The sequence below is a fragment of the Ursus arctos genome, unplaced genomic scaffold (assembly GCF_023065955.2).
Source record: "Ursus arctos isolate Adak ecotype North America unplaced genomic scaffold, UrsArc2.0 scaffold_8, whole genome shotgun sequence".
Lineage (NCBI taxonomy): Eukaryota > Metazoa > Chordata > Mammalia > Carnivora > Ursidae > Ursus > Ursus arctos.
In genome coordinates, this window is record NW_026623100.1 from 35,754,523 (window position 1) to 35,998,315 (window position 243,793).

The 243,793-nt window shown below is 48.4% G+C and overlaps 9 protein-coding genes and 1 long non-coding RNA gene across 22 annotated transcripts; 4 read left to right on the top strand and 6 right to left on the bottom strand.

The window, feature by feature from the left end:
• Positions 1-15,815: 15,815 nt before the first annotated feature.
• On the bottom strand, positions 15,816-33,026 carry FIGLA (folliculogenesis specific bHLH transcription factor). The gene is made up of 4 exons (XM_048222851.2): positions 32,826-33,026; positions 28,383-28,535; positions 26,561-26,785; positions 15,816-15,902 (listed from the first exon to the last, which is right to left on the bottom strand). Exons 1-4 carry the CDS (start codon positions 33,024-33,026, stop codon positions 15,846-15,848), a joined length of 636 nt encoding a protein of 211 aa, XP_048078808.1. The 3' UTR covers positions 15,816-15,845.
• A 6,318-nt stretch (positions 33,027-39,344) lies between these two features.
• CLEC4F (C-type lectin domain family 4 member F) lies at positions 39,345-52,916 on the bottom strand. 2 transcript variants are annotated; one of them, XM_044392434.3, is made up of 7 exons: positions 52,754-52,915; positions 51,763-51,879; positions 51,344-51,454; positions 48,619-49,737; positions 41,902-42,053; positions 40,869-40,987; positions 39,345-39,778 (listed from the first exon to the last, which is right to left on the bottom strand). In XM_044392434.3, the coding sequence occupies exons 1-7, from the start codon at positions 52,812-52,814 to the stop codon at positions 39,628-39,630; spliced, it is 1,830 nt and encodes a 609-aa protein (XP_044248369.1). In that variant the 5' UTR covers positions 52,815-52,915; the 3' UTR covers positions 39,345-39,627. The 2 variants fall into 2 exon arrangements, with proteins under 2 accessions (XP_044248369.1, XP_044248373.1); XM_044392438.3 differs by lacking the exon at positions 51,763-51,879 and having other exon boundaries at positions 52,754-52,916.
• Positions 52,917-59,637: 6,721 nt separating this feature from the next.
• Positions 59,638-106,225, bottom strand: CD207 (CD207 molecule). 2 transcript variants are annotated; one of them, XM_057308994.1, is made up of 11 exons: positions 105,693-106,225; positions 86,877-87,020; positions 80,324-80,468; positions 72,767-72,895; positions 65,623-65,690; positions 65,196-65,334; positions 64,987-65,103; positions 63,254-63,628; positions 62,323-62,474; positions 61,226-61,344; positions 59,638-60,792 (listed from the first exon to the last, which is right to left on the bottom strand). In XM_057308994.1, exons 6-11 carry the CDS (start codon positions 65,269-65,271, stop codon positions 60,642-60,644), a joined length of 990 nt encoding a protein of 329 aa, XP_057164977.1. In that variant the 5' UTR covers positions 65,272-65,334; positions 65,623-65,690; positions 72,767-72,895; positions 80,324-80,468; positions 86,877-87,020; positions 105,693-106,225; the 3' UTR covers positions 59,638-60,641. The 2 variants fall into 2 exon arrangements, with proteins under 2 accessions (XP_057164977.1, XP_026373168.1); XM_026517383.3 differs by lacking the exon at positions 80,324-80,468.
• Positions 106,226-106,379: 154 nt separating this feature from the next.
• Positions 106,380-132,183, top strand: VAX2 (ventral anterior homeobox 2). 2 transcript variants are annotated; one of them, XM_057308995.1, is made up of 4 exons: positions 106,380-106,669; positions 123,600-123,787; positions 131,285-131,345; positions 131,530-132,183. In XM_057308995.1, the coding sequence occupies exons 1-4, from the start codon at positions 106,432-106,434 to the stop codon at positions 131,754-131,756; spliced, it is 714 nt and encodes a 237-aa protein (XP_057164978.1). In that variant the 5' UTR covers positions 106,380-106,431; the 3' UTR covers positions 131,757-132,183. The 2 variants fall into 2 exon arrangements, with proteins under 2 accessions (XP_057164978.1, XP_026339207.2); XM_026483422.4 differs by lacking the exon at positions 131,285-131,345.
• Positions 132,184-134,213: 2,030 nt separating this feature from the next.
• ATP6V1B1 (ATPase H+ transporting V1 subunit B1) lies at positions 134,214-158,149 on the top strand. 2 transcript variants are annotated; one of them, XM_026483375.3, is made up of 14 exons: positions 134,214-134,393; positions 140,455-140,510; positions 149,233-149,331; positions 149,535-149,628; positions 150,173-150,250; positions 151,112-151,251; positions 151,657-151,758; positions 152,314-152,411; positions 153,733-153,856; positions 154,025-154,175; positions 154,421-154,503; positions 155,350-155,454; positions 155,650-155,779; positions 155,870-158,149. In XM_026483375.3, exons 1-14 carry the CDS (start codon positions 134,276-134,278, stop codon positions 156,031-156,033), a joined length of 1,542 nt encoding a protein of 513 aa, XP_026339160.1. In that variant the 5' UTR covers positions 134,214-134,275; the 3' UTR covers positions 156,034-158,149. The 2 variants fall into 2 exon arrangements, with proteins under 2 accessions (XP_026339160.1, XP_057164979.1); XM_057308996.1 differs by lacking the exon at positions 154,421-154,503.
• Positions 158,149-163,561, top strand: ANKRD53 (ankyrin repeat domain 53). The gene is made up of 6 exons (XM_044379283.3): positions 158,149-158,261; positions 158,461-158,697; positions 158,917-159,116; positions 160,397-160,561; positions 160,981-161,101; positions 162,848-163,561. The coding sequence occupies exons 1-6, from the start codon at positions 158,181-158,183 to the stop codon at positions 163,559-163,561; spliced, it is 1,518 nt and encodes a 505-aa protein (XP_044235218.2). The 5' UTR covers positions 158,149-158,180.
• Positions 163,562-164,095: 534 nt separating this feature from the next.
• TEX261 (testis expressed 261) lies at positions 164,096-172,254 on the bottom strand. Its single transcript, XM_026483403.4, has 6 exons — positions 172,103-172,254; positions 171,074-171,153; positions 169,793-169,946; positions 167,835-167,902; positions 167,024-167,126; positions 164,096-166,857 (listed from the first exon to the last, which is right to left on the bottom strand). The coding sequence occupies exons 1-6, from the start codon at positions 172,170-172,172 to the stop codon at positions 166,742-166,744; spliced, it is 591 nt and encodes a 196-aa protein (XP_026339188.1). The 5' UTR covers positions 172,173-172,254; the 3' UTR covers positions 164,096-166,741.
• An 11,768-nt stretch (positions 172,255-184,022) lies between these two features.
• On the bottom strand, positions 184,023-192,415 carry LOC125283155 (uncharacterized). Its single transcript, XR_007190781.2, has 3 exons — positions 191,998-192,415; positions 185,130-185,296; positions 184,023-184,832 (listed from the first exon to the last, which is right to left on the bottom strand). It is a non-coding gene; the product is annotated as an uncharacterized LOC125283155 (long non-coding RNA).
• Positions 192,416-195,375: 2,960 nt separating this feature from the next.
• Positions 195,376-214,433, top strand: NAGK (N-acetylglucosamine kinase). Of its 9 annotated transcripts, none has more exons than XM_048222587.2 (11): positions 195,376-195,652; positions 196,015-196,297; positions 198,402-198,486; positions 198,641-198,739; positions 199,546-199,687; positions 200,438-200,548; positions 201,248-201,360; positions 202,801-202,888; positions 203,839-203,936; positions 204,400-204,478; positions 205,122-214,433. In XM_048222587.2, exons 2-11 carry the CDS (start codon positions 196,293-196,295, stop codon positions 205,310-205,312), a joined length of 1,011 nt encoding a protein of 336 aa, XP_048078544.1. In that variant the 5' UTR covers positions 195,376-195,652; positions 196,015-196,292; the 3' UTR covers positions 205,313-214,433. The 9 variants fall into 9 exon arrangements, with proteins under 9 accessions (XP_048078544.1, XP_048078543.1, XP_057164992.1 ...); XM_048222586.2 differs by having other exon boundaries at positions 195,452-195,652; positions 196,001-196,297; XM_057309009.1 differs by having other exon boundaries at positions 195,509-195,652; positions 204,400-214,433.
• PAIP2B (poly(A) binding protein interacting protein 2B) lies at positions 209,387-242,053 on the bottom strand. Its single transcript, XM_026483310.4, has 4 exons — positions 241,850-242,053; positions 217,695-217,843; positions 215,338-215,514; positions 209,387-214,432 (listed from the first exon to the last, which is right to left on the bottom strand). Exons 2-4 carry the CDS (start codon positions 217,830-217,832, stop codon positions 214,376-214,378), a joined length of 372 nt encoding a protein of 123 aa, XP_026339095.1. The 5' UTR covers positions 217,833-217,843; positions 241,850-242,053; the 3' UTR covers positions 209,387-214,375.
• Positions 242,054-243,793: the final 1,740 nt, after the last annotated feature.

The window sequence follows — 243,793 nt, forward strand, 5'->3', positions numbered from 1 at the left end:
ACGAGTTCTCAACATTTGCTGCAACATGGACGGCACTGGAGGAGATAATGCTAAGTGAAATAAGTCAAGCAGAGAAAGACAACTATCATATGATTTCTCTCATCTATGGAACATAAGAACTAGAATGATCAGTAGGGGAAGAAAGGGATAAAGAAATGGGGGGGGTAATCAGAAGGGGGAATGAAACATGAGAGACTATGGACTATGAGAAACAAACTGAGGGCTACAGAGGGGAGGGGGGTGGGGGAATGGGATAGGTCCGTGATGGGTAGTAAGGAGGGCACATATTGCATGGTGCACTGGGTGTTATACACAACTAATGAATCATCGAGCCTTACAAAGAAAACTGGGGATGTACTGTATGGTGACTAACATAATATAATAAAAAATCATTATTAAAAAAAAAAAAAAGATGATCTGTGGCAGAGCCCTGAAGACGTCCCAGACTCTGACATGGCAGACAAGATAAAGGGACAGGAAGAAAAAAGAGACTGGACACAGGAGCACATATTGCAGGTCTCTGTGGAGCAACAGACCCCACTCACCTCTTCTGTGCCCATTCAGAGGGACCCCCAACCAGGCACTCAGCTGTAATTACCTCCATATCTCAAAACAGTATGCAGACACTGCTGTTTCTCAGTTCATCAACTGGATCACTGGAGGGGTCTTCTTAGAGAAACTGCACACCCTTCAGGGGGTGAACTAGGGCAGCTGTGGTGGTGCTGGTGTCTCCAGGGTCATCCTGTGAGCATTTGCTATCTAGGGGCCCACGGGTTGAGATAGGTGAGCCCCTGAGAAAGATATGAAACCCTAGATTATTACTTGTGAACAATATCAACCCAGATAATGAACAGTTGAAAAATTTTCAGCTTTTAGAATTACCATAATTATACGCAAATCATAGAAACCAACTATGGCCATGGAACAGAATGAATATTTTATCAACTTTGATAATGCAAAAATAAAGGGAAGCTGGAGGGAGGGTGGAAGCAGGGCAAGGAGAAGTGGTGGTAATAGGCTTACATTACACAGAGTAGAGTCAAGTGACCCAATTAACAGTCCATGGAATGAGAAATCTGGTTTTAATAAACGCATTGTCTGGAGCCGCAGAGAGGACCAGAGAAAAAGAGTGAGGAGATGTAGCAGGCATGATGTAAATAAACTACATCCTTGACTGTCATAGCAGAAGGTCACTAGATGATGAACCAAGCTGATAAATTCAGAAGCAGCAATGTATGCATATTATTTTGAGATACAGAGGTAACTACAGCAGAATGGGAAACAGCTAAAAGCAGTTGGCCTGTCTGTGGATGAGGATTTGGGCTGGGGCAGGGATTGTTGCTTTCTCTTAGAAGCTCTTCAGTCCTATTTGATTTATTAACTATGCACATGCATTTCCTTAAAAACAGTAAAAACCTGGGGGGGGGGGGTGCGCAGCAGGAGAAAAAGAAAGAAAAATAATGATAGGTCTTCTGGAAATGCAAGAAAGGAAGTCTCATGTTCAGTGCAGCAGGAACAAGCATGGAATGGGTTAAGCTGGATACTGCATAACTATGGTAACAGATGTAGCTAATTTGGGACACAAATGAGGGTGTTGGAAGGATCTAAGAGAAATGTGGTGCTAAGAGGGAAGAAGAATCAATTCTAAATAAAGGAATGTTGAGATAATCAGTATGGATGCTCTGCCATCTGACATGGTTAAGGAGGAAAGAACTGAATGCACCCTCACTTTTTGACTATCTTTTCACCATCAATTCTTTTAAAGATTTTATTTATTTTAGAGAGAGAGTGTGAGCATGAGTGGGGGAGGGGCAGATGGAGGGGGAGAGAATCTCAAGCAGACTCCACGCTGAGCACAGAGCCCTGATGGGGGGCTCGATCTCACGACCCTGAGATCATGACCTGAGCTGAAATCAAGAGTTGGATGCTCAACCGACTGAGCCACCGAGGTGTCCCTTTGCCATCAATTTTTTAAAAGCAAAAGTCAAGAGACTCTTATATGGGCTCCTTGCTGAGTAAAGAAAGTAAATATAATAAAATTCATACTCAATAAAATAATATGGGCTGAAAATCATTCCATTGTTAAAAGAAATTATCTTCATAAAGTCCCCCTGCATTTCAAAGTTTAATAACTTCATTTGCTCTTCAAGAAAAACAATTTATGACATTTAAATGCACATTTATTGGCTTTCCCTTCAATACACTGATTTGCAATGGAGCATATGCAGTTAAGTACTCCCTTCAAAATCCCACAGAAAATGACCAAAAGAAGAGAAAAATAGGAACAAATCTCCATCACTTCTGGTTACCAGGAAGGCTGCCATCCACTTGGCAGAACCTGTGAGGAATCGACATCTTTGCAACATCAACTCTTCCCATCCAGAAAGAGGCCATTCCATTTCTGAAGTAAATATTCATAGTTCATATGTTCTGTGAAAATGTCCACTTCATCAAGATTTTCACATGTTAGCATACAATAATGCACGGTGTTATGATTTCAAATCTCTGTTCTGCTTTTTTCCACATTTTGTTTCTAATATTGTTTTTATCTTAATCAGACTTGCTAGAAGTTTGTCTATTCTATTGGTTTTCTAAAAGAAGCAACTTGCCAGACAGAAGTGGGGGGAGGGCACATAAGGTGGAGGAAAGAGCCTGAGAAAGGGGTGGAAACTGTGGGGGAGGTGGGTAGAGGGGGCATGTCCAGGAAGATGGTGGGTGAGCCTACCTAGGGGGTGGAGTGTGAAGGAAGATGTAAAGGTAATGGCAAAGACTTTGGGTTTTATCCTGAGAGTAGAGGAATGTCAAGATTCAATTTGTTTCAGAAAGATCACTGTGGATTGATGGAAGGGGTTTGAGTTCAATGTAGGCAAGAGAAGTGGGAGGCTCTGGAGGAACCTAAGGTTCTAGCTAGGAGCAGAGTGACTGATTAAACACAAGCCCAAGCAACTGAGCCCAGGCAGGATGGAAGGTAACCTCATCAACATAGGGACCAAGTTCTAGCTGGGCCTCATGGAAGCTGCCAGAACTAGAATCATTTGGCCACCTCAGGAAAACCAAGTGACTTCTTCTTTAAATTGGCTAGGGGAGTAGGGGGATGACCTATCATTGCCCTCACATCTGTTTGGGTTTTTTTTGTTTTGGGTGGTGTTTTTTTTTTTTTTGGAGGGGGCGTCTTTTGTTTTTTTGTTTTGTCTCCTCACCCTGACTCCATTCCCTGTTTGGCCTAATACGGCCACTGGCCCTGAGATCGTAAGTCCTCATAGCTCCATGCCTTGTCCAATCAGCTGTCTGTGTAGGGGGAGGGCATGGGGTAGAGGGTGTCAATGGTCCTTAAAGCAGCCACTCACAGAAGTCAAAGGCGTTTGCCACTTGGCTTGGTATGTTTTTTCAAGGCTGGACCCAGGGAAGACCATTCCAGATATCATATGGAACACTGATACTTGCTTTCTGGCAACCACATTCTAAATTCCCTAGCCTCCAGGTCCTGCCCAGGTTGCTTGTGGGGTGAGTTCCTGTGTCAGACCAAGTACACTAGAGATATTTACAGTTAGGCCAAGTGACATTTATTTACTTATATTTATTTTCAGCTGCAACTGTTGGGGGTGATCAGAACTGCCCCGGTTTGAAGCTGGCTACGTTAAAACCCCATGTTATTGGGGCTCCCTCAGCACACATCAGGATTGGGGGTCCAGTTACTCAAGGTGGAAGGTGCTGATAAATTTCCTAGATCCCTTTGATTAATACCCCACCTTCCCCCTGACCACACCATAACCCACCCAGGCCTGGTGCATTGAGCCTGAGTATCATTCTAGGACTCAACTGGAAGAACATCCCTACTTCTTCTGGGGAGGCCCTTGTTGAATCATGGGCTCGTTGATGTTGGTTGGCACCATCTCTACCATATCTTCTAGAGAGTCTTGAAGAACCTGGGCCAATTGTCTGTTATCCCTCTCTTCTCTGCAACTAAAATAGATCTGTCTTCCTTTGCCGGGCATATACTGGTTTTAGCACGAAATGTCCCCCATCCCAAAAAAGCCATCAGTCCTTGGCAACCAGAGCCCTAAGTAACACTTCATCAAATAAAACTGGTGTGTAATACAATACAATATAAATGCATAGGTCTATGATATATATCTATCAAAAGGAAAGCTATCAAAAATACAATTACAGGGGCACCTGGGTGGCTCAGTCGTTAAGCATCTGCCTTTGGCTCAGGGCGTGATCCCAGGGTCCTGGGATCGAGCCCCACATCAGGCTCCCCCACTGGGAGCCTGCTTCTTCCTCTCCCACTCCCCCTGCCTGTGTTCCCTCTCTCGCTGGCTGTCAAAAAAAAAAAAAAAAATCTTAAAAAAAAAATTACAGTGGGAGCCTGGCATATTTCTTGAAATCTTTGACAGATCACTTAAGTACAAAGGAAACCTAAAAATAGATTTGAACAATATAATCAATAAACTTGTTTTAATCTATACAATTGAACATTGCAGTCCACAGAGAAAAGAGTTTCTTTTCACCTTATTCAATAACATCGGCAAACCTCTCATAGGTAGTTTATCATGGAAGTTAGGCCAGGACGAATCTTTGCTGGAAGCTTGCCATTCCATAGGTGCTCTTTGAGTCTGGGGGACTTTGTTGTTGTTGTAAACAGAGGCAGTTTTGGCATTACTGTCTTAAAATTCTCTCAAGCTAAAACTACGGTAATCAAGGTATATAGAGTAAAATATTAGGGCTGCAATCTCTCTTCTAGAGATTCAAAATTCTACTCCTAGCATCTTGGGTGTGTCCTTCTACACAGTTCGAAATGCTTGAACTATACAGAAATCTCTTCTGAAGAAAAAAATGTCTCATGGACCCGAGGTTGACCTACGTCACTTTTATTAAAATGTAACTTAAATAGGTACACTTATAAAGACCAGTTATAAACATCCAGGCATTGTAGCTTTTATATAACTAAAATGCCAAAATCAATTACAAATAAATGTAACTATAACACTTTAAAATGTCAAACTAATAAAATTAACTTCCTGCAACAGGTAATATTGTTTTGCTGGAATTAAAATGCCATTTTAGGTTTAACAACAGAAAGATATAGTCTCAGGTCTAGTTACTACATGTTATCACTATCTGAATTTTGGCTTCAATGATACTAATACAGACAACTTATAAAGCATGTGTGCAAAACAATATCAATAACCTCAAAAATGTGTTTGCTACCTTGAAGATTATCGGGTATCATAATTTAAAATTCTACTAAAAACCATCCTGAGGTGCCTACATAAATGGGTGCTATTTCATGCTAATAAAGATAGTAGTAATCACTAACATCATTGAACTTTACTGTATGCTCCAAGTCTTTCACGTGTAGTAACTCTAATCCTTGCAATATCACTATGGAATCAATACCACATATTTATCTCCATGTTATCAAAACAAGAAACTGAGGATCAGAGAGGGTGCATAACTTGCCCAAGTTTCACAGCTAGTAAGTAGAAATATGAATTTGAAGTCAGATTGGCTCCACTCAATCTTTACACCAAATTACTGGTCTCATTGCTTTGGACACAAGGTAGTTATCGGGGTTACTAAATCTGCATTAAATGTAGATCTAATGCAATTTTTGCTGAAACCAGCAACAGCAGCTCTGTCATTGTGTTTCACTACCACACCTGCTGCTAATAGATTGCCGCAGCTCGGGGCATACGGAGGTGCAACTAGCACGAGAGCATCATTCCGTGCCAGCATGGTGCTGACCCCAGGAACGGTTCTTGAGTCTGACGAGCCTGGGCCCTGTGTGGACTCACCGTCCTCTCCATGTACCTCCAGTTAAACTCCTCTCTGCCTCATGACCTGATCTACCAGGCCTGCCCCTGGCTCACATGGGAAGATACAGAGGCAACTACAGGCCCCACCACTGGCTTTGGAGTTGCCATCAAGATAACCCAGAACACATTTTTATTATTATTTAAGACTATCACTGAAGTAAAACTGCTAATTTTAGAGAAGACACAGATCCCTCGAAATGTATATATCTCAGAACCCCAGTGGTCTGAGAGACCCACGAGTGATATAAGCTCACACTGAGGAAAACTTTAAAAACAGCAGTATGAAACCTTCATTGTGTCCGACAAGAACATGACTGAAGACATCATTCCAAACACTGTCATATTTGCGAAGAGTTCCTTTCTACTCAGAATCAAGAGTTGTTGTGCTTCACTTAAGTTTTTACTTTGTGTTTTATGTTCTGGACATGTGACATTTTGTGTTTCATACTTTTCTTTTTTTTTTTTTTTTTTTTTTAAGATTTTATTTATTTATGTGACAGAGAGACAGCCAGCGAGAGAGGGAACACAGCAGGGGGAGTGGGAGAGGAAGAAGCAGGCTCATAGCAGAGGAGCCCGATGTGGGACTCGATCCCGGTACGCCGGGATCACGCCCTGAGCCGAAGGCAGACGCTTTAACGACTGCGCTACCCAGGCGCCCCTGTGTTTCATACTTTTCTACACAGCTCTCAGCACGATCTGTAATTATACATTCATTTACAGGATTTCCTGATGAATGTCGGCTCCTCGCATTCATCTGTAAGTGCTGTCAGGACAGAGACCATGTCAGTCCCTGCACCTTTCACAGAACCCAGCTCATAGTAGGTCCTCACTGAATGTTTGTTAAGTGAACAAATGGGTGAACGAGTCAGTGAATAAATAAAACATAGTCATGGGTTGGTCAGTTCTCCTTTTTCCATGAGATGCTGGCAAGTTTAGAGCTGGATTTGTTTACCCTTATACCAAGTATAGAGGGCCTTCCACTTATATTTTTGTATTAGCTTCATTCTTAATACCATTTTATATTTCTACCCTTAGTCTTCTTTTTTCTTTCTCATTTACTTCTAAGTTGGTCTCCCTTAAATTCCTTGGTCTTAAATTCCTTGTAGAACAAGGTAGGTGATAAATACATTTATCAGTCCTTTAAACATACATTTAAAACCTTAGCACTAAACTCTCTCCCAACAAACATATGTGATCACCTGTAAACTCTTAAAGAATAGCTGTGATCTGCTAACTCTAGCACCATCCTAACATTTAAAGCCAATTCAACCCAAGCCCAGAAACCCCATGTGGTGCATCATTTCAGGCAGTGTTATACATTTTGTATGTAACAAGCAGATTTCTAATAAGGATAGGCAATTGGACAAGAAAGAATGTATGGCTTCCCACAAAAATGTATGGATTTGGGATCAAAGAACAATTTATCTTTAGTGGTTCTCCAAGATATATTGAAATTACAGTAATAATAAAAGGTTTGCTATTGGGGGTGGGGAGATGAAAAGTGGACAGGGATTGGGGAAGAGGCAAGGCTGGGCAAGATCCTGGTTTATACGCATTGACAAAAGTATGATCACTTTACAGAATGAAGGTAGAACACTATAAAGCAAAAATAATAAGTGGTCTAAATCCCTCTGTAAAATCTCTAACATATACTATTCATACGCTAGTGGCCAGAGTGACTTGCAAGTCTGAAACTTCAGTTATCTGCTCTTATTCATTTAAAGCACTTTCAAATGTTGACTAATTCTCTTTTAAAATGAAACCCAATGTTTAAATCCCTTTAATGAGGCCACCCCTATTGTACAAGTTAAACATGCATCTCATGTACCTTAACTAGACCCACACACTAGATGTGAAAGGAGGTGGGTCTACCCTCTCCAATCACTTGCTCCCGCCAGGATGTCAGATCAACCCCTCCTTTGGGCTTAGTCAGAAAGCACAAAATGTCCATTTAACAAACTGAGATTTGATTTCTATTATTAATAAGGCTCATTTGAGTCAGTTGAACCTTAGACAACAAACTGCAAGAGAGAAGAGTGGGTGTAAAGAAACAGATGGGTAATAATCATGTGTCACAGATAAATGACAATTTTTAAAAGAATTTGATAGGGTGTGGGCCGGGGCTTTTCCCCCCTTCTCGTGTCTCTGTCTCTGTCTCTCTCTCTCCCTCCTGAGGCTTTCTCTCGGTCTTTCTTTCTCCCTCTCTTTGGCAAGGGGTGGAGATTACAGAAGAAAAGGAAGGGGGAGAAAAAGCAAGACAATAGGCTAGACAGAGCGCCTGATCGGCATCCTAAAGCAGTCTGCCCCGCCCCCACTCCCCCAACCTAACACCTGGCAGCTCAGTAGTCATGATTTCAAAACTGGCAGACGCTGTCCGCCCCCCACCCCACCCGGCCTCTTGGCCCAAGGGTGGCCTCCAACTCGGGGGGCAGGAGGGGAGAGGAGGCAGAAAAAGGAGAGGGAAGATGAAAGCTAAGAGAGGAACAGGCTGGCAAGACCTCTTGGGGACAGTGGCCTTTTTTCCCCTCCAAAGTGGTGGTGGCACAAAAATCCAAATCCACTGGGGCCCGCTCACGTGCCAGCTCCCCTGCTCCAAATGCAGGCGGCTGCCGATGCCGCACCTGCTGCCCCGCAGCTGCGGCAGAGCGCCCCGCCTTGAGCCTTGACGATGCCCGGGGGACGCGCCCAGCCCGCCAAGCACCCCGCACCGCTCCCCCGGAGGGCGGTGGCCGAGCAGGAAGGGAAGGGAGGGGCGGCCCCGGTGAGGCAACGGTTGCCACCCGCCAGCCCTGACCGAGAAGAAAGCCCCACCTGTCAGGCGTGGCGCTCGGAGCGAGTGCGTCCGACCATCCCCACGCAGAGGCCAGCGCTACTCAGCCCCGCTTTCCGAAGAACCTCCAATGTTACATCATCAACAGAAACCCTTAAGCACAAAACACACAGCCGTGGGGAAGGGCTGCATCACAGACACACACACTAGCAGACGCTCGCCAATCCGGACCAACCAGCTTGCTCACAGTGGAGGGATGCTGTAGGGGTCTCAAATTCCATTAAAAGAAACAAAACCAAGGCAAGCCACGGCGCCCATTCCCAAGACGGGCTTACCTCCTGCACAGCACCTTATCCATCCCTGGTCTTCCACTGTGGGTTGTTGTTTTGCTTTGTTGTCTTTTCTTTTGGGTGTCTGCTTAATAAATGCACCCAGCTAATCTGCAGAGCAATGTTTTCTTCCCATCCTGCAGCCCCACACTTGTCAGAGCTGCCTGGAATTCCACCAGCAACGCAGCTTCTCCGCGTCAGTGGTAATTACAGACAACAGAGGCTGCTACTCCTTGACAAAAGGCTTTCGTTCCTGCTCGTCCCTTACAGCCCTGCCGTCAGAATTAAATCCATTTCCCGCACGAGGCTGGGAGGAAATGAGAGCTCTCTTGGCCGTGCGCGCTGACAAAAGGACGCTTGGCGGCGCCCACAGCGCCCCCTCTAGCGGGCCGCTGCCCGGCTGCCCCAGGGCCGCGGTGCTGCAGTGCCCCCGCCCGCAGTGCCCGCCGCCCGCGCTGCCGCAGTCCCGCTGCCGGGCCTCGGCCCACGTCCACTCCGCCACTACCAACTGCCCGTAAGAGCCAAGAGCTAATATGAGGATTTTGTTACTAGGAAGAAAATCTGAAACGTGAGCTTCCTTAAATGATATATCCTCCCTGGGATTAAAAAAAGAAAAAAGTCCTACAGCTGGAATATTTATTGTCTGGGAAGAACATCTGCCTTTAGAAAATTAACTATTAGGGATTTTAATAGCAATTGTTGACCATTTGAATTCTGAGCCAAAATTACCCCTATCCTAATTCTGACTCTATCTTCGACTACAACAAAATTTTTGTTGTTGTGCTGCGGTCTGGGACTGTGAGCCCAGCTCCCTCCAGTTCTCATTACTTCCTCCTCTCACCCCTCTCCTCATCCCAGAGGGAACAAGTTTAGTGAATAGGGAACTGGGTAGAGAACCAGAATACTTGATGACAGTTTCAGACCTGCCATTAAATAGCTGTGTGACTTTGATGAAGTCACTTAACCTTTCTGGGCATTACTGTCTTAGTCTGTAAAATGACAGTGTACTTAAGGCATCTTCCACTTCTACTTTCTGGCAGTGTTTCTCAATATGCCCTCAGAGTAGGAATGTCAAGTGGTAGCTTGGGAGTTTAGAACCCCATAAGCTTCACCAGCTTCCCCAAATCAGTATCCACTCCAAGTGTTTTTTTTTTAAATGTTGATTGCAGGGCAAGTATGGCTTCCAGAAAAGCCCCTGGTCACTTCCCCCAACCAGATCATGGCCCATCTGCTCCTTTTAGGTTCTGGGCCACCACCGCATTTAGACACTCCCGTAAAAATCTCCTGACTCCACCACAGTGCTCCTGCAGGATCAGAATCTCTGCAGGTGAGCCTAGGAATTTTTTTTTTATTTTTTAACAAGTATCCCTAGTAATTCGGTTGCACACTGACATTTAAGAAATGCCACTCTATGTGAGCTACAACGGATGTGGAAAAAGAGAAAATGCCCACCACAACCACCCTAGAACGGACAAATATTCCATCTCAGACACCAGAGTAAGTGGTGTCTTTCTGCTCTAGCTCTTCCAACCCTTCTATCCCCCTGTCTTGACCCCCTCCTTTCCTACCCAGAGCTTCTCATTCACTCCCATTTCCCTTCCAGAATGGCTGATTCCATAAGCCCTTTCCCCATTCTCCTGTCAAAACCTGCTAGAATTATAAGCAGCTGAGCCACTGGGACCCAAGGTCTGACTGGCCAGAACCAGGAAGTCATGTGTTTACTGAGACACTTCAGGCGGCTCTGCATTATTGGTGCTAAGTGATGACATCTAGGGAGTCAGGTACATCTTCTCCAAAGCCCTGAGATCATAGTTATGGTGGGCCCTTTTCTGAAATAGAACCCAAAAAGGGAATAGAGAATTTTTGTTTAGTCCAGAAATAGCAGGCTTCATAAATCCCCTTAGTCATCTCCATCACTCAAAAATTTCTCTTCCTGATGTATTATTAGCTTTCTCAAACTAGTAATTGCAAACTCTTGTTGGCTCCTGCCACTGCTCTGAGGGCTTTACATGCATTTTTATTCATTTAATCCTCACAAGAACTCCATAGGACAGTACTATTATTACCCCATTTTACAGTTGAAGAGATTGACACACAGAGAGGTTAGGTAACTTGCTCAAGGTCATACAGCTAGTGGGTGGCTGAGATGGTATTCAAACTCACACAATATGGCTCCAGAGCTTATAAGCCCTACCACTACCCTGCACATGGCTTCTGGGAGGAGACAAAAAAAATTAACTTGGAAATGAAGAACTAGTACAAGACAGTGATAAAGTTGATTAGGCTGATAGCTGATACATTCTTTTCCCAAAAAAGTGATTCTGTTCTTCTGGTCGTCAAAGTCCTAAAAAAAATTGCATGGTGCACTGGGTGTTATACGCAAGTAATGAATCATGGAACTTTACATCAGAAACTAGGGATGTACTGTATGGTGACTAACATAAAAAAAAAAAAAACTCCTAAAAAAAAATATCCTCCAGCTTCTCTTATGTGCCATCTGAATGTGTCAAGTGCTGGAAAGATTAGCGTCATCCTGTGGCTTTAGCAATTGTTCAAATATCAGATAGGAAGCAAGATTTCAATATATAAATTTCCATATTAATAGCCTATGTGGAATTTTAGTTGAAGTTCCTGAAGTTCTCACTCAATTCCAAATTCACTTTGAAATCCTACAAAAGCAACAAGAACTGCAGTTGGTTCCACAGGCTATCCTGGGAAGATCACAAGAATTCAGAGTCCCCACCACAGAAAACCCAAGATGCCTAGCCCTTAACTAGGTATAGGAAAGCATAGAAGACTCCACATCAGGCCCAGAAAATCACATTTAACTAGCCCCCAATGACCAGGTAATCTAAAATTAGATTTCCTAACTGATTTGCAATAAAGGTATTTCTAATCCCGTGGTCTCTTGACAGAAAAGGGTTTCTGGTCAGCAATAACTTATAAAGTAAGAAGATGGCAGTGTAAGAGACACCTGTGGTGCCTCCACCTCCTGGTATTCATGTCCTTGTGTAATCCCCTCCCCTTAGGTGCTGGCAGGACCTGTGACTTGCTCCTCACTGACAGAATACAGCAAAGGGGATGGGATGTCAGCTCTGTGATTGCCTTGCATAAGGTTCTTCATCTTGCTGACTTTCTTGATTACCTTCTTAGTTTGTATGCTTTGATTAATTAAATAGCAATGCTAGGAAGACCTACATAGCAAGGAACTGAAGGTGACACCTGGCCAACATCCAGCTAGAAACTGAGGTCATCAGTTCAAAAGTCCTAGAGGAGATGAACTTGGAAACAGATCCTTCACCAGTCAAGCCTTCAGCTGAGACCCTAACCCAGACCAACACCTTGATTTCTGCCTTGAAAGTGGGCTTAAAGCAGAGGACCCAGCTAAGCCATGCCCAGGTGTGACTCCTGATCCACTGAAATGGTGAGGTAATGAATGTGTTAAGTTGCTATGGTTGTGGTAATTTGTTACACAGCAATAGATAACTAATGCAGTGCCTTAGCACCCTCCAGGCACAGGCATACTTATCAATGGCCTTCCCCAGGGCATGTCAGAGGTGCTGGAGGGACTGACACCCCAGAGGACCTGCTCTCAAACAATGACCATCGGGAGTTGATGAATAGCCTGGTCCCTCATTCCTAAGTATTGGAAGGACACCTCTGAAGCATGTTGTACATAGTCTCCCAGAGTGCCTCAGCAGGACTGAGCCCCAGTGGCCCACAGCAGTAACCTGCTCAGTCATGCATCTTTCATAGTCCTCCTTTTCTTCCCTATATTACTTCCCCACTCCCCTACTGGTGGTTCCTGGGCTTGTCTCCCAAATAAACTACAAATCATGGCCTACTTTTAGGGAAATCAAATTTAAGACAAGGAGCAGGGGGCGGGCGGGGGGGGGGGGGGGAGAAAGACAGTGCTTTCAAATCAAGACCAATGATAAATTCTAAGTCTAGGTTTCCTGAATATGCCCCTCTCTGACAAGCAAAAGTATAGCCAACCCTGTGGCTGAGGACTGCTGTGGAAAGAAAAATGAACTGGGAGTCCAGGGTCTGGGGCTCCAGTCTCAGTCCTAGTGACTGTGTGGACCAAGGAAGACCTGACCCTGGGTCTCACTTCCTAGCTGTAAAGTAAGGGTAACAGCCCTTGCCCTCTGCTATGGGCTGAATTGTGCTCCCCCTACCGGCCCCCTGTCGCCAATTGCTATATCAAAGTCCTAACCTCCAGAATCTCAGAATGTGACTGTATTTGGAGATGGGGTCTTCAAATAGATAATTGAGATAAAGTAATGAGATAATTAGAAGATTAAAAAATTTGGTGATATGGATAGATCCTAATCCAATAAGACGGGTATCTTTATAAGAGGAAATATGGATACAGAGATTGCAGAGGGAAGACCATGTGAAGACATGGGGAGAAATCAACCACCAATAACCTAGGAAAGGAAAACCAACTCTACTGACACCCTGATTTCTTGATCTCATGTAAACTTCTGTTGTTCAAGCCACTTTGTTATGGCAACCCTAGAAAACTAAGTCTCCTACCACTCAGGGTTGCTGTGCAGACAAAATAGGATACTAAGTATAAGTACTTACAGTCTTATTACTGATCAGAATGAGACAACCAGCAGCCATAACCCTGGCCACAGAGGGAAGAGCCACACAGGGTGGGTGGTAAAGCAGCACCCACAGCTGGTGGAGAGGCCCCAGACTCCAGAAGAAAGGCAATCCTTATTATAAAGTGGCACAGAAGTCGGCTAAATTGTGTCCTGGAGTTTTGTAGAAGGTAGAACGTACAAATGATAAAATTAGATATTTAACAGAGGAGATTTCTAAGCAAAATAGTGAAAGTGCAAATAGGGTCCTTCTTACTGCTTATAGTAAAATACAAGAGGAGAGATGAATTAAAGGAAGAAACATTAAACACAAAGGAACCAGAGCTTGAAGACTGGGAAAATTCTCATCTATATTGTAAAAAGTGAAAACGCTTGTTCTGAAGAGAGCACTAAGGGTGTGGCTGAATAACCATTTGATAAAGAGGTCATGGAATGTAACTCATGGACCTAACCAGCCATCTTAGCAGAGACTAGGAATAGTGTTGGTTTTTTCCAGCAAAGACTGTGCTGGTTTGAACTAAAGGGGACAAAAAAAGCAGGACAGAATGAAGGAAGGATGAGACCACAAAGCTACTCAGTTGCAAATGTGTACTGCTCTTCCAGGAAAGGGAAGAATGACCCCAAAGACACTGCCATTCCAACCACAGGCCCAGGGGTCAAGTTGGTTTCCTCCTGGCTTCAGAGGGCAGGGCCACTGTGGAACTATATGGGGTGATGCTTCCACCACAGTGGGCCTGGAAGGTAGGACACTGAGACAAAGAGGATTTTTATAGGCTTAAGATATAATGGAATTTGCTTTGCTAGGTTTGGGAATTGCCTGGAACCCATCACTCCTTTCTTCTTTCTGATTTCTTCCCTTTGGAATGGGAATGTCTGTCTTATGCCTCCTCACCATTGTAGTTTGGAAGCACATAACTTGTCTGGTTTCACAGGCTGATGGCTAGAAGAGAATTTCACCTCAGGATGAATCATACCTCAGCTCTCACACATACATGATTTAGAGGATATTTAGATGACACTTTGAACTTCAGACTTTAGAACACATGCTGGAACAAGTTAAGACTTTTGGGGCTATTGAGATGAAATGAATGTATTTTGCATGTGTTAAGGGCATGAACTTTTGGAGTCAGGGGCCAAAAGCCATGGACTGAATTGTGTTCCCCTCCCGCCTTACGAGAGTTGTATGTTGAAGCCTAACCCCCCAGTATGACTATACTTGGAGATAGGGCTTTTGGGTGTTTGTTAGGGTTAAATGAGGTCAAAAGGTTGGGGCCCTTAATCCAATAGTATTGGTGTCCTTCTAAGAGGAAGGGAGACAAGAGTTTGCTCACTCGCGCACACACTGCTAATTCTCTCCACCCATCCCCACCCTACCATGTGAGGCCACAGAGAGAAGTCTGCAAACCAGAAAGAGCAGCCTCACCAGAAACCAAAACTCTTCTGACCTTGATCTTGGACTTCTCCGCCTCCTGAACTGTTAAACTGTTGTTTAAGCCACCCAATACAGGATTTATATTATGCCAGCCCAAGAAGACATACACATTCTGTGCCTTGGTTTCTCCACCTGTACAAAAAGGATCATCAGGTCTATCTCATAGGACTGTTACAAGAACAAGGTAACATATGGAAAGCGTGGGAACAGATACAGCATACATTAAGTGCTATGTCTTTGTGAGCAATTGTTATAAAGATGAAGATTGTCTCCATGCTCAAGGTGCCTTATGGCCTTAGCTGGGTATTTAGACAGGCTTGAAAATAGTCACTGCCAGTGGCTAATGCCTACCACTCCATACTCTTCTAGCTTAAGTATACATTCCTATTAAAGGTTAATTGCCCCAGGAAGGGTAATAGGCACTTATTCCTCAAGTGATGAAAACAGACAGAATGAAAAATATTCGATTTATGTCCTTAAAAGGATGGAATGGAAGCTGCATAGGGGTTGAGGGATAAGTGTGAAGGCTGAAGACCCTGAAATCTACTTCAAAGATAAACTTTGAATTATCACGATTTTTAAAGAGACTTCAGAACTTTCAAGACTGTATTTATTTGTCTCTAGAAGGTAGCCCTGGGCTGGCCTTTTCACTTTTCATATTTGGGGGAGCCTGTAACAGAGAAGAAAGTCCCTTATAAATGGCTAAACGATAAAAACAGACAGTTCCCAAAAGAACTATGTAAAAAATGTTTCATTAGTAACCAAAGCTGATTTAAACCATTTTTTACCTATTAAAATCCTATCATTTTAATAGATCCCACTGTTAGCAAGGATATAGTGAAATCAGCACTCAGAGTTGGCGGTATTATAAAGTGGCCCCATGCATCAAGTCATAGATTGTACCGACCTGTGAATCAGAACTTCCACTTCTAGGAATCTATCCTAAAAAAAGAAAGAAGGAAGAGGTAAACACATCATGCTACTTGCCATGTTTATGAGAGCAAAAAACTGAACACAACTTAAATGTCCAAAAATTAGAAAACCATTCCATTTAATGGACCATTAAAACTTGTAGAATAAGAAGAAACAGAACACACAGTGGTATATACCTGTGATAATTTCTTAATTTAGTTGTATAAGAAAAAAATTTTGGAAGCATTTTAGTATATTTCCATCAGTGGTTTTACTAAGATGGTAAGATTATTTTGGGTTTAATATTCTGAAATCTCAACTTGAAGAAAAAAACACTCATGATGAAAAACGAAGTCACTCCAATCGATCACTGTGGATAATAAAGTACTATAGTCACATGCTTTAATTCAGCTTATAAAAACACATTTACCTCTTTCCTAGTCCATTCTCATTTATATTTCAAGGGTGAGTTTTGTTAGAATGAAAGGCAGTAAAGAGTTTAACACTATTACCCATATGCCCTGATTCCATCATTCACTGACCCAGTGGATATTGGGCAAGTTCCTTAACTTCTGTTTTGTTTCCTGATGTGTAAAATGGATATAATTATACAGCACACAGTGGTCATGAAAATTAAATAAGTTAATATATATACACCACCAGGAATAGTGCCCAGCACAAAATAAGTATCAATAACTTTTCTGATCTTGATCTAGTGTTTCCACTATGTATGTGATTAAGCTAACATTTTGAGTTCCAGTTTAGCTTTAAAGGTTTCATTTAAATTTAAATTTTTTTTTTCACATATCCAGAGTGTGTTAAACCTAAGAGACAAATTCAGGTATTGCTGGGTTTACCCAAAGAGTTAAAGGATAATTTGATCCTATAGCCTAGAGTCTAGTGTATTATAGATCATTGTCTTAGTTTGGTTTTCAGTATTAGCCAGAAAATTCCAGGAATGTAATATTTAAGTATCAGATATGAAAACTTGAAGATTATCAATGTTGCTTTATTCTCATAGTTCATTAAAAAAAACAACAACCTACTGGCCTCATCTGAATAGTTGAAGGTCCAGGAAGAGGGTGGTCTGAGAAACCAGACTCAGCTTGCTACTCAGCCCCTCTGATAGGGTGGGCATACTACTGTTGTTGGTTGTATAGCTGCATGGTTTCACATATTATCCAATGTACCTTTCCCTCCCCCCACTGAGCCAATGCTTGGGGGTGGGAGGCAGGGAAAGAGGTAGATAGATACCAACCAGAAGCCCTCACTTACTTAGCTTCAGATTTCAGTTCCCAGCACACTAGTCTGAAAAGCAAGGCTCTCATTTGAAAGAAGCTGACTTCGTTGAAAGAGAGAATAAACATGAGGGTTCTGGTGGGCCAGAACTCAGATGGCAGCTCAGGTGAGCACAAAGCAGAGAGAAGGCAAGATATGATGTGGGAAAGATTTCCTACAACCAAAAATGGAGATGAAAGTTGAAACAGCAGGAAGTAGTTATTCAGAAGGGATAGAACTAGTTTGTAGAAGCTGGTTGATCCCTGGCGAAGAGTCTTACACCACGCCATCCTGGGCCTTGACCCAGGGATGGGGAAGAGTTACATAAGGGAACAGAACCCAATAAAGATAAAGAAGAATCTGAGGAAAGCAAGGATTTATACCCACTTCATGGGATGTAGCCTCTCACAGGAGTTTAGTGACCACATGGCTGAGGGACATCATCAAGTATGTGCCTGAGGGCAGCTGCATAGCCCATCTGGGAGTGGGAAAGTCAGGGAGACCAGAAGATGCCTGGGTTCTAAAAGGAGAAGGCCCAGTAAGCCTGGCCTAGTGAAGAGAAGCCACAGTGGGGCCATGGACATCCACAACAGATGTCAGCTCAACAAGCCTGGGGGCCCAAGAGCAAGCTGGGGAAATACACATGAGCATTTCCATTGTAGCCTCCATAGTCCATACGCTTTTTACTGTACCTAAACGAGGACAAGAGGATCTTCTACGGGAGCTGGCATAAGAAGCAAAAAGACCTATAGGGATTCTGAACATTAAACAGATACGGTATTTACTCAAAGAAGTATTTACCCTTAATGGGGTAAGCCAGTCTTCCCACCATCTGAGTCATAGGGTCTTACTGGGTTCTCAAAAGTAGAATTCAACGTAGGAAGTTACATTTCTTCCCATCTAAATTGTGCTCATAATTGTCAGTCCTGCTTTGGCGTGTGAAAGTCCAGTCAGGACCCAGAGATCAGAACCAGTATTGTGACTATAGCCTTACCATCTCACATCTACAGGGAGAGCTGCACAGATCATATTCCAGCAAATGAGCTCCTTTATTATGAGCAGGGCTTTGGCCACCAAGGCCCATATGGTCTGTCTCTTCCCTTGGGTGCCTGATCCAACTTGTATGATGCAGGAAAACTCTACTCCTAGGTTCTTCTCACCTCAGAGCACCCCAATGAGGCAGGTGCCCCAGGCCCATCTTCCACACTAGAAGGACACATTCTTGGGGACAAAAGTCTTCCAAAAAGGAAAGGAGTGATCCAAAGAGGACCAGAAGAATTCTCCAAAATAATCAAGTTGTATTTATAGCCCCTACCCTCCCACTGGAAGTTCTACCTTTAACACTCTGTCTTTGGAATCCATTTTATTGCTAATCCATTCTGTATAATACAGAGATTAGAACAAGCGGAGAAGGTGGAGGGTGGGAGGGCACACTGACCTCCCTCAGGGGCTAGCTACTGCGGTCCTAGTACTTGATGGCTTTCTGCTAACCCAAAGAGCAGTCTGTCTCAAGGGAGGTCAGCAGCACATCAGAGAAGTCCTGAATCTACCTTTGAGAGACCTTCTACTCAATTCTTGTAATTTTCCTCTGTATCTTTGTGGAACCAACGAGATAGGCCTTTTATAAAACTCATATAAATATTCCCTCCAGAAGTCCACTAGAATAGATGAAGACTTACTTCAATTAATTTAACCACCAGGCCCATCATAGGTCAGAGAAATATAAATTATTAGCTTTCTTGAATTATGTTCAGCTCACTGGCAGAGTTAGGAGCACATACCAGGTAGAGATCTCGTCAAATACACCAAACTTCACACACATACACTAAACCCACTTTTGTGACTGATTTAATTTTTCTGTGGGGACAGAAGATTGAGAGTTACAACAAAGGAAATCCCCCTCTCTTATTTTCATGAAGAAATTCATCTTCCCTCTAACATTCTCTTCTCATCCTGATCACAACAGGGCCTCAAGAGTCTTCCTTGGGTGCTGCTTGGATCTCTTCCTGAGTGGCTGCACCCTGGGGCACCCTCCATTGGATGTGGGCATCACCCCAAGGTTAGATGGATCCTGTCTTGTATGCTCCAGATCTCACCTTTCCAAAGTTCCAGGGAAAATAACCAGCATCCTTGTAATCACAGCACCAATCCCTAAACCTCCAAAGTTTAGAAGACACTGTAACATCCTGAGCCAACACAACCACTAGATTAGCCTTCACTCGGAGTCGCAGTACTCTTGGTCCAGGGCTTCAAAGTCTAATGCCTAGACTGGTAATGCCAACAAGGGGTGGTGGGGCTGAGAAATCAGAGACCACCCACCCTATCAAAAAGAAGTTCAAGTTTTCAAAATACTCTGCTGGCTAAACCCATCAGAATATGCCCCATAGGCTACCAGTGAACACTGGGACAGACAGACGTGGTTCCCAAGGAGAAGCCTAGACCACCACACTGTGGTAGAGTTTTTGCTATCACGTGGAGCCAGCATCTGGGGGAACTATAAGATGGAAGACAGGAGATAGATGCTTCAAGGCCTTCCCAGGGTGTTAATGAATTCATCCCAGCTGGCTAGACCATCTCATTTCAGAGCTTAAAATGCTAGAAGAAATATCCCCAGTGATTAATTTCATACACAGATTACCACAACCTGCCGATGGGGTAGTGGAAATCTACCACCCAGAGAGGCTTCCTTCTCTCAGAAATCCTTCCAAGGCATACTCCCAGAACAGGCTAAAATTTAGAACTGTGTGACGGCAGCACATTGAAGCCCCATAACAGGCACTTATGTTCATCCACATACTCCTTTCCAGAGCCCTTCTGACCCCAGCACAATTGGCATCTCACTCTACAACATTGAGGATGGTCTTTGTGCAGGGACATGCCTCTATAGATCACAGCCAACTCTGAACAAAATTCAGAGCCTTGCAGGATATGAAATGCCCAAGCCATAAACACAGGTGTCAAATAAAAGTAATAAACAATCGTGGGTCAGTGAACATCTTGGCACCCAAAACAGCAAAATCCTACACCTTGAAAGTCCAATTCTAAACGCGACTTGCCAGGACCTTGACATTGATCCCTATTCCTACCAAAGCCAGATGCCGTGGCTTCACACAGCTTGTGGCCCTCCCCATTTGCACACACACTTGCTGATTCAGTCCCCAAGTGAACCTGCTCTGGCCCGAGAAGTTAATCTCCATGCCTGCCATCAGCAGATTCTTATGTACTTCATTTGGGATTTTTGCCTCTCAGGAATGTTGTTGATCTTGCACAGCTTGTTCTGACCCCATCCTCAAATCCCCAAAAATGCCCATCTCTGCCAGCACCAGGATTCCACTCCTCCGATCCTCTCCTAGGGCAGGAAGAAGGGTGCAATGCCTGCACACTGAAGCTGGAGGGGGCCTGCCTCCCAGATCCTAAGCCCCTCTGTACATAGCATTTCAGTCCAACGAGTCACATCAGCTATACCCAGGTTTCCAGTTAGGGTGTCTGGCCAGGACCCTGAAACCCTATATAATCACCTGTTCAGGTAAACTGCACTGTACCCTTATGAGAATTGTTTGGCAAACAAAGGCCAGGCTGAGCTTTGTTTCCCTGGCCCCTCCCACTCCATCCTGGTTCTTGATTGTAAAATGTAAGCTTTTATAAAGTTATTAAAAGTGACTTTGAATAATTGCTCAAGCCACATGCCAATAAGGATCTTGGAGTTAAATCTATTAATAAGGAGAAAACGAACCAGAAAGATAGTCACACAGTAGGCACTTCAAAGAGAAAAAATCACTTCCCCCTCCCATCCTGAACAATTCAGTCCTAATGCTGTCAGCTCACAGTGAGGTAGGGGGATCCATGGTGGCCCTGAGTGCAGTACTGGAGGCTGAGCAGGGTGAGAATGGCATCCACACATGGAGATGGTCATGTCAGAGGATGTCAGAGACCAAGCAGATAAGGGAAGGGGCCACACAGTGGGGTGGCCCATTGCAAAGTGGTAAAGTCCAATCAGCAAGAGAGAGGCTTTGGAAGGGCAACCTGGCATGGAGAGTCAGACCCAAGCCAGGTAAGAAGGGTGCCCAGGCAGAGGGGCAGGGTAGCATGGGGAGAAGACGCCCATGCCAAATCTGGTAGGCATGCATGCATGTAGGTGACCTCACACGGTGAGCCAGAGTCCAAGCAGGGTGAGGAGATGTCCATGTGTGGGGTGAGGGATGGCCTGAGTAGAATGTCAGAGCCAGGGAGAGGGTTCTTACAGCAGGGCAGCTTGTCATGGGTGCTGTTATGGGCTGAATTATGTCCCCTCATAATTCATATGTTGAAGTCCTAACCCCCATACCTCAGAATGTAACTGTATTTGGAGATAGCGCCTTAAAAAGGGTGATTAAGGGACACTGGGTAGCTCATCGGTTAAGTGCCTGCCTTTGGCTTGGGTCATGATCCCGGGGGCCTGGGATGGAGTCCCTCATCGGGCTCCTTGCTCAGTGGGGAGCCTGCATCTCCCTCTGCCTGCCACTCCCCCTGCTTGTGCTCTCTCTCTGACAAATAAGTAAATAAAATCTTTTTTAAAAATGGTGATTAAGTTAAAACGAAGGGTGGGGAAATTGAGGGGAGATGGGCTAAATGGGTGATGGGTATTAAAGAGGCCACTTGTTGCGATGAGTGCTGGGTGTTGTACATAAGTGATGACTCACTGAATTCTACTCCAGAGACCAATATTGCACTATATGTTAACTAAAATTTAAATTAAGAAAAATAAAATATAATGGAGGGTGTAAACAAATCCAATGTGACTGGTGTCCTTAGAAGAGAAAATTGGGGCACACACACACAGAGGAAAGACCATCTGCAAGTCAAGGAGACAGGCCTCAGAAGAAACCAAATTTGCCAATGCCCTGATCTCAGATTTCCAACCCCTAGAACTTCGAGAAATAAATTTCTGTTGTTTAAACCACTTAATCTGTGTTTTGTTATGGCAGCCCTAGCAAACTAATACAGGTGCTAAAGCCCAAAAGGGGTCAAGAGCCACCATGGGGGAGCCATCACAGAGAGGAGAAGTAAGTTACACATGGGGTGTCCTTGATGAAAGATTCATTCCAGGGCTCGGGGTGGGAAAGTATATGATGTTCAAGCTCAGAACATCTTCTGCCAGAAAGGAAGTGATCAAAAAATGATAGTGACAGGTCAAGCAGAAAGGCAGTCCATTTGAAGGGGCCTTCCCTGGCCACAATGAGGACAATTTGCATAACAAAATAAATCGTGAAATACTATGATATTATGATGATAATCTACTGAATTAAATAGAAAACTATGTGTCTATAATATAAAATTATAAATGAATATAGAAACAACCAAAATGTTCTACAATTTAAAAATGGGGTACTTGGGTAGCTCAGTCAGCTAAGCATCCAATTCTTGATTTCGTCTCAGGTCATGATCTCAGGGCCGTGTGGTTGAGCCCTGCATCAGCTCTGTGCTAGGCATGGAGCCTGCTTGGGGTTCTCTCTCTCCCTCTACCTCTTTCTCTCTTTCCCTCTCCCTCCTTCTCTTAAAAAAAGTTCTACAATAAGTAAATGGTTAAACTGTGACACATCCACCCCACGGGCTAATATTCAGCAATGAAAAGGGGGAACAGACTTTCAATACAACCACTGGGATGTTTTAAATGGCACTGTGCTAAGTAAAAAGCCAGAGGGGGTTAGGACTTCAACTCTAAAGAATAGCATGGAGGACATTAGGAGAAGGAAGGGAAAATGAAGGGGGTGGAAGTCAGAGGGAGAGAAGAACCATGAGAAACTTTGGACTCTGGGAAACAAACTGAGGGTTTCAGAGGGGAAGGGGGGAAGGGGGATGGGCTAGCCTGGTAATGGGTATTAAGGAGGGCTCGTATTGCAATGAGCACTAGGTGTTATATGCAAATAATGAATCATGGAACACTACATCAAAAACTAATGAAATATTGTATGGTGACTAACGAAACATAATAAAATTAAATTAGAATAGAACAGAATATATACTGCATGATTCCATATAGTATAGAACATTCCCCAAATGATATAGAGATCGAGAAGAGATTAGTGGTTGCCAGGGGGGTAGGGAGAGTGGAGATGTGGGGGCAGTGGGTGGGTAGCAGTCCAGAGAGCTTTATGGGGGTGGAATAGTGCTGTATCTTGCCAGGAGTGGTGATTCCACAAATCTACACATGTGGTAAAATGACAGGAAACTACAGACACATAGCACCAATATTGATTTTCTCATGGTGATATTGTGCTATAGTTACAGAAGACGTAACCATTAAGGGAAACCAAGTTAAGGGTATATGGGACTTCTCTGTACTATCTTTGTAACTTCCTGTGAATCTATAATTATTTCCAAATAAAAAGTTTCTTTTTTTTTTAAGATTTTTATTTGTTTATTTGAGAGAGACAGAGAGCACAAGTGGGGAGGAGGGAGAGAGGGAGAAGCAGGTTCCCCGCTGAGCAGGGAGCCCGATGCAGGACTCGATCCTGGAACCCTGAGATCATGACCTGAGCCGAACGCAGATAGTTAACTGACTAAGCCACCCGGGTGCTCCAAAATAAAAAGTTTCATAAATATAGAATGTTTGGTGAAGAATAGGATACATAGATAGCTCCAAAGCACCTCCACACAAAACACTGATTACAAAGGGAAAAAGCTAACTTTAGAGAGGCCCAGCAGTCACTGCATTAAGCAAATGATTGAAGTGAACATATTAATAGATCAAATCAAAATGTACCCCATCCAAAAGGATGCAATGAGTAGAAAATAGCATCACTTCCGTGATATCCCCGCCGAAGATTCATGTCTGAATCTAATCAGGAGGAAATAGACAAACACAAATCAAACATTCTACAAAACAACTGGCCTATAATCTTCAAAAGTGTCAAGGTCATAAAAGTCATGGAAAGACCTACAAGTGTTCCAGATAACCAGAAGCTAAAGAGAGATGACAATTAAATGCAACTCATAATTCTCAGGTGGTCCTTCTGCTAAAAAGGACATTCAGACTGTTGGTGAAAACCTGAACGGAGCCTGAGGATTTCATGGCAGTAATGCCACAACATTGACTTCCTGATTTTGACAGCTACACTGTGGTCTACAAGAGAATGTCCCCCATTTATAGGAAATGCACACTAATTAGGGGTGAAGGGGCATCAAACTGACAACTTACTCTCAAATGGGTCAGGAAAAGTTATTTTTACTCACAACCCTTCTATAAGTTGTTTCAGAATAAATGCTTTTATGTTAACAATAAATTATTTAGATGTCAAAGAATGAGAAACCCTTCACAAAACTGATGAAATCCTAGAACATTTCTGCAAAAATGGCACTTTTTATATTCAGGCCTGGAAAATCACACTTGGCAGAAGGTACATGCAGATCTAAAAATCTCAGAAACATGATTCTTTGTTCATTCTAAGAACTAGCACAGTCTTTCAACTAGCAATTTAACTGCATTAGCTAAAAGACGGAAATGTGTCTAACTCCCTTTTTTAAAAGAAAGTTCCGGTTAGAACTTTTCTGTGTCTTACTATAAAATGTTGGTCCCCACTTTAAATCTACTTACTATAAACGGCCTATTTCCAGGATCAAGAATCCTTGGAAGATAAGGACATCCTGTACGTCCTTGCTGCTGGTGTTGCCAAGCATAAGGCTTTTCTGTTTCCATTCAGCTTCTAGTCCCAGTCCAGGCCCAAAAGGACTGTCAGGAAGGTGCAGCTGGGCAGCTCACCACAAGAAAGACATGGTAATACCAACCCGCTAAGGTTCAGTGAGGATTAAATGCAAGTAAGAGTCTTGTCTTAATACACAGAACATATTAAAACTAACATTACCATTATTAACAGAGAGCAGGTTCAAGGTTCAGCTCAGGCCACATCTTTGTCCTTACTTTTGTTCTCAGTCATTCCCTGTCAGCTCATATGGTAGCCATGGGAATTTTGTCTCCTAAGGGTTGACTGGCAAGGGAAGGTTTGGTTTATAGGTCAAGTGGCCAGAATATGAAAATCTAAAACAGCGTGTACAAAAGTAGAATCCTTAGAAAACAGTAATCAAGTCAGAAATGGCAGCCAAGGCCAGCCAGTCAGGAGGAAGCCTGTAATACCTCAAACCAGAATAGAGCATTATTAAGGGCCAAGTGAATGAACTCAGAACACTTGCTACAAGCAGAGCTAGGATTCCTGTGGCTTATTATTGATCACTCACCAATCAATACTGATTGCTCATGATGAGTCAGATTTAATAATGTATGTCCAAGTGAACACTGACATCCCAAACACTTCACTAGACACCTCACTGACATGACTCCATTTGAGCCTCACAATTACTTGATGTACAAGGTAGGTACAATTATCATTCCCATTCCACAGATGGGAAGACTGAAGATTAGAGAGATTTAGTAGCTCACCAAAGGTTACACAACTAGCAAGGGGTAAAACCAGCATTTGAACCCCAGTGTTTGGTCTCTAGAACCTGCACTCAACTGCTATTTGAAACTGCCTCCCACCACCTACCATCATTTGTGACTCCACAGCTCCCACCAACCCTTACATCACACTAAGCAACTTGCTTGTTACAGTATGCTGGGTTCCAGTGCCTACAAGCCTTTGTTTCTATAGCAGTCATGCTGTAGGATGGACCAAGGGGTCTCGTCAGAGTGTCAATGAGACATAGCAAGGGCAAAAAGTCTACCTTGTGGACTTGGAGAAGCAGGCTGCGACTTCTATCTAGCAGCTTCACTAGCTTGGCAAAGTAATAAGAGCTATTATAATAAACTCTTGTTTTTACTTAGAAAATGCTGCCTTCCTAAAGGAAACTGAGGGTTGCAGGAGGGGAGGGGCTGGGGGATGGGGTAACTGGATGATGGGCATTAAGGAAGGCACGGGATGTAATGAGCACTGGGTGTTGCATGCAACTGACGAATCACTACACCCTACCTCTGAAATTAATAATAAACTATATGTAAATTACTTGAATTTAAATTTAAAATAAAGAAAATGCTCCTTCCCACAAGGCCAACTATAAAATAGGTGTGCATGCCTGTGCACACATGTGCATGGGGATGTGGTGTCACCACGGATCTTTATGTATGGCAACCTACTTCTTTTTCAGGAGACCTGAGTCAGAAAAACTTTTGATGAATTAATTAGGGCCATAAATAAGTAAACTTAGGTCTGTACTGGATAACTCTAGAGGGGTTGCCTTCTCCTTGAATTGCTTACCAATTAAGATGGAAACACAATAATAGATTTTCCAAACTAGCAATCTCCACTTTCCCACCTAGGTAACTTTCACAAAATGATCTTATTTCAATCATCTTTTAGCTTGGAAAATTCCACACACCTCAAGGAAAATATTTTGAGTTTTTTGACATCTATGTGGCTATTTAAGAAGAAACACATTACCAGACTCCTGGTTGGGGAGATAACTCCAGTCGTAGACATCACGCTCTGGCGACAAGTGTATGCTGACTCACCACTGCCACCATCTGCCCAGGGCCTTTCCTCCTCATTCTTCAAGCCCACAGTACAGCTGGCATGCTGGGTGATGTTTCTGGATAGATCTCTAGCCAAGGATATAGGTGGTTCAGAAGGATTGTTCCTATAGTTCTGGTGATCCGGATTTTGTCTCTAGAAACCATATTTAGTTGTCAAACAGTATAATAGGACAGTCATATTTTGAAGATTTAAGTCAATATATTTCAAAATTTTAATCAATGTAGTTTCATTTAAGTGATAAGGGCAATCTTAAGTTATTATGGATGGAAAGAAAATCATTACTCAATAGACTATATTTGTTTTTCTATAACCTTAAAATGTTGTGCAATTGGCAACTGCAATAAAAAGATTATCCCATGGAGCAGATCCTGTAGTTTATAATAAATGCAGCACAAAACAAAGCACTTCTGTTACCCGTTCAAGGAAAAACTAAGGCAGCCACCAGCTCATGTGCAAACACTATGGTCATGCCACAACCCAAGCATCCAACTGGCTAACAGGACAATCCATTCCCACCCATTGGAGAATGTATCCCCTCAAGAGTCACCCAAGTAGGACTAGTGGACAAGGAAAAAAATTGAAAATACCGTTATATACCTGGCCATTCCTGCCCTAAGCTTCTGGAATGATTGTGTTTCTCTACTCTCTAGTACCTGTCCTTCTCCTCTGTTCTTAAACACAATGACATCACTACTTAGAAAAGACTTTCACTGATCTAACCATTTTTCTTCTTCCATCTTTTTGATCCTTCTTTAAGGTCTCAGATTTCCAGGTTTAATGGACTTGAAGTTTGCCATCTGTGCTCTGCCTGGACTTCAGACACTCACATACACCCAACCCCCTATAAGTGGACTTCCAGCCCACTCCTATCCCACATCTCACATGCTGGGCCTCTCTGTAGCTTCTTGCACTACTTCCTTCCCTCAGATTCCCAAGATTCTCCCCTGCCCGGCCTTAGGTCCTATCTTGCTTCTCCACCTCCCTGCTACCTTCTTCTCTCTGATGGCTCCTCCTTCCTCATGTCAATGGTGTCACTTAGGGCTCATTTCTAAGGCCTTCCTGTCTTTGTATCTTACCTCCTCTGATGACTAATCCACTACAGGTCTTCAAGGCTTGCCTGACCATGCAACTAGCCCATATAACTAGCCCATAGCTTCTACCGCCTAATGGACACTTCTGAGCTATGCACCCTGATAATGGTGGTGACAACTATGTGCTTCACGGTTTGCAAAGCAGGTTCAATTATTTCATCCCACCAAATGGTTGCAAACCCCATGAGACTGACATCATAACCACTGCTGAGCATTCCACCAGAGTTGTCCGTCAGGGAGGACCTGTCCAAGGCAAATGCCTCTTCCTTTCTGAGTCCTGTCTGATGGAAAACCACCACTACAGAGTGGGTTTGTGGAAGCCTCCTCTCACATCCTAGCTATCAAGGTTCTATTAAAGATTCGGCAGTTAGGAGCTAGGTGCCCTGGGCAGTGACAGGAGGTAAGTACAAGATAATCAGGAACTTGGCTCCAAAGCTCACACAGATCTGGACTCAAACCCCAGTCCTGATATTTCTCAGCTATGTGGCCTCTGCCTGTATTTTGGTTTCCTCCTCTATAAAACATGGATCACAACTAACTCACAGGGTTGTTACAGTCAACTGGAACATATAAGTTGTCTGGCACATGGAAAGGGCTCAGTAAGTGGTGGGTATTGTTCTTAATTCTTAAGCCTTTACCTCAGAGTCTTTGGCTCCTTCCAAAACATCACTGAGAACTTGTATGTATTCAGTTGCACCTTTCAGGATATCAACTTTGCTAGGCTTCCTGCTTTGGGGAAGAAATGGCACAAGTGCCTTCAGTTTGGCAAAACCACGGTTGAGATTTTTTATCTGGAAAACAAAAAAAACACACAGCGACATTTGTATAGATATCCCCCCCCCAAACCACAGAAGAGGGTTGTGAGGGCTTGTTTGTACAGCTCTCGTCTGGCTGATGAACCAAAGCAGGCACATGCCAGAGTCACCGCTCCACCAGCAGCACAGTTCCCGGCAATCGAGGAAGGAGTGGCATAAACTCAGCGCTGTGGGTGAATGGGCTGGAAGGGAAGGGGGGTCTGTGTTCTTGCTGAACCCCCCGCCTCTTCCTCTTATAGCATACCCACTGTAATGTTCAGGCAGTGGGGTAGTGGCTAAAACTCTAAATCAAAACATCAGGATTTAAAACCCAGCTCTACCATGTGCTAGCTTACAAGAGTGTGTAGGATACTTCATATCACCAAGCTATGGTTTGTTTATCTGCAAAGTGGAAAATACCCACCTTGTAAGCTTTTTTTGTGGTGATTAACATAATTACACATAAAACACATCCTCCTGACCTGTTGCATAGAAAGTCCTCAGTAAGTGGTACTGATAATGAATAAAATGTGCAAATACCAAGAGAGACTATGGACTCTGGGAAACAAACTGAGGGCTTGGGGAGGGGGGAATGGGATAGGCTGGTGATGGGTATTAAGGAGGGCACATATTGCATGGTGCACTGGGTGTTATAGGCAAGTAATGAATCATGGAATTTTACATCAAAAACTAGGGATGTACTGTATGGTGACTAACATAATATAATCAAAGAATATTATTATTTAAAAAAAAGAAGTGCTGCTATTTAAAAAATGTGCAAATACTTGTCTACTCAAGCACTGTGCCATCAACTCTTTAACCTCTTTCCCAGCCAAATTGAGTCAAGTGTTAGAGTCCAGAGAGTCTGTATGTTGGCAAGATTTGAAAGGCCGAATAAGGCTATTTATCTATATGTTTATAATTAATTCTCCAGGGTCTAATCCTTCAGTTCCGAAGGCCAGGAACAATGATGACCATCCCCCTAAGGGGAACTGGCTTGGAAAAACTGGCTTCCACTACACCATAAAGCCAATATACTCATATTGATTGAGAGCCCTCTCCCACTCCAGATCAAAGTGAACAATGGATATAGTCATCTCATTACAGCAGAATATAAAGACCAATAAAAGTATGAAAATGTGGAACTTTGATAAGAGAACTACAAAACAAAATAGAAATTAGATACATTTTTCATGTGCTAAGCTGGTAATACTGTTGTTTTGTTAATCATACCCAGCATTGGAGATGAACAAAAGGAACAGTCTTCTGTCCCATAAGAAGGGATTAAAATTAGTAAACTTCTCTAGAAAGCAGTTGGGCAACTGGCATCAAAAGTTGTGAGATAGCTGCAACATGGAGGGCACTGGAGGAGATAATGCTAAGTGAAATAAGTCAAGCAGAGAAAGACAACTATCATATGATTTCTCTCATCTATGGAACATAAGAACTAGGATGATCAGTAGGGGAAGAAAGGGATAAAGAAAGGGGGGTAATCAGAAGGGGTAATGAAACATGAGAGACTATGGACTATGAGAAACAAACTGAGGGCCTCAGAGGGGAGGGGGTGGGGGAATGGGATAGACTGGTGATGGGTAGTAAGGAGGGCACGTATTGCATGGTGCACTGGGTGTTATACGCAACTAATGAATCATCGAGCCTTACATCGGAAATCGGGGATGTACTGTATGGTGATTAACATAATATAATAAAAAATCATTAAAAAAAAAGTTGTGAGACTATATAGATCCTATGTCCCAGTAATTCCATTTCTAGCATTTTATTTGAGAGCAATTATCAGACATGCACATAAAACCAGTAAAAAGCTGCAAAAAGCATAAAGACTGGACGAATTATGGTCCATTTATATGACAGAGTACGCAGTAAAAAGCTATTCTTTGAAACTATGCTTAAGAATGAGGAAATGTCAAATCAAAACCACAATGAGATCACCTCACACTGGTCAGAATGGCTAAAATTAACAAGTCAGGAAACGACAGATGTTGGTAAGGATGCAGAGAAAGGGTAACCCTCTTACACTGTTGGTGGGAATGCAAGCTGGTACAGCCACTCTGGAAAACAGTATGGAGGTTCCTCAAAAAGCTGAAAACAGAGCTATCCTACGATCCAGCAATTGCACCCCTAGGTATTTACCCCAAAGATACAAATGTCGTGATCCGAAGGGGCACCTGCACCCCAATGTTTATAACAGCAATGTCCACAATAGCCAAACTATGGAAAAAACCCAGATGTCCATCAACAGATGAATGAAGAAGATATGGTGTGTGTATACACACACACACACACACACACAATGGAACATTACTCAGCCATCAAAAAAATGAAATCTTGCCATTTGCAACGATGTGGGTGGGGCTAAAGAGTATTATGTTAAGTGAAATAAGCCAATCAGAGTAAGACAATTATTATATGATTTCACTCATGTGGAATTTAAGAAACAAAACAGAGGGGGCGCCTGGGTGGCTCAGCGGGTTAAGCGTCTGCCTTCGGCTCAGGTCACGATCCCAGAGCCCTGGGATTGAGCCCCATGTCAGGTTCCCTGCCTGGCCAGGAGTCTGCTTCTCCCTCTTCCTCTTCCCCTCTCTCCACTCATGCTATCTGTCTCTGTCTCTCTCTCAAATAAATAACTAAAATCTTAAAAACAAAACAAAACAAAAAACAGAAGAGCATAGGAGAAAGGAGGGAAAAATAAAACAAGATGAAATTAGAGAGGCCAGAGAGGGAGGGAAACCATAAGAGACTCTTAATCATAGGAAACAAACTGAGGGTTGCTGGGGGACAAGGGGGGGGGATGGGGTAACTGGGTGTTGAATAAAGAGGAGGGCAGGGGAAGTAATGAGCACTGGGTGTTACATAAGACTGATGAATCACTGAACTCTACCTTGATTAACGGAATTTTTTTTTTAAAAAAAGAATGAGGAAATGCTTTTGATAACGTTAATTGAAAAAAATAGAAAACTGTGTACCATCTCACAATTTTATAATATATATCTGTGCACACACATAACTAGAAAAAAAAGATTTTATATATATAAGTTCATGGTAGTTGTATCTGTGTTATGGGAGTTTCTGTTCCCTAGCCATTCCTCTGTTTTTCAGGTTTACTAATTTTATCCTTGTAAAGAAGAACGAAGGTTACTAGCTTTAAAATAGAGGATAAAACCAGGACAAATTCTTTGCAGAAAGCGATTGCTTCCTGATGGAAAGGCCCATATAAAATGGAAACTACTGAATCAGAATCTTGTTCGAGGCCACATCATCACATAGATCGAAGGGTTATTTTCACAAGGGGTCTAATGCCTGGTGAAACCATGCTTTTCCACTCTTGCAGTTTCTCCAACTTCCCCTGGTCTTCTCTCACTTGGTCCTTTCTCCTCCTGCCCTTTCCCAAAGCTCCAAGCTGATTCACGGGGCTACACTTCCAAAGGGCCCCAGGCATGCAGGAACGTCCCCAGCAGAACCTCCCCCTCAAGTCCCCAGCTTGAAGGCGCGCCCTCTGCAACCACCCCCCTCCCCGCTCCCTAAGCCCGCCTGGGCTGCCGCCAAACCCCACGTTTACAGAGCAGAAGGGAGACCAGCCTGGACACGTTGGGGGCCCCGGTTCAGTTAGAAACACTAAAAGCCACCAGTAGATGTCGCTCGGACTACGGTCCACAAGACCACTGGGCATTGTGATTCACCGCGTCCCGGCCTGCCTGGGAAATGAGACACGGACTGGAGTGGGAGTCCGGCGCACACCGGGGCACCGTGTTCCCTTACTCTAAAAAAGAGGGAAGAATAACTTCCACTGGGCCGCCTCACCCCATACTGGCTTCCAGGCAGAGATGCAGAAGGAGGGGAAGGGGCGGTGGGATTCCTTTGCGCCCCAAGCGCTCACCCAGCGCGAGCAGCTGGGAGATGGAGGCACAACTCCCGGGCGCTAACCTTTTTGAAAGCACCTGCCGAGGGGAGACATTTTTGACGTTGTCACGGGCCTCGCGTGCCTGCATCCCAGCCCCAGACCCCGCTGCAGGTGGTTAGCAGGTGAGGAGGCCATCCTAGGGTCAAAGAACGAGCAGCCGGACGAAGGAGGAGGGTAACAAGGCCGCTACCATTCTCCCAACCTGGAGACACGAGTCAGCCTCAGGAGGTTCGAGTCGCCTCCGAGCCCCGCGGGTGCGCGGTGAGTGGGTGCACCGGCTACTGACCAGGTGTTTGGTGGGGAGCAGCGTGTCGTGGGGCGGCCGAGCTCGGGTGGCCTGGGGGACCCGCGCGGGGCAGGGTGCTCACCCTCTCGCGCTCCTTGGCGTTGGCCACGCGCCGCCGCTCCAGCACCAACTGGAGGTCCTCTGTCGAGGAGTAGCCTCCCGAGGGCAGCCGCTTGAGCCGGCAGATGGCGGCCAGCTGGGGCAGCGGCCCGAACTGCTCCCGCAGCACATCCTCCAGCACCTCAGCGGGCGGGACGCCCAGGAGAGCGGGCGCTGCGTCCATGGCGGAGAGCCGCGGGGCAGGGTGGGGGGGCCCGCGCGGCCTTTCATCGCCCGCACCTGGGGCCTCACGAGGCACGGGGGCGGGGCCTGGACCACCTGTAGCTGTTCTGCCGCGGCTGATGCCAGGCGGCTGATGCCAGTCGGGTCGGGCTCTCAGGAAGACTGGCCCTTGGGGATCCGGGTTTCAGCAGCTCCGCAGGTGATTTTGGTGAATACGGGATTACAGATAGACAGCAACTGATTTTCAAATTGGGCTGCACACTGGAATCACCTGGGGAGTTGGGTTTTTCTTAATCCGCCCGCCTGGGGATTACCAGTACCAATCCCCCAAATTCTAATTTGATCAATCCAGGTTGGGGACTGAGCTTCGGGATTCATGTATACACCTGTATGCAAATATATGTATGTACATTGTATACATTTACCAGAAAGAGATGATGGCTATACACAAAACGTTTAAAAAGTTCATTTTGAAATAAATAAAAGTTGCAAGAACAGTAAGAGGTCCTGTAGCCCCTTCACCTAGATTCTCCACTTGTTAACTTTTTTCACATTTACTCCATTGCCCTCTGTCTCTATGAATATTTCCGTTTTCATTATTCTTTTTCTAAAGCATTTCCTAAGTCTTGCTTATGACCACGACATTTTAAAAGAGAAGTCTTTCATTCTGAAGGCCGTCCCTCAACTGGGGTCTGCCCAGTGTCATTTTCAAAAATGGAGCTGTCCTATTAGAGGCCTGTGTCATCGCCGGTGCCCAGAACATCAAAGGCCTCAGACCTTTCACCCCAGTCAAGATTCAGAGCAGGATCAGAAACTCTTCTAGGTATTCTTTTTTTTTTTTTTTTTTAAGACTTTGTTTATTTATTTGACAGAGAGAGAGAGAGACAGCCAGCGAGAGAGGGAACACAAGCAGGGGGAGTGGGAGAGGAAGAAGCAGGCTCTCAGCGGAGGAGTCCGATGTGGGGCTCGATCCCAGAACTCTGGGATCACGCCCTGAGCTGAAGGCAGATGCTTAACAGCTGTGCCACCCAGGCGCCCCTCTTCTAGGTATTCTAAGCAGATGCCAAGTGATTTAATTCGGGGAGTTAGTGTTTAACGCAATCACTAGGAGGGCTGGTGGAGCCCGAGGGGCTCAGTTGGAGAGCACACTACCAAAGCTGCAGTCAGGGGGCAGGAACCAGCGCTGCTGGAGCTGCCACTCAACTCCCCCAGAGCTGGGCAAGGGGCCCCCAGACACTGCTGCAGAGAAACGCCAAGTCCCCATCCCCTGGCTTGTCCACAGAAAATAAACAAAAGGACAGGGACTTGAGTTCTGCCTGATGTCCATGCTCACCAGCTCACACACCTGTTTCTAAGGAGGTCATCTTAATTGGCAACCAGAAACCTAGAAATAAGGGATTCTGGGAAACAGAATTTCAGCCTTCTTGCCTCTGCAATGCCGGGAGGCACCCTGGAAGAAGGGAAGGAGGAGGGAAGCGGGGGTGGATGGGGGTTGGAGGGGGGAGCCGATCCACTGTGTCCTCCACGCTGAGACACAGAGAAACTAGCCCTTACTCTATCCTTTGCCCCAGAGGATTCACCTCATCAATCTTTCCTGTTTCCTATCCTGGGGCCCAGCTAAAAGGAACACTCCCCATATCTGCCTGGGTCCTTGGCAGCCCCTCGTCACACTGATCAGTTTGTGGCTCAGACACAGTTCCCTTAATCTCTATAGCTCAGTCAAAACATGAAAGAGCTGCCAAAAAAAACAGCTTTAAATAAGGGAAGGCAAAATGACATTTTTAAAAGGGATCAAATACTATCAAGAGACAAGTCTGTATTGCCCAGAATTCCTATGTAAATCAATTTGGCAATTTCATATTATTACCCAAATTAATATAAATTCATATTATTATTACATACTGTGTATTATCTCATCATATTCCTGGGAACTGGACTTTACTCCCATTGTACAGATGAGAAAATCAGTGCCAGAGAAGTTGAGTGACTAGCCAAGGCTGGTCAGTTTCTGAATGTCCTCTAACCCAGGGTCACTCAGCCCAGGCCCACACTTCTGGCTGGCCTGGTCCCCCAGCACACAGGCCCTGACTGCTTGCCATGCCCCATACTTCATTTCCCTTGAGGCTCCTACTCCCCCACTCCCACTGGGCACGAGCTGGGTTTACTATCTTGGCTACATCACTAGCAGAGTTAACTGTGGGTCAGGAGTGTTCTCCACCAAGAACAGAGAAAGGGAACGGACCCACAGTCTTTGTCCCCAAAAAGCTGGGGAGAGGTCAGGGACCCCCCAGCTCAAGTCCTCATTTGAGCCAGTGTGCTCAGCAGCAGCCGGTGGCCTCCAGCTTTGACAAGATGCAGAAAGGTGCCTGACAGCCTCCTGAAAGAGTAGATGAATGGAAGCCTGGAGCCCTGCAGACCGTGGGGCCTCACAAAGAGTTGAGACTCACAGGGCCTGAGGGTTAGGCAGGGATCCAGGGGAAGAGCTGCTGCAGCACAGGAATTTATAGGACCGCAGGCAAGTCACTCAAACACTCTAGGCCTCCTCTTGCCATCTGTAAAGTGGAGATTGTGAGAGGAGCTTCCTCAGAATTGTAGCATGGAGTCAATGAGGCCATTGGCACAATAACAGCTAACGCTGGTATAATGGGATCCATGTGCCATGCAGTTTTCTAAGCTCATTTTATGGATTAACTTTCTTAATCTGCACAACAATCTCAAGAGAGGGGTACTCTAATTTTTTCACAGAAGAGGACATTGAGACATGAAAGGCAAGTAACCAGCTTTCCCAGCTAGACAGGAACAAAGCTATGATTGGACCCAGGCAATCTGGCCATGGAGCCTGGGTCTATAACCACCAATCACTCCCGCCTCACGTTGATTCCCACCACATTGTAAGTGATGACTACAATAGCAATGATAATATATGAACTACATAGGATGTCCAGAAACTTGGCTATTACACAGACAAGGCATAAGTGACCCAGGCAGAGGGTGTTCTGAGCGAAAGTACAGAAACTGTAATGAGAGCTGGTTGAGGAGACAGTGAGGTCCAGGGCTCGGTTCTGGTGTCTCTAGCAGAGACATCAAAGGCTCGTTGGGGCTACCTTGAAGAGGGCCTGGAATCCCAATTCTGGGACCAGCTAGAATGAGAAATGCTTGTCAGATCTAAGAAGGATAACACTGCAACAAAAGCAAGGCCTTAAAAGATTCAAGAGGAAGTAGGCTACAGGCTGTTTTGGGGAGGGGAAGGGAACTGAGAGGCACAGCTGTGTGGTGGATACCCCACTGCGTGGCCCTTGTTCCTCAGGAGGAATCCTTCTTGAGGCCCAGCTAGCAGACTCCCTTCCATCCTAAGTCACCCCTCCCAAGAGTAGCCCAGGCCTCTTCACTCTTCTGTAACTCTCACTGGGGCCTGGGGCTCTCACTGGTGGTGGGTCCCTGGGCTTGGTTGGCTTTGAGCTGTAGGAATTGCTAGCAGCAGATAGAGGTAGAGCCACTTACAACTGGCCCTTAAATGCAAGAGCACCACAAAGGGAGAGGCTCTTTCCAGTAGGCGTGGTGTAGGCATATGAGGGGGTCGGACAAAGGCCCAGGCCCAAATCTGGGTATATGTTCTAAGAATTCCAGAGTATAGAGGGCTGGGGCATTCGTTGGTAGAGGACAGCCATACATACTATAAGCACAGGTAGATTTTTTTTTTTTTTCTGAACTAGTGACTTATGTCATCCTCAAAATGCTGTGACATCTGCTTCCAGAATATGCTTACTCTCCTGACTGGGAAATTGTTCCCTGGCCCTAGAAAACCAAGCCTGGAAGGTCATTTCATGACAGCCAAGAAGTCTATGCCTTCTCCCTGTGCTAGAGTTGGGCTTTCCCCTAACTCACAATGAGCCCAGCCTCTCTCAGGTTGGGTCCTCATAAGCCAGAAGACTGGAAACCATGGCTCTGGGAGAAAAGGCTGTGGGCATCAGGGTGCCAACAGCACACCCCATGTGGTGGCAGCTGTCACCGCCTATGTCTATTACCAATCTGTGGTCACCGAGAGTGGCAGCTATACAGGGTTCCCACAGCAGAGGCTGGGCGGGGCAGGCACTCCAGGGAGACAAGCTGACCACTTCCCCCAGGACAACTGAACACTTCACTCTGTCTCCCCAGATGGCTCCACTCAGTCTGTAGAGAACTTAATTCTTCTGCCTTTCTGACTCTCTCTTGAGGAAATGGCAGCTTTCAGAACCTTCTCGGTAGAGAGAAAGGGCCAGCCCGGGCATGAGAATTGACCCTGGAGTGTATGTTTACCTGTCCCTGTTCCATTAGCTTTAGGCCACAGATCATGGTTGGTTAGACAGATAAAGAACAGCTAGCTTGCTACTCCAGGATGTCACCACCCCCAGGTTTCAGGCTCCAGAGGACTCTTCCTGAGGCTATGAGAAGGGGCTGGGTGTCCTAACTACCTCTCCTCTCTACTAGAATACTGGCTTGGGGGGGGGGATTTTTATCTGTTTTGTTCACTTTGGGTTTGGTTTTTTTTTAAGATTTTATTATTTATTTTTTTGAGAGAGAGCAGGATGATGGACAGAGGGAGAAGAAGAGAATCTCAAGCAGACTCAGTGCTAAGCACGGAGCCCAACATGGGGCTCCATCTCACAATCCTGAGATCATGACCTGAGCCGAAATCAGATGGATGCCCAACCGGCTGAGCCCAGGCCCCCCTGTTTCCTTCACTTTTGAATCCTGAAAACCTGGAAGAGTTCCTGGTACATGGTAGAGGCACAGTAAATAATCCTGGATTGTGTGAATATTGATAAAAGTAGAAGTCTTCCAGCAGACTTCATGGTTATGAATCTTTAGACATTAAGTTACACTGAAATGCATAAATCAAAAGCTATTAGAAATATGACACGACAAGATGATAAACATAGATAAATGTTCTACACGGGAGAGTTAACACAAATCCTCCTAGAAAAATTGATGGGTTGTGTAGACAAAATATTAATGAGGATATAGAATATCTGAAAAATGAAAATCACAAGCCTAATCTAATAAATATGCCTGTGGAACATTTATTAAAAAGTGAGCAGACATGACTAGGCCACAAAGAAAATCTCAGTAAATTCCCAAAAAGTGGGACATATTAACATTGGCTCTTACCTTTTTTGCATAAGCTAGGAAAACCCTAAAACAAAGAATGGAACTACATAAAAAGAAAATAAGCCCATCCCTATATATCTATACTGCTATAGATGCAAAATACCAAGGAATAAACTGTCAGGAAATCAAATCCAGTAACATATATAAATCTAAAACAAACAAACACCCTATAAAGGTACTGGAAGAAATACAGCAAAATGTGATTTCAATCCTGCAACAGAGGAGGAGTTTCTAAGATTGATGGAAAGCTAAGAAGCCATAAAAGAAAAGGCCAAAAGAAAAGCCAAAAGGGAAATATGAATACAAACAAATTAAAGTCCTGTTCAGCCACAGATGTCATAACAGATAGACTCCCATTCCTTGTCCTAATGGAATAACTGGACCAGTCCTTTTTCTGCCAGCAACTGGAAAACTGGACAAAATTCATGAAACAATTGGCGTTGGATAACTATAACCCGAGTTCCGGGCTGGGGAAGCAGAGAGCATGAGCCCACCTGCTCCTTGGGATTCTTCCTAGAGGCTCTTTCCAGACCCCAGTGCAGGGAGGAGGGTCCCATGCAGGGTATGATAGTTTCACTAAGTGTGGAGAGAGGAAGATGGGAGTTGGGGGGAGACTGAGTGTGCTAGGATTTGGGGAGGGGCATGAAGGAAAGGGAGAGGAAGAGCTCCAGAAATCTTCATCGGGTTCCCTGTGCATGCTCGTGTAACTCCATGAGGCAGGGCAAAGAACTGCTCCAGAAATTCTCATTCTAAACTGAGCTGGCAGAAAGCCCAGTCCCTGGAAGGGGGGGATGGGGCCGCAAGAAGAGGCCAAAGCCAGAGATATGGCATCAAAAGTTAACAGTTGGGAAATGAGATGAGGCTAGACACAGGACAGGAAGAAGTTTGGGGAGTGGTTTGAAGGCCTGGCAAAATCCAGCTCCAGCCCCATCTGTAACAAAGGAAATGCAGGGAATACCTGGGATCACTATCACTTCTTGGGAATTTGTGCCCCCTGTATGAGGTAGTTTGTGTTAAACCTCTGCTGTTTTCCAATGAACTAACTAAACATTCATAGCTATAAAGCCCTTAAACAAAGATATGTTTATTTCAGGACAGAAGGGACATTGAGGAAGGAGACCGATTCAGGGAGAAAAGAGTGTGATGGCCATCGCAGAGACAAGCACAAAGCTTTCGTACACTCAGTATTTATTGGGGACCCGCTGTCTCACAGGCCTCTGTGGGTTGCTGAGGGGGTACAGAGGCACAGCAAGCCTTTGGCCTTGAGGAGCCCTTGATCCCACCTGGTTACTGAGATTAACATGTTTGAAGGGTTAAATGAAAGGACAGAGCAGGAAACACAAAAGGCCAAATGGAAAGCCCCAGAGAAAAAGCTGGGTTCAGAGGTTCACAGGGCGTCAGGTGGGGAGGGTCCAGAGCTGGCAGCGACGGCGACCCTTCAGATCTGGCCTGTCTCAGGCCACATGTTGGCTGATGGGCTTCTTACAGACCCAGTGATAGGGGGTGTCACAGCGCATGTCATTCCACTTCTGCTCAATATGGACACAGTCTTCCGTCTGCCCGTCCCCGTGCTGCCAGTTGTCTGGCTGATTTCTGCCCCAAAACCTGGAAACAAGAGGGCTTTATTCTGCCAGACGAAGATAGTGTCCCTACCCCCACTATGGCATAAGGAGCTGAAGTGACACGGGTCCCTCATCTCCTGGTGGCCCTGGATGGGGACGGAGCTGGGCCCAAGGGTGCTCTAAGGGTGGCTCTGCTGAGATTGTCTTTAGTTACTGAGGATCAAGGGATAGGAAGGATATCTGAAACTGTAAGCCCCCACCCCAGAATTCACATTCAGATACCTTCTGATGAAGGCAGGGCCTACAAAGGGTATAGGATAGACAAAAAACAGGGGCTCCTGGGTGGCTCAGATGGTTAAGCATCTGCCTTCGGCTCAGGTCATGATCTCCAGGTCCCAGGATCCAGCCCTGCATCGGGCTCCATGTTTAGTGGGGAGTCTGCTTCTCCCTCTCCCACTGCCACTCCACCCTCATGCATGCTCTCTCTCTCTCTCTCTCAAATGAATAAATAAAATCTTAAAAAGGATAGGTAAAAAACAAAACAAACAAAGAACAACAGCAACAGGGAAAACACAGGAAGACCCACTCATAGGCTGCCTGCCAGTCCCAGGACCTATCCTGTTCTGATGCCCCCCGTGGAGGGGTCCATGCAAGGACCAATGTGTATACACATACCCACACACATCATACACATCATACATACACACATCACACATACATCACAGACACAATCATACGTCCACTCTGTACACACACATCACACATACACATCATACATACACACACATCACACATACATCACAGACACAATCATACGTCCACTCTGTACACACACATCACACATACACATCATACATACACACACATCACACGTACATCACAGACACAATCATACGTCCACTCTGTACACACACATCACACATACACATCATGCACATATATCACACACATCACACATACATCACAGACACAATCATACATCCACTCTGTATACACACATCACATGTACACATCATGCACATATATCACACACAACACTAGCACTGACTGGGCAGGAATACACACATAAGACAAGGACAGAGAGTCTCTAGCCAGACTGTTCCTGGGGCAGCACCACACAGTGCTGGACTCACGCTGTGCTCTGGGTCACACTGAATGGTGTCCCATCCACCCAGCGCCAGGAGCCCTCCTTGCCGCTGTCAGTGAGGCCAATCCAGTGGTAAGAGGTACTCGTGAACTTTATCAGATAGGCCTGTAGAGAAAAGGCAGTGTTGTTCGACCCTGTGTGAGGAGCTGGTTCTCCCAGCCATGTGGAAAAGGAGGCTGGGCTGTCCTCTCCCTGGTCCTGGGGCACGAAGCCCACTCCTCTGCAGGAGCTGGGCCCCTCCCTGCACCTTCCGTGGTCTGTCCAGGATGGAGGGCAGGACTCAGGGCCCCTCAGAGAAAGCCCAGCCTCTCCCATGTTGACTTGATGAGTGTGGCTTCACTGAGACAAAGACCGACCTGGCCATAGTTTATTAAAGAGATGTATTTTATTTAAAAAAAAGATAGCACGTCCTTCGACAGACATACAAGAGCAGTCTCAGGAGAACCACAAAGGATGGGCAGTTCCATAAGCTGAAATGGACCAAACCCATGATGGTCCTTTGACAATAACCCTAGTAAATTCTGGTAAGGAACTTCGGCAGATGGGCCACCAGGCTCTGTATCAGCTTTGGTGGTCCTCAAACTTCTGTGTCTGGCTTTCCCAAAAAGCCTGGGTCTCCTGCTTGTGGGCCTACCACAGCCATTGGATTCACTGATGTTAAAATCGGGATTGACAACTACAGCAGAAGCTAAAGGGAAAATGAGGGGGTGGGGAGGGAAGTTATACTCCCAACACGTTAAGGGCAGTCACCCAGCACTACCTCCCCTTGCCCTTCCTCACTGCTGACAACTGAGGGCCTCGGGGTGTCTCCCTCATTCATCAAGGACATCAAGGTTTGCTCTCAGTGCTTCTACCTCCAGAGCAAGATGCTCATGGGAACTCGGTCAACATTTGTTCCGACTGACATAAGAGACCGCAGCCCTCTGCCCGGCCCGCTGCGAGAGGAGGAAGGCGGAAGCGCCAAAGTCCCTGATCCCACACCAAGTCCATCAACACCACCCCAAGTCTGCGACTCTGACCTGCTCCTCCTCAGAAGTCACTGAGGCCAGGTGGGCTCCCTGGGACACACAGAACCGCTCAGCCTCGTGCCAAGACTTCTTGACGTGAGAAAAGTAATACAAGCTCCCGCCGTAGACATGCCAGCCTTGCAGGATCAGCTGAAGAAGTTGATCTGGAGCAAAGGTTGGGGACGAGAGAGAACCAGGGGCTGGTTGCAGATGCCCAAGAGCTGCCCTTCCTGACCGCTTCTGGGACTGGCCACTGAGGGTCACGAGCCCACACAATGCTTGATGCCCAGTGCTCCAGGGGCAAGGCCGGGGAGGCTGCACCCCCAGCCTGATACCCAGTACACCGGAAAGCAGCTCAGGACACCTGGCTCCATCCCCCCAGAGATCCTCAGATAGCTCTGCTACCCAGACAACACTTTCTTTTCCAGACTCCTGCTTTCTGGCCCCACGACCCTCTTTTGCCACTCACTGCTACCACCGGACAGTCTGCTGCACCGCAGTTCCCGCCATCTCCCTAGGAGCCTTTGCGGCCATCCCACAGCGCCACTCACTTCCTTCACTTCATCTCCTTCCACGTCAGCTGCCCACACCCGGGACCATCCTCGGGACCTGCTCTACCTGACCTCCCCATTTCAAGCTCTAAAAGCTCATTCCATGAGCACAAGCTGCTTGTGCTCTCAGCTCTCTCCTCCCTCCCCACTACACACCCTGCTTTTTAACATCATCTGCACCACAGCTGCTTGAAATGGTGCCACAACAGACTCGCTCATTCATTCATTGATTCTTTTGTTCCACATCCACAGTTCAATGGTTTTTAACTGCTGTGAACCAGGGACCATTATACAAAGATCAGGAAGACATGATTCATGCCCTCAAGGAACTTACAGTCTAGTTAACAAGACAGAGGTGTAAAAAGGGCGTTGAAGATGCATTTACGGAAGACCATGCACCTGTTAGAGCCGTAAAAGAGGGTATGGCCTATGTCACCTGGGCTGCGCGTGGCATTCAGGAAGGACACCCCAGGTGAGATGTCACTTGAGCTGAGTCTTCAAAGACTGAGGAAGAGTTTGCCAGGTGATCAGTGCCGAGGAGAGCATCCCAGGCAGGGGGAAAAGTAGACACAAAAAGTGTAAAGGTGTGAAACAGCATGGCATGGCCTGACCTATTCAAGTGCTGGGAATGGCCTGTGCCTACGGGAGGGGAGATGGATTTAGACAGCTTCACCAGCACGATATCGACCATCTCGTGTGAAGGAGTTTGGGGTTTTTTTTCCCCTGTGAGCACTGGGAAGCCCTGAAGGGTTTTAAGAAGGATAGTACTGTGCTCAGATTTGCACTGTGCTAATATCAACCTGGCGACAGCGTGGAGACTGAACAAGAAGGCAAATCCTAACCAGGCCAGAGACACCAATTAGAACATAATTACAGGGGCGCCTGGGTGGCAAAGCGGTTAAGCGTCTGCCTTCGGCTCAGGGCGTGATCCCGGCAATCTGGGATCGAGCCCCACATCAGGCTCTTCTGCTATGAGCCTGCTTCTTCCTCTCCCACTCCCCCTGCTTGTGTTCCCTCTCTCGCTGGCTGTCTCTGTCTCTGTCAAATAAATAAAATCTTAAAAAAAAAAAAGAACATAATTACAAATATCTCGGTAATGATGATGAGTGTATAAACCAGCGGTTTTCAAAATGTGGTCCTGGACCAGCAGCAGCATCACCTTGGAATTAAGTAGAAACGCAAATTCTCAAACCCACCCCAGACTGAATCTGAAATTGCTTCTTAACAGCTGGTGTTTCAACAAACCCTTCAGGTGATCCTGATGCATTCCAAAGCCAAAGAACCAGTGGTCTAAATGAGGATTGGCAAACTGCAACCTGCAAGGAGCCTCTTTTTATAAATACAGTTTTATTGGAACACAGCCACACCCTTTAGTTTATATCCATCTTTGGCTGCTTTATTGCTACAGTGGCAGAAATGCTGCAACAGAGGCTGTTCAGCCAGATGCCCAAAATACCTACTATTTGGCCCTTCAAGAAAAAGTTAAGCTAATGGTTCTCAGTCCTGACTGCCCATTAGAATGACCTAGGGAGCTTTTTAAAAAAAATTCTAATGCCCATACTGCATCCCAGACCCTCTTCCCCCCAAAAAGTCAGAGTTCTGGAGGTGGGTCCCAGTCATCAGTATATGTAAATCCCCTTGGGTGAGCCCAATGTGGCCCACAGTAGAGACACACGGGTCTCTGCTAAAGCAGTAGGTGGACATAGGAGGGCATTAGGAAGACAGCAGGGGGTACTGGAGAGGCATTAAGAAGGGCAGACGACCTGGCTTCTAACACACCTAGAGTCTCTCTCTTTTTTTTTTAAAGATTTTATTTATGTATTTGGAGAGAGAGAGCAGGAGCAGAGGGGAGGAGAGAGGGAGAGGGATAAGAAGACTCCCTGCTACCAGAAAAGACCCCGAATCGCCAAGGAAATGTTGAAAAAAAAAAAGCAAAGCTGGGGGCATCATGCTGCCTGATTTCAAGCTATACTACAAAGCTGTGATCACCAAGATGGCATGGTACTGGCACAGAAACAGACACATAGATCAATGGAACATAATAGAAAACCCAGCAATGGACCCTCGGCTCTTTGGGCAACTAATCTTTGATGAAGCAGGAAAAAACATCCAGTGGAAGAAAGACAGTCTCTTCAATAAATGGTGCTGGGAAAATTGGACAGCTACATGCAAAAGAATGAAACTTGACCACTCTCTCACACCATACATAAAGATAAACTCCAAATGGATGAAAGACCTCGACGTGAGACAGGAATCCATCAAAATCATAGAGGAGAACATAGGCTGTAACCTCTTCGACATCAGCCACAGCAACTTCTTTCATGACACGTCTCCAAAGGCAAGGGAAACAAAAGAAAAAATGAACTTTTGGGACATCATCAGGATAAAAAGTTGCTGCACAGCAAAGGAAACAGTCATCAAAACAAAGAGGAAACCCACAGAATGGGAGAAGATATTTGTAAATGAAACTATAGCTAAAAGGCTGGTATCCAAGATCTACAAAGAGCTTCTCAAACTCAATACACGAGAAACAAATAACCAAATCAAAAAACGGGCAGAAGATATGACAGACACTTTTTCAATGAAGACATACAAATGGCTAACAGACACATGGAAAGATGTTCAAAATCATTAGCCATCAGAGAAATTCAAATCAAAACCACATTGAGATACCACCTTATGCCAGTAAGAATGGCAAAAATTGACAAGGCAAGAAACAACAAATGTTGGAGAGGATGAGGAGAAAGGGGATCCCTCTTACACTGTTGGTGGGAATGCAAGTTGGTACAGCCACTTTGGAAAACAGTGTGGAGGTCCCTCAAAAAGTTAAAAATAGAGCTACCCTATGACCTAGAAATTGCACTACTGGGTATTTACCCCAAAGATATGGACGTAGTGAAGATAAGGGCCATATGCACCCCAATGTTCATAGCAGCATTGTCCACAATAGCTAAATTGTGGAAGGAGCCGAGATGCCCTTCAACAGATGAATGGATAAAGATGTGGTCCATATACACAATGGAATATTACTCAGCCATCAGAAAGAACTATTACCCAACATTTGCAGCAACAGGGACGGGACTGGAGGAGATTATGCCAAGTGACATAAGTCAAGCAGAGAAAGACAATTATCATATGGTTTCACTCATTTATGGAATATAAGAAATAGGAAGATCGGTAGGAGAAGGAAGGGAAGAATGAAGGGGGGTAAACAGAAGGGGGGATGAACCATGAGAGACTATGGACTCTGGGAAACAAAGTGAGGGCTTCATAGGGGAGGTGGGTGGGAGATTGGGATAGGCCGATGATGGGTATTAAGGAGGGCACGTATTGCATGGTGCACTGGGTGTTACACACAAACAATGGATCATGGAACTTTACATCAAAAACTAATGATGCACTGTGTGGTGACTAACATAACATAATAAAAAATTTAAAGAAAAAAAAAAAGAATACTCCCCACTGAGCTGGGAGCCCAATGCGGGACCCTGAGACCATGACCTGAGACAAAGGCAGACGCTTAACCGACTGAGCCACCCAGGTACCCAAGACTGGGAGTCTCTTCGGCAGCTGCTCAAACCGCCCCCTCTCTCACCCTTAGCAAGTGACCTCCTACTTTACCTAGGAAGAGACACCACTAAAGCTCAGCTCCCTCAGTTTCCTGTTCCCACATCTGCAAACCTGAGTGAACACCTACTGCCACACCTCCCCCTCCCAGCCTCAGAGGTTCAAGTACTTACTGTCCCACCCCTTCAAGGTCAATCCCTCAGAGGCTCATTCCATTTGTCTCTCTGTCTCTCTCTCCTTCTCCTCCCACCTCCCTCTTCGCTGGTTCCCTTCTCCCACTCTCAGATCAAGCCTATCCTCTTAATCTAAAAAAACCCTCTCAAGGAAGTTCACCAAAATGCTAGCCGTGAGCTCATACAGAAAATGTAAAAGGTACATCAAAAACTAAGGATATACTGTATGGTGACTAACATAACATAATAAAAAAATTCTTATAAAAAAAAAAGAATGGAAAAAGATAATAAATAGAAAGCAAACCAAATGGGAAAAAAAAGAAAATGTAGAGGGGCACCTGGGTGGCTCAGTCAGTTAAGTGTCCTACTCTTGGTTTCGGTTTAGGTCACAATCTCAGCGTCGCGAGATGGGGCCCCACATCAGGCTCTGTGCTCAGTGCAGTCTGATTGGGATTCTCTCTCCCTGTCCCTCTGCCCCTCCCCCTGCTTGTGCTCTCTTTCCCTCCCTCTCTCAAATAAATAAATAAATCTTTTTAAAAATGTAGAAATGTTCATGGAAATACAAGTGGTTATTTTCTCATCATTTTCTTTTTCAATATCTGCATTGTCTATAATCCATATGGAGGTTTTACAATGTAAACATCGATGATACGTGTTTTTAATCCCTCCTCTGCCATGCCATCCCCCCACCTCAGCCTCATCGCTCTCCTTCATTCCTCAGCCAAGGTCCTTGAAGGGCTCATGCACCTGATCTGTCACCCACGCCCTGCTGAGGGTGGTCTGGCCTCCAGGCCACACACTAACTCTCCACTGGAGCTTCATTCCCAATGACTTATTGATTGCCCAGAGTCAGTGGGTGCTTATTGGTTATTTTATGTGACCTCTCAGGCAGTCACCAGAACTAGCCACTTCCTTCTTGAAATTCCCTCTTCCTTGACTTCCCCAACTGCCCATCTCCTGGTTCTCCTTCTGCCTCTAAGACTGCCTTCTCTAGTAGTCTTCTTCAAAAACACCTCTTTTCATTCTTGCCTCCTGAAGGTTGACTTCTTTTTTCTGCCCTCAGCTTTCTTCCCACTAAAGCATTTTATCTCATGCAAGCCACGCCCCCCACTCCCACTGCCACAACCAGAACCAATGTACAGAGGGCTCCCACAGCTGTGTCTGTAGCCAGGGCCTGTCCCCTACACTCCAGATGGCCTGCAGACGACAGCCACTTGAATACCCCCAAAGCATCTCAGGCTTAGCATGTCTCAATCTCGCTGCTCTTCTCCATTCTTCTATTTGCTCTCAGTATGGAGACCCATCTGGTCAGCCTTCTTGAAGCCCTCCAATAGACCCTCATCTCCTGAAGGATAAAACCCAAATTCAGACACCTTCCGCATCCATCTGGTGTCTCTCCAGGTCTGCCTAGCTTCCTAGCATAGTGACTTTCAAAGTGTAATCATCAACCCATTTGTGGGACGTATCAAGGTGTTATTTTTTAAGAAGAGATTATAAAATATCAGAGTGCATCCATGTGGTGAAACTTTTGCTTTTGAAACATGTGTGTGTGTGTGTGTGTGTGTGTGTGTGTGTGTGTGTGTGTGTGTGAGACACATAATTATACTGGGTCACAATATAAAATGAATTTCAGGCTTACATTCAAAACAGTTCAAAAGCTACTGTTCTGGCCCCCGCCTGCTATCCTCTCAGCCTACAACTCATCACCTGCCCTCTTGGCTATAGTCCAGTCAGATAGAACAGCCTGAGGTTTCCTGAACCTCATGGTTTCACATCTTCATGCCTGTGAACCTGCCATACTCTTACCCTACTTGTTTGGCAAATACCTACTAGTCCTTCAGGACTCAGTTCATACCTGAGGACATCTACCTTGGAAGGTCCCTTCTCTCCCTTCTTTTTGCTCCTCTCCACCCCAGTTCCTAGACCTGTCTCTCACATAACACCTCTTACACCTCAGCATGCCTTCCACACATCATTCATTTCTCAAGTGTTGTTTTGTCACTCTGGCCAGATGACAACCCACTTGAGAGCAGGGACAGCTGCCTTATGCCACCTCCACCACTGCCTAGGCACATCGAGCCTATTTGGGTGGCTTCAGCCCTTCTCCAGCTCCCACGCTCCTTCCCAGGGGGATGCATGTTGAAGTAAGCAAAAGGCAGGGGCGCCTGGGTGGCTCAGTTGGTTAAGCGTCTGCCTTCGGTTCAGGTCATGATTCCAGGGGCCTGGGATTGGGCCCCACATCGGGCTCCCTGCTCTGTAGGGAGTCTGCTTCCCCCTCTGCCTGCTGCTCCCCCTGCTTGTGCTCTGTCTCTCTCTGACAAATAAATAAATAAAATCTTTAAAAAATGTTTTGAAGTAAGCAAAAGGCTGAAGGGACAGAAGACTCTACCCAACCAAGAGACTGTACCTCCCCGGCCAAGCTCTCCCATCCCACTTACTTTGGGTCCTCTGTAGCTGCTCCTGGGAACCAAGGGCCACACGGACTGTCTCCAGGCGACTCTGCTCCTCCTGGATTTTTGTAGTTAGTGTTTTGGTGTTCTCTAAATCTGCTTTTAACTGCCGAATCTCAGCACTGGCCGTCTGCTGATTGCTCTCTAGCATCTGGAGCTTGGAACCTAAGGCTGCAGCAGCCTTCATTCCTTGTTTTAGGGTCTGTATCGCTCTGCTGGCGTTTTTCAAATAACCACTTAATCCCCGAATCTTGGAATCTAAGGCACTGGCATTTTCAAGCTCCGTTTTTAATAACTGGATCTGAGCGTCTGTCTGCTCTAGACGGTTGCTTGTTACTTGGGCCTGGGCAGTGAGAGTTTCCAAATCTGTTTTTAACAAGTGAATCTCATCACCAGCCCTTTTGAAATGACCTCTTAATAACTGGATCTCAGAGCTGGTGTTGTCTAAACTGCCTCTTAGAAAAGTCTGGGTCTGGGAGTTTAAAGCATTGGCATTTTGCAGGCTTCCCTTGACCCTCTGGATCTCAGCATTGGCTCCTTCCAAACTGCTTCTTAAAACCTGATTCTGGGTCTTTAAATCATTGACACCAACCAGTTGGCCTCTCAAAACCTGGATCTGAGCGTTAGCATTCTTTAGACTACTGTTTGCCCACCGGGCCTGGGCATTTGCCATTTTCAGCCCTGCCTTCAATATCGCAATTTCAGCGTTGGCATTTCCTAAGCCTCCACTCAGCATGTGGAGACCGATGCTGGCATTTTCTAAACTGCTTTTTAAGAAACTGTGGGTCTGGGAATTTAAAGCATTTGCCTTTTCCAGATCTCCTTTTAGCTTTTGGATATCCGCACCGGCCCCCTCCATGGAGCTCTTCAACATCTGAGTCTGGAAACTCAAGGTATTGGCCTCCTTTAGAACGTCTTTTACCATCTGGATGTCAGCACTGGCATTTTCCAGATGACCACTGAGCACCTGGATCTGAGAACTGACATTGTCCACTCTGCAAGTCAACATTTGGATCTCCGTGCTCCAGGTGCTGGAATTCTCCACATGGCTTTTAAACATCTGGATAGTCTCTTGCAACGCTGCCACCCCACCAAAATGGTGGGGACCTGGAGGGAGGAAATCGAGAAGGTAGCCACAGAGGCCCATTACATAGGGAAGCATTCATTATATGGGACAACCATCGCGTTCTTACATTTTCTAAGGGAAATGTTTAAGGCACAACCCTGAGTGCTCCTCAAGCAGCCTCCTCCTCACTGCAGCCACCCAGACCCAGGGGGGTTGGGCCACCTGAGACTGTGGGCCAAAAAATAAAATAAAGGTGTACTTAGCTGTCCCCCATGAACTGAGGGACAGAAGGATTGAAATACTTGCCTGCTATAAACCAGCTACCACTAAGAGCCATGCTGGTCAGGCCTGGATTGTTTTGTCATTGTAACTGAACTTGAAGGTAACTGATTATATTATGGAGAGCTGATGAAGTTTAACTCCACTGACATTGTCCACTTAGTTCAGGGAACTCATAGCCCCTTTCACCTGCATGACCGTTCCCACCAAACCCACCTGCAGCTGCCTCTGGTCCTACAGCACCCTTTGCTCACCCCACAAGCTAAGACCTTATCTCAGACATTCATGGTCTGAGACTCTTTAGGCCAGCCTTCTCTCAGGAACAGGGAGAAGAACCCAAGTCAGCAGGGACCCTTTCTGGAAGATTCCTGCCCTATTCCTCATGCCCTACCTAGGTAAATGTATGATATCTGAGCCACTATGCTGAGGTAAGGCCTCAGTGGTGGGGCCAGGGGGCTTTTGAAGGTATGAGAAGTCCAGTCAAATATTCTGCCTTGTAAGGACAGACAAATACATCAATGGAACAGAACAGAGAATCCAGAAATAGACCCACATATATATGGACGATTGATTTCCAACCGAGACACAAAAGTAATTCATGATAACCTTTTCAACAAATGGTGCTGTAACAATTGTATATCCATATGTGAAATAAAAATTAACCTCATACTTCACACCGTTACATAAAGCTTAACTCAAAATTAATCATAGACCTCAATGTAAAACCAAAAAATGCAAAATTTCCAGGAGGAAACATAGGTAAATGTCTTTGTGACCTTGGGATAGGTTTCCAGTATGAAACCAATAGTACAATCCATAAAAGAAAAAAATGACAACTTAGATTTTATTAAGATTAAACTCTTGTTAGAAGAATGAAAAGACAAACCATTAACTGACAGAAAATATTTGCAAATTACCTGCTGATAAAGGAGCAAAAAGAGTACACACTATAGGGTCCTTTTTACATAAAACTCTGGAAAAAGCCAACTAATCTATATTACTGCAGGTAGATAGGTGGTTGCCTGGGGACAAAGAGAGGAGGGAAGAGGGAAGGATGACAAAGGGCACAAGTAAACTTCGGGGGGAGGATGATGAATATGCTCGTTACCGTCATTGTGGTGGTGGTTTCACGGGCATACACATAAGTCAAAACTCATCAGAGTGTGCGTGCGCTTTAAATATCGTACCTTATTATGTGTCAGTTACACCTCAATGAAGCTGTTTTTTAAAAAAATTGTGTCTTCTTGTGAGAAAATTGGAACCCATTCAGGGGCATAGGAGGTATCAGAGGAGAGGCTTCTCCTACGGTCTGGGCATCTGAATGCCCCAGCTCCCCCACTCCACTCCTACCGCCCTGTGGCTACTCACTGTGGGGTTCCACAGGTAACTGTCCGGTTGTGTTGTCGTCTCTGGGAATCGTGGCTGAAAACTCTTGGAAGGAGGCATATGGCTCCAATGGAGGTCTTGGCTTCTGTAGAACTGAGACACCCATTCCTGGGTCAGCACACTCTCTCTGCACTAAGGCTGGGAGAACAGGCTGCCCCACCCTCGGTCAGGGTTCCAGAAGGACGGAGATGGCACCCCTCGGACTTTCCTCCATGGGCCTCAGCTCTTGGGAGACTCCCCTTGGATGGGGGGCTTGGTTGAGTTTCAGGTAAGATCTGGTTCAGGCCTGGGGCCAGAGGTAGACTGACTCTTCTGGGAGCAGAGGGTGGGCAACTCGTCCCTGTGGGACCTTTATGCAGGAAGACAGAGAGAGTCAGGTTCAGGTTCACCTAGGAGCTTACCCACAACAAAGAGAGCCACCAGAGAGGAGACAAGAGTCACAGCCATGACTGCCACGGTGGTCTGAACAAGCCTTGGCCTCCTGGGGGCTGCAGGAGCCCCTGGTGCAGAGTCCAGCCCTGCAAGGGAGAAGCCAGTGTACAGAAGGACAGCATGCTGTGCGGGCTGGACAGGGTCAGTCCTCGGACTCAGTCTCCTGGACTGTCTGACGAGGATGAAAACACTAGGCCATGCTTATCATGGAGATGGGAAATAAAGCACTTGGAAGCGTTCACCAGAGCTAATTGGGAGTGTGGTAGGAACACAAAGGCAAAGAGAAGACCAGAGAACCTGGAGGAGGTGCACAGGACACAGACCCCAGCACAGAGGAGGGCAACAAACAGGTAGTTTGCACGGAAGAAGAAAGGAGGGAGACGGGAAGGGACAGAGCAGGAACCTGACCTCTGAGTCCGAGGGCCAGGCTTGCTCATGAACCCTGACCACAGCAGGACTCACAGCCCTTTGGGACTGTTGCCTCTCCCACAAACTGACACAGGTCAGTGCTGGAGTCTGCCTCTGCTGGGGTCAAAAAGCCCTGCATGGGTGTCCTACAATGAGCTATGCCTATTGAGTCTGGGGGTGTGTAGGGAAAAACAGTATACAGGGAAATTCATTCTAAGGTGGAGAAACACCAGCCTGGTGCCCCTGAGGCCTTGTGGGGCCAACCCAATGTGCAGAGATGGGATTCAAAACCAGGTGCCTCTGAATTCAAAGTTCACCAGGTTGCCATCTCCAAAGGAAAGGGTCTGGGGAGGTTTCATGCAGAGACTGGGGTGTGCACCAGGCTCTCCGTCCTCACCTCACTCACCTTCAGCCCTTGCCTATTTATTCTGAAGGCTGAGACAGGGAGGAGCGAGCTCTGGCCTGCCAGGGAGGGGCTGACAAAAATGGCAAGGCTGGGGGACAAGCAAGCCAGTCGCTCAGGAGGATGGACTGACGCCTCGGTTTTCTCACCTCGGGGGCGCAGGAAGACCATCTGGTTGTCCGTGCAGAAGTGGACCCTGTCACCATTCATCTCTTCCTTTACCCTCCACCGCTGCTCCCTGCCACGGACCCCTCACTGGCTGTGCAGCGTGCCAGTAGCAGTGGGAAGTAAAGCCGAGATACTCCGGACTTATGTGCCCCTGAGTAGGAACTCCCTCCCCTGCTGATTCTGCAGAAGTCCCAGCAGGGTCCTGTCCTTCCAGACTCACAGGCGCCAGTCTGCCCTGGCCTCTCCCTCTCCTTGCCAGCATCAGCGCTGGCCCTCCCCTCAAACCCCTCACCCCAACCTCCACTCTTCAGCAGAGTCCCCAAAGCTAGCCTCTGCACCCAAGTCACAAATACGTTTTCATGGCCACTCAGGAGGGGGTGTGGGGTCCTTCTCAGCTTTGCAGAAAAACATCCTTGTGACCTGTGGCTGACTCTGAATCCTAGCCCCAGACCCTCTCAAGTTACAGGAGGTCAGGTAAGGGAGGGAGCTGGGTCAGCGTAGCAGGTATCTACAAGTCAAAGGAAGGGCTGAGGTGACTCTTGCCCACTTAGGACCTCACAACTGACAGGGGAGGGAAGGGTCTGTGGCAGAATAAAAAGTGTATTTGATCTTTGTGCCAGTTCCTTGGAATTTCCTAAGTGATGGGACTATCTTTTATTACTCGCAAAGAGGCCCTTTTCAGCATACCTGAGTTTATGCTAATGAGGTGACTCAGGGTAGCCCCCTAGATAGTTTCAGGATGGGAGTCGATCCCAGAAAAAACAAACTCCCACCTGTCCAACTCCACCCCCACCCCCACCCTGGACTTCCAGGTAGGAGAGGGGGCCTGGAGATGGGATTACAAAAGATTTGAGGAGTTTTCAAGGAGTTTCCTGATTGGTGAATATATCCACTTGCCTGGAGAGTGTCACATCCCAGCTGCCCAGGAACAGGGGCTCCTCTGCTCTGGACTCTTCCAGACCTCGGCCTACGTACCTCTTCCTCTGGCTGTTCATTCGGCTGTTCATCTGTATCCTTTATCGTAAACTGTAATAGTAAGCATAGTGTTTTCCTGGGTTCTATGGGCCATTCTAGTGAATTTTCAAAGCTGAGGGCCGTCATGGGAGCCCCCCCCAACTTGCAGTTGGCTGTGCAGAAGTGTGGGCTGCCTGGAGACCCCACTTGCAGGTGGCATCCGAAGTGGGGGCAACCTTGTGGGATTGCAGCCCTTCACCTGCGGGGTCTGGGCTAACTCCAAAAGTCACTGCGAGAATGGACTTGAAGTGCAGAATACCCAGTTGATGCAGAGAATTGGCTGGTGTCAGAAACAGCAGACAGGACCCAACTTGCTCCAATTTCACACCTCTGGCTCATTGCAACGGTGCTCCCTTGAGTTGATCGGGTTTGAGACTAACTAAAAAGAAACGGATGGCTACGCCGATGGCTGCTTTGCATTGAGCCCCTGTAATTTCCCTGCTTCAGGGGGTTCCTGCTGCTTGTGGGCCTGGACTTAGAAGACAGGGAAGTGAGGCGTCCTGGTGGAGCCACGCCAGCCCAAAGTCCCCAGCCCTCAAGGGGCTAAACAGATGAGCAGAACAATACTCCCTAAGTCAGTTCAAAGGTTAATGGCGGATTCTCGTTCCTTGGTTCCCCAGCACTTCAGACGGTTATGATCTTATCAAAACGGATCACATTTTCTTTAACTCATAAAAATCTAACTACATATTTGTCCGCTTCCTCACCAGCGACCCGCTGATAAGATGTCAGTTACTACCTTGCAAATGGCTTGTGCCATCCTTCTTGTGTGGTTTCTTCCTATTTTCACTCTCCTTTTCGACACCCTGTTCCCACGGCTTTTCCCAGATCCTGGAGTCAGCCTCCCACACAGGCCCTCCAAGCCCTACGAAGCCTGTAGCCCAACTGAAATGGTGGAGAGGCTGTCCTGCAAGTGCCTTGTCCCGAGGGGGCTCGGGAGCTTCTGCCCAAGAGGGGCTTGTGTCGTGGAGGCCACTGTCACCTCAGCCAGCAGCTAGCTGAGGGCACAGCGGATATGCAGGGTGAGGAAGGGGGTGGCTGCCTATTTCCAGTTCATGAAGCCATGGCAGTGTGTGCGTGCGTGTGCGTGCGTGTGCGTGTGCGTGTGCGTGTGCGTGCGTGCGTGTGCGTGTGCGTGCGTGTGCGTGCGTGCGTGTGCGTGTGTGTGCGTGCGTGTGCGTGTGTGTGCGTGTGTGTGCAGAGGGTAGAGCCAGCATCCGTTGGCCTGTTACCTCCTGCCCATTGCACTCTGACCTGAGAGGAAAGGACACAGGAGGAATTTGAAGGCACCCATTTCTGGAGCAGTCAACATTTCTGCCTGAGACCCCAGGAGTGTCTAGCAAACCCCTTCACCTCTGTGTGCAAGGAGAGTTGCTTGAGGTACCTGCCCAGAGGCCCAGAAGAGGCCCTAGGGTGGCAGAAGAAAAGCAAGAGTGGCTTTGGTTTCTATTTCCCCACACTCAGGAAGGGCCCCAGGCCCACTCAGGGCTGATTCTTCCTGGGGCCTGGGAAGCTGAGGGAACCTCAAAAGCAGAACTGGAAGGGTAGAGTCTGGGCCGAGGCACGGCATAGTCCTGCAGATGTGGCAGCCTCAGCCGTGACCGGCAGCATCCCCAGTCCTGCCCCCTCTTCGCTGTCCCCACTCCCCGGCCACTCCAGGTTCCCAGCTCTTATTTCTCCTGTAAGGAGACTGTGTGCCAGCAGGAAACACCAGGAGGTTGCTCCATCCTTGCTGAGAGGTTTCTCTGTCCTCTGGCCAGAATAAATCAAATGGACATTTTATACATTAATATCAGAACCATTCATCCGCTGGGACCTCTAATACCTTGGTGTTTCCTGACCTACTGAAGGGCACAGGGCCACACTCCTAGAGCTGCAGACCCCTCGCTGCAGAAGCTTTCTCTCTCTCTCTCTCTCTTTTATTATTTATTTGAGAGAGAGAGTGAGCGAGAGAGAGCACAAGCCAGGGGAGGGGCAGAGGAAGAAGCAGACTTCCCGCTGAGCAGGAAGCCCGATGTGGGACTCAGTCCCAGGACCCTAGGATCAGACCTGAGCTGAAAGCAGATGCTAAGTGACTGAGCCACCCAGGCGGGTGGCTGCAGAAGCTTCTCAGTCACTCATATCAACCCTTAACGACACAGGGTGGTCAGCTGTCTTCCAGGCAGCCGCGAGATCCAGCAGTTTTGATGGAAAGCGGAGACCTGCAGCCTGTAAGCTGGGGCCCTCAGCAGCTGAGAGCTGACAGTCTCCTGTCTCCTGGCCTCTCTGCCGGTCTTTGTCTTGAGAATAACCCTTCCCTCCTGCTCAGTCTGTCCAGCAGCGGGGAGGCTAAGCCCATACCCAATTCCCAGTCCCAGGAATGAGCTTGTGGCTCAACATAACCCATCTCCCGGATCTCCATTATTGCTTTAGGGATGGGCATGTCACCCCACGCTGGATTTCTGTTGGAACTGTTGGAAAGGGGACTTTGTTCCTCCGAAGCTACATAATCAAGAGCTTGTAGGCAAGGAGCCACCCAGGTCGCTGCTGGGGAGACTCTGCCTGGCCCTGACGCTAAGCTGATGCAGCCCGAGGGCGGGGCTGGAAAGAGGCAGCTTCGGGGCGCGACATGAGTACCCAGCTGCACAAAGTATCCCAACGTTGCATCCCATAGCAAATCCAACAACAGTAATAACAATCCCTCCATCACAGGCCCCGGTGCCCCATCTCACCTGGCTTCAATCTGGTTAATCTTCTGTTTTCCCTGCCTCTAGTCTTGCCCCGCTCAAGTCTTGTCACCATATTTCAGGCATAAGGATCTTTAAAAAAAAAATCAGGTATCCACATACACATTACCTCACTCCCTCAGCCAAGAGGATGCAATCACACCCCAGCTGCAGCGGCCACACACAGCACCCAGATCGTGGTTTCTAATACCATTATCCAGAAAAATGAAACCAGGGCTCTTTGGAGAAATGGCTGATTCTAGGATCAGGGCAGGACATATACAGAATGAACCTGTATCTTGTTGTACCTGGAAGTAAAGAGATACTTAAAAAAAAAAAAATGATGACAGGATGTCAAAAAAAGACACAGGAACCACCTGAAAGAGCTCTTACTGGCCAAAATTGGAACAATTAGAGCAAGAAAATAAAGTTGTACTGGACTACAACCCAAAGTATAAAACCCATGAATCCATACTGATAAAATAAATGTTTGAATAAATAAATAAATTTCCCGCACAGAAAAAATCCAAATAATTTGTGTAGATACTCCATGTTCAAGAAAGTAGGGCATAACTCCCCACTCCTTAAGCGTGGGCTGCACACAGTGATTGCTACCGTCTGAATGTTCGTGTCCCCCTCCACATCTGTATGCTGAAATACTACCCCCCAATCTGATGGTATTAGGAAGTGCGGCCTTTGGGAGGGATTAGGGATTAGGGTGGAGTCCTCGTAAATGGGATTAGTGCCCTTGTGATAGAAGCCCCAAGGAACTTGCTCGCCCCTTCTCCATCTAGAAGACCACAAGACAGAAGAAATCCGTGACTGGGGGAAGGCCCTCACTCAACCATGCAGAAGGGCAGGTACCCATGAAGCGACCTCACTGGAGGAGTGAGCCCTGTATGTGGGGGTAAGTGAGTCAAGATCACAAGACCCTGACACATGAGGCACAGATTCCCAGTAAAAGTGTATCCGCACTGACTCAGGCTCTTTCTGTTTGGAAACATGACAATGGGGTGGAGGGGCGGAGCAAGTCTTGTCATAGCATCCACGGGAGCAGGACCCAGGAGGGTCAGGAGGGCTGGGCTGGATCTTCGGGGGCACCAGGAAACTCCGCAGCCAGAGTTCTTGGGCTTTCCCTCTGCTGCCCTCCCCTCTGCAGCTCAGCTACTCTCTCCTCTGCACCGTTCTCTTTTCCCTGCCAGATACACTCCCGTGGGCTCTGCCTTTCTGCCTGGTAGCTTCTGCTGATCCCTCGTTTCTGCAGGTGCCCCGTGATGGCCCTAGCAGCCCTTCTCTAAGTCAGGGACTTTCAGCTGGACTTCTCTGTCAGCTGCCTCATCCCCTGGGTATTTCTACGCCCAAATTCTTTCCCAGAGAAGTGGTCAGATTGTCCCGCTCACCTCTTCACACCAGGACCAGCCTTGTTCTGCTCACGGCCTGTTCATCCCAGTAGTGAGTGACGCAGTCAATTCAAGCTACTATATCAAGACTACTACAGACTAAGAGGCTTACACAAGGGAAACCTATTTCTCACCATTCTGGAGGCTGGGTAGTTCAAGATTAGGGTGCTGGCGGATCCAGTTCCTGCTGAGAGCCCTCCTCCCGGTTTGCAGACTGCCATCGTCTCATTGCAGACTGCCATCGTCTCATTGTAAACTCACCTGAGAGAGAGAAAGGCAAGCTCTCCTGTCTGTTTTCACAAGGGCACAAAGCCCATCATGAGGGCTCCACCCCCATGATCTAATTCCCTCCTAAAGGCCCCACCTCCTAACACCATCATGTTGGGGGTTAGAATTTCAACATATGAATTTTGAGGGGACACAACCATTCAGTTCATAGTAGTGAGGGAAAGATCTCCTGCCCTAAATAGTGGAACCTGTCCAAACAGAATATGGCATCTAACACTGAATGGATGAAAGTGACAGTCATTTCTAAGTCATACATCACAGTCTGGAGCAGGAGGACGTCACAAATGATGCAGGGCCCCACGGGGGTGATACCCATGAGCACAGTGAACCAGCAAGGACTGTGGTAGGCAGGCACTGTCGTAACATGAAGACACAGCGGCCCTGCTTCCTGCAGGATGACGTGATTGGCTTGTTGGAAGAGCTTCCTGGGTTGGCAGGCAGGTGGGTTCGTGGAACCCAGCAGGTTGAAAGTTGGGTGGAAAGCAGCTGGTCCAGTGGATAGAGGAACTTAGCGAGGTAAGGTGACCATCTGAGGAGAACAGGCTCAAAGATGTCACAGCAGCACATGAAATGGTAGACCTTACAATACAAGTTTCAGAATCAGCTGTCCTGGTGACAAGTGCCACCTCGGGAGGAAGGCGAAGTGTGGACCAGGGCCACATGCTACTCAACATGGCAGCCCAGAGATCAGGACTAACATGGCAAGTGGGAGAGTGAAGTGGAGAGCAGTCCATTGGGACAGCTTCCTAGGAGCAGCTTATATTTAATTTCTGTATCAGCTCGTGCTATGACCAGAGAGTCAACACTGGGAAAAAATAAAATTCTCCCCTAATTTGCTGCTTGGAATTATGTTGTTCAACAAAATATTTCTTGGTGAAAATGTGGAATTTTCTCTTGCCTGTGGCAGCCACACTGACTTGCCTGTCTTCTCTGCCCTGACACACCCACACCCTCAGACCTCAGCAGTCTCTGGAACTGGCCCACAAATGCTCCTGCATGGATCACTGCCTGCCCATCCCTTATCCATTGCCATGGTTTAAAAATCCCATTTGTCCCATGTTTCTTCAAGCTTCCTCCTAATGCCTCTGCCCTAAGTCTGACCCCCTTGGGCCCAGAACACCACCTGCTGGTCACAGTCATTAAAGGAAGATGTCCTGTCCCCAAGACCCTACTGAGGGCCCTAATGAGGACCTAAGGAGAGGAGGGTGCTCTGCTGAGCCCACACCTGTGCTTATACCACATCCTCCCTGCTCCCCCTCTGCTCTGCTGCTGGAGGGTACAGCCCCTGCCTGGATCCCTGCCTCGGCCACCGGATCAGGGTTTGGACCTGATACCCATGAACAGGGTCTTCATGAAGAGTGGGAAACATTGCCAAGTCTCCCCCTCAGGAGTAAAGCCAGGCAACAGAAGACTGTCCAGTGAACATCGGAGGGGAAAGACCACCAAGAGGGTCGTGACACTGCAGAGCTCACTCTCCTTTATTTCAATAAAAACCAGGGGTAAGTACTGCTTATATTTTGTGGCATTTCCAGGGCTGGGTCTTCTCCACCCCTTGTCATTTTTGAACCCCCAACTGTTTCCTGGGGATACCCCAGGACTTCGTGTCCAGCAGAGGAGATGGCCTTGCCGGCACGTTCACCTGTACATCGACGAATAAAATATGCTCACAGAGGTAAAACATGCTTTACCCAGGCAGGATTTTATTCTAATGAAGTTTGCAGGTGAACTCTCTAGGGACAGAGGACCACCTGCTCTGTACCTAAAGGGCAGAGAGGAAACGCAGCCCGAAGAGGATGTGCAGGAGGGGAGGCAGAGGGGCTGGGCGGACTGCACAAGAGAACTGGACCACGGAGTTTGCTGAGTGAGGCCGAACGAGAAAGAGCGTGGATACTGATCCAGCTCTCAAGAAGACTCGTTTCCACATCAGCCCCTGACCTGACCCAGTTGCTCCCATCTCAGAGAAGAAGGGGCTCAAACGTCAGGAGATGTGGATGGAGTGGACAGTGGGGTCACAGCCTGGACAGGGTCACCAAGTGCAGAGCTCTTCCCACTGAGAACACAGCCCCCTAGACAGGCAACTGGGAATTCTGTGGGATCAACTGGAAAAGCCCTGATATCAGGAAAATTGTCTGGGTGGTCTGAAGCAACCTTCATGTGATAAATCTGAGGCTTCTCTGAAGGGACAGGGAACCCCAAGGTCCTGATCACCTTACTGAGGCAGTTGGAACTTCCAAATCCTCTCTGCCCTCCTCTCCCTTTCCAAGATCTCCCTTCCAGTCCAGCTGCCTCTATGGGGTCGGAGAATTCCCAGCCAAAGCAGATGAACTCCAGGATGCCTCTAGGACAATTTTGAAGCCAGAAAAATGAAGGTGCAAAGTCACCCTGGAATTGGAAGAAAGAGGGACGTTTTCTCGAGTTTGACAAGCATTGGAGCTTAATGTGCGAGCTTGGAGCCAGTCCTGTCATGGTTCTGACGGGATGTAGGGCCGTTTACAGATGAAAAAGAGCTTGTTGTCACAGGAGGCATCATTCCATGACTGAAGCGAGGATGCCTTTATATTGGCACAGTGTTCATTGTTCCCAAAATTGTTGGGCTCACCTGGAATCCAGAACCTACCAAAGGGAAAAACAAAGAAAAACTTTGTTTCCAGTGAAGAAATGAATGGCTTCAATCCCAGCTATGATCCTGGGTGATAGCATCACGTTTTTGTACCCTTCCCTGAGAGGAAGGGAACTGGTGAGCTGTCAACCTCAAAACCTGCAATCACTCCCCCAAGTTAGGGCCATGCCAGCCCACTGTTCTCAAGGCCCTACGCAAACCCACATGGCAAAGCCCAAGACTTAGAACAGGGGCCCTGCTGAGGCTGGGTGGAAGGCCATGCTGCCAAACCCTAGAGGCCATCGAGAGGCCACAGATTTGTCCCCAGTCCCATGGCAATGAGTGGCAGAGAACAGGGAAGAACCACAAATCCTGTAGTCACCCCACCCATTGTGCCCTGGCCCTGGCCCAGGAAAGTCAGGCTGGGAAGGAGGCCTTGGGGCTTACCGTGCACTCAGATCCTTGTCAAATGGAGTATTATCTACCCAGTACCAGTCCCCTTCACTCCCGGCTTTGGTCAGGCCGATCCAGTAGAAAAGTCCACCTGCCACCTTGTACAGAAATTCCTGTAGGGAAGGAGAGGGAGTGAGACACTGCCATGACTCGCAGCTGGAACATCTGTCTCTCTGGGTGTCCTTCACCAGTCCTCAGTGACAGTCCCACGGACACACCACACACACTGACCTCTCTCAAGCCCCTTCCTGTCCCTACCGAGTCCACCCTCCAAATTCTGATTTGTCTTTGCCCCACAACTAACAGATTCAGGACTCAGGCTTGTCGGCCCCTCAGGAAGCAGGCGCCGGGGCACAAGAAAGACTCAGCTAAACCCCAGAGTGGGGACCCCAGGAGAAGGGCCCAGATCATAATAACTAAATGTAGTGAGCCCTTAATATGCATCTACTCAGCTATTCTCTGAAGCAGGGACTATTATCATGTGTGTTTGAAGTTAAATAACCTACCCAGGGCTCTAGGACTAGTCAGGGACAGGGCTGGGGCTCTAGACTCTGACTCCAGAGCACACACTCTTACCTGCTCTACTAGCCCAGCTCCCAGATGAAAGGGACTCGTTCAATATTCTGCCGACCAGGTAGGAGACTTCTTGGGTTACGCAGTGTTATTAATGCTATTCACAAATGCCTTTGTTTTCTGGGCCCATGGAAAGACTGTATCTCCCTGCCCTCTCTGAAGCTGGGACTCCTGCATCATTTGCTTTGGCCAATGAAATGTGAGCAGAAGTGACGTCTGCTATTTCTGGGCAGAAGCTTAAGAGCCAACATATGATTTGGCATGTTCTCTTTCCCTGCTTCAGCAATTGCGGAAACCTACGTTGAGATGAAGTCTTTTGGCATAGGTCTTCGAGTAACCACAACGGACAGAACCACTTGCAGGCCTTTGTTGGACATGCACTGTAACTGAGAAGTAATCCTCCATTGTTAGGTCACTGATATTTTGGGATTTTTGCCACTGCACCATACTCTTGCCCATCCTGCCTGATACAGCTGTTAATACACCCCCTTCCTAGAACCCATCGGAACAGCACTCACCTGTTCACTCTCTGAGGTCACTGAGGTCAGGTGTGAATCCCTGGACATACAGAACTGCTGGGCACTGTACCAGGTCTTTGGGATTCGAGAAAAATAATAAAAGTTCTCCTTGAAGTACTTCCAGCCTTGAGAAACCATCTGCAGAATGTCATCTGGAGAACAAGGGCAAAAGATGAACACTGGGGTCCCTGTTTCCTCTGGGTGCTGGCTGCAGGTGGCTCTCAAGTGGGATCTCAGAGACAGCAGGGGATGGGGCTGGGCTCTGGGGTCCTGGGGTCCTTGTGTAGGGGCTCAGAGACACTGCCCCACCTGCTGAAGGTCTGGTTGAGAGTAGTAGAGTCCCTGGGTTCAAACAGGGCAGAGAGAGACACTGATCAAGAATCTGTCTCTCCCCCGAGGGGGAAGCAGTTCTCTGTTGACCATCACAAGGGGCTGAGCCCCCCAGCTTTGGGGAAGGAACTCAATGGATAAATAGCTAGGTTTGGGGGGCGCCTGGGAGGCGCAGTCGTTAAGCGTCTGCCTTCGGCTCAGGGCGTGATCCTAGCGTTATGGGATCGAGCCCCACATCAGGCTCCTCTGCTATGAGCCTGCTTCTTTCTCTCCCACTCCTGTTGGCTGTCTCTATCTCTGTCAAATAAATAAATAAAATCTTTAAAAAAATAGCTAGGTTTGGGCCAAGACTCCCTAATGCCTTCATCCTCTGTGCCTTGGTGTGAGAGCCTATGCTGGCGCCTGGCCCCTTCTCTCCTGAACAGCCCCTAAGTCCTCCAAGCCCACTGCTGAGCCCTTGCTTCTTAACTGTCCAACCATGCCTGCCCGGCTCCTCTTCCCCTTCCTTCCACATATACCAGCCTGACGACCTCATGCCTGAGGCTGGTAAGGCCCCATGGGCCACTGGTCAGCTTGCAACATTCTCTTCTGAGTCACTTACTTTGCCGTTTGAGCAACTTGCTGATGTTCTCCAAACTGCTCTGGAGTCCCCGGACCTTTGCATTTAAAGAACTGGCTTTATCCAAATCTCTTTTTAACGCTGGAATTTGGGCATTTAAATCAATGACCTCCTCCCATCTTCTTGTTAATATCTGGATCTGTGCATCAGCTTTCTTCACACCAGCTTCCAACTTCTCAATCTGAGAACGCATATGATCCAGGCTGGCATTCACCATCCGGACCTGAATGCCGGTTGCCTCCACGCTGCCTCTATTCCTCTTAACCTCAGAACCCAGAGTGCTGATGTTGTCCACACGGCCTTTCAGCAACTGGGCATTGGTCTTTACATCTGATATTGTGCGCATAAACCAGGGATCTGGGTTTTAAGAAAGTTAAGAGGTCAGCCAAGGGGATTCCCAGGGACTGGGATTGTTGTCAGGGTGATAAAAGGAAGGGAAAGGAGGGGATAGGCTCGAGCTACCCAAAGACCTGTTGCTTACCCTCCATTCATTCATAATGTACTCATTCAACAAACATGCAATGGGTACCTAGCGCTGGCCAGGAACTCTTGCAGATGCAGATAATGCAAAGATTAATAAAACATGGGTTCAGTTGGAGGACCTCACAGGCAAGCAGAAGTGGGGATTAGTAGCCAGTCCTAAATTATCTTTGCATGTTCAGGGCACAAAGGATGCCCTAGTTACCCCCTTGTTGCACCCCGGGGGCTCCATCACCCACTTTCCAGCTCTCTCCGTTCAGAGGCCTCTGCAGTGGCATCAGCTAGGACAGCACCCTTCCCACATCTGCCCAAAGGCCCCCTGTGGCCAGGATGGGAGCCAGCCATGAAGACTTCCAATCTGAAAGTGACTTCTTCTCCAGAGAATATGGAAAGAGGGAATTATGAAACCATTTCTCCCCTTCCCTTGTCCCACCCACCGTCACATTCTGCTCAGGTCACAGGCTTGGGTGCCAGACAGGAGACCAACGACAAACCAAGAGGAAACTTGCTCAGAGGCTCCAAGTCTGAGACCAAATATGTCCCAAAGACTTGAAGGGAGAAGACAGATGTTCCCTTCCCCTGCTTTCTGGAGACCTGGTGCGAGTGAGAAGGCTCTGCTAGCAGAGAACATGAGGGGCTGGGCAAAGCAGAAAAGGAGGAAAGATAAGTCACACATCTGGTGAACAAGTAGGAAGTCTCCCTTGATGTGACCTTGGCAGGAATGGAAGAAGAATGAAGAGAGCATGAAGGGGTCCTGCTGAGAATGGTGAACCAGGAGATCTGTCCACTCATTGGCAGATTCTCAACCTCATCGGTTGGGGCTGAGGACACAGTTGGAAGTCCTTCTTTTGTGGGGTCAGGAAACATTTTGCTCACTGCTAGTGGCTGCCCACAAGGCTCCAAATAAAAGGGACACAGCTCGGGGGGTGAGGATGACATGGGATGAAGAAATGGGTGAATGTTTCCTGGGGACAAAAGAGCATATCCTTGAGCAAAGCATGCAAGTACTGATCCCAATCAGGAAAATCTTCCTGGAGTCAGGAAGGAGAAAGCAGCAGCTCATCTTACTGGGGACAAGGAACCCCATGACTGCACCTGGAAAGAGGAGAAATGGGACAAATGGAAAAGCCAGAGGTGGGAGACACAACTGGACAGTAGGAAGAAGACGGTCTAGATGTTGAAGGAGCTGACGGTGGAGAAGGACCGAGCTGGGACGATAAAACCCGGGGACTTACAGAAAATGGCCTGCAGCAGGACGGAGGCGGTCAGGCCCAGCGTCAGGATGATGACCGCAGCCCGGACCGTGAGAGGCTTCCTCAGAACCAGACATGGGCCTGTCTTGGGAGGAGGCTCTGCCAGAAGAAGAAGAGAACGTTTGTTGGAGGACCCGCCAACAGCAGAACACACAGCAGCAAGCAGATTCTGAGCAGAGCCTGGTGCTTGCCTCGGGGCCAGAGGGAGACGTTCTGCTTATCTACAGTAAAGTGCGCATCCGGGACCTCGCTCTCAGCAGCCTTCATCCTGCACGCTCACCCCTGCAGCACACGTCCTTCTAGCTGGCTGGCTCCCCAAGGACTTTTTATCTAGAAGAAACGGGAAGTGAGTCCCACAGGAGGTAGTCCTATCATCCCAAAGTTCCCCATTTCTGGCTTAGACACCTTGCCAGGCCTCAGCCACAGCTCAATCTTCTCTGCAAATTTCTGAGCTCTCAGGAAGAGGCCATTTGTCTTCTTTTCTGGGGGCCTGTTACACGGACACTTTAACCCTATTGTCCCAGCGCTACTCTAGTTCTCCTATAAGAGTCCCTTCATCTATCATCCATCCACGCATGCATTCATCCCACAAATACATATGGAGTGCCTCCTACGTACCAGGCACTGTACAAGGACTGGGCCACAAAGATGACTAACTCACAGTCTGTACTCCAGCAGCTCACGATCTGGTAGGAAAGACAGACCAGAGTAAATAAATGACAATACAGTGTGATGAGCATAACAATAGAAGAATATGTACCAGTCAAAGGAAGTACAAAGATGGAATAATGGTAAAAACTCCAGGGAGAAGGATTAGCATGTTCAGAAGTATGGGGGCATAAGACAGCATGGAGGGCCAATTGGTGGTGTTGGAATATAAAGTATCTGACAGGAATAGGAAGGGCATGGGGCTAAAGAGGCACCTGGGGTCATATTAAGAAGCTTGAACTTTGACTTCTGGGTGACAGGGAGCCAATGAAGGCCTTCAGGCAGGAGAGAGACAAGGACAGGGACATTGAAGGAAGTTCACTCTGACAGTGGTGAGGAACATCGAATAGGATGTGGGAAGCCTGGAAGCAAGGAGACCAATAAGGAGACCACTGCAATAAAATACTTGCTGTTATAAGGCATTTTAGATGACACAGCATCCCTTTATAAAAGTGGGGCTTGGAGATTCTATGTATAAGTGGAAAATGTGGGTTCTCCTCCCTGCTTCTTGCACTTGTGAGCTTCTCAAAGTGGGGAGGCTCAGTGCCATCAGGCCAGAAACTGTTCCTATGTGGGAGAAGCTAAGGGCAAACGGGAGCTGATGTGGGGCTCAGTGAAGGACAAAGTTCTCTCCTGGGAAGATTCTCAGGCTTTGAAGAAGTCTGCCACATCTGAGAAACCTGGTACATAATAGATTCTAAACAAATAATACTTGGAAGATAGGAAAGAGAGGATGGAAAGGAGGAGAGGAGAGAGGGAGGGAAGAGGAAAAGGAAGGGAGTCGGTCCACATTAGACGGATGGATGGTTGGCTGGCTGGCTGGCTGAATACATGGGAGATCAGAAGATGGAAGAGTTGATAGCTGATCATTTCTCAACCCTGAAACCTACAGTCTGCGGATCGGGATCTGCCTTCCAGAAGCTACCGCTTCTTTCTAGTTCTCATTCATTTCCACAGCAAAGACACAAGAGAATTGTGATTTATACCTTACCCAAAAATGCATGACAATTCTGGCCCCGGGACTAGAAAGTTGGCCCAGCCTTGTTGAATCTGAGCCAATGGACCTGGAAGACAGGGTGGTGTCAGGGACAAGGGTTGGAAATAAATGAGGAAGGCCAATGAAATAGCCACCTATCCTTGCAGGGGCCTCTGCTGCTTGGATATCTGAGAGGATCCTACCTCCCTACTCAGTCCACTGTACTTACGGGCCCCGTGCTGCTCTCTCCAGGAGGACTGGGCCTCAGACTGGAGCTGCTCCCCTCACTGGGTGAGGACTGACACAGAGGGGAGTCCTCACCACACTCCCCACACGGTGGGAAAGAAGTTGGGCCACAGGGGTGGTGTCCCTTTCACCCTATCTCATCTCCTCCCTACCCACATTCTGCCTGTACCTTCTAGGACTGCTACCTCTTCTAACCTTTGACATTAGCTAATCCCCCAAACTGAAGGCCTCACCCTAACTCACTGCCTGTCTCTGAACACTTAGGACTCTACCTGCTCTCTTCAGGCTGCTTATTTGGTTGCAGAACCTTGGTTCCACCAGTGTTCCAAAGGGGTTAGAATGTTCTGCTTCTGGGCTATCATGGACGGGACCCAGTCAAACCCCAGAGTCACCTCAGCCCTTCTGCTGCTGGCTCCTGGCCCTACGTCCACAGCCTGTCATAGTCCAGGGCCTGGGGTAGACAAGAAGCCACGTTACTCAAGGCTCTGGTAGAAGGGGCTTTGGGGATCCTGGTCCCCTCCTGAGGCATGTGAGGGACAGAAGCTGCCACACAATAGGACCTGGAGTGTGTGGCCTCCTGCCTGTCAAAGAGGTGACTTTTCCCAAACCTCTGCTGGTGTGTAGCATGAGGTATTGATGAAATGCCTATAGGCCCTCTCACTGGTCCCAGGAAAGGATCCAAAGGCCTCACTACATAAGAAGGGCTGGGCTTGGGGGGCATTTACTCTGAGTGGTGGAACTGGGAGCCTCACATAGATATTCCGCTGATCCAGCATGAGGAAGCTAAGCAAGAAGCAACCCAAATCCTGGGCTGTGGGCCCACCGGGGTTTTAGAGATGGCGCACGTAAAAGTCCCAGCCATGAGGAGTTGCACTTCTCACTCGGAGGGAAAGGAGTGAGTCACGAGCTCCTTTCCTATGGCTGTGCTCATCTATCTGCAGGTACTGACTGAGCACATCTCCCGTGCATCCCTCTGGGGGCCTTTCTGGCCCCTGACCTGACAGCCCGGGAGGAAAAAAAAACAGAGCAGGAGGCAGGTGCCTCAGCCATGCTTTCCTGCCAGGAAAATGGGAGGTTCTCTGAGACACTCAGGCAAGTCCAGCTCTTCTAAACAGAGGAGGAACTTTGGGCCAGATTTAGAGTGACCAAAAATTACTGCTGTGATGAGAGAAAGGGAAGTTCATACTCATCTCTCTGTTTTTCCACTCGCCATGCCCCTGGGGTTTGAAGACTTTTTTTGGAGAAGGGCGGAGGAAGGAAACAGTTTGGCCACTTTTCCCTTTCTCTGGTCAGAACTCTCTTTTTGCTTGGGGGTGGACCATGGACACAATCAGTGGGAGTGGAAAAGAGACCTGGGTTGCTTGAAATGCCTCAGCAGGGCACAAGAGTCATCTCCAAGGAGAGGAATCCAGGTCCCTCCAGTCAAGGCACGGAGGACAGCAGAGTGGACAATACACCGGGAAAGGGGGTGGGGAGGGGGAGGGGGACACAGAGAGGAGAGAATGGCTATGACGAGAGAAAGAAGACATTGTGACAGCTGGTTAGTCTTGTCCACAACCTCAGAGGGGACCCTTATGTATAATGTGATGCCAGGCTTGACCAGAAGACCCCAGATAATCAAGGGATCCCAGGATACCGTCTGTGCCCCGCAACAGGGGCGAGGGCAGAGAAACCAACAGGAAAGCAGTGTTCGGTGAGACCACTCATGCTTGCATTCCTCTAGGACACCTACTGTGCACCAGGTGCAAGGAGAAAGACAGCCAGAGACCCTGCCTACAGAATAGTGTTCCTCTTATTGAAAAAATGTGCATCTCCCAAGACTGTCCCAAGATTGAAAAGGACCAAGGACCAAGGACACTGCAGGGGGCCTCTCCAGGTCTCCTCTGACCTTGGGAGTAGGTTCCTCTTTTTCAGGACATTATGTAGGGGCAGGTTTCTCTGGAACAATGCATGGGCCAGACGTCAGCGAGCAGGCCATACATCTGGGGGCATCGTAAGCAGGGTGGTGTGGGTCTGGGTGAGTAGCCCGCTATATGGAGGGATCACTGTGTTCCAGGCAGAGGAAGCTGCTCTGAACCACCCAAGTCAAACAGTTCCTGCCTGTGACTTAGTAGGAAAGGCAGATGCATGTCCGGAAAGTAACAAAGGACTCTTGGGAAAAGTGGGCGTAGTTTCTTTTTCAATCTTTTATTTCTTTACCATATCACTACTGGTGATATTCATTATAGGAAAAAATTCAGATAGGCAAAAAGAAAAAAAAATTTACCTACTCCCCCCCAAAAAAGCTGTACATACCGTTCATTCTTCCTAACTATCTCCATGTAGGTACGTATGCATGTATGTGTGTATACGTGTATACATATCCGCAGCTGTATCTAACTATGTGCATATATTTATGTAAGTATCTAATAGGACAGCTCCTGCTTATTGTCCCCAGCATCCTTCCCATCCCCATTTCTGATATCAAGAGTCCCCTTCCTTTGGGAAATGGCTCTCCCTTTTTAACCTCAACACTGCTTGGTTCAGAGCATCAATAGGTTGGGTTCTTATCACATCCCATCACTCTGACACCGAGCCTTCTGCTTCTGTTTCTGTTTTTAAGGACCTTTATATTGGGCCCAACCAGATAATCCAGGATAATTTCCCTATCTTAAAGTCAGCCGATTATCAACCTTAATTCCACTTTGCCATGCCACGTAATATACTCCCAGGCTCTGGGGATTAGAATGTGGACACCTTTGGGGCCATTATTCTAGCATAGCCTTAATAGAACCATTTAGAAATCTTGGTATATATCCGTAGAATTTGAGAGATAAATAGTCTGGTACTTGACACATGAAAGAAAAGTCTAAGGCCTTCAGTAGGTGAATGGATGAGTAAGCTCGTACGCACCCAGATAACAGAATATTATTCAGCACTGAAAAGAAATGAGCTATCAAGCCATGAAAGGACATGGAGGAACCTTAAATGCATATTATTAAGTAAAAGAAGCCAATTTGAAAACACTACATACTATATGGTTCCAACTATACGACATTCTGGAAAAGGCAAACTATGGACACAGTAGAAAGATCAGTAGTCTCCGGGGATAACACGAGAGGTGGGAAGGGATGGGTGGGCACAGAGGATTTCTAGGGCAGTGAAACTATTCTGTATGCTGCTGCAATAGTGAGTACGTATCATTTTTTTTAAAGTATTTATTTATTTATTTGACAGAGAGAGAGAGACAGCCAGCAAGAGAGGGAACACAAGCAGGGGGAGTGGGACAGGAAGAAGCAGGCTCCCAGCATAGGAGCCTGATGCGGGGCTCGATCCCAGAACACCGGGATCATGCCCTGAGCCGAAGGCAGACACTTAACGACTGAGCCACCCAGGCGCCCCATGAGTACCTATCATTATACATTGGTCAAAACCCATAAAATGTACAAGAGGGAACCCAAATGTGAACTACGGGCTTTGAGTGAGAATGGCTTTGAGCTGTAACGGAAGGACTGCTCTGGTGGGGGATGCTGAGAGTGGAGGAGGCTGGGGGAGGCTGGGTGGGGACTGTAGGATAACTCTATACTTTGTTTAATTTTACTGCAAACCTAAAACTGCTCTAAAAAATCATCTGTTTAAAGTGAATGGGAGAATCTAAGGCTAGGAGCTTCAGCCAGCTACTGCCTTGGGACCGCAGAGTGGGAAAGAAGGTAAAGTCCCAGAGTTTGGTGGGGAAAGTGATGTGCGTCGATGGATGGGAATTGGGCCCCCCCTAGTAGGAAGGTATTCTTAGTTGATTGAGGGGGGCTGCCGATAAGGACCATAGGGGGGAGGAGCGTGTGGGGGGACCATGGGAAAACAGGGGCCAAGGTGAGGCCAAAAGCAGACAGCCAAAAGAGCCATCACCTGTGCCAAGAGAACAGCCTATGACAGCTCCTCAGGAGTGCAGGTCTCCCCAAAACCCCCAAAAGTGCACCTACGCAAATGAACAGGCAGGTAGGAAATGGTCCACCTACGTGTGGCAAATACCAGATTTCAAGGGTCCCTGTCAAGGAAGACCTTCCTGTCACCCAGAGCAAAGTACAGTTTGGGGGTGGGGTGGGTAGGAGTGAGGAGGAGAGAAGGGAGGGCAACAAGACAAAAAGTCAAGCCCTCCCTCCACCATCTCATGCTTCCGTGACTGAGCCTGGCCTGGGGAAGGGGAGAAACGCTAGTTCGACGACAGTGTGCACTTTTGTGATTATCTGACCAGACTTGGGGGCTACACTAACGTGAGCGGGAAAGCGAGAAGAGCTGCCTGAGGTTCGGTGCCGGCGTGAGGAGGAACAAGAAAGGAGGGCGGGTTAGAAGGGGAAATGATGGGGGGCGCCTGGGTGGCACAGTGGTTAAGCGTCTGCCTTCGGCTCAGGGCGTGATCCCGGCGTTATGGGATCGAGCCCCGCATCAGGCTCCTCTGCTATGAGCCTGCTTCTTCTTCTCCCACTCCCCCTGCTTGTGTTCCCTCTCTCGCTGGCTGTCTCTATCTCTGTCGAATAAATAAATAAAATCTTTAAAAAAAAAAAAAAAAGAAGGGGAAATGATGGGAAATCATAAACGTGCTGTCTAACCAGTCCAGCTCATCCAGGAAGCCGGTTACTGAAGGCTAGTTAACTGTTAGGAGTCCCCACAGCGCTAGGGACCACAGACCCAACATGGGGTGAGAACCACAGGCTCTCTGGGCACCCTGCATCCCCCGCCCCGCTGCTCCCAATCAGACAAAACTTGGGTAACAGTGGAGAGCTGCTTGTTATGGTCTTGAACAGAGAAAAGGACAAGAGGTGAAAATAAGTGAGCCTCAGCCTTTGTGGGGAAGAGATGTCATGAAACACCCAGAAGAGCATCCCCAGAGTCAAAACCGTCCCCTGAACCACACTGAGTTAGCAGCAGTCACTGACCAAGGAGAAATGGGAGAACTGATGTGGACAACACGTCACCTGTGGCATATATTTCATAATTCATTCATCCATTTTTCACACTGTTCTCGGCCAGGGTCCCCTCCCCCAGAAAGGCAGGGGGAGGGGTGGAATGAGAGCTGACCCTTCCCACCAGGCACACTGCATAAATAACTTGTAAAATCATCACTTAGTCCTTGAGCACAGGGACCTGCTTGGCAACTGGAGTCAAGTTCCCAAAACCCAGAGTAAGGAAAACCCAGCCAGCATCCGGTTCTGTCTTAATGCGACTTCTGTGACGCATGTGGTACGCAAATCTGCACCCAAACCCCCAAAAAGAACAGGACCTCCGAAAACCCCAAATCCCACAATAATATCTCCAATGCCGCAACAGGGCTTTCTGTCCTCTGCAAACTAAAACCACTAAGCCAGTAAGTTTCAAAATCCCAACCTATGCCCACACTCTAACAAACCGTAACACCGTTCACTTCATATCCCGAGGCTGTGTATGGTTCCCTCCAACTTCCTTCTTCAACTTGAGCATAAGTTTCTCTTTCCAAATATTTCAATTTTGCTCTTTTTCAGCAAGTAATGAGATAACTGCTCTCAGCCACCACTTTATGTTTTTAGTTTCTTTTCCCATCTTACTATGTATGAACTTCTTTCCCCAACTTATGCTCTCCAGCTGGCCCTTTAACTGGGTCAGTCTTCCTAAAGGGAACCTTAAACTTCGTTTGCCTCCAGCTGCTCCCTAGGGATGTCCCTGCTCCGTACAGCTGCAGCTTTCATCCAGGACCCTTAGGACAAGTGTCTTCTATCTTATCTCCACTGGGAATATCCCCACAGAAATGCATGGTATTGCCTCTCACTCATTCACTCCAGCATCCATTCACCCATCTGATGAAATTTATCAAGTACTCACTGTGTGCCAAGCTCTATGCCTACATGCTGGGAATTCGCCTTGAACAAAACAGCCATGGTTCCTGCCCTGCCGCAGAGTGCAGTTCTCTCTGGATAATTCTTGGCATTCCACCTGTTTTCTTGATTAAGCCTAAAGCAACAACAAAAAAACTTGCAGTTTAAAATGGTGTAAAATATGACATTTTCCCAAAATACTCCTATTTAAAACACAGTACAGAGATACAGAGGCACCTGGGTGGCTCAGTTGGTTGAGCACCTGACTCTTGGTTTTAGCTCAGGTTGTGATCTCATGGGTCGTGGGACTGAGCCCCATGTCAGGCTCTGTGCTCAATGGGGAGTCTGCTTGAAGATTCTCTCCCTCTGCCCCTTCTCTCTCTCTCTCTGTCTAAAATAAATAAATCTTTTAAAAAAACAAAATAAAATAAAACGCAATACAGAAATATAGTTCCACGCTTTCACTCCCTGCAAGTAAACCTTTCTAATACATCTGACTCTCAACCACACGAGAATGACATGCCCACACAGCCCTCTTCCCTGGGTGGGGTGGTAGAGAATGAGAGCTATGTGTCTAGGACCCAGCACAGTGGTGGGTCAACTCCTGGAACACGTTTGTAAAAAATGCCAGTGCCACGCCCCCCAAAATTCTGACTCATTTGGTGTGGGTTGGGGTTCAGGCATCAGCATCTTTAATAACCCTTGAGTGAGTCCTACATGCAGTCAAGGCTGAAAACCATCAATCCAGCCAAAAAACCTCAGCCCTGGCATGGAATCCTGGCTCTTCCATACACTGGTTGGGTGGATGATTTATTTAGGGGAGTGTATGTCACCTGCATAAGTTCAGGTGAAGTGAAGGAACTCCATATGCAAACACCTTAGTGCTATGTAACAAGAGTTGCTCTGTCTAGATGATTGGTGAATGAAAATGTCTGGCAGCACTTGTCCAGAGTTAATGATCTTGACCCAGAAAGGGAAGGAGCGAGCCATCTTGTGGCCTGAAAAACCCAAACCTCAAGACTCCCTAGCTTCACTGCTCTGGGCCTGCAAGTGTATATGCACCGGGCCTGGAAAACAGTAACCCACCGCACTGTCCGTCACTCACATAAAACACAAACATATTCACAGAGAATCAAGAACAAGCCCCAAACCTCTCACCAAAGTCATTCAGCAAGTGCTTATTGCAAGCCTTCTGGGTGCCAGCCCTGCACTGGGCGGTGAGCAATAAATATAGGAGCTTACAGTAAACGTAGCGCAAATAAGTATATCACACGCTGTGTTAAGTGACACGAAGGAAAAGGACAAGGAGCTCTCTGAGCGTGCAGAGGGGAAGACCTTGTCTGTGGGGATTAGAGAAGGATTCCCTGGAAGTGACACCTGAGCTGAGATCTAAGGAAAACTGGGAGTAAACTTTATGGCAGGGAAAAGGGCATTCCTGCGAGAGGCTTTCCTGAGGGAGGGTAGCACATTGGAAGAAAGAAGATAAGTCAGAGAGCCTGAAACAAAGGGATGGCACAGCCTGGTATCTGAGAACAAAGGCTCCAGACACGGACCACCCAGGTTCAAATCTGTGTGACCACTTTGAATGTATAAGCCTGGGCAAGTTACTAACTTCTCTGCGCTGCAACCACCTTATCTGTAAAATGGGCACGATAATGCTATCTGCCTCACGGGGTTTTGACAGAGATTCAGTGAGTTAATACAAACGCAAGCATATAGTAAGCACTCAATAAATGTTACTATAATAATCACTATTCATAATAACGGTACTCCTACTTCTATACACGTAGGGGTGGGAACACTCATCTACCTACTAAGACATTGATTACACTGGACCCTTTCCATCAGGAGTAGGATAGTAAATTGGACCAGAGTGTGAGACTATTCTTGTCCATGCCAATATTGCCAAAGAGCCCCCTAAAGGAAGACACTCTCAATAATCAGTAAACTAAAAGACCCTTCTGTGTATGAGAGCCAGCCTCTTTGCCCAGCCTCTTCTGTGACTACTCTGTGGGCTCATGTTCAAAGTGCCATGTATGTAGCCTATGTACGGACTCAACAGCAGGCATTTCTCCTCTCCGGTGCTATTCCTGCTGTGTACCCAAGCTTCCAACACAGAGGCTAACTCTGAACCCTCAACGTGGTATCTTTCCCTGGGTGGATCAGAGTGGTACCTGATAGCTGGTTGATTGCCACGGAGGGGACAGTGTTTTGTCTTCACTGCCAAAGAAACTTACTTTGAATTTAAATTTGTTCTCACTGATGGCCATGCTTCTCCCAGCAACACCATCCATAGTCACGTATTGAATGTCATGGCATCCCATACGACATAGTCCTTCTAAGGAACTCACTTTAGAGTGAAAGAAGAAAGGAATGGGCTTGTGCCCCTGAGATTCACTGGACTTCTCACGTTTTCCATCCCCCCCGAAATAGTTGCCCTTGTACAACAGTGGACTTGAGCACTGAAGAGTCCATTGTAGTGCCAGCTAGGAGACAATGCCTTGAAACACTGGGAGCTGCTCTGCAGCATGTAGCATCTGCTTTAAGTAGGGCTGTTTCTTCCCCTAATACATGGATCTAGAGTACTTACACCAAGGAGTACAATTAGGTAGTATCTCTCACATTGACATATAATGACCCATCCTCAATGGGTTTACTTCATTTCTGAAAGTCTGGATCTGCTGACTTAGGGTACCCAGAGGAGGAATATTTCTACCAGAGAACACGATTCTCCTGAATTAGGACCTGGGACTGATATCTGGCTATTTCAAACATCTCATGCCACTGGAAAAACAGGTTTTTTTTAAAAAAGATCATAGTTTGGCAATGTCTCAGACTGGGTTTTCCAAAAGCAGACGTGGAGATGGAGTTTGGTGTACAAGATTTTTTATGAAGGACCAACATCTGTGGAAGGGAGTCGGAGAAGACAGGATTGGGCAGGGAGATTAGCTGAACTGTTGAACCTTAGTACAGGACCAACAAACTTCAGTCAGCCCCATGAGGAGCCCTGGAGCATAAACGACCCACCAGACTTGTCCTATGTTAGGCTAAAATGTCCATGCCTGATTGACCCTGCCTTAATCGTTCATTGGGTACAGGCCACCCAGGGAAGGACGTGCCCTTGGGTGAGGCTATGCCTGTAACTGAGGCTCCCTGAAGGAGCTGACAGCTGGAAACCGTCTGCTCACAGCACCCCCAACAAAGAAGTTCAGGCAACAAGCTCTTCTTCGAAGGGGAATCTGGGAGGTGTATCTCCATGTCTACCATGTAGGATGGTTGATCCTGACAATTAAGGGAAGAAGCCTCACTGATACACAAATGCGATGTGGTAGGTATCCTCTAAGGTGGTCCCCAATGATCTCTGCTTCCTGGTACTCATGCCCTTGTGATCTTGGATGACCCTCCCCCACCAGTTGTGTCTTCAGATGAGACCGCAGTCGCAGCCAACAGCCTGAATGCAACCTCATGACAGACACTGAGTCAGAGGTGCCCAGCTAAGCCACTCCGAGATTCCTCGCCCACAAACACTGAGATCATGAGTGTCTGTTGTTAGAGCCACTGAGTTTGGGGGTGATCTGTTAGGCAGCAATAGATGACTAATATAGGAGTCAGGGAGGATTATGACTGCAACTCAAGCAATAGATACCCTGGGCTATCTTCTAGTTCAACCTGTAAAGTCTGGTATTCTAAACAAATGGGATGACCAACAGAGTAAGACAGCTCAGAAACAAAGGTCTGACTCATCCCACCAAGTAAAGAACATAGGCAGTTGACATGCTGACTGAAGAGCAAAGGAAGACAGAATAAATGGTCATGGAAGGTGGTCATGTGGCCTCATGAACTTAGCAGAAACAAGGGTTAAGGCCACTATTCCTGTATTTCCTTCTTGCTGTGTCATGTATCTTTTTTTTTTAATTTAATTTCATTTTTCTTTCTTTTTCCTCTCACTTACCATTGGATACCCAGATGGGATCATGACAGAACTAAAGAGGACGATACATCACTCAGTGATGCTGGACTTGGAGCTGATTGCAATAACTCAAAAGACAGCGGGTTGTCTACTCTTGGAAAGAAGATGCGTCCGGATAGCCTATAGCTGCACTAGTCAGGTGAGAGCAGCTCGGGGAAGTGCTGGATGAGGGAAAGGGTGTATTTGGGTATTGGGCTGCAGAGATACTTGTCTCTTCGTCCAGGATAGCAGTACCCTTCTTAATAAAGAGAAATCTCAAAATCAGTGGTAGATAGGACCACAACTCTGAGTCGAAAGACGAAAAGGACATTTCTTCTTCCCAGCTCCCTGGCACGTTACCAGGCTCAGGCAATCAGAGGCCACCATCTACACGACTGAGACAATAATGCACTGGCTCAAAGATATCTGAGAGTCTTCAAGGGACATGTTGGGAGTCTTCTCTGATGTCCTCCTTCCCTTGGACCTGCCCCATTGTCCAAGCCTTCACACTGAGTCTGAGACCAAGTGGTTACCTTCCCAATAAATTCCTTTTATGCTTAAGTTATGCAGACATGGGCTTGTTGTTTCAATCAAGAACCCTAACTGATATACCCACAGAGATATCTCCTTTCCTATTAAGATTGATCCAGTTTTCCCGCAGTGTGTTAAATGGAACACTAGTCCAGAAGTATGCTCAAAATGGGTTCAAAGGTTAAATAAGTTTGGTAAACAGTCCATGCTGTATGCTGTTCTTGAAGATTCATGGTAACTGTGAGCATATTAAAGGTTCTGAGAAGTCCTGTGTTAAGAAAATATGCTTAAATTGGTACAGCCACTTTGGAAAACAGTGTGGAGGTCCCTTAAAAAGTTAAAAATTGAGCTACCCTATGATCCAGCAATTGCACTACTGGGTATTTACCCCAAAGATACAGATGTAGTGAAGAGAAGGGCCATATGCACCCCAATGTTCATAGCAGCATTGTCCACAATAGCTAAATCGCAGAAGGAGCAGAGATGCCCTTCAACAGATGAATGGATTAAGAAGATGTGGTCCATATATACAATGGAATATTACTCAACCATCAAAAAGAACGATTTCTCAACATTTGCTGCAACATGGACGGGACTGGAGGAGATAATGCTAAGCAAAATAAGTCAAGCAGAGAAAGACAATTATCATATGGTTTCACTCATTTATAGAACATAAGAAATAGGAAGATCAGTAGGAGAAGAAAGGGAAGAAGAATGGGGGGCGTAAACAGAAGGGGGAATGAACCATGAGAGACTCTGAGAAACAAACTGAGGGCTTCAGAGGGGAGGGGGGTGGGGGAATGGGATAGGCTGGTGATGGGTATTAAGGAGGGCATGTATTGCATGGTGCACTGGGTGTTATACGCAACTAATGAATCATGGAACTTTACATCAGAAACCAAGGATGTACTATATGGTGACTAACATAATAAAAAAATATTATTATAAATAAATAAATAAAATGCAGGCTTGTGTACAGAGTCACAAGACGAAAGAAAGAAAGAAAGAAAGAAAGAAAGAAAGAAAGAAAGAAAGAAAGAAAGAAAGAAAGGAAGAAAGGAAGGAAGAAAGAAAGAAAACCTGCTTAACCTTGTTTAGGGTGCCTGGGTGGCTCAGTCAGTTGAGTGTCTGCCTTCAGCTTAGGTCACGATCCCAGGGTCCTGGGATTAAGTCCCACATCAGGCTCCCTGCTCAGCGGGGACTCTGCTTGTCCCTCTGCCCCTCCCCCGCTCGTTCTCTCTCTCTCTCAAAAATAAATCAATAAAATCTAAAAAAACCCAAACATTGTTTATAACAGGGTTTCCATTACCATTTTTCTTTTACACTTAATGGATGACACTTCTCACTCTGAGAAATAGTGTCCTGAAGCCAAAAAAAAGGAAGGTTCAGAGAGAGACTGCGGTTCCCGCAGATTTCTAAGTTCCATTTTGTTTGCTCTATGAGGTCTTCCACTTCCCCAGTTGAATCAGACAAAGAATCATCACCCCCTTCCAAAGAGGCCATGCTACCCACAGAATATCAGCACCATTCTGTTGAGTAATATGTACCTTCCTCACATACTTTCTTTGACATTGTTTTCTTCTCAGGTCTGTTAAAGGCCTCTCTGTTCTGTTTTATTAACTTTAGAATTATTTTAATATTACCAAACTAGTAACTGCTTTACCAAACATCTTAAACTATGGCAGATCCCCCTTGTTAACCATTTTTAAATAAAAATTTCTTAGCCAACCTGAACTTGTTCTTTCAAATTACCTTTTGGAAAATCACAAAAACAAAGTCCTATTACAATTTTACATAAAGGTTAATTTTAGCAAATTTAGTCATTTTAGTAAAGCTGTAAAATAATTTAGGAAGATGTGACACCCTCAAAATAGTCTTTACATCTAGACCTACATGGTGTCTCTTTCCGTTACATCTGTCAATCTACATTTTTTAGTTTCTTTTATGCAGGTCCCAACGTTTTTCTTTTCAAGGGAAGATGACAAGGTTATTATGATTTGTAGATTGATATGATGTTTTAGCTATGAAATTGAAAGAACCATCTGGAAGAGTTATTTAAATTGACAAGAGAGTTCAATAATCATATGGACGAAACAATCCACATGAATAACTTTCCTGTGTACAAAAAAAACCCATTAAAACTATGAACATATAGAGACATACGGAGGATTCCAGATGTATTTAGGAGCAGAATTAACAGGACCTGGTAATGGGTTTGGTGTCATCTGTGGTCCCCCTTCTGCCCCACAATCACTCTCCAGAAAGAACCATGTTGGATCATACTATCTCATTTCAATTTTAGAGTCCAAATTTTATGTCTAGAGGACACTTCTCAAAAATGTTGGCATTCCTAGCTTCAGCACTACTGGTGAGGTCTTTGCTACGTGTATTCATCTCGTTCTTTTCATTCCAGTCAGGCGGAAGTGGTTTGGTTAGCTGGTCAGCTCCCAACCACCATTTTTTCTCAGCAATCTGCCGCCAAGCCTCTCTGTGACTATTTCTCTCTCACTCTTTCCTGATTGTTTGATGAAGCAGGAGGGAAAGATCTGCTGGAGTTGCACCGGGAAACTGAAAAGAAGAGTGCTGATTTAGAACAGCAGCAGAGGAGAACGGAAGAGGAAGCTCACCAGGGGCACGGAAACAGACCGGCAGCCCTGGAACCACATATTCATGAGCGGCCCTGGAATGCACAGTGGCCCTGGAACATTTCAAAGGCTCTGAGACCCTTTGAAAAAGGAATCCGCCATGCATGGAGGTTGGCAAGGGAAATGCCAAAGCTCCTTTTCTGGACTAACTCAAAACCTCTCAAGTTATACCTTCAGGAAAAAATATATCGATGTACATATTGATATCAGGGCACTGAATTGTTGAATGACAACCAATCGGGATTACAGGCTTTCAAGAATGAAAGGTTACATTTCACAGCACTTAACAATCTCTGAAGTCCACACATCCTAAAAGATTCCTTTGTTATATGAAAACAGAAGAGGATTATACCCTTTCAACGAGTCTTCTCACTGGCAAGGAGAGTAAGATTGGTGCTCTTTGTAGAGTTTCTCAATATACCTCTTCATCAGAACTCACCTTAAATAGGTCTGTTTCCCTGTAGTTTTGTGGGAGGGAATATTTTCTGCTGTAGTTTCGGAGCTGTCTTTCATGAGCACCACGCTCAAGGCTAAACCTACTCTTAAGATTGAGTCCTTCAGTCCAGGGAAAAAGTCCTGGGAAACTTTAATATGGGGGGAAAAAAGAGGAGAATTTTAAGCAAATGGAATATGCAGTAGTACGCTCAAGGACATTTAACAACTGGCTCTCTAGGTCTAGAGGGGAAGCCCCGATCTGTAATATTTGCCAACTGTCATTGTGGAAATATTTCTACCGTGGCCCTTAAGTAACCAATATGATGTCACCGAAAGCAGAGTTGAGAAAAGATGCACTTGATAGGCTCTTGAGAGCCTGTAAGGGCTAATTCTAGCACGCCACTAAGGGACAAGTGATGTTTTCCTCCTGTGGCCCAATCTATCCAGTTACGTGGTTCTTTTCCAACCTTGCACTCCAGGAAGGAGAGGAGGGGATGCAGCTGTAGGTTGGTGACAGAAGGACAGGGGTACTGTTAAATGCTATCAGGGAGACCCAGAGAGGGGAAAAGATGCAAAGACCCAGCATAAAATAGAAGGAATGAGCGCCCATCCCTCTTGGGGATCCTCTATTCTGAGCATCTACTGTCCACTTCCATCAAAAATGTGCTATTTCTAGCTTTAAGTTCTCTCTGTAAATTCCAGAAGGAACTGTTCCTCTTCCCTGGCCACAAGAGGCCTGGCTGCCCCCCATGACCACAACTCCCTGATATGGGCACGGTTCCCCTTCCTGGATGTGGCCTATAGTCACCTTCTTGGGAGTGGGTGACTTGACAAGGGAATCCCCTGGTTCCTAGGTATTTCCCTGCAGTGAGAACCACAAGGAACACAAAGGCCCAGTGTTTAGCCACCGGAGAAATGGGTAGGGGAAAGGCTACGTGTCTACAAAGAACAAAAACCCTTTCCATGGATATAGTAGCTCCAAGCACGGGGGGACATTTCCCGGGTATGGGAAGAAATGAGATGCATAATGGGATTAGGCAGCCCCTTGCTTCAAAGGATTCTCATTACGCTGGAAAGAAAATTAAAAATCTATCATCTTCAACAAAACACTCCAGGATCTGGCATCTGTCTATCTCCACGTTCCCATCTCTCACCATTCCTTCTCGCTGGCTTTTTTCACATTTGGAAATATTCCAACCTTGTTTCTTCCTCAGGTCCTTTGCACTTGCAAATGTATATATGTATGTACATATACATATATTTTCTTGCTGAACCATTTGAAAATAAACTGAAGCAGGGTGACAGTATTTGATATTTCTGCATTTATCCTAAAAACAAGGAGATTCTCCTCCATAATCATAATACCATTACCACACTCAAGGAATTTAATGTGGCTGCAATATCTGAACTATACACAAATGTCTAAAAAAAAAAAAGAAGAAGTCCCTTATACCTGGGGGAGAAGGTCCTGACTCTAGGATCCAACTAAAGTTTGCACATTGCATTTGATTGTTATGGTCCTGGAGTTTCCTATAACCTGGACCAGGCTCACTGCCTCATACACACACACACACACATACACACACACACGCACACACACACACACACACACACACCTCTTTTTATCGTTCATGACATTAACATTTTGGAGAGTACAGGCCAGTTGCTTATACAATGTCTCCAACTCTGGATTTACCTGATTGTTTCTTAACAATTAGACTCAAGTTATGATTTTCTTTTTAAAACATTGTTAGTGCAGCCTGACAGCCCCTCATAGGTAGGGTACTGAGTGGTGACAAATCTGGGGACCCAGCAGGTGTATACCAACCGTGGCTGAGCCTGGCCTCCAGGTGTTCCCTGAGATCCACAGTCCCGATGCAGCTCAGGTTCTGAGTTTTCCTAAGCTAGAACTGTAGTGAGGAATTTTCCAGCTAAGGGCTGTGGAGCCAAGTGTTTGTTATTTTCTGACAGCAATATCTGAACCTCTCGGGCAAACATGTCTTGATGGAGGACACAAAAACCAAGAAGTGGGGGGCCTGGCTGGCTCAGTTGGTGAAGCGTGCAACTCTCAATCCCGGGGTCATGGTTTGAGCCCCACACTGGGCACAGAGCTTATTTAAAAAAAAAAAAAAAGGAAGAAAGAAAGAAACCAGGAAGCAACTGTATGCAGAAGGCTGTGTCACAGGGACCCCTGACCAAGACTAAGAAGATGCCCCACAAAGTGGAAAGACTATTTCCTGCCAGTACTGACACTCAGTGTGTAACCTGGGACCACAAAACCAGACGTGTCACACACCTGTGACACCAACCACACCCACCTCGTGTGGGGAGGAATGATGTCTTTACTGTGTGAACCCTGAGAGCAGAGGCTGGGCCCCAATCTACTGAGATGCGCTGAGACTCCACTAGTGGTGTCTTTAAAGCCATCCAGGAATTTGGCTTGACCTCGTTCAAAACTCAAGTGGTTGAATGAAGATGTCTACTTCTGGCCAAGCTGGAATAACAGGGGAAGAAAAGACAACATTCAGGAAACAACGATCTTAAAGACACTGGCCATCAGGCAATGAAAGATGGGATCCCTGAGATGAAGGAAACAAGTGAGGGGAGCCCTACAGCTGCCCAGCTTGTATCTTGACAGCTTCCACAGCGTACGGAAAGAAAAGGCAGAGCCCAGCACACTCAGGGGACAGAGCTGAGAGTCCAAGAAGACGGAAGCAGCTACGGAACACAGCCCAGAGAACCGGAGAGGAGAAAGCTGCACAGATGTTCAACTCCAGAGAGCTGCAGAGGGGCCCCTCGAGTGTCCCACAAAGTACTGGCTGTGCATCTGGTCATTAAACAAAGATCAAGTCACTGTAGAGCTCGCTCCTCATTAATCAATATGTTGAACACTACATCAAATACTAATGATGTACTATATGTTGGCTAACTGAACATAATAAAAAAAAATTAACAGGAAGAGCTTGGAATCCCATTCCCCACTGCCCTGCCTCTGCTCCTCCTCATCACAATTACACTCATGCTTTCTCCAGCAGCGGCCCATAGATGGCGCCGTTACCTTTGCCTGGACACAGAATTGCTCTAGGCCCTGGCTTAGAATATAGTTATTACAACGTATGTGAATCTGGTCCTCCTTAAAATTTTGTAGGATTGGATGATAGTTATAATGGAATCCTGGTCTTCCAGGGATTCCAGACCACTTAATAAATGTAGCAAGCAATACTAGTAATCGCCTCCCTATCCCTCACTCCCTGGGCCAGGACCCATGAGACTTCAGTAAATGTATAAAGTAGCCAGATTCTTTGAACAGAGAGAGACAGGTGATGGCTTTATGGAATGGCCTTGTCCCCAAGGAGCAGACATGGACAATCAGTCTTGGTCTTCAGAAACCAGCCAGAGCGGAGGTGGCCTCTCTCCCACTGGCTGTGACTGTTTAATACAGCAAGCCCTGATGGGATCAGTCCCAAGAGTCCAGAACATTTAGAAATGCCGGGGTTCCTGTTGTGAGGAGACCCCCTGCAAACAGGAGACAGGTGGCAGGGGGACTCCACATTTGCCTGCTCTACCAAAGCTGTTCTTGCCCAGGGAAAGAAGACCTCCACCAAAAAGAAAGACACCTGGACAGTAAGTGCCTCCTGATGTGATGCAAGGACCACTCACAAGGTTCTATTGTCCAAAACAGGAAAAGAAAAATCGAACCTGAATCTGATAAGGCCTCTAACGCTAATTGCCAGGGAACAGAGTAACATGTTCAAAGACACCAGAGGGGCCAGCAAAATCCGGAGTGAAAAATTCTAAGGATATGTAGTCTAGTCTTCACATGTGCACCCACGCACACACACACACCCCAAGTTGAACAGTTACAGATTTTAAAAGCCCAAAAGAATGTGTCACATAGATACAACGTATATGGAGTTTGTCTGGATACTAAGCTACCTATAAAAAGACACATGAGATAATATAGGAAATACAGACAATGACTAGATATTGGCAATGTAAGAATTAGTACTAATTTGTAGGTATAATTGTTGTGGTTTTTCTAAAGAGTTCTTCTGTTTTTGAGAGTTCTTACTTCTTAGAGATACATATTGGAGTTTTTATAGTAAAATATAATATATAATATAAATAAAATAAAACAATATATAATAAAATAAATAATACATAATATAAATAAAAATATAATATCTGGGATCTGCTTTAAGACAATTTGAGGGAGAATAACAGGGATGTAGATCAAATAAGATGGGTCAGTTGCTAAAGCTGGGTAATCGGTAAATAGCAATCATTAAACTAGTCTCTCTACTTTTATATTTGCTTTACAATGTATAATAAAAGGCTAAAAAAAGAGAGTTCCATAGCAAAGTGCACCAGGTAGCCACAGTCAACCGATCAGAGTTGAGATTACGGATCAGCCTTCTCTGGTCAACTCCAGGCTGGAGCACGGTAATCCTGGCAAAGATGCTGTGAACAAGGAAAGAACCCAGGGGTCTTAAAGGTGAGCCTGTTCTCGTAGGGTCAGAAGCTATTTTTACAGAACGCTTGCTTACTTGCTTACTTTCCTTTGTGTGTGTGTGTGTGTGTGTGTGTGTGTGTGTGTGTCTTTTTGTTGTTATTATTGTTCTCCCTCAATCTTTGGTAAAATTCTTTTATGAAAATTCCAACTTCCTTCAGATGTAATCAGAGGGACCAGGAGAAGTTGGGTTTGCTTATCAAATGCTGAGACCTCCACTCTCATGCCCGGCCTTCTTCCTCCACTGGCCTCCAACCTGCTGGCACCTGGCCTTTCCCTCCTAGCAGGGGGCTGGGAGAAACTTCTCTGGGGCATCCGACCAGCTCAGGAGACACATTTTCAAGGCAATGAAATTGATAGAGGCCTGGGCGGAGCATCCTCCCCTCAGATGAGACTTCCAACTGACCATCCACATAAGGACCGTATCTATAGGACAAATAACAGGGTTTGAAGTTAAACGTTTGTCTGCCTACGTGCAGTTTGCAGCGAGCTGCACTTCTACGTTATCATGTTTTTATATTTCTAAGGAGCCTGGGCTGTGTGTTTGCCTCCCCTCCTGGATTCCATTCGGGTGGGGGCCAGCCCAGCATGGAGCAAGAGGGGATGTGAGACAAGATTGTAGCTCTTGGCATCCAGAACAGAAGCACCAGTTTTGACCTAGAAGCCAGATAACATGGGGTTTTTTTTAAGATTTTATTTATTTATTTGACGGAGAGAGACAGCCAGCGAGAGAGGAACACAAGCAGCGGAGTGGGAGAGGAAGAAGCAGGCTCATAGCGGAGGAGCCTGCCGTGGGGCTGGATCCCATAACGCCGGGATCACGCCCTGAGCCGAAGGCAGACGCTCAACCGCTGCGCCACCCAGGCACCCCCAGATAATATGTTTTAAACAACTGGGCTCCCAAGGTTATTCATACAGCATGAGTCGCACAGATAACATTCCTTGGCTCTCAATTGGGATTCCAGCCTGGCTGTTTCCATGGAGCTTCCGTGGCTGATGAGCTGGGATGTTGTAACTTTGCCTTATTCTCAATTATTGCCTACTATTACCTTCATCTAAGTGTAGCTTCCTTTTCTCTTGTTTCTATTAGGTTTCTATAATAATAATAATGAAGTTTTCTTTCCTTGTTGAAACCAAAACCTGGAAGGTTACAGGAGAAACTAACACTATTGAAGGCTTCTGAAAAGGGTACCTGAGTGATTAGGGACTGGGGTAGGGAATTTAAGCTGTTATGCTTTTTTGTACCTCTTTATTTTTCATCATATTTTTTAAGCTAATAAGTATCTCAAAAACACATTCAGTATCTTATCTTCAGGTTCCAGGGTCCTCCCCCAGCCTGTGACTATAATGTGTAGGTGGGTACAACACTGCCCTGTCAGCCTGCTGAAATCCTCTCCATTTTCACAACCCACCCAAAAAATGCCACTTCCTTCATTAAACCTTCTCCGAACACCAAAGCAAGAAGATCCTCTCTCCTCTGAGCTCTCAGCCCACACTGGCGGCAATCATTTTAAGGTCCTGATCACTTTTTACCACACAATTTCATTATCTGTGTATCTATCATATTTTCTCTGCTCATTCATTTGGCCTTGCAGAATGCTACTTTGCCGAAGTGGGCCCAGTATCCAAAATACCACAAATTCCCAGTGGCATCCTCCAGGCTCATTTTAGATGATTCTCACTCCCACAAGCCACACATTTGCTCTTATGAGTGTCCCCTAGCCATTGTCCTGAACAGGGGTCCACCACATCCAGGGCCAGTGACCTGAGGAGCACCAGGATCCCACATGCTGACAGGTCAATGAATTAACGGCCATAGGCCATTTCCTCCAACCTTACATATACAACAACACTGAGCCACAGAAACAAATTTAGAGATGAGAGTAACAGCCTCTGACTCTCCTCTGTGACTGTTCTCCTGGAGACTAATAGTCAGGGAAGTCCTTCTCACAGGACAGAAGAGGGGGCTAGGAAGGGCCTGTCCTCCTGATCTTTTGGAGGACCCAACTTCTCCAACATATCTGGTATTTTTGTTGTCATGTTTTACCTGTTCGGTTAAAGATAACGATTGTCCTCTTGCTTAAGTTGGCAAACACAGTTAAGAACTGTCACCCCATGGTCTCAAAGGATCTAATCTCCCGCAATCTGCCAAGATGTATGACGGGAAGCTCAGGAAAGAGACAGGTGAGGCCTGGAACAAAGCAGACACGAAGACACACATCAGAACTGCCCCACCACATCTCTCTTCCCAGGGCCCTTTTGCACGGGAAAGTTCCACTGGTGGCCTCGTACAGTCTACCGTGCTTGTTCAGGTGCAACGTCTTGGTGACCCCCGACCTCCTGGCACCAGGCTTGTACTTTATACTCAGTTTTTCTCGTACTATCAGCCTGTGCTATTCGCTCCTGTCTGTTCCCCCTACCAGACAATGAAAATGAAGACACGGAGGGGAGGAGGATGGTGGTGCCAGGCAGTCTGTGGTGGAGGCTGCTGTTGTTCACTACCACAAGGTGGGCGTTTTCATCATCCTGGGACCCTCAGAACTCAGGAAGGAACTCGGAAACCAATATAGGCCGCTCCTTTGGCCCCGCGGCCACCGCTCTCTGGGCTCCAGGTGGTCAGGGGGCTCTCGGTCCCGCCCCCTTACCGCCCCCTGCAGAGGGACCGGGGTTTAGGAACAGCGGACTCCAGCACCTGGCGCAGACAGGTAAGCCAGAGAAATGAGACCCGCGACCAGCGTCTCGGGCCTGCCCTCTGTTCGAGACATTCCCCCCGACTTCACCTCTGTTCTGGATCCGGCTGGAGGAGGCTGGGAGAACCGAGAGGGCCGGCGCCCTCGTCCAGGGCGCATGCGCAGGGTGGTCGGTGCGGGGCGAAACCCCCTCGTCGCGTAAGCTCGTAACCAGCAGGGGGCGACACGAGGACGCCTCGCTGCTTGGGGCCCCGAGCTAACGACGGCGCGGCTGGAGGGTGGGCTGGCACCTAATTGGGGGCGGCGAGGAAGAGAAGAGAAGCGCCCAGCCTCCGGGTAAAATCAGCGAAAAGATAGGACGTGGCAGGAGCAAGCATGCCTGGCGCGACCCCAGCCGTCCCCGCCACCCCGGACGGAGTGCTTACATGCTCGCCCCACTACCATCGGTGTGGTGTGGCCAGGGGTCGAGTGGTGCAGCGGCGGAGGAAACAGGCTTCCGCCTGAGACTGAAAGACTTTCAGCTTCACCGTTTACTGTGTGACTTTAGGCACGTTATCTAGCCTGTCTGAGCCCTGGCTTTCCTGTCTATTAAATGGGGATAGTAGACCCCACTTCCCTGGGTCATTACGGAGCTCACAAGCGCACAAGTAAGTGCATAATAAATGTTGACCCTTATCAGCACTTTTCTTATTACATCATTATTGCCATTCTGTGCATCTCCTCCCCCAGTAACCCTCACCCCGACCCACCACAGGAGCTGATTCAGCGAGCTCCCCTGGGTAGATAGTGCGAGTCAGTCAACTTGGTATTACTAGGGCACAGCAGCAGCCCTGATAAAAATGACTGCTCAGGGGGCCAGGGAGAAGCCAAGGTGCTGAGTTGGGATGAGATCGTGAGACTTCCACCGGGGGCCGACAGAGCCCCTGCTCAGACCTCAGTCCAAATCATCTGTTCAGACCCTCAGACTCTAGCCCCATGGAGCCCAAGGGGTTTGCTCCATGCCAGCAGTCTGACCTCCCTGCTGTGTGGAAGGATGGGCTGCTCCCTCCCTGAGCCCCCCGTGGTCCATCTAGCCCAGGGCGAGGGGTGTTTAGTCCGCCTGAGAGTGCTTTGTCTGGGCCTGGGTCTCCACCCACTTCTGTGTCTTTGACTCTGCCTGACTCTATCCGTGCTTGTGTCTTGTCGCTGAGGCTGTCGATCCGAAAGGAAGAGGAGGGAACACCACCTCTTTCTAGCTCCTGCCTCAACTGCCAGAAGTCGGTATATATAATTAGCCCTACTCAACTCTCTCCCCAAAACACAGCTGGAAGCTCAGCCCTTACCTCAACCTGCAGCCTGTGAAAATTCTACCCCTCTGTTCACTGCACAGCCCACTCAGGCTCAGCCCAAAGGGACATGGAGTAGGATCTCCCCAGAGGGACTGCAGAGCCCTGAGGGACTGTTGGGAAGGAAAACATGTCCTATTCAGGAAGAGGTGACTTGTGAGAAAGAGGTCCTGCGGACTCTCCACTGGACAGTTTCCTTAGTGAGCCTGAGGCCAGGGAGCCCTGGGCACTGTCTTCTCCCTTGTGGCCCAAAGGCAAGTCCACCTCTAACCCACACAGCACCCTTGTGAAAGTTAGCTCGCGCTGGTTTTCAGTCCCCATGTGACTTCTGGGCCAGGTGACCTTGCATAATGCATGACCTGCCCAAACTGTACATAGCAAAAACCTGCATCCTGGTAGTCCCCATGGAGAGTAGAAACTCAGACTGTGAGTAAGTCTGTGATCAGGCAAATGTCCACTTGTCCATCTATTCACACCAGGACAGTGATGGGGGCAGTGACTGTTTTATAAAAACTATCACTTCTTACTCCCATCCAGGGACCCACAACTCCCTGTGCCTCCCTCCAAAGCCTCTGACTCTGAAACTGATAGAATCTACAGGGTAGCTTTGGGAAGCTTGTGGCCTCTTCCCCCCACTGTCTGTCATGCCCTAGCCAGGATGGTTGACTATTCCTCTGTGCCCAGCTCTGCTCTTGGGGACAGTCCTCACTGCCTAACGAGACCTGCAATGCTCTTTTTATATATCTAAAACCAAGAGCACCTCTCAGTGATGTCTTCTTTCTTCCCAAACTCTTGTCTCTGACTGAGTCCCTGGTCTTCATGACCTTTGACTTGGCAATGGTTTCTTAAATATAATAGCAAAAGTATAAGCAACCAAAGACATAAATAAATTGGACTTCATCAAAAGTAAATATGTTTGTGCTTCAAAGAACGCTATCAGGAAAATGACAAGACAACCCACAGAATGGGAGATATATTTGCAAATCATATATCCGATAAAGGACTTGTATCTAGAATATATAAATAACCCTTACAACTCAATAATATAAAGCCAAGTAACCCAATTAAAAATGGGCAAAGGATCTGAATAGATATTTCTCAAAGGATATACAAATGGCCAATAGACACATGAAAAGATAGTCAACATCATTAATCATCAGAGAAATGTATGTCAAAACCATAATAAGATACCACGTCACACCTACTGGGATGACTATAATCAAAAAGACAGATAATATCAAGTAACAATAAAAATATAGGGAAAACTGGAACCCTCACGTATTGCTGGTAGAAACATAAAATGGTGCGGACACTTTGGAAAACAGTGTGGCAGTTTCTCAGTCAGTTAAACACAGAGTTAACTCTTCAACCCAGGAATTCCACTCCTAGGTATATATGCAAGAGAAAGGAAAACATATGACCACACTAAAACTTTTACAAGAACATTCACAACAACATTATTAATAACAGTAAAACAGTAATAACAGTTCATCACCTGATGAATGGATAAAATGCATATGTCCATACAATGGAACATTCTTTGGCATTAGTAAGGAATAAAGGACTGTTACATGCTACAAGGTGGATGAATCTTGAAAAAATGATGCTAACTCAGAAAAGCCAGTCTCGGGGCTCCTGGGTGGCACAGCGGTTAAGCGTCTGCCTTCGGCTCAGGGCGTGATCCCGGCGTTATGGGATCGAGCCCCACATCAGGCTCCTCCACTATGAGCCTGCTTCTTCCTCTCGCACTTCCCCTGCTTGTGTTCCCTCTCTCGCTGGCTGTCTCTATCTCTGTCAAATAAATAAATAAAATCTTTAAAAAAAAAAAAAAAGAAAAAAGAAAAGCCGGTCACAAAAGACCGCATGTTATACAATTGCATTTACATGAAATGTCCAGGATAGGTAAAGCTATACACACAGAAAGGAGATTATTAATTGCCTACAGCCTGGAGGCATGGGTGGATTGAGAGTAGATTAGCTAAAGGCTTCTCATTGGAGTGATGAAAATGTTCTAAAATTGATTGTGGGATGATTGCACAACTCTGTGAGCCAACTAAAAACCACTGAATTATATACTTTAAATAGGTGAATTGTATGGTATGTGAATTATATCTCAACAAAGCTGCCCCCCCCAAAAAAGGACTCAGAAGCCAGCTGAAGGGAGTCCCACTGACTACATTTGGGATAATTTGCAAATTAAGTAAATAATGATAGTAACGTGTTATAACCCATTGAATAAAACATGAATCCGTTGTATTTATTGTTATAAACAATGCGTAGAAAATTTGATGAGTAATAGGATATATATATAGTCTCAGAGTTCCTCCTTGGAAAATATTTATTAATTACAAAGGAAAAAATACTAACTTTACAGAGAGGAACTTAGCAAACACCACCTCACTCAAATGATCAAAATTAACATCACCCATAACTGGATAAATAAAAATCATGTCCCATCTGTAGGATACAGTGAGAGAATTCAGCACCACGTCAGTGGTGTTCCTGCCCAAAGATGCATAATCTAAATTGAACCATGTGGAAATATCAGACAAACCCACACCGACAGGTATTACACATAATAACTGGCCGTGGAAGTCAGTAAAAGACTGAAACTGTTACAGATTGAGGATGAATGAGGAGACAATGACAACGAAACACAGGATGTAATCTTGGCTGGATCTTTTTGCTATAGAGATATTGTCCAGACAACTGGCAAACCATAATGAGGTCTGAGTCATCCATGAAGATATTGTTGATTTTATTATTTTGACGATTGCATTAGGATTATGAGGGAAATACAAAATAAAGCATATGTTTGTTGGAAATACAAAATAATGCATATGTCAGCAATTTATGCTCAAATGGGTCCAGGGCAGGGTGAGTTCTTTATACCTGACAACTTTTTCTTAAGTTTCAGACTGCTTAAAATAAAGCAAGAAACCCTAACACATAAAAAATAACTGGTTCATGTTCTTCAAAAAATGTTTGTGTTACAAAAAGGCAAAGAAAAGTTGATGAACTGTTTTCAGTTAATGGAGACTAATAAGAATTCAAAAACTAAACGCAATAAGTGATACTGGATTAGATCCTGGATCAGAAAAAAATAATAAAGGATATTATTGGCACAAGTGGCAAATTTTGAATAAGGTCTGAAGATTATATAATAGCATGTCAATGTCCTGATTTTGCTCATTGCACTGTGGTCATATAGGTGAAGGACTTCCTTCTTTGGAAATATAAGGGGACACGGTGTCTGCCACTTACTCTCAAATGTGTCAATAACAATAATTTTATAAATATATAGGGAAAGAGAATGATGAAGCAAATGCAGCTAAGAAATGGGTTTAGTGGAGTTCTTTGTACTATTCTTGTAACTTTTCCAAAAATTTAAAAGTATTTAAAACTAAAGTTATTAAAAATAATGTTAAAAAAACAAGATGAAAAATAAAACCCAATGCACATGAATGAAAAGCACACACACACACAACAATGCATATTTTGTGAGAAAGTATGACAACAAAGACATACACACTAAACACAATTCAGTGGTTCCTTATTGAGTGCGCGGCAGGGTGGGGACAAAAATGGGAGCGTGTGGCCCAAGAGAACAAACAAAATGATTTTTTAAAGGCTGGAGTGGGGATGTCTAGAGGAACAAAAGCCAAATTTATGACTTCAGACTTCTGAAGAATAAGGTGGGATAATAGTGGAGGCAAGCATGAAGAGGGAAAGCACCATATAAACACACACTGTTTTGTGTTATGTTTTGGCATTGTTTGAATTGTTTTGTGATCTAAAATATATTCATGTATTATTTATTTAATTTTTGAAATAGAGGGGAAAATGGAACATCCATATAATGCTATCTAGACAGCTATTAAAACTGAGGTAAAGGGGCACCTAGGGGGCTCAGTCTGTTAAGAGTCTGCCTTCCACTGGGGTCATGATCTTGGGGTCTGGGGATCAAGCCCCACATAGGGGTCCCCACTTGGCAGGGAGTCTGCTTCTCCCTCTGCCTCCTCATGCTCTCTCTCAAATAAATAAATAAAATATATATATTTTAAACTGAGATAGAGCTACACCCACTGATATGTAAGAATGTCATGGCCTCTTGTTAAACTTTTTTTCAATGGCAATTTGCAGAGTAGCAGGAATAGTATAAACTTGATGAAAAACAGTTTGCACATGCAACGTTTTAACTATCAGCTATGCTACTTATGGAGGGAGAATTAAAGAGAAGGACTTATATACATTTCAGCCTGATTATTTTACAATGAGCTTGTGTTAACACAATTTTTAACCACATAATGCATGAATATATTCTCATTTTGGAAAAAAAATCCAGTAACATATGTATGGTTTTAAGACACATATTACTGTAGACAAGGTAAGGAATTGTTTCTTAAAGGACAATTGGCATTTTTTAAAGGAAATGTAAATTCCTTTTTAACAAAACACTACTTAAAACAATGATTATGTAATTATGCCTCTATTAATATAGCAACAGTTTAAAATAGTGCATGTGCCCAATGAGGAGGTCGTCGATTTCCAATTTCATTGAATGGAAGGTGAGAGTCTCACCTTGCCTGACTTTCTCATCGACACTTCTGCAAAGTATAAGTCACTACTGGCCCCTCCAAACCCACAAAGCCCTCCAGCTACCCAACCTGTGCGCAGGAAGGTCCCTACGTCGTTCCCTTAGTTTCTACCTGACAAACTCCTGCCTGAGGCTGTCGGGGTGTCACCTCCACTGGAGTCTTACCTGTCTCCAGGCGGGAGAAGGAATCCCCAGTCCTCCTCTATCCCAGCCTGGGCACTCCACCCCATCATCCCCACACCCTCCCCACCTTCACCGCGCTTCCATAGTCTCATCTTCCCTCTACCTAGCGGGCTCATCAATTGTCGCACTAACTCACTTTGGGGACCTGTCTCAGCAGAGGCTTAGGGTGTGGGGAAAATGCTTTAAGGCAGTTTGGCACTGTATTAAAAGCAATGAAAAGCTCCCTATCCTGTTGACCTAGTAAGGATCCTAATGAAATAATCCTCCCCAAAGGAGAAAAAAAAAAACTATCTATTTGAAGATTTTGGTTTGAGCATCATTTTAATGCTGAAAAACTGGACATGCCGGAACATTTAACAATTGAATGGTTAAGGTAAATTACACAGTAACAGAATATCTCTCAGCCATTGAAAAGTCCTTATGAGGACCATAGCACAGGGCAAATATTCAGTTGAGACCTCAAGTAGAAAATGCAGAATATAAAACTACGTGTTCCCCATGACTAAAACGATGCAAATTAAGTGTGTAGTGAAAAGAAGAGTGGGTTTTTTTCTCCTTCTTTCTTAAGAAAGAAGGTGATGAGTTTAGGTTTGGGCACTGGGATTCTTTTTCCTTCTTTCAATTCTGTGATTATTGTTCTAACCGTATGACTAGTGTGCAGAGGCTGGAAGCGGCGTTAAAAGGAGTCTCAACATCGTACGATTTAAAAACAGAGGAACTTTCAGCAAGAAGACTGAGTTTCTAATGGAGGGATTCCAGCACCTTGACTAACCAGTGGGTGCTGGGGGCGGGGAACAGGATTCCCAGGGTCTTTTAGAACAAAGCCACGACCACCCAGTGCACCTGGACGACTCGGTACGAAAAGGACCTCTCGCCCACTGGCCAGCCACTCTGCACCGGCGACTCGGGTCAGGCTGAGCGGAGCCGACTGCCCGTTGGTTGAGTGCATGTGTTTCTCCAGCGATCTGTCCCTTTAGACTACCGTCCCCACTAGCAACCTGCACTTTTCCAGTGAGACCAGCCGGCCTGCTGACCAAACCGAAGGAATCGAGAGAAATTGGGGGAAAGGCGGCTCACTCTGTGCGAAGACCCGGCGGCGCTTTGTTTGGGTCGCGCGCAGCCTCCCCATTTCCGGCCCCGCCCCTTCCCGCCTCCCGGCCCCCTCTCCCTGACCCCGGCTCCTGCTCCTGGGCTCCTGGCACCCTGCTTTCGCGGCTTCTATCCCCCTCTCCCCGGCCTCTTCCTTCCCACTCTCTTTCCCCTTCTGCCATCCTCTCCCACTCCAACACACACACACACACACTCTCTCTCTCTCTCTCTCTCTCTCTCTCTCTCTCTCACCTCTCCCCCATCAGGACCTCCAGCACTACCTTCACTACCACCATCTTCCCCAGGATTTGCAATTTTTGCCCCAGAGGAACGGACTCTGAAGAAGGGGTCTCTGCGGAAAATCAGTAGGACCCAATACCGAGGAGAGTCTTTCGTGGAGATCAGGACGCCGGCCTGAGCATCTGGGCTCCACCACTCCAGACGGCGCGGGCCTCGCCCCTGGGGAAGGGAAGGCGAAAGGCGGAGGCTGGGCAAGGGAGAGGCAGGTCCCTGGAGAAGGTATGACCGAGGGTGAGGACCCTAGAGATGGCGACCAGGGTGGGGCCGCCTCCACTTAGTAACGTTGAGAGCAATCCGCCGTCTATCCGTCCGTTTATTGGGATTCGGGAATCATCTACCAAGGCCAGGATTTCAGAGTGGAGAGCCCACTTCGCATCCCTCAATATCCGCAAGTTTGTTCTCCATGAGTATGGGGAGGTGGGAGAGAACGACCTCAAGGAATATATCAATACGCTCTCATTCTCCTAAAAAAAAATCAGGTCAGGGGCTCCAAAAATGACACACACTCCCCCCAACACTCACTCCTTTCGGGAAGAGCTGGCTCTCCCTCCATACACGTACAGGACTCAGAAACGCATAAAGTGTGGGTCGTTGTTATTTTTACACAAATGGTGTGATATTCCGCGATTGTCCGTCCCGCAGCGGAGGCCGCAGATGTGTGCCACCGGCAGGGAGAGAGACGAGCTCTTGGCAAAGAAATTCCTTTGAATTATATGTTTGCCTAAGAGGTATTCTACCTTGCCAGAAAGAAACAAAAATTATTAAAAAATAAAGAAAGGAAATGAGATTAAAATCTAGAAGAAAAATAGGTAAACCCTGTTCCTCAGACACACATGCGCACGGGCGTGCATGGGAGCTCGGCACATTGGCTCTTCATTCTTTGAAACTGCCTCGGACTCATCTCTGGGCTCACTTCGTGTGGCCGAGGCCCAGAACCCGGAGGTGTCCTAGTCCCGCGGCCGCCAGAGGACACGGCCTTCCCTCCAGAGCCTGACAAGGCCATCCACGCGCTCGGATCTCAGGCTTCTCGGTCCAGCCTCCCCGAGATCGCAGTCCCCCCGCTGCTGTCCCCGCGCCGGGTCCGCCGATACCAAGGACCTTGACCTCTCGCGGACCTCGTCGCCTCCTTTAGCTCTCCCTGACCTGCTTTTGAACCCGCTAATCCTGTCCGAACTCTCGCCCCGCGGCGATCGGTCGCCGCGGCCCGGCGCGTTAATTCCCACTGACCCCGCCGCCCCGCCGCCTCTCTCCACTCTCCAGGCTTTGAAGGGCGGCGAGGGCTTCGGCCTCCGAGTGCGGTGCGCTGCGCTGCGCTGCGCGGGTTAGGATCGCCCGGCCTCGCTCCAACCCGCATACACGCCCTCGGACCGAAACAAGCAGTATCGTGTTGCAAACACTCTCTCCTTTTTTTGCTTTCTCTTGTTTCCCCTTAGTTTAATTCGTTTCTTTAAGAAAGCTATCAGATCCACAAAGATAAAAATTTTAAGTTAACCTACTGAACTGGCGAGGCTGTGGCGAAGCGGACACTTTCGCATGAACCTGGCAAGCAACGAGGGCGAAGAAAGGGTAAGCAGGAGTCGGACTACCGCGGAGCGAGCGCCTGGGCGCGGGCGAAGGCGGGAAAAGACTGGAGGCAGAACAGAAGGACAGTGTGACTTCATTCCTGTTTTTAGGTGGGGGCGGATATGTCTGAGATGGGGCAAGAATTTAGGGCTTCTGGGATGGGGCTGAGGATCTGGAGAGACACCGGCTTGTCATTTTATAATCCTTTGTGCTGGTTAGAGGTTTGGGTTTTTTTTTTTTTCTTCGCAGACGAATGTTTTCCTTTTTTTAAAAAAAATTAAAACTGTTTAAAAGTTAATGAAATTGGTGCACAACATACACACTTACAAACAAGGCCCCCCACACACACACCCAAGGCAAGGGATTGCATGTTTGTTTGGGGGTTTTTTGTATGTTTGTTTTGCTTTGGTGGGTTTGTTTTTTTTTTTTTTTTTGCCAACTGAACAGGAAAAAATGTGTTCCCCTTCTTGGATTTTCCTTTATTACAGAACCTCTAAGGCTGCCCGAAAGCACCTCTTTAATGGGAGTTATTTCATAGGCCATTTTCCAGTCACCCAAACAAAACCTGCGCTTAGTCACTGGCTGGTCTTTGCATCTCCGAAAACCACCAATCAGGTGGAGTGACCCCTCGAGATCAACTTCAGAGAGAGCAAGGAAGCTTTATGTGGAAAGGTAAGGGAGTCCTCAGAAGGGGTGCCAGGCATCATGCTTCCTCATCTTCCCTTTCCTCAGCTTAGCCCGGAACCCACCCTCGAGTGATGCTGATGGCAAAGGATCCCTTCTTGGGACAAGGCTCAAGACTAGCGGGTTCCCTGGTGCTGGGGACTTGGGACCGGAGTGGTTGGTGACCCTGAATGTGCAGTGTGGCAGCAAGCACAGCAAAGACAAAAAGGAACCATGTCTACAGGGTAAGTCACTGTGGGCAAGCTCCCTGAGACACAAAGTAGGGGGGGAACAAATGAGCAGCTGTCCTTGACGGAGGCATCAAAACAAAACACCTCTTCAAACTTATTATAGCAACATTTAAAACATTGTTTTACAAGATTCGTTTGAATTAAGACACCCCACCCCACTTTGAATTTCAACCCCAATTCAAAGGGTGTGAAAACATACAAAAGCCGCCATTGCTGGCCTCCAGGCTGCTCCCCAAAGGTAGCCCAAGGAGCCACTCCTGCTCTCTCCGGGCCAGGCCTGGTGGAAAATGAGCTGGGGCAAGGGTGGGGGGCCAGGATACCACCTGCGGGGATCCTTCTGCCTCCAGGCTGAGGGCCTCAGATCCTTCTGGGGCTCGCATTGCATTGCCGTTCCTTCCTGGACCTGAGCCTTGGGAAGGGCTGCGGGCTGGCTGGGGTTCCCCAAACGGGAAGGGAAAATTCTAGTTGGCGGCAGAGAGAAGAGTGGCACTTTAAACACGGAACACTCAGCAGTGTCTATGAGATTGGATGACCGAAAGCGAGGTTCAAGTCCAGGCAACCAGCCCACTGTCATCTCTGAGCTCAATGTTTGCTTTTGAGAAACGAGAGGTTGGATGAGAGCAGCAGATTTGCTATCTGGAGGCCTTGGGGGTGAGATGCGTTTCTCCAGCACCCCCATCCTGACTCCACCTAGGCAGCTGGGGTTGAGGGCCTGGAATCCGGGCTCCCAACCCCCAGGTCAGACAACCTCTCCCTGTCCCTTTAGACATGGCTAACCTCTTCATTCTTTCATCCATCCAGGAGGAAGGGAAAGGGAGATGAGCTCTTGCTACCTGTGAGCTCTGGCTCTAAGCCTTAAATGATAAAATCTTAAATTTTCTTCCTTCCAGCACCCTCTGAGTGCCAGGTACCAGATCAAGTGCTCTGCACAGATCAACTTACCCCTCATAACAATTCCAGGAGTTTGGTACTAACATTATCCCCATTTAATGGATGAGGACACTGAGGCACAGAGAAGTTAAACAACCTATTAGCAACTAGGTAGTGGTAGAACCAGGATTCTAACCCAACCTAGTCAAGAGTCAAGGCTCTGGATCTTTACTACAGAGCCTATAATTCCTACAAGCCTCCCAGTCCAGCCATCCCCTCCTTACTGGACAGGAATGGAAAGGAGGCTTCTGGAAGACGACCCATTAGCTGGAGACATACAGCCAGTGCATGGCTCATCCCTGAGCCTCACCATGCTTCTCCAGCGGCTCCCAGAAAACTTCTCTTCTGAGAAGAAAACTACCTCTTCTGAGCTGCCGGTGGAACACCTCAAGCCAGGGGTATACCCATACTCTCACACAGGTAAGGCAGAAACCATCCCAATGTGATCCGTAATGAATGGATAAGCAAATATGGTATAACCATACAATGGAATGTTATTCAGCCTTAAAAGGAATAAAGTACTCATATAGGCTATAACATGAACGAACCTTGAAACATTATGCTAAGCGAAAGAAGCCAGACACAAAGGTCAATTAATTATTAGATGATTCCATTTATCTGAAAAATCCAGAAAAGGCAAATCCATAGAAACAGGTAGATTGGTGGTTGCCTAGGGCTGGGGGTGGGGAGGTGGTGGAAAGTTGGAGTGATAGCTAAGGGCACAGGTTTCCTTTTGAGGTAATGAAAATGTCCTAAAATTCACTGTGGTGACAGTTGCACTGTACATCTGGACATATACGACGTATTTGAGTATATCTGTGAAAATACTAAAAACTACTGAATTGTACAGTGTGTGAATTGTATGATATGTAAGTTATAGCCCATTTAAGCCATTACCAAGACAACAAAAACAAAGCAACACGTAGTAAAGCCAGCCACAGTCAACTCAGCTTCTGCTCTTTGAGAGTTTGTGTCCTCATGCTCCAGGTTTCTTTTGGTCTTTGGGAGAGGGCTCCCCTTGAAGCTGCCAAGGCCCCTGTCGCTCAATCCGCAAGTCCCCACCCCAGCTGCTGTGCTAGGAGCCACCACATAGTGCCAGGCTGGGGCAGTCCAGTGCATGAGTTTGGGGGAAGCCAGTTCTCGGAGTGAAATGAGACACAAGGGAAGAGATTTTTGCCTTAGCAGCGCCCTGGGTTCCCACACCTGGGATTGAAGCCACACAAACTAGATATGGGACCTCAGTCCATTTCCTTCTCTGCAGAAGGGAGCAACCAAGTCCACCCTAAGGGGTGTCATGACTCATTCATCATAGTATTAGTGTTGCACAGTTTGGGGCACTTAGCCCTGTATCTCTTGCTAGAAGACAAATAACATATCCATTGATTTAGAGAATGATCCAGATAAAATCAGAGTGTGGTAAGAGTGAGTGAATTTTGGTTGTTAAGAAAGAAGGAAAAATTTTTAGAAGACTCAAGTTTCAAATTTTTTCATTGGTTTAAACTCTGCACCTGGCTGGGATGGTAATTTCCTAAGAAAAACAAGTAAAAGTGGGTGCTTCTGCCCCAGCAAGGAGAAGGCTGGTGGAAAGTGGGGGGATTTGGGAGCCAATGAGGGGAAGAGGAGGGAGTGGGGAGGGAGAGAAAGAGCTACTGAGGCTGAGGGGCTGGGTGGGCAAGACGACACCAGGAAGGGAGGAGGACTGGAGAACCAGAAGGAGGAAGGAGGCGGAAGGAGGATGAAGAAGGAAATCATCAGAGAAGGGGCAAGGAAGACACTTCACAGAGCACTACCAGGAAGGAAGAATAGGAAGCCAAGAAAGCTTTGGGGGAAATCTGTCCAGAGGAAAGCAGAGGAGAAGGTCAGCAAATCAGGAATCCCTCCCCCACCCCCCACCAAGCCGCCTGTCCTAGAACCTGGGGACACCCATTCCTGTGCTAGTGGCTGACTCTGCCTCCCACCCTGGCCAGCCAGTCGTCTCCTCTCTCCCCTTGGGTGGCCTTTCCTCAAGAGAATCTTGAGTCCTGTGGGTGGGGGGAGCTTTTCAGATCAGGTTGGTCACCTGTGTGTTGGGTCCAGCTGTATCCTGGCCAGGCCTGTTCACCCTCTCTGATCCTTCTGCCCCCCAGTTGCCCCCACCTTCCAGACCTCTGCTGGCTTCCCTCCATCCCCCACTGACCCAAAGTCCTGACTGAAATAAGGATTTCTCATTCCTTGGATTACCGCATACTGACCACCTAAGACCTTTGCTCCTGGCTTTCATCCAGCAATGCCTGCTTCCCCTACCCTTAGCCCAGTGCAGGGGTTCCCAGCCAGGCTTCCCCTGGAAGCCTTTTAAATAACAGGACCCTGCTGGGGATCTGATTTGAAGTCACTGGACCTGAATCGAAGCCATTTGGTCCGCAGCCCAGCACTAGTGACTTTTTTCTAAGTTATCCAGGTGATTTAATAAGCGGCAAGTCGAGAAATCCTTTGCCTCCTCCCTTAAGCCTTCTTGGCACTGGTCCAAGGCCAGAGTCAAGGCAGGAGTTGCCTGCTGGCAGCCACTCGGTGGTAGGTGGTGGTAGGTACCTGGAGAATATCACCAGCCCTGGCCTGCCGGCAATGTCACTCCAGTGTGGCCCTCTTTACAAACTGTCCTAGACCCACAGCCTCCCCTAGGCAGCTCTCCCCATAGGCCTCAGGACTCACCGGGTCAGGAAAGGCACCAGCGGGTTGTACTAGTCCTGGCACAGGCAGATCTTGACTGCCCTAGAGCTCCCACTGCCTGGTTGGGATCCTTGTCTACACAGAAGAGGGGACAGAGCAGAGCAGGGGAGTGTTGCCTTGAGAGGCAAAGAAGCGGGGCAGTAAGTGGGCCTTCCCCACCTCACCCTGCACCAGCGCACCCCAGCCCAGCTAACCTGGGCTCCCTGCTTTCCCCTCAGAGGTGACCTCCCCCCTCATACTGGGCACCTCGAGGGCCCGGAGGGTCTGCTCCCTGCTGAATCCTCTGAGGGCAACCCTGGCATCCAGCTCAGACAGGCCTCGGGCATCTTGCGTTGCCTGGAATGAGTCAGTGACTGCAGGCAGTGTCAGCCTGCAGGAGGCTAGCAATCCAGGAGGAGCCCACACCCTGGAATCTGAGGAGCCTCACTCCGCCCCAGCACCTCTCCCACCAACCCCAGGGACAGCGTGTCCCGCCAATAGAGCAGCCCTCCTTGGGTTGCAGCACTGCTACCTACTCAGAAATGAACACATTTTATTGTTTTTCATAAAAATAGCAATGCTCATCGTAAAAAACTCCAACAGCACCCCCATCTACTTTTAAAAGGTCAATTCCTTCGAACCAGAGAGTGGGACACGGGGTCCCTCTCTAATGTGCCAGTACAGAGGTCTGGCTCCCAGGCACGTAGGGGTGGGGTATAGGCAGGGTCAGGGAAGGAAGTGATGAACAGGTTTTTTTTCTGCCACCTAGATCTTGTGCTCCCCAGCTGAATCTTCAAGGGGTGTCCTTCCCTATTCACCCAAATCCCTAGCTCCCTTCCACTGCAGTAGAATTCCCTATCCCCCCCCCCAGAGTAATAGCTGGGGGCCCGAAGAATGCCACCCAGAATCTCCCAGGGACCTTTGTATGGGGCCCCAAAACCAGCAAGAAGAACGATGGACAGGAGACCGGAACAAAAAGGGGATGAAGCAGAGCAGAGGAACCCAGACCTCCTGAGCCTCTAGGCCTCAGGGAAAGGACTGGGGAGAAGCTCTGGCTGAGAGAGAGGAGCGGGGAGGTAGAGAGGCTGGGGAGGAGTGCAGGAAGGAAGCCAGCTGGGGAAGGCACCTGAAGAGGCTGCAACTTGGCCCAGGCACCAGAAGGAGCAAGGCTGAGCTGGGCTCAGGGGTCCAGGCCTGGAGAGCTGGCCTGATGTGCTTGCCAGAGCACCCTAGGGACACAGAAGAAGGTTAGAATAACCAGACACAGATGGCTCCTCTGACTTCCCAGGTTCTGAGCACTGAAGGGGATGCTGAAGGCTCCTGCCAGAGCTGCAGGACCACTGTGAGTGCAGGACCCAAGGGCTTAGCTGTGAGATGCAGGGAGCTCCTGGGGGAACCTGGACTCCAACTCCCACCCAACCATAGGCACATCTTGACTCCCCTAGAACCCAGAACAGGGGACACACTTCTGATCCTAGAGGGCCTGCTGCTCAGCAGGGTGGTGGTAGGGAGACTCTTTACCCATAGGCATGGGGGGGGGGGCGCTAGCTCTCAGAAGGACAGAGGCTCAGGAAGTCAGTTTCACTCACTGAGCTGCTAAAAGGCCTGGTGAAGGTGGATGGGGAGGGCCTGGAGGGTCCATGGAGAAAGATGGGATCAAGCCCACACCAAGAGAAAAATCAGCAAGAATTGGAGATGGCAGCTAAGCGAGGCGCTAAGCTTGGTGAAACTAGAGGGAGGACAGCCTCTTTCCCCAACTCAGGCCATTTTGGAGAAATCATCTGGAGACCTAGTGCCAAGGAGCATCTGAAGAGAGCTGGGTTGGTGGAGCCCTTTCCCGACTGGCTGTCTCCCCGCTCCTACAGCTGATCGGAGGACGTGGACTGCCATGTGGCCAGGGACCACCTTGTGGCACAGCATCATGGGACTCCAGCCCAGGAGCAAAGCAGAAGCCCACTAATTCCCTCGGACCAGCAAAGCCAGGACAGACTGGTAGCAGGGATGGAACCGGGGCTGTGAGCTGTGGAGGCTCTGTGGGACCCAAAAAGGGCCAGATCAACACCTGGGCTTTGTCTTACTGGAGCCCTGGCAGGGTCAGAGCCACCAGGAAAGCAGTTTAAGGCATGGCCCTGCCCTTATCGGCTGGGACTCCCCTCCCCTCTCCCCCATACACATCCCTCCCACTAAGGTTCCTTTATTGCTTTACAAAAAAGGAGGGGGTATGTAGAGAGACAGAGGATTTTCCAGGTCCCTAGGATCTTGACCCGCTTGAGATGACTGTGAGGTAGCAAGCGTAGACTGGTAGTGAGAGTGTAAGGCATACGACACATACGCCATTGGTTTGCTACCCAGTGAGGAATCCTGGATCTCAGTGAATTTGTGCCAAGCACACTGGACACCCAGAACTCTGCGTGTCCTGCTTAGCCTGGGCAGGAGGATCTCCCAGAACCAACCGGCATCCTAACATGGGAGCGTGGACACACACTCAGCAAGGCCAACCCTGCACACCCCTGCAACCTGGTGTACCGGGGTACAGGCACACCCAGCATTCCTCACCCTGCAAGCTCAGGAGATAGAGCCGCAGGACAAGGTCTCCAGAGAGGAAAGGTTTGGGTGGGAGCCCAGTGGCCCCGCACGACCAGCCTCCTTGGCTAGGCACTGGACCGCCCAGGCGCTGGGATATCCTGGCAGGCATCTTGGCAGAGCCCAGGCTCGGGAAGTAGATCCAGCACCGCCCTCCCCTCCCCCAACACACACACACATCCACGCAAGAACGCGACACACTCCGCCTCGGCGCGCGCAGAAGCCCTGAGTTCCTCACTTGATCACCACGGCCCGGGCCCCGCCTCCAGACCTGGGGAGCTGAAAGAGCCCGGCGCCCCCGGGACGCCAAATCCCACCCCGCGAAGAGGGAACGGGACGGGAAAAAAATAGAAAAAGGGCGGGAGAAAGAGGAAGAGTGGGACCTCCCAGGAACTAACCCTCCTCTCTTGCTCCGTGCGGAGCTGCGGGAGCTCGGGAAGGGGAGGCGGCCGCAATTGCCTGGGTCCTGGCTCCTCGGGATTCTGCCTCTCCCTGCAGACGGGCCGGGATCCCCTGGGAGGGTGCGGGCGCCCGGAAGCCCATCCGTGGACCTCGGAAAAGTTCGCCGGACAGAGACCGGAGTTATCGGCACTGAGAGACGTTACTTGTGGAATGAAAATTTAAAGAGTGAAAGCAATACCCGGTAGGATTCAGTAGGTGCTGTTCTATTTTTCTTTAAACAGAAACTCGGGCCGCGCCTGTGGCAGGCGGAAAAGCGAGGGCCTGGGGGCCGGGAAGGTTGGAGCCTAGTGGTTACTTTCCGCCTCTAACATGAATAATATAAATAAGTAAACTTGAGAGAGTTAGAGAGGAGAAAGACCGAAGTTCAGAGCGAAGGCGACGGGCTGGATCAGGAGACCAGCGTCCGACTGGGCTGGCGTGGAGGGCGCCCTGGCCCATGTGGGGGTCACTGAGGAGTTCCAACGCCGCTCCAGTGCGTGCTGCATGGGTCGGACCGGCGGGTCGCACTGCCCAGGTCCTCCTCTAAGTACAAGCTTCCTTCCTCCCAGAGCCTCAGGGGCCAACAACCGGCATCACGCGGCGCTGGTCGAAGCTCCTCTCCCCTCTGCACACCCTGCCCAGCGCCCCGACAACGTCTCGCGCTCCCCTGTCCTACCCAAAGTACCTCGTGGCCAAGTTCTTTCTTTACTATCTTCCTTCCTCCCTTTCTGTTGGTACGGAGCTGCAATCCTCCTCCCCCGGCACCCTTTACCCTGCCCTCTTCCTGCTACTCAGACTCTTCACCAAGGCACTGTTAGTCACCCAATTGCGTAATTGGGGCGTTCAGCCCACCTCGCCTTCGGCTGGGTGCATTTGAGATTGGACACACGAACACTGGACACACGCTAAGGCACCGACACGGTCACGTAACGGCGCACGCAATCGTGGAGGCTGCACCAGCCACACACTCAGCCACGCCATACCCACTTACCCTGGCACATCCATGGGCCCTACCCCCAGAGACACTCATTCAGACTCCCGGACAGACCGGAGCGCTCTCGCTCACCCGAGCTTGTGGGCGGGAAAGGGGAAGCAAAGGCTGCAGTTACCGCGCTTTAGCGGAGGGGTCTCCGGCCCTCGCGCGCACGCACACACCTTGTACACATCTTCGCTGGGATCTCTCGGTCTCTCTTGGAGCCCCTTTCTGAGTCAAACGAAGCGAACGAAGGGCCCGGCCTCTCCCGGTGCTGTCAAAGGAGAAGCTAGATTCGGGCGAGCGCGGACTCCTCAGAAAGTGCTGGGGACCGGGATGCCTCGGAAGGCTGAGCGCTCCGCCCAGGGACCCCCACCGTTTGGCTTCCTAGCCCAGCCGGCTTCCAGCCGCGCTCACCTCCGCGCTCCGCTTTTCCCAGCCCAGCGAAAGCGGGACCTGGGACCAGGGCTGGGGTGGGCGCAGCTCTACAGCGGCGGGGTGGGGGTGGCATAAGGAAACTCCCACCTGCTACCCAAGTCTGAAGATGCGGGCCCCGCGTGAAGGCCCCGGTTCCGCCGTTTGCTGCCTACCAGTCTCGGCCTCGCGCGACCCTCTTGGCTCCTGGCCCCGGCTGGCTGGCTGCGCGTGTTTTCTCTCCGCCGGCGAGCGCGGGTCACTCCGTCAGTCCCCTGGCCTCACTCAGGCTCATTGACCACATTCCAGGCCTTACTCTCCCAGGAGCTCCGGGATGGGCCTGCGGTCCGTGTTCGTGAGTGTGGATGGAGGTATGAGTCTGGGGGCGGGGGTGGAGCACTGAACCCCAGGCCTGAGTCCCCGAGCCCGCCAAGCGCCGGAGCAAGGCCAAGCTCCTTTCTGTTAGGTCTCTCCGGGGTCGCCCTCCTGAAGCACTGTGGTTATTGATCCCGCTGAAAGAGCCGGAGCGCGGAGCCCGCACTTCCGTGGGGACGAAGGGAGTGGGGAGGAGAGTAGGCGAGGGGTTGGGGGAGGGAGTGGATAAACTTTAGCGGAAGACAGGGGGCAAGGGCAGCACCCCCAGGCCGCCCCAGCCTCTCTTTGCTGGGCTGGGTGTGGGGCTGGACCAGGGCTGGAAGAGTGGGGCCACCCTCCCACTCGCCCCGCGCTGCTCCCAAAGGAGCCGCTGGGAGTAGGAGAACCCCAACTCCCGCCCAATCAGCAGGGATGGGTGGAGCAGCCGGGCAGGGGCGGGGCCGGACGAGGAGTCGGGCGGGGGGCGCGAGGGGCGGGGAGCCGAGAGCTTGGCTAGCTCAGGCTGGCCAGGCGGTGGCGGAGGCGGCGGTGGCGGCCGGCATGGGCGATGGGGGCGCCGAGCGCGACCGCGGTCCCGCACGCCGGGAGTCGCGCGGCGGGCGCGGCGGGGACCGAGGCGGAGCGGAGGACTCGGGTGTTGATGCCGGCCGCCGCAGCCCAAGGGAGATCGCAGGGACCTCCGCTTCTAGCCCCGCGGGCTCCAGGGAGAGCGGCGCCGACAGCGACGGCCAGCCCGGGCTCGGTGAGGCAGACCACTGCCGCCGCATCCTGGTGCGAGGTAAGCAGACAGCTCGCGGCCCTGGCCCACCGGACCCCCACCCTACCCCTTACGCTCCCTCCCCTCCCAGTTCGCACACTCAAACAGTCAGTCACCACTCAGTCATTCATTCAGCAAATATTATTCTGAGAGTCTATTGTGTGCTAACATTGCGCGGAGTGTAGGGGACAAAGCGGCGAACGGAACCAGGGAGATCCCCGTGTCACTGCCTTACAGTTCTCAGCCTCTCGGGCCGGCCGCTCACCCTAGGCCCATCCCAGCCGGTGACGGTGGCGGGGGCACAGATGCAAGTGCGGGATGCCGAGAGCCGGTCCCCGCCCCGCGTCCATAACGGCGGGTGCGGAGAAAAGCGTCACGAGCGCTGGCGGGGTCAGGACCAGGACGGACCAGCGTCCGGAACCACGGGAGGAAAAGGCCGGCGCTCCGCTCAGCGGCCCAGCGCGTCTCCGCCGCCCGGCCAGCCTCGTTTTCCCTTCCCAGCGACGCAGACCGCCCCGGTTGCTCGCGGAAGAGGGCACCGGGACGCGGAGGGCGCCGTGCGCCGCGCTTGCCCGCCTGGGCTTCGCTCTTTCGGCTCCCACTTCCTCGCGGCGCCTGGGCCCGGCCGGCTCTCGGTGCGGCCTTCCCCGGCCTGGCCTTTCGCGTCTCTCCCTTCCTCCCTCGCCCTTCGCCCTCCTCTCTTCTTGCCTGGCCTTTTCTCTCTGCCGAGCTCTCCTCAGCCCTGTTTTCCTGCAAGCGCTTCCGGACTGCGCCCGAGTGCCCGGCTCTGCCTGGCCTCTCCCTGCGAGGCCGAGACTTCCCCGACCCCCAAGCCAGCCTCACGCGAAGCTCTAGGCGCAGCTTTCGCCGGATCCGGGCCTCGCCCAGAAAGGGGATTCGGGGTCTCGCCGTCAGCCTGTCCCTAGGCCACGGCCAGAGCCTGAGGTCTGTTCTCCCACCATTTCGGAGCGCCGGCACCGGCAGACCCGGCGCCCAGAAGAGGCCACACGCGGGTAACGGCTCCCCTGGCCTCCTTCTCCAGCTCCTGGCCCGGCTTCCACCCGCTGCCCTTTTATTGCCTCTACTTCCTGAGCACCCGCTTGCAAGCCAAGAGGCTTTGGGAGTCCACTGCTCAGAGATGATTTCCTCCGCCACCAGCGCCTCGGGAAGGGAAACAGCTTGACGCTGGCCCTAGGACACTCCAGCGCCAGGATCCCCAGCTTGTCTGATCTGACCTGGGCCACCCACACACAGACTGGGATACCTTGGCCTGGTTACCCACAGCCGCTGAGTTTGGGTGGCTCTGGGAATGGGGGTCAGGGCCAGTGTTGAGCACAGAGGCAGCCCAATATAAAGTCGGCTGATGACTGTCTTGGACACAGACTCAAGGACCCTGGTCTTCTGGAAGCACTCCTGGTGTCAGGTGTGGTCACCTAGAGATGGAGCACTAAGCGCTGTTCTGAGGGCAGGCTTGGGTCAGGCAGTTACAGACCGCGTATTAGGGTGGTCCCCACCCAGCAGCAATTCCAGTAGGCCTGTGGACCTGTTGGGCACCTGGGATTAAATTAGATCCCTTCTCATAGACTGTAGGGTGTCCTGAATACGAGATGTCAGCAGCCAGCGTGGAGTTCCATTGAGAAAATCTGCAGGGCTTCTAGAAATGAAGAAATCAGCCCCCTAAGTCCACACTCCCAGATTAAGACCCTCAAGTCCCTGCCAGTGACACTCACCACCTCATACCCCATCTGTGGGTATTTGTGAATTCTGGACAATTGTGAGTTCTATGCCCACCTACCATCTCTTCCACTCTAACTCTGCATGTAGAACAAATAAATTCTGTGTACAGATGGCCAGTTTAATAACTCCCAAATAGAGACTCATGGAAGGGCGCCGGTGGTAGCATGGAGGCCACCCATTCTAGGAGCGATCCATAGCTGGGCAGAGATGGGCACCCCCCCTCACATGCACTGTATGCAGGGCAGCTTGTGTGAATTTAAGGAGATATACTTTTATAAATGCATGTAAGCACATACAGCAATGCCGTTATCTTTGTACAATATAATGGAAATGTAGCATAGAGGGTGTATTTACACACCTAAAAGCAATAAAAGGTGAACAAGTCCCTCCTAAATCCCTCTGCCCTTTCTCATTTAATGAAAAAGAGGTTATTTCAGACTGAGATACCTGGCATGTCGTTTAGCCCTAATCCCTCCTAGCCAGGGTCACTTGTGTCACTCCTGGCCCCACCGGGGCTCAGGGTAGAGTCTCTGACAGATGAAAGGCCCGGCACTGGTAAAGGGAAGTCTGTAGCACCTTGGCCTCAGGATGAATGTCCCTCCAGTGTGCTTTAAGCCAAGAGTACATTTTGCCCTTGACCTCCCAGGACACATCCTCCCAAAGTACTTTTGGAGGAAATCATAAAAAGGCGGAAGGGAGGTGTTTGTCATCACCGAGACAGTTAGGTTGCTGATGGGGTGAGAATTCTGGGGAAAAAAACCCACTTCCTCTAGGTCTTTGCACTTCTTTCACTTTTCCACATTGATCTGTTGGGGGGAGTCCCAAGGCACAGGGGAATAGAAGGAAAGCGTGTGTATTGGAATTAAATGAAGTTGGTTTGGAATATTGGCCTTAGAGCCCTTTAAATTTGAGCCAGTTTCTTTGCCACTCTGTGCCTCAGTTTCCTCATTGCACATAGAAACCTAAAGCTGTCATCTTGAAAGTCAGTGCTAAAGGTCAGAGGTGATGTCTATAAAATTGTAAACAGCCAGCAGGATCTCCAAAACTATTCTGTTGAATGAAAGGGGGATGCTCTGAGGTGACCCACAAACCACTCAGGGAATGGGCCTCCTTCCTCAGACACCTCTCCCAGCTCACCCCCCTGTAGGGGACTTGGTGTCTTTTTGCCTCGGCAAAATGCTGCGCCTGCTCTGGGAGGTGAGCAGCCAAGGGGTCGAGAACCAGCTGCTGAAAGGAGGATTAGTGCCACCTTGCAGACCACGAGGTGTGGCCTTCCCCAATCCCCTTCGAGAAACCCTCGCTCCACCAATCCCTCAAGTTTCCTGCTGCCCCTGCGAAATGCGGGTCAGGGAGCCAGGGAGGCCGAACTTGCTGCATCCCCACCTCAAAATGGAGGCTGCTTCAAGCCGCACGCGGACACAAACAACGCCACAAGGATGACAGGCATGTGTGCACAACAGGCGTGCCCGCACACTCCGCAGCATACACAGCCAGCCTTCCATGGGGCCATACCGCCGCCCAGGCCACCGCACAGTTCTGAGCGCACTGCCCGTTGGCCGGTGAGGAGCGTGGATGGGGGATCCTTTGTTTTATGTTTGGAAAGGGCGGGCCGAGCCTGAGCAGGAGGCCGCCCGAGCAGCTGCCTCCCAGCCGTGGCCCTCACCACGCCGCGCAGACCGGATGCAGCGGCCTTTTCGGTGGAGCCGGGATGCGGGCAGTTAGAAGACGCAGACCAACTTCCACCCAAAACTTGCAGCAACCTCACAGTCTGTGCACACACCCGCACACTCAGATGCACCTGTGTGATTCCCAGATTAATCCGGATGCACATTCGACAACCCTTCTGGATAGAGCCGGCAGGGTGGCCCGCTCCTGTCACCGACTTTTGTGAACAAGGCTCAGTGTCACTGCCTGCTCACCCGAAGTGGTCCCTTAGCCCTCTGGGTGTCAAAACCCCATTCTGGCTGCACCCTCTGTCCTGAACTCAGTGTGAGCACCGTGGACTCCGGTGGAACAGGATCACGCTGCCCCCAGAGCGCTCCCATGCTATGAGAACAGGGGAGCTCCTCTCCTTGTTTCCACACTTCTCTGTCTGGGAGCAGGACAGGAAAAATTAGGGATCCCTTGACTGAGGGAACAACTGGCCCCCACACCACCACCCACTAGCTGAAATGCTTTCACTGGGGAGCTTGACGGACGCACATGGCGACTAAGGACAGAAGAAAACCCAGGAAGACTAGGGCCTCTGGCTCCTTCTGGCAATTCTCCTTGTGGATGTGGGTGTGGGGAAGGGAGGCATTGAATTTAGTGGAGTCCACCCCCAGCCCCAATCTGGGGGCAGTGCTGGCATGTGCAGAACGGGGAACCTCTGAACACTTCCGGACTGCACAACGGCATCCACAAGGCAGGGCCCTGGCTGCCAGACTCAACCGAAGACGCTGGGCAAGGGGCCAAGGTTTCTGGGGCTGGAGCTGAGAGCGGCCTGGGGGGAACAGACTCCCCCCTCCAGCAGCCAGATCTGGACTCAGCTTCCCTTTGAATCTGCTCGCTTTCTACTTGGATTTACAGAAGCTCAGCCCTGACCTTGCAGGCCTCACCCCACAAGAGGCAGCGGCTCCGCAAGAGCACACCTGCCCACTTGCCCAGCAGGCATTTTGGCAACGCAGAAAGCGGGGCAGATTGTTGTATCGAAATGAGCACTGGATTGTGAGTCCCAGCTCTTGGGCCCTCAGTGGACCTCAGGACCCTAGCGTCAATGCGAGTCTGTTAAGAGACGCAGTTACCCAGGACCAGGCCCCAAGCCGCAGTTGAAAGGTTTGAATGGTTCATGCAGGGGACTGCACTTTGGAATTTTGGGTTTATTTTCATTTTTAGTTTGGGGGCTTGTGGAGATGTATTAGGTTTCTTTTTTTATTTCGCTGGGATTGTTTTGTTTTATGGTTGTTTTTCCTTTTGCTTTGTTTTGGCAGAAGGACCCAGCTTCTCATCAAGGGTCTAACTAGACTAGGCACTATCCTTTTGGTCTTTATTTTTTCCCTTTATCTACATGCGCCTCCCACCCTATCACACACACAGAAGCAGCCCCAGCTACCAAATATGTCATCTTGTTGACGTGTCTCGGCGCACCATTTGCATTTTCAGGGAACTAGACAAGGCTCCTTGTGTTCTCGTGCTGTTTTTGTTTTTCAGGGTGGTAGCTTGGGCTCCAGTGCCTGTGGACCCACTGCCACATCGCCACATTGCCCAAGTGTGCACTCGCCCACGTGCCAGCACACATATACACACACACACCCATACCCACACCTGCAGGGTCAGAGCTTCTAGGTGCCCCCCTACCCTCTCCACCTCCATCCCCCACCTCCACTGCCTTCACCCTGCAGGGCAAGGAGGCTGGGACAGTGAGTACTTGCACTGGAGCGGAAGGAGGGGACAGTGGGGAGGTGTCCTGGAGCGGAAGGAGGGGACAGTGGGGGGGGTGTCCTTGGGCTGATATAGGTCCATGGATGGCACCGGTTTTGGGCACTGGCCTATTGTGCATCATCTGTAGGGAGAGGGAGCCTTTATGGGTCCTGTTGGCTCTAGGCCATTTCCTCAATCACCCCTGACTGAGCCTGGGGCCATAGTGGCCCTGAGTTCCCTCCCTCTATCTCTTTGATTTGTATTGGGGGGGGCACACAGAGCATATTAATTATGCTTCTATTTCCTGTTTGCTTAATATAAAATAAAGATTGGCCTGGGGCGCCTGGCAGAGGCAGTGGGTTAAGCATCCCACTCTTGGCTTCTGCTCAGGTCATCATCTTAGGGTCATGAGATTGAGCCCTGCTTTGGCCCCCCCACTCAGCACAGAGTCGGCTTGAAACTCTGTCTCCCTCTCCCTCTCTTCCTCCCCCTCCCTGCCCCCCTGCATGCTCTCTCTCAAAATAAATAAATAAATCTTTTTAAAAAATAAAATAAAGATTGGCCTTATTCCTCGTAAAGTCGGTAGTGGGATACACAGCAGTGTATCCCCTCAAGTTCCCTACCCCAGTCTGAGAAACTCTGATAGAAGACACCGAGGCAGAATGGGCCTGCCTAGGAATCCCTGGGAGCTGAGCAGTCTAGGCGCCTGGTTCCTACCCTACTCCATTCAGGAGGGAGGTTGGAGGGCCTGCGGGTGCCAGGGTGGCATCGAACAATGCGGAAAGAAGCGGCAGTGCCAGGACAAGATCTGGTCCACAAAGCAGAGGAGTGGACCTATGTGGAAAAGCCAGGGCCCAGAGCGCAGCCGGGGTGGGGATGGAGTGGGGTTGGCTGCTAGGTGCTAGTTGGGGTCTGCAAAGGCCTCTCAGACCATCCCTCTCTTCCATGTTCTCCTGCGGTCTTGCCCTTCACCTGTTGGTTCTTTCTACAAACATTAAGGAATACCTACTAAGTGCCAGACCCAGCCGGCAGAGGCTGCTAGCGCTGAGCTTCCCAAACAAGAGACTGTCCCGGACACTGGGAAGTGCGGGGTTCCTGAGCCGCCCGCACGGCCGGCCGGCGGAGGTGGTGGGGAAGCGAGGCCTGCGCTAAATTCGAGGGAGGCAGGAGCCCGGAGCCGGGGTCCTGATGCCGCGCCAGGACCGCAGAAGAGGTCACCGCGCCTGCCAAATCCACGATCTCCCCAGATGTGTTCTTAGCACACAGGACACAGTAAATATTTGTCGAGTGAATGAAAGGAGACAAAACTGTCAACGTCGCGTATGGCATTAGGTAGAAAACTGCAACGCCCTTCCCCGGAAACGACGTTAGTTCTGAAATGACATCTTCATTTTTTGACGTTACAACATTGTTCCGTCTATGAAACGGTGATGGTGCCAGAACACGGAATAATTGTTAAAATATAAAATTGCCAATGCCATATTTTTGGAATTTAGTGCAGCGCTCTGCTTTGGGAACCACCGAAATATAAAACTTGGAAAACCTCAAATAGGTTTCTTTGACTCCTAGCTGGGTCCCCAGGGCCGGGGAGGCCGCCTAGAGGCCGGTCCCGGCTGGAGCAGGCGGTGAGATCAGTAGTGAGTCTCCCGCCTCCCTGCGGCTGTTAGTGTGAGGTTCCACTCGAAGCCAGCCAGAGGGTGAGAAAGAAGTAGCTAGATAAATCTACGCCCCTCCTCCGCGCTCAGTTCACAGGTCTCCAGCCATCCGCTGGAGCTTAAAATCTCTGGGTGACCAAAGCCCGCGTTTGCTCCGTGTTTTTCTCCTGCTGTCGCGCACCGCGACGACCCGGGGGCGCAGGGCCACACTCACACTGTAGATGGGCAGACAGAGGAATGAATTTCCAAAAAGCAAGACGTGCTCAACTTAAACAAAACAAAACCAAACCCGAAGCGGTGGAAGGCTCCCCCAAATGGCCACGGTTCCCAGTTTCAGGTGTGTCCTTCCCGGAGATTTTCCCACTCTGGCATGCAAACAAACGTTAGCAAAAGCGGAATCGCATGACAGAAGCTGTTTTGCAATTTAACCCTTTAAACACATTTAATCCGCAGGGGTCATCTTTTCGGGTCAACCATTGCGCGCTGTTCCGTGACTGAAACAAAAGTATCCCTTTGGTTGGGGAAAGCCGAATTCTCCCAACCTCTGGAGGGATGTTCCGGTCGTTTTTTCGTAACAGAAACACTGCGGAATAAACTTCCAAGCACCGGTCTTTGCGCGCTTGACTGTTTCGGTGAGATGAATCCCTAGCAGTGGAATTGCTGCTTGAAAAGGTTTACACACACCACAATTTTTAAAAACATGCTTTAATTCGAAAATAGTAATCAGCTCATCCCATCCCTGCCCTCCGCCTTCCAGTTCCCATCCGGCTCTAAGGCAGCTATTTTTTCCTTTCTAATTTCTCCTCCCAAAACCGTTTCATGCTTATGCAAGTCAGGGCCGCGATATTATTTTTTCTTGCATTTATTTATTTATTTATTTATTTATTTATTTATTTATTTTTACTCAGATGGTGACATCTCTGTCTGCTATTTTCACTTACCAATATATTTTGGAATGTAAAGAATTTCTTGTTTGGCTTTTCACAGATGCATAGTATTCCATTTATATGGCTGGGGTGGACCATAACGTGTGTTGTATAGCCCATGCCCTATTGGTGGACACTTTGCTTTTTTCTTGTATGTTGCTACTATATACAAGACTTATATTACTTATTATATGCAATAAGTAAACTCATAGGTATATGTCAGGGAAGTTCCCAAAGGCGGGTTTACTGGGTGTGTTTGTAATTTGGAAGAGAATGCCAAATTGCTCCCCATAGATGGTATACCACCCCACCCCCTCCCACCTGGACCCCTGCCCCAACTCCAGCAGCAATGCCTAAAAGTATCTGTATCTCCAAATCTTGCCATCACGGTTTGTACTGTATATCTTGATAGATATTGTCAAATTGTTCTTTGCAATTTATACCCTCATATTGTCATCTTGTTCTTTGCAGTTTATACCCTCATCTTTTCCCTCTGCCCATACTGGGCATTACATATCTTTTTTACCTTTGTCAATGGTATAGGTGATAAGTAGTACCTTATTGGCATTCTAATTTTTATTTCATTGATTATTAGTGAAATTGACTATCCTTTCATATTTACTGGCCAGTATATTTCTTCTGGTGTTATCTACTAACACATTTCCTTTGACCTCTTTTAATTTTCAAATATTCCTTTCCTTATTGATTTGTAGAAACTCTGCATTAAGGATAGTCGCTCATTGCTTTCAATATGTGTCACAGTTTTTTTAAGTTTATAATTTCCTTCTAATTTGTTTCTGATGTCTTTTATTTTCTGATGTATAAAATAACTTTCCAATTACAAAACCAACCATGCTGTTTTGCTATATCAGGTATCAATTGAAACTTCTTCCCCCCATAAAGCATGTACACTTCCAGAATGTAACCTCCCAAACTCTCTCTAGTAATTGAAAAGTATAAATGTATAAGTTATATGTTACAAGAGTGGGAATTTTTTTGCAAAATTTTTTTCCATTTTAGAAACATTTGTAGAAATCTTGTTGTCTGGAACTGCCTTGCTCTTTGTAACAGCTGCGTGATATTCCATTCTGCAGATGTAATTAATTAAACCAGTCCCCTATTGATGGACATTTAGGTTGGTTCTACTCTTTTCACTACTACAAACAATGCATCAGTGAACATCTTTATATCCTAATTTAGGCAGATGGTCCTTTAAATTCTCATTTATGAGACAATCTGAAAAATGTGGAAACGTGTAGGACTTTTTTATATTAAGGAATGATTGGTAATGTTTTTGGTTGTAACAGTAGTATTGTGGTTGTTTTTTAAAGGAGATCTTTTTAAGAGATACATATAGAGATATTTTTGGATGAACTGATATGATGTCTGAGGTGCTTAAAATGATGAGGATAGAGAAGAAATAGGATTGTTCCTGAATTTATAATTGTTGCAGTTGGGGGATAGGTATATCAGAGCTCATTACACTATTCTCTGCAATTTTGTATATGTTTGAAATTTCTTATAATAAACTGTTTAAAATAATAAGCATTATTTCACATATATCATATTCAAGTTGTGATAGATATTTCCAGATTTCATGCCAAAAATTTGTACTCCCAGCAATTGTGTATAAACGTGCCATTTTCCTCATCCTTCTAACCCAGGCACACTGAAGCTTTTAGAGTGAGATATTTTCAAATGAAAAAAAATATTTTTATTAGCATTTTTAATTACCAGTGAGGTTAAGCATATATTCATATACTATTCTTCATTTTATTTATTTATTTTTATTTATTTATTTTTAAAGATTTTATTTATTTCACAGAGAGAGACTCAACAGGAGAGGGAACACAAGCAGGGGGAGTGGGAGAGGGAGAAGCAGGCTTCCCGCTGAGCAGGGAGCCTGATGCGGGGCTTGATCCCAGGACCCTGGGATCATGACCTGAGCCAAAGGGAATGCTTAATGACTGAGCCACCCAGGCACCCCTTATTCTTCATTTTAATTTCCTCTTCTGTGAACTTTTATTCATGTGCTTAGCTGTTTCTCTGTTGATTTATTGTTTTCTTATAGTTGTGAATGGCATTTTTATACTAAAGAAATAATCCCTTTTTCTGTGACATATGTTGCAGATATGCCCAAATCTTTTCCCTTTTTAAAAATTTGCTGTGAGGTTTTTTTTTTTTCTGAACTCAAATTTAAATTGTAATGATCTCTAATGGTCATTTCTCTTGGGGCTTTTAGTTCTCTGTTAGAAAGTCCTTCTCTGGGGCGCCTGGGTGGCTCACTCAGTTAAGGTTCTGCCTTCGGCTCAGGTCATGATCTCGGGGTCCTGGGATCCAGTCCCGTGTCCCTGCTTAGTGGGGAGCCTGCTTCTCCCTATTCCACTCCCCCTGCTCGTGCTCTCTCTCTCTCTCAAATAAATAAATAAAATCTTTTAAAAAAAAAGTTCTTCTCCAACCGAAGATAAAACTCAATTTTTTTACATAGTCTTTGCAACAAACCAAACAAACATATACACAAGGTAAGATCAGGAAAAATCTTTCCTCCCTGACCAGCTTCTACTCCCGAACAGTGAACAGAAGAGAGGTGTTCATCGTGCAGACTTGATCCTATGTAGACACAAGCACACACACACACACACACACACACAGTGTAGTCTTACTTTTTGTTCTTTATAAAAATAGGTTTGTACATACTTGCTGTTTTTGTTTGGTAGTATATAAGGGACATCCGTCCAGGTCAGTATATGGGGATGTACCTGATTCTTGTTAATGTCTCCATAAAAGCCAAAGACATGACTAATACTGTGATTTTATTAACAATATTTCCACTGATAAACATTCAACTTTTTCCTTTATTTTTCTCTTTCAAACTATGCCACAAACAGTGAGTCTGTCTTTATCAAAGTGTATCAATATTTCTCTGGAGTAGAAACCTCTATAAAATTTCTAGGACAATGGAATTATGCAGTTTCTAAATTAGCCAGGCATTGTGAAATTGTCTTCTACAAATATTCTTAACGACGGAGCTTGAGAGACCCTGTGTTTTCCCTCATTTTTACCAGCACATTTTCCCCAGTCTGATAGATAAAATACGGCATTAGGAAAAAGAAAAAACTATATCTCATGTGCTGTTCTAACATTCATTTTCTCTGATTCCCTCTGAGCTTGAGTATTTTTTCATAGTTATTAGACACTTGGATTTTTTCTTCTCTGAATACCCCTTTTATATAATTTGCTCACTGCTTGACTTTACTCATCAGGCTGTTTGTACCAGACATTAGGACTCTGCTATGCAGGTATTATGAATATTTTCTTCTTCTTCTTTTTTCTTTTTTAAAGATTTTATTTATTTATTTGATAGAGAGAGACAGCCAGCGAGAGAGAGAACACAAGCAGGGGGAGTGGGAGAGGAAGAAGCAGGATCCTAGCAGAGAAGCCTGATGTGGGGCTCGATCCCAGAAGCTGGGATCACGCCATGAGCCGAAGGCAGACGCTTAATGACTGAGCCACCCAGGCGCCCCTGAATATTTTCTTCTAATCTGTTATTTGTCTTTTAACTGTCTCTCATCCTGCAAAAGCTTTTATTTCTAAGTACTCAAATCTGTCATTTATTTTCCTTTTAAAAGAATTGTCTAGTTTTTCTTCAATTTTTAGAGCTTATTTTTATATGAAAAATTTTCATCTATCTTGTGTTTATTTTTGTATGCAGTGTGAGATAGATTACTTTATTCCAAATAGTGAGCTATTTGTCCAAAAGCCAGGTCTTTAATAATCCTGTCTTTTGTCCCACTAATTTGAAATGTCTTCTTTCTAGAAATCCTCATATATACATGGATTTGCTTCCAGACTCTTGTGCCAGCATCATACCATTTTAGTTGCTATAGATTTGTAATATGTTCTGCTGGGTGGTAATGCAAGCATTTTCTCCTCATTCTTTCACCTTGTTTCTTCACTGTTCTTCCATTTTCAATTTTCCCAATGAATTTTTATAATAATCACATTATAGATTAAGGCAGGAAAGACCTTGTCACACTTAAAAATCAGCTCGTTATCAGCTTCTCATGCAGAGGAACTACCCAGGTGCCAGGAGATGAAATCAGGGAGGGCTTTGTGGGCGTCTACTGGGAGAGGGACCAGGAGTGGGTAATATCTGGTCCTAGAGGTCAGGGGCATTGGCTAGCCATTATCAGACACAGATGACCGCCTCTCCCAAAGCAAAGGCTCCTTGGACAGAATCACCCTCTCCCATCCCCCCTAGGGCTCACCCCTCTTGGATCTTGTTTATTTTGCTCATTTCTATATCTCCAGACCTTGGAATAGTATTTGGCACATAGCAGGTGCTCATTAAATATATGTTGAATGGTTGAATATGCATAGTTGTTTCGTTTACAGAAGTGGGATGTTACTGCATAGGTTATTCTATAGCTTTCTTTCACCTTATGTCAGTTCATATAGATACTTTGTCATTCTTTTAAATTGCTGCACTCTATTTCATAGTATGAATTACCATAATTTGTTCAGCCATTTCCCTTGCGGGGAACCTTGAGGTTGCTTTCAAATTTTCAATATTTTGAACAACGCTGCAGCAAACATCCTTACATTACTTTGGAGCACATGAGTGTATGCTTTTCTGGATAAACACTCGCTAAAATAAAATTGCTAGGGCAAAAGTTATGTGTGTCTTTAATCTTGACAAATTCAGCCTTAAAAGGTGGTGACAATTTACAGTCCTACCAACATTGAATGGGAGTGTGGCATCCCTACAGTTCATCATTGATTTATGAACCATTCATTAATGTCTTCCAGTCCTTTGGGAGATAAATGATTTTCCATTGTTGTGTGAATTTGCATCATCCTGATTTCTGTGAAGCTGTGCTCATTTTTCATGTTTATTGGTCATTTGGCATCTTTTTCTGTAAACGGCCCAGATAAATTACTTGACTATTTTTTTCTACTGGACTATTTCCTTTTTTAAAAATCATTTATTATTGCATTATATATAATTTCTTCACCTTTTTAAAAAGGTTTTTCTTCAATTTTTAAAAAATTTTACCTTGGCCTTGGTGCTTTTGTCCTACAAAAGGCATGAGCTTTAATATAGTCGGATATATCCTTTGTCTTTCCTTTACAGCTGGAGTTTTATATCTTGCTCTTCCCAAGCTCAGGATTATAAAAATGTCATCTTATATTTCCCTTTAGTGCTTTTATCATGTTATAGTCTATGATTTTCTCTCTAATCCATTTGAAAATTATTGTCATTTATGATGAAAGACAGGAATTTAACTTAATTTTATTCCAAATAGATAATTTATGGTCACCAATCTACTTAACTCATTTATTGACTAGACCAACCCTTTTCTATTTAGAATGCTCCCATTATCATAAACTCTATCGATATGTATATGTGGGTCTACTTGTGCACTCTCGATTCCCTTGTTCCCTGATTTTCAGTCAGTTGAATATCATCTTCACCATTTCTATTATATGCATGTTCGTTTATTTACTTAATATTTTAGTATGATACATTTTAAGATTAAATACCTACTTCTGCCTCATCCTGAGCATATTTTAAATTTACATTTCTTTCTAGTAAACACTAAAATAAGTGCATAACTTTTGAAATGACAAATGTTTATTTATGTACCATTTAAAATCACCTTACAAGTCACAAGTGGAATTCAGAGGCATTTTGGGGAAACACTACTGTATTTTTCCCACCAATGGGTTTGTCCATTTCTGTGACAAAACCTCATTGTAGCTTCATGGCATGTTTTGTTGCTGTTGTTAATGTCTTATTTTGAAATAATTTTTGACTCACAAGAAGTTGTAAAAAATAGTAGAGAAGGGGCGCCTGGGTGGCACAGCGGTTAAGCGTCTGCCTTCGGCTTAGGGCGTGATCCTGGCGTTATGGGATCGAGCCCCACATCGAGCTCCCTGCTTCGCTGGGAGCCTGCTTCTTCCTCTCCCACTCCCCCTGCTTGTGTTTCCTCTCTCGCTGGCTGTCTCTATCTCTGTCGAATAAATAAATAAAATCTTTAAAAAAAAATAGTAGAGAGGCTCTGACAGAGAGGTCCTGTGTATCCATCACCTACCTTCTCCCAAAAGTGACATTTTACATATCCATAAAACATTATCAATTAGTTTTTTGGGTTTTTTTTTTTAGATTTTATTTACTTATTTGTCTGAGAGACAGAGAGAGCACAAGCAGGAGGAGTGGCAGGCAGAGGAAGCAGGCTCCCCGGTAAGCCAGGAGCCTGAGGCCGGGCTCGATCCCAGGACCCTGAGATCATGACCTAAACCGAAGGCAGATGTTTAACTGACTCAGCCACCCAGGTGTTCCTCTATAATGAATTATCAAAAGCAGAAACTTGACATCAGAGCACTATAATTGACTAGACTACAGACCTTCCTCAAATTTCACCCATTTTTACACGCACTCATTTTTGCCTTTATATATAGTTCTATGACACTTTGCCGCTTTTAAAGATCTAGATATTCACCACCACGAATTGAGAACCATTCTGTTGCCATCAAGGAACTTCCTCATGCTAGCCCTTGACAGTCACACCCTCCCTTACCGAACCTCTGGCAACCACAGATCTGTTCTCTTCCTCTCTAACTTACTCATTGTGATCGCTGTTGTATTATCTTGGGACCGACTTCGGTTTTCTTCACTCATTAGAATCCCCCGAGATTCATCCAAATTGTTGTGTCTGTCAATAGTCATTCCTTTTCATTGCTGAGTACTATCCCGTAGTGTAACTGTACCCCAGTTTGCTTAACCACTCACCTGCCGAAGGACGTTCGGCTTGTTTCCATGTGGGGGCTATTATAAGTAAAGCAGCTATGAAAGTTCATTTACAGGTTGTGCTGTGAACCTAAGATTTTGTTTCTCTAGGATAAATGCCCAGGAGTGTGGTCACTGGGTTCTATGGTAAGTGCACGTTTAACCCTTTAAGAAACTGCCAGGTCATTTTCCAGAGTGGCGGCACCCTGACCGTTCCCACCAGCAGCATATGAGAGGTTGAGGTTCTCTGCAGCTTGCCAGCCTTTGACGCTCTCAGTGTTTTTTATTTTAGCTATTCTAGTATGTGCCTCTCGTGGTTTTAACTTGCCTTTCCCTAATGGCTGGCGAGGTTGAATGGCTCTTCCTCTGCTTAGTTCTATGGCATGTTTTGATATCTGGTGGGCAAGTTGCCTTTGCCTTCCCTGACCTTGAGAGGAAGAGCTGACTTTGTCTGTTCCCCGAGGCAGGAATGCTGGTCTCAGCTCTTCTACAAAGAGGAAAGGATGGGGGACATGTGTGATTTGACCCCAATGGTCAGGAGCACAGGCTCAGGTGTTCTCCAGGAGGCTCACCACCCTTCCTCCAGTCTACACCCCCAAAACACTTTTAATAAAATCAAGACCCTTGGAGATGGAGTCACTTGGGTGTTGTGAGGGAGTTCTCAGATGAGTCTTGCAATTGGAAATCATTAAGACCTGAGCAAAAGGGACCCAGTCAATGGGGTTGTAAATACTACCCCCTACCTTTTTTGGAATGTAGAAAGTATCAGAGAGGGAAACCTTGAGTTGTCCCAAAAGGCCTGTGGTTCCCACCACCACTTCAAGAGCAGGGCCCATGTCCATCTGATGAGCTCTGCCCAGCGCCCTCACAAGCCCGGCCCAGTGTGGGGGGAAGACCACCTGTGAGAGTGGCTGCTTTCCCTGACCCAGACACGGCTTCTCCCCAGGCTTGATTGAGCACCTCTGAGATCAGGGGCAGGATCTTCGAGCCGGGAGCCTACAAGGAGCTAACACATACCCTGGAGGAGGAAATGTGAGCGGGCCCTGGCAGGAGCCAGGAAGAACCAGTCTCATAAATCATATGGTGGAAGATTCCGAGGGAGAAGGGTCAAGTTCACACTCTAGGGCAGGGATTCTAAAAGTAGAATCCACAGTGGTGAGGCTCACAGGAGTCCCCTGACAGCACATCTCAAATGCAGGTCCTTTCTTATGGCTTCCAGGGCACTGAGGAACCTGTCCAGAAGATTCCCTTTTTTTGTAAACATGACCAAAGTTCTCATTATAACCTATCCATTGAATCATTAAGTATTACGGAAAGATGGTATCCATAAAGTAAAGCGAGGGTGTTTATGCGGCTGATGGAACCCTGTCAGTGTGGCCTCATATAAGTTACTTAAAATGTGTTCCTCCACTTCCCTATCTGTAAAATGGGACTAATAATAGTTCCAGCTTCACCGAGACATTGGAGGATTCGAGTGCTTAAAACAGTGTCTGGCCCAGGGCGAACTCGGCAGAGGTGTCAGCTTTTATTATGCCTGAAACATGAGCAGCCCTGCCGTACGCTTGCAGAGGGGGAGCATGGATCGTCTCTGCCCCTACAGTTAAAGCTGATGTATACATACATAAGCCCCCACCTCCAGCTCATATTGTACTTTTGCTGGACATTTTGTTGTTGTTTCTCAGTTCTTTGAGTGGGAATATTTGGTGAACGTCGGCTGCAAGGATTTCAACCTCTCTTAAGTAGGCTTCAAAATATTGGCGACCCTATGCATGAATGGCATTGGTTTAGGACTCAGGAGGGCGGTCCTACTGTTCAGAACTAGGTACATGGGGAGTGGTAGAAATCTCCCCTCCGGAAGGCACCCCAGCAGCTTGATGTGGTAGCAGTGGTCCTTGGGCTCTTTCCAGGGGATCCCAGCTCCCCAGGCTGCCCTCCGCCCCATACTGGCTAGCTTCTTCGTGGACCCCAGGAGGGTCTGTGGACTGAGTGCTCACCCATGCATGCACACCTGTCCACAGCTCAGGACCTGGCTTTGGGCTCCTCCTCCAGTAAGCCTTACCTGACTGATCAGACCCAATTCCAACCCACCCTTTCCTCTACCCTTGAGGACTTGTGTATCTCTTTCCGTTTGTTGTTTTACTCTGCTGAGGGAACAGAATCCTGGCTGGGTCAGAGCGCATCCTTTCTGCCCAGACTATGGTAGTGGACTTGAAATTTGTAATGAGGCCCATTCACATATATACACCCAATAGATACAACATTACTGCATTGGATGATTAAGGAAGCTAGGCGCAGAGAGGGTAAGCCACTTGTCCGAGGTCACAAAGCCAGATCCAGGCCCAGCGAGCTTCCCGTTAGATCACACTGCCTCTTGTGAAGATGATTGTTGGAGGCCTAACTCCTTAAGTAGTGAACTAACTGGCCCCTTTTCATGGCCCCTGCAGACGCCAAAGGGACCATCCGGGAGATTGTCCTGCCTAAGGGTCTGGACCTGGACCGGCCCAAGCGGACCCGTACCTCCTTCACGGCTGAGCAGCTCTACCGCCTGGAAATGGAGTTCCAGCGCTGCCAGTACGTGGTGGGCCGTGAGCGCACTGAGCTGGCCCGCCAGCTGAATCTCTCCGAGACCCAGGTAAGATGGCAGGGCCAGGCCGCTCCACCCCTGCCCTGAAGCCAGGGGACTTTTTGGGGTATGAGGCCTGTGGATTGCTACAGGGAGACCCAGCTTTGGAGGAGTTCAGACATGCATTAGGGAAAAGCTTAGAGTTAGAGGTAAACCAGAGCAGTAAATACAGCGCCGACAAGAGAGCGCTGGCATAGGCCAACAGGGGGCCTTCCGAATGCATCAGGCACTTTGGGTGGAATATGGGAAATGGCCAGAGAAATAGGAAGGAGGGGCGTCCAGGATGCAGGAGTGACTCAGGGGGTTGTTGGTGCAGGAGGGACCCTGCAGGAAAGGATGGGGAGGGGTTGGCTTGCTGGGAACAAAGATTCCAGAGAAGAGAAGAAGCATTACAGAATTGGGTTGGGGACTTCTCATTTCCCCATTCTGGGCCTTTCCCCACCCTCCATACATACCCTGATTACACTGTGCCTTAGAAGTTCTCGCTGTAAAGAAGGAGTCTGAACACCCCCTTCAGCCAGGAAGGGCTTAGCATTTTAACAATAATAAGTTAAACCGAAAGGAAAAGCTTTTGTAAAGTGATTGCCACTCTGTGTGAATGGAGACATTTCAAGCTGGTCACAGAGATATATAATAACAATAATGATAATAATACCCGTTAGTACTCACTGTGTCCGGGAGCTGCTCTAAGGGCTCTGCATATGGTAATGCACCAATGCCTCCCAACAACCCAGTGATGTAGCTACCTGTATTGGCCCATTTTACAGAGGAGGACAGGTTATGCCCAAGGTCATACAACTAATAAGCTCCCGAGCTAGGACTTGGGCAAGCAGTCTGGCATCCTCATGCTACCTATAAACCCACAACCATCCTGGAGCTTGTAAAGAATGACTCGGGGACCCTTAGTTGAGTAAGAGCTCTGGTAGGTTAATCTCATATGTGAGGGAACTCAGTCAATAAATGCATGACGATGACCAAATCAGGACTTACACCGGAAGAGGCGAAGAAGGAGAGGAGTGAGGAGGCCGACAGTCTGGAGGGGGACGCTTCCTGGAGAAGGCTGCGGACAGATATGGGAGGTCCCCGCAGTGCCTGCTGCTGTCCTTCCCTTGGCACCCCCGCTGCAGTTGAGTCAGGGGTGGCTGCTGTCCTGTAGGCCCAGGCCATCTCTGCCTGGACCTGTTTTTCTGCAGCGGCCAGTTGCAGAGCCCCGAACAACCCCGCAGACGGCCCGGGGTAACAGGGGCCCTCGCTCCAGTTATGCTCAGTCTGGAGGCTGGAAAGCCAGGCTCTGTCGGACAGAGGGCTGCAGTGGCTGGGCCAGGCCAGAGCTCCTGGGGGGAAATCAGGCATAGGGTCACCCCTCAATACCTGCCCCTCCCTATCCTAACTGCCCTCTGCCTGGCCTAGTTTTGCCCGAACACTCTACCCTGAAACTCTGCTCACCAAGGACACCTCAGATGCCCAGGCCAGCAGCTCCTTCTCGGTCCTCATGCTTCCCCTGCAATGCCCCCTAGACACCCTACATGTACCTACCGGCCCTTGATGGTCAAGGCCAAACCCCTCCTCTTCCAGGAAGACTTCCGTAAGACCTCATCCCTAGAGACCCTTCCACATGGCTTGGTAAAGTGTGTGTGTTCGTGTGTGTGTGTGTGTGTGTGTGTGTGTGTGGTGGGCACCAGCTAGCACACACTTCCCAAGGACAAGAATGTGTTTGAAAGCCACATCTTTTCAGGTCTCCTTGGGTAGCTTAGCACACAGCTGTGCAAACCGAGACCCCCCAGTGAATCCTCAACTTCCTGACTCTTGCTTACCCCCGTCCTTTCTCTTTCCCCAGCCCCAGGTCTTGCAAATACTATAAGGCACAGCTAACCTCTACGGAGACCTTCCTCTGTACCAGGCTCTAAGTACTCGACATGGCCTAACTCATGTAGTCCTCGCCAAGACCTGTGGGAGGGGAGTGAGGATTTTCTTCAGACCACACTTCTGACACCCAGTGTGTGGTGTTTCCCAACACCAACAGCAACCAATTCTCCCATTCTCTCACCAACTGGGTGTCAAACTAGTGAGTTCATTTCTGACGCTGACTCCTGCTGTGAGCACAGCCGATGCACCGTAGGGCTCACTCTCACAGGACAGTCTCACATCGGCTGCCAGGTGCAAGTCCCAGGGGGGCCACCTGTACTTCTGACTGGCCAGCTCTAGAACTGGGGGTTCCCACATCTCCCTCCTCAGGTTTGGCAAGGTGTTGGAATGACTCGCAGAACTCAGGAAAATACTTTACTTTCATTTACGGGTATATTGTAAAGGATAGAACTCAGAAATAGCCCAATTTGGTGGAAGGGGAGATAGAGCCAAATGGAAGAGATGTATAGAGCCAGATGTTGGGATGGGGGTGTTCAAGGAGCTTCTGTACCATTTCTGGTTTCTGGGTGTGCCACCCCCCAGCACTTCACATGTTCATCAACCCAGAAACTCTAAATCCTACTGTTAAAGAGTTTTTGTAACCCACCCTTCTCCCCTCCCCGGATCCCTCTAATCACAGGTGTGGTCTTTCTGGGACCAGTGCTCCTGAAACTCTGCAGGGCCCACCCTGAGTCACCTTGTGGCTTAAAGGGGGCTGTTTTCAATGATAAAAGACACTCCTATCACTCAAAGAACTCCACAGATTTTAGGGGCTCTGTATCAAGAACCAGGGACAAAGGTCAAATATGTACACTTTTTAAATACCAGAATAGGCCTTTATTATTTCTGCTTTAAAGAGAGGGAAACTGAGGCACAAAGAAGTTCAATAACATGCTCAAAATTTAAGGCAGGCATATTTGGGACACCTGGTTGTCTCAGTCAGTAGAGAATGTGACTCTTGATCTCAGGGTCGTAAGTTAAAGGCCCACATTGGGTATAGAGATTACTTAAAGATAAAATATTTTAGGGGCACCTGGGTGGCTCAGTTGGTTAGCATTGACTGATCTCATCTCAGGTCTTGATCTCAGGGTCATGAGTTCAAGCCCAGCATGGAGCCTACTTAAGAAAAAAAAATCTTAAAAAATAAAAATAAAAATCAAGCAGGCCCATTCATTAACTCATCTGATCTTTATAAAAAGGTGGCTTTATGGGTAATACTATCCCCATTTCAGGAAACTCAGAGAGGTTAGTAACTTGCCCTAGGTTATATAGCTAAAATTCAGTGGAATTCTCCTTATATTCACCCATACCTTTGTTCAAAAATATTACTGAATACCTACTGTGTACCAGGTACTGTTTCGGCACTGGGGACATAGCAAGGAACAAAACAGACCGGGGACCTGGCCTCACGCAGCTTACATTGTGCAGAGAAAGAGCATTTGAAAGAGTGATGAGTGCTATGAGACAGATAAAACATGTTATGATAGAAACTAGAAATCTTTCATTGAGGTCGTCAGGAAAAGCCTCTTTGAGGAGATGAACGACAGTGGGCTGAGGTGTGAATGACAGGGAAGAGACAGCCAGAGGAAGAGCCAGAAGAAAAGGAGTCAAGACTCAGGGTAACTGTGAAGACCTGGAGGTGAGAACTAGCATAGAATGTTCTGGAAGTGTTTGGAGGCCAGCATGGCTGGAGTTGGAGGGTAATAGGGAAGGTAGGTGGGGCAGAGCAGATAGTGTTTAGAGGCCATGGTGAGGTGTTGAAGGGAGAACTGGCATTTTACAGAGGTCACTCTGACATCTGGAGAATGAGAGGACAAGGTGGGGCCACTGCCGTGTTGTCTCGAACTCTGAGTGATGGTGGAGGAGAGAAGTGAACTGATCTGAGACATACTCTGATTTGGAGATAGAACCTGTTAGGACTTGCTCATCGTGAATGATGTGCACAGAGCAAGGGAAAGAGCAGTGGTTGGGAACAGGTGTGTGTTGAAAAATGGTCACTGATGCCACATAAACAGGTTGAGAAAGCAGGACCGTGGGAGAAGAATCTGGAGGTTTTGTTTTTTTTTTTTTTTTTGGATCAGTTCCATTTGAGATCCAAGTGGAGATGTCAGGAAGGTAATGTCAGAGTTTTCTCTGGGGGTTGGTGTTTCTCTGATTTACCTCAGGGTCTTGGTCTGGGCTCTTCTGGGGGAAGGGATAAGAGATTCCTTCAAGTGTGCTCAGATGCCAGATGGAGTCCTAAGGGGTAGAAGAGGAGGCACAGTCTCGTGCACCATGGCGTAGCCAGGCCTAGTCGAGAGCGGAAGCTGAAGGTCATTTGGACCCGAGGGCTTCAAGGCCACGTGCAGCCCTCCCCTCTGGTGCTCCCCTGACTCTGCCCCCAGCTACTCTCCATGTGATTACCTCAGCCCCATACCCATCCCCTTGCCCCAGATGACTTCATCCAGAGCAGCAGAATAGGTGGCACCTTCCGGGTTACGAAACCCAGGGCTGTCCCAGATACGCAAGGACCATGCACAGGTCGTGCCCACAGTCACAGGAAGCAGCCTCTTCAGAATTAATGCCATTTCCAAATCCACAGTGAGGCTTGGGGTTTATTTAACACCAACCATGAGCCCAGAGAGGATGATAGATGATGATCCCCCAGAAAACACCCCGCTAGTCCTGGCAGCCAGCTGGAAACCCCTCCCCTGGTGTGCGGCCATGGCTCACTGTGGTCCAGCAAGGGATGAGGGCGTGAGGGCCCCAAGCATTCACTGAGTTCAGGGGAACCATGCGAGGGAGGAGATAAGACGGCAGCCTGCAGGGAGGCCACAACAGGGCACCAAGAAGGCAAGGGGAGGCCAGCACCTCAGGAAGTATGCTTCTGCACAGGACCTATCCAGTAGGTGACTGAACTAGGCCTTAAAGGACCTGTATCCAGATTTAACCCTGAGAGAGGGTGGCCCTGCGGTGGACCTGAAAGCTTCCTGGAGGCAAGGAGGGAGGAGCCCAGAGGCTCTGAGCCTCTCTTACTTGTTTGCCAAGCCCTTCAGGGACGTGGGCCCGATGGTAGGAAGTAGACGGGCGGCGCCTCTCCCCCACCTTTGCAGCCCCAGCACTTTCTACCACAGTTCACACGTTAGAATCACACCCAGAAATTTTTTAAAAATATGGACGCCTAGGCCCCACTCCCTAGAGATTCTGATTTATGAGCTGGGATGGGGCATGCGCATCAGCATTAGAAGAAAGGGACTCCAAGTAATCTCACAGTGCAGCCCAGATTGACAAGTCCTGACATGGCCCATGAGGGCCCAAGAAATGGGCATGCCGGACCCCAGCCCCTGCCTCCCCCCCCTCCTCCCCAGGAGACTCCCCACCTAGGGCCAGCCCCCATCTCCCTCTCCCTGCTGTCCCCAAAGCTACAGACAAGACCCCCTGTGAAAGCTTTGTCATTCCTTGCAGATCCTGCTCTTGTTACTGCCACTCCTTTTGTTGCCTGGAGTGGGTCAGTGCCACCCTCCCCTAGACCCTCAGCTTCCCCAGGACAGGAATCCTGACTTCTGTCCTCTCCCCCTAGTTCAGAGCCGGGGGCTGACATTCAGAGTGGGCCAGGCACCATGCAGGGCCCTCTACAGGACTTCCTTATCTGATCCCTGCAACAGCCCACGTATTTTTGCCCCCATTTTTGAGATGAGAAACTGAGGCTGGGGTGTTCTTGGGGTGGTGCCTAGGTCCTACAAGGATGGCTGCTAACCAGGGCAGAGAAGCCCAGGGACTTCCCAGCAGGGGAGAGGAATGCAGCCACATACAGGGCCACTTCCCGAGGGTCTGGTGGGACCCTTTCCCAGAGCAATCGAGCTCTTGGGAGTGACAACCTTAGAAAGGTTTTCTTCTTTCCAGTAGCTTCCTTCAGCCATATTTGGTCAAATGCCCTCAGCCTTCCCTTACTGATATCTCCTTCAAATGTTACCTCTTCAGAGAGGCCGTGTTTCCCCCCCAGTAATAAGCTAGTCCCCTCCCCTCCCTCTCCCCCTTGATCCTGCAGCCTTTTCCCACACAGGTGTCTCTCCAAGTGTGATTCTTGGGCTGGCGTCCCCCGCAAACTGTTATCTGTCCGGGACCGGTTAAGGGCAGAAATGGAGAGGAAGTGTAATTCATTTCAATTGTATTTGCCAAAAACATTGGTCCACAAGACTAGGAACTTTAAAAAGTGGTTCCTCAGCACAAATAATTTGAGAGACACTGCGTGAGGCACTTTGTGCCCCCGACAGTCCTGGCTGCTCTCCTTTGCCCTTCTTCATCTGTCTCCCCTCCGTGCTGTCCCCTCCACTGAGGATTTGCTCTGTTTTCATCATGGCTGACCCCCCGCGTGGCGGGCAGCGCCCAGCAGGCAGTAGGCACTCAGCACACATCTGCTGAACAAAGGATTGAGCGAATGAATGAGGCACAGTCTCCGTAGATCCCATAACCTTCTGGTTACTTTCTGTCATTGAAACTCAGCCCAGTCCTATTTATAACACCAAACTCTGTTCCCATCTCCTCTTCCTCCCCTTCCCCTCTCAGAACAGGTCTGACTCCCAGCTGAGGGCGCTGGAGGGGTGGTTGCTCCTAGGAGGCGGGTCATGAGGCATTGCCCCAGGGCGCCTTCTCTCAGCCCCCCTCCTCAGCCAGGCAGCCCTCCCACTCCTGCCTCCTCCTCCTTGCCTCTGGGCTCCTTCACCAGAGCCATAGGAGTGGCGGCCTCCCTTACGCCCTCCCAAAGCTGGAGGCCACCAGCAAGGCCTCCCCGTTGTCCTCTATCTTTGCGTGCCCTCTACTCTGTGGCCCCCGCCTTGTCCTGCTGGCATACACTGCCCCAGCCAACTGCCAGCCTCCTGAAACCTGCAGGCCAGAGGCGAGCACAGCCTCTGTACTCCTGGGACACAAATCTGGGCACAGCAGTGCTGGGCCTACAGATGCTGTGGTTTGACAAGTGTCCCAGCTGGGGAACAAGTCTCAGATTCTCCTCTCAGGCCCTTCTAGTCCCTACACATGATTCTTCCAGAGCCTGCTGCTTGCCTGCCATGAGGGGGCACCCTCTCCTTCTCACAGTGGGGAGGAAATCCTGGCACCATGAGGGCTGACCACCTTGCTTCCCGCCCAGCCTCTGGTTTCTTCTATAGACCAGGAGAGGGCTTGGAGCACCAGGTGCTGGGAGGTGGTAGAGGCTGGTCCTGCCTGCTCTCATAGACATGAATAAAGGGCTCTCTCTGCCCTTTCGTTGGTGGCTCCACTGAAGATGTGGAGGACTTGGCACCTCTTTGTCCCCAGGTCTGAGTGTGTGGCCCTTGGAAGCCCCCCTCAACATCCTGCTGTATGCTGTCACACCTGCTGTCACATTAAGAAACCTGGCCGCCTTTGTAGGGGATGAGGTGGGGCTGCTGCAAGGTTCAAACAGATGGGGACAGAAAGCTCACTTCAGAGGCAGTGTGGGGGTCAAGACCAGGAGTGGTGGGACGGTCCTCACACTGGGCAGCCAGCCCCTGCCCCAGGCCCCATGCTTTAGAGGGCCCCTTGTGGGGTGAGCACTCTGCAAGGCCAAGGGCCGCTGCCCACCAGGCGTCTGTGTCCACATTCTAGATCATACCCCATGGCGGTGAGCTGGAGGCGGGGTCCCTTCCTGGTCGCCCAGAGCAGGCTGGTATGGGAAGACCTTAAGGACACTCTGAATGCTCTCTTCCCTCTTTCACTCCCCCTTTGCTCCCCCACTCCCCACTTCCTTGCCCTCTTTGTCCTCCCTCTCCTTTCCTCCTCCCACCTGCCCCCACTTTGCCTCGCCTGTCCCCTCTCCCTTCCTGACACCCCTCCCCACCCTCTGCCCCAAGGTGAAGGTCTGGTTCCAGAACCGCCGCACCAAGCAGAAGAAAGACCAGAGCAGAGACCTGGAGAAGCGGGCGTCCTCCTCGGCCTCCGAGGCCTTTGCCACCTCCAACATCCTGCGGCTGCTGGAGCAGGGCCGGCTGCTGGCCGTGCCCAGGGCCCCCAGCCTCCTGGCGCTGACTCCTGGCTCGCTGGGCCTGCCCGCCGGCCACAGGGCCACCTCACTGGGTGACCCCAGGAACTCCTCCCTGTGCCTCAACCCACCGACCTCGGCCTCGGCCTCCGCGTCCCCGCCGCTGCCACCCCCTCCGCCAGCCCTCGGCTTCTCCACTGCGCCGCGGCTGGACCTGCCTGCCGGCTATGAACTCGGCTCCTCGGCCTTCGAGCCCTACGGCGGGCTGGAACGGAGAGGAGGCAGCCCTGGCGGTGGCAAGAAAGCCAACGTTTAAGCCTCCCCCGCCCTGTGACACCGAGTCCCCAAGGACGGCACCGCCCCTGCTCCCGAGCCGGCTCCCGGAGCGCGGGGGCAGCCGCGCCTCGGGCCCTGCCCGCCCCCAGCTCAGAGACTGTCCACCGAGAGGCCTTGGTCCCGCAGCTTGTGTGTGTGAGTGCGGTGTGCGTGTGTGCCTCTCACTGAAATAAAAGGAAGACAATGACAAGAAGGGAAACAGAGTCCCCACAGCACCACCACTGCCCTCAATCCCCTCTTTCCTTCTCCTCACTGGGAGGGAAAATGGGCTGAGCCCGGGGAGCTCTACTGGGAGGGGCGGAAATGAGAGGCACGTTCACAGTTCTGGGGCGATCGGGGACCAGGCGTGAGGGCTGACAGGCACCTCACCTCTACTCCCAGTTAGAGCTCCCACCTGGGCACTGCAAAGCCCATGGTGGCAACATCGATGCTTTTGTTGGTTAAACATTGCTCTTTGCGAGCTCCTCTGGCAACAAAAATACTTGAGAGGTAGAAATATTAAATCCTTCAAGACCGGTAAACAGCGAAAGGTCAGATCAGGATCCAGAGAGCCCGAGAGGGTAAATCCAGGCAAGATCCCCACGCCTTAGAGAGCCCGCCCGTCAGGATCACTACCCCATGAAGCACTTTTTTAAAAAGTGTTTTGTTTTTGTCTTTTTGTTCAAGGAAGAAGACTGTATTTAACTTTTTGTTTGGCAATGACTGTGGATTTATAGCAGGTTGCAAAGATACTTTAGAGAAATCCTTGTACCCTCCACCCAGTGTCCCCCAGTGGTTGCATTTTCCATAACCGTAGTTTGAGATCAGCAGCAGGAAATGGACACGGGTACTGTAGGTGCACGGTTTCCTGTCCTTTTATCACCCCTGTGAGATTTGTGGAAGCCCCACACCGCCCCCAAGGTGCAGTGCTGCCAGTTACCACAAAGCTCCCCCCTTTGTAGTCACCCCCACCCAGGAGACTTCTCTGAAAGAATGGAAATCCTGAGAGAGGGACCCGGGACCGGAAATGGGTCCTCAGGCCAAAGGATGGCGGTGAGATTTCAACGCTGTGTGGAGAAAAGGCAAGCACATCCGCTCCAGTCTGCTCTGGGAAAGACACCTGGTTTCAGCTAGGCTGTCCTGAGTCACCCCGACAGGGATCCCCAGACCTCTGTGCTTCCTCCCTTCCCCCTGCGCTAGGGGTGTAGTTTGGGGAGGTGCTTCGAAATGCCCTGACATCCTGAGTCTGGAATGAAACATGGGGGTGACCAGGGGAGACCTTGGGTTCAGTGGATTGAGCCACCACCTAGTGCCCACATTGCCTTGTCCAGCAGACCTGTGCCCCATGACTCCTTTAGCCACTAGACAGGAGGGTTCCTCCATTTGCACTTTCTGCTCTGAGCTGAAAAATGTGAGGGCAGACCTGCTGCATGACATGCTGGAGGTGAAAGATGAAAAGGTAAGACAGGGTCCTAGAATCAGATGGAGGAGACCTGCCCTGTTTCCCAGGAAGCTGTCAGTATTATGACACAGAAAGGCTTAAAGAGAACCAAGTCTGATGGAGGAGACAGGCTCAGCTCTTTGGAGGCTCAGAGTCTAGGGGCAGTGACAAGAGACAGTTCTACAAGAGGGCATGACAAAGAAAAGACCCCAGATGTGTGGTGAATCCAGAGTGCTGGGGGATGCAGGGAAGGCTTCCTGTAGGAGGTGGCCCTGAAGCTGGCACAAGTATGATCTGCTATAGATGCTCAAACAAAGATGATGATGGAATGGTGCAGGGGAAGAAGTACCCAGGTATGACCAGGGCAAGGGGTTCAGGGTGAGGGCAGGTCGGGGGACACAGTGAGGAAGAGATGTGAGGAGAGGGCTTCCTGCCAGAAAGTACAGGTGGTGGGGAGACCAGGAAGAGATGTGGTCTGGAGCAGGGGGCTGTGAGAGCACCTGAATTGCCCCGGGGGGGGGGGGTGTGGCGGGGGGGGGGATGCGGAGTCCACAAGGGCTGGAGGCTGGGGGCCAGGAACAGCCAAAGACAGAGGTTAGAGAGCCAGCCTTACCCCCTCCACCCCTCCCCTCCCTGCTGCCGCTGCAGGTGGTTTAGGGTGCCTCCCAGATCTGGAAGAGCTCCAGGACCGGAGGCTGGCTTCCCTGTTTACAGTCAACTCAGTGAGGAGAGGAGGGGAGTGGCGAGGGGCGGGGTGGCCACAGGGGCAGTCCGATCAGCTTTCTCCAGCTCCAGCCAGACCTGAAACGTTGTGCTCGCCACAGCAGGCTCAGGTCCTCTGCTCCCAGCCTGGTGCTTCGCCATGGCCACGAGGGTGGACAGTAGGCCCGGGGGGCTCCCTGGCAGTGGCTGTGACCTGGGCACAGCCCGAGAACACATGCAAGCGGTCACTCGAAACTACATCACCCATCCCCGCATCAGTGAGTACAACCCCCGCAGTGGGTGAGGGTGGGGGGTGGCTGATGGGTGCCTCTGCTTCTTAGCCCAGGGAAAGAGGAGGATCTGAGATGAGGAAGATCTAGGGGGCTCTCAGTCCAGCAGAGTGACACGATGGACCGCCCGGACAAGGGGCCACCTCTGCAGATGGAGGGATGGGGTCCCCAGCCCAGGCTACCCCAGAGGAGAAGGCAGGGGAGTTCCTTGCAGGGACCTCTCGGTCATCACCCTTACCCTGCACTGAGACCCCAAGTCCAGAGAGAGCTTCCCACTGCCCCAAGAGTGCGTGTTTGTGGTACGTACTCTGTGTGGATCGGTGTGTGTTGGGGGTGTGTGTGCGTGTGCATCAGAACACTCAGCACTAGGAAATGTATGATCAGGTGTTCTCAGGGAATGTGTGTGGCACGGTGGACTACGTGTGCGTTCTCAGGATGGGGACGTACATGCCACTGCATGCCATGTCAGTGGGTACATGTCTGCATGCCTGTTGCGGAAGGTGTCTATGTCTGGAACCCACGGGAAGGCGTGTGCCTGGATCCGTGCTCCCACCTTCACTTGGGTGAGGATAGGTGTAAATATGTGTGTGACAGCTTGCGTGTGTGTATATCAGAATGAGGACATGTGTGACAGTATATGTGTACGCTTGCACACTCACGGTGAGTGTGTGGGTCCGTGCGCGAGCTGCGTGCTCATGGGGAGAATGTGGGTGTGTGGTCAGTGATGTCCTATGTCTGTGCACGCACAGCTGGGGGAGGGTGAGTGCCTGGCACGGGGAGCGGAGTAGACCCTTGCAGGATTCTGAGGGGGCCATCCCGAGGGGTGTCCAGATGTCTGGGGCACAGAAACCAGTAAGGCTCTGAGGACCGAAGGGAGTACCCCCTCCGTCTCTCCTTGCCAAGGTCATTCTCCAATTCTCGAATTCTCAGGCCGTCCAGCTCACTGGAGTAAACCGGCCTGGCTGGCACCAGCCACGCAGCGCCAGAGGCCCGGTACGGGAGGGTGTGTGGGGAGAGAAGCTGGCCCCGCACAGCCACCCTGCCCTCCGCCCTCCGTCTGTAGTTACCCGGGAGCGTGGGGGGAGGAGCCACCTGACCAGGCAGCCCGGAGAGCTGGGTCTGCATTCAATGGAGCTGGCAACGACCCAGAACAGGCCAAGTGCAAAGTAGGCAGGCCCGGCCTGCGGAGCAACAGAGCAGGAGGCGTGGAGGCACCTCCAGAGGCCTGAGGCGGGCACTGAGGGGTGGAGCACATTCCGGCCGAGGAGAAACTGAATGGGACCGGATTTATCTAGGAGGCTCTGCAGGCCCTGCCGCGTGGAGCCTGGGGGAAGCACTGCGGTCCAGATCCGCCCCTGGGGCAGAGCAGGGGTCATAAAGGGACAGAAATACCCCATGACTAGCTCCCCACTTGGGTCCAGAGCCCAAGCCTGGTGGAGATCTGAGCCCACCCCTGCAGGCTCCTCTCCCATCCTCTCCTCCCCAGCATGCCCTCCCAGGGACCCTGCCAGGTGCCACCTCACCCCAGGGCCCCCTCCAGCCGGTTGCCTCCAGCCAGCGCCTTATTTGCAGTCAACTAAGTCCTGGTACAGGGAAACACTGAGAAGATGTGACCCAGGCTGGAACCCAGGGGTGCCGGCACCTCTGTGTCTGCTTGTGTGTCCCTTGATGGGGCCCCCACCCAGGTGAATGTGTCACACCCAACAGCTGACCCGGAGACAAGGTTCTGAAGAGGGGGAGCCCATCCACCCCCGACTCTTCTCCCCACCTGCATTAAAGATGTTCCTGCAGTGACAGAGGCTACCGCCTTTGCTGCCTACCGGTGTCCTCATAGGGTACCCTCATAGGGTACACCCAAGGGCCAGACCCAGCCCCACCGACAGCCTCCCCCACCCAGGAGCAGACCGGATCCTTGAGTGTGCTTCTGCACCCACAGCTTTCTCCAGTTCCCACCCCTTCCTCCTCTGGGGCCTGAGGGGTGAGGATGGGGGGTGGGGGCAGGGGTGGGTTGTGCAAAACTAGAGCTGTGCCCTCAGATCGCTAGAGGCAGGACTCCTGTGTCTCTTTCTGCCCGTCTCCCCCAGCTTGGCCTCCGCCCTAAGGACTCTCTGGATTTCTGGGGAGGAGAAATTTGTGTAGAGATAGAAGGAGCCTAGGAGGAGAGTTGGGGGACCAGAGGGACAGGGATGGGGCAACTGGCTCCCAGCCGCAGGGCTTCCTCGGCCATGGGGTGGGGTGAGTCCAACAGAGGGCTTTCTAGACCAACAGGCCTGAGGCCTCAAGGGTGATTTCACTGCAGTGGCTGAAGGAATGAGCCAGAAAGGAGGGGCAGGGTAGACTAGGATGGGGAGTGAATCCCAGCAATGTCCGCCCTGGTTAAGAAGGGACCCGTTTGCCTCCCTCAGAGCTAGAGCTCTTCCCCAAGGGGAGGAGGTGGCATGGAGCTCGATCTGTTGTGTGGGGCAGAAGATGCTAGTCAGGGGCAGGGGGGATGGGGTAGGGAGAAGGGGGGCAGGGTACAGCTGGAGCAAAGGTTGGACTGACAGGCTGTCAGCCCGGCTGGAGGGGTAGAGCCAGGTCAGATAACCCAGAGGCTGGAGTGCCAAACTCCAGCTTTGCCGCCTGCCTCAGTTTCCTCAACCGAAAGGCCAGGGAGGTCACACTGAGAGCGTTCCACCCGGCAGGTCTTGGGCTGATTCTAAGAAGCCTGGGCTTCCAGCCCTTGCCCTCCCTCCCCTAATCCCTCCGGAGGGGATCAGGGAGGAGGTGCGGGACCCGCTGCCCCGGGCTTGCCCCGGCCCCGGCCTCACGCCTGGGCGCCGGGCTCAGCCCTCTCCCGGGACGCTGCAGGTGTGGCTGCGCAGGCCCTAATTAGTGGGCTGCACGGAGCCCCGCTGAGCCTTTGACCGGGAAGGCGGCGGGGAGATGGGGGCCGGCAGGGGCTCCGTGCTTGCGGCCTGAAGTGCAACCGGAGTGTCAGCTAGGACAATGGGGAAGGGGAGGGCGCGGAGCGGAGGGAGGGAGTGTCTGCAAAGTCTCCGAAGGCCTATTGAGGGAGTGCCTCTCAGAGGTCTTCTGGGCCAGCCCCCTGCCTCCAGCACCCCCCCTTTCACCTCACCCTGTTGAAGGGGATGTCCCAAGGCTGGGGGAGCGCCACAAGATGCTGACTGATTTATGGTGTGCCCCAGGAGAAACCAGCCAACTTCCGGGCCTCAGTTGGCCACTGCAGGCAATGGACACAGTCAGTTGGGGGTGGTACACACAAAAAGCCCGGCTTCCTGGCAAGGACACCTTTGTTGCCCAGCCACCATCTTGGCTGTGTCTGAACTAGACAGCCTCTAAGAAAAGACAGGCTCTAGTCTGACCGGGGAGACACAGAGCTCTGGTCTGAGGGAGGAGACATAATCCATCTCATCAGGGACCACAGGCTGGAGAAGAGGACGCCCTCTAGGGTGCCCGCCTGAGGGCTGTGGGACTTGGGGGTGCAGAACTGGGGGGCTGCAGAACTCTGTCAAGGGCAGGGCGTTGAAGGATAGGAGAAGCCGGCTGCTGAACAGACGCAGGCAGATGGGTTATCTGCGGTGAAGGGCCCAGACTACGGAGCGATGGACGCCATCAGCAAGCATTTAGGACGCCGAGAGAGCGAGCCAGGCCTGCGTCTCTGGAAACCCAGAAAGCTGGCTTATGGCTGAGGCTGGTCGGTTGAGCTGGGGGCTTACAGACGGCACGCTGGGCACCCAGCCCAAGGGCCCTGCGAGCAGCACTCCTCCTGGCCTCTGGGCTGCTCCCCCCAGCTCGGGTGCCCTCCCCGAAGTAGCTGTGGGGATTTCCCGGTAACAAGTTTCCTGGAAAGAAGCTGTGAAATAGGGGGAGCCTGCTGTGAAGGAAGGGAGGAAGGTGAAAGACTTGACTCTGCGGCAGAATGGGAAAGAGTTCCCTGGGGCTTTGTGGACCTTGGGCCCCTCCCCCACCCCAGCCCAGCCCACCCACTCTGCACGTTGCTTCGGCCATCTCCGCCCTTTTGGCCGGTCTGGTATTTTCTCTATAGGGCCAGTAAGAGGCCAGCTCTTTCCAGGGCTTTTTAAAATGAGGCTCTGGTCCACTGTGCCTGGTCCCTTGGGGTGGCCTAGAGAGAAGCCAGACTGGAGAATGCAGGGAGCGGGTGGAAGGTGAGCAAAGGAAGTCAGCAATGGAGCCGTGGTTGCCAGAAGTTGGGCAACAGCTGTGCAAGGACTGGGGCTGAGGGAGTGGTTTTTAAGATGGGAGATACCACGGGCGCCTGGGTGGCTCAGTCGGTTAAAAGGGGCTGCTTTCAGCTGCAGCCATGATCCCAGAGTCCTGGGATTGAGACCTGAGTTGGGCTCCCTGCTTAGCAGGGGAGTCTGCTTCTCCCTCTCCCTCTGCCCCTTCCCCTGCTCAGGTGCTCTCTCTTGCTCACTCACTCTCTCAAATAAATCAAATCTTAAAAACAAAAAAACAAAAAAAAACCAAACCAAAGATGGGAGATACCAGAGCTTGCTTGATGGGAGGGCCAACAGAGGGGGAGGCACTGGCCCTTTGCCCTAGAGAGCAGTCATCCCAGGAGCCTGGGCCCTGGGGCCAAGAATGTTTGGCCTAAGAGGGAATGTTGGATACCACCTCCTCTCCTCCAGAGGAAGCTGAAGGAGTTCCCCTGCTCCAGGTCCAAGCCCAAAAAGAACGGGTCTTCTTGTGCCTTCTTGTTCTTGAGTTTTCCTAGCAGTCCATAAGCTCAGAAGAGCCTTGCAAACATCCCCACAAGGATAGCCTTGCCCAGTCAGTCTTCCTAGCCCAAGTCCCAGTGAAAGGAACATAGATCAGACAGGGTATTTGACCACTGAGCTCCAGACTGGGCAAGACGTGAGCTGGGGGCATTTAGTTTCTCTAGGTGTGGGGTGACTTGGCATGAGGGCAAGTGGTTGGGAGCCAGTGTGGTCTCATGGGAAGCACAGGGTGGGATTCCGGCCCCAGCTGTCACAAGCATGCTGGTTGACTCTGGGGAGTAAGTTTTTCATCCCCATTCTCCTCCCCTTTTGAAAAGAGGATTGGACCATTCTCCCTCGGATGTTCTTCCAACCTGCGAGTGATCCAGTGAACTTACAGACACTCTGGCCATCCTGCCCTGTCAGGGTCCCTCATCTCAGCTATCCCACTGGTGCTTCACAGGGACCCCAGGGAAGAGCTGTACATCCCAGGGTCATGGGTGAGGGAGAGTCTGAGAGAGAGCCTCTAGCAGAACCAAGATAGGCTTCCTGTCTGCCAGTCCATGGCTTTCCTATTGGGGTCCCCAGCACTGGAGTTAGAGGCTCTCTGTAAGCTGAGCTCACTTCCCCATTTGTGGGTCTCTCCAGCCAGTAGGACTGGGACATCCTTTTCTTCCTCCTTCCTTGTCATTCTTTCCCCTCCCCCACAGGCACCCAGGGAGTCCAGGTTGTCCAGGACCCTCCCTGGCAAGGCCTCATGACAAGGCAGGGCCCCTGGCTGGTTTTTCTCATGGGTGCCTGCACCACCCCCGACCCCGCACACATGCGCACAGGTGCACAGACACACAGGTTCACAGGCGCACAGACAGTGCTGTCAGTGCCGAGTGATCCTGGAGGGCCACAGAGGGCAGTTCTCTAGTCATCTCTAGCTGGGGGCCAGAAGTTTTTGGAAAATGTTGTGGGTCAGAGAGGAGGGAGTGGGCAAGATGGGGGCTGAGGCCAGAGGGGAAGCAGCCTCAAGATAAAGATTTCTTCAGGCTGAGGGGGAGGAGAGGACTCTGAGGGGCCTCTGCCCTTGCCCTGGCCCTCCCCTAGCCTCCTGCAGGTGTCCAAGCCAGCGGGGGGCCCTGCGGGCAGGGGCATGACCCTTACAGCAATGGTGGCTGGCCCTGTCACAGCTAATGACCCTGACAGCCCAGACTGGGAAGGGGGTGGGGGTGGTGCGCACAGGGAGGGAAGGCAGAGGATGCCTCTGTGTGTGTGTGTGTGTGTGTGTGTGTGTGTGTGTCTGGGTGTGAGACCCTCACCTACCTCCACCCCTCCCCCAGCCTACAGGACTGTGTGCAGTGTCAATGGGCCCCTGGTGGTGCTGGATCAGGTCAAGGTAAGACTTCCACTTCTTCCCAGGCACCAAGGCCAAATCCCAGGGCTCCCCAGCCCCTGTGCAGGATTTCTTCTAAACTGCCCTGCCCCTAGCTGTCTCCCATGGGCACACCTGTCCCTTCTAATTCCCTGTCACCCATCCCCACGATCTTCCTCTCCCGCTGTCTCCCCAGCCACCCTTGGTTTCTCTTCCTGCATTTTCAATGCCCACGCCCTCACTCCTGCTCTGGGCCTTCAGGGATCCACACCTACTACCAAGGACCTGGGGGATCTAGGCTGTTGTGCCTCTTTGTCAGTGGGATGGTTGTACTGAACTTGCTCACAAGGCTGGACTCTTCCATCTGCTGCTGCTTTTCAAAGGAAGAGAGGGCAGAAGAGCAGTGCCAGCTACCTCTTCTCCAGAGCTCAAGGTTTTCAGAGGCTTTTGGAATGTCTCAGCCTGGGAACCAGCAGCGTGGGTGGGAAGTAAAGTGGGCCCCCCAGAAAGAAATGGGATGTGGGCTCTTTTGTGTCCCTTGAGGAACCACAGGACCATGGCAGAGACTGACAGCATTTTGAGTCTGGGGCTGGGAATTCTTAAGGCATAAAGGGTCCTGCAAAGGTATGGGATCACTCTCTGTCTCCCCTCCCACCAAACAGTTCCACCCTCAGGCTCCCACCCCATACCCCCCATCCCAGACCGGAAAGCTAGTGCCACCCTGGAATCATCCTTTCCTGGACCGTCAGTGCCAATGATATGTGAGTAGTCTCCCACCCTGCCGCTCCCTGATTATGGCCATGGCTCTGGGCCCCCCCCACCTGGGGCCCTGCTGTCCTCCATGCTGCCCCCTTACAACAGGAACCCCTGCAGTTCCCTGCTTCAAACTCACCTTCGTATTCCCAACACCTTCACCTTACAGGCCCTACATTCTGTAACGGTTCTTGCACACCTTCCTGCTCTCATGCTGCACCCCCCCCCCCACGTGGAAATGCACCGTGCCTCTGCGTGGAACTGCCATTTCATGTCTTTAGGGCTTTGCTCATATTTTCCCTCTGCCTCTCCGACTGCCTTTCCCCCATACCTTCTTCTGACTCACCCCCAGGGCTAGCTGAAAGGTCACTTCTAGAAGTTTTGCCCAGGCCCCTGGGCAATGAGCCTGTCCCTCTTCTCCTTCTTCTGTACTGTCCCATCGGCAGCTCCATCCAGCCATTTGATCACCAGCTGGCCACATGTCCCCTCACTGCCCCCACAATGTCCCTCCAATTGCACATTATTCCTGAGCCCCCCGAGCCCCACACTGTACTTTTACTGAACAGCCAGTCCATTGTGGGGGCTCAGTTTGTTCAAAGGAAGGGTGAGTACATGAATGAGAGGCATGAATGACTAAGGGTTAGAATGACTGAATCCGACCCTCTCATTCCTGGCAACAAGATTCCAAGTTCATACAGACCTTCCCGTTTGACCTACTAGCCTTGGGGAGGCCCTGGGAGGGAGTGTGACAGAGTGCGTATGCGTGTGTGCATGGGGGGTCACGCAGTCTGACTCAGACTCTCCAGCCCACCCTTCCTCCTAGCTACCCATCGGTTCTAGGTCGACAACATCAGTACTATCTGAGAACTTACTAGAAATACAGATTCTGGGGCTCCTATCCCAGACCAACAGAATCAGAAATTCTGGGGTGGGGGGATGTGCGGTGGGGTGGGGGATGCAAAAGTCAGTCTCTAAAAGCCCTTCAGGGTGATATGATGTTCCCTGAAGTTGCAGAAGCATCTGTTAGGCTTGCAAACTCTAGTTTCATCATCTATTAAACGAGAAGAGAGTTGTCGTGAGGCTCAAATCAGGTAAATGTATTTTCCTTACTCCTCGAGAACAGCTAGCCCTAGCTCTGCTCCGAATGCAGAAGTGCTAATAGGCCTGATGAAACAGTTGGTGCCATCCGCTGCCCCCTCCCCCCACCGTGTGGCATGGAGAGTCAGAACCTTCGAAGACATCCCCTCTCCCGACTGTTCGGTGGGGCTAGACTAGGAAACGAGGCGGATCTCTGTGATGATTAGATGCATCTGTAACTCTCTTAGAACAGAGTAAGTGGGTGATGGAGACAAGCAGAGAACCCTGGACTTGCATAGGGAAGAAAAAGAAGCAGTATGTATAGTCCCATAAGTTCAGGAGATGGAGAAGACAGCTTTCTGTACCCCTCTCCGGGTCCCACACCCTCTTCCCTCTTTCTGAGCTGCTTGGTCAAAATGCCACAATCCCTCCTCTACAGCGCCACCTTCTGCCCAAATCAAGCCACACCCGCAATTATGCTTCCTGCTTCCATCCTCAAATGGAAAATTGCTTGGGGGAAGAATTTTGTGTAGATTGGAAGTTCTCAGCCCAGGGAGTAAGGGCCTCGAAATTGTATGCAAACCTTTGAAGCTGTGTATCCATGTGCCTGAGCATTTTTCTAGAGGTAGTTTTCACAGTTTCATCTGATTTTTAGAGGTCTGAGTGTAGACTGTAAATTGCTAAAGGCTAAACGCCTGAGTGTAGAGACCCCTAGATTGTTGAACATCCACACTCCCAGCCCTAATCTCACAGTCACACACAGGTTGTGCAAGCATTAAAGGTGAGTCGGGTTAGTGGACATCGCCTGGGATATATTAGATTTGACTAGAGCAGTGGTTTTTAAACTTGAGCATGCATGAGAAGCCCCTGGAAGGATTCTTTGGGTCCCAGCCCAACGTTCTGATTCAGTAGTCTGAGGTTGAGGCCCAAGAATCAGCATTTCTGACAAGTTCCCGGGTGCTGCTGCTGGGCTGGGGACCACACTTGAAGATTCACTGCTCTAGACGATCTCTTCCAAATGCTGTATTTTGATGCAGACCAGTCCTAATTGAGACGTGAAGAAAGCGCTCGCCTTATCCACCAGACTTGGTTCCGAATATGTGTGGCTACTTCCAAGCTTTTAAAGGAAAAAGATTTCAGAAGTATGTGTATCAGCTCCGAAGACAATTTCCAGAGAGGGCTTCCCAAACTGCCCTGGGCATTGTCAGAGGAAAGGACTGGAGGCCAGGGCTTGCTGGGGCAAGTCCTGCCAGGCTTGCTGAGAACTTCCCAGTGGGCCAGGTGTGCGGGTGCGGGCAGCAGCTTCTCTCTGCGCGACCCCTGGCTGGCTGAGAACTCAGCAGAATGCCCAGCTGAGGACACGGGTTGCATTGAACCATCCCCCGCCCCCCGCAGTCCTCCTAGGGACCCAGAGTGGGAGTTGAGAGACTCAGGCTCTGAAATGGGGCTCCTTTGAGTGTAAGCTCATTGTCGCACCCTGGAACCCTCCCCCCCGCACTCCCGGTCTAACTGGCTGTGACCACCCCTGCCCGCCACAAATAACCCACGCAGACACACACAGTAGAGTGTGGTATTCTCTGCCTAGAGGATTCCAGATCACACCCTCCATGACGGGGTGTGATGGTTCTGACCCTTCTTCCCAGCGTCTGACTGTCATCTCTCTGTTGTGTACAGTTCGTTTCCTTTGATGCCATGGATTTCATCTCTCAGGGACACACGGCGCCACCTCCTCTCTGTTCCCCTTTCCTCTGCCCTCTCTCACCCACATAAACCCACAGGAAAGAGGATGACTTTTTATAAGCCGGCTGCCTGGTTTTTATGGGGCACATGGCCTCCTTCCCTTTGGGCCCACCCTGCCCGCGCTCTGTCCGGCAGTTTTCCTCCGGAGGTTAACAGCCCACCAGGCACGGAGGCCGGCGGCTGCCTCCGGTAGAGAGGCCCACCGAGCGGCCGCGGAGAGCGAGAACTTGAGGTTACGTCGTTCCCGGGCCTCCCAGCCCTTGCTCTTGGGCACCCTCTAGTGGTTGACAAGCCGAAGACCTCAGCGCCTTCCTCCAGGCGAGCCCCGCTCTCCTAGCAACCCCGCTCCGAGGGGTGGTGTGGGGGAGAACGAAGGCGTCACAGGACGAGGAGGGGCGCGAGCCGGAGCTTCCTCCAGTGACCGTTAGGGCTGCAAACGCTCCGGTCTCAAGTTCCACCCTCACACCCCGTTGGGAAATGAAACCATCCTCACACACCCACCCAGACCCATAAGGTCACAGTGTTAGGTAGAGCGGGGGGTTTACTCTAGTAAGGATGGTGATAGCCAGTCGCACTGTACTTGAACATCCCGGATGACATTTTAATTACCCAAACACAAAAATTAAAAAACATGCTCCTTATACCCAGTGAAACAGAAAAGACACAGAAAGTGAACTGTCCCTAACTCTTTATTCCCAGCCTCTTGAGATCACCGGTGTAAAGACCGTGTTGTAAAGAGGCGGACGCGCATGTTGGAGGTTTACGCTGGTGTCAGTAGCGCTCTTCTCCATCGCAGCGCCGTAGCCCGGACGATCTGTGCTTTATTCAGTGGTTTCATTATAGGCAGGCGTTCCGTGTGTTTCCGGGCTCTGCTGTGACCGATGGTTCGGCAAAATATATCCCGTTTCATACTTGCGCCTTTATTGCTAGCAGGTAGATTCCCCGAAATGAAATTGCTGCTTCAAAGTGTATATTGATTTTAAAATAGATTTTAAATAGATACTATGATGTCAGCCATGTGTTAGAGGAGCCACTTGCCCGCATCCTTGCCAGCCCTGTTCTCTCGGAATTTTGCCTATCTAGCAGATGAAAATAATGCTATCCTGTTTTCGAATTTACATTTGAGTATCTTTTTGTCTGTTTGGATTTCACTCTCTCCCCTGTGAAATCTTCTACCCACTGAAGTGTACATTTTGAGTTCTGGGAGCACTTTGTTTATTGCTCACGTTTTTTAAATTAAGATTTTATTTATTTGAGAGAAAGAGAGAGAGAGCCTGAGCAGGGGAGAGGGAGAAGCAGGCTCCCCGCTGAGCAGAGAGCCTGAGAGGGCTCGATCTCGGGACTCCGGGACCATGACCTGAGCCAAAGGCAGATAGATGCTTAACTGCTTAACAGACAGCACCCCAGGCGCCCCTACAATCAAATATTTCTATGTTTGCATTTATGGTTTCTGGATTTCTTACCTTACTTAAAGACATCTCTCTTACCCAGCTTTTCTAGAAAAGGAAAGAAGAAAGGCTCTTTCAGTATTTTGTTCATCTTAGCTTTACATGTAAAGGTTTTATTTGCCTGAACGTATGTGTGTTTATGGTGTGGGCATCTTCTGAGTAGATGCCCAGTTATGTTAGCACCATTTGTTCAATAAGTTGTTTTTCCCTGTGAAGTAATGTGCCACGTTTGTTCTAGAACAGTCTCCTAAAATCTGGGGTCTGTTTCTAGACTCCGATCTGCCCCAAGCATCCATTTGTCTGCCCCACACGAACACTTACATTCGACTTCAGTACCTTCAGAGCACGTTCTCATGTCTGCTAAAGGCAAGTCCTCCACTCGGATCTTCTCCATAAGTACGTTTGGATATTGTCAGACACTTAAATGAATTTTAAAATGATTTTACTAAGTTCCAAAAGAAACAGTCCATTGGGAATGCATTTAATTTATATGCTTTTGAAAAGGATTGATGTTTTTGTGACAGGAAGTCATTCTGTCTTGGAAAACAGTATTATTCTCCATTTGTTCAGGGCTTGTTCTGTGTCCTTCAATAAAACTTTATTATTCTCTTTTTCCTCTCTTGTCAAGTTTATTTCCAGATATTGTATGGGTTTGGGCCCTATTGCGGATGGAACATTTTTCTCCATTTCCTTGTCCGTTTAGGGCTGGAGTAGAAAAACAGATTCTTTTTTTTTAACTGAAGTATATTGACACACAATGGTACAAGAAATTGATTTTTATGTATTTATCTTGTATACAGCTGCCAGCCTCTCATTAATTCTGGGGGTTTTGTTTTTGTTTTGTTTTTTGACTAAAGACTCTTGGATTTTTCTAGATGTACGATGGCATCTGCACATGAAGGGAATTCTGTCTCTTTTTCCATCGGCACACTTTAATTTTACTTGTGATTTTGAAACAATTTCAAATTTATGAAAAGTCACACAAATAAAAATAATACCAGGAACATCCATATACCCAGTTGTTAACATTTTACCCCATTTGTTCTATCTTTTGCTCTGCGTGTGTATGTGTGTGTGTGTGTGTGTGTGTGCGCGCACATAACTTTTTCCTAGATTTTTAAGGGTAAGGTATCCCCCAAAATGCCAGTGTTTATTTCCAAAGAATAAGGATATTCTCTTACATAACAACGGTAGTTTCTGCCTTCTGAAATTTACACGGATACATTTATCTGATCGACCACCTACATTCCAGTTTACGAGCTGCCCTAATAACATCTTTCACAGCATTTTCTCCCCTCCAGCAGAGGCTCTAGCCTGGGGTCAGGTTCTGCCTTTACTGGGCACGTCTCTGTAGCCTTCTGTACTCTAGAACATTTCCACAGCCTTTCTCTGACATTTCTGAGGAATACGGTCTCCTCTCACTAACTTTTTTTTTTAATAAAGCATTCTCCACTTACGTTTATTAGTATACTTTTTAGTTTCTCTTTTTGGGGTCTTACTGTATAAACTGTAATTTCCAAAACAATATTAAGTAACAGTGGGAATACGGGCATCTCTGTGTGTTACTGATTTTGTTAGAAATAAAAGTGGATTTAGCATTTCACCATTGAGAAGCCTGTGAACGTTGGTTTGGTAAATAGTCTAGTGTTCAAGGCTTGCCTGCCCTTCCCGTCTTAGATAGGAGTATATTAGAAACACTGCCGGATTTTATCAAAAGCCTTTTGGGTTTCTATTTACACAATCCTGTAGGGTTTCTCTTTTAATTGGTGTTTACAAAACTCCCTATTATTACTAATTATATTGTCGAATGTTGACGAATTCCCAGAGGTTGATTTATCTAGGCTTGCATTCTTTTGATGAACCCTGTTTGGTCATACATGTTTATTTAAGACACTGTTTGATTTGACTGGCTAATAGTTTATAATTTCTGCATCTACATTTATAAGAAGTTGGTCTACGTTGTTTTGGGGGGTCCTATCTTTACTACATTTGAGGTTTGGGAGGTTTTCTATTTTATAGTTTCATTGCCTTCTGATGTTTGTTTCTGTTCATCACATTACGTTGGCTGGTTCTTCCAATGTAATGCTGAATAGAATGATAGCAGGCATTGTTGTTTTGCTCCTAAAATTTATTTGACAGAGAAAGAGAGCAGAGCGAGCAATAGAGAACATGAGTGGGCAGGAGGGGCAGAGGGAGAGGGAGAAGCAGACTCCTCACTGAGCAAGGAGCCTGATAAGGGGCTCCATCCCAGGACCCTGATATCATGACCTGAGCTGAAGGCAGATGCTTAGCCGGCTGAGCCACCCAGGCACCCCTGTTTTGCTCCTAATTTTAAAGGGACTGTTTTATATGTTATATCAGAGTATGATGTTTTCTGCAGGGTTTTTGAGGATGCTTTTCGGAATTAAGGAATTTCCCTTTTATTCTGTTTTCAAAGAGTAGTTTTCTTTAATCATGGATATCATGATTCTTTAATCATCAGAGTTTTTGTTTTAATCATGGATAGTTTTTTAAAACTTTTTCTGGAATATTAAGATGATCACAGGTTTCTTTTTTTTATCCTGCAATTCATTAATAAGGTAAATTAATTACATTATCAGATTTCTAATATTAGACTAACCTTGAATTGCTGGAATAATTCCAACTTGGTCTTTTTAATTTTTATTTGTGTGTGTGTTTTGTCTTTATTTTTAGTTTTTTTATTTTATTTCTTTGAGGAAGCACCAGAGTGTTTTCCAAAGTGGCCACACCATTTTGCATTCCCACCAGCAGTGTCTGAGGTGTCCGATTTCTGCACACGCTCAGCCACACTCGTTATCTGTCCTTCAGATTCCAGCCACATTCGTGAGTGGGACGTGGTATCTCATGGCGGTTTTGCTCTGCGTTTCTTTAATGGCGAATGTTGTTGAGCATTTCATGTGCTTATTGGTCCTTTGTAGATCTTCTTCGGAGAAATATCAGTTTAGATCCTCTGCCCGTTTTTTAAATTATGGTATTTGTATTTTTATGGTTGAGGTGTAAGAGCTCTTCGTAGACTCCTGATATTAGGCTGGTTCTTTTCGAATGGATAAGAAGAGATACTACACTCGCTCATAGCCAAAAGAGAAGTGATTGCCTGATTCTTTTTATTCCGGAAAACTGTGAGGATGACTGGTGAATCAATCCCAGCCCCGTGGCTAGGGAAAGACTGCCACTGGTACGAGGGGACACCTGGCAGCTCAGGGGAGCACTGTGCCAGTGTGTTCACCGTTAGTCTGCAGGAGCAGGGACAGCTGTGCTGTCCACGGGACCTTAGCAGCCATAGTAATGATTACATTTTATTGAGCTGTTACAGGTCCTGGGCACCAGCTAATGGCTTCATATAGCTCACTTTCTCCCCATAAAAGCCCTATGAAGTAGGCATTATTATTACCCCCATTTGAAAGACGAGGAAAGTAATGCTCAGAGACATTAATTTCCACAAGGTCACACAGCTTCTAAGCATCAGAGCTTCAATTCTAACCCTGGTCTTCCTGCTCTAAAGTCAGTGCTCCTACCCATCTAGGCGTATGGCCTCCCAAACAGAATCCAGATGTCCCACCTGCAGCCCCTCAAGTTCACTTCTGGTATTGCCTGGTCACAAAAGGGGAGACAGAAGCTGGAGACTGGGTCAAGGAGGGATTGAGGGGGGAACAGGAACTTCACCTCTGGTCTCACTGTTGCTCTGGGCTGCTCTCCCCTCCCGCCAGTTTGCACAGTATGCTGAGATCGTCAACTTCACCCTTCCTGATGGCACTCAGAGAAGCGGACAGGTGCTTGAGGTATCTGGGACCAAGGCAATTGTTCAGGTAAGTGGTGTCAGGGTGATGTTGGCTGGTTGAATAAATGAAGGAACCCACAAAGTTCCTGGCTATCTTAAAGGCTCCAAAGGAAATGTCCTATTTTCCCAAGAGCATCTCGCCCAGAGCCGGGCGCAAAGGGAGCCTAGAATGGAAGGCCCCGTTCTCCCCAGCAAGACCCTTATTAGAGTAACTAACCTATTGTCCTATAGGTGTTTGAAGGAACCTCTGGGATCGATGCCCAGAAGACCACCTGTGAATTCACAGGGGACATCCTACGGACTCCAGTATCAGAAGACATGCTGGGTGAGGATGTGGGGGAGGTGGGGTGGGGAGCTCCTCTGTCCTCCCAGCCCAGCTTCCCTGACCACACACTTAGCACACAGCATTGTCCTTGCCTCTTTGCCTGTCTGCCTCCCCTGTGAGTTCTTTGAGGTCAGAGGTTGTGTCTTCTCTCTCTGACCCCAACCCCAGCTCAGGGCCAGACACACAGATGTTCCGTAAGTGTGGAAGGCATGCTCAGTCAACTAGGGGCACAGCAGGTAGTCATCTAATTGGGGTTAGGCTGAAACAGAGTGCACATCTCCCAATTTTCTCCCGAGATCTGCCATACCTGGCCCTCTCCTCTTTCCAGCCCTTAAAATCCTCCATTAGAGTCATTTCCCTGGCCAAGGCCTCGCCTGTAAAGATTTCCAGGAGAGGAGGGAAGATCTCCAAGGAGACAGTCACTGTAGCCAGCTCTCTGGGGGTAACCGAGGGCTGAGGGGAGAGGGATGGGTGCTGGGTGAGCAGCAGCAGGGGAGACCCAGGGCTGGCCCTAGCATCCCCCAACAACCTCCCCCACCCTCAGGTCGGGTCTTCAACGGCTCCGGCAAGCCCATCGACAAGGGGCCCGTGGTCATGGCAGAGGACTTCCTGGATATCAATGGTAAGTGACCAGAGAGAGGCTCTGGACAGCTTTCGGGACCCAGCCCCCAGTCACCTTCCCCACCCCCAGCCACCACCTCTGCCACCTTGCCCTGGAAGTTCTCCCCAGACACAGGCCGGGGCAACTGGCCCGGGCTCACCCACAGGCTGCTCAGACTACCAGGCCAGATGGGGAGTGCTATGAGAACTGCAGAGGCCTCCCTGTCCCCAAGTCTGCCACAGAGCCTGAAATACTGCCATCAGCACTTCGTGTCCTGCCATCATCAGGTGCAAAGTTCCATGGGTGCCCCAAGACCCTCACTCTCCCGCCTCTCAGAGCCTGGGGTGGCTTGCAGAAGCAGACACAGCCCCTTCCCGGTGGGAGGCCATCCTGAGTCCCCCAATCCTATCAGTTCTGAGGATGAGACAGAGGCCCACGGGGGTCCGAGGCTGGCCCCAAACCACTCAGCAGGTCAGAGGCAGAGCACAGAATACACGTCCCCTCAGACAGGGGCTCTCCAGGGCACAGCTCCGTTCCTTCGATGCCCGCACGACACCTGCTTAGCCTCGGGGGCCTCAGCCTGAGCTCCCACCTGCCTGCAGCTTCTCATGTGCCAGGCAGCGCTGTCCAGGGAGCACCGGACCGTGGCTGTTTAAATACAAATAATTCCAGTGGAATACACTTTCATTTCAAAACCACATTTCACGTGCTCACTAGACACACGTGACACAGGCTACTGGACCGGGCAGGGTAGTTAGAGCGTGTTTCCATCATCGCAGAAAATTCTGTTCAGTATGCTGCTCTGGAGTCTGGGGCAGGGTTAGGGGAGGGCAGGGATGGACTTGAACCCTTGAGCATGGGTCCATGATCACCCTCTCCCAGGCCAGCCCATCAACCCCCACGACCGCATCTACCCCGAGGAGATGATTCAGACGGGCATCTCGCCCATTGACGTCATGAACAGCATTGCCCGTGGTCAGAAGATCCCCATCTTCTCAGCAGCCGGGCTCCCCCACAATGAGGTGAGGCCTACAGGGTCCTGCAGACATGACCAAGAAGAAGAGACAGGGTGGAGGCCAGGGCGGGTGGGCCAGTGAGGAGGGTCTCCTGAATCAAACAGGCAGGGACCAGCCACGCAGGGGTCATCGTCATCCAGATCGGTAGCTGTCCTCTGACAGCTCACAGACTCAGAGCTGCAGAAGACGACCTCAGTGTCCCCAAGCAGGTCTTCAGGCCTCTACCCTGAGGAAGGCTGTAGGACCTGGGACAGCCCTTTCGTCTTTCTGGCCTTCAATCCCTCCCACCAAAGGCCTTGGCAGGAGGAAGGACTGGAAATTGCTCCATCCATCATCCTCCATGGTGCTCAGTGGGCTGGGCTCTGGGTTCTGGGTCTGACACCCTTCCTTCTAATCCCCCCCCCGCCCCAGATTGCTGCTCAGATCTGCCGCCAGGCTGGCCTGGTGAAGAAGTCCAAGGCTGTGCTGGATTATCATGACGACAATTTTGCCATTGTCTTTGCGGCCATGGGGGTAAGAAAAGCTGGGCAGGTTGGCAAGTTCTGGAAGCTGTGGGCAGGCAGGCTTGTCTCTCTTGGACCCTGGCTCTGCTTGATATGATGAGGAAAGCATAATCCTTCTCCCTGAGAAGCTGTCAGAATCCAGGTCTATCTGGTGGGAGAAGCAAGAGCATGACTGAAGAGGGAGGGGGAGCTCAGTGACCAGGACAGTGTGTCCCTCAACGCATTCCAAAGGACATGGGAGCTATAAGATGATACCAGGGTGGCCTGGAGGAGGGAGACACCAGGGAATTTGGGGAGACAGCTTCAGGGAGGGGATGCCATGGGGCCCTCAGAGGGCCCAAGGAGGGGTTTAGCAGGGAAGCAGCTGGCTAAGTGAGGGGTTGGGATGGCATTGAGCGGAGCTCACCCTAAAGAAATCTGAACTTCTCTTGTGGGCCCAGGGAGAACAAACCCAGGCCCTGCCTTCTCAAGTGTGGGTAACCCCAGGAACTGTTAGCCAGTCAGCCAGGGCCCCTGCCCTTAGGCTGCAGAGACCCCCCTCCAGCCCTCCCTGCTGTGTGTCCAGGTGAACATGGAGACAGCCAGGTTCTTCAAGTCTGACTTCGAGCAGAATGGTACCATGGGGAATGTCTGCCTCTTCCTGAACTTGGCCAACGACCCCACGTGAGCCATCCCCTGGTACCCAGACTGCCTTCAGGCAGCAGTCCCTGTCCCCCTCAACATCCAGAGTACCAGAGCTCAGGAGTATCCCAGAACCACAGCCATGGGCCAGAGTTGGGAAAACAGCCCTTTGTTGTACAGACAGGGAAACTGAGGCTCAGTAAAGGGTAGGGGTAGCCCACAGAGAGACGGAATCGACCACAACCCTGCATGCCACCTATAGCTCCTGTTCTCCCCATAACCTTTGTCCAGCCACTGTCCACAGTCAGGCCTCCTTATTCTTGAGTCACTTCTGAAGTCACCACTAAAGAGATACTTCCTTAAACCGTGTATTACAAACACTGCTGTTACATTAGTTTCGGGAGCACAACATAGTGATTCAGTTTCTCTAGGTTATTGTTACGCTCGCCACAAGTGTAGCTCACATCTGTCACCAAGCAACACTCTTGCAGTACCATCGACCGGATTCCGTCTCCCGTCTCCCATTTTGCCCATCTCCCTGCCCCTTCCCTCCCCTCCCCTCTGGCAACCGGCAGTTTGTTCTCTGTATGTATAGGTCTGATTCTGCTTTTTGTTTGTTTATTCATTTGGAAAAACTGCAATTTTTAAAGTTCAGGAAATGTGAGTTTAAATCTGTGGGTCAGGTGGGTGAAAAAAAATTCTAATACTGTCCTGGGTACTGACGGTGCTCCAAAACGAAGTAACAGAATTCTGGAGGCCAAGATGACATCACGCGAGAAAAGGCCCACAGGCACAGAGCTTGAGACTGAGCGAGCCTGGAGCCAGAGGAAGGGACTCGGGAGAGCTCAGAGTGGAAGGGGGCTGCCAGGCCGGCAGGGCGTGCGTATGGAACGTGCACGCTAGGTGTGCTCTGGAGTAGTGGGAGGAACCTTATGGAAAGAAGCCAGAGAGTGCTCCAGCTGAGCCAGTGGGGGGACGGGAGGCTGGGGAAGAGAGAGCTAAGGCAGGAGCCCCGCCTCGGCCTCGTTCTGATAGGCCAGAGCCCCCTTACCCTGAGGCCCACAGGGACAGGGTGCTGTCGTCCTCATCGATGCTCCTGGCCCTGCCTGGCCCACTCTCACCCAACACCCGGCCTGTTCCAGGCTCCCTACCCCTTCCTCCCTTGGACAGCAGGAGGGAGGAGTGTCAGACCTGGTGAGCTGCCCGCCCGCCAGGAACCACAGCTGACACGGGCTTGGGAGCTGCGGCTCATTCCGCCCACTCCCCTCCTGCTGTGCACAGTTCACTGTCCACTCAGCGCTTGGGGCTGGAGGGAGCACAGGCCTAGGCCTCTGGGCTCCCTCAACGCGGGCTGTCCCTTCAGGATCGAGCGGATCATCACGCCGCGCCTGGCACTGACCACTGCTGAATTTCTCGCCTACCAGTGTGAGAAGCACGTGCTGGTCATACTGACCGACATGAGTTCGTACGCAGAGGCCTTGAGAGAGGTGAGGCAGCTGGTGAAGGGCGTCAGGGTCATGCCCGCCTCTCCCTGGTCCCTCCACCCCAAAACTTGCCCATCCAAGCGGGCCGCCACTCACTCCATTTCTCAGTCACTGAACCTCCCACTCAGCCCCTTGCCCCCCTTCTTAACCCCAGCGACACTGACATTGCAGGTCTCAGCGGCCAGAGAGGAGGTGCCGGGGCGCCGAGGCTTCCCGGGATACATGTACACAGACCTGGCCACCATCTATGAGCGGGCAGGCCGCGTGGAGGGCCGGGGAGGGTCCATCACTCAGATCCCCATCCTCACCATGCCCAATGACGGTGAGTGTCTTCGCTGCCCACAACCCTCTGCAGCCCCCTGCCCGCCCTTCCCACTGGGGTGCTTAAAGGGTCCACGGTTTTTTGCATAGATGTGCAGTAGCTCTGTTTCTCCATCAAGGGATTCACTGTCTTTTCCTTGCCTCCACATACCCCATCATTCCCACGAGAGGAGTAGAGCCCAGGCGGCCCTGAGTGGGTGGAGACGTGCACCCCGTCTACACTGACACCAGTGCATTTCCTTGCAGATATCACCCACCCAATCCCAGACCTGACAGGCTTCATCACAGAGGGACAGATCTACGTGGACAGACAGCTTCATAACAGACAAGTACTGCCCTCTCCCTACGACTTAGTGCTCTCACCACCACCCCCGGAGACACTGACTAAAAGATGTCCCATCACCTGCTGTGCTTCAGTTCTCTCTGAATTAGGAGGGGCCGGGCCAGGCTAACTCCAAGAAGGAGATGACCCAGGAAGACTGTCTAGTCACAGACACAAGACGGGTCTGGCTAGAATCCAGACCACCTGACTGTGGGAACCTTGAGGAAATCATCTCATCCTTCTGATGCTAGGTTTCCTCATCTATAAAACAGAAATAACAGTATTCATCACTCAGTGGAGTGCATTGTGGATGATAAAATCAGTTGGCATAGAGAGAGTATCCGACAGATAGTAGATACTCAATAAATACTACTTCTCTTTGCTTTCCAGTAATTTGCTCTGGGGACCAAAACAATGGGTAACTGACACAAGTAGATGGTGAATAATGTGCCAACAGGTTAGAAAATATGTCTGTCCCATCCGAGGTTAAAGACAACCCCTGTGACTCTTTCCTCTTTGCTTAGTATGTTCCTTCTTTGCCGCTATTAACTATTAAGCTTCAACCTGGTTTTTGTTCAAATAATCAACAGTTTTAAAATAGTGACTTTCATTACCTAATGTCACATCATGTCCCCCCTCCAACCTCCTGTCTAGGAGCACACATGTAGACACCTGCATACCCAAGCTCTAGAACTTGTGGGCGATAAAGGAGGGCAGGGCATGACCAGCCCACCTCTCTGTGGGAGGAGTGAGGAGCGGTCTCTTGAGAACGCGGGGTGGGGGGGGAGACAAGTAGGGGTAGGAGGGAAAGCTGGACGCTGCCTTCTGCCAATCCCTCCTTCTGCTTCCCCAGATCTATCCCCCCATCAACGTGCTCCCTTCCCTGTCGCGGCTGATGAAGTCTGCCATTGGGGAGGGCATGACGAGAAAGGACCATGGAGACGTCTCCAATCAACTGGTAAGGAGAGAGCCCAGGGACTGCGGGTAACCTAGTTTCAGAAGCTAGAGGTTTGAGGTTTGAACACTACCTGAACCACGAGCTTTTCTCTGGTAAAATCCCTCCCCTTTTGGGGTCCCCACACTCAAATTGGGGGCCACTGGGCTCCTGTGATAGGCCTGCGGTGACCGCTGGACCGTTCCCCCCTTCACCCAGTATGCTTGTTACGCCATCGGGAAGGACGTGCAGGCCATGAAGGCAGTGGTGGGGGAGGAGGCGCTCACTTCGGAGGACCTGCTCTATCTGGAATTCCTGCAGAAGTTCGAGAAGAACTTCATCAACCAGGGTAAGGCGCACTGGGAGCGTTCAGGCAGTGACCCCCTTACCCGGCCACACATATGCGCGCACACTTCTAACACTCCTTCTCCGTCCCTAGGCCCCTACGAGAACCGCTCCGTGTTCGAGTCCTTGGACCTGGGCTGGAAGCTGTTGCGCATCTTCCCCAAGGAGATGCTGAAGCGCATCCCGCAGAGCGTGCTCGATGAGTTCTACTCCCGCGAGGGGGCGCCGCAGGACCCCGCGTCCGACACTGCGCTCTAGCCCCGCCCACAGTCGGACCCCGGAGCTCAGTCCCGGGAGCCCCTGCTCCTACGCCCGTTCTACACACATCTCGGTGTCTGCCAAGGTCCCGCACACCTGAACCAACCGCTTGAGCGCCCACTGTCAGCGACCCGCTGGCTCCGGGCGGGAGGCGGGGGGAGGGGGCTCCCACGCTCCATCCCTCTCTCTGGATTTCCCGCACTGGGAAAGAACAAAAGGTTGTTAGGCCTGTATTAAGCACATGAGAATCACCTAGAGAACTACCAAGGCCCAGACTCCGAACCAGATCAGTTAATCTGAATCTGGAGGCAGAAGTCCTCTGCATTGGTTACTTTTCTCCCCCGGTAGAGCTGGAGTTGCAATCACTAGTATAGAGACGGCAAGATAAGCCAGGTAAAGATACTGAGGGTGAACTTGAAGAGGTCCCGAGACACTCTCCAGCCCCGACATATACATAGGGTTTTGTTGTCATTCTTAGGACCCTGATATTTTAGAGGCAACAGGCCACAGAATCCCCCAACTGCCAGGAAATCCTCAAGTTTTGTCCCTGCAAAGCATTGTCCCTTTATCTTAATTTGAAGCCCGGTGTTAAGGCCCCACCTGGGGCAGATGCCCAGTAGAATTTGCTAGTTTTTAAAGTGCTCAGGAGGGGTGCTGACTCCTGCAGACAGACCACTGGGGTTGGGAGGAGAATGGGCCAACAGAGGAGGTTTCCCTAGGATGAGAGCTGCTGGGTGGAGAATCTGCATTTTTGTCCCTCCCTGTAGGTCACTGTGGTCTTGGGAGACCCTCCCCTCTCCTCAGATTTCTCTGGGAGAAATACCAGGAATGATGGGGCCCAGAGGGGAGAAGGTAGTTAGAAGTAGGTGGTGTGGTCAGGTTTACTTAGAGTTGGACCCCTGGGGCCTCAGTAAACCTCTGATAAGCTTGGGGTCATTCCCCCTGAGAAGGGATGGAATGTGGATGGTCCACGCAACACTGAATCAAGCCACACTGATTGCTTGACTACCATATATTGTAAAAAAAGGCAAACTGAGGAAAACATTGACAAATATATATAAAGGGTTACTTTGTTAATACGTTTCACAAATTCAGTAAGAAACAAAGAACAATGTGAAGAAATAGATGATTCCCAGAAGAGACAAACACTGATAACTAACTTTTGGTAGTCATCAAGGAGACAAATTAGAACATTTCCACTACCAGATTATTAAAAATTGTTTATTTAAAATCACAATATTCAGCGCTAGTGGTGATGGTTCAAGTAGTTCCTCTTTTAATAATAGAAAATTCAGGATAGCTGGCCTGGTCTCGCTGCTCCAATCCCCTCCCTCCTTGTGAAGTAGGTGGGAGTATTCCCAGTTCGCTGAAGCGGAAACTGACACGCGCAGGTCAAGTAACTCCCCCAGAGTCCCATGACTGATGGGCGGTACTTGCTTCACGGCGGCCACAAGTGTAAATAAATAGAAAACCTTGCCGGTGGGCAGTGTGCAAACACAAAATGTTGATTCCCTTTCACCTAGTAATTCTGCTTCCAGGAAATTCATCCTAAGGAAACGACCGAGATGAATCGTTTTGTTTTCTGCCGCACGTGGGAAATGCGGCACGCCCATTATGATGTTGGGCTACGGTGGCGTCATAATGTACGTTCGGTATATGGCCTGACAGTGGATGCTAGTTCATAAAATGCTAAACGAAAAGAAGTACGAGAAGTGTACGGAGGCTATGTATACACATATCGTAGTAGTCCGTGGTTTCTGTGGGTGGTGGGATTGTGATTCTTAATCTTCTCGGCCTTCGCGCTGTGTTTACGATCAGCACTTACTAATTTTATAATCAAACAAAACCCAGGTGTCTTCTGGTTTGTGTGTGCGGTGGATGCTGTTTCCAGGACGAGTGGGCCAGAGCTCACTGGGAGGCGGGGTTCCCGGCGGCAGGATCTCCTGGAGGCGCCGGGCTGGCCAGTCGAGTCGGGGCGGCGGGTTACTCAGGCCGGGAAGTGGCGCGATCCGCGGAGGGGCCGCCCTAGCCGCAGCGCGAGTTCGAGCGTCCGCCGCGGGCGGGTGGCGCGGCCGGGACACTGCGGGTTCGCGGGCGGGCAGGGCGTGGGGGAGGGGGAGGGGGCAGACCCCCTGCACACGCGTCCCATGCAGCCGGCGGAGAAAGTCTCGTACAAGGTCACATGTTCCGACGCGGCGTCCCAGCAGCCCAGGTGGGCCGGGGAGGAGGTGGCCAGGCTGCGGGGCCTTCCTGGAGGGGCAGGGCCCAGAGCGGGCGGGAGCCCTTGGGCGGCGAGAGGAGCGGGGGAACGGGGCTGGGGTCCGGGCTCGCCTCTGACGGGTGAGTGGAGACGGTGGCGTCCTCGTTGCCCTGCCAACCAGCGAGCCCCTGGCCTGGCCTCCAGAAGTGCTCGGTGCTCAGTGACAGCCCTTACCCTCACGCACACCGCTCCGCAGGGCCGCCAGCCCAGACCCAGACCCGGCTTTCCCGCTCGCCTGCCCACTCCCGACCCTCCATCCCTGCGCCCACGCTAAGCCCGATGATGAGTGGGACCAGAGTGCCATTGGGAGCTACTACGAGTTGTTCGCGGCCGCACTGGGCAACCTGGAATGGTTGCGCTTCTGTCTGAGTCGGGACCGGGACAAAATTCCGGCAGATGACAAGGTAAGGATTTGTAGCTTGGCGGCAAGAAAGGAAGTCCTCTGTACCCACAGAACGTTCCTCACACAGTGGTTCCCTGGCAAAGATCTCCCTGTGGAGCATCCACAGATACTCTTTTAGTCTGTCACCTTCTGCCAGCAGAAACTGCTCTGTAGGTTAGGTTGTGGACCCCGGGGCCCCAGTCCTGCTCAGTCTCCTCCTACCGTCCTCCCGCCCCCACAGGGCTTCACCGCCATCCACTTTGCAGCCCAGAGTGGCAAGCTGCCGTGCCTGCAGCTCTTGGTAGAGGAGTACCAGTTTCCCGTGGACCTGCCCACCAGCAATGGCCAGACACCCCTGCACCTGGTCATCCACGGGGACAACAAGACCATGACCCTCCCCTGCATTCACTATCTACTTAAGCGAGGGGCGGCCCTCAACACGTGAGTCCAGCCTGCGTCCAGAAAGTGTCTTGGAGCGTGGGCAGATAGAAACCCCACTTGCAGGTAGGCAGATCCACGCAGGACAGGCAGAGGGCTCTGGGGTGACAAGGATCGGGTCCCACATAAAGCAGTCGACGAGCCCACATGGTGTAGTAAGATCAGGCTCTGGGAGAGGACAGACCTAGTTCACCTCCCAGCTTTGCCATCTGCTAGCAAACAGCAAGACCTCCGGCAAGTCACTCAACGCTTGGCCTCAGTGCTCTGGTTCCCCAGCTTGCCAGGACACCGGAGTCACCCATGCAGCTTCAGAAATACCTGTGGCTGTGTTCTAATCAGAGGCCGCCATTGGTATGGGGTGCTGCCTGGGCTTTGGAAGGCCTAGAAGATTCCCAGGTGTTAATTTACAGCAAAGTTTGGGAACTATTTCCTGGGTGTCTTCAACTGAAATGTGGGAGGATGACATGAGACTATTGTGGTCACGGAGGAAATGCATGGAAGTGCCCGGACGGCCTATGGGAGACTGCACGCGTTCATATTTACAGAGCCCTGTGTGCTCAGTGCCATGCCTGAGTTGAATACAGCAGTGAAGACACGAACGGACATGGTCCCAGCCCTCGTGAAGCTAATATACTCGTGCAGACAGTGAACTAGCAAACTAAGAAATGAACGCAATGACAGTGTAGTAAGTAGTTACAAAGGAAATAAACAGGGTGTTGAGGTAATGAGTAGAAGGGGTAGGGCAGAGGATCTCTTTTGGAAGGGGAAGTCACCTCTAAGGAAATAACATTTAAATTGCAGCCAGAAAGCTGGGAGCAAGCCAGCCCTGCAAAGAGCCGGGGAAAAGAGTCCCAGGCAGAGGGAACAGCATGTGCAAAGATCACATGTTGGGAAAGAGTGGAGCAAGGTCAGAAGATGGGGGTGAGGAGGAGGCAGGGCCCAGGTCACACAGGCCTTGTGCGCCATGGCCAGGCAGGGGAAGGGGCAGGAGGGCTGGCTGACTTAAGAGCCAATAAGGTTAGTGCCCTCTGAGCTCCAGCCAACCCAGCTATTCTTCCAGCAGATCATATCTGTTGCATAACCATATAATCAGGCTCCCAGCATTCATTTAGTCCAAACCCTCCTTCTACGGTTGAGGAAATTGAAGCTCGGAGAGGAGAGGGGACATTTCAGAGTCACCAGTGCGCTAGGGGCAGAGCAGACCTGGAAGCTGGTTTGCCCACCTCTCTGATGGGCAGATGGTCCTTGTCCTTCCTTTCTGCCCTCTTCCCGGCCCTCTACAGTCAGACAAGCAATGGCTCCACACCCCTCCACCTGGCAGCCTGCAAGGGCTTGCTGAGCTGCGTGAAGGTGCTGGTGCAAAATGGTGCCAATGTCCATGCCCGAGACACCGTGGGCTGCAAGCCCATCGACTACTGCAAAATATGGAACCACCGCGACTGTGCCCGGTGAGGGTGTGAGAACCACCCACAGCCCACCACCCCTGCCCACTCCCCCAGCCCTTTCTCTGGGGCCCTAAGGCTGAGCCTTTCCCAGGAGGGTCTGGGCTGGCAGATAAATCTGCAGAGACCCCAGCCCAGGCTATTATTCCCAGGGCTTTTCACAGGGCCTCCCCTCTTTGGATTTAGCAGGGCTCTTCCTTGCCCTGAGGCCTTGAATCCTCAGCCGGGGATGGTGATCTGACTACAGACACTTTCCTCTCTCACCTCAAAGGATAGTGGTTAGCCAGAGGGGCGTTGGGCAGTGCAGAACAGCGTCTCTGGTGGCTCCCCTCCTCCTCACCCAGGCCCTCAGCAGCAGCCAGTCTTCCCAGCCCAGGGTGAAGCTCGGTCACTGGGGGATGACATACCCCCACCTTGGCCATCAGGTTCTTGAAGGATGCCATGTGGAAACGGGACAAGAAGGACTTTGCTCGTGAGATGGGGAAACTGAAGAGGCTCAAGGACCAGTTGGCCTTCATGGAACAGGACTACCTGACTGAGTATCAAGTAAGGGGGAGGGCGGGCAGGGGCATCGGGCAGCCACTGCTATCCAAGCAGGTGAGCACAGGAGACCATGACTCAAACGCAGTTATTAAGAGTGGCTGGTGGCAGTCCCATCCAGAAAAAGCCTCCCTCTCCCTATCCTCTGAAATTCCACCCTTAAAAGCCACTCCCCTAGGTCAAAAGTCTTATTTTGTGTTAGTCTTAAAAAAAAAAAAAATTCACCCTTTCCAACAGACACTGAGCACTTCCTCTCTGCTAGGCACCTGCTGGACCCTGAGGCTCCAAAGACAAATGAGATGTGGTCCCCTCGCTCAAGGAGCTTAGGGTCTAGAATGGGAGGTAGGTTATATGCCCATAGAGGAGGAAGGGTCCAGGAGGGTGCCGGATAGATGCCGCTTAGGAGGATCTTTAAAGATTGGCAGCAGTTGGCCGTATGAAGAAGGGAAAGGCTGACCAGGCAGAAGGAACAGACAGCCCTGTGGAGAGGCACAGAGGTACAGGAGAGCGTGGTGTACGCTGAGAAGTACACAGTCCGTACAGCTAGGGGAACAGATGTGAGTTGGAGACTGACAAGCTAGAGATCTGGAAGGGGCTCAGATCTGTTGATGGACCTTGGCTGGGGAAGAATGGGTGAGTCGCTAAAGGATTTTAAGCAGGTATAATGATATAGGATGCAAGAGCCAGAAAACCCAGAGAGAAGATTCTGGGAATCCTAAGTGGATCCAGAAGTGGGGAGGGCTTCAGGGCTGGCAAAATCCAGTACTCCAGCTTGGTTCCAGCTGCATTTCTCTCCAGTTTTCTCAGCCCCACCCTCTTCTGCTGTGTCACCCAGTCCTCATAGTCCCATGTGTCCAGAGGAGGCAAAGCTCATCCATTCCTGTGGCTCTACACTTTCCCAGAAGCCCCTTCCAGATCTCCCCTTATCTCTTATTGGCCTCAATTGGATCCTATGTCCATTCTTGTTCCAATCCCTAGAGCTAAAGGAAAGCTACGTGCTGACTGACCTGGGTCTGGGGCGAGGCTGATGGAATTATTATGATTGGCTTAGCCTAATCGGAGCCTACCTCCCGAGCTGGGTCAATCTCCATACCACCTGATGGCTTAGCAACAGTCTGGGGAATGAGACACTGAAACAAGGGGGTGGACAAGGGGCAGTTCTGTGACAAGCTGAAGGTTCAATTCCAGTGGAGGCAAAAACAGAGAGGTAGACTGAGTCATGACCACCCAGCCCAGAGAGCCAGCCAACTACATCCCCTAACATACAAGGCTCACCACTTGCAGAAGCCTATCCAGACTGGCTCCCCCCAGTTCCAACCTTCCAAACATTTCTTCTTTCTTCTTCTCAAACCAGAGATTCTCTCAGGGTAGGACACATCTCCACCAGCAGATGGGGGACTTCTTTGGAGGTGGACGCATGTCTCCCCCAGGAGACTTGAGGTTTTCCCTAGGGCAGGGACTAGAGACCTCACTTGGGGCAGAGGCCGTATCAGGTTAGAAGTCCCCTGTATGGGAGAGGTTCTGCCTGCCCCATGAGCCCAAGGGCTCCCTTCGGGCAAGTTATCTCCCTGTCAGACCAAGGGCTCCCATAAGGCAGGAGTTTCTCTCATCAGACTTAGGCCTCCTGTGGTGGGACTGTATCTGGCCAATGACACCTGAGGTTTCCAAGGGCTACAGCCACAAGGCCCCTGCTACAGGAGCGGGGCAGAGGGGCAGCCCTCCATGACTCTCTTGCACCCTCTGATGTTGCAGAAAGAGCACCAAATTCTGAGAGAAGCTGATTTCAAGAAGTGGCTCCATTGCAAGCAGCTGCTCCGGGGCCAAACCCTGATCTGCAAGGCCAAGCAAGTGCCTTGTGCCGCACCTCAGGCGATCCCCGTCTCCAAGACCTCCAAGCACCAGAGGCCTTGGAAGAGCTTCTACCCCTCCCCAGAGGCACGCCTGAGGCAGACATCAGGGCCCAAGCTGCAGCCCTTGGGGACACCCACACCCATCTACACCCACCCCATGGTCAGACGGCCCAAGTCGTGGAATGTTAGCAATAACCCTGCCAGATTGCCCACCACCCAGATCGGCTACCCACAGGGCATCCGCCTGGGTGTGCATCCAGACCCCAGCCCAGAGCAAGACTTCCGCGGCTTCCTGGAGGTGAGGTCTGACAGGCACGGCGGTGCGCAGCTGTGCACGGTGGCCGGCCACCGGGTGGCGCCTGTGCCCCAGCTGCCTTTCGAGGTGATAGTCCGAGAGCTGCACCCTTCAGTGTGGCCACCCAGGATGAAAGTGCCCCAGGGCTTCTGCCCTGTCAGCATGAGGAATGTGCCCCAGAAGCGGCACTTGGGTGACGACAACTTCTGGACCGACACTCTGGCCATGAACCTCCGTGAGACATTTGATGAAGCCTTCCTGGCAGCTGTGCGAGCCCATCAAGGGCTCCCCACTCTGCCCTCCCCCAAAAGCCCCCCATAAACTTTATTTTGGTAGGCTCTCAACCTGAGGCAGCCCGATGAAGGCTGAGGTGTGGTGATTCACGTTGGGGGTGGAAGAGAGGGAGAGGAGTAGCCACAGGCTTCCCACTTCCCACTCCCAAGCTTCAAAATCAGAGCCTCTTCTCCCCTAACAAAAGCCTAGGTCTCCCTTCTCCAGAGAAATTTCTTGGACTCCCCAGGAGACTTAAGCTCGGGCAGAGGCCTCGGAGTGGGCATCAGTCTCATCCTGGGCCCTTGCATCGTAAAAGTGACACTTTGGTGTCCCCGCTACTTCTCCTCACCCCAGCCCACCAGGAACAAGGCTTCTAGGATGGAGGACCACTGGAAAATTCTGCCTCCTGTTCAGATTAAGTCCTTCAAGGTTTCTGTAGTTCAGGGAGGCAGAAGCAGCCTATCTTGGGGGAAGGGAGGGAGGACCCATGGCTTCAGTTTGAGACGATAAAAGCACTTTGCACTTCCTCCAGGAAGCTAGCCTGGGTCCCCTACTATCCCCTGCACACATCACTACAAATCATTCATGAAACAAACATTTATTGAGTGCTTTCTACGTACCAGGCACCAAGCCAGGCACTGTTGATACAAAAATTGAAGGACAGTCCCTGCTCTCAAGGAGCTTACAGTCTAGAGGGGAGATAGACCAGTAAGCAGGCAAGTAAGCTAGAGTGATCTGTGTCGTATGCCGGGGGGAAAGGGGACAAAGCTCAGAGGAAGTGAAATCTCAGTAGAGAACTGACAGAGAAGGTACCCAGGTGGGCAGAAGAAAGGGGAATCAAAGTGGCATCTCTGAATACAGGAGGCTGGGACACAGGGCGCGAGGTGGCAAGTGATGAGGCCAGAGAGGTGACCAGGAACCAGACATCACAAGTCTCACAAGCCATGCTAAGGGGTCTGGACTTTATCCTGAGGGCAGTAGGGAGCCATGGAAAGTTGTAGGCCAGGAAGTGACTTGATCAGCTATACATTTTAGACAAGTCTGGCTGTGGGACAGAGAAGGAGGAGGCTGTCACAATAACCCAGGTATAAGTTGATGACAGTGGGTGTGGCTCGAGTCAAGAGATGTTAGGAAGGTAAACTTAACAGTTTTGAGAGAGTGGACGGCAGGGGGAGGGGCAGAAGGAGAAAGCAGGGCTAGAAAGCAGGTTCTGGTCTGGCTCCTGAGGGGTCTTGGGGCCACGACAGGTACCCAAAAGAGGCAGGTTTGCGGAGGACAGCAACAAGCGCCCTCTGGCCCATGAGAGTTGTCTGTGCACCCAGAGGCAGCAGAACTATGGTTGAGAAGATCAGGGGGGATGCTGGGGCCGGCGGTCAACTCTCAGTTCCTTGGCAAAGAGTCCTTGAAGCCATCAGCATCGATGGGCTCCTCCAGGGAGCCCACAACAGAACCCTGAGACACCCCATGGTGCATGGGGCAAATGGAGAAGCCTGCACAGGAGACTGAAAGGAACAGCAGAGGTAGGAGGAAGACCAGCCACAGGAGTGCCAGGGAAGTGCAATTCAAGAAGCTGGGGGCCATCAGCCCTGTCAGCTGCTGCAGAGATCCAGTAAAAGATATGGAAGGGTCCGCTGCATTTAGCACGGGAAGGCCACCGGCAACCCCTAGGAGAGAAGCCGTATCATCGGGGTGAGGAACAGAGGAGACAGCAAGGGAGAGCAGGGCCAGCTGCTGACCCAGCAGTGAGGGTGATATTGGCCTCCTGTGTCCTCTACCTGGTCTTCCCTTGTCTGCATAGGCTACAAAGGCCTGGCCATCTCATTCCCACCAAGAAGAAACCAGAATGTGCTACTCCTCTCAGGGAAAGGGAAAGGCTGGGAGTTTTAAGAGAACAGGAAATGCTGAAGTCAAGGGAATGAAGGGCTGTGGTGGGACTTGGGGCAGGATAGAGAGACTTTCAAGCACAGGAGCTTCCCCGGCTTAAAGGTCCCGCATGTGCACTGTCCGTCTCCACACCTGCCAGTCTCGCTCTGAGGTACGGGACGTGGCTAGAACGGCTCTCGTAGGGGCTTCAGTCCCGTGTGTACTGCCGAGTATTTGCAAGGCACTGTAGCTGGAGTGCAAAGTCAGCAAATGCTGGTCTGTGCCAGGATCTGGCCCACCTTCTTAGAAGACTGAGGTCAGCTCCCCGGGAGCCAAGAGCACACAGAAGAGAGGGCCAGCCCTCCTGTGCTCTTAGAGTGACAAACCCTTTCCCCCCTCAGTCCCATTTCTTAAAAATTAGGCTGTCACCCAGACTGCCTGGAAGCCAATTTCTATTTTCTTTCTCCTTGGGCCTAAGATAGAATTCAGGCAGAAACCACTTCTTTTCCCCAGGGGAAGACTTACAAACAGGATATTGCAGATGTTCTGAAAATCCAACCCAGTCCCAAATTGTCCCTCCTCTGCCCCCAGCGTCACAGCCATGGAGCCTTGGGGGAAAGAAGAGATGGAAGAAAAGGGAGGGGCACGAGAAAGGCTGCCCCTGCCCCCAACTCCCCTGCCCCAGCTCAGCTCCTCATCTCTGCCCATTTCCCACAAAGGGCCATGAGAGCAGTCCCTCTGGGAGGGCAAGACCCAAACCCAGAAAAGGAGCCCCTGGAGCAGAAAAGCCAGTCCAATCCAGGGCAGAAGGTCAACGGGAAGAAAGGGAGATGAACTTTCAGGATATTAAGGCAAACAGTGCCACCTAGAATCTTTATTCAAATGGGAATCAGCACTTGGGACAGAAATCACAGTTCAACAGCAAAAACTATTTCTCTTGGAAGTGCCAAGCCACGGCCCCTCCCCACGACCATCTGCCCAGAGAACTTATCCCTGTCTGCTCTCCAGCTTCATAGCCCCTGCCCTGCCTGCCCCAGCGAGCCAGAACCTCTTGACCCACCATGGAAGTAGGCAGGAGGGTCATAGGGAGCTCAGCTTCCACCTACCCAGGTGGACCGTGCCTCCTGGCTAAGCAGGCTCTGCCATCCTCCCTGGTGCCCTCTCAGGTCGCAGCCTCTAGCAGCGTCAGATCTGAGCCAAGCTGAGCCCTTCGAGGAAGGTGGGGATGAGGGCTTCAGGGAGAGTCAAGGGAACAAGGGCCAGGGCTGGGGGAAGGTGCCTTCCAGGCTCACGGCCCCCATCTAGTGCAGAGGCCCAGGGGCCCGACTCTCCTGATCTTGCCCCCTCATCCCCTCCCCAAGGGGTTCAGTATATCTTCTGACGACTGGGTAGAATGGCCTCTTTGATGAAGGAGAAGATAACCAGGATCCCTAAGCGTTTGCCCCGCTTGCCTTTGGTGAAGTAATTGGAGACCACGTCATCTGTGGAGACATAGGCAGGGAGATGAGTGTGTGTGTCTACATGTGAACACGGCTCTTCCCACCTGGAGCCCAACTGTCTCCATCACAGGGCTGGGCTCGGGCTCGCCACATGACCCAGGCCTTCCTGAGGGCATCCCACAGTGACCCCTGACAAACCCCTTCTCACCTCCTGGCTGCATGGTGGAGGGCAGGACGTTTTCCCCAGCCGACAGTGACACAAAGAACGCAAACGGGATTATCCACAGACAGAAAGTGAAATAGGCCAGGACCTAGCAACAAGAGACACTGAGAAGAAGGTGCCCCGGAAGTGCCAAGGGTGGGCACTACATGGTTACCACGTGTCTTACAGAGGCGGTCAAGAATGCACAGAAGGCCCCGCACCTGATCTCTGAAGGAGGCTGGGGCCCAGGAGGCAGAGCCAGGGCAACCTCAGACATGGAGATAATTCAGTGGGGAAAGGTGAGGCTAAGGATGACGGACTGTGACCACAATCCCCAAATCCTGGTCACTAGGACAAACAACTCTTCTGAACTAAAGGAAGCAGATGGAAGGCAAAACCATGACTGATCCATATTCCCCCCCAAAAGTGACCTTGTTCTTCCCAGGGGTCCGAACTGGAGCAGCAGGGTGTGGAGAACCCCTGGGAGGAAAAAGGCTTGGCAGGCTTCTGGGAGGAGCCAGGCTTCAGGGCTGCAACCAGCCCAGCCCCGTGAGGCCTGTGTCAGACCTAATGCCCTGTCCTGACCTCAGGGCGTTAGGCTGTGATCCTGGGAGAACCAAAGGACTCCCTGGAGGAGAGCAGTGTCCTCCCTACCTCAGCCACACCACTTTCCAAACTCATCAATACTATTTTTTTCAAATGCATTATCCCTGCATAGACTATTTCAAATCCTAGCTAAGTTCACAGAGCAAATCATGCAAGCCCCCTTTCCTTCCTCTGTCCCTGCTAATAGTTTGACGTGCTGAACACTTCTTACCTCTGAGAAAGGATAATATTCCTCTGCAAAAAACTGAAACGCTAGGTAATGATTCACCACCACTAGCCCTGTTGAGGGAATGAAGAGTCAGTCAGTTTTGGGGGAAGAATATAAAGCTGGACTTTTAACCTTCAAAAGGCCCCTGGGAGCTGGGAGCCCTAAGTCTTAGTCCTGATTTTACACCGAACTCAGTATGGCTATAAGCCAAATACACCACTCTCCAGAACTCAGTTCTCCATCTGTGAAAATGGGAGGATTAGCTCCTACCTGCCCACGGCAGAAGGCATTTATGAGCAAAATTAGAAGGCAGATAAGTAAACTCTTTGAACGGTAAAAAAAAATGAGACTTGTTACATAATCCAAAGCACTGTGAGAGTTAACCTGCTTTTAAGTGGCTGTGAGTCCTGAAGAGTGCCCTCCCGTGGGCAGTGGGTGCAGGAAGTCATGAGTGTACAGATAACACACTCCCAAGAGATTCCACTCTGAACTGGGCACCTGGGAGAGGGCCTCAAATAAAGAGGCTCTCATTCCTCAGGAATAGAAGGGCACAGTTTGCTAGATGCTTTGGGGTGCAGTTTTAGGGTTCCTCCAAATTCTGGAGAGGGTCCTTCCCCATTCTTCCCCAGGGTAGGGCTCACTGGTCTAAACTGGTATGTTCTGGACTAAAACCCACCTCCTCAAGGTGCAGCCACATTTATGGAGGACAGAGCCAAGCTGCAGATCCTGGGGATGGCTGCTCAGGGACAGGCATCCCTCCCAGTTCTCATGCTAAGGTGAAGGCCAGGCACCGAACAAAGCACCCACTCAAACTGAACACCCCGCACGGCCACCTCATAGCCAATGCCACGTCTTGTTTCTCTTTCCTCCTCTCTTGCCTTTCCCCTTCTAAGGCTAGCTCTGCCGTGCCTAGCCACACTCTAGGACTAGGGAAACTGGAAGACAGATGGTGCCTGATGCCCAGAGATCTTCAGGAAACCTCTCTCAGGCATCTAAAGGGCAGGTTGGGGGAATGACAAAGGGAAGCCAGGACGACCTGCTACTGTGGGAGGGATGGGAAGGGTTCTACTGCCTGGGAAGTTGCAGAAGGGGTCTGGTCTCCAGGGAACACTCCCCACACCAACCCCCACCAAACACATCCTCTGGTGGAATCACATGAAGGCACTCAGGGAAGAGGCCAGTCCTAGCTTCGACCAGGTGCCCTCCTTGTGGGTAATATTCTCTTTGCAGATTCTCCCACAGAAATAGTAAAGTAGCTCTAAGAAACTCCCAATTATATGTCATATCCTGCCCAAAGGCTAGATGATCAGTAATGATTAATGGGAGAAAAGACAATCCTGATAACCAAACACGTCCCAGAATCTTTTCTGGGGATATCTATAACCACCTACTGTGCGGCACCTGAGTCCAACATCTTTGAACAGATCAAGAACCCAAGGCCAAAGAGGAGAAATGATGACTCCCAGGATCAGAAAGTAGTGTCAGGGTAAAGGCAGAAAGGTCAGGGTCCTCTAAACACATTTGTCTACGTCAATGCCGGCACCCGCAGGGGGACCCACAGCCCCATGAAGCTTGTGTTAATCAAGATTTTGGGCCAGACGACTAGACGGGGCGCTACCTGCCAGCCAGGGTAGGGCTTTGGGCTTTTCCTGGCCAAGTGGTTTCTTAGAGCCCATAACTACACAGAGAACCCACCTTTTCTCCCTTCTCAAATTCACCTCCCTGGGAAAGCCCTCCCTGTCTAAGTATCCCACCCCCACCACCCCATCCCCCCAAATACTAGTCACTAGAGCCAAGCAGACTCTAGGCTCCTCAAGTGTGAGAAGCCCATGTTCCCAATCAGCCTGGCCTCCTGGAGGACCTTGGTGGTTTGCCACTTTTCTCTATCCCCCATGGTGCCCCGGACTGAGCTGGACACATGCAACCACCTCGACTGCCTCCCCAGCTCTGCCCCCTCTCACCGCATGAAAGGATGAAGTTAGGCGAGGTCAGCATGATGAAGGGGAAGGTCTGGAGGAGGCCAAAGTAGACAAGGTTGGTGAAGAGGCCCACGCCAATCATGAAGGTGGGGAAGCGCTCAAACACGTAGAGGCCAATCAGCACAGCTGTGGAGAACTGAAACAACCAGAGGTACACAGTGCAGGGAGCCTCTTCCAGGCAGCCTTCTTGGTCTCACTAACCCCTAGCCTGCTCCGGGCAGCACTAGGTTCATGCTTCAATCTCCCCGTTTCATAGTCCTCCCCAACTTGTCTCTCAGCTCCCAAAGGGCGGCATCTTTTAATGCCGTTCTCGAAAATTTTTGACAGCAACCCACAGTAAACATTTTACAGATCAAAGTTCAAATTTCAATTCTATTTTATTATGTTTTTTTTAAAATGCTGATCATGACCTACTGAACTGATGACACAACCCAAGAATGAGACCTACAACTTGAAAAACACTGTTCTGAAGGACTTACAGTTGTCAGCGCTTAACGAATGGCAATTGGTAGAATGAAGATCTAATTCCTTTACCTAAACCCACAGGCCAGGCCTCTGAACCCAGAGCTGACTGCTATGGTCTTGTCTCCACCACTAACCCGCTACCCCAAGTAGCCATGCCCAGAGTGGCTGCTGACACCAGGTGACTTGGGAGGCACTGGACTTCTCCCACCCAAATGGTCCCAATCCCCACCCCTTCCTGTAGCTGGCAGGAATCTATCCGCTAACAGGCACTCCTGTAGCTTTGACATCAATGGCAAGGATTGTGTCTTTAGGAACAGAAGCCTTCCATGAGACCTCGGGAGGGCAGGGCCTGGGCCAGGGAAGGCATCTTCCTCTTAGGACAAGTCACTTGATCCAATCAGAAAGAGGGCAATGAGTACTCTAACTCAAGTACTCAAAACTGTCCCTAGGTTCCTCTTAGTTCTAAATGCTGTGAACAGAGCAAGGGGCTAGAGACAATGGGAAAAAACGAAGCAAAGGCCAAGCCATGGTCCTGCCAACACCGAGTGTGCACTCAGCTGTCACCCTAGGGAACTGAGAACACGGTCTGCAGTGAAGTGCTGCTACTTGGGGAAGGAGGCAAGGGAACACCTGGACCCAGAGAGCAGACTCAGGAGACAAGGCGCAGGTGAAGGAGGTAGGGGTGGCACCCTGGGGAAACAGCAGGGACAGAGGTCTCATCTGTTGCCAAACTCTCCCCACTTCCTCCTTTGAGGCAGGGCAAAACAGGGGGAAATCCTGGGGAAAACTGCCACTTACCCAGATCATGTATTTTATGATCCTGCTGGTGGCCACTGTATATTCTTCTATCAGTTCTGCCAGGTAATAGAGTCCAGCCGCTGGGGGGGGGGGGTTGGGAAGAGAAGGAAGCAGGGAGAACATTAGCCAGAGTCACTCCCACCATCCTGGTCCTTCCTCTCTCTGCAGCTGGGTCCCCATCAACCCCTCATGAACTCCCTAAGGAACAAACCAAACAACCCATGTGGGGTCCTCCCAAGTCGGAAGAAGCAAAACTTTGTCAGGGCAACTAAAAAGAGATTCCATAAAACTGAATGGAAACCTGTATCTGAGGCCTCAGCACAATCCTAACCTCTGGGCCATAAAGGGGAATTTCATTCACTCATTCACTAAATATCTGTTGGGCCCCTGGTATGGGCCAAGTGCGCGGCTGAGTGAAGAGCGCACAGGATAAGACAGGCAAGGCCCCTTCCCTGACCCAGCGCGGGTAGGTGGGGGTAGGGAGAGGAGTCCGCCGATCCCAGTGTGACAAGTGCTACTTCAGAGAAAGTACAGGGCACCACCAAACCCCATGAGAGCTTCCCCGAGGAGGTGAGATCTCAGCTGAGACCAAGAGTAGGAACTAGCCAGAAGGGAAGAGCGTGTCAAACTCCAAGAGAGGCGGCAGTACGAAGGGCCAGAAGCGAAAGGGCGGGGATAAGTGTCGCGGAAAAGTTCAGCGCGATAGGCCCGCGAGGGTGGGCACGGCAGCGGTTGGCAGTGCGCGAGCTCGTGCAAGGGGCACTTGAGTCAGCCACTCCCAGGCAGTGCCGGGGCGGGTTTAGTGACACCGGGAGGGACCCGAGGTCCCACTGGGCTGCTGGGGTCAGCAAGAGGGGGCAGGATCCGGCGGGACAGGAAAGGGGAGGGATGCGCAGGCCGGGAGCACCGGACAGGAGTCCCCCGGGTTGCTCCGGCGCCCCCGTGATGCGACCGCCCTCGCGATGCGACCCCTGGCCAGCACAGATGCCGGGACAGAAACCCGCGCGGACCCGGGTCGCGCACTCTCACCGACGGCCAGCGTGATGAAGGCCACCTGGATGAAGAGCGAAAGCCAGCTCAGCACGTACATGAACCACATGGCGCCCCCGCCCCGCCCGCCCCCCGACCGCCGGGACGGGCCTGCGCGTTTGGGCTCCGGCGACACGGAGCCGCCGCCACCGTCGCCGCGTCCCCGCCCCGCGGACGGCGGGACGGCCGTGCGCCGCGGCCGAGAGCAGCCCGGCCGGAGCGCCGCCCCTCGGCCGAATACGGACGAGCGCCGCCCGCCGGCGCGGAGGACCAGCCGCCGCGGGCCGCGTACGGCACCCTGCTCCGGCCACCCGGGGTTGCACCCAGGGAAGGGCCCGCGACGCAGCCCGGGGGCGGGGACGCGGCGCCTGCCGGAGGGACAGCGTTCCGGGCACCCCCTGGGCGCTCCGGCGCCAGCGTGGAGGGGGCCGGGGCGCGAGAGGGCCGCCTGACCGCTGCCCAGCCAGCAGCGGCCGGAAGGCTCGGGCGGGTCGCCCACCGGGCTGGTCTTGCTACGGCGGCTAACCGGAACAAAACTGCTGCGGCCGAACGCGGGCCAGGCACCGCGCAAAAGGCTGCGTGGTATTTTCGTGATGGACGTTGATTGTAAGTCATTTCAGGATGGGGAAGCTGGGGCCAAGGAAGGTTACCTTGCCTCAGGTCTTACATCTAGGAAGCGGCACAGGCAGGAGTTGGGGCGCCTTTCATCAGTCATCCTCAGGCGTAACTCTCCCTTTAGGCTGAGTTCCTTGAGGGTGCCTTCTGCACCTTTGTATCGCCTGCACATCGCCAGGGGTGGGCACGCAGGGCGCCCACTGGGCACCGAATGCATCTACTATACCAATGAACCTTACTGAGGGGGCGGAAGGAGCAGCGCAGCCCCTGTTAAGAAGTTCCCCATCTAGTGGCCACGACAGGCATGCAAAATAAAGTATACGTACGGGACTGGGCTAAGCTACTCATTTCAGGATAATCTTTACATGCATCAAAATGAATACATATTCCTCAGAGACTGAACATAGAATTACCATATAGCGCATCGATTCCGCTCCTGGGTATCTGCCCCCAAAGATCTGAAAGCAGGGACTCAAAGAGTTATGTGTACACCAATGTTCATAGCAGCTTTTTTCATAATAGTCAAAAGGTGGAAACATCCCAAATGTTCAGCAACAGGTGAATGCATACACAAAATGTGTTTTATACATACAATACAATATCCTTCAACTTTAAAAAGAAATGAAATTCTGATGCATGCCACATCATGAGTGAACCTTTAGGACTTGCTAATTGAAACAAGCCAGACACAAAAGGGCAAACATTGTATGATTTCACTTATCTGAGGTATCTAGAGTACTCAAATTCGTAAACAGAAAGGAGCCCGGTAGAGGAGGGGAACAGAGAGTAATGGGGAGTTATTGTTTCAGGGGTACAGAGTTTCAGGTGGGGAAGATGAAAAAGTTCTAGAGATGGACAGTGGTGATTGTTGTCCGACATTGTGAATATGCTTAATGCCACTGAACTGTACACTTAAACTGGATACATTGGTAAATTTTACGTACATATATTTGCCTCAATAAAGAATACATAAGATTAAAACAAAGAAATTATACTGAAATACAGCTATCAAAATATTTTTTAGAAAGCCAGATGTGTGATATGGTAATGTCTTTATTAATGCATAGCACAACCAGATCTAATGGAAAATCTAAGAACGACCTGTGACATAATAAGAAATATGTATGTTTAGTCTCTGCTCCCATTCCTGACACAGACCTCCCCAAACCCTTGTAATTTCCTGAATGGTAAAGGTGATAGGAGTGTGTTACACAGGGCTCCCAAATCCCTTGGAATTTCCAGGGTGAGAGGAGTGTCTTTGGTCTAACGGAGTGACTCTGGGTGGGCTCCTGGATAGATCAGGCTGGGGCTGGTCCCCAGAAAGACCAAGCCCTGATTAGAAGCTTGGAACTTTCGGTGCCATCCCCCATCCTCCATAGAAGGGAGAGGGCTGGAGATGGAGTTAATAGTCAATCATGACTGTGTGATGAAGTCTCCATAAAAATCCCTAAACTATGGGGTTCAGAGGTTGGGGAATGCATCCACATGCTTGGAGGGTGGCACACCCCAACTCCACAGGAACAGAAGCTCCTGGATCGGGACCCTTCCAGACCTCGCCCTTTGTGCCCCTTAATCTGGCTGTTCATCTGTGCCTTTATAATATCCTTTGTCATAAACTGGTAAGTGTAAGTAAATATTTCCGAGTTTTGTCAGCCAATTATTTTTGAGTTACTATTTACAAGTTTTGTCTAGCAAATTATCCAACCTGAGGAAGGTGGTTGGGAACCCCCCATGTTGTAGCCAAGTTGGACAGAAGCGTAGGCACCTTGGCCACCCATGACCGTAACTTGCATCTGAAGTGAGGGCAGGCTTGTGGGACTGAGCCCTTAAACTTGGGGAGTCTGACAACTAACTCCAGGCAGTTACAGTATCAGAATTGAATAAAATTACAGGTCACCAAGTTGGCGTACAGAGAATTGGAAAATTGGTTGATGTCAGGGGGAAAGCGTACACATTTGGTGTCAGAAGAGTTGTTAAGTAGAGAAACGTTTTCCTTTACTACGACAATGAAAAAGTATGAATGAAAGTAAATGATATTTAAAATTACCATCAATCATGTGAGAGAGTTACAGACACAGCTAACAAGCACCATAGTTTGTTGTCTCTATTCACAATGGAGGGAAATGTTCAACCCCAAGTCGAGGTTAGTGCAAATAAAGATGGAATATTTTTTTCCTTCCAATTTTCCAGGGTTCTGGAGTTGAGCTCCCTGAATTCTAGGTCTGCTGACTTCTAAGGGGTCCCAAACCCCTGCTTAAGAATTCCTGAGGAATACGTATAAGGAGCAGTGGAAGCTTCGAGGACTTGGTGCTTATCTACAAGTCTCTTCCTTGCAGACTGGGAGACACTGAAAACCACCTGAAAGTTCACTAATAGGAACCTGGATAAGTGCCTTTTGATACATCATAGAGCAGAGCTGTCAAAAGAAATGAGGACAGAGTAGGTCATGGGGTAAAAGGTACAGCACAGGGAATATAATCAATGATACTGTTAAAGCGCCGTGTGGTGACCGATGGGAGCTACCCCGCGGTGAGCACAGCATGACAGACTTGCTGAATCACTGTGTTGTACACATAATATTGTGTGTCGACCATACTTGAATTTTAAAAAAGAATAAAAACAAACACGCAACACTGAGGCTGTTCTTTATGTACCCATATAAGAGGACCCCCCTTTTGAAAAAAGTAAAAGGCTGGGAAGAAAGAACTAGATATTCTTTATAGAGGTATTTCTTTATATAGACTATCTCTGGAAGGACACATTCTAACATGGTGACATTGCTTGCTTCCTAGGAAGAGAGGGTGGGGTTCAAGAGTGGGAGAGAGCCTTTCCACAGTATGTCTTTTTATATTCTTAACACACCGGACCACGTAAATATATGTAAACACGTTACTCATTTGTAAATTAAGTTTAAAATTAAAATGTTCGTAGTATGCTGGAGCTGCTGGGTCGGCTCAGATTTCTTGAGATTACCCGTCCCTTTGTGAGGAAAGCCACTGTGTGTGCCTTACAGCGGGTTGGCTAACCTCGGATCATGTGGCCTGGCCGCCCGGGAGTTTGAATTTAGACACTGATGCACCAGTGAGTAGAGGCACAATAAAAACCTCAATTGTTCTTATTTTTTCCTAAACACTGTCCTCCCAGGGAGGAGGGAGCGTATTCCCCCACTCCTCCCGGAACTGCACAGAAGAGAAACTTGAGGGCCAGAAAGGTTAAGCGCCTTGAGATGACCGGATGCAGGATTGTTGCTGCAGGGCTGGGGACTGCACTTCCCCACGGTCTTGGGGCCAAAAGTTGCCCCTGGAACCAAGGCTGAGCACTGGCGTTTCCTCCCCCAGTAGGCAGGAGAAGCCATGGTTTCCTGAGAGCCGTGCGAAGCAAGCCAGAGGCCCTGGCTCCCATCTGCTCCCTCTGACCCACTGGGGCTGGACAGGGCTCAGCGAGGCTCTCTGGGACCCATGCTCAGGCAAGGGGTCACAGGGGAGAGCAAACCTAGCTTCCCTGGAAGGAGGGTGGGAGGGAGCAGGAGGGCTCCCCACCCTCAATTCAAGGGACTCAAGGGTGAAAAGGTTTGTAGATTCAGAAGTTTGTTGACTTACATACTGATGGTAAGTATATACACTTACCGCAATGTTACACGTAACCCTTTAACTTTTCCTAATTCACACACTCGTGTGTTACCATTTGATGCTGGCGTGCGGACCAATTCTCATACATCTCATGAGGATGTTCTAGGGGAAACTAGCTCTTTCACCATCATATGGATCTCTTCCTCAAAACACTAACTGTAAACATTTATAGTGTTTTAGTCTGTGTCAGACACTGTTCTAAGTGATTTGTATGTATAAACCCATTTAATGTCCATATCTAGCACAGGAGATAGTGCTATTACGATGTCCATTTCACAGGTAAGAAATTGAGGCACAGAGAGGCTGAGTACCTTACCTACAGTCACACAGCTAGTACTTGGAAGAGCCAGAGTTTGAATCTGGGCATTCTGGCTCCAGAGCCACATGGTTTTTTCTGGTCTCTTCAAGTCAGCTGCCCTTGTTGTGAGAGTGATTCTGCCTGTCTTGTCATCACCGGCCATTTGGCCAGCGGGCTCGATCCTGCTTTATCTCCCTGAAGGCTGCCTGATCCTCTGGCTCTTCCTCTTTTTCCTCTATCTTTATCCTTAGAGGAGCTGATGAATACATCTAGGGTTCTGGTCACCTCTGGTCCCTTCCTGCATCTCTACTAACTCCCCTTCTCACACTCTCACAGACTTACACCTTCACTGAGCCCAAGGCCAGGGACAGGAACTTAGTTGGTTCTGTGGTCCCAGGGGCCCGCACAGCTGGAGCCTGCACATCCCTAGGGGCTGGGAAAGGCAAAGGACTGTGGAGTGAAAAGGCGGGGGAGTGAAAGTGTGCAGTTCAAGTTCTGGGGCCCTGCTGTGTTGGCTGCTGCCCTCTGGTGGCGGCCAGAGGAGCTGCAGAGGACCAAAGCCAGGGCAGGTTCAAGGCCTATTGAAGGAGTTTTTTTGTTTTGTTTTGTTTATTTTAATGTTTTTTTATTATATTATGTTAGTCACCATACAGTACATTCCTGGTTTCTGATGTAAAGTTCGATGATTCATTAGTTGCGTATAACACCCAGTGCACCATGCAATAAGTGCCCTCCTTACTACCCATCACCAGCCTATCCCATTCCCCCACCCTCCTCCCCTCTGAAGCCCTCAGTTTGTTTCTCAGAGTCCATAGTCTCTCATGGTTCATTCCCCCTTCTGATTAACCCCCCTTTCTTTATCCCTTTCTTCCCCTACTAATCTTCCTAGTTCTTATGTTCCATAGATGAGAGAAATCATATGATAATTGTCTTTCTCTGCTTGACTTATTTCACTTAGCATTATCTCCTCCAGTGCCGTCCATGTTGCAGCAAATGTTGAGAACTCGTTCTTTCTGATGGCTGAGTAATATTCCATCGTATATATGGACCACATCTTCTTTATCCATTCGTCTGTTGAAGGGCATCTCAGCTCCTTCCACAGTTTGGCTATTGTGGACAATGCTGCTATGAACATTGGGGAGCATATGGCCCTTCTCTTCACTACATCTGTATCATCACTACATCTTCTTTATCCATTCGTCTGTTGAAGGGCATCTCAGCTCCTTCCACAGTTTGGCTATTGTGGACAATGCTACTATGAACATTGGGGAGCATATGGCCCTTCTCTTCACTACATCTGTATCTTTGGGGTAAATACCCAGTAGTGCAATGGCTGGGTCATAGGGTAGCTCAATTTTTAACTTTTTAAGGGACCTCCACACTGTTTTCCAGAGTGGCTGTACCAACTTGCATTCCCACCAACAATGTAGGAGGGATCCCCTTTCTCCACATCCTCTCCAGCAATTGTTGTTTCTTGCCTTGTCAATTTCTGCCTTTCTAACTGCATAAGGTGGTATCTTAGTGTGGTTTTGATTTGAATTTCCCTGATGGCTAATGATTTTGAACATTTTTTCATGTGTCTGTTAGCCATTTGTATGTCATCAGTGGAAAAGTGTCTGTTCATATCTTCTGCCCATTTTATGATTTTTTTATTTGTTTCTCGCATATTGAGTTTGAGAAGTTCTTTGTAGATCTTGGGTACCAGTCTTTTATCTGTAGTATCATTTGCAAATATATTCTCCCATTCCGTGGGCTGCCTCTTAGTTTTTTTGACTGTTTCCTTGGCTGTGCAGAAGCTTTTTATCTTGATGAAGTCCCACAGGTTCATTTTATCTTTTGTTTCTCTTGCCTTTGGAGATGTGTCATGAAAAAGGTTGCTTTGGCCGATGTCGTAGAGGTTGCTGCCTATGCTCTCCTCTAAGATTTTGATGGATTCCTGTCTCACATTGAGGTCTTTCATCCATTTAGAGTTTATTTTTGTGTATGGTGTGAGAGAGTGGTCAAGCCTCACTCAAAAGAATAGAAAAATCTAAAATGCAGTTTTTATATTCTCACCTCAAGAAGCTGGAACAGCAACAGAGAGACAGGCCTAATCCACGCATGAGGAAGCAGTTGACCAAGGTTAGAGCAGAAATCAATGAATTAGAAACCAGAAGTACAGTAGAGCAGATCAACAGAACTAGAAGCTGGTTCTTTGAGAGAATCAATAAAATTGACAAACCGCTGGCAAGACTTATCCAAAAGAATAGAGAAAGGACCCAAATTAATAAAATTATGAATGAAAAAGGAGAGGTCACGACCAACACCAATGAAATTGGAAGGATTATTAGAAACTTTTATCAACAGCTTTATGCCAATAAATTAAGCAATCTGGAAGAGATGGAGGCCTTCCTGGAAACCTATAAACTTCCAAGACTGAAACAGGAAGAAACTGATTTTTTAAACAGGCCAATCAATTATGAAGAGATTGAGTCAGTGATAAACAACTTTCCAAATAACAAAACTCTGGGCCCGGAAGGATTTCCTGAGGAATTCTACCAAACATTCAAAGAAGAAATAATACCTATTTTCCTAAAGCTATTTCAAAAAATAGAAACAGAAGGAAAGCTACCAAACTCATTCTATGAGGCCAATATTACCTTGATCCCCAAACCAGGCAAAGACCCCATCAAAAAGGAGAATTACAGACCGATTTCCCTAATGAATATGGACGCCAAAATCCTCAACAAGATCCTGGCTAATAGAATCCTACAGTACATTAAAAGGATTATCCATCATGACCAAGTGGGATTCATCCCTGGGATGCAAGGGTGGTTCGACATTCGCAAATCAATCAGCGTGATACATCATATCAACAAGAAAAGAGTCAAGAACCATATGATCCTCTCAATTGATGCAGAAAAAGCATTTGACAAAATACAGCATCCTTTCCTGATTAAAACCCTTCAGAATGTAGGGATAGAGGGTACATTCCTCAATCTCATAAAAACCATCTATGAAAAGCCTACAGCAAATATCATTCTCAATGGGGAAAAGCTGGAAGCCTTTCCCTTAAGATCAGGAACAGGACAAGGATGCCCACTCTTGCCACTATTATTCAACATAGTACTAGAAGTCCTTGCAACAGCAATCAGACAACAAAAGGTATCCAAATCGGCAAAGAAGGAGTCAAACTGTCTCTCTTCGCAGATGACATGATACTCTATATGGAAAACCCAAAAGAATCCACCCCCAAACTATTAGAAGTTATGAAGGAGTTTTGAGAGACCATGGGAGCCCCACCACCAATGTTAGAGTGTGGGCCAGGAAGGCAGGCGGGAGAGCGCACACACACACACAGACACACACACACACACACACACAGACACACACACACACACACACACACACACACACACAGTACAAACTGGTGGAGACAAAGTCCACATGGGCATCTGGGCCTCTCCTGCCCCTGCCTGGCCTGGCTGCCAACAGCCATGTTTGTGAGAGACAGACAGAGGCAGGCTCGGAGACCCAGGCCCCTCTTCTCTCGTCATCCTCTCCTCCCCCTGGGGAGCTCTCACCTCTTTCCCTGCCAGTGCCCCGCCCCAGTGGAAGCACAGCTCTCCCCCCCCACTCGGACACACAGGATGTCACCCCATGATGACCCCTCTCTAAAGTGCCCACATCCTAGAGGAAATTTCTCCTATGATGGTCCGTGTAATCAGCAGCTTTACTGTGGGGCATCTCTCCTCTGGTCTTGGTTTTGCCGCAGCTTAGCCAGAGCAAAATTTGGTAAGACAAACACAATGAAAAGCAATGACCACTGCTATGTTCACATCAGCTATTGGTCCCCATAGTCTAAGCCTCCCAACCCTGTTTCTCCGCTCTGCCTCTGCCTCCCCCACCCCAAACAGCTGCCCTGGAGTTCCTGGCACCCCTGTCACATGCCTGGGGCCCCCACTCAAGTGGCTGAGTTAAAGAGCTAATGACAAGTCCTCAAAGGGCTCTATTAATTGCCTTGCGTTAAGCGACTAGGCCTGTGAGGACCACGTGGGGGGTGCGGGTGAGGGGGTGAGGTTGGGGAATAACAGGAAAGAACAAGGTGGGGGAGGGGAGCAGTCTGGGACTTTGCACACATCACATGAGACCCTTGCTGACCTCTCTCTCTCTCTGTCACACACACACACACACACACACACACACACACACACACACACGGCAGAGCCCCTGAGTGGGGTTGTGGGAAGCAGCAGGCTAATGGAAGTCCAGCCAGGGCTGGGAGCTCCTCTCCGAGGAGGGGAGGCAGCCCATCAGCCAGAACAGCAGAGAGCCATTCAGGTTTGCTTCTGTCTTTAGCACAACACAGATCACTGGATTCAGGGCTGGAACGTCTCCCTGTCTTTATTCAAGCAGCCCTGAGTGGTCTCCCATGACAGGAATTGCTGATTAGAAGAAAAGAGGGGAGAGGGGGGGAGAAAAGAGGATGAGATTAATTCATCACAGGACTAAGACATTTCAGGACCCGGAGGTGGCTCGTTCTACTGTCCACTTACAAAGCAGGCCAAATACTAGCCTCTGTTTGAAACCTTAGCAACTCGCGACCCCCAGTCTGTGAGGGGATTTTTCCTTCTACTGAGCAGGTTGGTCCCATTTCCTCCCCTGGGACTACGCAGAAAATGTCTCTGTACCTAATATGATACTGTTATTAATGGCTAATGCTTGAACATGTCTTTGTGCCAGGCACTGAGCTATGTCCTCGGCACACACTCTCTTGTTTAACCCTCACAAAAATTCTGTAAAGTAGGTTATCATTTTTAGACCCATTTTACAAGGGAGGAACTTGAGCGACAGAGAAGTGAATTAATTGATCGCCTTCACTTTGCTGGTCAGCCCTGGGCTGGGTGACCAACCACACTGGTATACCCAGAACATGGGATTTTCAGTGCCAACCAGTAAAGTCCTGGGCTAACGAGGATGAGTTGGTAACCCCAGTCCCTAGTCTTCCCAGCACTAGCTCCCCACCTGCTTAACCACTGAGATGCTGTGGAGCAGAACACCGTGCACGGCCAGCCAGTGCCAGGGGAGCACTCCAGCTTGTGGAGGACACAGCCAAGATCATCGCAGTGCCAGCCACCAGGACCGGAAACCCAAATACTGCCCACTGCATCTTGGTGCTGGAATCGCCGAGGAAAACACAACACGGTCAAGCGCCAGATGGAAAGGCGCTTTACTCCCATAGAAAAGAAAGGCGCTTTACTCCCTCATGGCCAGCGGGGGGCCCCCAGCAAGGGACGCAGCCAGCAGGGCGTTTGGCCTCTGTGCACCCGCCTTGTACGGCTGCAGAAGGCCCCAACGCGTCGTCCTTGGACTTCGAACTACAGCCCTCGGGGCGTGTGCCTGAGGGTTGTCCAGGTGCTGCTTAGGCAGAGCAAAGAGGTGCACCTTGACCCTGAACCAGGGAAAGATATTCCCACGGGGGGGGGGGGGACGGTAAGCGCAGCACAGCTGTGTGGCCTCTTCCTCTCTTGGTGAGGAAGGGGTCTGGGCCCGAGGCTTGTTCTCAGGCCCCGCACGGGAGAGCGTCTTTCCCAACAGACGCCTGGCCTCAGAATACACACTCCTCAGGGACTTCACACACACACACACACACACACACACACCCACACACCCCCTGCGCGGCCTCTCCTTCCAGCCGGAAGGCTCTCCTCCGCTTTTATAAACTTTCATCGCCTCCCCTGCGCCCCTGCGGTGGTCTGGGTCGGGCGCTTACAATAATGCGGAAGGGCCATGTGCATGGAGGCTCTGAGGGACTGCTGCCAGCCTCCTCCTTGCCTTTCCCCCTCCTACCACACCTCTGCTTTGTTTAGGGCAGCCAGGGGGCCTGCTTTTCAAAAAAAACAAAAAACAAAAAACCAAACCAAACTCTCTGTTAAGAGCCTCAGGCGTGGGCGGGGGCAGGAGGAGGAGGTGAGATGCTTATCGACTCCAACACCCTGTAAGGGTTGTGCCCCTCCGGCAGCCCTCCTTGCCTCCTGGCTCACAGATACAAGAGAGTCGAGAGGTTCTTTCTCTTTCTGTGGTTTCCTGCCTCAGATGCAGACTCCAGGCTTGCCCGTTACACCCTGCCCCACCTCTCCAACTGGCAAACTCCTACTCATTCTTCAAGACTCACGTAAGTATTTCCTGAGACGTCTGTGAGAATGTGCTCATTTCTATATCCCCAGCACCCAGCACGGGCCTAGCACGAAGAGGGGCTTATGGTGGGCAAAACCGTCCCATCTGCAGCCGAATTTCTGCCGAGTGATACTGTGCCCTTGGAGAGGTACAGCCTTGCCCCAAGCTAGCCAAATGGATTCTTGTCACCTAAGCTATCCAAACACATTCTCTTCCCCAGACCTGGGAAGGTGTCTGAGAGAGAAGAGCACAGGAGACGATGGGATCGCAAGATCCCTGAGTGTTCATACCCACCTCCTCCTCCCAGCTAGAATTGCCCTGCCCAGTCTGCCCTTCTATCCTCCCCTTCCTTCCCGCCCCTACCCAGGAAGGACAGCTCTCTGGAGCCTTCCTGGACCTGCCCCCCAACCCCCATATAAGACACTCTGAGCGATGGCTCTAGAATCCTAAAGAAACCTACTCATCCTGGCCCCTGCTCTGCACAGACTCTCTTCCCGCCCTCTTACTTCACTCACAGTGCTCTTCCTGACCCTTCTCTCTGCCTCTCCCATCAGTTCCTACTCGGGCAGCACCACTCCTCCAGGAAGCCTTCCTGAATGTTCTAGCCCATTCTAACCCCTTTGTCCTCCGCCCTCTGTTAGTACTGAGTCCACAGTCCTCATCGGATTCATCTACTGCCTCCTGGTGACTTCTGGGCTTCTTAGCGAACTTCCCAGGAGTTGACACCTTGCCTGCCTGGCCAGTCTGTGAGACCCACGTCTGCCCACCTGCAGCCTGGCCCAGCCCCGGGCCAGGCACGTGGAGATGCTCAGAAGCGGTGCACTGGTTGCTGCTGGAGCCCCTTTCCCTCCCCTCTGCAGCTCAGATTTTCAGGGAGGGACCCACCCTTGGGAGAGTCCTGAGGGGTCGAGTTACATGGGAGCAGGCTCCCTCCCACACAGAGACACACTGTGGCCAATAAAAAGGATAAGTTGGGGAGGGGGAGCGGCGCCTGGGTGGCTCGTCTGCCTTCGGCCAAGGGCGTGATCCCGGAGTTCTGGGATTGAGCCCCACGTCAGACTCTTCCGCTAGGAGCCTGCTTCTTCCTCTCCCACTCCCCCTGCCTGTGTTCCCTCTCTCGCTGGCTGTTAAATAAATAAATAAAGAGAGGAGTTGTTAAATTTCTGTTTCTCTTTCTGTTAAATAAATAAATAAAATCTTTAAAAAAAAAAGTTGGGGAGGGGGACAAGATTACCTCTTAATTTCCTTCCAGTTTGAAATCTCTGAGCCCAACACACCAGATGAACTCCTGCCCCAGCCCGCCTGCCTGCCTCACCTCACCCCCAGCCGCCAAGGCCCTTCTGGGTGGGCAGTGGAGGTGATGAGGGCCTGAAGCCACAGCCGGAGGTCAGTGAGAGGCCAGAATCCGCGTGGGACTGGTCTCAGGGCCACTGCTCTGGCTAACTGTGTGGCAGCAGGAGTGGGGGTGGGGTGGTGGTGACACACAGACGAAGCTAAGTGCAAATCCTTGCCAGTCAACAGCCCCAGAATCACATTTCCCGAGAACCGTGAGTCTCCTTGCCACCCTGTCTACAGCCTTGACGAGAGTGGAGCAGGCAGCTTCTCCCCAGAGCCTCAGGGCCGGGCCAGGCTAGGGAACAGGGTGGTGCAGATCTCAGACGCTGACAGGTGACAAACCTCAAGACACCTCAGCCACTCATGCCCAGAAAGGCACATACACAGAGAGGCTCCCACACAGCCGGCATAGGCAGGGGCCACAGAGGGGCCCACAGGCGGACATATAGGCACAGATGCGCATGGGACCCACTCACAGACACGTGAACCATCAGGAAGGTACCAGTCTGACCTAGATATCAAGCACACTTGGGTACAAGTAGACACACAGACTCAGGTTCTCACGCCTGATGTCGACATCATCTTGAGACACCCAAGTCAATCTTCCACAGTGGAAGGAGGCCTCTGGCTGGTTTGTCAAGGCAGGCCGTCCAGCTCAGCTTCCCCTCCTGAGCCAATGAGGCTCTCTGTCCCAGGGCTGTGGGGTTGAGGAAAGAGAAGGCGAAGTCTGGAGGCAGCTTTTGGCCTCTTTGCTGGAGGCTGGAGCTTGCCTTGCTTGTGGGGAGGGGCTGGGCAAGGCAGCAATGGCTGGGGAGGCCTCCAGCTTCCCCAGTTCCCAGCCCTGGTTGCCGCACCATGTCAGGACTCCTTAGGGAAAGTCTGGGCTGACACAGCCAGGGCTGGATTCCCGGTGTCCCCTTCCAGCCTCTCAGCCATCCCATCACACCACCTACCAGCAGGGCTTATACAGCAGGACCTCCAAAGGCAGCCTCACCTCTGGCCACAAGGATTCAGCTTGGAGGCCAGTTTCAGGCTCTGGTTTCAGAGTTGAGTCTGGCAAGAAGTGTCCTGCTCTCTCTTCCTGGGCAGTGGCCTCTCCCGTGGCTGAGCTGAGGGATGGTCAGGACCCGCACAAGCAGAGAGGCTTCTGTGCGCTGGATCCTGGGATGGGATTTGGGGGAGGGTCAGAAGGGCCTCTCAGTGCCGAGCCAGGCAAGCAGACTTTCACTGAGGGCTCTCCTCCTGCCTGGACCAGCGGATGTCTCCCCAGCTGTGGCTTCGCCCTTTTCCTCCACACCACACGCACCGGCAGCTGGGTAGAATCCCAACTCCTCTCCCTCTGGCCCTGCTCCCTGCCCTCTGTCTACAGCCCCCCCCCCCCCCCGCCCCGACACTCAACTGGCTGCCTCCTCATCATTTGGGTCAAGATCACCTCCTCAGAGGGGCCCTCCCTGATCACGTTTGAAGATAGCTCCCTCATCCTGCTCCCTGTTTTACCTTTCCTCTGGCACCTACTGCATGCCCTTATAGATGTTTGTTCGTTTCTTTTCTGTCCTGGCCACTAGAATGGAGGCCTCATGAGGGCAGGCACTTGGGCCTGTCTAGTCCCAGAGTTCCCAAGTGCACACACCAAGTAGGCATGAAATAGATACACAAGGTATGCCGAAGGGACAAAACATGCTAAGTGGACATGAGCAGGCACGTGCACGGGGACACACGAGTCCGGCATCACCCGCACCGTGCACACGGCCACGGGCACAGGCAGACGCGGGCACGCTCACGTGTTCTCACTTGGCCCAGCTCCCCAGAGCCCAGGGGGAAGTGTTCTCACCCACGATCCCCCGTCCAGCCAGCCTCCGGGAGGACTCCACTCAGCCCTCCTGGTGCTAACTCAGCCTGACACGCCGGTTGCACGCGGGGCTTCCTGTGGAAGCTGCGGCAAGCCCACCGCCATCGTGGTGGCTGCTAATTGGCTCTGTGTTGGGCCTTGGGTCACCGCTCGGTCAGCCATGGCTGATACCTTCTTCCCACTTGTCTCAGGAAAGGCACTGCTGTCCCCTCTGCTTAGGCCTCAGCTGGCCACTGAACCGCACATGCCTGGCCACGTGGGACCGGCTGGGCCAGCACGCCCCTCTGACCGTGGCCCCCGCCCCACTCAGTGCTGAGGGGGAGCAGAGATAGCTCGGCAGACAGGATTGGCCTGGGGCGGGCATTTGCCCAAGGGGCGCGGTGTGATAATAAGGGTATGGGGAAGACCCAAGCCCAGATAGCTCTGTTAGGGTGCCTGAAATGCCACCATCCGAAACTGGGTCCTTTAGGTCAGTCCCTCCTCTCCCACAGGGTTTCTGTTAAAGCCCACACCCCCTAGTGGGGGGGGGGCTGAAAGGTGGGAAGAGGAAACACTACTAAGTCAAATGCTACAATTGATCCTTACATTTACCCGGCAGGGCTCTAAGCTTGATGTTGTTATGCTCTCAACACCCCATTTCCGGGATTTTCAGTAGATTCTTTTTAGAGTAGAAGTGGCTGCCTTAGCTTAATGCCAGCATACCCCATGTCTGAGATATTAGGGCGCAGGTAAAGGTGAAGTGGCTTTTCCTCAGCCACGTCTGGGATCCTCAGCGAGTTTATCTGACTTTCTTCCCAGTGGGGCTTGAGAGCAGAGAGTGGGGCAATGCTCGGGCCTTGAGAAAGCTCAAGACTTGGCTTCCTATATGGAAGTGCCCACCTGGCTCCCACTTTTCATTCTTCCGGAGCCTCACTTATAACCTTTCACAGTTTTGACAGGGCCCCAGCTTCCTTCCAGCTTGGGACTAGAATCTCTCTCACTCTCTGAGCCATCCTCAAATGCTTGACCCCTCCAGGGGGCCCCTCGACTGCTGTTCTGGCCTGGTTTTGCTACGGGTGGCTACATCCTTGCCCTATCTGCCCCACTCAGGGCACTACGGAGCTCAGGGAGCATTTGGGCTATACCATGCCTCTCCTGCCTTTCTTCCCCCAGTGCCCCAGCTGGGGGTTCAAGGCTGCACAAACCCCATCTGTCCAGCAACGCCAGTGGCCTCCTTTGAGATAGTATCACTCAGGGAGAGGCAGTATGCTAGGAGAGGCCCATAGGAGGCTTTGGGCAACACCTCCTAGGCCAGCTCTGACCCCTGCTCTCGGTCTAGAGAGCTGAAACCCATCTTGCCCTTCCTGCTTAGGAAGAAAAGTCTAGAGCAGGCCAAAGTCTTACTGACCCAGAATCTGGGAGAGAATTCTGGGCTGCCCCAGGGTAGGAGGAGTGGAGGAGTGCCAGCCCTGTCCTCTCAACCTGAAAGGCATGGCAAGAGAATGACCTGAGGCTGCTGGTGGTTCCAGCCCAGAAGGAAACAAAGCCCAAGCCTGAGGCCTTAGAGTGAAGCCCCTGGAAGAACTGAAAAGTCCAGCATTTAAAAGCCAGTGGATTGGGGTGCCTGGCTGGCTCAGTGGATACGGCATGCAACTCTTGATTTCGGGGTTGTGAGTTCAAGCCCCATGTTGGGTGAAGAGATTACTTAAAAAAAAAAAAAAATCTAAAAAAAAAAAAAAAGCCAGTGGATTAAAGAAAAAAAAAGGGGGGTAATTTTGAATTGAACAAGAATGGAAATGACACTTCTAGCTGGGTTATCCTTAAAGTCTGCCCATGGGATTATTAAATTGGCATAGGCCCTCCAGGACCATGAAGTGGGTGATCCTATAGAATTATGTTCTTCTTCCAGAGTTTTCCAAATTGGAATCACGAGAAAATGTGTGTGTGTTGGGTGAGAGAGTGTGCAGGCGGGTGAAGACAAGGCTCCCTCTGTGCAAATAACCTTGTTTATTGAGCCATTAAACAGGATGAAACAGGTTTCTCTCCCTTGGGGCTTTTCGGAGCCTTCATGTCCTGATGGGCCGCAGGACTCCCTGACGCAGGGGTGCGGCAGGTGGATGGATGGTAGAGGACTCAGTGTTCCCAAGGACCATAGGAACCCTTTGTTCTGGAATTACCAGTTAACATCTCCCGAGGAAACAGCATTTGGGCAACACCGCTGACTCGCTCTGTGGGTAATCATTCTGTTATTTGCCGTCACGCGTCAGTCCTGCTCTCCTCAATTATGGGAAGACAATTCTAAAGAACTGAAAACTGAACATTTCTCCTCCTAAGAAACACTTCAGTCATCTAATCTGTCATGGATCATTGGGGTGACCCCCTCAGACTTGCTCTAGGACTCCTCTCCAGAAGGGATTTTTTTTTTTTTTTTAGGGGTGACCAACACAGCCCATTTTTAAAACTGAAAGTCCTGCATCCCAGGAACTCCCTCAGTCCTGAGCAAACCAGACCACCAGTCTCAACTGCTTCTTCGCAAGTATTTCAACAGCAGGGGTTGGCTCCAAGGAGCTCAGGGAGCTCTCTGAGCCCCCCAGGGCACCTTGTAAGGGGACTGTTTCAACTGATTAGGCTACTGGCCAGCCCTTCCTCTGCCTTCTGTCCCGCCTCCCGTCCTGCGGGTCACACTGCCTGGGTCTCCTGGGCCAGTGGAAAAGGGGAGGAAAGTTGCCTGGCCCTCGTAAGACACTCTGAGCAATGGCTCTGGAACCCTAAAGAATCCTGCTCATCCTGGCCCCTGCCCTGCACAGACTCTCCAACCCCCCTCTTACTTCACTCACAGTGCTCTCCCTGACTCTCCCATCAGTTCCTACCAGGCTTTCAAGACCCGGGCAGTACCCCTCCTCCAGGAAGCCTTCCAGAGTGCTCTAGCCCATTCTAACCCCTTTGTCCTCCGCCCTCTGTTTGTACTGAGTCCACAGTCCTCATCAGATTCATCTACTGCCTCCTGGTGACTTCTGGGCTTCTTAGCGAACTTCCCAGGAGTTGACGCCTTGCCTGCCTGGCCAGTCTGTGAGACCCACGTCTGCCCACCTACAGCCTGGCCCAGCCCCGGGCCAGGCACGTGGAGATGCTCAGAAGTGGTGCACTGGTTGCTGCTGGAGCCCCTTTCCCTCCCCTCTGCAGCTCAGATTTTCAGGGAGGGACCCACCCTTGGGAGAGTCCTGAGGGGTCGGGTTACATGGGAGCAGGCTCCCTCCCACACAGAGACACAACACTGGCCTGGCCTATGGAGAGGATATGTTGGGGAGGGGGTTGCAAACCCTTGGGATTCTGGGAGGTGGGAGCTTGGGCTGCAAGGGGAGTCTTTGAGGCACCTGGTAGGGAGTGGCAGAGCCAGTCAGGACAGCTGCCTGCCCTGGAGCAAGTTTCCCAGCCTCTGTTTTCCTCACTTCTCTCCCTCTTCTTGACTCCAGGGACTGTCCCTTCTCTTGCGTGGGCTCTTCCTGGAGGTTGTGACCCAGTCCAAGGCTTAAGCTGCTTACAGTACACCGAAAGGCAGACACTCAGTGCCTGCTAAGGGGGTCCTAGCCAGGATCCCCTCCAGGAGACAAAGCCCCAGAGATATCTGTCCTGAACTCCCACCTCCTTCCAGGAGCCCTGCTGGCAGAGGCCTGTCTGATCCTGAGACTGCCCTTGCACATTCTTGGGTAGCAGCTGGTGCTGGAACACGCGGTGACTTGCCCTGAGAAGCCTCTATGGGCCTCTATGGGCAGCTGTCTGCTCCAGTCTCTGTCCGCCAGAAGTCTGAGCAGAGAGCGAGGCCCTACTTGAGACAGGTGCTAGTCTGGCAGAGGTCCGTTTACCTCCTCTCCCTCCTGAGATCCTGACACCCGCAGGCTCAGGAGGTTGGGCTTTCGTCAGCCCCTTTCCCAGCAGACAGTTCCTCACAGCCTGGGGAGGGATACTCAGCCACAAGGACTCGAGGGGGGGTGCCAAAACTTGGAGTTTCTCCTGATTTTCCAGGTTCTTCTGTGAGGCTCAAGGGTTTGCAGATAAGGACCCACAACTTTAGAACGTTTATGGCCATTATATAGATTTTTGTATGTGTGAAATATTTCACCAGAAAGAAATACACTACATCCGCGTGGTGGGACATTGCTCAGCAGTGGGAAGGAGCTCCCGAGACAGCCCACAACCGGGCTGAGCCTCCGGCAAACTGCGCTAGCTGAAAAAGGCTTCCCTGGGGCTCACAGTCTCGAAACAACAGGATTTTGGTAACAAAGAACACATCAGTGGTTGGCAGGGGTCAGACCAGCCCTGAGGTCAGACGCTCCCAGAACAGGCCTCTTCTGGAAGAGGTCCCTCCACTGTAAGCGAGGGGTGGGCAGAAGGGCTTCTTCCCCTCCCTGCTTCCATTATTACCAGTACCTTCCTTTCAGCCTCCAAGAGAGAACTCAGGTTGCTCTCAATGGCTCCTGACATACTAAGCCTCGACCAACCTGCATAACCCACCCTACACCGAACCCTTTACCCTTCTCTCCTGGGATACAGAATGTCCGTAGCTCAGGAAGTTCTGTGTCCAGGGCTCCAGCTAGGTGCCAAAGAACAAATCCTGATAAAGGAATGGGACAGGCCGGAAGTGGAAGCTGGAGACACTGATCCCCCTGGCTGTGTCACAGACTTCCTAGAGGAGGGTAGCCTCCCAGCCCACCCTCTGTGCACACTAATTTGTGGGTTTCCTGCTGTACCACAGCGACAGGGCAGGTAAAAGTTGATGCGGGGTCAGATGATGGGATTTGGAATTCTATGATTTCTTTGAGCATCAGTGGCCTAACCCATCATGACCCAAAGCAGGTACCAAGGGCTCCTAATCCACCGGGAACTGGGGCAGTCTGGTAGAGTGGAAAGGCTTTAGAGTTAGAAAGAACTGGGTTCCAACCCCAGCTGGGCCGTCTATGAGGCCCTTGACCTGGGGCATTTTGGGCTTGCAGTTTCTTTTATGGGTGTTGTGTAGTTAGGCGGCATGATACCCACCCCCCCCCCCCCCGCCCTTAATCCTGGAGGCAGCAGCCTGGAGAGTCCAGGAGCCCAGACGGAAGGAAGCATAAACCCCTCTGAACCTGGCAAGCGGACGGGTTCTAAAAACCGCAAGAGATGGAGATTGGTTGGAGGCCCAGACAGGGAGACTGGGCATCTGGGCAGCTGCCGTGGCCGCCCCTCCTGGTGCTGCTGCCCGCTGTGTAACCCTGGCCCTCAGATGCAAATGCGGGAGCCACGAGGAGGCTAAGCGTTAGGTCTCGACTGAAACCTGGAACGACTGAGCTCACCTGTACACGATTCAGCTAAGAACAGAGGATTGAGATAGAAATTCAGCTCAGCTGTGGGAAAATAGTTGCAGGTTTGCACCATTGGGTTTGCGATCTATAAAAAAAGTGGACCTGCGACACAGGTGCACACTTTCACATATGTACTTCTGCACTCAGACACACACGGAGCACGGACGTCTCACACACATAAAGCGCACGTGCCCAGTGTGCGCTGGTAAACGCTTAACAGCCAGCTTTCTGCAAGACAACGACCGCCTGATTTAGAGTAGTCGCTGATTTCCGTGTTGTAAATATTCGCGCCATGGCAATTTTGAGCTGTAGTCTGATATCACCTAATGGAGGTTAGAAAGATGTGCACAGCTAGCTGTTCGTGAGCGAGTGCGAGTCTGCTGCCGCGTGCCACTGCCAAGTTACGTTTATACGTCTGTGCGTCTGCTCAAAGGTGCCTGAAGATCCAGGATTGCTTAGGTTCCTTTAAGAATTGAAGTTCCAGTTGCAGTTCTATACATGCACTAAGCACGGAAAAATGCAGGAAGATATTATCTCAAGTACATGTGCTTGTAAACAAGTTCGTCACTTAGAAACCTATACAAGTTCAAATACATAAATAAGTATAAACACATCTACATATAGATACACATAAGTCAAAACGTGCAAAGAAACCGCACATAGATACCCACAGACTCAGGAAGGGGGAATAAACCAACCTGATTTTCTGGGCTTGCTGCACTGACGTAAGACCGCACACTTCCGGATCAAGGGGCGGGAGACTAGAAGATCAGACTATTTGTTTATAGTCAGCCGCCTGTACTTGCTTCTGCACTCTGTCCCCCTCACCCTTCCTCGCATCTTCTGGCTTATTCCTGGCTGTCCTGCAGGTCTAGAAGAGCCCCTCTCTCACCTTCCAGCTACCAGCCCGGGAGTCCCACCTCCACCTTCAGTAAAGCAGCTGCTTACCCCTCTTCTTTCACTGTGGGAAAGTCAGTTCCACCTTCTGTCTCTGCCCTCATCCCAGATCAATAGAGGGAGAGGTCAGCATGACCCCCCACTTGGATCCCTCCTCCTGACTTCTGCTCTGCCCTATCCCTCACCACTTCCTTGTTCATTTCATTCTTGCCCGGGCCATTGCCCCAGCCTTCTAAATGTCTCCCTGCTCCAGGCTCTTCCCTCCCATTTGTCCTGCTATAAGGAACCTGCCAGATTAATGATCCTAAGCACAGTGCTGACGTCACGCTTGTGCCAGCAACTTCCCAATTCAGGACAGATTAGGGCTGGATCCCTTTGAGGCCCCTTGACCACTTCTCCAACTCTTGCTTCCCCAGGCCAGTTTCCCTACTGTTTTCTCCAAATGTCTTTCCCTCCCCAGTCTGTTGTGCAAATTGTCTCTGCTACAGAATCTGCTTGTTCCCCTCTTTAGTTCACAGTGGGGCAATTACTACCTCTTGTGACTGTGACACAGTGCTTTATGGTTTATAAGCACTCTCAGAACTATTTATGGACCTCCTCTCATGTGCCCTGTATGGAGGTTAGCCCTGGAAATACAATGAGTCAAAACAGATGTGGTTGTGCTTTCATGAACCAAGTCGACATAACCTGTTGAGGACCTTGGGTCCCAAAGTTCTCTGACCCCAAATCACGTGGATTTGGGAGGGAAGAGATTTTCCTGCTGTTCGTTTTGCCTGCCCCACACCGCCCCCACTCCCATTGGAAATCTGGCCCCCCTGGAGCCCCGGGGGACAAAGAACAAGGCTGTGGCTTGGGGAAGGAAGAGGACTTTACCAACCACATGAGCACTCCGGGGGCAGCTGTTGGGATGTTGCAAGCCCAGTAAAAGGGACCATTAAACTTTTACAAAGCTACATAGAGGTTAATATTGTATATATTGCCACATCTTTACTTCCTTCCTGTAACTGGCACCCCCACAGTGAGGAACATGTATTCGTGTGAGGCTAAGCTAATTGCTTCGGTTTCAGAGCCTGTTTCCTCACTTGTAATATGTGGTTAAGAAATCTCTGATATTTTCATGGGGTTGTTAAAATAATCAAACAAGAGGCACCTGGGTAGTTTGCTCTGTTGAGACCCAACTCTTGATTTCGGCGCAGGTCATGATCTCAGGGTTGTGAGATCGAGCTCCACGTGGGGCTCTGTACTTGGTGAGGAGTCGGCTTGGGATTCTCTCTCCCTCTGCCCCCCACCCCCACTCTCTTGTGCTCGCTCACTCTCTCTCAAAAATAAATCAAATCTTCAAAAAATAATCAAATGAGATAAAAGTATCTGAGAGTTTTCTAAAGCTATAATGTACAAGGCTGTTAAAAGTTCAGAAATAACAGAAGTAAAACCAATGAATCACTGAAGTAGTAATTAATGAAAGTTACTGAGCACACACCAAAAAGTTTGTAGACCAGGAGAACACAAGCCAAAACATGGAATGAGGCTCAGAGATACATGGTTATAAACCAGCTTATTTAGGGGCGTCTGGGTGGCTCAGTTGTAAACGTCTGCCTTTGGCTCAGGTCCTGATCCCAGGGTCCTGGGATCAAGCCCCACATTGGGATCCCTGCTGGGTGGGAAGCCTGCTTCTCTCCCTGCTTGTGTTCCCTCTCTCGCTGTCTCTCTGTCAAATAAATAAAATCTTAAAAAAAAACACCCATCTTATTTAGTGACAAGACAGTGACCGTTTATTCGTTTGTGCGATTGGTTATTGTGGTGTCTAAATGGGGTATCTCTCCATCAGACAGCGGGCGAGGGTCTGGTGGAAGCTGGTGGAGCCGGAGGTGAAGGAATTCACCTGAGGGAGAACAAAGGCGATAGTAGTTTGTTGAATACACCGCAAGGGAGCAATAGCACGAAAGCAGAGGGGAGGCTGTCTGCAACAAGGCAGTGAGTGGGGGCTGTTTTTAAAGGCCAAACGCGCGAGAAGGTGTGGTGACATAATGGAATTTTCCCTTTTTTGGTAACTGTGCCTGGTTTTAAGGAGCTCTATGTTCAGTTAGGACCTATGGTCACCCCATAGGCCCGTCTGTAGATTCAGCCAAGTGGTGGCTGTGGGCCCTTTCTACATTCCATTGCTCAAGCCTGTTTGCCTAAAAGCAGCCTGTATGGTTACAATATTAAAGTTTTTTTTTTTTAATGATAGGGAATTGGTCAGTGGTTACCTCTTATGAACTTTGGGGAACAGTTCAAGTTGTGCTTATGATTTCTAGAGGCCTAAGGAACAAATGACCCAGGTCAAGTTAGTCTTGCCAAAGAAGCTAAATTAAGCCTTGTGTGTGTGTGACTAGACTGGTTTTGTCCGCTCAGGGAATTTTCAAGCTGGTCTGTTTGTTAGCTTATTTTGCAATCCTGTGTTTTACAATCTCAAGTGTGCTAGCCACATTTCAAGTGTTCAGTAGTCCCATGTGGCTACTGGGCTGGACCGCAGCTGGTAATTAGTAACATAAGTAAAAATCAGTTAAAATCTGCGTAGTACTTTAAGGTTTCCAAAATTCTTCTGATATTTAAATCTTGTGTTAGTCTGGGTAGGTGGGTGTTTATCATTTCCATTTCGTACACGAGAAGCAGCAGCAACTGTGTATAATTAACCCAAGGTCCTCAGCTAGTAAAGCTAATAAATGGTGAACTCAATCCTTGTTTTTGAATCTGGGCACTTTCTCTTTTGCTTCCTTTTCTAAACAAGCAGTACAAAGGGAAACTCTATCATACATACACGTCCCAAGGCTCACTGCACTAGTGTGAAAAAAGGTACAGTCCTTTAAAATCCACCTACAATCTCCTCTCCTCTAAAAAATCCTGCCCAGTTTAATCCCACCAGAATCCCACCAGAGTTCCAGGATTCTAAAAACATGTGTTGGATTAAGCACCTTCCAGCTCAGATGTTCTGCAAAGATAAATGACTCAGGTGGGCATTAAAAGAAAATCCTGCCTCTCTGATATTCTCTAGGACACAGTGATTTACTTTTCAACTACTCTTGAGGGTTACATTGTAGTGTTTCAGCATCCCAAATAAATAAGTCATGCAGTTAAGACTCCTCTCTTCCAGTCTGAAAGAGCACACATACACCAAAGGTTCACACCAAAACACAACCAGAGCCAACTGGCAATCAGGGAAAGAAACTACGAGTGCAGGGTTTCTCTAAGAGGACACAGAAAGTATCTCCAGGGATGGGGAGCGGGCAGAGCAGGGACCAAGCCAGTTGGAGAACTGCCCTGCAAAAGACTTGCCCCTAAGGCTGCAGCTCTAAGAGCAAGGGCAGCTGACCGCCCTCCTGGCCCGACAAGCCGCCCCACCCTGGGCCCAGAACAGCCTGGAGCAACCCGCCGAGGCTGAGGCTCCCAGGAGTCCCAGCCTGGCTCCCCAACCTGGTTAGTATTTCCCCCCCTTCTCGCTCCCTTTCCCTTTTCCCAATCCCGCGGAAGGAAGGAGAGTGGGATGGTGGCTGGAGGGCAGCAATAGGTTTCTAGTCTATGTCCTCGCAAATACCCTGCACGAAGAACTGAACTGAGCGGGTGCTAAGAGCTGATCGCCCCCTTCAGTGGGTTGCAAGGACAGCCTCCAGGGCTTTTCTCCTTTCCCAGCCCAATTCTAGTTACTCCTGATTACGCATATTCGGCACAAGCGCAGCACGAAGTCTGCGTGGTGTTTCTGTGTGTAAGTGTGCCTTTTGCTATCGCCAGGCAGGTGCTGGGTTGGACAGCCTAATTTTTTTGAAGATTTTATTTGACAGAGAGAGAGACCGAGAGAGAGCGCACAAGCAGGAGAAGCAGGACGAGCAGGAAGCAGAGGGAGAAGCAGGCTCCCCACCAAGCAAGGAGCCCTGTGTGGGGCTAACCCAGGACCCTGGGATGACGACCCGAGCCGAAGGCAGACGCTTAACCGACAGAGCCACCACCACACAGCCTCATTTCCAGGGTGGCCCCCCAGTCCATACCCTCCCCCTGGACTGTCAGCGGCTGCGACTCGGCGCGGATCACCCACAGCCTACGCGGCTAATAAGCAGTGCGCATGCGGTAGGCGGAGCTGTCAGCAACTTCCGGATGCTGGGGGTGTGTGCGGGCGGGGCAGGGACTTGTCCAGTGGGTGGGAGCCCAACACCCCTTCCTGGCTCCTCCGCTTGGGATCCGGCATCCATCTCCGGAGGCAGGGTCCAGGAGGAGGGGAGGCCTCCGGCCGGGGTCCGGAGGAGCCGCCGAGGACCGCGCTCGCCCAGCCCGGCCGGCTAGCGGCGCCCCCCCCCCGCGCACACGCCGTCGCAAGTCAGCTGGACGGCGCGGGTGTTCACGTGACGGGGGGCGGTGCCCAGCGAGCCAGCGGGCTGGCAGGAGAGAAGCAAGGCGAGGGACCTCCGGCGGCGGCAGCACGGGCATGGCCGCGCTCTACGGGGGTGTGGAGGGGTGAGTGCGGCTCAGCGGAGGGAACCCGGGAGGGGCGGCTTGGAAGCGGCTGGAGGGCAGAAGGAAGGAAGCCCGTGGCCGGGCTGGCAGGCTGGTGCCCTCGCACCTTAGGGTCCGGCCACTTTGGGCTTCTGAGCTGCGGGGCCTTGCGGAGGAGCGGTGTGTGTGCGCGCGGGGACCCTGCGTGTGCACGGCCACACCCGGGGCGGCGGGGTCTTTTATGTTTGACGGCGGAACCACACCCCTCCTCTGTCCCATGAACTACCCACTAGATCTCGCGCTATATCCAGAAGCTCCTCTTCCTTATTCCGGACCCCGGAGAGAGTTTTGCTGAACAGGTGTCAGGTGTGAAGTTGCTGCACTGGGGAGTGGGGAGTAGGAGTGTGATGGAAGCCGAGGATGAAGAGCCTTGCAGGAGGAGATCTGGTAGCTAGAACAGCTGCCAGCGGATACCTGGAACACCTCCGTTCTTGTCAGCATTCCAGATCGAACCCTCTGTCATTCTTGCATTTTTCCTGCTTAGAAACTTATTTACTGGGCTTACTGTAATACCGCTTCCTCGTAGGACTACAGGCAAGACTTTTGCCCCGTCTGGGCTACATTTACCACATGTGTATAGTGAGAAGAGGGATGAATGAGATGATTGCCAAGTCCCCTGCCAGTGGGAGCATTCTGTGAAATCTGGGTGTGTCTGGGCATAATAGAGGGTGGCTTTTGTCACAGCCTGGGCGCTTACTTTTGAATCTGAGATTGGGATTACTTGTGTGGCAGGGACATCTCACTGAGACCCACGTGTCTTTTTTTTTTTTGGTTAACGTGAATTGTTAAGGTTGACCTCCCCCATCCTGTACCTGTTGCACTTTTTAAAAATCAGTACAGGACCTTTCACTCATCCCTGTTATGTTCATGTGTAAGACATGACCTATTTTTCTAGTTTGTCAAGAGATTCTTTTGGACATTGAATTTGCTGTCTCCTTCATTAACTAACCCTTGAAACTTCTTGCCATCTTTGAGTTTGATCAGCAGGTCTTTAGTGTCCTGTTTTGATAGTCCCAAGAGTACTGATCAATAAAGAAACCTACATCACACCACCACAGACGTCCCTCCAAACTACCATTTCCCCCAGTAATAAGCATTTCACCATTTGGTTGCGTAAGTAGGTACAGACTCTCCCTGCCCTCTGGTCAGTGTTTCTCCGAAGGGTGTCTTAAAGAACTTGGCAGCTGAAGCTGGATCTTGAAAGAAGCAGAGACATGTGCCAGTCCCTTTAGTCACATTTACTGAGTGTTGGCCTGTGCCAGGCATGAGAATGAATGAAGGGTCTGGAGCTTGGCCCCGTGGAGTTTGTAGTCTAGTGAGAGGTAGACAGAAAAGCAACTAAACACTCTTACCAGAATCTTTACAAGTTATGGGGGCACTGATGTGGTTTAACGAATGGAGCTGTGGCGGTAGGCCACGCGTCAAGAGATTTCAAGGACTAGGTGATAGAAAAAGGGTCTTGCAGGATAAGTAGGACATCCCCGAGGGAAGCCAAGCAGGAGCAACGTTTCAGTCTGGTAGCACATCACACCAAGCCACAGAAGTGGGCTTGGGAACAGGAATTGGGTTTGCCGAAGCTGTCACCATCGCCCTGGGCTCTGCCTATGACAAGGACTGTACACGCTGAGCTGTCCCTGCAGGTTTGTCTGCGCAAGACTGAGTGCCCCCTTGTGTTCCGTAGGGGAGGCTCACGGTCCAAGGTCCTTTTACTCTCAGAGGATGGGCAGATCCTGGCAGAAGCAGACGGACTCAGCACAAACCACTGGGTAAAGACCGCACTGAGGGACCTGTGGGTTTGGTTGTGGTTTTATTCTCTGTAACTCCCGTTAAGATGGTGGCTGGGGCCGAGTATAGCAGCCTGTAGGGGCAACACCGGTCACACAAGCCGTTGTAACTCCTCCTTCCCTTGATTGGGGCCAGCTCATCGGGACAGACAAGTGTGTGGAGAGGATCAACGAGATGGTGAACAGGGCCAAACTGGAAGCAGGGGTGGATCCTCTGGTCCCTCTACGAAGCCTGGTGAGTCTGGGGTAGTGCCTGGGAATTAAGGCGCAGAAACACAGACAGCGGTTTTGACTAGATGAGTCTGATGACTGCAGAGTGAAAGGCCTTGAGGGCTTAGTCTCTGGTCTAGAAACATATTCTCACCCATTCTTATGGCTTCAGTTGTCACCTACAAGCCATAAGGATGGGAAGAGCCCAGGGCTTTGGAGAGCCACTGAGACCCTGGTTTGAATCCCAGTTTTGTCACTCAACATCCGCAAGACCCCTAGCAGGCTACTTAGCTCCTCTAAGCAGCCGTCTCATTTGGGAAATGCCGTAACAGTAGCTACCTCAATTGTTGGGAAGAATAATGACGTCACACATCCCAGAGTGCTGAGCGTAGAGCCTGACCTATAAGCGCTCGTTAAATGTCAGCTGTGAGTCTCAGCTCAGACGTGTCTCTCAAGTTGCTGTAGCTCCGACTCCCCCCGGCCATAGCCTCAGTGACACGTTCTGCAGGCTCAGCTAAACCCCGCGTATTGCACACCAAGCCCATCTCCGCCACTTGCTCTTCTGGCTGACTTTTCGTTGAGGGCACTGCTGACCCTCCCACCGTCCACACCTGGCATTATCGAATCCCCTCTCTGGGTTCATTCCCAGACCAGGGTCTCCTGGCAGCCAGCAGCCTCCTGATGGGTCATTGTTGGGGCGGAAGGAGGACTGGAGCTGGATAAGCAGGGTATGCCCAGATGTAGAGTCGGGGTAGACGCCAGGAAGGGGGGGGTGGAGACAGGAGCTGGGGCCGGGGCCCTGCCGGCTCACGCACATCCCACGCGGCCTAGGGCCTGTCGCTGAGCGGTGGGGAGCAGGAGGACGCGCTGAGGACCCTGACGGAGGAGCTGAGGGAGCGATTTCCCCACCTGAGTGAAAGCTACTTCATCACCACGGACGCCGCAGGCTCCATCGCCACGGCCACGCAGGCTGGTGAGGAGGAGGGCGGGTGAGGCCCAGAACTGGTTTTCTGGGGAGAGCCCCTCAGTTACAGCTGGCGAACTTGTCTTGCAGTATCTGGAAGGCAGCCTCCCGCATGCCCTGCTCCTTCGCCTTGCTCTTTTTGCTGGCCGAAGCCCCTGCCAGAGCGAGGACTGGCCGCGGGTGGGAGGGCAGGACAGTGTCTCAGTCAACCTGAGACTCCACGCCTGCGCGGGCCGGGACGAGGCTGGCTGGGGGAGCTAGGAAGAAATCGGGCGGAGCTCTGCGGTAGCGTACAAGGCCTCTGTGTCCTGAGGTCGGCGTTTGACTCGCTCCTATTTGCCAACAGTACCATCTTGGAGAAGTTAATGGAACTCTTGAGTTTCAGTTCCGTCCTCTATAACATGGAGGCAACTGTATTCACAAAGTTGGTTTAGGATGTTGAACGAGTATCACTGTGTGAACAGGGTCTAGCACAGTCCTTGGCGCATAATAGGGACACGGTGAGGCAGGTTGTCACTTAGCTGGGCAAGGAGGCAGGCTCGCGTTGTTCTTTGTCTCCCAGAGAAGGGCTCTGTGTAGATTGGAGCTTCTTTGAAACCCAGGCCCTCCACTTTCAGGCAGGAAACTAGCTGGGCTCCGTTATCTCTGCAAGACTGGGTGGTGAGCCCGGGGCTGGTGTCTATCCTCTTTCCTCAGTCAGAAGCTGTGTGCTCCGTGCAGGGCCTTGGCCACACTGAGCCTCCCGTGCCCTTTCCCCAGGTGGGATCGTGCTCATCTCTGGGACAGGTTCCAACTGCAGGCTCATCAACCCCGATGGCTCTGAGAGCGGCTGTGGCGGCTGGGGCCACATGATGGGGGACGAGGGTTCAGGTGAGTTCATGCCAGCTGGGCCTGGCTCTGAGGCTCAGGGCCCTGGTCCCTTCCCTTCCTGCAGCTCCCCATCTTCCTCTCCCCTGCCCTTGGCCACCAACCGCTTGGGGCTGTCTGGGGACAGCTCCTAAAAAGGTATTGTGAGTCCAGGATAATGACTGAGAGAAGATAGAGTTGTAGATGGTGGACTAGTGGCTGACCTTGGTCTGCAGCCATGATTTGTACCCAGGTTCAGATTCACGCCTCGGCATTAATAGTCGTTGCTTTCCTGGGTTGACTTTGGAGTCCTTAGGGAGAAATTGACACTATGAAGGTTAAGGCCAGAGATGCCAGGACATGCTGGACCAGTCTGCTACTAGGAAAGGAGTCTAGAAACTCCTCCTGCATGACATCTTTATAGGTAGCAGGTATACCTTCTCATAGGGGCCTTTGGGGCCAGCTCATGGCAGTGACCACTTGTGGTCTTTGTGACAGCTGACTGACCTTGTCTTTATTTTTGGGCAGGAGCTGGTGTGACCCAGCCTCACCTCTTGTCTTCCCCCTAGCTTTCCTTTTGTGGATTGGTCAGATACAGCTGAAATCGGGGCGCCTAATTTGCTGTCATACCCTGGCTGGTCACTAACCTGTCTAGGTCTGAGTTCTTCATCTGTGAACTCAGGGAGATCGGCCCATCTTCTTAGCCCTCTCTGCCCTTCGCAGCCTACTGGATTGCACACCAAGCAGTGAAAACAGTGTTCGACTCTATCGACAACCTAGAGGTGGCTCCTCATGACATTGGCTACATCAAACAGGCGATGTTCAGCTATTTCCAGGTACAGCCCCCTGCCTCTGGTAAACATGCGCACTGGGATGGGGCAGTGGGGTGCTGAGCAGGAGTGAATGCAGGGGAAGAACTGGGTGAGCCTGAGGGAAGTTGGTGTGAATTTGGGTCAGAGCTGGAGGATGGAGAAGTTCTGGGTGAGGACAGGATTCATGATGATGTGGGTGGTGCCTACCAAGAGGACGTCAGGCATGAGGAATGGGCAGGCTGGGGACAAGTGGTTAGCTGGAATTCGTTCTTGGGCAGCTAGGCTCTGCTGGGAGATGAAGGTAGACGCCACTGCAGGCTGGAGTGAGAAGTGCGGGGTGAGGTGAGGAGGCAGCGCACTCAGACGGCAGGTAGAGGTCGGACAGGTGTGTTGGTGAGGGGCTTCTGGCCCCTGTGGGTCAGGGAGGAGAGCCCGTTAAAGAGGTGGGCAGGGAGAGTTCTTGGGGAGGCATAACCTCTTTCCCAGGGCTTTCCTCTGTCTGGGCCGTGCTTATCTGTAGCGGGTTAGGAAACAGCTGTTTTGAGCCGAACCCGAGGTAAAGGGTGAGAGGAGAAGGAAGGTAGGTCTATTTGATAGACCTCTCTGCGTGGGAGCCCCTTACGTGAGCTCGGGACGGGCTCAAGGAAGGAGATGAGAGATGCCGGAAGGTAGACCTGTATTTTCAAGGTTCAGGGATTGACCAATTACAGAGAAACTCTGGCCAGGGCCAAGGTGAGGAATAGGGAGGGACCAGGAAGAGAAATCAGTTTCCATAGGAGCTGCTGTGGAAGCTGCAGGTAAGCCACCCCGACCCAACAGATTGGGTCTAAACCCTGCTGGGTGGTCTGCCACGCCCTCCTTTATCCTTCGGTCATTCTCACAAAGTCACTACAAGGATTGAATGAGCTCGTGTGTGGAACGTGCTTACTCTGTGGCTGTAGGTGCTCACATTGGAGCCCCCCTCTTCCATTTTAGTGTGTAGTCTGGGGAAGCGTCAGTCCCTCAGGACCTACAGAGGTCGTTTGTTAGGAGAGAAGGACCTTCTGTGGTCAGAGGAGTTTAGGAGAAACGAATAGATTTCTTGGTTCAGGACTTCGTAGGGCCTTTAATTTGCTAATGTGCACTGACTCTGAGAGTTGCAATGTGCAGTAGTCCTTCAGTTGCTTTCGCCAAAGAATTCTCTTGAGGAGCACCGCAAGGAACTGCAGGACACACTTCGGTGCTCCCAGATCTGTGCTCTGTGCTGTATGTATCCAAGCTGATCTGAAAGGAGCGACGGAATCCATGTGGGGAAAACAAAGAACTTCCCTCAAATGAGAAATCGCAAATCCTTGTATCCTCTAGAACTGAGAAAAACAACCATTATTCCAGCTTTTCGAACAGACGTCAGGAAGATCAACTTGGGTGGGCAGACTGGGCATTTTCCTTTGCTTCTGATGACTCTCCGTGCCCTTTCTCTCTCAGGTGCCAGATCGGCTAGGAATCCTCACCCACCTGTATAGGGACTTTGATAAATGCCGGTTTGCTGGGTTTTGCCAGAAAATTGCTGAAGGTACTGGAGGAGGGGCAGGGTTTTATTTGGTTTTGTTACCCAAAGACTTCCCTAATTGGGGGATGGAATGGGGTTCGTATGGGAACTGGAAGCTAATTCCCCTCTGACCGAGTGACTTCACTTCTCTGCCACCACGCACCTTGGTACTGGTGGGCCTGGGGGTGGAGCCGGGACACGTGGGTTGTATTGACAATTGTTTTATATTATCTATGTTTCTCTTCTTAACGGCTGCCATGCCTTGTGCAGGCTGTATGTCTGTTTCTGAGAAATTTCTGAAGCGGTTGCCCTTCGGGCAAATCTGTAATTTAAAAAAAATTATTGATATCCAAAGAACTAGGCAATCGTAGAGAGGTTTGGCATGCTGCGTTGGGGGTCAGGAGAAGCTAAACCGTAGGGCTTGTCTGCACAGTGCTGTTTCTCCACTATAAGGTTCGTACTCCCTTTATTTGGATTGCTACAGCCTCACGACGTTGTAGACCCCAGTTACATCTTGCTGGACTGAGGCCCTCTCAGAGCAGAGCTAGGGAGGGGCGGACTAACAGCAGACTGTTGGATGGGAGGGTCAGGCAAGAGCACCAGCCAGCTGCTCAGGTAGGGTCCCCAGAGGTGAGAGACCTTTAGGGACAGACGTGGTAACTCTGTGTAAGCTGGAGTAGAGACCAGATGCCACTGTGCTCCTCTCGTGGGGGCTGCCCTTCTCATTCGAGCGGAATGAGCCGCCTGGGTACAGGACCTCCCTCCCTGGGGAGAAGTACCTGGTGGGGGCAGGGCGGTAAGGATGGAGAGACCGCTTTGGAGGCTTGCATACCTACGTGCCATGAGGTGGGCGTCCGTTCCTAATGTAGACCTTTGCTAGCTATAGGTGTTCCTCCTGTTTCTGCCCTGCAACAGAGGGAATAACAGGACAGGCAGCTCCCTAGGTACTCACCACTCCCTCCCCCCCCCCCCAGGTGCTCAGCAGGGAGATCCCCTCTCCAGGTTTATCTTCAGGAAGGCTGGGGAGATGCTGGGCAGACACGTGGTGGCAGTGTTGCCTGAGATTGACCCGGTGAGTCGAGGTGGGAAAGGAAACCTGGACGCTGCTGGGCCAGATTTGGCTCTTTCCCATCAGGGATGAGACTGTCCCATCAAACTCTGTAAAGGGGTCACGATTTTAAATGAACTTAGGGTGTGAGGAAAAACTCTGTTAAAAGTCTTTAAGACATAAAAGTTCTTGGGGCCAGCACCTCCCCTCTCTGGCTGGCCCACAGCCTGTATTTATAAATAGTAAATTATTTTAACATGGTGCATGTTTCCATCCACTTCCCTCCCTTCTCTTTCCTTCCTCTCTATTGTTACTTCACTCTTTTTCCTTTCCGTTCTCTCCCTTGGCTTTATGAATCTCCCTTTTCTTCAGCCCACCTTGGCTAGAGGGAGAGTAACAGGGATCGGGTGGACTGGTCTTAAGATACTACCTGATTCAGCCCTGGAGAGGTGTGGTCGCCCCCAACGTCCATTTCGCTCTCTGCCAGGTCTTGTTCCAGGGGGAGATGGGCCTCCCCATCCTGTGTGTGGGCTCTGTGTGGAAGAGCTGGGAGCTGCTGAGGGAAGGTGAGCCTGGGGTGGGCATTGGAGAGGTGGGTACCCAGGAAAGCTGCCTGCCCAGGGAAGACTTGGGGGCCTGGGTCCTGAGGCCTGGACGGACCATAGCCCTCTGCCTTCAGTCTGCCAGGGAGCCCTTTACAGTGTCTCACCCAGCTTCCTTGGAGCCAGAAGGACCTGTGGGTTGTATTGACAAAGATGTTCTTTTTAAAGGATTTATTAACATGCACCCCTTCGTAAAGATTGAAGACCTCCCTTGAAATCAGAGCTTCTGACCAGCATGTGGTGACATCTCTAGTCAACACAGGTGCAGCCAGAAGGGGAAGAAGCTGCCTTCTTCACCCTTGCAGTGTTGGTTCAGGTCGCTGTGTGGTTTCCGTTAGACATTCTGAAGTAGGTGGAGGGCCCCGTTGCTTCCTTGAGTTCCTGGCATCGAGTGCCTGGTGGCTGCAGGCTCCAGTACCCCACGGCCGTTGCTAGGCTCACGTACCCTGGTGCCCTGCCTGTTAGGGATTTGGTGCGTGGGCCCCTCGAGGACCTGCACAGGAATGCCTCAGGGCCTGGGCCTCTCCTTTCCCTCCACCTTCTCCTGGTCTCGACCACAGGGTGCTGGTCTACTCTCACCTCCGCCCTCTGCCCTCTTTCCCTTCAGGTTTCCTTCTGGCGCTGACCCAGGGCCGAGAGATCCAGGCCCAGAACTCCTTCTCCAGCTTCACCCTGATGAAGCTGCGACACTCCTCTGCCCTGGGCGGGGCCAGCCTCGGGGCCCGGCACATCGGGCACCTCCTCCCCATGGACTACACTGCCAACGCCGTTGCCTTCTACTCCTACACCTTCTCCTAGGGGCTGGCTCTATCCCTCCAAGCCCAGTGGACATTGGGTGCTGGAAAGGAGGCTCCCCCCCCCTTTTTTTTTAAAAAGAAAAACACATAGAAAATAAATGCACTTTATCCACTCCCCAATTGCATTGTGTTATCGAGCACACTTGCTGCGTACATCCTCATTGCACCTGTCGGCAGCTATCCCAGAGAGCTCAGGAACGGTTTTAGTCTAGAATTTAAAGCCCCGTGCCCAGGTGCTTGGCCTGTGGTTTGTAATCTGCTCGCCGTACAGTTGGGCAGATAATTCATGTGTGTCATCCCTTCCCACCGCCCCCCTCAGCATTAGCATACTTATATGCCGTGCGGCTGCCAGGTAACTGTGACCTCAGTTTCTCTGGTCAAAGTGAGTAATGTTTCCTACCCAGCCATTTTCCCTGGAACTACGTGTTCTCTGTGGAGAGCATCACTGGAAGTAACCCTAGACACTTCACACCCTCTCCTCCTGATAGCCCCAGTAGGATTTAAGAGATGGTACCATTGTGGTGGTGAGAATTACCTCGCTGAATTTGGTCCTTATAGGTAAACAGCATATTTTGCAGATTTTCCCCCATGAATAAGTTTTTTTTTTTAAGATTTTTATTTATTTGAGAGAGAGAGAGAGAGAGAGAGACAAAGCACAAGCAGAGGGAGCTGCAGGCAGAGGGAGAAGCAGGCCCTGAGGTGGGGCTTGGTCCCAGGACCGTGGGATCATGACCCAAACCAAAGGCAGATGCTAAACCGACTGAGCCACCCAGGTGCCCCCATGAATGAGTTCTTGAGAGGTTATGAAGATGGCTGAGATCTAAGAAGGCCAACTAGACACAACGAGATGGCCTACTTATTCCTGGTGACTTCTAGCCTGGCTCTGGTTATAATATGACATTTTGCATTTGTTGTGTGACACGGAATGATGAACATCAGTGAAGAGCAAACATGATTTCTGTCCTTTGGACCCTTCTAGTTTGATTGGTAAAGAGAAGCCCAAAGCTTCCTGTTGTGCGGCGCATGGTGCTTGGTGAACTGGAGACAGTCTTGGTCCACAGTGGCTGCCTCTGCGGGTGTTCAGAGTGTAAGCTGTTAGAAGGCATGGAACATGTGCATTGGTTATTCTAGGTCTTGTTTTCAACTAAGATTTTTGTCTTCCTCCTGTATCAGGTGATTGACTCAGTAGGTCAAGGAAGAGGTGGAGATGTTCATGTCTACCGAATACTTTGGGTGATCTGTGCTGCAGAGGTCCGGGATCTGCACTTGAGGGAGCTCTACCCTATAGCTTTTGAGTGCTGATGAAGCCCTTGAAGAGGTCTTGGATACTTGTTTCTCAAGTCAAATGACACCTCTTTCATAGTGTAGAACAGTGTGGCAGTGGCTCTCCTCCCATCAGCCCTAGCCCAACACAAGCAGCCAGCGTTTTGAGCAGTAAGAACTCAAGCCAAGTCGCTTCTGCGGAGACAGCCAGCCACCTTCACATCTCCTGTGGTCCAAATCACTAGGGGCCAGCTCTCAGCAAGTCCCATACATCTGGTAAAAAGCTTGCAAAGAGAAGGACATAGAGGAGGTGTCTTTGCTATATCTCACAGTCCTAAGAACACTTATTAGTGTCAGGGAGCTTTGGAGGAGTTTTTGTTTGTTTTGTTTTGTTTTTAAAGATTTATTTTAGCGCACAGCGGGAGGGGCACAGGAAGAGGGAGAGAGACCCTCAAGCCGACTTCAAGCTGAGCGCAGAGCTGATGTGGGGCTTGGTCTTATGACCCTGAGATCACAACCTGAGCCAAAACCAAGAGTTGGGCACCTAACTGACTGTGCCACCCAGGCGCCCCTGGAGAAGCTTTTTATGTGATCTTGGGACCAGGAACAAGCAGTATTTTGGATTTAGAATCTAAAATCTCATTGGTGGAGAGTGTATAATAGAACATAAACATAAGAGTTTATAGTCTTCAAGAATATGGCGATCTCTCTTCCTTACCATTGTCTAGGCTCTACTATTTCCATTGGGAGAGCTGAGCAAGGAGCACATTTGATCGATTTTTTTAGTCCTAGTACATAAGTATTGAATAAACGTTAGTTAAAAAAAATAAAGACAATGGGGCGCCTGGGTGGCCCAGTTGGTTGAGTCCAACTTGTGATTTCGGTTCAGGTCATGGTCTCAGGGTTATGGGATTGAGCCCCGCATCCAGTCTCCACGCTCAGCTGGGAGTCAGCTTGGGATTCTCTCCCTCTGCACCTCCCCCATCTTGTGTGCGTGTGCTTGCTTGCTCGCTCTCTCATAAATAAATAAATCTTTTTTAAAAAAACAGTATTAAAGTGTACAAGGTCCAGGGGCGCCTGGGTGGCACAGCGGTTAAGCGTCTGCCTTCGGCTCAGGGCGTGATCCCGGCATTCTGGGATTGAGCCCCACATCAGGCTCCTCTGCTATGAGCCTGCTTCTTCCTCTCCCACTCCCCCTGCTTGTGTTCCCTCTCTCGCTGGCTGTCTCTATCTCTGTCGAATAAATAAATAAAATCTTAAAAAAAAAAAATAAAGTGTACAAGGTCCAATGTGTTCCTAGTTCCTTTAGCCAGAGATGTGATGGGTGGCTTATTTTCTAGTTAGTAACAGAGGTTGCAGTGCAGAAAGTCATTGTCATTTTTAATGGGTTTCTCCCCCTTTCATTTAAACTTGGAGTCTCCTTCCCTAATAACAGGAGCAGTTACTGGCATTCCATACCATCAAGGCACTGGAGACAAGCCTGAAACAGCCTTGTGCCAAGGCAAGAGCTTAGAACAGGAACTGGCCTCAAGTGAAGCCCACACACTACTTTCATCTGCCTGTGTGATTTCATGACCAGCACAGCCTCATCTGTCACATTCATTCAGCAAACACTGAATGTCTGCTGGCTGTGAGGGGTGCTCTGAGGATTAAAAATGAGTACACCCTTACACCTTATACCAGCTGCGAAGCTGGCAAAAATTTCTGGAACTGCATGTTTACAATATCTGCTTTTCTGTAATGTATTCAAGTATGTTTAATGAAATGTTTCAAGTGCATGAATACAACATTCACATCTTCAAGGGTATGAATAGTTCAGGCCTGTGTGTACATAATGATGGTATCTCAGAAAGCTCTACACAGGCTCAGGTATTTCCCCCGTGGTTTTAGGAAGGCAGCAAAGAAATAACAGCACTCAAAGCAAAACCCACGGGCCATGGTCTGGTCCCATGATCTTTTTGCCACGTGATAAAGCCCCGTCAGAGAATCACTGGGAGGTTGGAGCTAGGTGTACACTGAATAAATACGGATACCAAACATCCCCACAACAGAACGGTGCCTGTTTGTTAACCCCGTAGGCCTGGTACCGAGGACAGTGCTTGGTCCCTAGCAGGCTCTCACACTTGTGCAGGAGTTGAAAGGCAGATTCAGAACCTTTGCTTGTTTTCTAGATAGGAGTCAGGTTTCCCCTGGTAGGAAGATAACAGCTATCCAATTTCCTTTCGGGTCCAAGGATTTTCTGTTTACCGCCTTTGTTCAGAGCTGTGCACATCACCGTGCGCATTACTGCCGCTATGTATTAAGCCCCCTCCCCATGCCAGGCAGTATTTTGAAATTCGGTCTGATTTTCACTGCAGTCCTAGGAGGGAGGTGTTGCGTCTTTATAGATAAACTGAGGTGCAGGCTGAAGGCACTGAGAAGGTGCTGGAGGTGGGATTCACTCAGGTCTGCCACTTCCAAACCAACGTGTTTACTACTTTGCAACACTATTTAGAACGGAAAACGATGCAACTAAAACCATGATCCGTCTTGAGACAGAAATCTCACAAGGGGTATCTGCGTGGCCGGTCAGTTAAGTGTCTCTTGGTTTCTGCTCATGTCATGATCTCTGGCTTGTGAGATCAAGCCCTGAGTCAGGCTCCACGCTCAGTAGGGAGTCAGCTCGAGATTCTCTCTCCCTCTGCCCGCCCCCTCCCTCCACCAAATGAATAAGTCTTTAAAAAAAAAAAAAATCTCTCAGAAACACACACCACACATACATTCCCTGTATGATGATATATAATCACCCAACCTTAGGAAAAACAGATCCCACTGCCGGCAAGTAAATACATTTTATTCCTCATATTATTGAGATTTTTCCACAGCTGCCATTTGGTTTGTATAGCAAAATTTTTAAAAAGTAACTTTTCCCCATTTTTGATATTTTTATGAAAATCATTTTCTTCGATTTTAAAGCCCTGCCCCTCCCCCAAAGACATATTAATAACTACCACGTTATGTGTGTTTAGAGGAGAAAAAAGGAACGGAAACAGCTTTTAAACACTTGTGAAACAGGGCTCAAAGCCGAAAGTCAAGACGGAGGCCCGCTGGAGGTGCTAAGCTGCCCCGGGCACATCAGCGCTCCGCCATCCACACCACGACGGGGAAGCCACGCGCAGACCCTCGCGGCTTCTCGCTCCACGCTCCGCTCCCTCTCTCCTCCCCTCCCGCTCTGCTGGCGCCCTGCTCTCCAAACCCATCCAATGAAGGCAGCGCAATCTTGAACACGTGTTAACTCTGTAATGGAGACAATACTGCATTGGGAAAGTTCAGAGATTCCCCTCCATCCAGTTCGGGAGGATAAAATATCCAACAGAGCACAGATGGTTTCACTTTTGTGTCCACTCAAAACATACTCGTTCAATGATCAGATGCTTCAGAAGTCCTGATGTGTAGACAGCACAAAAGTTCCTTATAAAAAAGAAGTTGCAAAACTATAAAAATTTCTGCAGCAGTGTAGGCTCGTCGCGAGGAGCTACTGATGACGATGCTGGTCGGGATGAGTTGTTCATGAGCTGGGCGCCGCAGCCTGCCTACGGTCCTGCGCGCCGCGGGTTCTGTTTAGCCCCCAGGAGGCTGAAATCTAAGGTTACAAGACTCCCTGCTGACAAAACGTGGCATATCCATCCATGGAATACCACTGAGCAGTCTGGAAGAACAAACTACCAACACAAGTTATACCTCATGGATCAAACTCAAAAATATGCTCAGGGAAAAAGCCAGTTGCAGGGTTCCATTGATATGATGCCCGGAAAAGGCAAATTTGTAGAGACAGAAAGATAAGTGGTTGCCCAGGGCTGGGAACAGGGACTATCATGTAAATGGACACAAAGGATCTCATGGGGTGGGATGGAAAATGTCTAAAGCTGAGTATGTTTTATGTTGTGGTCTCACCACTCAGGACACGTACTAAAATAACCAAAATGTATACCTGAAATGGGTGAATTTTATATGTAAAATATGCCTCAATAAAGTTGTTAAAAAATAATAATCCCTGCTTCCCAAACCACATAACAAGCATTAAACATTTCTGAAGGCTCAATCACTGGGGCAGGATTATCACTTAGTGTCTCGTTACCAGTGAAAACACTGTACTATTTTCTAGTAAATAGCTTAGAGTTTCACCATGTACACCAGAACTGGGTCAATCCTCCTGTTCTCTCCACTCATTTTCCAAACTATTGCATTATCCCCTGGGAGAGTGGCTGGGGATACACAGTCTTCCCCAGTAGGTGGCCATCCCCAAATCTTGGGCAAATCTGTGAGGTGTCTGCTCATCCCCATACCTAAACGTCACCTAAACCAAGAACCACCATTAACCTGCGATCCTGGGACCCTTATCGAAGAACAGCAGTCCTCTCTGATCACAGCAGGGTCGATTTCCGGGCACCTGATATTTCTACATGGGGTCTGCAGCAGCATTAACACGAGAGGATTCAGTCAAGTGGTTTCTTGGAGCTCCTTCTTCACACAACTTTCCTCTCTGACATATATAATTGCTAGAGTATTGTAATGACCTCCTTACTCCCTAGCCTCTCCAAAATCAAGACACAATTTAAGGACAATACACAATTTTAAAAAATGCTGCTTAGTATTTCACTAAAACATTTTTAAAGCCATAGTTAGCATTATAACCTTGAAGAGACTCCAGCTGTTTTGATTTTGAAAACTAAAGGTGCTGCAAAAGTCCAGCCTCTTCCTTACAGTCTGTTTTGGCTTGACCATACGTGACCCCAAAAGTCAACTGCTGCAGTCAGAAACGCCCAGAGACCCACAGCTGCAGGTGCTCAGGCCTGTGCTGTAGCTGTCAAGTTTCCCACTTCGGTTCAAAGGCCCGGAGAAACTGAAAAGGCATTTTCTTGTTTTTTTCTCTTGAAGGGCAAGAGATAAAATAATTTTCATCTTGGAGTTTAGAATCCAATAATCACAAAACTCAGAAATCAGTCACTAATAAACTTACACTGGGACCAGCCAGAACTGGCACTCATTGAAAACGCACACTCTATCTCTATACGAATTCTCAAACTTCCAATTGCCAACAGAACAAGTTTAAACACAGTAGTGGCTTAAATTCAAAGTCAAAATAATCACTTATAAAGTACCTGCCTCACCTTTAAAAGGTCACGCACCCAGACTGGTTCCTATGAGGAAAGGTCGGAGACAGGGCCCCCCAGCCTTTCCCCAGCAAAGGTCCAACAAGACCCCCATGCATTTTCTAATAAGGAGCTGGCAAACTCTCTAGCTGAGCCTATGATCTGGGTGACAATTGTGCTCCCGCCTCACAACACACAACTGACGGAGAAAATAGCTGGGCTATGGAAAGAAACTTTGCAGCACAAGAAAAGTGTCGTGCTGCTAGCTGCTTCTGGCTCCTGGAGTCAGCACACTCTCATGTCTGAATGGGACTGGGAAGTCCAGCCTTCAGGTTCCACTGCTCATCTGGCAGGAAGCTCTCTTACTTGTGACCAAATCTACCTTGTGAAACCGTGCTAAAGACTGACATCCAAAATGGAACTCCACAGCAGACAGACAAGCCCTTGCACTGCACCCAACATCTCAGCCTATCCTGGTCAGGAAAGCAACCTTCAGGATGAAGAAATAGCTCCAGCCGGATCCCTATAGGACTTTCCAGACTGGGAGCCACACTAGAATCCATTGTATCTTTGTGACGGAGACGCCCATGCTCTAGAAAATGGCTCTTTCTGCAATCTCAATATATTCCCCACAGCCTTCAGGACTCTGAGCTTGGACAAGCTAATGGAGACTGAAGGAGGAAACAGAGCCCTGGGACAGACCTCTCTATTCCTGCTCTTCCAAGGCCCTCTCCCTATTAGAGGCAACGACCCCAGCTGAAAGCTGAAGCTGCAATAAAGAAGTTTCTTTATCCATAGCCGTCCCTGGAAATGAGTTAAATGTTCCATTCTCTTGAGGCAGAGGCTTTGGGAGTTAATGTGCACACCTGGCAACAGAAGCTCCTTAAGCTACTCTCCTTTGACATGTGGCCTAACGGGGAAGGCCATTCTTCAAATGATGCCATCCTGTAGACTCAAATGAGGAAAAGATGTGGGTTTGTATTTTAAATCTGACACTAGCCTGTGGCTGTTCAAAAAGTCAACAAGGGAGCACCTAAGAAAAGGGAGAAATTCCGAAGCTTTCTAGACACCGGTCCTTTTCCTTCCAACCTCTGTCCCATATTCACATGCTGAATTTACACAGACTTTATCTCATTACATGGCCTTTTCCTGATAGGCCTGTCACACAACACAGCAGCAGTCACACAGAAGCCGCTGTCCCCTCCCCAGGCCTCTGCAAGTCCTCATCCTAGGTGGATGGCCAAGACTACACACATTCTCCCTTAGACCTGATTCTGCTGCCTACATCTTTATAACACAAAGGCAGCTTCTCATGCCCAGTTTAATCCCTTATGAGTATCAACAAAAACCCCCTGTGATTTATAGTCAGGAAAAACAAAAGGAATATACCCAAAGACCCCAACCTAGAAAACCTGTAAAGCTGGGTATGTGGGAACAGCAAAATTTTATAATTGCTGAAACTGTCCCGGTGGGTCACATGGTCACATGGGTTAAGCAGGACTCCCTCTCCCAGGCTTTTTTTGAGTTCTTCTGCATAATTCTGTAAGGTGGGGAGAAGCATCCAAATTGTGAACTGAGCTTCTTGCTGGTGTCCTGAAAAATACATTTATGTGGGGAAAATTATTGGGAATAATTTTAAGGGAAGATACCAGGAGGATCAAGTCTTCATGGGGCTGGCAAAAAGTTGTCAAAATACTCTTAAGACACAATCAACAGGATTCAAGCTGGACTAGTCCAGACTGGAGCTGATGCCCAGCACAGCATGCCTCGCCTTCCCCTTTGGTAACAATATCTTTTCTTAAAAACAGAGGAGGGTAAGGGTGGAAGGGAAATAGGGGACTAGATGCCATGAGGGACAAAGTGACAAACCCACCCTAGAGCTCTTTTACCTCATAAATAATGAATAATGAGTTTGATGGTGGCTGTAAGCAGAGGCTTAAGAACAGGCCAGCAGTGACTGAGTGACCCAAATGACAATCACTGTCACAACCCACCCCTGCCGGTTTACAACCTTCATTAACCATCAGAAGAGTTACCATAAACCAGTACTTAAGTCTGTGTTTTCCTGAATGGGTTCCAGGCAAGGAGACGTGGGCTTGGCAGGCCATGGTAATCTGGTTCATCACAGGAAAGCCCTGGGGGTCAGGGGAGCGGGGCTGCGAACCCTGATTTGCAACACCTCCTTCTTCCACTTGTCCCTCTTCTCATCCAGCTTAACAGACTCAGTAAGTAGTTCTCCAAGTGTTCATTGCCCTTGGTAAGTGTACAGTAGGGTGAGAAGGGCATTCTTAAACACCCAGATTTTCTTGGTCAGCTTATTTTGTTTAAGCACACACAGCAGAACATTCCTGATGAAGGGGAAAAAGAATGCAATTTCCTTAACTCAAAAAGCTAATAATAATAACAACAACAACAACAACAACAATAATAGGAAACTGCTCCAAACCAAAGTCAGTAGAACAAAAGAGAAATACTCAGAGACTCAGAGGCTTGTAGAGTAAGACTGAGCACATTAGTTACTCCAGTCACAGTGTCAAGTTAAACCACTATCCCCCTTCCCCACTGTGCACCCCTTGCCCGCCCCACCCCCTTCTTCAGCTCCGCCTCTTTGTGCAGCACTGTCCCCAGGTGTGGGGACATACAAGTTCTCCTCAAAGCTTTCTGTCAGCTCAGTACTTCACTCCTGGAATAAATTCCTTGGCATCCGGGTTCAGATTACTTTTGCTCTGAAATAAGAACCAAGAGATAATAAATCCCACTTTAAAAAGTTATTTTCTCCCTGCTTCCATTATGACCAATACCTTCCTCTCAGCCTCCAAGACAGAAAAAAGCTCACGCTGCTATTGCCAGGCTGCCCTCAATGGCTCCTGACATACTAAGCCTTGACCAACCTCATTTTCTCCTTTCTGCTTTAGACTCCTGTTCTCTTCATGATGCTTTCATTAGAGGCTTGCAAGTTTGACTCCAAAAATAATTTTTCAATTCACTGAGTACCTTAACTCGATGAAAATTCGAGTATTTCACCAAAGCAGTTTGGTGACCACAATCCCTTTATTTTCCACCTCGCTGTATTCTCTTTGGTTACCTACCCTCTTGTGAACGTCCAAAACCTGAGCAAACCGCAGGGCCGTCATTTGGAACAGGAGTTCTGTGAGAACTAAGTCTCTCACAGAGTTCTGACTTTAAGTAAACATGAAAGGCAGGAAATTAGTTTATCCAGTCTTCTAATTTTAAGTGGAAAATGGCCTCTTAGGAGTATGTTCCTTCCAAAACCGCATCATTCAAAACTATAAATACAGATTTGAGGAATAGTGAAAGGAAAGAACAGCAAGTGATCATTTGAAATCAAACCTCTTCTGTGTTCAAATTCTCATCCTTAATCCCAATTCTACTTTGCAAGGCTCACTGGGGGAAATGAAAGCTGGCGCTGCTGCCACAGTAATGTTGTCACGACGCTGTGTGTGGTGCAATGCGTCTTCAGTGCATCCTCTTATCAATGCCCATGGGATGATGGGTGAAGAAACAGGGGCCAGAGACTCGCCCAAGGCGGTAGGGCCAGAAAGAAAGTCTGTCACTCCAAATCCTATATTCTTTTCACTATGTCTCATGTGCAACTACGTACAGCTCTTACCAAAATATCTTCAGAATCATGACCATCGCTGACGGACAGTCCATTTAACTGCTGCTGCAACTGTCCCATGGCCTGAGGCAGGTCCCGTGAGGGAATGAACCAGTCTTGGTCTTCTTCATCTAGCATCTCCTGGAAGCAGCGGTCCAAGAAGTCTTGCTCCTGCAGTTCCTCCTCCACCTAGCAAGCAAAGGTGAGGAGCTCACACTTACCATCCCAGTGTGACTCGCCCCCTTCCAGTTTTCTACCTCTTTCTTTCAGACATTATTAGTCTGCAGTTAAGAATGATCTTGTACGGGGTGCCTGGGTGGCTCAGTCGTTGAGCGTCTGCCTTCGGCTCAGGGCGTGATCCCGGTGTTCTGGGATCGAGCCCCACATCAGGCTTCTCCACTGGGAGCCTGCTTCTTCCTCTCCCACTCCCCCTGCTTGTGTTCCCTCTCTAGCTGGCTGTCTCTATCTCTGTCAAATGAATAAATAAAATCTTAAAAAAAAAAAAAAAGAATGATCTGGTACGAGGTCTACTAAGAGTTACGATGCTTCGAATGACTGGCTAGAGAAAACACAAGTTTTAGTTTTTTCAACCAAATTCCATCAACAATAAAACTAAGGAAACAGTTATTCAGAAGAGCAGAAAGTCCAGGCCTTCACATCTCTTCCAACATCTCTATATGACACAGACACGTTCCATCCAGATGGCACTTACAGAAAATCATTTTAAAGCTTGAGGTTCTTCTCTCAATCTTGTTAAGAAGCAACTCTTCTTAAATTTCCCATTTTACAAGTACAAAAAAGTATAGGAATTACATAACTAGACCACTACCTGGATAGTGGAGATTAAATCAAAACCAACTCTCAGCTTCTGGCCCTCTTTTTTTGGTAATGAGGCCCCTAAAGGAGAAAAATTATTTCAGAACCTTAGAAAGATATAAAGAACACTTTTTGGCAAACCAACAGAAAATGATGTCATCAATGTAGGGATCCTTTCAAAACAAGGAAAAATATGAATATTTAAACAGCTCCGTGTTTCTTAAAGATTGTCCTAAACTAAAGCAATATGTATCTAGGATATTTTAAACCTCTTTGCAGACATCATTAACTCTTAGTAAAAAGAATGGTCCGCTCTGCAGATTAAGTGTGATTTTAACAGGCCCTGGGCTTTACGTTTGGCCATCCCTTTCCTGTGGGCTAGTGGCGACAGATGCGTAGCTCACTAGCACCACCATCAGAGGGGAAGTCAAGCAAAAAGAATCACCCAAACTAGGCCATATACTTATTCATGAATTCAAGTCACCAGCAGCACAAGACGTAAAAATAGTCTTCGACATTACAATTAGCCACACTGATCTCAAGTAAATTGGACAGTTACAAAGTACTTAACTAACAACCACCACGCAGTATTTCCAAGCCGTAAGACTTAACATGACTGCCCAAGATCTGCCTTGCCTCTACCCAAGAGCCTAATAGTGTGCTCCTCCTTACTAAATCCACCCTCATTCCCAGGTACAACCCACAGAAATGGTTACCTGGGCACAGGGATGTGACTGCAAGCGTGATCTCTGTGATAGTCACACAAATCATGACACAGTGAGCTGACTGGGTGGGGGTAACTTCTGGCTGCCCCACTAAACTTGCTTTCTTGTTCCCAGAGCACCAGGCTGTTAAGATCGCATTTCCTATGTCCCATGCTGGCAGTGGCCACGTAACTAATCATCATGTAATGTCCTCCCGAAAGGATGTGAACACTTTGGCATCACTTGGTTAAAAGGAGATCCCTTCCCTGGCCTTTAGCTCTCGCCCCTTCCCAGTGGCTAGACTTCCAGTTATCCTTCAGTCACTCAGCTGATCAACGCCCTGGCTGTGGCACAGCACCAGCACCGGAGAACCATGTGGTTGCAGAATCACTGTCTCCCTAGAATGCCTACCTTGGGCTATTAATGTCACAGAGATACAAGACAATGGATTACTGCTGAGACTTTGTTCAAACAGTCTAGCCTTTCCCCACCTAACACACTTCTCCATCTCAGACATACATTCTGCCAGTCCCTGAGTTCCCATATGGGGAGCATGCCAGGCTGGCCCGTCTACACATAGCTGCTATTCCCCAGAAGCCTATACCACAGCACCAGGGCATGAGATCCTCTTGTAATCAATGTGATGGAAAAGTATCAGTATCTTCCTCCAAAGTACCACACTCTGGTGTCTTACCAGCTGAAGAGGCTTCTTGGTCAGCCCAGACCAGGCCTCCATGCATTTTTAAATTATTCTCAAGCCAACAAACCCATTTCTTTTGTTACAGACTAATGGTAAAATATTATAGCTGTTGAGTTACATGCATCTTAGCCTTCCAGTTCTTTCTTTACCTGTCTGTTGAAATCTTCTTCATTCTCCATCCACATGTACTCTGCAAATGGGTTTTCCTTCTCATCATGCCCATTTAATCCCTGATCCTCTTTGGATTTTACATTAGGTGATGTGTTTGCTACGCTGGATCCATTCATTATGACAGAACCTAAAGAGAAGCAAAAGAAAGGATCAAGGAAATGAAAACCTAGAACATCCAGATTCTTCCAGAAGCTTCTGAAGTTCTAAGTCAAAGTTATTAACTATAGATGAACAGAAACTATTAGTCTGTAACTGTTAGAAAACTAACCATATTCTGCAGTTATCAACTAAACAGACGTAGAATTCTTAAAGAGTTAAAAGAAAAAAACTGTCTAGGCTCAGTTAGCCTTTCTAGGCAAGTGGGAGGAGGAGATCTTTTCAAGTCCATTTTTTGCAGGTTCCAGAACCTAATCAAGATCACACAGCTTCCTTAATGTTTAAATAGGTAGAGGAAATGCATTCTTAATGACCACTGTGAGCGACTGCCCCTTATTCTGATTCTCAAGCTGTTTTTCTATAAAACATATTTCAAAAAATAATACATGCTCATTTTATTAATAAACAAAGAGGAGAAAATTAAGGTTACCAGTGTTAACCAACTATCCAGAGTTTTAAAAACTATTAACAGTGTAGTGCATATAACCTTTCTGACTTCCCCTATGTGTATGCAGACACAAAGACACACACATCCCCCAAGCACCCATTCTTAGACTAACAGCACGATGCACTATCATTTGCCTTTTCTCATTTCTGTGTTCATACTACCATACTGTATTTTGGGGTATTTCCAATGTTTCCATGTTATAAAGGTTAGATGAACTTCTTGTGTCCATCTTTTTCAGTGTTTTCCTTAGGATAACTCCTAGAAACTGAACTGCTACATTGGAAACTATGTTTGCTTTTTTAAAGGCTCTTGATTTATTGCCACACTGCCATGAGAATTTAAATTCCCACCAGTAGGATATCAGTGCCTATTCTTCTGCACTGAGTATTATTATTTTTTAAACCATTGCCAATCTCCTAAGAGAAAAATTGTCACTTATGGTTTACATTTACGTGAATATTTTGAGATATACTTACCGGTCATTTGAGTTCTTATTTTGTCATTTTTCTGCTCAAGTATTTTGACCATTTTTCTATCAGGGTATGTATCTTTTCTTTATCTGCTATAAGGACTTTAATTATATTTGTCATAATTTTTATTTTTCATAAAAGAACATATAAATTAAAAATACTGTATTTGTTTTGTTTTCTTAATTTTTTGGTGGCAGTTTTTGCTGGCCTTAATTTTTGTCTACATCTTGTGTAAGTGTCTGCCTGGCTATAGCTTTTTAAAGTACATATATATTTTTTTAATTGCTTACACTTGGCTTCCAAACCCACACTGATGTGTTTGCTATCATCTGGGGTCTGTCTCTTTTCTGTTCTTTACTTAAATCTTAACCATTGTACAAAAATCACTGTAGTCTTTACTCACCGCTTCCCTCATGTTCCTGTACCTTGTGAGCTCAGTGTTCATACTACTTAACTATTCTGTTTCATATGCATATTTTTTCTCTTCCCAATTAGATTCTCAACTTGTGAAAAGCAAGATAGAGGTTTATAATCTCAATCTCAACCATCTCCTCCCTCATCCTCCTTGAGGCATCTTTAAGTTTCCTTTAAATTTTTTTCCTCACTCATTTCCATCTTGGCAACATTCATGAAAAAGTCTTTCTCTGCTTCCAGGTACACTAAAAAATTATTGCTTACTCCCCCTTAAAGTTCTTGCAATTTTCTAACCTGTTATGAACAGCAGAAAATCTGATTTTCTTAAAAGACAAGGTAGAATTGTCATGAGGAAGGAATTAGATGAAAATCCAACCCACTGATATTTCAAAAAGAATTTCATTTATGAAAGAACCCATTTGATTCACTAGTGGTTTAAATAGGTCACCTAGTATAAAATATATTGGTTTAAAACATTTTAAATGGACACAAAAGAAATCAATATTATTCCAAATACTGCTCTATAATAATAATTCTATAAGCCTAAAGAAGGTAGGGAGCCAGTTCAATTTTACCACCTCCATTTGCAACATAACAATGACAGACACAAGTCTGCTCTAAATGCCAGGGCAACTGCATGAGTAAGTACGGTATCCCTAAACACAGAGACTTTTAAAGGACCTGACCCTTCCTGGGTAGCAGGTTAAACAGTATTATATTTCCAAAACTCATTTGGCAGTTGGTTACAACCAGCACACTGATTTTTCCCCATCATTATGGAAATCACCCAGACAGAACCAGTATTCAATTTTCTAAAATATCTGCCTTTGCCTAAAAAATCCTAAGTGCACATGACCGTAAGGAAAAAGAAAAGGCAGACAAAGAACAGAATAACCCATCTAATTCCAGAGTCAGGTGGACTGCAGAGAGCAAACCACAGGATGCTCTTGTTCATGAGAAAGGGAATGGAAATGTGCCATAATCCCAACATGGGGATGTTACCCACTTTAATGCAAACACTTTGGATTAGTTGAAAACACTGAGATATGGGACTGTTAATACTAGGAAGGTGGTTCTCAGTAGGCTATATGGTGTTGATTTGTAGTTTATACCATTTGGTGTTGATTTGTAGCTTAGGTTTCCCTAAATAGAAGCAATCCAATAACTTAATTTGTATAATGTTTAACAATTTATTTTTTTTTAATTTTATTTATTTGTTTGTCAAAGACAGAGAGAGAGCACAAGGAGGGGGAGCGGCAAGCAGAGGGAGAAGCAGACTCCCCACTGATCAAGGAGCCCGATGTGGGACTCGATCCCAGGACCCTGGGAGCATGACCTGAGCCAAAGGCAGACATTTTAACCGACTGAGCCACCCAGGTGTCCCTAATGTTTAACAATTTATAAAGTACTTTCGTATCTATGCTCTAACTTCAGGCACATAATCTATCCAACTTCATTCTAAAAAGAAAAACAACAACAACAACAACAACAACAACACAACAACAACATCCAGATAGTGCTATATGTAAGACCAAGGAAGGTACCAGATTTAAGGGTTAAGCAACTTGAGTTGCTGGGTTAGCTCAAGAAGAACACTGCTTTGTTGGCCTACTGGGTGACAATGCACTGGTGCTTAATGTGCCCCTTAGACTTTAGTAGTGGGGTGGGAATGGGGAGATTTTGCTGGATACTGGTAATTCCTAGGTAAGGCATTTGGGGAATGCCTTCCAACTCGGGGAAGACACCAAGTAAGACAGGACCACTGCCCATAACTTCATTGACTTTCCTGCCTCCAGAGTTTCATGTAACATTCTCTTCCTGGTGCCAGCTCCTTTCTAGTTCACCATCCGCCTTGCTTGCCCTCTTAAGTATCCAGTATTTTCCTAACTATCCTATTTTGACCTTTGATTTCATTATTTTACTTGATCCTCACCCACATCGAGGTACATTATGTGTCATCCTAGTGTAGTGGGGACAAAGAAAATACCCCCAAAGCTTCCAGAGATGGGGGAAATGCTTGGGTATGTAAGTAGGATCACAAATCAGAATGGCTGCCATGTTGTCAGCTATGTTACGGAGAGGCCCATGTGACAAGGAATTGAATCCTGTTAACAACCATGTGAGTGAGCTTAGTTCATCTCTCCCCAGTGAGGGTAGCTTCAGATGAGATAGCCATCCCAAGTGACAACTTGACTGGAACTTCGTAAGAGACTCTGAGGTAGAAGCATACCGAGCTGCTCCCAGATTCCTGACCCACAGAAACTGTGAGATAATAAATGTTTGCTGTTTCAACCTGCTAAGCTTTGCAGTAAGTTGCCACATGGCAATAGATAATACAGGTATTTGATAAACAATGACAACTAGTTCTACCGTATAAATCACCAGTTGCCACATCTTTCCTCTTATCTATCTAGGGAACACGTGTGCAGTGTGAAGTAGGTCACAGTTTGAGAAGTTCTTCAAGAATTAAACCTCAACAGTAGGTAAGAATTTATGTCTGGCCTGCCTCTATATTGCATTATGAAATCTGAGAACTATTTCAAATTTATTCCCTCTCTACCTCAGTTTCCCTCTTATACACAACATGGCAAACATGCTGAAAATGGAAAATAAGAGCTGTCATTTTGGATTAAGATGGGAAAGCATGTAGCCGGCACAGGGTCAAAACAGGGATGCTAAGGCCTGCTAGGCATTTGATTTAGTACTTTACCGTGGTCAAGGGTTCATGTCTAAAATACTGGGCTTACAAAAGGGGCCTCAGTTCCCAACCATAAAGAACTTCAGAACTTTTAGTGTGCCTAGGACATTTCTACAATACATGCTTCATCAGTTCAACACTCTGAACACCCACAACTTTCATATCCAGTGCGCTCATACCAGAAACTAGCTATTCTCTGAACCTGAGATTTTTTCAGAAGCTATAAACCTGGATTGTGCCCATGATAACAGCTTGACTCTGAAGAATACTTGGGACTTTTGGCTGAATTATCTGGAAAAAGTCTACTGAGCAATTGCTATAAAAACTAGTCTCTACTATTCTGTTTCCTACAGTTTTGTGAACTTTGTTCCTTCGGTTAATACCATTTTTTAAATTAAATATTGTGAATAACAGTTTAAAATGTTATTGTAGTTCAAATATGCGGCACTAGATTCAGGTTTGGTCCATTCTCAGTTACATCTTAGCAACTCGGGTCATTAGATGCACTGCACTTACTCATTAATATAGGGTGCCTATTTGCCCTAAATGCTGTGCTTGATTGATGCTTTGACAGGGTATACGGTCCTTGCCCTGGTGGTATTTACATTCTGTCAGGAGAGAGACAATAATAAGGATAATTATGGTCCATGTTATAAAAGGCAAAGTAAAACTAGAAAACAATGGGGACGGTGGGAGGGACCTAATCAAGTCTAAGAGTGAGGGATGGTTAGGAAGGGTTTTCCTGAGTAAACAACACTTTCTTTGATACCCGAAGAATATAAGTTAGCTAGCAATAGGGAGAAGAGAGTGTATGGGCCAAGCGTAAGAACCCCAAGATGGGCCACTTTGGCATAAAGATTATTTTGAGATAAAAGCAGCTGAAACCCAGCAGATTCAGGAAAAGCACTTTACCTCCCCCTCAATTGCCTAAATTTACATTGGAAAGAAGAGCCTGTACCAGGAAGAGAGCTACTAACAAAGATTCCTCTTTACCTAAGAAATTTATCTGTATAACAGGGCAACCTTTGTTTTCCCAACATCTTTTCTTGCCATCCTGCTAAAGGTCTTTCTCCCCTTCGTATCCTTCTACCTCTCTCCTTAACTCAGGATGTCATATAAGCTTCAAGTCACTCAACTGTTTTTGGAATTTCATGTCTGTGTGGATTTCCATACATATGAAACTAAATTTGATTTTACCTGTTAATCTCTCTCATGTGAATTTAATTCTTAGTCCAGCCAGAAGAACCTTGGAACAAGGAAAATTTCTTCCTTCCCAATGAGGGAAATACATGTGTATAGATTCAGAGTCAGGAAGGAACTCTCAGGAAATACAAGATGGTAGGGATGCATACAGTTGGAGGGTCAAAGGAGAATGGCCAGGAAGAGAGATGAAGTTGCAGAGATAGATGGGGCCAGATCATACAAGACATTAGATGCTACATGAAAGATTTTAAATTTTATTCTAAAAGCAATAAAAGCCTTCAAAAAGGGAGTCCAACAGCACAGTGATATGAGTCAATTTATATTTTGAAATCACTCAGGCTGCCATGCGGAAAATGGATTGGAGAGACTGACAGTGGATAATGGGAGACCAGTAAGGCAGCTAATGCACTATCCAGATGAAAAAATGGTGGCTGCTTAAGACTAAGGTAATGGCAGTAAGAGAGTAGGCAGATTCTAAAACTATTTTAGGTTGTTTTTGGTGATGGATGTGGGGAGATAGAGTGAGGGAAATATCAAGGATAACTTTGGCACAAGCAACTGGGTGGATGGTAATGTCGTTCACTGAGTTAAGGAATTCTGTGGGAAGGGCAAACTTTTCTTGGGTGGTGATGAGGAGTGGGGGTAAAAGGGGTGATGTGTTCTATTTTGGACACATTAAATTTATAATGTCTCCGAAACACTCAAATGACTATGTTAAGTAGGTTATCTATATGCATCAAGAATAGGAAAGGTCTGGCTAAATAAAGAAATTTGGAGTGGTTGTTTATATAAATGGTAATAGAAATCATGGGGCTAGAAGATATTACCTAGAGAGAAAGGGCAAAGTGAGGTGAGAAGAGGTTCCAAGACCCAGATCTGACACATGTGAACATTTTTAAAATTAGTCAGGTAAAGAAGGAGGAGAATATAGAAATGGAAAGTGAGAAGAACCCACAGAGTTAAGAAGGAAACCAGAAGAAGAGTATGGCACCACGGAAATCAAGGGAAGAGAGAACTCCATATAGTGAGTTGAATGGTAGCCCCCCAAAAGATATGTCCACATCCTAATCCCTAGAACCTATGAGGCCACCTTATTTGAAATACAGGTCTTTGCAGATGTGACTAAATTAAGAACACCGAGATAAGTAGATCATCCTAGATTATCCCAGGAGGCCCTAAATCCAATGACAAGTGTCCTTATAGAAGAAAAGCAGAGAAGAGAAGGAGACAATATGACCATGGAGGTGGAGATTGGAGTGATATGGCCACACATTAAGGTATGAATACCTAGAGCCACCAGAAGCTAAAAAAGAGGCAATGAAGAGATTTTCCCTCTCCTAAAGCCTCCAGAGGGAGTGCAGTCTGGATGACACTTTAATTTTTTACTTCTGGCCTCCAGAACTGCAAGAGAATACATTTATGTTGGTTTAAACTACGAGTTTGTGGTAATTTGTTACAACCACCACAGGAAACTAATAAGTCCAGGACCATGGAGGTCTCCAATGACCTTAATGAGAGCAGTTTCCATGAAATGAGGAAGAAAGCCAAATGGAGGGCATGTGAATTGCATGTGACAGGAAGTATTAGATAACTCCTTCAAGGAGTCTAGCTGCCAAGGAAAGGGACAGGAATGGACAGAAACTAGAGGGGTGAGAGATCTCTGGAAACTATTTTTAATGACTGGAGAGTCTAAAGCTTATTTAAATGTTCACAGAAATGGTCTAGTGGACAGGGAGAGACTACAGAAACTGGAGAAAGAAGGAATGACTGATTGTGTAGGCCATGGGAAGGTAGGAAGGAATACCTACCTGTTCATTTTTTGAATAGCTAATACATTCCCTGATTCAAAATCTAAATGCCAGGGTTTCTTAATTAGTAATAGATAGTTGCAAGATGAGCATGTAGTCAGAGCTGAGAGAAGAAGAGCATCAGGAGAGAGATTTTATCTATCACAAAGCCATATGAAACATCTTTACTCCATAGCAGGATATCTCACTTACCTGGTGGCAAGAATGCTTAGGCCCTTGTTGGGAAGGAAAAAAATTTGCTCTACTTTTCAACATTCTTTTAGCTGGTCTAAATATCAAACTGAGACGACTCAGATTAGGAGGAGAAAATCAAAAGTCTACCAAGTATACCTCTTGTAGATATGGGAGAGACCCAGGAAAACTCAGTAACTCACTGAAATGGCTAGCGGCTTCACCTTAAATACCACCTCCAGCTAGAGACAAAAGAAAAGGTTGGGGGTGGGAAGTCAGTAATGGAAGTTTACAAGAAAAGCACAGTAAACAAGGGTAAGACTGTTACACAGATTTAAGTCCATCCCTTCTCCATTAATAACAGTTTCTAGAGATTTAGAGTCATCCCCTTCTTCCTGGTACTGAGGGAGACACTCTTACAACAAATGGAGATTTCCCTTATAAAAGTAAATGTCTCTATTCAGTTTTCAGAGCTTCTTTTGGATCTGCAGTTTCTTAAAAATAAACAGCTTGAAATAACCAAGATACCAAAGGGGCATATCTTCGGGTGGCTAAATTTGCTCCCCTCCATCCCCCAAGTATAAGTCTCCCTGATTGGACAGTTGCTGGATAAACCTACCAAACTCCAACTTACTGGGTTTCTTTTTGTTTCCTCTTCTAATATTTTGCAGGGCTGTGTGTGCATGTGAGTGTGTGTATTTTATTTTAAAGCTACATAAGCAATACAAGAAATAATTTCATAAAGCCTTTTAAATTCACATAGAACATATTTTTGTATACTGTGTTACACTTTGCACTAAAATAATTTCTCTGTTTCTTTGTTTGACAAAGTCTTCTTTTACTAAGTAAATAAACCCAACAGCTTTTCTCCATCATTTGGTAGAAGATCCAGGTGGAAAGAAGCAGGATGAAGAGTTCAGCTCTTTTGGGGAGTGAGGTGGGAAGAACATGTAGAATATGTACATGATGATTAAAAAACAGGTTCCAGGTCAACCTGCTAATTAGAATGATCTTGTCTCTTCTATTTCCACTTCATTCGTTCTTGGAGAAGCTGCATGGACTTTAACAGAAAATAAATAAGTAATCACCTTGCTAAGCTTTCCTATGCTGACCTCAATATACAGATGCTCCATAGTTATCTTCCCTTTGATGCAAGAAAAGGGCTTGCAAATAGAATGTCAATGTGCTTGTTAAGCACACAGAAAACTGAACTCACCTGCAATTAGAAGCTGACAAGACGCTTTCAAAAGCTTATTAGCATACTCAAATAGGATTAAGAATGCAGTTAGCAAGTGTCCAGAAGGCATATTCTTATTCAGTAGTTCTCAATCTGTAGAGTACATTAGACTCACCTGGAAGCTTTTCCACATCATACCTTTCCAACATTACAATTTGTTAGGCCCAAGCCAACGCCCAACATTTGTATTTTTGCTCGTTAACTGCCATAGGTTATTACAAGTATAGAAAGACTAAAGACTAAGTACAATTCCTCCAATAAAGTAGCAAATTTATGTATGGAATAATCCAAATCCCGATTACACTAATTCCTACATCAGCAGCTCCCAAATTAGTGAATGCTCTTTGCAAAAAACAAACAAAAAACCCCAAAACACAGTCAAGTAAATTCATTTCTCTGAGAAGACCTATTTAACTTTAACTACCAACCATTTCCCTAATCAATTAATTGCTTTTATTATTCATTTATTACATTTTTAATCTAACACCTTTAACGACCCACAAACTCTTAGAAACAATGCCTCAAGGATACCTGTGGTATTATCATATTGGAAATGTACAAAACAGACATAAAATGCACTCCATAAAGCATTTAAGGCCACTTCTAAGAATCAACAGTCTTGCCTACTGTCAGTAGGTAAGCTCTCTGTACCCCAGAGCTCTGCCCTCAAGTTCTACTTCCCCAGGTAAAGGCCGTCAATTGTCCTCTCAGGATAACATCAAATGGTGGTCATTACAGGGACCCTGACTTCTCCATATCCAGCTCCAGATGGATATGTGCTATTAACAGGGGAAACACTCTGAACTGAAGTCTTTAGCAGATTACACTAATCAAAAACATTGTTATGGGCAAATTATTACACATGAAATAGGTATAAGTTTTCCCAATCACAAAATAAAGGCCTCTGAATTTCTTAGACTAATCTGATGACACTTTAACTTGTCTTTTAAATGCACAGTAATATCAGAAATGCCACTGTAGAAACCTGAATACAATCTCTGCCTAAAGTCTCCCCTATCTCCACCATTTCATATTTGCTTATACCTATACTTGAGTGATTATTATTCATTTGTTTTGGGGCCAGTCTATTTATAAACTTAGAAGTTTCTTGAGGGCAAGAATCAAGTCTTTACTGCTTTTAGCATGCCTCTGTGTGCCCACCAGGTCTTCAATAAATAATTTGTTGACTAAGTGCCATTTTCAGAATGCTGTATTCTAAATCTCATTTCCTAGGAAGGAAGCTCATGCCCTTAGGGGCTATGATCTGTGGTTGAGCATTCTTCATTGAGTATTAACAGATATTCCCCACAGCCAGTGACAACATAACTCAGGAATCTGTTTTTGACAGGTTAAATTACTCTTGAGAAGGAAAAAATTCTTATTTCTATTCTAGGAAATATTTTTATATGTTCTTGTTTACTATTTTAGCATTTAATAACACCAGGTGGCTAGAAGAGTCTCCTCATGAGTTGTAGCCTAGGCATAAAAGCTTGTCACAGTGCAATTATCTAAAGTGGAAGAAATTCATACCATGGATTCTCAATAAATATCACCAAAAGGGACCACATGCTCATTTTATCTGATATATTTTTGGAAAAAAGGATTGTCTGCCACAACAAAGTGGGAAGAAAGGAGCCAACCACTCTAAATATATATGTAGTGAGGTTGAGAAAACTGTTTTCACTACAAGTCTTTTCAGGAAAGGTACCATTTTGGGTGGAGAAACTCCTTGAAAATTAATTTGGGGTAGAAGGACAGTCCTTGAAGGACCAGGGTGAGAGAACTGCTCCATAGGAGAGAGGGGAACGTTTCCCAAGGGGACTAAGGGGGACACAGTGCTGGAACACAATAAAGAAGGAAAAAAATAAATCAAGAATGGTACATTTCAGATAGTGGGAGGCCTTACATGGCGTAATGTGGTCTCCACTCTAAGACTTATATGGCCCCTACTAGGGCCATATAAAGCTTAGGAGCTGATGGATTTTTTTGTGTGGAAACCATTGAAGAGGCAGGATTTGATGTCTAAATTACAAAGGCAGAACAGAAGTCAGTTGTGAGTTGGGAAAGTACTTGAAGCAAGTTTACCCAGATGTCTAAGGGGAAAAGAGCGCATCACAGGACAATTAAGTTACAAAGAGGAAACAAGCAATCTACCCAAATACAAGGGGGAAAAGACAAGAATAAAATAACAGCTCTTCTAAGTACTTCACTAACATTCTCTCTTTAATGTTCACAAGAATTCTGAGGTAGGTGCTGACATTATCCCCGCTTTTCAGATGAATTCTCCACTGTTCAGAAATCTACTAAACACCTTGCCTAAGAGATAATGTAGTAAGAGCCAGAATTGGGGCTTAAATTTAGGTCTTCTGTCCCTAAAGCTCATGCTCTTAGCTACTACCCTCCCCACTTAACACTTCCCACTTTAGCTCCAGAATGCTTATGATATAAAACTCTAAGTTTTCTCAAATATTGCTAATGGAAGTGGGGGAACCAGGCTGAAGAAAAATGCAATTCAACAAAAGGACTAGGTCTTTGGAAGGAAAACACGAACAAGGTCATACCACATGCTGGTGTATTTAAATAAAAATAAATTGTGTTCTCTACCATAAACATACAAAGCTCCATTTAATTTGAAGCTTGCCAGTCCTTTTAGGATGAGAAAGCAGACCCCAAAACATGTATATAATCTCTTATGCATAATTCCAACATCCAAAGAGTTCTAAAAACTAAAAATTTTCCATACGCTTTATGTCAAAACTCAGATGACATTAAAACTTGAATTGATGTGAAGCTATATATAGTCTGCATTTATCCCACTTAGTGTGAATACTCCTGTTTTGCTCAGAAATACTAATGTGTGTGACTAAGGGTGCTGCAACAGACCGTGGGGGCATTACATAACACCCAGAGAAGGCATCTCTCTAAAATTTGAAAAATTCTAAATTCTGAAACTCATCTAGCCAAAGGTTTTAGACCCTCTATGGACTTGTATTCCGAAGTATTTTAAAAACAATTTCTAAGAATGATTAGCTCAGAGGTACTTAATCTCCAGGATCTCACACAGGCCAGTAAATTTTCAAAATATTTTGAGGACGACATAGAGTTACAATTTTTAAAAACTAAGTAAGGATGATAAAAATATCCTATCAACATCGTTTTATAAAAGGATATTTTCAACACCAAAAAACACATGAAGGCCTTAATTCAATGCAAAAGACAAGTCTTTAAATTGAATAAATTTAACTTTATGGAAAACACTCTGTGGTCCTAATTTTTCTTATTTCACCGGAGGCTGGTGAAAATTCACTGGAAACCAGCATCGTTCTGGTCGGAGGCATAGAGCCCAGCTGGCTACGAAAGAATTGCTTCAGGAAATGGTAAAAAATGCAGTCCCCGAGGATCCATCCTAGGAGAAGGTCCCGGCCACATCTATATTGTGTTCCGGAGAGCTTGTGGGTTGTCTCTGATGTGCAGCCAAGCTTCAGAACCACTGGTCTAGACTGTAGGATCTAGTTCCGCCTTTTTTTCCCTCTCCTCAATTCTTTTCTGAGGGAGTAAGGGGAGCAAAACAGAAATGTTTCCAAGTAGGGAGTCTGCCCAACCCACTGTTTATAGTACCAGTTATTCCTCCAATAGTCAATGCTGGACCAGCTCATCAACTTGCAAACTGAGGTTGCTAGCAGCGGAACAACAGAAAGTAGGTAGTAGACAAGCGAGAAAAGCCTGCTGAAGCAAAACTCCTCTATGAAAAGGTGTGGGTTCCAGAGTTTCTTTCTCTTCAACTCAAATATTCTATATGATGCCTAAATTCAGCACAGGTATATCTGTCTTTGCTGGAAAAAAAATTATAAAAAATATATGTGTGTATGAATACGTAACTATACATGTATGTGTGTGTTTGTGTGTGTATGTGTGTATCTATCTAGCAATCCTTCATAGCTGTCTTCTCTGTCCAGCTGCTATGCCAGCTCTATGATTTTTTTATTTTTATTATTTTTTTAATAATAATTTTTTATTATATTATGTTAGTCACCATACAGTACATCCCTAGTTTTTGATGTAAAGTTCCATGATTCATCACTTGTGTATAACACCCAATGCACCATGCAATACGTGCCCTCCTTAATACCCATCACCAGCCTATCCCATCGCCCCCCCCGCCCCTGAAGCCCTCAGTTTGTTTCCCAGAGTCCATAGTCTCTCGTGGTTCATTCCCCCTTCTGTTTACCCCCCCTTTCCTCTTCCCTTTCTTCTCCTACCAAGCTCTACGATTTTGACTTTCATTTTTCATCTTTAGAGGGATTACAAAAATCACTAATATTACCTCAAACAATATAATGACAAATCATAAAAAACAACTGAAAATCCATAGCATGCTTGATGTTTGATGCAGCAGGCTACGTTCTCCAACATTCCAAAAAGATAATTAATTCCAATAATTTCCTTTCTATGGCAAAAAGTTTCTCTTATTCTCCTATTGTTTTAAAAAAATCTTAATATACATAGTTAATATCTTTAAAAATACACATAACTTTCAATAAGCAATCAAACTTCTGTCCCAGCTAAAAAATTGGTGGAACCTTCTAAAGCAAGGCTAAATGGTTAGTGACAGGGAAGACCGAAAAGGACATATAAATAACCCCTGTTCTCACAGAATTAATCACTAAATCCTATTTGACCAAAATCCCTTGGTCTCTAAGCTTTGCAAATGAAACAGCATCTCTCACTTGACATTCATCCAGGACTTCCAATTATGAAACAAGAATTGTTTTATGTCACTGTGTATAGCTGATTATCTGAATTCAACACTATGCTGGCAGCAAGAGGGGTGAATGTTTCATAATTTGCTCCATAACCAGCTTACTTCTTATACTCCCAGACCAAATTCAACTTTCTTCTAGAGCCAGAATTCTAGTATTTAGTTAGTATACAGCAGTGGTTCTCAAAATTTAGTCCCAGGCCCAGCAGCATCAGTACCACATGAGAACTTGCAAGAAATGCAAATTCTCAGGCCCCACCCCAGACCTGTTGAATCAGAAACTCTGGGTGGGGTCCAGCAATTTGTGTCGTAATAAGCCCTCCAGGTGATTCTGAAGCATGCTCAAGTTTGAGAACCACTGATATAGACAACAAGTAAAAAAAAAAAAAAAAGGTGAATCCTTCTGTTGGTCCGAAGCCAGGGGTACTGTATATTCTGTCTTGATAGGAAATAAAGACATTCAATTAGAAGACAATCTCACAACTCCTACCCTCAATCGAGTGTGTTTTATTTTTGTGAGCTAAATAAGAAAACAAGCTGCAATCTGAAATTTAGTCAAAAATGTGTACTTAATAGGCATCAGTTCCTTTCCAGCTTGATTTCACACAATGCTGTTTACATCTTCTTACATCTAAAGTGCCAAAAAAGGATCTTCATGATGTAAGCCTCGGACACCTCAGGAATTGTATAATAAAACATCAACTAGATCTGAATATATCAAGCTTATTAGAGAAGAAAAGTGGAATTATTTGCTACATCTCAGAACTGTATTCAACAGGGAATTAGAGATTTCTTTTCATTTTCATACTTTCAAATTAACACCATTAACCAGAACACCCCATTCTTTAAAAGGTTCTAGGTAGGCAAAGTTTCACTGCATTACTTCTTGCTTTCAGTGGGGATAAAGCAGAGTCCTGGGAGGCACATTTTGTATATCTGCAAGGCTGCAGAATAAAACAGTCACATCTGTTCAATACTGAAACAAAGGTCCCGTAAACCCTCAGATGGTGAATGTAATACCTCACATCTCACCTGGGTAATGAAAAGACACCAAGAACACCATTATCACACAAAAGCAATTACATACTGTTCTGCTCTTGTTTATACTAAAATCACTGTGTTAAAACTTCGCTTGCCCTAATATTATTGCATTTTAAAAGAAGGGGGCAAGACCAGTTTGCAGTCCACAAAGCACCGACTTTCAAAAAGCAGATAGTTCCCATGCAACTGTTAAAGAGCACAAATGAAGAGAGCCTTCTAATCATTAGTTTACAGGTAGCTCAATACATTAAACAGAGCAAAAATAGCACAAAAGATAAACTACAGACCAATTTCCATGCTATAGACATATATTTTCAAATAAAACATGAGCAAATAAAATCAAGCAATTTATTTAAAAACAAAACAACAACACTGACCAATATGGTTCAGCCCAGAAATGCATGGATAGTCTAAAATTATGAAACATAAAAATGTATTTTTTCACATTAACAGGCAAAGGAAAAAAAAAACCTACATGAGCATCTCAGTAGTTGCCAGAAATATATATATATATATCATGATTCTACCTTAAAAAATGTTTCTATGCATAATAAAAGGTCTAAAAAGCAAAAAAACAGAATGTTTTGGGTAGCAAAATTACAGATCATTTTTCTTTATATTTTGTTTTCGAATTATTGTTAAGAAAGTGTGGCTTCTTTTATAATTAGGGAGAAATGTTTTCATTTATACATATTTAAATCTTTCTTATTTTCCTCATGTATGTCTGTCACACACAGACTACAGGGCTTGAATTCCCACCTCTTGAGGTCAATCAGTCCACTTTTAGGATGTGCGCTGGAAGCAATGTCCACAATAGCTAAATCGTGGAAGGAGCCGAGATGCCCTTTAACAGATGACTGGATTAAGAAGTTGTGGTCCATATATACAATGGAATATTACTCAGCTATCAGAAAGAACGAGTTCTCAACATTTGCTGCAACATGGACGGCACTGGAGGAGATAATGCTAAGTGAAATAAGTCAAGCAGAGAAAGACAACTATCATATGATTTCTCTCATCTATAGAACATAAGAACTAGGAAGATCAGTAGGGGAAGAAAGGGATAAAGAAAGGGGGGTAATCAGAAGGGGGAATGAAACATGAGAGACTATGGACTATGAGAAACAAACTGAGGGCCTCAGAGGGGAGGGGGGTGGGGGAATGGGATAGACCGGTGATGGGTAGTAAGGAGGGCACGTATTGCATGGTGCACTGGGTGTTATACGCAACTAATGAATCATTGAGCTTTACATCGGAAACCGGGGGTATACTGTATGGTGACTAACATAATATAATAAAAAATCATTAATTAAAAAAAAAAAGGATGTGCGCTGGACAAAGTTGCCCTATCTTCATTATTTTTTAATTAAATAATTAGAGAGAGAGAGAGAGAAAGCCAGAGACAGAGAGAGCAGGAGCAGGGGAGGGACAGAGGGAGAGGGAGAAGCAGCCTCCCCACTGAGCAGGGAGCCTAAAGTGGGGCTCCATCGATCCAGGACTCCAGATCATGACCTAAGTTGAAGGCAGATGCTTAACTGACTTAGCCACCCAGGTGCCCTTATCTTCATTATTTTTAAGGGTCCTCCAGTAGCAACACAGAAAAAACATAACTAGGTAGGTTAAAAAATATGAAAAGGGTGATTACAATTGAAAAGAATATGTATGCATTAAAAAATACTACAAGTGAACATGTAAAAGAAAGCAGCTACTAAAGCCATGGGGCGACCATCTGGAAACATTGTTTTCAGTTGTTTTATTGTGTTCAAAGTATTTTTTAAATATACAAAATTGAGTAAAGGAAGAAAAAAAAAAAAAACCCTGCCAGACCCTTGCTACTTGGGGCCAATCTTCTAATCTTTGCTACTGTTGCTATGTGTTCACCTGACATCAAAAAGATGGGCACCCCTTATGACCCTTTCTTCTTTCTCATAACCCCATTTCATTCATTCATTCATTAATTCATTCATTCACATATTTCTTGAAAAGGTAACACAAACACGATTCAAAAAATTGTTTTAAATATATATAAAGGCATATGGCAAAATCCTATCTCTACTCCTATTTCTTCCATTGGCTTCTTATATTATCGTTTCAGAATTTCTTTTTGCAATTATAAGCAAATATAAATAAATGTATATTCTTATTCCACCCTTCTTTATTTCTCAGCACAAAAAGTAGCATACCAAATACATGGTTGCATGCTGTGCCTCTTTTTAAAAAAATCGCAATATATCTTAGAGCTCTTCTCCATCAGGTCAGTCCATAGGCTTCCTCATTCTTTTCTACAACTATCCAACATTCCGTGGTTTGCATGTACCACAGTTTACTTAACCAAACACTGGGGTCATCCCTATCATATTATTACAAACAATGCTAAGCATAACCACATACATACATCAGATTCGTTTCTGAATGTGCCTTTGATGAAGCTTCTGGGATGGTTCAGATATTAGATGACTACAAGGACACCCGTTCACCAGGCTGAGAGGTAACCCCTTTTCTAGTTCTCATTATATACAACATTATGTAGCAAAAGATGGAACGATTCCATGAATCAAGCAATTGTACTCTTACGGGATTCATCTCATAAAAATAAAATGACTGAAACATGCAAATGAACACATTTCTATAAAAAATGATGTATGTGCATAAAAAGTATAAAATATACCCATAGTATGGTGGGTCTATGGAGTGCTTTGTTGCTTCTTCCCATACCTTTTGCCCATCAATGCTTTCTAATTTTACAAAAGTAATGTACTATTTCTGTGATATAAAATTAAAAATGATAAATAAAACATTAATTCAAACTAAGCTGGATATATTCCTTTGCTCTGTCGTATATTTGTACAGTGAGTTCTTCAGATTTCCTAAAGTATGTTTATGCGCAGAATTTAATTCTTACACTAACCCTATGTATTTTCATTCTATCAAAACGGAAAAGGAGGCAACAGAGGGTTAGGCAGTTGTGCTCAAAGTCATTCAAATAGAAAGCTCGGCAGAGACAAATTTCAAACCTAGATCTTCTGACTGCAAATTCAGCGCACTTTCAAAAACATAACTGTTGCTTCCTTAATTATTTTTTTTAAAGATTTTATTTATTTATTTGACAGAGAGAGAGACAGCCAGAGAGAGAGGGAACACAAGCAGGGGGAGTGGGAGAGGAAGGAGCAGGCTCCCAGCAGAGGAGCCTGATGTGGGGCTCGATCCCAGAATGCCGGGATCACGCCCTGAGCCAAAGGCAGATGCTTAACGACTGAGCCACCCAGGCGCCCCGCTTCCTTAATTTTAATAATACTTCAGGAGTTACTCACATAATCAGAATTTGACAGATGAATTAAAATTATACAGTATAAGGCCTCAGTCCCTAAAGCTCATATAATCAGATCTTATTGAAGGAAGAATGCTAGCATATAACTCCCAAAACTCCGGAGTTAGGAGAGGGTCTGGATGCTTCTAAATAAATTACTATTAACTGGCAAAATATATATCTAGTGTGGCCCAAAATTAATGCATAATAAAAGTAACATCCTCTCAAGTTGGAAGATTCTCACCTTCAAGACAACCTTTGTCTTTCACTCCTGCTTTAGTCTGGTCTCCAAACACCTCATAGAATTTCAAAATACGAATAAGCCATACTTTCAAAGGGGTGATTATAAAATATACATTTTTTTAAGTTTGGGACTTACTAACCAAGATGATAATAAGTTGACTAGGATCTATTCTTTCTCCCCAATGTCTCTCCTTCTTTCCTGTAAAATCATACAGGTTAGGGGTGCCTGGGTGGCTCAGTTCATTAAGCATCAGCCTTCAGCCCAGGTCATGATCCCACGGTCCTGGGATCGAGCCCCACATTGGGCTCTCTACTCAGCGGGGAATCTGCTTCTCTCTTTCCTTCTCCCACTCCCCCTGCTTGTGTTTGCTCTCTCTCTCTGCCAAATAAATAAATAAAATCTTAAAAAAATTACACAGGTTATTTTATAATGCACATGGAGTCCACTGATAAATCTTGGTTTGTTAAAGTATATTTTAAAAAGGTTTTATTTTTTTATTTTACTTTTATTTTTTATAGAGGGAGTGGGGAAAGGGCAAGAGGGATAGGGAGAGAGAGAGAATCTTAAGCAGGCTCCATGCCCAGTGCAGAGCCTGACACAGGGCTCAATCTCACAACCCTGAGATCATGACCTGAGGCAGAATCAAGAGTCAGATGCCTAAGTGACTGAGCCACCCAGATGCCCCAAAGTATATTTGATTCAGCATTCCTCAAACTATGTCTCATATGATATTGTTCCAAAATATGATTAGATATGTCTCAGAGGGGTAGAAAGGAAAGACCATGGTTAAATACAATGCACCCCTTTTGGACAGCCACAATTCACAGTGGACATTAATATAATAAAGGCTCTAGAGAAGTCCTGCATCACAGAAACCTTTGTTTAACCCAGTTTATTTTGACACAAGATTCTTCTACTATGGAATAACTATTTACATCTCGTGTTTAGACTAACTGCTTGAATAAAAGTAGTTACTAATTGAACACCCACAACAGATACAGCAAAAACAGGTAATTCTTAAATCTTTCCTAACACAAAAGTATTAATTCTTTAAAAATTTCCTATGTTCAATCTAGTGAACTCCTTCCTCTTCACCCACCAAAGCCTTGCTCAAATATTACCTCATTTGAGAAATCTTCCCCAGTGCTCTCTATATTACTAACTGCTCCTTTCTCCTGGTTTACACAGCATTTATTTATATCTCTATTATCTCACTTAACACATGATAAATCAGGTCATCCATTTGTCTCCTTGCTGGTGAGCTCCTTGAAAATATGTTTGATTATGTTTTCAACACCTTGAACGGTGTAGGGCACATATGAGCTTCATGATGAAGAAGTAAACAAAGTCACTTCTTCAGGTATAACAGTTCCCCATAATTCAATTCCTGTATTTCTAAACTGTTAGTGAAACCTTGCCAACACCTTGAGAATATTATGCTCTCTCCCTAAAACTTGTATCCTTTACTGAGCAGCAGTGGTCTGAGTTAACTCAGTTGTGACATGTCCTCTAGCCAAGCCCATTCACAGTTTTTGCCTTAGGTGATTTTTGTTTGTTTATATCTCTGTGCCTTTGTACCTGCTGGTCCCTGCTTGGAATGCTGTCTCAAAGTTTTATATATCTGGAAAATGTTCCTACTCGTCCTTTAAGAATCAGGTTAAAAAATACTTTCTTTGGGAGGCCTTCATATCTTCCCATCCTTTCAGGAAGTGAAAGGAATTTCTCAAATCAGACATTTATGCACCTATTACTATGTAGACATGAAGGACAGAAAGATGAAGACGTGGAGAGGCGCCTGGGTGGCACAGTTAAGCATCCAACTCTTGATTTCAGCTCAGGTCATGATCTCGGGGTCCTGGGATTGAGCCCCATGTCGGACTCTGCCCTCAGAGTGAAGTCTGCTTATCTCTCTCCCTCTGCTCCTCCCCTTGTTTGTTCCCTTGCTCTCTCTTTCTCAAATAAATAAATAAAATCTTTTAAAGAAAGAAAGAAAGAAAGAAAGAAAGAAAGAAAGAAAGAAAGAAAGAAAAATGAAAATGTGGACCCCACATTCATGGAGCTCACAGTCTAGTAAGGAAGACAGCCATATAAACAAATAACCACACTGTAATAATATTAAATGTAATACCAAAAGGAAGACTTATGGAATATTTGACATATGTTTACTTTATTACATTCTTTATTAAACATTAAAGCTCTAAGGACTGCTATACTCTCAACTGTCTTCTGAAGAAACTGTCTCCAAGTGGTTCTTTTTATATATGATAAGATCTGTTCAGTAGATAATGCATGAAACCAACCCCGTTTCTTGGGCCACAATCAATTGGACTAGCACTCAGAGCCCCAACTAAAGACAATCTACAGGCTGAACTTGAGAGAGATCACCTAGGGCATGGCTTGGCTCAAAATTCTGCCCAATAGGGGTCCTCTATTTTAGGTGACAAACCAATCCAATCAGGTTCTCTCTTGGGAAATAGAAATGTTGGGTGAGCAAAGTAAAAGAAGGCAGGTCTCCAGAGCTCAAATCCTTTTCTAAATACTGCTCAGCTATTGTTTTTTAAGGTTTTGAAAGCAGTAGGGCCAAGGGACAATATGGCTGCTGAGATGATTTCCCATTTAAATTTACATTAAACCCTCATGATCAAAGGTAGTATGTGTGTGCCTCTTCTTTTCAATTGACAAGGGCCTAACACATCATATCACCACTTTTGAAATTAGGAAACAGGCTTAAGAGTTCTACAACTTGACTATAGTCCCTCAGCTGGTAAGTGGCAAAGCCAGAAATCAAAGACCAAATCAGCCTGATCCTTCTAGAAAATCCTGCCAGGTAAATGGCCTCACAATCAACTGATGACACTTATAAGTTGACAGAGGTTAATGGAGAGAGGCTTAAAGGAAGAGTTTATGCAGAGAGTAAAACAGAAATGTTCTGGAAGTCAATATGCTAGGAGATATGAAGTGGAAGGGGCACACCAGGTTTTACTCTGGTCAAGTTAATTTATCACTTCAACCCAGACCTCTCCCCTGAGCTATTAACTGTTTCTCTTACTCAAATATAATATCAGTAAGGGAAAGAGCTTAATCTTTTTGTTCACCAGAGTCTAAAACAAAGCCTAGCTTACAGTAAGTGCTTAATAAATATTTGTCGAATAAGTGAACAAATTCTCAAAGAAGCTAAAGGAACATTCTACAGCGGACTGCAAGAAAGGTTATCGTGAAATAGACTCCGGAGGTCACTTACAAGTACAGTTGATCCTCACTTTTTTATGGATCCTGTATTTGCGAATTCTCCTACTTACTAAAATTTCTCTGTAACCACAAAACTGACACTCACCATGCCTTCTCAGTCATCCACAGACATGCACAAAGTGCAAAAATTGAGTCACCCCACAAACACATTCTCAGCTAAGGTGGAAGAAGGTAGTGCTCTGCATTTGTGTTTCCAGTCTCACACAGGGATGACTAGAGGACACAGGTGGTAGGGGCGGTGCAGGGTAGTGCAAGAAGCTCCAGCTCAGGGGCCAATCAGACAGGGTTTGAAGCCTAACTCTGGCACTTGTTAGAGAGTGGCCTCAGGGAAGTCACTTAACACTTCTGAACCTCATTTTCTCTACTGTAAAATAAGGAAAATAGAATTTACCAGGAGGAAGTGTATTTACATAATATTATAATCTATGTAAGATGTATATATGGACATAATTTCCCTAGGAGCAGTGGTTCAGTATTTACTAATTTAGTGTTCTAGGTGACTTTATAGACCAAAATTACTGTAAATAATGAGAATCAAAGATACTTATCTATAATGAACTAACAGAAAGATATAGAAAATAATTATTTGGATGGAGTGCAGGCCAGTGTCAGGCTTTAAAAGATTTTGAAATAGAACCTCACTACGCATATAAGGTGCAGAAAAGGCTTTCAAGGAGAGAGAATAGCACCTACAGAGAAAGACCCAAGTGTAAAATAAACAGGTAGGTTTAGGAAATGGCACTTCAGAAAGTCTAGAACAGGAGATGCGGCCAGGACACGGGGTCACAGTGCTTCTCTGTGCCCTGCATACTACCCTGCACTGCAGAACCTCTCCCTCTGCATTTAATTCTTGGTTTACAGGTTTCTCTCCCATTAAACTGTGGGCTCCTTAAAGACAAGATCTCTAGGAAGAAATCAGTTATAATCTTTTAAATCTGCAAAAGGGTAATTACTAAGCACAAATACACCTGAAAAGACTGTAAAAAAAAATAACTTTGGTTTTCAACCACAGCCTATACCAACGCATAACAGCAACCAACTCAGAGATTTGCAGTTTTTCCAGGACTTTTCTTTGATGACTGTTAATAATTCTGTAATTAATATTTTTATTGTCCTCAATACCTGGGCATTTGCTAGAATAGCTTTAAGATCGTCCCCTTTTTCATGTGATTTATTAACAGGGCTCAAACATATGGTCTATTAGACAATGCAATGCTGCCTCCTCAGAGTAAAGATTCTCTTAATTCACTCTACTAGATTTATTTCTCTATATACAAGGTATAGTCTTACCATAGTAAAATACAAGGAATATATATATATATATATATATATATATATATATATATATATATATATATATATATATCATATAAAGAAAACGAGAATTTTTCAAAAGAACTTGCAAAATTCTGGCCAAAACACAGTGTACATATTAAACTCACTGCTTGAATTTCACCTCTGCAAACTGAGAAAAACAAAACCAATTTATATGAAGTCACGAAACCAGTACTTTTAGAACCTACAAAGTTCTGTACACATGTATTTTCTCTTGCGCACTCTTTCTCATACACACATAGCCTAAGGGGCCCATCACACTTAATCCAATACTTCTATTTCCTAAAAACAAAACCCTTACAGTCCAATATCTAAATTAATATTTTCAAAACTCTAAAGTGACAAGTTACTTTTCCCCACAAATTTCTTGGGATAATTTTATTTAGGCACAACATAGTCTGCACTATTATGTAAAACCAATACCATTAAAACACAAACTGATATACTGTAAATGTGAATACAAATCCTCTGTGAATGGTGAAAAGAGAATATTGTTTTTAAACAGATTCAAAGCCATATTATCCATATTCTTGTTGTAATCAAATCACATTGTGCTACATAGCTAAAGTATGTGGTATATTTTATGATAAACTAGGGTGGACAGGCCCTTACACTGCAAACTCTGCCACTCCAGTTAAGCTATTTAAAGTATAATGAGGAAAAAAAGAAGAAAAAAAAGTATAATGAAAACTGCCTACTTAAAATAATAATACATTTTAAATTTCTTGGGGCCAGAAACCCCTTCTCACCTGCATTTTCAGAAACTATCACCGAAACAATTGTATTGGGACAAGGATTTCAGAGAGGGTATTATAATCATATGCCATTTTAAGGAAGGCAAGAAGAGTTTACCATTAACAAAACTGATTAAAGTTCCCAATCTTGCAAAACTCCCTGTACTGTGTATTCTGCTTCTCTTTGCCTTCACCTTCCAGCTGCTTGGAAGGAGCAAGTGGAAAATGTTAGTTTCCATGAGAGATGTGGATGAAATTTAGGACGTGGGAGGGGTAAGGGACTCACTAGCAGAACGGAAGGCAGCAGAGAAGTGGCCAGGGCTCCTCACTCAAACTAGGTATCAAGACCGAAAGCTGGAGTAAAGTGGGAGGTGGAGGGAGTAGAAGAAACGCAGATAACGCACTCGGGCCCGCGAATGGGGGAGGGGTGAAAACGCGCAACTCCTCCCCCTACCCGCCTGGGGAGGGGACCGGGGGATGCAACACCGGTCAGTTTGCCTCGCGGTGTTGCACTGGGGTAGTGAGGTGACTCGCAAGCCAGAGGTTTCAGTCCGAAGGAGGCTGAGGGGGCTCAGGGAAGTTGAGGGGCGGGGGAGGAATAGCGCGTCTGTGCGGGGAGAAAGGGACTAAGACCCCCTGACGCCCGCGAGAGGCAGAGAGTAACCCCAGCGAACGCCCCTTCTCGCCGATGGCCACAACGTGGACCGCCGGCTTACCCTCACCACAGGAGCTCGGACAGGCGCGCGTCGCCCCTCACAGCCCCGACGGCTGCGCAAAGGGACGCGCAGGGCGCCCCCAGAGCCAGCAGAGCGGCGCTTCCCGCGAGTCCCCTCCCCATCAGCCGGGGTCCCGAGCCCACCTGGGCTGACCAGAAGCTCTTCCTCCAGGTCGTACTCTGCCACTCCTCCGAGAGCCTCAGCCGTCGCCACAGAAGTCACCGTCGCCAGAACAGTCTCGGCCTCCAGTACCAAAGCGTGAGCCACCGCACGGGAGAAGCGCCGCAGCCACTCGCCAGGTTACCTCTTACAGCACACTGGCTCCTTACTCCGCCCCCGAACCCAAGCCATTGGTTGCTGGGCACCGCCCCATTCGCCTATTGGACCGAAGATGATGCCGCTCAGTCACCTAGAAGGGCATGTGTGTTGCTTATTGGTCTAAATGTGAAGCAGTTCCCGCCCACTCCCTCAGAAGTTCCAGCTTCCGATTGGTATTAACATCTGTCTTTTTGCTCCCTTCGTTCTTTCTCTCAGGATAGAGCGCCTCCTTTCGGGAGACACCGGCTCTGATTGGCTGAAAGAATATTGCGCTAGTCCTGGATAGGCATTGAGCCAAGGATGCGTCCAGCCCCCACGCGGGGGAGGAGCCCAAGGCTCCGCACCTCTGGGTTTGTTTACACAGGCTCTTGCTGGAGCTTCCTTCTATTGGCTGAGCAGCGGCCCCTCCCACCGGGTTGCGCCATTCAGTCTAGCAAGGAGGGGCATGGGGGCGGGCCTCAGTGGGATTTCCCTAACTGTCCATTACTAAGGGAGGAGCTTTGAGCTAGGCTGGATGCGAGCTGGCGCCGTGCTTCACGATCGGGAAGTTGGGAGTTGGGCTCCTTGGAAGGGTTGGAAAGAAGCAGAGGGACTCTCTCACACGCCTAAAAACAAAGTTAACTTCTTGAGTGCTTTTAAATTTCCCCCTTAAATTTAGAGTGTCGCATTTTTTGTTTGCTAAGGACTTTGAATTTTATCTCTCAGGAAGTGGGGATTTCTTTATCGAAGTCTTTATACATCTTTGTCTCTCCCCACCTCTCATGCCAATTGTACACATAACACAGAGGAGAGGCTTAGTAAGTGATTACACGAGTGGATTAATTATAAAAATGAAAAGGACAGTGAAATAAAATCCGATTAAGTAGCAATAAACATGTTAAATATATACTTAATATAAATAATATAATAAAGTTAATACATAAATAAATTCATTCATTCAACAAATTTTATTGTGCATATGATATGACATTACAGGCTCTCACGTAGGCTGTGGGTATATGATATGAATAAGACAATGAAAATGTAACCATAGCACTTTTTCTCTAATGGAGGAGAGTGACAATAAACAAGTAACCAATAAATAGTAAAATGTCATGTTGTGATTATTATAAAGAAAGATAAAGCAAGGGTTAAAGAATGGTTGAAGGAATGGCTATCTTAGGTAGGATGGTCAGTTTAAGATCTGTTTGAGGAATCAGCATTGCAAAGAGATGAATAATGTGAAGAACAGGAAGGAGGATGGTAAGCAGGGCCACTACATTGCTCAACACCAGGATCACTAGTCACACAGCTTCATGTATTTCCCAGTTGTGTTATTAGGCATAATTTTAGGATTGTCTGCTCTGGTTTTAATGTGATCTGGTTAAATAATGTAAGCAGATCCTACAAGAAATACCTATCTTCTTTAGGGAAAAAAAAATCTGACCACAAAATAACTTCCCCGCCCTCCGTTGCTTCTTTTCCTAAGGTGACCTTCAGCTATCTGGTGAGAGAGGTGCTTACAGGATCTCAAAGCTTTGAAAAACAGGGTCCTCAGGTCCATATTGTTTTCTTGCACAATCAGAAATACTCTTCAAGGATGAAGATATACTACAGGATAGCAAAGGGATGTGGGGAGGTGTTGGTGGGCTCCAGTTGTTTCCCTCCATACCACTGACACTGTCTCACAACTTCATGACGGGATATCACAAAGAGAAAATCTTAAAAGTAGACAGAGAGAAAGGTACATTACATTCACAGTGGGAGGTGGGAAGATAAGAATTACAGCA

Excerpts from the sequence above, each read along its gene's own strand:
- FIGLA (XM_048222851.2), bottom strand. The coding sequence starts at position 33,026 with ATGGACGCAGCGCCCGCTCTCCTGGGCGTCCCGCCCGCTGAGGTGCTG. Across the intron at positions 26,786-28,382 it reads AAGGAGCCAAAGACTCTGAG|AGACAAAATCCGGATCACCA; the intron begins GTAAAGGCTTAA and ends TATGGTTTCTAG. Across the intron at positions 15,903-26,560 it reads TCTCCCCAACCAGGAGTCTG|GATAGATTCCTAGAAGTGGA; the intron begins GTAATGTGTTTC and ends TTCTTTTTTTAG.
- CLEC4F (XM_044392434.3), bottom strand. The coding sequence starts at position 52,814 with ATGAATGGTGACAGGGTCCACTTCTGCACGGACAACCAGATGGTCTTC. Across the intron at positions 51,880-52,753 it reads GGTCTTCCTGCGCCCCCGAG|GGCTGGACTCTGCACCAGGG; the intron begins GTGAGAAAACCG and ends TCTCCCTTGCAG. Across the intron at positions 40,988-41,901 it reads TGACTTCTGAGGAGGAGCAG|GCCTATCTGATAAAGTTCAC; the intron begins GTCAGAGTCGCA and ends TTTTCTCTACAG.
- CD207 (XM_026517383.3), bottom strand. The coding sequence starts at position 65,271 with ATGAAGGCTGCTGAGAGCGAGGTCCCGGATGCGCACTTTACTGTAGAT. Across the intron at positions 63,629-64,986 it reads CCTGCTGCAGGCCATTTTCT|ATCCCTGGTTTATGCGCACA; the intron begins GTAAGTCCCCGG and ends CTTAAAACCCAG. Across the intron at positions 60,793-61,225 it reads GACAAGGATCTGAGTGCACG|GTTCTGGATTCCAGGTGAGC; the intron begins GTAAGCCCCAAG and ends TCCCTTTGGTAG.
- VAX2 (XM_026483422.4), top strand. The coding sequence starts at position 106,432 with ATGGGCGATGGGGGCGCCGAGCGCGACCGCGGTCCCGCACGCCGGGAG. Across the intron at positions 106,670-123,599 it reads CCGCCGCATCCTGGTGCGAG|ACGCCAAAGGGACCATCCGG; the intron begins GTAAGCAGACAG and ends TGGCCCCTGCAG. Across the intron at positions 123,788-131,529 it reads TGAATCTCTCCGAGACCCAG|GTGAAGGTCTGGTTCCAGAA; the intron begins GTAAGATGGCAG and ends CTCTGCCCCAAG.
- ATP6V1B1 (XM_026483375.3), top strand. The coding sequence starts at position 134,276 with ATGGCCACGAGGGTGGACAGTAGGCCCGGGGGGCTCCCTGGCAGTGGC. Across the intron at positions 149,629-150,172 it reads AGTATCAGAAGACATGCTGG|GTCGGGTCTTCAACGGCTCC; the intron begins GTGAGGATGTGG and ends CCCCACCCTCAG. Across the intron at positions 155,780-155,869 it reads GAAGAACTTCATCAACCAGG|GCCCCTACGAGAACCGCTCC; the intron begins GTAAGGCGCACT and ends CTCCGTCCCTAG.
- ANKRD53 (XM_044379283.3), top strand. The coding sequence starts at position 158,181 with ATGCAGCCGGCGGAGAAAGTCTCGTACAAGGTCACATGTTCCGACGCG. Across the intron at positions 159,117-160,396 it reads CGAGGGGCGGCCCTCAACAC|TCAGACAAGCAATGGCTCCA; the intron begins GTGAGTCCAGCC and ends GGCCCTCTACAG. Across the intron at positions 160,562-160,980 it reads AACCACCGCGACTGTGCCCG|GTTCTTGAAGGATGCCATGT; the intron begins GTGAGGGTGTGA and ends CTTGGCCATCAG.
- TEX261 (XM_026483403.4), bottom strand. The coding sequence starts at position 172,172 with ATGTGGTTCATGTACGTGCTGAGCTGGCTTTCGCTCTTCATCCAGGTG. Across the intron at positions 169,947-171,073 it reads TCATAAAATACATGATCTGG|TTCTCCACAGCTGTGCTGAT; the intron begins GTAAGTGGCAGT and ends TGGTTGTTTCAG. Across the intron at positions 167,127-167,834 it reads AATATTATCCTTTCTCAGAG|GTCCTGGCCTATTTCACTTT; the intron begins GTAAGAAGTGTT and ends TCTTGTTGCTAG.
- NAGK (XM_057309008.1), top strand. The coding sequence starts at position 196,653 with ATGGCCGCGCTCTACGGGGGTGTGGAGGG. Across the intron at positions 196,682-198,401 it reads CTCTACGGGGGTGTGGAGGG|GGGAGGCTCACGGTCCAAGG; the intron begins GTGAGTGCGGCT and ends TGTGTTCCGTAG. Across the intron at positions 198,487-198,640 it reads GACTCAGCACAAACCACTGG|CTCATCGGGACAGACAAGTG; the intron begins GTAAAGACCGCA and ends GATTGGGGCCAG.
- PAIP2B (XM_026483310.4), bottom strand. The coding sequence starts at position 217,832 with ATGAATGGATCCAGCGTAGCAAACACATCACCTAATGTAAAATCCAAA. Across the intron at positions 215,515-217,694 it reads AAGAAGATTTCAACAGACAG|GTGGAGGAGGAACTGCAGGA; the intron begins GTAAAGAAAGAA and ends TTTGCTTGCTAG. Across the intron at positions 214,433-215,337 it reads ATGATTCTGAAGATATTTTG|AGCAAAAGTAATCTGAACCC; the intron begins GTAAGAGCTGTA and ends TTCTTATTTCAG.